This window comes from Schistocerca nitens, chromosome 7, assembly GCF_023898315.1.
Source record: "Schistocerca nitens isolate TAMUIC-IGC-003100 chromosome 7, iqSchNite1.1, whole genome shotgun sequence".
Classification (NCBI taxonomy): Eukaryota; Metazoa; Arthropoda; class Insecta; order Orthoptera; family Acrididae; genus Schistocerca; species Schistocerca nitens.
The window spans coordinates 133,624,192-133,912,549 of record NC_064620.1 but is presented as its reverse complement, the minus strand read 5'-3'; positions in this window follow the sequence as shown (position 1 = coordinate 133,912,549).

Sequence of the window (288,358 nt, the reverse complement as noted above, 5' to 3'; positions counted from 1 at the left end):
CGAGTAACGGCAAGTGTTTAATGCGTTGCCACGGGAACGTATTTCATAGGTCTTGTTGGTGAGTAGCAATGACTGTTAGCGTTGAAGTTTCTCCCGTAAATTTTTTGACGTACAGAAATTTAATTCCTTGGTTGTGTAATGCTGAAAGTTGTTTGTAATTTTGTTGGAAATTAGGGTTACTTCCAGACGAGGAGAAGGGAGATTGTGTAGATTTCGGTGGAGTGAAGTATGTCATACTTCGCAAGAAAGATTCTGACGTTGCCATTCCTTTACAGTTTCAGTGTTCCAAGTGTGGGAACAGAACAACTCGCCGGCCGCGGTGGTCTCGCGGTTCTAGGCGCGCAGTCCGGAACCGTGGGACTGCTACGGTCGCAGGTTCGAATCCTGCCTCGGGCATGGATGTGTGTGATGTCATTAGGTTAGTTAGGTTTAAGTAGTTCTAAGTTCTAGGGGACTGATAACCACAGCAGTTGAGTCCCATAGTGCTCAGAGCCATTTGAGCCAGAACAACTCGAGAAAAAATATATAGTTTCACTGTTCAAAGTTATAAGCCGAGAAGAACATTATTTTGGTTTCTTGCTGGATTGAAGGCTATACGCAGCAAGCAACTGTCTCTGAAGCTCAGTTGTCAACTAACACAGTACGTGACTACTCCGGCTTCTGCAGAGAAGTGTGTTTTGTGACTGTTGCCAATGAATGTTCCCAACGCTGGAGGAAAGAAGGTTTCAGAAGTAGACAAGTCCCATATAGTCCCGGAAAAAAAGACAGAGGACGAACATTAAAAAATGAAGTGGAACATATTTGGGTATTTGGCGGTATTGAACGGGAGTCCCGCAAGTACTTCGCAGTAAGAGTTTGTTCAAGAGCCAAGCAAACTTTAGTGAACCCCATAAAGCACTCCATTCTGCCAAGTACGAAAGTCATTACAGACAGGCTCAAATCGTACAACATCTTAAAGACCAAAGGATTTTATCACGTGTTCGTGAATCATTCTGTGGGATTTGTGTCTACGGAAGAACCGTCTGTCTACAGCCAGAACGTAGAGCGGCTGTGGAAAATCATTCAATCTTCGATTAAGAGAGAGAAGTGTCTAGCAGACAAGAGAGCAATTTTAGCTCTTTCAATTCCTCTATTCGCACAATTTAAGGGTGTGCGTAAAAGTTGACGCAGATAATACTCTGCTGATATTTCCTAGTGACATGGGAAGAGTGTATCCGGGTTACGGTAAAAAAAGATTGCTTCCGGAGGCTGACAAGAAAAATGGAATAATCCATGACGATAACATCGCTGACGAGTGAAGTACATGAAGTACCTTTTTCTTCTGTAACTACTTGTATGTTAATAAACGTTCTTCTTGCCCGCATCTCGTGGTCGTGCGGTAGCGTTCTCGCTTCCCACGCCCGGGTTCCCGGGTTCGATTCCCGGCGGGGTCAGGGATTTTCTCTGCCTCGTGATGGCTGGGTGTTGTGTGCTGTCCTTAGGTTAGTTAGGTTTAAGTAGTTCTAAGTTCTAGGGGACTGATGACCATAGCTGTTAAGTCCCATAGTGCTCAGAGCCATTTGAACCATTTTTGAACGTTCTTCTTTTGTCGTTGTAAACACTGTTTACATTTCGCACGCCTACATCCACGTGATTGATTTAGAATCGCACGTTCGATATATATAGTTCGAGGCCCGCACATTCGATTGGCAATCATTCTTGGAAATTTCCTAGTAGGTAATTCACTTTTACTGGCCGATTGCCAGTTTACAGTCCCTCCAATTTTGCGTCAGTGTCCCGATCGTGAATTCATATTTCCGACTGCAACAATGCCGCGCATAACAAAAGTTTAAAAGTCTCTACGACGACAGTTAATGTTTTAACGCCCGCGGCATCTCACTAAGTTGTACACAAGGTGACAAATTCAAAATACATTAGTTCGTGCAATTAAGTTACGTCTGAATCAGTTAGGTTCTGATCACAGCACTCACTGCTGTTTATAGTACTCAATGATGGTCATAGTATTCACAGTCTGACATTTTGCTTCATAACGTCAACGTCGAAATTTAGTTTATACCGTAACCGAAAAATAATAACGCAGCAGTAACATAAACTCTCATACTCAAATCAGTGCACACTTACTGACAGTCCTTGTTTGACTGTAGCTATTGATATTGCTCCCGCATCACACTTCATGCAGTGGTACTACATATTACGTTTAGTTTTACACAGCGCATTTCCCGAAAGCAGTACAAAGAAGACAGACATACGTGTGAACGGCAATAACGATGACCAGCCAGAGCGACTTCGTGGACACACTGACTGTTTACTGCGCGCTGTGCTTTTGTCACGTCCGGTTGTTCTGTGTATATTCACGTCAATCAAACCGTTATTACTCTATATATGGGTATTGTAGTGCATATTCTACACCCATCCGTATCTGAGTTCCTCTACATTCGCTGAAATTTTGCATGCTCAATTTATAGGAGATTCGTGCAGTAATATCAATAAAATAAAATAGAAACAGTTACTTTTCATACTACAGAACAAAAGAAAAAATATTCAAAACTCTGAAAGATATACGTTCAGAGTAAATGAATCAGAAGAAGGAAGAAGAAGAAGAAGAAGAAGAAGAAATTTACTCCTCGTAATTAGCAGTATATTCATAGACCACCCTTTTGCCCGCATCTCGTGGTCGTGCGGTAGCGTTCTCGCTTCCCACGCCCGGGTTCCCGGGTTCGATTCCCGGCGGGGTCAGGGATTTTCTCTGCCTCGTGATGGCTGGGTGTTGTGTGATGTCCTTAGGTTAAATAGGCTTAAGTAGTTCTAAGTTCTAGGGGACTGGTGACCATAGATGTTAAGTCCCATAGTGCTCAGAGCCATTTGAACCAACCACCCTTTTCTGAGCAAAACATGTTCTTAATGAATGCACAAAATTGTCCCAAAATATACAAGATAGTGAAAATAAACGAAGTAAGCAAGTTGTCCTGTTCAGGGTCAGAGGCTGAACATAATTCATTTCGTGAAGGTATATTAGCATTCAACTCTTGAACGTGATACTCCTAAGAAAGCGTTCCACCTATCCTCAGTGTTAATATTTTAAGTAGGGGGACATCACTAACTGTTCGACTAGTTTCAGACAGTAAAAGTTCGCTTTTACTTTTATGAGAGTTCCGTATCAGAGACTGTATCATTTGGGTATTGCTAATGTTACACAAAATATTTTCTCTGAAAGCAACTTGCTGTTGTTCTGACTGTCCTATTTGCTACATTACTTATACTATGTTCAACGTCTTTCACAACAACAGCTGTGTCATCCACAACAAAAATTCTCATGTTCAGTGGTAGATCATTGACTTTTCTCAAGAAGGTAATGGATCCAGAACAAAACGCAGTGGCACCCCTTACTTTACATCGACCTAGTAGGCCCAGACATCTTTCTTGTATCTCCACACTAGAAGAGAACATTCTGCTTCCTACTTCCCGGTTATGAAATGAACGTCGTGAAGGTTTTCCGCTAATCCGACAATGTTCCATTTTATACAAAAGTACGGAGTTTTTCATACAAGCAGCTGTTTTTGTTACATCAAATAAAATACCTGCTGTACGACAATTACATTTTAGTGCCTCATACACAAAAGACAAACTTGGATTTCTGTAGATATTCCCTTCATGTATCCAGAGTGAGAATTTGACTGCGAATTGTGTGTGTGTTGAGGTGTGCCTCTACTCTCCTGTACATCGTTTTCTCAAAAACATTTGAAAACACTGGTACCAAAAAAATTACCGATAGTTGCCTCTTTTATTTCTTATACCCTTTTTATACAGTATTTTCACTAAAGAGCATTAAAGTCTGTCATAAAATGTTTCCCGCGCCAAGGACGAGAGAGAGCCCTAAACCTCTGTCCCCTCCTCACTCCTCTTAGACAGGGCCGCTGACAGAATGAGGGTAACTTCATATGCCGGAAGTCTTCGGCCGACAACGCTGATTAAAAATCAAAATTTAAGTGGTGGCGATTTACGACCTGGGACTGAAGACGTTTTGATTAGCGATCAAAGACGCCACCTCTATACCATTACAACGTTTTAGAATTAATGAACATTTATTCAGTTTCATACATATTTAGATTAGTAACAGTGACTAAACATGGTCGCTTAATGTGTCAGTTAATATCGTAGTCTTGATTGTTGGAAGGTTATCAGTCACAGATGCTAGGTAAAACTCGCAATCGTACTACGAATATTGTTTCCAGAAATTTCTGTGACGTTATATGTTCGTAGTGTTGTACAGGCATGTTTCGCATTCAGAAATTCGTGCTCTAATATGTTCTTCGTGTCACACTATAATTGCTCACACAGAATAAAGATTACATAGCAGTCATAATCAGAAGCATCCATCGTACTTTCGAAATATACGCAAAAACATTGCATGGGGGCTTAATAAAAATATTGAATGCAAATAATTTTAATTTCTGCTTTAGTAGCTGTCTGTCCGATTACGAAGTCTCGTAACGGTTGGCCCTGACTATTATTACTACGCAATCTGACTGCTTAGAACAATAACAAAGAATGAAATGGAAATTTTCATTAACACAGTTAATTAATTAAGCCCCCAGCAACTATAAAACCAACGCAACAACAAGCACAAGAGTAACTGTTCTGTGTGTGGGAGTGTGACTCAACGTACGCATCTGGCACGGTTCTTCTTCAACAACACAACAATTTTTAAATAACATTATACTGAATTAATTAAAGAAAATACAAATACCATAATTACTCAAGAGAACCACAATTACACTCTAATCCAAGAACACAAGCCAGATGCTTTGTTGACTGAACCTGTAATGACACATTATTTAAAACATGGAAATAATGAAAAATAAATCAAGTTTCGTTACCTTCATATATTGACCAAAATCACTCTCATAATTACAATATATCTCCACACCGCCTCGCTATTACCACACCTGAACAAGAACCTTTCAGTATCACATCTCAGCAAGCACTCCCTACTAGCACATCTGAACACCAACTGACTACTACGAGTCCTGGACAAGCACTGACTACTACGACATCTCAATAATCACTCCCGTGGAGGCGGCGGAACAATGCTCTCTAGCGATCTCTGTCGCTGTGGCTCAGTGTAGCCACCTTTCATATGCCCTTCCTCCACGGCTAGAATTTGATGGTATTTTTGCCAGCATTGGTGGTGAAAATACCACCAAATTCGTCAAAAAATACAGACAAAAATAAAAGATAATATTAATACGTAAATATCATATAACTAGATAAAATTTTGGCTTTGCACTGACCTTTCAATAACCTAATATATAAAATACAGTAAGCAATACAAATTCTTTCATACATGTGACTTTACATAATAGTTTACACAAGTATTATGTGGTTAAACAGTTCAATCAATAGCGTCAGCAATGACGAATATGTGCAAGTAAGAGTCTCATAATTTTTCACTAACAGTAATACACAAAAAATCAGTTTATACAAATATTCACATAAACGCTTTCCATAGCCCAAGAATAAGCAGTTGACAGTTCCAGCAGTAGCACCCAGCAATGGTCAACAGGTGCAAATACCAATAAGTAACATTTTTTCAATAGAAGCAGTCCATCAGTGGCACCCGCAATGTTGATCAGGTGCACACAGCAACAGGTGACTTCATTTCAGTAGAAGCAATCCATCAGTGGCACCCAGCAATGTTGAGCAGGTGCAGACACCAACAAGTAACACCATTTCAGTAGAAGCAGTCCATTATTGGCACCAGCAATGTTGATCAGGTGCACACAGCAACAGGTGACTCCATTTCAGTAGAAGCAATCCATCAGTGGCACCCAGCAATGTTGAGTAGGTGCAGACACCAACAAGTAACACCATTTCAGTAGAAGCAGTCCATTAGTGGCACCAGCAATGTTGATCAGGTGCACACAGCAACAGGTGACTCCATTTCAGTAGAAGCAATCCATCAGTGGCACCCAGCAATGTTGAGCAGGTGCAGACATCAACAAGTAATACCATTTCAGTAGAAGCAGTCCATTAGTGGCACCAGCAATGTTGAGCAGGTGCACACAGCAACAGGTGACTTCATTTCAGTAGAAGCAATCCATCAGTGGCACCCAGCAATGTTGAGCAGGTGCAGACATCAACAAGTAATACCATTTCAGTAGAAGCAGTCCATGACTACTACGAGTCCTGGACAAGCACTGACTACTACGACATCTCAATAATCACTCCCGTGGAGGCGGCGGAACAATGCTCTCTAGCGATCTCTGTCGCTGTGGCTCAGTGTAGCCACTTTTCAACATTATAGAATTAGAAGGCTACAAAAGCATAGGCAGACGAAAGTTGTCCAGCAGAAGTACAAACGTAAAGGTTTCACTTGTGATATATAGTCCACACTGCAGTTACAATAAGTGAGATGAACACGAAGGTTTCACCTGTCCAGATACACTGAAAGATCGTACAGTTGGAACTAAAACACTTATAGAGTTTCAGCTTCGTAACTTCTAGTCTATTCTTACTAAATGTCTTGCGGCTCCAGGAGAGGTTTCCGGTGGGTTCCCCGGTACTTTGCCACACAACTCACAATGTACCACAGATAACTAACATACGATAATACACGCACTTCTGAGTTACGGTCCGGTTTTACCATCAGTTTATACAAATAGAATGAAGTAATAATACATAAAAAAACCAACGCTATAAAATACCAGTAAGGTTTCGACCTTATCTTAGTAGAGACACGACTATGTACGGGGTGCTTCACCACGGTATGACGATTTCAAATTTCAATAAGACACAAACTAATCGCGAAAAAAAGTCGAACATTTTACACAAGGCTCGACATTTATTCACGTTTACTTATGAAATACTATGTCGGACAAACGATAGCCAATTTTTGAATACACCTTCCATAAGTTCTGGAGGAATTCCGGAAATTTAATCATGAATTCGATCTTTTATCTGTTGCAAGCTTTTAGGTCGGTCGGAGTACACTCTCGCAAGGTTTTTTCGAGTGAGTGAGGGGGCCATCCGACAAAAGCGCGTTTGGATATTAGGCCGTTACCAGACGCTTCACGGAGAACTTTCAAGGTCTGGCTGAATACGAGTATATGGTATGTCGCGCCGTATTTCTAGAACGTTTTCGCAGCGTACAACGAGGGCTTGCCCGAACAAACACGTTGGATGTTCTCGGGTGATCGAACGGTTTTTTCGAAAGCCGATTGACTTTCCATCCAATCCACTGGCAGTTGCATGGAAGTTTATTGCCCCAGTAATATTGTTCCACGAGCAGGGATTGGATATGTCGAAATACCTACGCATGGCACGTTGCACACGTACGACAGATTCGAGGTAGCGAAAATAACATTCCACCGCAAACACACAAAGTTGGTTCGACTAGTGTGCCATGATTACTGTATATGAATGAAATTTGACATTAGCACTACCAACAGACGGCATCACCCTCGCTATATCTATTTTTTGCGCGCTCTATTCAAATCTGAATTCGCCAATACAATATGAATCAACCTGTAGCTTAACCTTCTTGATTTAAAGGATGAAAAATGTAAACCACTGGAGCACTAGCTATACTAGCAATCTTATACTAGCTAACCTAGCAAAGAAACCACTAACTCACAAATATATATAAAGAAAGATGTTTTCTGAGTGTTAGTCTACCAAATAGCAAAATGTAAATGAACAGCCTTCTGAGACCGAGCTGTAGCGATCGACAGTACTAAACACTGGGAACAGTATCTAATTATAAGCGAGCAGCACGTGAGCTGAAGATCTGCGCTGGACTACAGGCGCATTTGCACTTCAAGTAGTTTCTGTCTCACACAAGACGCAAACTATATTAAAACTGATAACCGCGAAACTCTTGGAAACAACTTCAAACAGAATCTGGGTGAATAAGACGCACAAAATGTATCACTATGTACCAAACATACCAGGAGCGTCCTAAACAGCACGTAGTATCTGCTGGCAAATATCTCTCGCCGAGTGAATCTTGTAAAGGCTGCCGTAAAAATCGCACATGTAGCACGTTACGTCACGTTGTTCGTCTTCGGTAACCTCTTCCACGTAAATTGACCTGTCGATCTATCGATTCTGTAAACGCCATTATTCATCTGTCTGCGTTCTATGTCCGCTGTTTTAACTTTTTATCTTCTAATCTTTAGACAGCTACCGTCTGCGATCTTACGTCTACATATAGACTCCAGAAGTCCTCTTTTGGTGTGTGGCGAACGGACCTTTTCGTACCAGTATGACTGACCTCATTTCCTGTTCTAAAGACGTATTTTATGCGGGAAGACAGTTACCGCTGAGCCTTCATATGATCTCGAATTTGCCTGATTTTTCCGCTATCCTCATTTCGCGAGAGGCACCTGTAATATTGCTCGACTCTTCTTGGAACATGCGGATTCGGAAATTTGACAGTAATCATCTGTGACGCACAATGTCACTCTTTTAACATCCAGCCTTCGATTTTTATGAGAATCTCCGCAAGTCTGTGGCGCACGCTAAGGCCGTGATGGTAAGTGGCGCTTTTCTTCATCTTCCCTGTCTCCGGTATTAATACCGACGAGCGACACTCAAGACGCAGTCGAATATACAGCGTGCAACAAACATTGGGCGAAATTTTCATGAAAGGTTCCTCACAGATAGAGGAATAATGTGTTATATTTTCATGCGTCCTTAAATGCTTTATTTCCATGTCAGAGCTCAGTATATATACAACTCCTCAACACATTAGTTTTGGGAACACACAGAATGAAATATTTTCCTAAAGGAAACGTTCAAAATGTCGTCAATTACCAAGGATACGTGCATCAACTTGCCATCATATTCACTCGACGATGGGCTGATGTGTCCCTGGCGAATTGCCTGCTGTTTCACAGCATTCCACCACAATACGCACCGAAGACCGTATAAATCTTGTACCGGGCTTCGCGCATAAGAGCTCTAAAACGCCCGTACAAACAAAAATCTATTAGGTTCAGGTGCGGAGAGCTTGGATGCCAAGGAATATGACCACCTCTACCTATTCATCCATCTCGGAATCATTGGGAAGCCTACGAATATTAACACTAAAATGAGGAGGAGCTCCACTGTGCACGAAGCCCATGTTTTGTAGCACTCATGACGCCACATGTTCTAGCAGATCAGGTAGATTATCTTCTAGGAATGTGTGGTAAGTCTCTTCGTTGGGCCCAGGTAGAGGAAAATCAGGACCTAACAAACGGTCACCAACAATGTCGGACCAAACGTTAACATAAAATCTTTGTTGATGACGTGACTGGACAATTTCGTGTGGGTTCTTGCTAACCCACAAGTGCTGGTTGTGAAAATGTGGAATCTGATCACGTTGGAACGAAGCCTCATGCGTGAACAGCACAGCTGTACAAAAGTGGAGATGGAGATATTGTTGAATGAACCGTTAGCAGAAGTGCTTCCGTTCAGGAAGATCAGCTGCTGACAGTGTCTGCACACACTGTACATGACACTAATACAGCAGGTTCTCATGTAGCACACTACAGTCAGTCATGTATTCAACACTACTTGTTCCAGATAATTGTATCTCGCTGGCACAAGGGCTGTCGCCAACTGCACGAAAACGTTTCTCCTCCGGGTGAAGTATACTCATCGTTCTAGACCTCCCCGGTTGCAGGTAGTTGTCTTAAAAGTCCCATGCGCCCTAAGACGAAGATCGGATCCTTCAAAAGTCCTTGCCGGCCAGAGTGGCCGTGCGGTTCTAGGCTTTACAGTCTGGAACCGAGCGACTGCTACGGTCGCAGGTTCGAATCCTGCCTCGGGCATGGATGTGTGTGATGCCCTTAGGTTAGTTAGGTTTAATTAGTTCTAAGTTCTAGGCGACTGATGACCTCAGAAGTTGAGTCGCATAGTGCTCAGAGCCATTTGAACCATTTGAGCCAACCTTCAAAAGTCCTCCTATCGGGGTAACGTGTTAATGGAAATCTGTTGTGAGGGAAACGTTGAGCACCACGGCCATTACCGTACAGCAAATAGGCATCTTCCAAATCCGAATTTGAGTACGATTCGTCGCACTGTACGTGAAAGCAAGTCCATGATGAGCATTAAGCAGTTGATGCTACGTACACGCACAATCCGTGATGAACACTCATCTGTTGATGCTGTATTGTCGACGGTGAACTCTACAGAGTCCTTTGCGCACCAACGTCATTCTAACCATTCAACAATGTGAACGTGTTGGCAGGATAATTTTTGTGCAAAATAGCGCTTTCCCGCACATTGCACAGCCAGTGAAGCAGCTGTTACAGAGGCATGTTGGAAATGATAGAATTATCAGTGGAAGTTTCCCTGCAGTCCCTGCAGCCCGGCTTCCTAGATCATTTGACCTTAATCCTTCCCCATTCTTGACACATTCCGAGCTTTTTTGGAAACTGGAAATTTGTAGTAAGTTCCTATGGGATCAAACTTCTGAAGTCATCGGTCCCTAGACTTACATACTACTTAACCTAACTTAAGCTGATTTATGCTAAGGACAATACACACACCCGTGCCCGAGGGAGGACTCAAACCCCCGACGGGGGAAGCCGTCCGAACCGTGGCAAGGGGCCAAGACCGCACGGCTACCCCGCGCGGCACACTCCGAGCTTGTTATCCGTCTATAATGAAATCGATGTTGACGGGACGTCAAACCGAATCTTCCTTCCTTCCTTCCTTCCTTGCTTCATGAATGACACGCTACGCCACATCCTATAAAGCAGGTCCAGTTTCCCTGTTGACAACGCCGTTGTCAAGCTGAACTGGTTACCCGAAATCAACAATCATGTAATCTGCTGGTACCATGATACTGGACACTACCCGTTGTTGGGTTTTCGAGAAGGTGGACAGATCAACACAACATTCTAACAATGACAACATGCAAGACACAACTGTACAACACACACACACACAAAACAAAATGGCTTACACTCTCACTCCGAATTTGAGTACGCTTCATCGCACTGTACCGGAAATCGAGTCCATGATGAGAACTAAGCAGTTGATGCTACGTACATGTACAATCCGTGATGAACACTCAACAGTTGATGCTACGTGCTTGATGCTGGTAAAGCAATGAGGTAAGTCGCATGTTAACACAAACAATGAAGTGACTCACACCTCAACATAATCTTCGTTCCACTGGAAGGACAAACACTGGCGGCGAGCATAAGGAATCACAACTTAGTGAACATTCTAACCCAGCGTAACCAAGAGGGGATTTTGAACAATTAATCTATGAAAAAGTTTCATATAATGCTGGTACGTTTTGTTTCTATGACTTTCCCATGATTAATGTAATAATTACGAGCAGTCGGAAGTGAGCTCTACCACCGCAATAAAGAGTTTCTGGACCTATGTCTAAATAACACATTTTATTCCCCCCCTTCTGCGGAATGTTTACTGAAAATCTGGCCATATATTTTCGTTACACCCTGTAGCTCTTGCAAGCTAATTCTTCCATTTCTGAACTACATTTACTGAAACTTCTTTTAATGCAACTGAGTCTAGCATTTTCTTTCTCCACAGCGAGTTTTATTGGGAATTCCAGTTTAGTTCGCTTCATTCCGCTACTCCCAGTTGTTTCACATTTCTTAGTGATTTATTGTCAGAACCGTAATCGAACAGTAAAGCGTCTTTCCGTCTGTTTATTCTAAAAAAGTTCAATTTCTTTGTGTCTGAGGATGACTGCCAGTCTTGGCAGCAAGCATCGATCTTCTGCTGGTCATCCTGAAATTTATTACGGCTTTTTGTCGTTGTAAGAGGCCTTTCCTGGTTCCACAGTAGGGGACAGTGCCTTATATTGGATGGCGAATGTGCTACAGAACCAAAGGAATCATCACACGCTCTTCAAGCCAGCGTAATAGAACTTCTAGAACGATTCATCCAATAACGCCAACAGCTCAAACTCATTATTCACTGACGATACTTTCGCCCGCAGGGGACAATCGTCACTGGACTTTGGTGAGGAAATGCAGTGGAACTTTGACAAACTTTACACTTGGCGTAAGGAATGTTAGCAAGAATGTAGCAAAGAGAAGAAACTTGGTAATGTTCGAGTACACTATTAGTGGAGAATATCTGCAATATTTAGGTGTAATATAAGGTTATGCTGTGAAATGGAACAGTAATATATAGTCGGTAGCAGAGTGTAAAGATACCGCGATTGATAACCTTACCAGAGGACTACCTAGGAGCAGGTGCTATCTGGTAAGCCTTAGTTTCTAAAACTTTCTGCAGTCTCCCGCATTTTCCGGTAGACAGAGCACTGGAGTGTTGCGACGAAAATGCGAGTAAGCAGTTAGCGTGCGTGGAGATAGTGGGACAGACCCTGTGGTGTGATCTAATGAAAGAGTTGCGAGCCAGATATACGCGAAGTTAAACTATAAGGTGTTTAGTAGCGCACTCCGGAAAATACTTAGTTTTGATAGGAATGTTCAGTAGCCTGTGGCCTTTTTGGGATGCATGAACTCTAAAAATTGTCAGTATTATCAAAGGAATGAGCGTGATACTATTAGGCATGTTTTCCATTGTTTGAGTAGGAATAAATGATGGTAAAGTACATCTTATACTCCAAAAGAACCTGACCATATCTTATGCTTAATTTCCCCGTAAATAATTGCAGTTACTCCAAGTGCACTTAAGTTACAGCTTAGTTTCCTGTGTATTCGTGGCTGAAGGAAGAAATTTTTGGAACTCTGTGGTAAGGACTATGGGACCAAACTGCTGAGGTCATCGGTCCCTAGGCTTACACACTAATTAAATTAACTTAAACTAACTTACGCTAGAAACAACACACACACCCGTGCCCGAGGGAGGACTCGAACCTCCGACGGGAGGAGCCGCACGATCTGTGACAGGACGCCTCAAATCGCACGACTACCCCGCGCGGCGCTGAAGGAAGACTCTCATCCTATAGCCCGATAGCCAATCATTAGGATCACGAACAGATTTCTTAAAATTACATTTGGGAGTGCTGAAAAATGGCAATCATGACACGACGTAATTTTCGAATTTAAAAATCGCTGAAAGGAAATTTACTGGATTACGCTAGGCAACTATATGATCGTACCACGCGCGTGAATAGCATAGGTGCACGAGAAGTGTTGTAGAGTGTGAGACGGTGAAGACGGTTATCAAGTAGAGAAGAAGACTGTTATAGTGGTACAAGACATCACATCACAACATATCAATGGAAGCGAACTCCCTTCTTATGCAGAAATATGCGTCAGGGTCACAAAAAGCTTTACTGGCGTAGTTGATTGCAAGTGGCGTTGCTGGTTGTAGCATTGTTGAGTAGAAGTGTAGTTTGTGGGTATGTTGTGGATAATCTAATGTGCTACGTCAGAAATTGAGGATCAATGTAACGTGGCTAAAGTAGTAAACTTTGTGGACAAACATGCAGAAATAGCTAACTACCATAATGTTAAGTAATACAAACTGAGAACACATATGAAAAAGATAAATGCAGATTCAGCTGTCACAGAAACATCAGAAACTACTACAACAGAACCCTATTTCTTGAACGAGACAGGGGAGTGGAAGACAGCAATACACCAACATTTGGTCCACAGCAAGAATATTCGCAAAATAAAGGAAACGTGACAGAACAAGGACATAGACAGTCAATACTAGAGGAGAAGGTGGTTTGGATGTACGGACGCTGCTGGAAAAACTAATTGGTAAAATAGACGCAACTGCAGCTGAAGTGGAGATAAAGGTACGTGAAACCACTAGGAACCTTGATAAAAGAGTAAAGGAAAACGCGGCCTCAATAAATAAAAGCTCAGCAAACAGAATTTATCAATAAGTGGAATGAGCAGATCGAAAAATACGAGCAAACGAGTCACTTGCACGAGCTAAGAATTACGCAGGATAAGCATTTGTGGCGCGTAGCGCCGAAATTTATAGCCACCTAAGAGCATTGCTAACTGATATACGAGGCGAGGAAAAAACCGCAGCAGACAAGGTAACCGAATTAGGTAAAAGACCTGAGGTGGGGTCAACAACAAGAGCAAATACGATTGCTGGAAGCGTAGCCACTAACAACAATAAGTTGTGTATCTGTGAAGAGGAAATTCTACAGAAAGGGACAGCGAAATATGGAAGTCACGATTGTAATAGAAGTAACAACGGCCCGAACTACCAAAGTTACGAATACATTAGTGAATGACCAACGCACCAGTAGTGCAGCAACAGTAGACACAACTAATCTACATAGCGTCCAAGAAATATTTCTACAAACTTCCAGGGGCCCCAAAGGATATCTTGAGGAACGAATTGGTGGTGGGAACCCTTATCCACAAACCCCATCCCACGATGCTACAGAACGTCGAATTTAAAGGCCCCAGCGCCTGCCACTAGGCAGCCCCTCAGCAGCAAACGTGACTTTGTACACTGAGAGACCATACGCGGAACGTCTCGCAGGGTTGTTTGTTATTCTGTGATCCCGATTGCTTCTCACGATAGCGAGTGGAAAACATTGAGCTAACTGCTGCATAGACAGGCCTTATCTCCTATGGAAACGACGATCTGTTGCCTCGGTTTTGGACATAGGTTTCCCTCCACAGTTTATTTTTCTCCTGGAGCCCTCTGAAACCTCCAGTGTTTATACCGGAGAAATGCAGATGTCTGAGACTGTCATTCACAGAGGCAACAGAGCATCACATTCATGGGAGACAAGAATTTTCTAAGCAGCAGCTAGCTTCATCATCCCCACTGGCGATAGTGTCAATAATAAGTGATTATTAAATAACAGACAACATTGCGAGACGTTCGCCTATGGTCTGTCAGCGTACAAAGTCACGTTCTCTGCCGATGGGGTGGCCTAATAGCAGACTCTCTGTAGTGTCGTTGGACATTGCTTCCAGACGTAGGTCACCATGCCCGATTGGTTCCTCAAGACACCCTCTACAGTCCCTCGAAATTTGTCGCAACATTTGTGGGACACCCTATATTTTTGTGATTGAAACAGCGTAGGGGCGAAATCATAATGCAACCAGAAATATTCTCAGGCATTCAAAGCGGTAGAAGCAGCAATAGTTTTAGATATATATGTGAGTCTTTTTCGTTTTTCGAGATTGTATTGCAATCTTTGTCTTTGAAAGGAACGTAAATCAGTATTCGTGTTTTTTGTTGTTATGACTTTTTTTCAATGCTTCATTACAACGAACTCCAACAGGAACAAAAACTATAAGTTGATTACACATTAATACTGTATATTATCTTCAGTTTCCACCCCTCCCTGTATCAGCCATTTTCAATGCACAGAATGGTTGTAATCGAACTTTTGATACCTGAGAGGGCCCCCATAAGAAACAAGTGATCGTATGACACTGGAACTCCGTGGAAGCAGGAACAGAAATAACGAATAAACCATTCTTACAGACACATTTTAATTTCCTAATGAGAGGGTAACATTCGTTAAATCCGTACCATGTTTTCGTTCCAGGTCACAAATTCTGATGAGGCGGCGCTTCACTCTACGTCAGTTATCACAACAATGACATCTGGGAAATATCCACCCGATCTTATTAGATTTAAGTATTACGTAACTAAAGCAATGGTTATACGTACGATGTGAATTTATATTAATTACGAATGTGTGTATTTGTCTGTTTCTTACGTTTCGTGAAGGGCACACCAGCTGAATGGTAGCCGAAAGAATCTTCAGCCTTGCACGAAATAAAATATGGCGTTTCAGTCTTCGATCGCTTTACTTTATTTTCAATTACCGGTTTCGGGCTAGCTGCCCATCTCCAGATCTGTTAGACAAAGTTAAAAATGTAATTAATAAAAGAGATACAGTTTGTGATAGAAACATCTTAGTTTACAAAAAGAAATTTTGGAACGTGTTAAATGGCAACATACCATATATTGTAGTTACAGAGTAACTTGTCCGTACAGAACACTCGGTTCGCGGTCATAAGTAAAGTAAATTTCAATCTGTTAAAACCTTATATCGCAGTTTTTGAGAGTAAGCTGATTGGTAACAGTAAAAAGTGCCCTCTACCTATAACAATTGTGCATCTGTTATTATTTCACCGTATTATTAATGGCGAATATTCTTTTTAATAAAACAATTTTTTAAGGCAGTAACATATGAACAATCTTTTTTTTTTTAGTGGACCATGAAACGAAAAATTTACACTAATTTAAAATTTCTTTTTAAAGAAACATAAAATATAAATAAAATCTAGATAATGTTTCGAAAATGTGCGTTTCCTCCTCTTTGTTTTCATTGGTGGTGGAGTGGATTTCCCTACGTCAGAACGTATACACCGCCACGCCGTGTCCTCTTCCGCCGCGCCCAATTCACCTCGCCGCCAGTACGCTGAGGGCCGTTCCGCTGCAGCTGGTTCTTACTGGAGCGTGATGTTGCTTTCAAGAGTAAGCCTAAAACAGGTCTTTAAAAATCTCGTAATAATTCCTGTGCATAAAATCACTTTCTTCATTAAGTAGTAGGCCTGGGGTTTTTCTTTGATGAGCGTATATTTCAATCTCTTCGAGCACGTTGAGATAGAGACTTTTTGGAGCTTAATGTAGCACCTCCATTTGTTCATTTATATTACTCACTTCATGTCAATTCTCTTTTACATGTGTTCCAAATGCTGTTCGATTGCTATGACTGCAATGTTCCCTGTATCGAATTTCAAAATTCCGCCCTGTTTGTCCTATATAATAACTGTCACATTCAGCACATTTAATCTTATATACTCCGGAATTATTGTATTTCATTTGTTTTGTCGTTGCTGGTTTATGTCTTAGTCTATGTGCCATTTTCCCTTCATTCTGAAATGCCACTGCGATGTTTTTTTGGAAAGCATTTAGCAATTCTTTCCGACACACGCCCTTTGCATGTCAGGGTGACAAACTTATTCTTAACTTTAATTTTCCTTCAATCGCTACTGATACCCGCGGATTTGTTTCTGATCTTGTTAAACATACGTGTAACATCTTGTGTCCTGTATCCATAAGCTGCTGCTACTTGCTTAATAATACCTAGTTCTTTCTGCAACTCATCTTCCTTTAATGGCAATCTGAGGGCTCTGTTGCACATTGCATGAAAGTACGCTCTTTTATGGTGTGCCGGGTGGTGCGACGTCGCTACTATGATGTTGTCGGAGCAAGTGTCTTTTCTATAGACGCCGAAAACGTGCCTGCCTCCCTCCTTTCCGACGGTCAAATCTAAATAGTTAATCGCCCCATTGTTTTCTATTTCTAGTGTGAATTGATTTTTTGGATGCTGTTCGTTTAAAACTTTAGTCATTTCCTCTACGTCTTCTTTTCTCCCTTTGAATAATAAAATAGTGTCGTCAACATACCGTCTGTAATAAATTAACTTCTCCTTAATTTCTGGAAAAGAGCTAAAAACTTGGTTCTCAATGTCATTCATAAAAATTTCAGCTAAAATGCCTGATAGACTGTTTCCCATAGCTAAACCTTCATCTTGAATAAAAACTTTATCGTTAAAGATAGAACTATTAAAACTCAATGTGAACTCTAGAATATCCACGAGTTCGACGATTTCACCCACGCTCATTGACCTATTTTTATCAGGTTTTTCCTTATAATTTGCAAAGTTTCTGGTATTGGTATATTAGTGTAGAGGTTCACGACGTCCAATGAGGCTAGGACTGCATCCTCTGGGATTGCAACGTCCTTCACTTCGTTCGCGAAACACACACTATTTTTTACGTTGTAAACATGCTCGTATTTATACGCAGATTTTAACTTACGGTACAAAGCCCTATTCAAGAGCTCATTGACGGCTTTCTTCACATTACAAATAACACGCATTGGTTTGTTCTCTTTGTGCAATTTTATTTGCGCTCTTGCTTCTGGTGTTCTTGGATTCATCTTTAATAATCTAGCTTTTTCATTTGGAGTGAATAAAAATTGTATTGCTTCTATCCTTGCCTTTAAATCTTCGTTTCATGGTCCACTCAAAAAAGATTATTCATATGTTATTGCCTTAAAAAATGTTTTATTAAAAAGAATATTCGCCATTAATAATACGGTGAAATAATAACAGATGCACAATTGTTATAGGTAGAGGGCACTTTTTACTGTTACCAATCAGCTTACTCTCAAAAACTGCGATATAAGGTTTTAACAGATTGAAATTTACTTTACTTATGACCGCGAACCGAGTGTTCTGTACGGACAAGTTACTCTGTAACTACAATATATGGTATGTTGGCATTTAATACGTTCCAAAATTTCTTTTTGTAAACTAAGATGTTTCTATCACAAACTGTATCTCTTTTATTAATTACATTTTTAACTTTGTCTAACAGATCTGAAGATGGGCAGCTAGCCCGAAACCGGTAATTGAAAATAAAGGATAGCGATCGAAGACTGAAACGCCATATTTTATTAATGAACGATCGCGGAATTCCCATTCAGACAATTATGTCTAGTTTTGATAAACTTGCACGAAATGTTGACGTCCCCAGATGTAGCCACCATAGAATCGACGGAATCGCGGAAGATGGATACGCCGGAAGGTTTCCTTAGATGCTACGTTAATAAAAAAATATAAAACTGTATCAGAGTATCACATGAAATGACATATGTTCAGTTCTGAGATAGCCACGCTTGCTGGCACATTTTTATTAAATTACGTGGCAGAAATGTGTACCTTATATACTGTAGGGAAACAGTGACATCGGAAACAAAGTTAAAAGGATTGGTGTGCTTAACATTTTGAAAGATATTGAAATAAGTTTTTTTGCCAAGTATGTGTTTAAAAAACCGTCCTCAGAAGAGATTTTTACTAAATGAAAATTTAAATTCTATTACGAAGCCAAAAGAAAGAAATTAGTTAACCTCTGACGTAGAGATATTAAGCAAAATTAAAATTAACTGGTAATATCGAAATATTTTGAATGCGTATGCACCTGAAGGAGTATAAGATCAGTAAAGAGTGGTTAAGTTGTTTATTCATGAAGTGACCAAAGAAACAAAAAGACCGAAATAATAATTTAATATGTTTGTCTATTAATAACAGACAATAACAGACTCGTCCGAGGTAATTGCACTCGCCGAGCTTGGTGTTAATATTAATCCTTGGTTGGCATAGTAACAGAAATTACGAGATTTTTGAATCAAGTTAAGTAATTACATTTTGAAGAAGATTTCTTAAAGCACAGATACCACTTAACAGTATTGACAATTCGACTGCTGGAGCAGTAAAGAGGATATAAACTGCAGATTGCCAATGGCAACAAAAGCGTTTCTGAAGAAAAGAAATTTCTTAACATCCATGAAATAGTGAAGGCAATAGAGGGTCATACTGCGAAAAAGACAAGGCTAATAGAAATCCAAAGATTTCAAAGAAGATATTGAATTTAACTGATGAAAGAAAAAATGCAAACGCCCTGGTTCCAATATGGACTTAAGTATTAGGAGTACAGCCAGGTATGGGAATGAAACATGGACTATAAACAGTTTAGAAAAAATGGTTCAAATGGCTCTGAGCACAATGGGACTCAACATCTTAGGTCATAAGTCCCCTAGAACTTAGAACTACTTAAACCTAACCAACCTAAGGACATCACACACACCCATGCCCGAGGCAGGATCCGAACCTGCGACCGTAGCAGTCCCGCGGTTCCGGACTGCAGCGCCAGAACCGCTAGACCACCGCGGCCGGCATATAAACAGTGTAGACAAGAAGATAATTTAATTTTTGAATTGCGGTGTTACAGAAAAATGGTAAACATTATTTTGGTAGATCGCGAAACTAATGAAGTAGTACTGAATCTAAATGGGGGAATTAGAAATTTGTGGCATGACATGACTAAACCAAGGGATCGGTTGGTAGGGCACATTCTGAAACACCAAGGCATCAATTACCACTTTCGTAATGCAAATAAGTGTGTGTGTGTGGGGGGGGGGGGGGTGGGGGGGCGTTAATATCGTAGAGGGAGACCGAGAGATGAAATGGTTGGTTCAAATGGCTCTGAGCACTATGGGACTTAACATCTGAGGTCATCAGTCCCCTAGAACTTAGAACCACTTAAACCTAACTAACTTAAAGCCATCACACACATCCATGCCCGAGGCAGGATTCGATCCTGCGACCGTTGCGGTCGCGCGGTTCCAGACTGAAGCGCCTAGAACCGCTCGGTCACAACGGCCGGCTACCGAGAGATGAATACAGGAAACATATTCAGAAGTATTTAGGTTGCTCTAGTTATTCAGAGATGAAGAGGCTTGCACACGATAGAGTAGCATGGAGAGCAGCATCAAACCAGTCTTATGACTGAAGACCACAACAACATCCCAAATGTGTGACCCGACAACTGTATTTTGTGCTGAAGGTAAGAGACCACTATTCACAAAATTTAAATTTCTAGAGATAAATGTTTTTCTGACAAAGAGCAGAAATGTAGAAAAGGCAGGCACAACTGTGTTAGAACTCATGTAACCCAGAAACGTGGCACAAAAATACGGTTTAGCTATGTTCTGCGAACTGCATCAATTAAACCCTTTTAGCGTCCAACGTTATTATACAAATGTACATGAAACAACTTTTAGTTGCTGTTTTACGCTGCTTAAAATGCGCGCACGAAATATAAAAGAGCATTATCGCGGTTAGGCCATTACAGACCCGTTCATAACATCGTTCATAGGTATTTAGGCAAATGCGTACAGAGAAATGTTTCACGGAACAACCGAAAATCTCGTTTAGTTTAATCTGTAATATGTCGTGCACAGTGGAAAATGAAACTGAGCTATTGCCGCCGATAAAAATCTGATTTTATTCACGTGTAGCTATTTTACAAGCACTGTTTCAGTGCAGGACTAAAAGCAGCAAACTACTTTCCAGATTCTCTATTTAATGTGAATAGAATAGCCACACACTCAGACGCACTCTAAATAAAAATGAAGATCAAATGCTAAGAGTATCTGTCAATATATGCTGTTCATAAAATTTGTTGTAGTGTAACGGTGTATGACTGTTATATGAATATTTTGATTCGATGGGCTAGATTGGCCGGCCGCGGTGACCGAGCGGTTCTAGGCGCTTCCGTCCGGAACCGCGTGACTGCTACGGTCGCAGGTTCGAATTCTGCCTCGGGCATGGATGTGTGTGATGTCCTTAGGTTAGTTAGGCTTAAGTAGTTCTAAGTTCTAGAGGCCTGATGACCTCAGATGTTAAGTCCCATAGTGCTCAGAGCCATTTGATAGGTCAGATTGAAAATACACCGTGTTACATCGGAAGTCCTCTTTAAACTGACGTCCAAGAATATTTTCTAGTAAGAAATTAAGAAAAACTCTTTCCCAACTTGTGTGGATTCCCTTATTTTGAAAATACGCTTAGCGCAACAAAATCGAGGGATACCTTCTAACATCATGTCGCAAATCCTTTGACGCTGCGTAGTCGAACAACCAGACTTGGCATGGACTCAAGAAATCGTTGGAAGTCCGCTTCAGAAACATTGAGCCATTCCTCTATACCCATCTATTGCTTCGAAAGTGGTGCCGGTGCAGAATTTGTGCACGAACTGACATGTCGACTACGTCCCATAAAATTTCGATGGGATTCATCTCGGGACGACCTGGATGGCCAAACCATTCGGTAGACTTGTTCAGATCGTTCTTGAAACCAATCGCGAACAACTGTGACCCGGTGGCGTGGCGCATTGCCATCCATAAAAATTCCATCGTTCTTTGCGAACATGATGTTCATGAATGATTGAAAATAGTTTCCGCTAGCCGAATATGCAGAGGACTCAGTCCATTCCACGTAAACACAGCTCGCACCATTCTGGAGCCAACACCAGCCTGCACAGTGCCTTGCTAACAACTTGTGTCCATGGCTTCTTGGGGTCTGCGCCACCCGATCAGGGCACGGTTTTCCAGTCATCTAGGGTCGAACTGACACCGCCACGAGCGCAGGACAGACGCTGCAGGACATGTCATGCTGTTAGCAAAGACACACTCGTCGGTCGTCTGCCGCCACAGCCCGTTAACTCCAAAAAAATGTTCATATGTGTGTGAAATCTCATGGGACTTAACTGCATAGGTCATTAGTCCCTAAGCTTACACACTAATTAACCTAAATTATCCTAAGTACAAACACACACATCCATGCCCGAGGGAGGACTCGAACCTCTGCCGGGATCAGCCGCACCGTCCATGACTGCAGCGTCTGAGACCGCTCGGCTAATGCCGCGCAGCGTCAACTCCAGATTTCCCCACACTGTCGTAAGACATTCCACTTTTTTAAGTAAGTACCGTTTTGAAATTGAAAAAAAGACGAGCTAAGATATCTCAATAATTTTATTTTTGCATGAAAGCCTGTACACTAATCTACTTTTCTACATAATTTCCGTCAATATTGAGGCACTTTTCATAACGTTGTACCAGTTTTTGAATACTCTCCTCATAGAAGTATGCCTCCTGACTTGTTAACCACTGCATCACCACTGTTTTGACGACGTCATCGTCTTGAAGACGATGACCGCCCATGTGTATCTTCAAGTGCAGGAACAGATGGTAGTCACTGGGCGCAAGTTCAGGGCTGTACGGAGGATGATCTAGAGTTTCCCATCTAAAAGATGTGATGAGATCTTTGGTCTGATTCGCCATATGCGGACGGGTATTGTCTTGCAGCAAAACGATGCCCTTGCTCAACTTGCCATGTCTTTTGTTCTGAATTGAACGGCGCAGATTGTGCAATGTCTTACAGTAAGCTGCTGCATTGATCGTCTCATTACGAGGCACAAATTCCACAAGCAATGCACGTTTTTCTGTCCCAAGAAACTGTGCACATGATTTTCTGGGCAGAAATTGTTTGCCTTCACTTTTCTGGGTGAATCTGAATGCCGCCATTCCATGGACTGTTGCTTTCATTCTGGTGTGACGTAAGCCACCAACGTTTCATCGCCTGTAACTATGTGGCTTAAGAAATCATCACTGTCATTGTGGTACCGCTCAAGGAAAGTGAATGCACTGTCTAAACGTTTCGTTTTGTGCACATCCGTCAACATTTTCGATACCCAACGTCCGCACAATTTTCGGTAATTCAAGTGCTCGGTCACAGTGCCATACGAAACACTACGAGAAATATTAGGAAAGTCATCTCGCAAGGACGAAATCGTAAAGCGTTTGTTTTCTCTCATCTTATTGTCCACTTCCTGCACCAAACTTTCATTAACGACGGAAGGGCGCCCACTCTGTTGTTCATCACGCACATTTGTTCGGCCATCTTTAAACGCTCTCACCCACTTTCTTGCCATTCCATCGCTCATAATGTACTATCCGTAAACTACACAGATCTCACGATGAATATCGATCGCTTTTAGGCCTTTAGCACTAAGAAATCTTATAACAGCCTGTACCTCACAGTCGGTGGGACTCATGATTATCGGAGGCATCTTAAACACTCAGTACACAACGTAAACAAGGAAGAATCAGACTGTAATGGCGTCTGTGCGTAGACAAAAGATGTAGGTACCCAGTGCGCATGCGCAGAACGCCGACCGCAGCGCTGCGGCCGTGCTGTGGCAAAACGGTACGTACTTAAAAAACACGCCTCGTTCATTTCAGCGGTTATTTCACGTAGTGTTGCCCGTCTGTTATCAGTGACAACTATACACAAACGCCGCTGCTCTCGGTAGATAAATGAAAGCAGTAAGGCACAGTGTTGTCCGTCGTGAGAAGTAACGCCTGAAATGTGGTATTCTCGGCAGACTCATCACATCGTGGATCCTGGGATACTGAATTCCTAATGGCTTCCAAAAGGGAATTCCCATGCATCTAGTTCTAACTAACTTTCCACGTCAGAGTCTGCTGATTCCCATCGCGTGGCCATAACAACGTCGAAAACTTTTTCACATGACTCCTCTGAGTATAAATGACAGTTCCACCAATGGACTGCCCTTTTATAACATGTTTACCCGACAGTACCGCCACATGTATATGTCCATATCAGTATCGCGTGACTTTTGTATCCTCAGTGTAGATTTGCGGTTAATAACTAGAGATCTATATTCTCATATCCGAGACAGTCTGTTCACCGTAAAATCAAAGGGCAGACCTGGAGGAAATACAAGTCTACTACGTAACTTACCACTAAGCACATGCAGATAAGTCTGATGATGGCTACCCGAGTTGGTGGGGATGACGTATACTGTTATTATCATCATATCTAGTGGAGAGAGATTCATCATTGTAAATTTATACCGATAATACGTTGATGGACTAACAATTGACTAAAGCTGGCTGAATTCTAGACATGAACCGTCTGAGCATAGTGGAGATACAGTTGATGAACTTCACATACAATAACGGGCAGACATTTTCAAGTGTAACCGATCTGATAGCTACTGATGGTCGTTTCACTTATCGAACAAGCAGTTTTTTTTATCTTTGTCCATATTTTCCCTTCCAGGAGGTGTTGATGGCCAGATTGAACGTCAAACTACACAATTAAATCCCAGATCAAGTCTCAGTGTTTAATGTAGTGAAAATAAATGGTAACGATGATGATTACGACGGTCGGTCAACAGGTTGCGGTGAAGTTTCAGAGGCTTAGGTCATGTCTCATGTTTCAGCGTCTGTCTCATTTTTTTCCACACTCATCCGTAAAAACATAAACCTCTACGCTGAACAGACAATCGTCGCACGCATACACCCTAGGAAAATAGTTATTTCGTCGAATGTGCGAAGGAAGGAATTGGAGTATTACATGCCAATAAGGAGTTCCCCTTTTCAGCCCAGCAAGTCTGAAGGTGATGCTGAGTTTAACTGCTCACGTTTTCCTTAAAAATCAAATACTTAGTATATTCAATCGATTCATCGCATATAATCGCAAGGTATGATCTATATGACCTTCCACTTATATTTAAATGTTAGCATCTCAAATAAAGTTAAACGAATGCAGCGCCATCTATACGTTTTTTTTTTTCGAAACCAAGGAAGGCAATGGTTCAATTCGTTGGTCGTTTGTCTATGGGTGAAAACAAACTACAACGGCTTCTACCAGTTTCTAACTGCATGCTGTTATTAAATTTTTGTCTACAGCTATTCCATCAGGATTCTGCATCTTATTTATGAGCCTGCAATGTTAGCTGAGGTGAAGGATAGAGAACCATGTCGATACTTATAACTGGCCTTACAAACGCGCACCAAAGTCTGTGACGCCTGTGACATACAAATCAGTATACGCCAAAACTTCAACTGAGTGCATTTTATATTATGATGAGAGGACTGAAGAAAATTTTAGCTTATGAGTAGACGAGACTGGTAAATCTTTTAAAGTTCGTTGTAATGTGGTTCTCTAATACTTTGAAGTCCACCAATCAGCCATCCAAAGATATCGGCTATATTATTTTAATTCCTTCCGACGAATTTCATTTTTCTATCGTAAGTCGTGGAATGGATAAAACGAATGATTTTCATATTGTGTGCCTGTCTCTGTGCGCGCGCGTGTGTGTACATGTGTATGTGTGTGTGCGTGTGTGTGTGTGTGTATGTATATGTGTGTGTGTGTGGGGGGGGGGCGTGCCTCACTTTAGGGTATTTCTATATTTTCTTTGTTGTTCAAGCTTTATTATTTTGCCTCTTTAATCCACATTTGCCTCCCAACATTTTAGTAAGGACGCAACAGACTTCCCTGTCATGTGCCCAAGGAAATACATTATCATCACCATTATCACCACTCTTGAAAGAAATTTTTCTTGATAAGTGTGATTTCACAACTGAACATAATGAAGTACAGGAATTTATCCCTTGTGGCAGCTTGCACTATTCGCTTATGAATGGGGAGAAAATGGTTTCTTGGCAGTACTCGCACAAGAAAGTTCCGCTACATTGCAGATGCAATGCGAAAAGAGCGCTGTTTGTTTTCCCATTCTCCAGAAATGGTTGAATGAAATTCTTTTTGCGATGCACAACATTAAATCACACAGACAGTGTACATCTATGATAATCCCTCCGGGATCTGTCCACTGAGTAAAAGTATATTACTGATGGGATGCCTGCTCGGAATTTATTCGTAACATTGTTGCCTTACTTTTCCTTTTCTATAAGGAAACCCAAAGATGAAGCTGGTGGATATTGTGTTTGTGAAAGTTTCCGTTACAGTAAAGTTACTACGTCCTGAACTACCGATGTTTTTGTATTTCCTCCAGTTGCTGCTTGCTTATGAGCACGAGATTTCAGTTGGTCACAAGCCAGCTGCCATTAGGTGAGCCGCTAAAGACTCACTTGCACTTCACATATCACAATATTTACTAGCACTTTAGGAGTCACGATTGTAATAATAAGACATCCCACACTACCCGCATAGTGTTGCAACAAAACTATTTGGTCACGAACTCGAGAATACAAAATGTCTGACAGCTAAGTAAAATTTGAAAACAAACTGAAAAACTTTCTGTTTGACAACTCTTGTTGAGCAAAAGAATTGCTAATCCGGCAATGTGTTTAAATAAAAAAATAGCTTTGTAAATGCTTAGCATGCAGACACATTCAAAAAGTAAGCTGTAATATGTATGTAAAATAACACGTTCCACATCATTACGAGTTATGGTGGAAATGTTCCATGGAATATGAAGCTAAATAACTAATAACGTTTCTGAAGAATTAAAGCTAGTATGAACAGTAACTGTTGACTTCAAATATTCCGTTTCCTTAAATTTAGTACAATTAGTTAACCGTTACTGTGATTGTGTATTCCTTTGCGACATATTTGAGATATGAAATGAGATTATGGTTCTTCTGCCGTTCGTGGAAAATGGTTTCAGTGTTACCAAACTGTGTGGACTAAAACCGCTACTTTTTGGGTGAATAAGGATGAATACGGACAACACCTTTTGCTGGTGTCTTTTTTGCTATTCTCTTGCAGATGGTAATGAATCATGAAGGTGACTGTACTGAATACGATATGTGCAGGGTTATTACCGCATTCCACCAAGGGAGGAGCATACCGCCGGCCGCTGTGACCGAGCGTTTCTAGGCTCTTCATTTCGGAACCGCGCTTCTGCTACGGTAGCAGATTCGAATCCTGCCTCGGGAATGGATGTGTGTAATGTCCTTAGGTTAGTTAGGTGTAAGTAGTTCTAAGTCTATGGGACTGATGACCTGAGATGTTAAGTGCCATAGTCCTTAGAGCCATTTGAGGAGCATACCTCATGCTACAGAATTATTTGGCCTTCTTTGTTCATGTCCTTATCGCCGTCTAAAAAGTGGTAATGCCGACCACATGAAGAAGAACAGTGGACAAACTAGGTTTACCGTGGAACATGGAAAGCTGTGTGGGACTGATCCCGACTAGGGATCTTGGCTACCTGCTTGCAATCAGGTGCTGGCTTGGGATCTGAATTTCCCGTTGGCAGTGTCGAGCAAGCGGAAAGGGCAGCGTTCCCTGCATTGCCCGAGGCCAAAGGGCTCGCGCCGCGGACACGGAGACCTGGAGCAGAGTTGGACGAAACGGCGACCTCACAAAGCCGGCGTACGCGTGACTGCAGCACCGGTATGACCTGGTTGTCAGCGTCCACGTTTCCACGAATGTGGCGGAACTGGAGCACGAAAGTTGCAGCACTGTTCACATCTATTTTATAAACAATAATCTCGTAAAACAAATTACTTAGGAGAAAATCTAAATGAAAGAACTCAATTACCAAATCTCTATGATGTGTACCCTATTTTCTTGCAGGTACTACACAAATCTAATCTTTGCATAGATAATAAACCACAAATGAACTCCCTGCCGCCGTTGGATAAGCAGCTGCAGCAGCAAGTCGTATACTCCTAGCTCACTCATTTGTTACATAGTTTAATTCTTAATTTCTTTGCGTTTTTTTGGTACTTGCATTGTTTAATTCATAAATTTCGGGCGTATTATAGTATTTGAGAGTTGTAGCATCGCGTTTTAGTACCTGAATAGTGTAAAATCGCGTAGTCTCCTTCCCCCGCCGAGCAGTGTGTCAGCAGTGCGCAAGTAGCAGCATTACTGAATTTACTAGGCAATCTTGTATTTTAATAACCGTTTAAATTTTGTGTCGAATTGTTTGCGCTCTCTGTAGATTAGTTCAGACGTTCTTTGCACAACAGTTTTTAGCATGGATAGGCACTGCAACTGCTGTGTTCGGATGCAGGCTGAGTTGGCATCCCTTCGCTCCCAGCTTCAGGCAGTGTTGGCTTCGGTCACACAGCTTGAGGCTGTTGCCAATGGGCATCACTGTGGGGGTCCGGATGGGGGTTTGTCGGGGACGGCCAGCTCGTCCCACGCATCCCCCGATCGGACTACGACTGTGGCTGCCCGGGATACTGCCCGCATTTAGGCTGATCCCTCACCTGTGGTAGAGTGGGAGGTCGTCTCAAGGTGTGGCAGGGGGCGAAAGACATTCCGGAGGGCTGAACGGAAGGCCTCTCCAGTTTGTCTGACGAACCGGTTTCAGGCTCTGTCTCTGGCTGATACTGATCTTCGGCCTGACATGGCTGCTTGTCCCGTTCCAGAGGTTGCCCCTCAGTCTGCAAGATCCGGGCGGTCGCAGAGGGTGGGCTTACTGGTAGTTGGGAGCTCCAACGTCAAGCGCGTAATGGGGCCCCTTAGGGAAATGGCAGCAAGAGAGGGGAAGAAAACCAATGTGCACTCCGTGTGCATACCGGGGAGAGTCATTCCAGATGTGGAAAGGGTCCTTCCGGATGCCATGAAGGGTACAGGGTGCACCCATCTGCAGGTGGTCGCTCATGTCGGCACCAATGATGTGTGTCGCTATGGATCGGAGGAAATCCTCTCTGGCTTCCGGCGGCTATCTGATTTGGTGAAGACTGCCAGTCTCCCTAGCGGGATGAAAGCAGAGCTCACCATCTACAGCATCGTCGACAGGACTGACTGCGGACCTTTGGTACAGAGCCGAGTGGAGGGTCTGAATCAGAGGCTGAGACGGTTCTGCGGCCGTGTGGGCTGCAGATTCCTCGACTTACGCCATAGGGTGGTGGGGTTTCGGGTTCCGCTGGATAGGTCAGGAGTCCACTACACGCAACAAGCGGCTACACGGGTAGCAGGGGTTGTGTGGCGTGGGCTGGGCGGATTTTTAGGTTAGATGGCCTTGGGCAAGTACAGAAAGGGCAACAGCCTCAACGGGTGCGGGGCAACGTCAGGACATGCGGGGACCAAGCAGCAATCGGTATTGTAATTGCCAACTGTCGAAGCTGCGTTGGTAAAGTACCGGAACTTCAAGCGCTGATAGAAAGCACCGAAGCTGAAATCGTTATAGGTACAGAAAGCTGTCTGAAGCCAGAGATAAATTCTGCCGAAATTTTTACAAAGGTACAGACGGTGTTTAGAAAGGATAGATTGCATGTAACCGGTGGTGGAGTGTTCGTCGCTGTTAGTAGTAGTTTATCCTGTAGTGAAGTAGAAGTGGATAGTTCCTGTGAATTATTATGGGTGGAGGTTACACTCAACAACCGAGCTAGGTTAATAATTGGCTCCTTTTACCGACCTCCCGACTCAGCAGCATTAGTGGCGGAACAACTGAGAGAAAATTTGGAATACATTTCACATAAATGTTCTCAGCATGTTATAGTCTTTGGTGGAGATTTCAATTTACCAGATATAGACTGGGACACTCAGATGTTTAGGACGGGTGGTAGGGACAGAGCATCAAGTGACATTATACTGAGTGCACTATCCGAAAATTACCTCGAGCAATTAAACAGAGAACCGACTCGTGGAGATAACATCTTGGACCTACTGATAACAGACTCGAACTTTTCGACTCTGTATGTGCAGAACAGGGAATCAGTAATCATAAGGCCGTTGCAGCATCCCTGAATATGGAAGTTAATAGGAATATAAAAAAAGGGAGGAAGGTTTATCTGTTTAGCAAGAGTAATAGAAGGCAGATTTCAGACTACCTAACAGATCAAAACGAAAATTTCTGTTCCGACACTGACAATGTTGAGTGTTTATGGAAAAAGTTCAAGGTAATCGTAAAATGCGTTTTAGACAGGTACGTGCCGAGTAAAACTGTGAGGGACGGGAAAAACCCACCGTGGTACAACAACAAAGTTAGGAAACCACTGCGAAAGCAAAGAGAGCTTCACTCCAAGTTTAAACGCAGCCAAAACCTCTCAGACAAACAGAAGCTAAACGATGTCAAAGTTAGCGTAAGGAGGGCTATGCGTGAAGCGTTCAGTGAATTCGAAAGCAAAATTCTATGTACCGACTTGGCAGAAAATCCTAGGAAGTTCTGGTCTTACGTTAAATCAGTAAGTGGCTCGAAACAGCATATCCAGACACTCTGGGATGATGATGGCACTGAAACAGAGGATGACACGCGTAAAGCTGAAATACTAAACACCTTTTTCCAAAGCTGTTTCACAGAGGAAGGCAGCACTGCAGTTCCTTCTCTAAATCCTTGCACAAACGAAAAAATGGCTGACATCGAAATAAGTGTCCAAGGAATAGAAAAGCAATTGGAATCACTCAACAGAGGAAAGTCCACTGGACCTGACGGGATACCAATTCGATTCTATACAGAGTACGCGAAAGAACTTGCCCCCCTTCTAACAGCCGTGTACCGCAAGTCTCTAGAGGAACGGAGGGTTCCAAATGATTGTAAAAGAGCACAGGTAGTCCCAGTCTTCAAGAAGGGTCGTCGAGCAGATGCGCAAAACTATAGACCTATATCTCTGACGTCGATCTGTTGTAGAATTTTAGAACATGTTTTTTGCTCGAGTATCATGTCGTTTTTGGAAACCCAGAATCTACTCTGTAGGAATCAACATGGATCCCGGAAACAGCGATCTTGTGAGACCCAACTCGTTTTATTTATTCATGAGATCCAGAAAATATTAGATACAGGCTCCCAGGTAGATGCTATTTTTCTTGACTTCCGGAAGGCGTTCGATACAGTTCCGCACTGTCGCCTAATAAACAAAGTAAGAGCCTACGGAAAATCAGACCAGCTGTGTGGCTGGATTGAAGAGTTTTTAGCAAACAGAACACAGCATGTTGTTATCAATGGAGAGACGTCTACAAACGTTAAAGTAACCTCTGGCGTGCCACAGGGGAGTGTTATGGGACCATTGCTTTTCACAATATATATATAAATGACCTAGTAGATAGTGTCGGAAGTTCCATGCGGCTTTTCGCGGATGATGCTGTAGTATACAGAGAAGTTGCAGCGTTAGAAAATTGTAGCGAAATGCAGGAAGATCAGCAGTGGATAGGCACTTGGTGCAGGGAGTGGCAACTGTCCCTTAACATAAACAAATGTAATGTATTGCGAATACATGGAAAGAAGGATCCTTTATTGTATGGTTATATGATAGCGGAACACACACTGGTAGCAGTTACTTCTGTAAAATATCTGGGAGTATGCGTGCGGAACGATTTGAAGTGGAATGATCATATAAAATTAATTGTTGGTAAGGCGGGTACCAGGTTGAGATTCATTGAGGAGAGTGCTTAGAAAATGTAGTCCATCAACAAAGGAGGTGGCTTACAAAACACTCGTTCGACCTATACTTGAGTATTGCTCATCAGTGTGGGATCCATACCAGATCGGGTTGACGGAGGAAATAGAGAAGATCCAAGGAAGAGCGGCGCGTTTCGTCACAGGGTTATTTGGTAACCGTGATAGCGTTACGGAGATGTTTAATAAACTCAAGTGGCAGACTCTGCAAGAGAGGCGCTCTGCATCGCGGTGTAGCTTGCTCGCCAGGTTTCGAGAGGGTGCGTTTCTGAATGAGGTATCGAATATATTGCTTCCCCCTACTTATACCTCCCGAGGAGATCACGAATGTAAAATTAGAGAGATTAGAGCGCGCACGGAGGCTTTCAGACAGTCGTTCTTCCCGCGAACCATACGCGACTGGAACAGAAAAGGGAGGTAATGACAGTGGCACGTAAAGTGCCCTCCGCCACACACCGTTGGGTGGCTTGTGGAGTATAAATGTAGATGTAGATGTACATATGCTCGAAAGTATTTCGTTAACATTAAACAGACGAAAAAAAAATGAGGTCCTGACCCATGGGGTTCTTCGCTTAATACTTGGTTGCACAGCCCTTTACATGTGTTACTGCAGCATACCTGAATGCCATAGAATCCACTAGTTTGACCAATAGCACCTGAGGAATTATCTTCCATTGCTCACAGAATTCTTTGCAGGAAGCCTCGTTGTTGGTGCAGATATCTTGACGAACGCGCCTACCCAGCTCGCCCAAAAGATGTTCTATGGGAGTTTAAATCTGGACTTTGGCTTGATCAGTCTAATACGTTTAGTGTGTGCTGCTTGAGAACTGTCTTCACATGGCCAGAAGTGTGCTTCGTATCGTTGTATTGCTGGAATTGCCAATTACGAGGCGTATTTCGTCTTCCGTGAGGTATGTTATGGTCTGTTGGTGTTTTACTATTGTTCACAGTCTCCATTAGCCCACGAATTTCGACGAGAGGACAGCCCCACAGTATGGTGCCTTCTCCTCCTCCTCCGTCCTTCAATACGGGTACTTAGTACCTTCTGTCATTCCTCATGTTTTCCGGCTGTCGAACGTACTGTATCCCGTCTGAAGTCAAGATTAGTATTGCTTTGATCACTCCCTAGAATTTTTTACCGGTCTTAAGTAATCCACGACGCGTACTGCTTGGAAAACGGTAGCCTTGTCTTCCTATTTTCTTCATTTACCGTATGTTTTCGAGAACGTCGCCTGCAATTCAGATCTAGAACAAATAAGTGACGTTCAACTGTCGAAACATGGACAACATGGACCCTTACCCCGTATTCTACCTGGAGGTCACACATATTGACAGAGCTCATTTTTTTCGGATCATCATAGATTGCCTTCGACTTATCTTGTCTTCTTTTTGGATGGTTTATTTGTGCAGACGACTTCATGCGTTGTTCTATATCGTCTGATGTAATATCTTTGCGCACATCGTCTTCAGTCCAAGTACCTTCATCATTACCCATCTGCGAGAGAATACCAAAAACTACTTCAGCAAAATACGTTCCTTGTATTCAGTCTTAATTTAGTCTTCTAACTCACACAATAAGTAGCGCTTTAGTCAACAGAAGTTGGCAATTCTGAAACCATTTTCTATTAGCAGGGAAAGCCGGCCGAAGTGGCCGCGCGGTTCTGGCGCTGCAGTTTGGAACCGCGAGACCGCTACGGTCGCAGGTTCGAATCCTGCCTCGGGCATGGATGTGTGTGATGTCCTTAGGTTAGTTAGGTTTAACTAGTTCTAAGTTCTAGGGGACTAATGACCTCAGCAGTTGAGTCCCATAGTGCTCAGAGCCATTTGAACCATCTTATTAGCAGGGAAAGTACCAAAATCTCATTTCAGATCTCTGAATTAAAGTCTGTGCAAACGAATACAGAATCACAGTAACTGTCAATAATTGTACTAAATTTAAAGAAACAAAATATTGGAAATTCACAACACGACACTGGGCTGCCACTCTGTTAGGCAGTTTTCTGATATACAAATACAAACGATAATCAGGAGATGGCTGCACCTTCTTATATGCAGTTCATTTCTACTGTAGAACCGATAATCTATTATTGTCCATATTCTGCCGCTGTCCCGATTATCATAACAGTATACGAAGAAAGTACAAAACAATTCATCGTACATATGCTCAAGCAGTATCAGCGGAATCAGACAGAGGAAGCGCTGCAGCATCATAAAAGTGTGAAGAGTATATGAACTGGAAAAGAAAATGTAGGACAGACCAGAGTGATTAGAATCAGCAAATCAGAAAGATTCGTCAGAATATTATTGGAAAGACAGATCTTGCACTAAGTAAAATCCCGTAGGTGCAGCGGAAGTTGGTGAAAAATATCCACAGGTATGAGAAAAGTTTTGAACAGGTGAAAGGTTGTATGGCATCAAAAAGAATTCCGACAGACCTCTGAAAGGGTTTCGGTAAATGTTTTCAAAGGAGTGAAGGAAGCTAGCCACTGTACATGATTGTTGACAGTGGTATTTACGAGAATATATGCCCGCAAGAAGACTGATTTCCGGAAAACCACGTGGCACTACCGAGAGGGAAGACCATAGCGTTCGATGTATGGGTCTGGCACATCGTAGAAATCTGAGGAGTATTTGGCACCGCAGTGACACAACGAACTGTTCCAAATCGGTTACTTCAAGGAAACCCAGACACCCTGTAACGTGCATTGCATGCCCCAAATCCCCAGCATTTGCCTGTTACGCCAGGTGTTTTATGTTTTTAAATATTTTAGCGATGACTAACATTTCATAATGTGCTATTTTTATCCACTTAATATCTGGTACGTTAAGTCCGCGTAAAATGAACATGTTTTACAACAAAAGGTTTTAAGATATGTAAATGTACAGGTCCATTTCCAGTTTTTATAATACCAATCTAGAAATTTTATATCAAATGTTACGTCTTAACTTATGAGACATATTCCGTGTATATGCACTTTCTTACAGACCTGAAGATGATAGCATAGTCTGTTGAACCGGTTGTCTTAAATATAAAAATAATATATTATGCGATCTCGGCTGGTGAATGGTTTTTAACAATTTTACTGGTCGCCCTTCAGTTCGCTCAAAAGGAGAAAATTGAATTTGCGGCTTCAGTGGTGTCAAGCGATACCTTATTGGAGAGAAAGCTTAAAGTCTGTTGTGTTTTCTAATGAAAGCTGGTTTTGCCTCAGTGCTGGTGATGACCGTATGTTGGTTAGAAGGAGGCCAGCTGAGAGCCTTCAGCCAACCTGCCTGCGTGCTAGACATACTGGACCTGCACCTGGAGTTATCGTCTGGAGTGCATTTTGAACGACGGCAGGAGCTCTCCTGTCGCTATCCCACGCATCCTGACGGTAGAATAGTACGTCAGTTTGGTGATACGACGTGTCGTCCTGCCATTCATGAGCAGCTTTCCAGGGGGTATTTTCCAACAGGATAACATTCCCCCGCATACCGCTGTTGTAGCCATGGGCTACTAGATCACCAGATTGTCTCCAATCGATCTCATATGGGACAGTATCCAACGACAACGCGAGCTTCATCACATAGGGCACGAACCTTCCCTGTACTGACCGAGAATGTGCAGCAAGTATGGAACTTGAACCCACAAACTGACATCCGGCAACTGTACAACAGAATGCATGCATGACTGCATGCTTGCTTTCAACATTCTGGCGGTTACAACGATTATTGATGTCCTAGCATTTCACATATTCAGTGGCTTATCTCGCACTTACATAACTTATGGTCACTTAAATACGTTACCTAGACACATTATTTGTTGGTTTTGCGATTTTATTTCCGTCAGTGTATAATAAGCAAGCGTGTTACCTCTTGGTAAGTTTCGCTCCTTTTAATAAGATATGTATTTACAGACAGCACTTTGACTGCCCTTAAACCATTTACAGTTTGGCTCAGGAAGTGTTTCCGTCCTCTCATCTTATTGCGAGTGTTATTTTTTTCGTTCTGTGAGTTTTTATATTTTCTGCCTAGGGAGAGAGAGGGAGAGAGAGAGACAGAGACAGAGAGAGAGAGACAGAGAGAGAGTAAGAGAGGGAGAAAGAAAGAGAGGGAGGGAGAAACAGAGAGAGAGAGAGAGACAGAGAGAGAGTAAGAGAGGGAGAAAGAAAGAGAGGGAGGGAGAAAGAAAGAGAGGGAGGGAGAAAGAAAGAGAGGGAGAAAGAAAGAGAGGGAGGGAGAAAGAAAGAGAGGGAGGGAGGAAGAAAGAGAGGGAGGGAGGAAGAAAGAGAGGGAGAAAGAAAGAGAGGGAGAAAGAAAGAGAGGGAGAAAGAAAGAGAGGGAGAAAGAAAGAGAGGGAGGAAGAAAAAGAGAGAGAGAGAGCGAGAGAGAGAGAGAGAGAGAGGGAGGGGGAGAGAGAGAGAGAGAGAGAGAGAGGGAGAGGGAGATAGATGTATTTCCTGTAAAGTATTTTCTTTTCTTCTGTAAAGTATATCTTTTATTTTTTGAATTGGGTTAATTATCTCTCTCTCTCTCTCTCTCTCTCTCTCTCTCTCTCAGCGCGCGCGCGCGCGTGTGTGAGTGTGAAGGGAGCTAAGATGTCCTGGCTACTGTGTGTTGGCTACTGCGTTACTGCAGTACAGTGGTGGATGACCTCTTGTGGGGATATTGCCTAATTTGTGATATTATTTTGTGGTGGCTATAGTGGTTGTTCTTCCACAACAATATGTTTATTAGTTTGAAAAGTTTCTCGTTGCTGAAGTTTGGTTGGTCGTTTGTTATGTGTTTCTTCTCTGTTATTGCTTTTTGAGTTTGACCAGTCCAGTGATACTCCCCGGCAGAAGAGTAAATGTGTTCAGTGCAGTGAAAGTGCTGTGTAGAAAAACTCAGCACATACACGTAGAATACGAAGAAGAAAGAAACAAACATAAAAATCTGGAATAAAAAATAAATAAATAAACGTAACGAAAAGAATATGAACAGTTTATAGTAATAAGTAAAGTATGCGAAGTGTTAATGATCATAACAAACAAAATTGCAATAGAAGAAACCAAATTGTTACAGTGACCACCCCACTGAAAACGCTTGAAAATAAAGTCAAACCTATCTGGTCTTAATAATACTTTTATTACAGATGCTAAAGACGGTAATTAACCTATACAAGTTGTTTATGTGCAGTTGTGGAAGAAAGAGGCTGAAAATAAAGAAGACGAAATGTACATTTTATTCGTGTTTACATTGTGTTCAAAATGGTTCAAATGGCTCTGAGCACTATGGGACTCAACTGCTGAGGTCATTAGTCCCCTAGAACTTAGAACTAGTGAAACCTAACTAACCTAAGGACATCACAAACATCCATGCCCGAGGCAGGATTCGAACCTGCGACCGTAGCGGTCTTGCGGTTCCAGACTGCAGCGCCGTTAACCGCACGGCCACTTCGGCCGGCCTTACATTGTGTATAATTGCTTTAATTCCTTGAGGCCGGTGGCACTGACAGAAGTACTGCCGACGTTTATCATTACTTTGGTTCTGACTTTTCTCTGCCACTTGAACATTAGCTGGTTTTTTATGTTTTGATTCATTTGGACTCTCACAGTGGTGGCCATTTGGTGGTTGCTCTTCAGTGTACCTTTATTTTTGTGTCTGAAGGCTAAAAATTTGGTCTTCTGTGTGTATTTCAAATTTATATTTCTCTGTGCTTGTCGAAATACTATTTAAAAGCTTCAATACTTTTGTTTTGCCTCAGGTAGCCTCTTCATGTTTGTGGGCTTTGAAATTGTAAGGAATATAAAATCTTGAAAGATAGTTCCATGGAGAGCCTTGTTTCCTAAAGGTTTCTAAGCAAGAGCTGCTTTCTAAGTTTTGGTAAATAATTTGGAATGTATTTGGCCACCTGGGGTGGAATCTTAAATTCTTATGTTCTTTCCTTTGGTGATTTAATGTGGTTGGTGTCACAGTTAGTTGTCACATGTTACTTTTTATGTAGTTTGGCTTATCTTGGTTGCCAAGTAAGTGGCGCTACCAACTGTAGTTTTTTTTTAAAAATGTGTTTAAACGTGTTGGTCGTCATGAAGGAGCCTAGTTAATTACTATATTTCTTTATTCTACCGCCTTTTAGGGCGGCTGATAGTTGCAATTGGTTTTCATATTTTATTGCTTCTACTCTTGTTACTGTGAGTGTTTACCATAGCCAAAAATTTTAGAAGGTATAAATTGCTTTTCTGTAGACTGTTCGCCTGGGGCATTATGAGAGCTAAGACTTGCTGTTGTATTTAATGTTTCATCAAATTGTTAAATACACTAACTGAAACTGTATCAATTTATGTAATCCACCACCTTACCACTAACCAACTTAGCTACCTAATGATTCAAAAATATCTTTTGGCATCACACAGATTTGTAACACAGATACACTAAATGTATATTTACACCTGTGTACCTTAAGACCAGTTGCCGTGCGGCTGTAGCTTGCTGATCAAGGAAGTAGAGGCGCCCCATGTGAACAAAGCTGTAAATGGATTCACTTGCAGGCACATTTTGAGGAAGAGTCATGCATCACACACGCGTGGCTCTAATTGCGTGTGGTGCTATGCGCGCTTACGAGGTGCAAGCCGGTCACGTGTAAACGCACCGTTAGGTTTCCACTGGCGGTCCGTCCCATAAGGGGAAATCGAAGAACAATGAAGAAGAAAAGGACTAACTTGGCTATAACTAGCAGGTGCACGGAATAAATAAATAGCTTTGCCATTAGCGACCACGACTTTCAAACCCGAAACATTATCGAGCACGGATGTAAAACAAAGTATACCATGTACTGTATTTTTGTGTTGACGTTATCGTGACTCGCAGTTCGTCCAGAATATGATGCCTCGGTCGTGCTTCCAGAAGCTGGATGCAAGAGCATTCTCCTGTCGCTTCCTTAGGACACCACATACATACCGCGCCACTCATTTACATGCTCCAGTGTTAATGTATTTTTGCGGTTTATCCTTAATTTATAGGCAGCTGTAATGCGTAATCACCAACTAAATAAATAAATAAATAAATATATATATATATATATATATATATATATATATATATATATATATATATTCACTAGCACAAATAAGCTGTAAGCCGTAGACCATGAACATTTTAAACGAAAAAATATCTCTGTAGTTTCGTAGTTTCTATACATGGTGAATCAGAACTAGCGCGACAAACTTTCAGTGGTCATTCAGGGATATCTTCTCAGTAGTTTGGTATCAGGGATCCTCGGTCCCTGGCGGTTCGTTACAGAGTTATTGGATTTCGTGTGGTTTCTTTCTCCAGTCAATATTGTTTCTGTACTGCACTGCGACTAGCGCAATCGTCAACGGCATGTGCTGTGCGTTTTCTTTCCGTTCACCCATGGTGCCACCTACTGACAAGAGTAGTAGCCATTCTACACTTCACCTTCAAATTTGCGTTAAGTACTACCCGGTTCTCTCTTGGGATTGTTTACCCGGCAGCGTTAGTTGTGTGCACTAACAGTCATACACAGCTGCGTGGAGAGTTTTGCTGATGAAGTGTTGGCCGATATGCATCACACTACAGTGCTTCGTGTGAGAGACGTTGTGTTACGGTTTAATGTGCAGTGTACTTTTTGGTTATTGCATATTACAGGCTTCTTCACTGTTGAGAAGACAGTCTCACAGAAACAGGGACGATAGCGGAAACAAAACAAATAAATCATAATTACATTATTACTCCCTAAAGAGCCACTGGAGACCGTTGATACCTTGTACAAAAATACTCAGGTTTCCCTGAACAACCTCTGAAAGATGGTTGGTAAAATTCTGTTTCACTCTATATATTGTTGTTGTTGTTGTGGTCTTCAGTCCTGAGACTGGTTTGATGCAGCTCTCCATGCTACTCTATCCTGTGCAAGCTTCTTCATCTCCAAGTACCTACTGCAACCTATATCCAACTGAATCTGCTTAGTGTATTCATCTCTTGGTCTCCCTCGACGATTTTTACCCTCCAGGCTGCCCTCCAATACTACATTGGTGATCCATTTATGCCTCAACACATATCCTGCCAACCGATCCCTTCTTCTAGTCAAGTTGTGCCACAAACTTCTCTTCTCCCCAATCCTATTCAATACTTCCTCATTAGTTATGTGATGTACCCATCTAATCTTCAGCATTCTTCTGTAGCACCACTTTTCAAAAGCTTCTATTCTCTTCTTGTCCAAACTATTTATCGTCCATGTTTCACTTCCATACATGGCTACACTCCATACAAATACTTTCAGAAATAACTTCCTGACACTTAAATCTATACTCGATGTGAACAAATTTCTCTTCTTCAGAAGCGCTTTCCTTGCCATTGCCAGTCGACATTTTATATCTTCTCTACTTCGACCATCAGTTATTTTGCTCTTCAAATAGCAAAACTCCTTTACTACTTTAAGTGTCTCATCTCCTAATCTAATTCCTTCAGCATCACCCGACTTAATTCGACTACATTCCATTATCAAAGTTTTGCTTTTGTTGATGTTCATCTTATACCCTCCTTTCAAGACACTATCCATTCCGTTCAACTGCTCTTCCAAGTCATTTGCTGTCCCTGACAGAATTACAATGTCATCGGCGAACCTCAAAGTTTTTATTTCTTCTCCATGGATTTTAATACCTACTCCGAACTTTTCTTTTGTTTCCTTTATTCCTTGTTCAATATACAGATTGAATAACATCGGGGATAAGCTACAACCCTGTCTCACTCACTTCCCAACCACTGCTTCCCTTTCATACCCCTCGATTCTTATGACTGACATCTGGTTTATTTACAAATTCTAAATAGCCTTTAGCTCCTTGTATTTTACCCTATTTTACCTCTATTATTATTATTATTATTATTATTATTATTATTATGTGCGGCTGGACACTGTTGGAGCACGCAAAGCTTGATTCTTTTCCCTTCTCTTCCACACTGCTCTCATTTTTTTCTCCATGGGCTCTATTCCTTTCCTCTGTCTATTTTGGTTGTTCTTTCTTCAGAGCATTGTTCTCTGAGTTATCTTCCCATCTGTCAACTTTATGCTTGAATACCTTTCTGTCCAAAATATCTGAATATTTTATCTCAGCTTCTGATAGATCCATTTTGATGTATTTTATTCAGGATATTGTTTTCAATTCTCCTATGTACACTACCGGCCATTAAAAATGCTACACCACGAAGATAACGTGCTACAGACGCGAAATTTAACCGACAGGAAGAAGAAGCTGTGATATGCAAATGATTACTTTTTCAGAGCATTCACACAAGGTTGGCGCCGGTGGCGACAACTACAACGTGCTGACACGAGGAAAGTTTCCAACCGATTTCTCATACACAAACAGCAGATGACCGGCGTTGCCTGGTGAAATGTTGTTGTGATGCCTCGTGTAAGGAGGAGAAATGCGTACCATCACGTTTCCGACTTTGATAAAGGTCGGATTGTACCCTATCGCGATTGCGGTTTATCGTATCGCGACACTGCTGCTCGCGTTGGTCGAGATCCAATGACTGTTAGCAGAATATGGAATCGGTGGGTTCAGGGGGGTAATACGGAACGCCGCGCTGGATCCCAACAAATCACTAACAAACGAGATGACAAGCATCTTATCCGCATGGCTGTAACGGATCGTGCAGCCACGTCTCTATCCCTGAGACAATAGATGGGGACATTTGTAAGACAACAACCATCTGCACGAACAGTTCGACGACGTTTGCAGTAGCATGGACTATCAGCTCGGGGACCATGGCTGCGGTTACCCTTGACGCTGCATCACTGACAGGAGCGCCTGCAATGGTGTACTCAATGACGAACCTGGGTGCACGAATGGGAAAACGTCATCTTTTTGGATGAATCAATGTTCAGTTTATTGCATCATGATGGTCGCATCCGTGTTTGGCGACATCGCGGTGAATGCACATCGGAAGCGTGTATTCGCATCGCCATACTGGCGTATCACCCGGCGTGATGGTATGGGGTGCCACTGCTTACACGTCTCGGTCACTTCTTGTTCGCACTGACGGCGCTTTGAACAGTGGGCGTTACATTTCAGATGTGTTAGGACCCGCGGCTCTACCCTTCATTCGATCCCCGCGAAACTCTACATTTCAGCAGGATAATGCAGGACCGCATGTTGCAGGTCCTTTACGGGCCTTTCTGGATACAGAAAATGTTCAACTGCTGTCCTGGCCAGCACATTCTCCAGATCTCTCACCAATTGAAAACGTCTGGTCAATGGTGGCCGAGCAACTGGCTTGTCACAACACGCCAGTCGCTACTTTTGATGAACTGTGGTATCGTGTTGAAGCTGCATGGGCAGCTGTTCCTGTACATGCCATCCAAGCTCAATGCCCAGGGGTGTCAAGGCCGTTATTACGGGCAAAGGTGGTTGTTCTTTGTGCTGATTTCTCAGGATCTATGTAGCCAAATTGCGTGAAAACGTAATCACATGGCTCTTCTAGTGTAATATATTTGTCCAATGAATACTCGTTTATCATCTGCATTTCTTCTTGGTGTAGCAGTTGTAATGGCCGGAAGCGTATTATGTCTGAAGAAGAAAACGTGGACCAAGGATGCTGGAGGAGGCTGACTGGTGAGGCCAAAGACCGACTGCGCTTTGTGTGACCAACGTTGTAAGTAAGTGTTGCATTTAAGAATTTTTTGCGTAAGTCTTGTTGTCGGTAGCCCAGAGATGTGCCCATAAAATTTTTAATGCCTTTTTTCCAATCTCTGCTGCCAGGCTGGACAATTTCTCAGTTGTTTGACGAGATTGTAGCCTATAACCCTATTCTGTTCCCTTTAGCCCTAGTATCTTTCTGATGATTTTACGCTCTTCCTTTAATAAGTTGTCTAGGTCACCTATGTGGACTGCCAGGATTCCACTGACATACAGGACTTCAGGTTTTAATACTGTATTATAGTGCCTAATTTTAGTGTTTCTGGACAATCATTTGTTACTGCACACCTTGTAGGTTCTTCCATCGGCTCTCATTAGTTTTTGGAAGCGAATGTTCTGTGCCCTTTTGTCTCGCCCCGTCGGTTAAAGGAATTCACCAAACAATTTAAAAAATGGGAGTCTATTGATATGACAGCATTTTGTAGTCAAGTTTTGCGTGTCAGTGTTTGGCGCGGTGAACTCAGACCTTAGGAAAGATATTTGGAGACCACCTTCCCCTGCACATTCTTTAAGGGTTTTAACTCGTTCCATTGCTGTTATCTCATCATCCGCCAGGAAGGCTAAATCATCAGCAAAAGCTAAACATGAACTTCTTATGTCATACTTGACTCGCCCCTTCTGTATAGGTTTCCAGCAGTTTTTATTCTTCAGCTCCTTTTCCCATTCGCGGATGACCTTGACCAGCACAAGGTTAATTACGAGAGGAGACAGACCATCACCTTGTCGGACGTCAGTTTTGATCAGGAAGGGCTCGGATATTTCACTCATAAATTTCACCTTGCAGATAGTATCGGTCAATGTTTCCTTGATGACGTTGAGGGTTTTTGGATCTAACCCTTGTTCTTCAACTATATCAACAAATAACGGTCGGTCAACTGAGTGGTATGCCTTTATAAAGTTATTGGTCTGTTTCTGACTGCTCTGTATTTTAGCATGGTCTTTAGAATGAAAATTTATTCTGTGCAGAATCTACTGGGGCGAAAGCCACCTTGGTATTCACCAGTTTGGTTTTCCAGTTGCTCTTGTGCTCTTTGAAGAAGACAGGCTGACAGAACTTTGTATGCGACCTCAAGTAGAGATATGCCTCGATAATTATTTACATCAGATTTCTCTCTTTTTTGTGTAACGGATGAATAAGCGTACATTTCCATTCCTGGGGTAATTTTGCTGTCTCCAAAATGTCTGCAATGATTTGGGTTAACTCTCTGAGACAATTTGATCCTAGAATTTTCAGTAGCTCTGCAATAATCCCATCTTCACCCGCTGTTCAATTATTTTCTAATTTAATAATGTGTTTTTGAATTTCTTCTTGTGTTAGTGGGGATGATTCAGGATTCGTGTAAGTAGATCTTTCTTTAGGGAATCTCGAAGGTGGTTCCGGACAGTTAAAGAGTGTAGAAAAATAAAGTGCCAGTTCCTTACAGTTTTCCTGGTTTGTGAGTGCAAATTTTCTGTCGGATTTCTTGAAACAAATTTTGTGGGCTGTATCAGCGAATTTTTTCTAAAGAAGTTCTGTAAAAATATCATGTATTGTAGTTGCAGAAGTTTTCTTCGATTAAGTCCAGTTGGTTTTTCAGGTATTTTCTTGAGGTATGCTAATGATTTTCGCCACTTGTTTCCTAGTTTCATAAAAGTATTGAAGATTTTCCGGTGTTTTCTTTCTGTTGTGGTTAAGAACAGCCTTTTTTCGCTTTTCCTTAGCTTTATCACACTATGTATCCCACCATGGATGTTTTGTGTTTTTCGTCAGGGGGACGAAATTTTACCCTTTTGGATTATTTTTCTGTGAAATTTTTCCCAAGTATCTGCCTTGACTTTTTCGAGTTCTTCTCCAAGCTTAGTTTCTTCGATTCTTCTGGTGTCAAATTTCTGCTGATGCACTTTCTTGTGGTGGACTCTCTTTGGGATAAATTTCATTTTCATCCGTGCTAGATAGTGGTCTGAATCTATGTTTTCACCCCTACGGACTTATATGTCATGAACTTCCTTCTGTAAAGGATACAAGATGACAATATGATCAATTTGATATTGGTGATTCAAGGTCTTTTGTTTTTGGGGATTCTTCTTCAATGATGTTGACGTGATTTTAAGGTTAATTCGTTGGAATAGTTCGATAAGCCTTTTTCCGTTTCGGTTTTCAAATTTATGGGCAGGATACCTTCCTACAGTTTTCGAGTATTGTTTTCCTTTGTCCGTCTGAGTATTGAAATCACCCAATAAGATTTTGATGCCCTGCTTTGGAATTTTAGCCATTACTTTCTCAAGATCGGTCCAGAATTTCTCCACAGTCAATGGATCTTTCTGTTAGCAATGTTCGTGGGAGGATGAACATTAATGAAGGTATATTTTTTGTTAGCACACTCATGCGCATTGCCATCAGGCGGCTGCTTTTGGGACACACATCTCTTATGTTGTTTGTTATATTTTTATGTATGACAAAAGCCATTCACAGAAGCGGAGCACCTTTAGCAATACGTTTTTTTTCTGTTTTACACTTAGAAATGCAGTAATTTCCATAATCTGTAGTGGCTTTACTGTGAATCGTGTTTCTTGAAGGGCTAAAATCTGACTTCTGCATTAGATAGTGTAATTTTTTCTGATGAATGAGAGCGTTGATACTGAATGTGCCTATATAAGTGACAGTTTGGATGGAAGTTTACCAGAGAACTCCGACTTTATCTGTGTTCGAGACTGCCCAGGTCCCTAAGACTCCGAAAACTCGGTTGCCGCCTGTTGGCGAATGGAAGACAACAAAATGGGGTAATATTGTTATTACATTCATGGATCAAGATGGATTACAATTGTTTGTCCAATATTGGCCCTGGGTTATTAGAATCAGGGATTGTTAGTTTCTGGAGCAATTACTGCAGTCGCCCCTAACATGGGAAACGGACACTGACCAGAAAGCAACCCATTATGGGTTAGTTAACGTTAGCTTTTATATTAACCCTAAAAGCAGGGCCACCTCATGCGCCAACTCCGCCGTACGGATGAATACCGTTGAGATCATCGTCGTTACACAAAATTATTAAGGCTTTCGTAGCAACTTGTTCACAAACTGCCTATTGGCTTCTGTCACGGGTTCTTCGTCCGACGCTCGTCTGATGATTTTACTGACGTTTCCCCAGCACGAGTGGCTGGCATTGTCAAAGCATCACCCTCCATTGCCGGTGGTGAACTGGAGCCGAGCACGTGGCCACAAACTATATTTATCTGGGTCGCCAATGTCCAAGGGCTTCTCCGCGGTCATTTCCGGTGCCCGGTGCGATTCTCCTCTTGCTACCTGCTACGGTCTTTCGCTGCAGTATGGGAAGCCAGGATCCGTTTACCTTAAGGCTTTCTTCTTTCTTGTTGAAGATATTCCCGTGATTTTGTTTTTCTACAGTTTTTCTGAACAAGCGGGTGTGATAGTGCTTCTCTACAGCCAGAACTTCCCTGTCGGCGAATTTTGTTACGTGGTTGGTCTCACTCAGCCCGTGCTCTGCCACGGCCGATTTCTCCACCTGCCCCAACTTGCAATGTCACTTATGTTCTCTCATCCAGGTGTTGATTGATCGTCCAGTCATTCCGACATAAACTTTTCTGCATGTGCAAGGTATGCGGTATATTCCCCACATTGAAAGTGGATCCCGTTTCTCCTCTGGTGATTTTAGACACTCTTTGATCTTGCTTGTCGGATTGAAAATCATCTTTACGCCGTGTTTGCGCAATATACGGCCGGTTCTGTCTGCCACTCTGGGAATGTATGGCAGAAAGGTCGTACCCGACATTTCTTTTTGTGACTTCATATTTCATAGAATGTTTGGCTCTGTTACACTTCTAACATAATTTGAGGAGTACCCATTGCCCCTCAGAACACTTTCCAGTTATTGCATTTCGCATCTGAGGTGCTGCGGCTCACATATTCGTCCTGCTCGCGTTACGAGCGTATTAATTATGCCTTTATTTTGGCTCGGGTGGTCGTTTGATAGTTTGTGCAGGTATGGATCCGTGTGTGTCGGTTTTCGGTACACGCTATGTCCAAGTTTTCGCCATCCCTTTAGACTAGCACATCTAGAAATGGTAGTTCTATGTCCTTCTCTACTTAAGTGGTAAATATTATGTTGGAATGGAGGCTGTTGAAATGTCTTAGGAAGTCACCGAGCTGTTCTTCACCATTGCTGCACACAATGAATGTGCCATCTACGTATCTGTACCACACGTTATGTTTACAAGTCGCCACGACCAGTGCCTGTGTTTCGAAACGTTCCATGAAGATGTTGGCCACCACTGGTCTAAGAGGACTACCCATGCGACGCCGTCCAGTTGTTCATAGAAATTGCCACTTCATGTGACATAGCTCGTTGTGAGATATGCATGGAAGAGCTTTGTGATGTCTTGCGGGAAAATGGAACCGATGTGCTCCAGAGCGTCACAGAGTGGCACTTCGGTAAACAAAGAAACAATTTCAGAGCTGAAAAGGATGTCGTTTTGTGCATGTTATTTAAACTGACAAGCAAGATCAAAGAGTGTCTGAGATCGCCAAAGGAGGAAAGGGACCCACTTTCAATGTCGGGAATATACCGCGTACCACGCTCATGCGGAAAAGTTCATGTCAGAATAGCTGGACGATCAATCAACACCAGGATCAAAGAACATAAGTGACATAGCAGGTTGGAGCAGGTGGAGAAATCGGCCGTGGCAGAGCACGTGCTGAGTGAGCCCGACCACAATAATAAAATTCGCCGACACGGAAGTCCTGGCTGTAGAAAAGCACTATCACACCCACTTCTTCAGAGAAGTTTTAGAAATACAAAAACACGGGAATAGGTTGAACAAGAAAGAAGAAGGCCTTCAGGTAAAGGGATGCTGGCTTCCCGTACTGCAGCAAACAACAGGCGCAGGTAACAAGAGGAAACCCGCACCAGAAATAACCGCGGAGAAGCCCCCGGATGTTGGCGGGCCAGGTACATATAGTCTGCGGCCGCAAGCTCTGCTCCAGTTCACCACCGGCAATGGAGGGTGAAGCTTTGACAATGCCATCCTTTCTTGCTGGGGAAACATCAGTAAAATCATCAGACGCGCGTCGGTCGAAGAACCCGAGACAGAAGTCAATATTCAGTTCGTCTTCACCGTTACTCTAGAAAGGGGCCCTCACAAGGTAGGAGTCGGCCCAAGCAAATTCTGCTTATCATTTGTTTCGTGTAACGCCCAAGGTTTACAGAAAGCGTCTGTTTGTTTCCTGTTACGAACAAAATTATTTTTAACATTGAACTTTGACGTGCCCATTCGATAAAGCGATCACATATTAGTGCGAAAATCGATTTATCGATATGTATTGTGACATCCTGCCCACTCGTGTAATGTAGGGTACCAAAGATGCTGCTTCCTTGGATAGCTAAACAACAATTCGAGCAAATCACATTCATGGTTTTTATTACAATAGTATTACTTAAGTTGGCGTCTTTACAAAGATTTGTCTCAAGAATTTGGCGACATGCAAGTAATCAATGTTCTTCAATGTACACAATTTCCATGCAAGTAAATGATACTGTCCACAAGTGACGCCTCGTCTCTCAGTGCGGCTCTTCCAGTGCGGCACTTCTATGGCGGCCGAGGATAGGCGGCGCGTCGTTTTATTCTGTTCGTGTAGAGTGAACTGCATTCGTGGTGCCGTCCTAGTCAGCGTGTTATTGGATGGCGTCGTCCCACAGCCCTCTCTACTGTATCGTTCTTGATCTTCGTGCCGGCGCTCGTAGTTACGCCCGAGTATGTATTAACAGGAACATTACAAGAAGAATAACCGGTACTCCAGCAGCCCTGGGATAGCTATGTTGCATAGACGTAGCAGCCAGTGCGAACTAGGACGGAGCGGTTCTGCCGCTGCTGAAGTACTGTTTACTTCTCATGTTTTAACGTCCTTATTAATACATAACGATAAGAAAAGTATCGCTCAGATTTGGGGTCACTATCGAATGAGCACGTAAAAATTTCGATTTAAAAACCATTTTGTTTGTAACGTGAAAAACATCGACGCTTTCCGTTCACAGTGGGTATCGCATGAAACATGTGATGAATAGTATTTGTTTGGGACGACTTCAGCTTCCTCTTCTGTGCTAACCTCTTCATGTCAGAGTAGCACTCGCAACCTATGCCTTCAATTATATGCTCATTTTATTCCACTATCTGTGTTCCTCTACAGTTTTTGCCCGCTACAGTTCCCTCTAGTACCATGGAAGTCATTCTCTCATGTCTTAACAGATGTCCTATCATCCTGTCCCTTCTCCTCATCGGTGTTTTCCACATATCCCTTCTCTCTCAGATTCTGCGTAGAAAATCCTCATTCCTTACCTTATCAATTCACCTAATTTTCAACATTCGTCTGCAGCACCACGTGTCCAATGCTTTGATTCTCTTCTGTTCCGGTTTTCCCACAGTCCATGTTTCACTGCCACACAATGCCGTACTCCTGACGTCCTTTCTCAGAAATTTCTTCCCCAAATTAAGGCCGATATTTGATATTAGTAGACTACGCTTGGCCAGAAATGCGTGTTTTACCATAGCTGGTCTGCTTTTGATTTCCTCCTTGCTCCGTCCATAATTGGTTATTTTACTGCCTGGGTAACAGAATTCCTTAACTTCATCTACTTCGTGAGCATCAATGCTGATGTTAAGTTTCTCGATGTTCTCATTTCTACTACTTGTCATTACCTTCGTCTTTCTTCGATTTACTCACAGGACATACTGTGTACTCATTAGGCTGTTCATTCCGTTCAGCAGATCATTTAATTCTTCTTCACTTTTACTCAGGACAGCAAAGTCATCAGCGAATCGTACCATTGATATCCTTTCACCTTGAATTCTAATTCCACTCCTGAACCTTCCTTTTATTTCCATCATTGCTTCCTCGATATACAGATTGAACAGTAGGGGCGAAAAGCTACATCCTTGTCTTACACCCTTTCTAATAAGAGCACTTACTTCTTGGTCGTCCACTCTTATTATTCTCTCTTGGCTGTATATTGTATATGACCCGTCTCTGTCTATAGCTTACCCATACATTTTTCTGAATTTTGAACATCTTGCACCATTTTACATTGTCGAACGCTCTTTCGAGGTCGACAAATCGTATGAACGTGTCTTCATTTTTCTTTAGTCTTGCTTCCATTATTAGCCGCAACGTCAGAATTGCCTCTCTCGTGCCTTTAGTTTTCCTAAAGCCGAACTGATCGTCTTCTAGCGCATCCTCAATTTTCTTTTCCATTCGTCTGTACATTATTCTTGTAAGCAAATTGGATGCATGAGCTGTTAAAGTGACTGTGCGATAATTCTCGCACTTGTCAGTTCTTTCCGTCTTCGGAATTGTGTGGATGAAGCTTTTCCGAGAGTCAGATGGTATGTCGTCAGACTCATACATTCTACACTCCAATGTGAATAGTCGTTTTGCTGCCACTTCCCCCAATGATTTTTGAAATTCTGATGGAATGTTATCTATCCATTCTGAGTTATTTGACTTTAAGTCCTTCAAAGCTCTTTTAAATTATAATTGTAAAACTTGATCCCCTATCTTTTCTAAATGGACTCCTGTTTCTTCTTCTATCACATCAGATAAATCTTCCCCCTCATAGAGGTTTTCAGTGTATTTATTACACCTATCCGCTCTCTCCTCTGCATTTAACAGTGGAATTCCCGTTGCACTGTTAATGTTACCACCCTTTATTTAATTTCAGCGAAGGTTTTTTTGACTTTCCTATATACTGAGTCTGTCCTTCTGACAATCATTTCTTTTCCGATGTCTTCACCTTTTTCCTGCAGCAGTTTCATCTTAGCTTCCCTGCTCTTCCTATTTATTTCATTCATCAGTGATGTGTATTTCTGTATTCCTGAGTTTCCCAGAACATTTTTGCACTACCTCCTTTCATCGATCAATTGAAGTATTTCTCCTGTTACCCTTGGTTTCTTCGCAGTGACCTTCTTTGTACCTATGTTTTTCTTTCCAACTTCTGTTATTGCCCATTTTAGGGATGTCCATCCTCTTCAACTGTACTGCCTACTAAGATATTCCTTATTGCTGTATCTATAGCCTTAGAGAACTTCAAGCGTATCTTGTTATTCCTTAGTTCTTCCGTATCCCACTTCTTTGCTTATTGTTCCTTCAGCCTACTCTTCATCACAACTATGTTGTGATCTGAGTCTATATCTGCTCCTGGGTACGCCTTACAATCCAGTATCTGATTTCGTAATGTCTGAATGACCATAATGCAAATTTACTGAAAACTTCATCTATCTCCCAGCCTTTTCCAACTGTACCATCTCCTCTTATGATTCTTCAACAGAATATTCGCTATTACTAGCTGAAATCTATTACAGAAGTCAGTTAACCTTTCTCCTCTGACAATTATAGCATGTTTTTTGGGGTGTTTTGATTGATAATGAAAGGCGCTACACCAAAACCACGGCTGCAAACTCAGTGGGTGTGATTAATAGGACTGAGTAGCAGTTGAGGATAACCAATCTGTTATGCTCCTATAATGTTCCGTCTTGAACGCTCTTTACTTTCATGTATAATGAAACGGAATTCACCTGAAGTAGTCATTAGAATTTGTTAGTTAATAACACAAACAAACAAATGAGAAGTAGTTTTAAACAAGTCATTCAATACTATACATATAAGGAATGGAACATACCTGATTTAAATGTTATTGATCCACATTTTAAGTGAATAGTTGTCAAGTATTATAACAAAAAAATGGTTCAAATGGCTCTGAGCACTATGGGACTCAACTGCTGAGGTCATAAGTCCCCTAGAACTTAGAACTACTTAAACCTAACTAACCTAAGGACAACACACACATCCATGCCCGAGGCAGGATTCGAACCTGCGACCGTAGCGGTCGCGCGGTTCCAGACTGTAGCGCCAGAGCCGCTCGGCCACCAGCGGCCGGCAATTATAACACACGGAAGCGGACAAAGATCAAGACGTTGCACTAAATTAACTAGCGCTATTACCACCGGGAACTCTCATACTGATTCTATATTCTTTATCCACATTTTATTATGAATACACTTTAAAAGTTGAACACTTCAACAAGTGATTTACTTCAAATTTAGTGTCATACTGGTAAAGAATTTTTATGTTCTTTGAGCAAAAAATAGGTGTGTTATTTAGATATATGAGTATTAGTAGTTCTCCTGGGATCCTGAAAGACATTGATGAAGACAGTAAAAATCAGTTTTACACATCATACAACACCATACATGTCAGAAATGCAGTGTTTCTCGGTTTTCGTAAAGCATTTTACTCATAAGTACACAAACACTTATTAACGTAACTACAGTTACTTGCGGTGTTAGACGAAATTTGTGACTTGAGGTGTCTTGCTAGGGAGGACGCAGCATGTTATCTTGGATAGAGAGACATCGGCATAATTAATTTTAGGCTTATTCCAGAGAGTGCGTTTTGACATTCCCGCTCGTGTTGTAATTTAGTGACCTAACAGAAAATATTAATTGTAGCTCCCAACTTTTCACAGATGATACAGTTATCTATAAAGTTGTACTATCCGACAAAAGCTGCTCAATCAGTCGGATCTTTATAAGATTTCAAAGTGATGCAGAGAGGGACAATGTGATTTACATTGTTTAAGAACGTAAAATTCTGCACATCAGGACAATGAACACAAAAATGTAGCATCTTATGACTAAAAATTCAGTGAGTCACAGTTAGAAGCAGAAATAAGCGAGGTGAAACAATTTGTAGCGATGTGAAATGGAATGTTCACCTAGGTGTCAAAGGTGAAGCAGATGCCGGAGCTCGAATCGTTGACACGATGCTGGGAATATGCAATCAATCTACAAAGGTTATTGCTTACGAAACATTCGTGCTACTTGTCCTAGGATACTGGGTGTCGATTTTAACGGGAAGGTAGGCCTTGTGCCCCAGTGGGGTCGGAGGAAGTTTCATTTCGAGTTTGCCAGGGAAAAGCCTTACAAGTTCTGTACACATTGTGTACATCGCCGGATTAACGGTTCCAGGCACGTAACGAACACACTGGAAACCATTTGCGTTTATGATCTGGAGCATTTGTTGCGGGAGCAGGAACAGCAGATTTTCGAGTTGTGTACCGAGTTCAGTGATGTGGTAACCTATTGGTTAGGTGAGATGAAAGGAGTATAAGGTCGAATTAACGGACAACGTTCCCGTAAGGTGCCCACTTTATAGGTTATCCCCACGTCGTATGAAAGCATTAAGGGAAACTATTCGGGAAATGTTGCAGGGCCGAGTGATTAGACCATCTAAATCTCCGTACTCTTCATCTACAGTATATTTGTGGTACCGAAAGCGCAGGGGAGAGCGTCCGGTGGTGGATTATAGGGCGCTTAATAAAATAACTCTGATACTGTCTATACCTCTCCCGGATTTGAATTCGTGTTTTTCCTGGTTCAACAAGGCAGAGGTTTTCACTGCTTTTGAGTTGAACCAGGCATATTAACAAGTGCCTCCAGCGGAAGAATCTAAACCGGTGACATCCTTTGCGACAGACTTTATGAGTAGAATAGAGTTCCGTTTGGGTTACCGACAGGTGCAGCTGTGTTGTCCGGTATCCTCGACAGAGTTTTCTGTGATCTTAAGTTTGAGTGTGTGTATCACTACCTGGATGATCTGGCGATTTTTAGTGAGAGTTTTGAAGAACATACTCTGCACGCTCGCGAAGTACTCCAAAGTTTGCGAAAAGCCGGATGTACTGTCAAACCATTTAAAGTTAAGTTCGCGCAGAATGAGGTATCCTTTCTGGGGCATATTGTCTCCTAGAACTGAGTGCGAACTGACCAAAGTCGTACAGAGGTCATTTATTCGTTCGCACCCTCTAAAAATGTGAATACGAATCATTAATTTCTTTCGAAAATTCATTCCTATTTTGCCCAGTTAGCTGCCCCCTTAAAAGAGCTTCGGAAGAGGAGTAGAAAATTTGAGTGGGGACCTTCGCAGCAGACATCGTTCGCGGTTTTAAAGAAAGCGTTGGCCACCATACATGTGTGAGAGATGGTTAATTTCAGTAAGGAGTTTACAGTTCAGACTGATGCCTCCATGTCGGGAGTTGCTGCAGTTCTGTTGCAAGAAGAGGAGTGGGAAAGACGCCCAATCGCTTACGCTTCGCGTTGTCTTTCTCCGTTAGAAGCAACGTATTCTGTGCACGAACTTAGGGCCTTAGCAGTCCACGCTCGTAAAATTTAAATTATATCTGGAACACCAACCATTTCTTTTGGAAACGAACAATCAAGCGCTTAGTTGGGTGCTTCCAAGACGAAGGCGAACAGGCAGAATAGCGAGGTGGGCGATACGAGTTTCGGCGTTCAAGTTCAGGGTTAAGCATATTAAGCACTCGGAGAATGCTGTGGCGCACAGCTTAAGCCAAATATTCGAGCCGGAGTTCGAGGAGCAGAAGGACGAAGAGGGAGGTTCCGGAGAGGCCAGCGGTCGGGGTAACTGCAACTGTGTGGTTCTGGGTGATGGGGTTCTGTCGCGAGAGTTCAATGAGCACAGCTGTACCACTTTGAGCGGGTTGCCACTGCTGCTCAAAGATGTTGCTCTGCATCAGCAAGAAGACCCCGTTCTGCAGAAGCTTAAAAAGAGAATACAGTGTGTGGAGGTTGTTAGGCTCTATTGCCTAAAGGAGAACGTTTTGTGTTGTGTGACGTGTGAGAAGGGTGACCCCAAGGTAGTGCTGTCTCAGACTTTGACCACTATGATCTTCAAATACTATCATGAAACACAAGTAGGTGGAAACTTGGGGAATTTTAAGACTTGCATGAAAATTAAGCAGCATTATACTTGGAAAGGCATGTAGCAGCAGATTAAGCAAATGGTATCAGTGTGTAAAATGTGTGGGTATAGCAAGCCTGTGGGGAACGCCAAGCAGGGGTTCTTAGCTTCGGAAGAGGAGAAGGAGCCCATGCAGAGGTTGTACATTGATGATGTAGGACCTCTACCACGTGAAAATATTAGAAACCGTTATGTCTTTCTTTGCGTGGATGCATTCATGTGTTTTTGCTAGCTGATGCCGACCTGCATTGTAATTTCGCAAGCTTCCATACGATGCTTGCAGAGTGTGTTTGGGATGTTTGGACCCTGTCGTGTGTTGGTTGCTGACAATGCAACGATTTTTAAGTCCTCTGCATTCCGTAACTTTTGTTTCGAACCGGGAGTAGCCATTTCTACCAACACACCTTATTATACAAACCCGTCAATGGCAGAAAAAGGGGTGAACCGGAATCTGAGGGCAGCGCTGATCGCATTCCACCATGTAAGAGGTCCATGATTTAGGAATTTGTTGTTAGCGCACTCGAGCAGATATAATTTCGATGGATTGCTCACGCGCTGCCTGCGATATGTTAGCTATAAGAGAATCTCAGACCAAAGAGCAGTGTTGACTGCAGTAGGAACTGTGTAGCAGTAGCAGTAAGTTGTTGCTAGCGAGCAGTCTGGTGTATCGTGTTCGCTGGGCCGGTCGTGTGCAGCGATGCGGGAGTCTCAGCGCTCTAGTATAAGGTGAAAGCAGCCTCGCGCATATGTAGTATTGTTATATCAAGTCCCATGTAAATGTTCAAAACAATCTCTTAGTAATAATCTTTCTCATAAAAGTAACTTTTGACAATCATTCATTTCAATTTAAAAAATTTACTAATTTCTCCAATCCATAATCATCCCGATTATTGCAAAGAAAAATCAGTTCTTTCTTTTTTATACATGACAAATCCATCGGCCAGCATTGCACTCGGCTGTGCCAGAACAATTTCTTATAGGAGCAGATATATATATATATATATATATATATACGTTATCCGGCGACTAGACTGAAGTAAGAATTTTCAATTTATTCAGTATGATCTTTCAGGGCCATGACGCAGCGCTACTGACGTCCAAAATTTACCAGGTTAAATTGACAGTCAATTAATGAAAGGTTATAAGTGAGCGACAATTTAATTGAGAGGTTAGTCACATTGTATTATTACCAGGTTACGGAAATTATTTTGTTGCGACGTTACACTGAATGTGAACGACATAATTATATTTTTTACTGTTGAGAGGTTTAGGAATTTTTCTGTTTTGAGGTTGCACCAAATGTGAATAATTATTCATGTTCTTTTTTTTTTTATTGTGGGGAGGTTACACTTGTCGACAGCCGGCCAGGGTCGTATTTCTTCGTGAATTTCTGAGTAGTAGTCAGTTATATATCTGCTCTTATTTACTTAAATGTAGTTTGCATATGGCGCAACGCATTACTAATTTGTCACTCATTCTTTTACAGATACTCGGCAAGTTATTGCTCTTTGTTGTAATTTTATTTGTTCCATTTTTGCTTTGTCTTTGTTTCTTTTTTGCTTAACTTTGATTTGTGAAAATGCCGCGAAAAACAGCTAACAGTACATCGCGATGTGCAATGAGTGAAAAAGCTGACTCGAATAATTTGACCGATCATACTAGCGACAGTCAGTGTAATAGTGATGATCCTCTAATTACAGATAATCAGTGCGTGCCGATCACTAGTAATGATTTTGATCCTAATGATGTACAAACAAATTCAATTATGTCCACAGTAAATGTAACAATTGATGACGCGGCACGTTCCGTTACAATGAACGCTGTCCAGTTTGACACGCCTGATTTGCAAAATTTACGTAGCGAACAGATAATTGTTTCTAACGAAGGTGACCAATATACACAAAACACGTCAGATTTATTTGATTCCGATGTAGTGGCCAACAGTGCACATCCGATTAGCGAACCTTTTCGTGAATCAGACAATGACCAAATGGTTTTTCCAAACGTGTCACATGCAGATACACCATCACACACCATAGAAAATAGAGTCGCTACTTTTGGTATGGATCAAGTTATGGCAGTATTGCTACAACTTAATGAAAAACTAGACAACAATTCCAAACAGTCGAAGAAAGAACAAGACGTCAATTTCAAACGACTTAATGAATCGAACAAACAACTTAATGAATAACTAGACAACAATTCCAAACAGTTGAATGAAAAACAAGACAACAATTTCAAACAGCTTAGTGAACAGATTACAGCCGTTGCCGTGCAATGTCATGATACTAGAGAACAATTACGTGAGGAAATTAAGGCTTGTGCTAGGAACAGTAGTGAAGAAATTATATCTGTTGCACAAGAATTAAGCAATACGCAAGCAGCCACAACAAAATTACTTCGAGATGAAATTAGTGCAGTCGCTAAGCAATGTTCTGAAAACGCAACACAGTTACGCGACGAGCTTAAATTAATTTCAGCAGAACTTTCACGCACACTGGATGCGAAAGTAGACACGAAATTTGACCAACAGAACAGCCAAATTGACGAACGTTTTAATCACCACCTACAAAACAGTGAAACTCGTTACCGTAAATTTATACAGGAACAGAATAAAATAAAGAAACAAGTCATGGAAACAATTACTGCACAGAGACAGGAAGATAAGCGTAAAATGTTTATGAAGGCAAAAACATACGTAGACAACAATATTGCTACAGTATCAGACGAAATCAAACAGTTGAACAACGAATTGCATGATGAAGTCTCCGATCTTAAAACAAAAACAGACACACACACATTAGACTTTCAGACAATGACCAACAGACTTGAACAAGTGGAATTAATACAGGATCCCGATGCCATTAAAGCAGACGTTAAGAAATTGAACAAAACCACCCGTAAAATCCAAAAACAAATCAATGTTTGTGACACTAGAAATGACGATCAGGTAATAGCACTGACTGAAAAAATTTGATGAATTGGCCAGTCGTATTGACGTTATCGAAAATAACAATGATACCAAATCAGACGATACGTCACCAATTTCGTTCAATCAAACACCCGAATTCCAAAACTTACAGCAGACAATCAGTGAGATAGGTTCGTCCAATAATACATTACGTAGAATATTGTCATCTTTACAGCAAGAAGTGACAGAGATGAAAAATGTTTCAGCCTCTAACACGGCACAGCATACGCCACATTCCGAACATTTGTCACATTCACACATCCAGTGTAATTTAGGTAATTTACAGAGTGCACGTGACTTAGATTCCGAACAGTCACAGACAAACGGATTATCATACAATCCTGAACCTGCTCAGACCTACAGAGACGATAATTTTGATTACAAGCACTTTCTATCCGTGAGAAAATTTAAGGTATTTAAAAATGACAGAGCACAGGTACACGCTTTGGACTGGATACGACAATTTGCTTTTGAATTTTCACCGGCATTGCCTGTAATGCAGAAACTAAAATTTATTTGCAGCGCGTAAGTGACCTCAGGGGATTCATTACGCTTCGATGAATATGTGCCGTAGCGTGCACAGGCCCCGAGCCGTAGTAGTGCTATTTCATCTTTAGTTTTCTGCACTGCTGTCTTCTCTTCTACTGTTCTTTATATCTATCAAAACAACTCTTCAACTATCGATCTATCTAGGATTAAGAACGTGTAAAGCAAACCCGATATGACAAGTTTTACCGAAAGTGACAATTTTCATTAGACACTCCAGAACTACCAGCGTAATTTTAATGAAAGACAGAAGTGTAATCATCAGTATGTACAAAATTTTCAGCTATCGCAGACGCATTTTGGCAACATTAGAGGGTTTTCCCCGCAACAGCAACAAAAACAGCCGGTTAGCATACCTAACCAACTATGTGGTTTTCCAGGTCAACCAAGCTTTAATGTTTCGCCGCCTACACGTATAGCGTCGGCTCCACCAAATAGTAACGCACAGAAACAAGGAAATCACTACGTACAGAAAACACATCATTTCAACTCCTATCGCAACGCGCCGTATAGAAATGACTATCATGACAGACGTAAAAGTAATGAGCACAATTTTCAGCGTACGTTTAATAACAGTCGGTCTTACCAGCAGCAAAATCATCCGCAACAACAGATTATCATGAATGAACCAGACAGTAGGTATCATCCCGAACCTAATGCGTCAGGACGAAATAACAGAACAGTACAAACAGTCGAAATGCCACAGCATCCTCCCGCAAATAACAGCACGTCAGAAAGAATTTGACTAGATTCAGTACAGGTTGCATCTTCCAGCAACGCAAGCAATACTTTTGACACAGAGAATCTTGTTCACGAAAATTTTATTACTTTGGACGACATCCGAGACACTCTTTTGCAGGAAAAACCAGTTATTCAAAAAACCACTTCCCACCCTGTCATTGGAGTAAATATTGGATCATCCAAATTTTCAGCAGTAATCGATTCTGGATCACCTATGTCAGCTATAAATGAAGGAACCTTCAACGAATGTAACAAAGAGAATATTTATCTTACGTTACCATTAGGCAAAACTAAAGTAAAAGGAGCAGTATCTAGTAAAGGAGTAGATGTAAAGTTACAGACACAATTATCATTTTGTACTGCAGGTCATACGTTCCACTCAAATTTTTGGTTTGTTCCCTTATTGACAACAGACGTTATTTTACGTACGAATTTTCTGGTACAACACGACGCAATTATTGACTTTCAAAATTCCTATGTAGTGTTAAAGGATGAAAATGTGCAACTGGCATTAGAATTTCAGCACTCTTTATTTGCAGAAGAACAAACAATTAATCAGACAGAGGTCATTTGTGCATCACGTAACGTAAGCTGTCATCCACATTGTTCACCGATACGTATGTTCACAACTACAATACACCAGACGAAGCTGACTATGACGTTATGCGAATGATTTCCGATAAAGTAAAACAAAGCAGTGCAAATACAGACGACGAACGTACTCAACTACGCAATATTCTTTTACAGCAAGCTCCAATTTTTGACAACGTCCCTGGTACTAGGTCCGGTTTTATGTATGAGTTTCAAGTTAAACAGCACGACACGTTTAAAGCCAAACATTATCCCATTCCACATATTCACAGAGAACAAGTTACGAAAGAATTGCAAGCTATGCTTGACCAAGGAATTATTGAACCGGCAGTTAGTCCGTACATAAACCCACTCCATATTGTTAAGAAAAAGGATGACTCACTTCGCCTCGTACTTGATTCGCGTCATGTGAACGACATTATTATTAATGAAACAGATCGCCCACAGACACTAGAAGAACTTCTACAGAAATTTCATGGTACTGCTATTTATTCCACATTAGATTTGAAATCGGGATTTTGGCAAATTTAGCTCCATCCGAACTGCAGAAAGTACACAGCATTTCTCTGTTATGGTGACTGTTATCAATTTTGTAAATTACCGTTCGGCTTAACAATTTCTTCAGCTGCATTTATTCGCGGTTTGAGTACTATACTTCCGACAGAACTAAAAGACAGAACTACAATGTATGTAGACGACATTCTTATCGCAGAAGCTAACTGGTCTGAACATAATCTTATTCTGGAACAACTGTTGCAAACTTTTCGTGCACAAGGACTTACAGTTAATCTTAGCAAATCGCACTTTGGCAAAACTTCCACAAAATTTCTTGGACATGTAATTTCAGCAGAAGGCATTGCGCCTGACCCGGAAAAACTTCAAGCTTTACGTGACATTACTGTTCCTACGACGAAGAAACAATTACGCAGATTCATTACTCTGCTTTAGACACCCCTAGATTATGCCATCTGACGGGTAAAAACGCTATTTGGTCCTGGGATAACCAAGCACAGTCTGAATCTGTCAATCTAAAACAAGCTTTGTTGAACGCACCTCTTATCACACCCAGATCTTACTAGAAATTTTTCCATTGCCACCGACAGTTCTAACACCGCTTTAGGCGTACATATTTTTCAGGAAATTGAAGAAGACGGTAATACAGTAACTAAAAACATCGCCTTTGCAAGTCGCATTCTGTCACCTGCTGAACGCAATTATTCTGTCACAGAACTTGAAACATTATGTGTTGTATGGGCATTTACCAGATTTAGGCATTTTCTTTATGGAAGACATACTACCGTTTACACAGACCATAGAGCTATCCAGTTTTTACTTTCAGTTAAATTTACACACGACAGATTAAGCGGATGGAAACTTTATTTACAGGAATTTAAATTTACAATTGTTCACATTCCCGGTACACAAAATGTTGTAGCAGACGCACTATCCCGTTCTCTCAGCAACAATCAGCAAGACATCGCAACCAACTTCTGCCAAGCAAATTCTAGCGTCATGTATATTCAACAAGTTGCATTCGAAAATTTTATTTCGGCATCATTACGAGACATAGCACAAGAGTAGAGCAAAGACAACGTGTGGAAAGAAATTAAACGCCTTTGGGAAGATAAGAATAATGTTACCATTAGAAACCATTATACTGTACGCAATAATATTCTGTTTCGCCGCTCACACCCTGACAGCAACAACTGGTTATTATGTATTCCTGACGAGCTTGTTAACAAATTAATTTGGTATACTCATTTAAGTTACTCACATTACGGAGCCAGAAAATGTTTTCTTATACTGAGACAGAACTGTTATTTTGCGAACATGGAGAAACGTATTCGACGAGTTTTAGCGTCACGTAAAATCTGCCAGAAAGCTAAGTCAGACACGACTTCACATATTCCTCCGTTACATCCTATTGTACCCGTTAAATTGAGACACATGGCCGCTGTAGACATTTTTGGACCGATTCCCAGAACTAATAGAGGTTTTTGCTACATCTTTGTCGCTGTTGAAATCACTTCGAAATTTGTTACCTTTACTCCGTTAGGCAAAGCTACTGCTAAATCGATTTCGAATGCATTTGTAAAACATTTTTTATTTCATGTAGGGCATGTATTGAAAGTAATTTCCGACAATGGACAACAGTTTCGATCTGCTATATGGACACGTATGTTACGAGCAAGAAACATTTCTCCGATCTATATATCCAGGTACCACGCTTCTGCGAATCCTTGTGAACGACTAATGAAAGAAATTGGTAAACTATGTAGAATATACTGCCATAAGAAACATATTGATTGGGACACACACACATACTCTCATTTCAGGATGTAATTAACTCCATACCAAATGAATTTACTATGCTATCTCCGACTGTTATATTGAAAAATGTTGAACCACCTAACAAAATTAAAGAACTAGTATCTTTTCCTACATCTCGTCGACTACGCCACCATGAAATAATTGACATTGCGCTGAACAACATCAAACGCGCCGCAGAGCGCCGTAGGAGACAGCAAAAACAGGTTTGTACACGCCGTGACTTTCACATTGGACAGAAGATATTAGTACGTACACACTATTTATCCAGCAGAGGAAAGAGTAGATGCAGTAAATTTGAGCTTCTATACGCAGGTCCATATCGAATTCGCAGCATTCCTCACCCCAATGTAGTACACGTCGAAACTTTGAGAACCAGTAAAAGCAAGGGCAATCACCATATTTCCAATATTAAACCCTTTATTGAATGAACATACTTTATGATTTGTCGCACTGTAATGCCATTTGCAGATATTTATATGAACACTTACTGATGATTATCATATTTTTTCCTGGCAATTGCCCGGCTAGGTAAGGTTAGCAGGTCGCTTCTCTTGTCGTTACACATCAGACTGTGCACATTTTTCCAGATAAACTTACATATTTTATGACCACTTATGCAATTCTATCTATGTGACTACTTACTGATGATTATATTCTTCCTTGGCAAGTGACCGGCAAGGTAAGGATGGCAGGTCACTTTCCTTGTCGTTATATATCAGACGGTGCACATTTTCCATTTTTTATGTATGATTGTTTTCCTTTCGAAAGTTGAATTTTTGTCTGTATGCACTATGAAATGTTTAAGATGTAACAAACACTAGATGACTGACATTTTTCCTTATATCTCAATATCTTGACTATTCTACATTTTTGGCTACTGCATTATGAGACTGTGTGTACATTTTTGCACCTGAACACTCTCTATGTTTTGACATAATACGTTTCTTGTCATGCTATGCTGTATGCTTAGTTGTATCACTAGAAACAAGTTTTTATCTAATGGGTATATTACTTAAATGCAAGATATTAATCCTTATTCATCATTTTCAGAAAGCAATAACGTGTACAAGAAATAAATTAAACCACAGTGGTTTACTCTAAAATGGAAGTTTTACCATCGGAATGAACGAAAGAAAATGCAATATCTTGTCATGAAGAGTAAATGGATCAGAATTAACAAGCATTAACCAGAATATACTATACACATCGTATGATAGCAGTCTTGACTAATTTTTTTTCTTTCAGAATATGAGGTGATTGAGCAAGCTGTCAGACAGAACTACACATGTTAATTTTAGTGATGAAATATGCTAGAAATAAGAAACTCTATACTATGAATAGTTGTACAAAGTAAATGGTAATATGAATAATGAATAATGAAGTGTCTATTTTTTTGCAGATGAGAATAAATGATGATGAATAGTTATATGAAGAATATGCTAATATGAATAATGAAGTTTTTCTTTGCAGATGATGATAATGATGACGTTTATATATTTACTGTTAGTTAAGAAATGCTGTGTAGTTATTTAAGTATTTGTTGCAGTTCCTTTTGACAGAATGTCTTACGTCGCATAGTATAATGACTGAATGTTTTGGGAAAGACAGCTAGAGTACATACATATTGAGTACACCCTTCATTACCTGTTAATTCGAAGTTCACTACTTTTCAGCATAATATGCATTTCTTCTTTCAGCTCAATAATCCATTTTGTATTTTTTCCAGGAGATGCTCTTCATGATATTAATATGCTATAAACACTTAGTTATGGAACCTGTTCTAATACTTACATTTTTCTTTTTTACCCATTTGTGTGCATCTTCATTAATGTGATCACAAATACTGTACTTGTTTCATAACCTTGCTACAGATGACTCATGATGAATGACGTTATTAATCCTTATTTCCAGCAATAAGTTAAAAGCAAATATTTTCATGCTCCAGCAATTAATTATCGATCCCAACGCAATGCATTGCTAGCAAAAAAAAAAAAAAAGTTTATTACCAGTCCCAGTTATTACCAGTATACAACTAAATAATGCTACCAGTGGGAGATATATTTCTAGTCCTAAATATAATGCAAATTTTTCTGATGTATTGGTTCCATTATGTCCAAGTATTAGTCGACTACCGACCTTGAGTAATAGTTAAAATGCCACTTACATGATATCATATATAAACACCAGTAGCTTGATGCTACACTCAATAACTCCTGTTTTGAATGATGACTTGCGAATAAAACTGAATAATGTTTTGTAAAGCTATATGAATACTTTGTAAATGGCGAATGAGTGCCAATGATTACTGCAATCAGATGAGTTATGAATAGTGTTTTGTAATATTCAATACTTGCTACATGTTTAGTAACTGGCCAATGAATGCCAATGATTAGTATAATTAGATGAATTATGTATAAATGCTATGCCAATAATTAACTCATTTTGAATGATGACTTCTGAATAATGCATAAAACAATGCTTTGTAACTGGCCAATGAGTGCCAATAATTACTATGTTGAGATGACTTATGAATAATGTTCTGTAATACTCCATACATACTACTTAAATTCTGTGTAAATAGTCAATGAATGCCAATAATTATTCAAATCTGTTGATAGAATAGTGTAATTCTCAATGATGACTAGCATAAGACTTAATGTCCTTCACCTTCTGACCTAATTACCAGAAATTACTGCAATATCCTTTTGTCCTGTCCATCCTCATGATCATGGAGCACTATATTTGGTTTTTGCACTAATTCTACGTTGATGTGAGAGTATGGATTCTACAAGAATGTGGTGTTGACATATCAAGCTGTCCACCACCTTGAACGATGGAGATGTCGTTATGGTCCTACTGTTTGGTGTACCTAATGTACTACCAAAATGATAACATTGAATATTAATACATTTCAGTATCTTGGCTACACTGAATAATACTTCAGGGAAGAGAAATTCAGATTGTCTCACTTGGTGGTGTGCTTCTGTAGAAAGATATGGACTTTCAGTGCAGCTACGTGCAACCTACTGTGCTACAACCATGATGCAATCCTTCCCATTCCTTTCCTAGTTCTTCTAAAATGGTAAAGACTTATACAGTGCGATTAAATTCTAGTAAAATGATAAAGACATACAGTGCGTGTGCACTTTATTTCACTCCATGATATGTTACGTAAAAATGCTAAAGACTTTTACAGTGCATGTGCACCTTATTTCATTTGTTAATATGTTTTGTACTCATTGCGTATATATTTTGTCATTCCTTGATATGTTCTGTACTCAGTGCATGTGCACTCTATTTCATGTTCTGCACTTATATATATATGTATATACTCTGTGACTGTAGACTTAGTTAATTAATTAGATTATAGAAAAATTTGTTGCTCATGGCAAGTCCAATTGACTCACCATCGCTGCGAAATTTTTGCCCCCCAAGTGGAGGGTTATGTAAGAGGTCCCTGATTAAGGAATTTGTTATTAGCGCACTCGAGCAGATGTAATTTCGATGGATTGCTCACGTGCTGCCAGCGATATGTAAGCAATAAGAGAATCTCAGACCAAAGAGCAGTGTTGACTGCAGTAGGAACTATGTAGCAGTAGTAGTAAGTTGTTGCTAGCGAGCAGTCTGGTGTATTGTGTTCGCTGGGCCGGTCGTGTGCAGCGATGCGGGAGTCTCAGCGTTGTAGTTTAAGGTAAAAGCAGCCTCGCGCATATGTAGTATTGTTATATCAAGTCCCAAGTAAATGTTCAAAACAATCTCTTAATAATAATCTTTCTCATAAAAAGAAACTTTTGACAATCATTCATTTCAATTTAAAGAATTTACTAATTTCTCCAATCCATGATCATCCCGATTATTGCAAAGAAAAATCAGTTCTTTCTTTTTTATACACGACAAATCCATCGGCCAGCATTGCACTCGGCAGTGCCAGAATAATTTCTTATAGGAGCAGATATACAGGGTGTTTCAAAAATGACCGGTATATTTGAAACGGCAATAAAAACTAAACGAGCAGCGATAGAAATACACCGTTTGTTGCAATGTGCTTGGGACAACAGTACATTTTCAGGCAGACTAACTTTCGAAATTACAGTAGTTACAATTTTCAACAACAGATGGCGCTGCGGTCTGGGAAACTCTATAGTACGATATTTTCCACATATCCACCATGCGTAGCAATAATATGGCGTAGTCTCTGAATGAAATTACCCGAAACCTTTGACAACGTGTCTGGCGGAATGGCTTCACATGCAGATGAGATGTACTGCTTCAGCTGTTCAATTGTTTCTGGATTCTGGCGGTACACCTGGTCTTTCAAGTGTCCCCACAGAAAGAAGTCACAGGGGTTCATGTCTGGCGAATAGGGAGTCCAATCCACGCCGCCTCCTGTATGTTTCGGATAGCCCAAAGCAATCACACGATCATCGAAATATTCATTCAGGAAATTAAAGACGTCGGCCGTGCGACGTGGCCGGGCACCATCTTGCATAAATCACGAGGTGCTCGCAGTGTCGTCTAAGGCAGTTTGTACCGCCACAAATTCACGAAGAATGTCCAGATAGCGTGATGCAGTAATCGTTTCGGATCTGAAAAATGGGCCAATGATTCCTTTGGAAGACATGGCGGCCCAGACCAGTACTTTTTGAGGGTGCAGGGATGATGGGACTGCAACATGGGGCTTTTCGGTTCCCCATATGCGCCAGTTCTGTTTATTGACGAAGCCGTCCAGGTAAAAATAAGCTTCGTCAGTAAACCAAATGCTGATCAGATGCATATCGCCGTCATCAATCCTGTGCACTATATCTTTAGCGAATGTCTCCCGTGCAGCAATGGTAGCGGCGCTGAGGGGTTGCCTCATTTGAATTTTGTATGGATAGAGGTGTAAACTCTGGCGCATGAGACGATACGTGGACGTTGGCGTCATTTCGACCGCAGCTGCAACACGGCGAACGGAAACCCGAGGCCGCTGTTGGATCACCTGCTGCACTAGCTGCGCGTTGCCCTCTGTGGTTGCCGTACGCGGTCGCCCTACCTTTCCAGCACGTTCATCCGTCACGTTCCCAGTCCGTTGAAATTTTTCAAACAGATCCTTTATTGTATCGCTTTTCGGTCCTATGGTTACATTAATCCTCCGTTGAAAACTTCGTCTTGTTGCAACAACACTGTGTTCTAGGTGGTGAAATTCCAACGCCAGAAAAATCCTCTGTTCTAAGGAATAAACCATGTTGTCTACAGCACACTTGCACGTTGTGAACAGCACACGCTTACAGCAGAAAGACGACGTACAGAATGGCGCACCCACAGACTGCGTTGTCTTCTATATCTTTCACATCACTTGCAGCGCCATCTGTTGTTGAAATTTGTAACTACTGTAATTTCGAAAGTTTGTCCGCCTGAAAGTGTACTGTTGTCCCAAGCATATTGCAACAAACGGTGTATTTCTATCGCTCCTCGTTCAGTTTTTATTGCCGTTTCAAATATACCGGTCATTTTTGAAACACCCTGTATATGCGTTATCCGGCGACTAGACTGAGGTAAGAATTTTCAATTTAGTCAGTATGATCTTTCAGGGCCATGACGCAGCACTGCTGACGTCCAAAATTTACCAGGTTAAATTGACAGTCAATTATTGAAAGGTTATAAGTGAGCGACAGTTTAATTGAGAGGTTAGTCACATTGTATTATTACCAGGTTACGGAAATTATTTTGTTGGGACGTTACACTGAATGTGAACCCTAGCGAGGTTAATGTTTGCTTTTGAATCTAATGTCTCCCGGCGAATTTCTGATCACTTAGTGATTTGTTGCCAGAAAGAATGGATGGTGCACAAATCAGTGCCAACTGGAAGCGTGCGAGGAAGAATTTGCGGAAGTGTCACGAGCAAATGGAAAGGCGTCATAATGTTGGTAGTTGGCTGATCACACTGAAGCCGGGCGACCAGGTTTGGGTAAAGAACTTTGGTGCAGTAATTCGGGCGGTGAATGAAATTATGGGGAAGCTATTGTCCCCGTTCGTCGAATTTTTCGTGCCAAATATAGCAGGTTAAGCCGTACGCTAATGCGGGTGAAACCAAATAATTTTGTTACGTTTCTCTGCTGGAAACTGTGAATCTTTAATATGTGAATACCTTGGGGTCTTTAGTCTCTTAAAACATATGGGATACGCTATATTATGTCTTGTAGTGCACTGAGTCATCTATGCTTTTCTGCGTAAGGTGATTTAAACATTGATATCATTGATCCTCAATCAAAGATACCCGCAGCGATTCTCTGTAATCCTTGTCTCCCATGTGAGTAATTTTATGTGGGTCATTTGGTGATCATGCACTTCGCCCGCTCAGAGTTCTCTGCGAATATGTGTTACCAACCAGGCCAGTGAGGGTAATGCATGGTCCAAGTTTCAGAGGTGCCAAACTCCGGTGGACTTGGTATTATCAGAGGAGGATGTGTCGATGATATCATCGCCCCATGTCCGACGCCTTTGAATGCCACGTTCAACCTTCCCGAGCCGATATTATAGTGGCGCGACCAGTGCCATTCAGGTGTTTCCCTCTGCCAACTGCCATGAGGAGTGGCCGGAGCCAGCAACGTGGAGAACAGTGGCAACCAGGGAGCGAGACTGAAGAGTGGAGCCCCGGACTGCGTCAGCCTGCTACACGACGTGGTACTGATAGAAGATGCCTTTGGTCGGTTTCGGTGACACCGTGGATAGTACCGATCACTAACCTTTTCGAGTTATAGCGAGCTGTGGTGACTGGAACGGTCGTCGCCCAGGGGTCGGAATACTAGGCGTGTTCTATGTGGCTCAGCTGTGGCATATATTATTTAACTAAGAGAACTCTGTAGGAGGGGGAGTTCGAAAACCTGTCATGCTCTTCATGTGTACTTCACTCAGATAGTTATTTTCATGTTCCGTCCAGAGACAAATTCTGACGTATTTTCTTTTGTAACAGTTTTAAATGAGCAAAGACAGACGAATGAGGAACTGCAGTAATTTTGAGAGGATGAGTGCATGTGTTATATTCACTTCAGGTTGTAAAGTTTTTCTTGGTCAAGATAACACATTAAATTAAATTAAAGTTTCATTGTAAATTTTTTATATTGTTTTAAATGACTTATTTCGTTTTGTTTTTAAAAGTTTGGATGGTTATTACAATAAAATTATGCTTAGAACTGTTGTATCACGCCTACCTCCTCACCCCCAGCCCTTCGACTTAATGCTGTGTAACAAAGCTAACAAGTCATTTCCATTATTAAACATATTAGTAAATAGTTATAACCAATTCATTCTATCACATACAAAAATGTTTCAGTGCAGTTGTACATAAGGTGTGCTTTATCAACGCGGTGTGACACGATTAACGAAAAAATAGTTCGAAACTCCGTAATTTACTCCTGTTGTGTCGCATAAGTTTGAATTTCAACTCAAAAGGTGCCTACAGACTTTGTATTGGTGGAAAAGTGCGGCTGCCTGTCACGTCACTTTCGTGCTTGACAACAGTTCAAACGGCAAGGTGTCAACACATGCAAAAATAAATAAATAAATAAATAAAAAATTAAAAAATTAAAAAAAGGCCAGAGGTCAGAGGTTCATTTTAAATGTGTTAATGATATCACATTGGAACGAAATACTACCACAGTTCAGTTTAACGTCGTCATGGACCTGAAACACAGTGGTAAGATCTCAACCACATTCCAGCCCTTCTTATGACGCCTGTGCAGTGGAGGTATCTTAATAATTCGGTACGGTCCGTTGTATAGATTACACCATTTCTTATTCAGTCTCTTTTTGTTGACGATTTAGGGTGGTTTCTTAATAATACTGAAACCTACTCTATAGCTAATTACAACACCTATTCTCTTATAAAACTGGTTTTTGCGTCTTTTAGCCGTATGTTTTAGTCTCAAGTAAACTTTACGTATCATTTCCTGGTGATATCTTTCCTTCTGATGTAAAGTACCAAGCCAGTTGTCATTACCCTGCTTATTGAATAAGATTTCATTTTGCGAATAACCAGTCGGTAGGTGTGGTAGTTCATTGTACATGGTTTCGAAACTATCAGCTCTACCCATCGATGGTGTAGTTTGCCCACATACGTCCTTATACAGGGTGTTTCAAAAATGACCGGTATATTTGAAACGGCAATAAAAACTAAACGAGCAGCGATAGAAATACACCGTTTGTTGCAATATGCTTGGGACAACAGTACATTTTCAGGCGGACAAACTTTCGAAATTACAGTAGTTACAATTTTCAACAACCGATGGCGCTGCAAGTGATGTGAAAGATATAGAAGACAACGCAGTCTGTGGGTGCGCCATTCTGTACGTCGTCTTTCTGCTGTAAGCGTGTGCTGTTCGCAACGTGCAAGTGTACTGTAGACAACATGGTTTATTCCTTAGAACAGAGGATTTTTCTGGCGTTGGAATTCCACCGCCTAGAACACAGTGTTGTTGCAACAAGACGAAGTTTTCAACTGAGGTTTAATGTAACCAAAGGACCGAAAAGCTATACAATAAAGGAACTGTTTGAAAAATTTCAACGGACTGGGAACGTGACGGATGAACGTGCTGGAAAGGTAGGGCGACCGCGTACGGCAACCACAGAGGGCAACGCGCAGCTAGTGCAGCAGGTGATCCAACAGCGGCCTCGGGTTTCCGTTCGCCGTGTTGCAGCTGCGGTCGAAATGACGCCAACGTCCACGTATCGTCTCATGCGCCAGAGTTTACACCTCTATCCATACAAAATTCAAATGAGGCAACCCCTCAGCGCCGCTACCATTGCTGCACGGGAGACATTCGCTAACGATATAGTGCACAGGATTGATGACGGCGATATGCATCTGATCAGCATTTGGTTTACTGACGAAGCTTATTTTTACCTGGACGGCTTCGTCAATAAACAGAACTGGCGCATATGGGGAACCGAAAAGCCCCATGTTGCAGTCCCATCGTCCCTGCATCCTCAAAAAGTACTGGTCTGGGCCGCCATGTCTTCCAAAGAAATCATTGGCCCATTTTTCAGATCCGAAACGATTACTGCATCACGCTATCTGGACATTCTTCGTGAATTTGTGGCGGTACAAACTGCCTTAGACGACACTGCGAGCACCTCGTGGTTTATGCCACGTCGCACGGCCGACGTCTTTAATTTCCTGAATGAATATTTCGATGATCGTGTGATTGCTTTGGGCTATCCGAAACATACAGGAGGCGGCGTGGATTGGCCTCCCTATTCGCCAGACATGAACCCCTGTGACTTCTTTCTGTGGGGACACTTGAAAGACCAGGTGTACCGCCAGAATCCAGAAACAATTGAACAGCTGAAGCAGTACATCTCATCTGCATGTGAAGCCATTCCGCCAGACACGTTGTCAAAGGTTTCGGGTAATTTCATTCAGAGACTACGCCATATTATTGCTACGCATGGTGGATATGTGGAAAATATCGTACTATAGAGTTTCCCAGACCGCAGCGCCATCTGTTGTTGAAAATTGTAACTACTGTAATTTCGAAAGTTAGTCTGCCTGAAAATGTACTGTTGTCCCAAGCATATTGCAACAAACGGTGTATTTCTATCGCTGCTCGTTTAGTTTTTATTGCCGTTCCAAATATACGGGTCATTTTTGAAACACCCTGTAAATCTATTTAGTTCTCGAAATATGCTTTCAATTTGGTTCCCCGACGGGTTGAAGCGGGCTATGAACACATGAGGCACGCCCCATGTCTTCATTGCTTCACGCCACATCTTATTTCTAAAGTTAGAGGCATTATCTGAAATTAACTTCGTCGATTTACCTACGTTACTTAAATAGCCATCCTTGATTTTTCTCAACATCGGTTTTACATTAGTGGATCTTAACGGATACAATTTTACATGTTTGGAAAATAAATCATACATAGCAAACACATATTTGAAATTCCCCTAAGCTGTTGGAAAGGGTCACATGATAGAATGCTCAGTGGTTGCTTAGGAACAATGGGATGTAAGACACCTCGAATACCATAATTAACTGGTTGTGCCTTTTGACATAACTTACACTTTTTTAGTACTTCTTGAGCTCGCCTTAATAGGTTCGGATAAAAACACAGTTGCTGTAGTTTCATAACACATTTCTGAGCTCCGAAATGACCCCAACGGACATGAGTAAACCATAAAATAAGATCAACATACTTACAAAGAATACGGATCTTCCACTTATCCCTTTTATTTTTCTGGTAGAATAATACACCTTTTATTCTATAATGATTCTTAATTTTATTACTTTTGCGAGTACATAAATCACTTATAACTTCCTTCCACTTACAATCTACCTTTTGCATCTGCTCAATATGCAAACACATCTCACTTACCTTTTTCGTACATGGAACTGGTTCCAACATCATGATCTTAATATCTACTATACGCTCTTCTTCCATTTCGTCAGACATAGGTGTTGGCAATCTCGAGAACGCATCTGCTACGACATTGTCGCGACCCTTGACGTGCTTAACTGTCACGTTGTACTCTTGTAACACTAGAGCCCAACGTGTAAGTCATCCATGCAACATTCGACTTGACATAAGAAATGCGACAGCTTTGTGATCACAATATATAACTATTTTCTTACCATATACGAAATACGTGAATTTTTTCAACGCCCATATTATCGCTAACACCTCGAATTCAGTCATACAATACGAACGTTCACAATTAGTGTTCAACAGGCAAGAGTAATTATCTTTATGGTATCACATTTGTTTCGTCATCCATTTGAAATAACATAACCACCAATCCCGTCTCCGCTGCATCAGTCGCGATGAAAAAATCCTTTTCCATGTGCGGATGGTGCAGCAGCAGAGCATTAATTAGAGCACTACATATTTCATCGAAAGCTTTACTACAAGCATTAGTCCAGTGCCATGGTACATTTTTTCGTAACAATTGTAATAGACATTCCTTATTCATTAACTGATGGGATATAAATTTCCTGAAAAAGGACGCTAACCCCAAAAATGATTTTAACTGCTTTGTGTTTATAGGATATGGACAATTTCTAACGGCATCTAACTTATTAGGATTTGGCACTATTCTCTCAGGTGTGACTATGTGACCCAGAAATTTAATTTGATTCCACCGGAATTATGATTTTGCCAAATTAATTGTTACTCCATATTCCAAATTTTTTTCAAATACACGATTTTGTAATTCCAGATGTTCTACCAACGTTTCCGTGGCAATTAACAAATCGTCTACGTAAACTGTAACTCGTTCCAAGAGATCTGGACCAAGCACTATGTCCAGTGCGGTTATGAATACACCACCACTAATATTTAGCCCGAATGGCATTACTTTAAATTGATAACTTGTTCCAAAATGTATGAAAGCGGTGTATTTTGATGATTCCTTTGAGATTTTTGTTTGCGAATAAGAGAGTCTAAGGTCTAGGGAGGTGAGAAGCTTCACTCCATGAAATTTTTGCTCAAGTTCTTCAAGATTTTCCGGTCGACTCCTCACTGGTTTGATAATTTTGTTGATATCCCTCGCATCTAAGACTAAACGTGTATCTCCATTAGGCTTAGTTACGGCTAAGAGAGGGCTGCAGTACTCTGACGTTGAAGTTTCGATGATACCCCAGTCAAACGTCCTCTTTATTTCCTTCGTTACTGCTTCCCTCTTTGACCATGGGACTGAGTATGTCGTCTTACAGAATGTGGTATGTGGGTAAGTTTCGATGTTATACTCTAAGTTTTTTATTATCCCCGGTTCTTTTTTTTTAATACTGGTAGATATAACTTTAATACTTCTCTTAATTCTATCTGCTGCTGTATCGATAAATATTCCGATTCTTTAACTTTATCATCAATGCTAAACATACCAACTTCAACATCAGTTGAAGTAACACGGTCATCATCTATGCAATGCAAAGCATTCACCAGAATACAAATGAAAATTACATGTTGACAGTGTTTCCCTAAAATAAGTTTTTTCTTTCTTAGCATTACCTTTAATGGCTTATCATTAACAGTTAATATACAAACACCTTCCTTAATGTCAAGGATTGCACTATATTCATATAAAAAATTCATCCCCCATATGCACGGTGTAGTCATTTTAGATACTATCAAGAAAGTATATTCTAATTTAACTTCTTGTAGCTCTACTGATACCCTTTGTGCTTTCGCGCTAAAGGCCCCCGATACCGTGCATCCTGACACTGGCAAAGTGAGCAGCTTCTGATGTCTACTAACCAGATTTAACCAATTAATCGTCATTACACTGACCGTTGCACCTGTGTCAATCAGAACATTTACTGGAATGTTATTGATCTTCGCTACCACAATAGCCTCTAAGATATATTCTTCCTTATTAACTACAGCCCTTGGTTCATTCACTAAATCGTCTCTAATGTCGGAGGCTTTGGGATACTTAAGGACATAGATGGACTCGTGATGTTCGCCTCCCTCCTCATAACCAGCCATCCGAGGGGGGCCTAAAGTGACTGGCTCTTGTCTGACCGTCCATCACTTAGGTCTCTCGGTGGTTCGTGTATTTCGACTAGATGTTCCTCGTTCACTTTTTGTGGATATACGTTGTCTACTATTAGGTTTCTCCCATCTGGTAATGGTATAGGTCAATTAGGGTTAAAGGACACGCCAGTAGAATTTGTATTAGTCCAACCTACACTGTTCATTTGGCATGTTCTCCAACTGGACTTTTTAGGCGGCTCCATAGGAGCACAGTTGTTCTGTCGGCCATCGCCACAACATTGGTGGTTAAGCGATTGTCGCCCCCCATACTTCCTATTCCTATTTATTGATACTACATTTACTCTTTGGAAACCACTTTCTGCTGGCATTTGATTATTGTTCGGTACAAAAAAAAAAAAAAGTTGTTCAAATGGCTCTGAGCACTATGGGACTTAACATCTCCGGTCATCAGTCCCCTAGAACTTAGAACTACTTAAACCTAACTAACCTAACGACATCACACACATCCATGCCCGAGGCAGGATTCGAACCTGCGACCGTAGCGGTCGCGCGGTTTCAGACTGAAGCGCCTACAACCGCTCGGCCACCAAGGGCCGGCTTGTTCGGTACAAAGGCACCTTTAGGGCGATTATAGTTCGGATTCCAATTTTGAGTTTCCTTTGGCCTGCGCTTAATTGTGCGCTACCGTTTTTGAAATTCTGATTATTCTGGATAACGCTGGTAGAATTCTTATTATTATTCTGCCTATTTTGATTCCACTGACTTATTTCTATTATTCCGATAATAAACTCTGTCATTGTTGTGCCATTGTCTGGCGCCTCCATTAACATATCAGTTGAGTCAAATACAGACAAAAATCGTTCTACATCACTGTCCATTACGTGAATGACCTTTTCCCTTATATTGAATGTCAACCTGCCCTTCAATATCCTGATCAGTTCACGACTGGAAATGGGTTCAGTCCAATATCTAGCCTTATTAAAATAACGCTCAAAGTATTGCCTTAAAGTTTCTTCCTTAGGGTTGTAAAACTCAGGTTGGTAAACCTCTTTCCGCAAACGTTCTTGACGACTTAAGGACCAATATTTCGCTAAGAAAAGTCTTCCGAACACTGAGCACGTATTACAAGTCTCACTAATTTCCGCGGCCCACAATGCAGCTTCTCCTACGATATTAGACTCGATAAATTGTATCTTATCAAATTCAGTCCAGCTGCTTGGAAATATTGTCTTAAACGAGTTTATAGTTACCTTCGGGTTGATGTCATTTTTCTCACTAGAGAAGGTTGGGAATGCCTACTCTTAAAGATGCTGTGTTCCACCTTTAAGGAAGAAACACAACTCCGTTGTACATACGGATCACGGATCATCATCCAATTCCAAGTGTGAGATTATTTCCCATGGATCAGTAGCATACACGTTGGATTGTATACGCGGACACTTCGTCTCGCATTTGGATTTTAATTGACTACATACATATTCATTTTCAGGCTTCCCGTCATTAATAATGCAGTGCAGGAGTGTTCCAGCAAAACTCATAATTATGAATTACTTCATTATTAATTTTTTTAAATTCACTATTAAGAGTATGTCTTAACTCATTAGTCTTACGTGTTTGCTCAATCACTAACCTGCGTGCGGTCTCCAGCGTAGATCGCTCTTTGTTGACTATGTCTATAGTCTTTAGCTCGATCCACTCGGATAAATCCTCTTCAAACTTTTTACTCTGAAAAATGGTTCAAATGGCTCTGAGCACTATGGGACTCAACTGCTGAGGTCATTAGTCCCCTAGAACTTAGAACTAGTTAAACCTAACTAACCTAAGGACATCACAAACATCCATGCCCGAGGCAGGATTCGAACCTGCGACCGTAGCGGTCTTGCGGTTCCAGACTGCAGCGCCTTTAACCGCACGGCCACTTCGGCCGGCTTTTACTCTGATCGAGAATATGGTTATCGACCTTTATAGCTAAATTATTTTCAATTTCAGTCAGACGATCTGTAATATTGCCATTATTATCTGTTAAGGAATAAATTTTTACTATACCATTTCGCATTGATCCGATAAATTACCGACATTTTCTTGTAATTTATCTATACGATCAATAAGTTTCACTTCTTTTTTTTCCTATTTACTTAGCATAGACTCAGCATCCACTAATTTATTATCTACTTTAACTTTCTGATCGACAAGTCTAGCTTCAACATCCTCTATTTGGTTAGCTACTTTAACCTGCTGTTCGACAAGTCTATTTTCGAAAATCTGTAACTGTTCACTGAATTTGGCTTCCATAACAGATTGCTGTTGCACTGTCTTAGCATCTATGTTAGCTAATTTACTATTTAACACTGCTTGTTGTTCCGAAATTTTATTATTTAATATGGCCTGCTGTTCGGCTACTTCAGAAAATTTACTATTCAATGCTGTTTGCTGTTCCAAAAATCTATTGTTTAAGGATGTTTGTTGTTCTGAAAATTTCTTGTCTAAGGTAGCCTGCTTTTCCTTGATTGCATCATTCATAACACCAAATACATTTAATTTCGACAATATGACACTGAGTATGTCCACAATTCCAGAGCTGGTCTGTGCGACACTCATTCCACATTCGCGATCTATTTCCTCTTTAGCATCAGAATTAGTGTTATCTGCTAATTCTACAACTTTATTTTCTGTTCTAACACCCGATACACTAGGTGTCACTATTTTATCTGGTTCGGTAAACGTTTCACCACCTACATTGATAATGGTTCTAGTTCCTTCTTCTTGTTCTGATAAAACACTAAACTCTTCCCCCTATTCGGGAACTCTCTTGTCCATATCGCTACCTAATCTAATGTTCCTCTTAGGCATGCTGATAACCCGTTTAGTATAGCTCACAGTTATTACACTATTTCACCCACTATTATTATTACTACTACGAAACAAGCACAGTGAAAGTATAATATCCCCACTATGGTAAATAATCTACTCTACTGTACTCAAATGATCACTTATTTTGTGGATTGCTTACGTTTTTCTTTGGTGTTCAAGATTATCGTCGCGTTGGTGTTGTCCCTGGTGAGTGCTCTCCGACGCGCTGCGTCATTCTGCATGTAGCTCACTCGAAGTCGTGAAGCGCTGGCTATGTTGTGGAGGCGTTAGCCACCCACGTGGTCTGCACTCGTAGTTGAGGATAAGCGTCGGACGGTGTGGCGCCCGGCGTCGTTGATTTCCGTTCTGTGGACAAACAATGTATAGCTGTTGTCACGTCGTCTTCTGGATGGTTCGACTAGCGTCGTCTGCTCGATTAGGCGTCAACTGTCGTGGTTAGGAGCTGCGTTGTCTCCCAGATGAGACGGTAGCTGGCGTCGTCGAGCCCCAAGTTGTAGGCGCCAGTATGATGTGACGTCTCCTCTCCGCCGCGTGCTGGTGTTGTCGTCGTCGTGGAGCTGTTACTGCTAAAGCTCCGTCGGTGGAGTCGAGACGCGATGCGCGATGATGGATGTATCCGTCGGTTAACGAGAGATAAGATCTGAAGAAGCTCTTAAGAAGTCGTCCCTCTCGTAATGATTAAAGTTTGATTGAGAGTCCGCACAGTTTCCTTATGATTGCGAACTGCGCAGTGTGATTGTCTCTTATGGTTTGAAGTTAAATTATTATGTGACCGGTTAACACTTTAGTGCAGTAATTGATGAATCTTCCCTCATGCGCTTCGTCCACATCAACATAAGCAAGGAAAAAGTTCAATTGCAGATCGTATTGGTCGTTATTTGTTCGTTGCTAAGTAAAATTGTTCGCTCTATATGACGCGAGATCCACAGATACTCTTCAACAATGTTTTAATTATCTTACGTCGTAATATTATACATGTCCAAACCTTCCTTGTCACAACTAACCGTCCACGAACTTACTTCCAATTTAAATAGCCACTTTTGATGAGAAATTACAAAATATTCATAGAATGATGGAGACGACACATTGAATTTCCACTTTTTATGAACAATTTTGTTGGTCCTTTTCGATAAATACTTTATAAACATCACGCCACACGCACACACGGTTAATTAGCACCGGCAGTTCTGTTAGTTTCAAGTATCGTGACAATTACGACAGCATTAACCCTCGGCGTAATTGTATCTTTGGGGTCTAGTTTAGCAGGGGATACAACGCATCGGCTTTGACCAATGACGTCAGAATTGCCCTGAGAGCATGTATTACAAAGAAGAAAGAGCTGAGAAGAATGTTCAGAAACAAAAGAATGCAAGAGAGAAAAACTGTACTTCACATATATAATGGCCAGTAGTATTTTCACGTTAACGATATCGCGTGTTTGTATCTTACAAGGGAACCTCCCCATCGCACCCCCCTCAGATTTAGTTATAAGTTGGCACAGTGGATAGGCCTTGAAAAACTGAAAACAGATCAACTGAGAAAACAGGAAGACGTTGTGTGGAACTGTGAAAAAATAAGCAAAATATACAAACTGAGTAGTTCACCGGAAGATATGCAACGTCAAGGACACTGGGAACGCAGGAGCGCCGTGGTCTCGTGGTAACGTGAGCAGCTGCGGAACGAAAGGTCCTTGGTTCAAATCTTCCACCGAGTGAAAAGTTTAATTTTTTATTTTCAGTTTATGTCACAAACTCTTATGTTTTCATCACTTTTTTGGGAGTGATTATCACATCCACAAGAAAACCTAAATCGGGCAAGGTAGAAGAATCTTTTTACCCCTTCGCCAAGTGTACAAGTTAGGTGGGTCGACAACATATTCCTGTCATGTGACGCACATGCCGTCACCAGTGTCGTATAGAATATATCAGATGTGTTTTCCTGTGGAGGAATCGGTTGACCTATGACCTTGCGATCAAATGTTTTCGGTTCCCATTGGCGAGGCACGTCCTTTCGTCTGCTAATCGCACTGTTTTGCGATGCGGTCGCAAAACACAGACACTAAACTTATTACAGTGAACAAAGACGTCAATGAACGAACGGACAGATAATAACTATGCAAAAATAAAGAAAATAAAATTTTCAGTCGAGGGAAGACTTGAACCAAGGACTTATCGCTCAGAAGCTGCTCACGCTACCACGGGACCACAACGCTCCTGAGCCCACTTTGTCCATGATGTATATTTTGCTTATTTTTTCACAGTTCCACACAACTTCTTCCTGTTTTCTCAATTGATGTGTGTTCAGTTTATCAAGGCCTATCCACTGTGCCAACTTATAACTAAATCTGAGGGGGGTGCGATGGGGAGGTTCCCTTGTTAGTATTTCTCCGCAAAATACAATGGACAGAAATGAATGAAATATATTACTAGCAAAGAATACATCACGTTACATGTATGTCAGTTGTATCTCGAAACTCTTTCGAACTGTATTGCTGAAGTGCAGTACGGGATACAAGTTCAGCGTACGTCGATTTCTTAGTTTCAACTAGCATTGCTGTCCTGTTGTTCACTTGAACTATGTATCCCCCGCTTCACTAAACCGTAAATGCAACACCCGATACAAATTAAAAGCTCATTCGAAGTGTGTTGCTTACGTACAGTACGGAATACGAGTTTGTCGTAAGTCGATTTCGTCGTTTTCACTAGCATTACTGTTCTGTTCTTCACTTGAACGATGTATCCTCAGCTTCAGTAAACCATAAGTGGAACACGAGATACAAATTGTAGATGTGTTGCTTATTTCATCTCCGCTATTAAAATGGTTCAAATGGCTCTGAGCACTATGGGACTTAACTTCTGAGGTCATCAGTCCCCTAGGACTTAAAACTACTTAAACCTAACTAACCTAGGGACATCACACACATCCATGCCCGAGGCAGGATTCGAGCCTGCGACCACAGCGGTCGCGCGGTTCCAGACTGTAGCGCCTAGAACCGCTCGGCCACTAAGGCCGGCTCTCCGCTATTACTAACAGTCTTTTCTTACGTACATATCAGTACTACTGATGATAGAAGGACCTACGTATGTAATATATGTATACCAGACTTCCGTTGACCTCTATATATGTACACTGGTAACGAAAAGGTGGAAATAGACGTACGTTACATTTGCAACCTGTACCTCAAGTGAACCACACGGAGACAAGAAGACGACAAATATACAATTTGTATTTAGTACTTCACTATAAGGTACAGATTTCTTGTTGCCTTGGACGCTAATAGTATCCCATTCGTTACTTGAGCTATACAGCTATATGCAACATTCGTATCTTGCTCACCAATTGAAATATATAATGTCAGAGTAAAGGCGAAGTGAAGGACGGGATATAAATTTTAGTTGTGTCGTCAGTGTAAAGGCGAAGTGAAGGACGGGATACAAATTTTAGTTGTGTCGGGGGTTTCGCCTGTAATATAGCAAGTACACATTCGAAAATGTCGTACTGATACTAGTGATGGGAAACGAAAGAAGATCGACAGCTGAGAAATTTCTATTACGTACTTCACAACACGAAAATACACATATTGGTGGAATAAAACGGTGAAACACGTCAAAATAGTGAAATACAGTGAAAGAAGCAAATGGAAAATTGAACTTACCACACGGAAAATTCGAGGAATAACCGAAGCTCGCCTAGACAGACAGTAACGAAAATTATATAGCCACAAACAGACAAATCCATTCATATAAACGAAAATAAGACACTAAAAATTGTTCTACAATGACAAACCAATACTCCAAATTACCTCAATATCATTACAAGTAATTATTTCAACGTACACAGAACTGTTTTATTATGTATGCATCGAAGTGAAGATATTACTATCTATGACTAATGTATGACGTCGTTGGTCAAAGCCGACGGGTTGTATCCCCTGCCTCACTAGACCCCTTCTTTGTGTATTCGTGTCAGTGTCTCCTACTCGAGAAAACGTGTATTATAGTCCTTTGAAACTTTGTCCATTCCTTTCTATAAGTTCACTTATATGAATGTTGAGTCCAATATTGTCTACTTCCGTTAATAAAGTCCAACAACTCGGTATACACAGTCAGCACACTATCTCGGGTCACGTCTCTAGTCTGAATATCAGTTCACAAAATCCGTGCGTCTACGTCACGCAACAAAGCCTCTTGAAAGTAAAACAATCTCGTCGCGCTCCGTTCGCTCAACTATGGCAAGAGCTGCTCCCGTATCACTTTATAGCACGACAGCTAGCAAGCGACTTACTTTTTCCGTGAATGAGTATTGTAGACGCATTGAATTTCTTCGTTACTACTCTCATCCACATAAATGTTATCTCTGACCGACATTTCTTTGGACTTAACTTTCATGGCATTAATTTGCAATTATTACTTAGGTCTCTGGCAAATAACTAAAGATGACCTTTCTTTCTTCTTCCTTTCTACCGAAACACACTCTGCAATGCTTAATGTTGGTGTTTATCAAGACTTTCTGGTGTTATATCATCAGCAAAGTTGTCGTACCTGTTAGGATAACTTTTCTCTACTTTACATCATGATGGTCTTTCCTAATTGGGTTTTGGGGTTCATTAGGGTGTTAAACTGCTCAGTCCAGTTCTAGCTGAAATATTCATGAACAATGTTGAAACAGTTTTTGGAAAATAATGCACTCTCTTCCATGATGGATACTGTTTTAGGTACGTTGATAGCGTGTTATGCTTATGGAAAGGAACTGTCAGACAACTTCAAAAATTCCTCAAGCAGCTAAATTCTAAACACAACAGTATAAAATTCACAATGGAGTTTGGGAGTAACTGCATAAATTATTTAGACCCAACCATAGACATCAGTGACCGTATTCAAGATTTATAGGAAACCTGCTACGACAGATGTGGTAGTACCGGCCGGTTCTCAACACCCAGTTACTCAAACATGCTACCTTTTCATTCAATGATATATCGTCTAATATCCATCCCCACGAGTCAAGAAAACTTCCAAAAGGAATTAAATTCAGTCAGACAAATATCATCTAATAATGAATATCTCCATACCTTAGTGTACTCCCATAACGCACAAAAACAGGTGTACTCTCTTCTTTCCCCTGCCATTGACCCACCACCTCAAGAGCCCAATAAATACTGTACGATTACATACTTAGGAAAAGTCTCACTGGATATAGCAAGAAAGCTTGAATCCAGGAACGAAAAAACATCATTTTAAGTGCACAACACGGTTGCACACTTTTTTCCCAATGGTAAAGACAGCACAGCAGTTCTGGAAAAGACTGGAATATATAAAATTACTTGCAATTGTGGAAAATTCTATATAAGTGTAGTTTGGCAGGGAAATATATACCTGCTTGAAGGAACCCCACAAAAGTTGGATACTTTGAAAAGGAGATTACTTTTGAAGACCACCTGCTTAATATAGGCCACAGTCACAAGGAGGACCAGTAAGTATTACATCACATCCATAAAGGAAGGAAGATGAACTATCTTGAAATAATGGTAGTTAATAAACATTTGCCCATCAACCAAAGATTATTACTGAATGACCACATACAGTTCCTTTACTCTCCACTTCTATCTGCAGATACTCCACAGAATCCCATCTAGGCCATGTTGTAAATTATCCAACTTACTCGCATGTACCATTTCCCTTTATTTCAGTTACTATAATTTCACTCGTACTATTAAAAAAATTAATCTGTATAATCACAACTGCTTCATTCACCTACTGAATATCTCTATTATCACTTATCGGTTTGAAATTTAGAACTTATTTTTGTGTTAGCAGAAGAGCCAACACCGTGTTACGAGTGGAGGTCTAATGCACGCGTTTTAGCTCACGCAGGCTGGCGTGAGGAGGGAAGAACTATACTGACGTGTGGTCTGGAACATGACACGGAATGAGAATTCAGAAAGTGGACGTAATTAGTTTGATGCTTAACTTTAATCCAGTAATGATGAACGTCGCTCTTGACGGTACATGAGTCACAATATTATCTATTCAGAATACATTCTTGAAGATATTACTTGTAGTAACTGAATATGGCGCCTTGCTAGGTCGTAGCAAATGACGTAGCTGAAGGCTATGCTAAACTGTCGTCTCTGTAAATGGGAGCGTATGTAGACAGTGAACCATCGCTAGCAAAGTCAGCTGTACAACTGGAGCGAGTGCTAGGGAGTCTCTCTAGACTAGACTTGCCGTGTGGTGGCGCTGGATCTGCAATTACTGATAGTGGCGACACGCGGGTCCGATGTATACTAACGGACCGCGGGCGATTGAAAGGCTACCACATAGTAAGTGTGGTGTATGGCGGTGACACCACACTTATTAATGAGGAGATTATTTTTCTCAGCAACATCTTCGGAATTTATCACCAAAGTTTATTGTTCAAATATTTTCTTCTACCTACAACTGTTCTAATTTGACTATAGGTCATTAGTTAATGTGTCGTATATTTTATGTTAGTTAAATTATATTTCGTCATATCTACGCTGAAGTAATCCCTCTCGTTTTATTCCTAATTCTAGCACTAACACTTTCATTCTGGAAATAGAGATACTATGTAGATGAACCAGGTTAAACCTTTGATCGAACAAAATTTCGCTGCACCACATACCTATCTTTGTACCTTATGATGACGTAACAGCCGAAAACCAGTTCGTTTAACAGATAATAAATATCGTGGAATATTACACCAGCGTTGCGTGTGTTTCATTCACAACAGACAAGTTTTGTTTCTTACTCTCATAGACTCTACAGAGATTTTGGAATATCCCTATTTACCCCAAAAGACCAACTAACAGAAACAATAAAATTATTAACACTGCTGTTTCTATTCACCCCTCTCTGCCGGGTGAATAGAAACACCAAGTTTTTGTTTTACTTAGTTATAAAAGCATAGGCTAGAGCCCAACTGTAATTATAAATTTAAAGTTAGGTACAATACTTGCAATCCTATATAATTTTGATTTTTATATGCTTCTTAATAATCAATTTTCTCATCTGAGGATGAAAACTGTTAGTATTCAGCCCATTTTAAGGTATTAAGTCTGTTTACGTGCGCGTCTGGTGCAAAATTTCTCACGTAACAGTGAAGAACGCATCGAAATGAGGAGTCTCGCTATCGCTGCTCGAGAGCGCCGTTTAGGAGTCTCACGCCAGATGGGCACGTACCTCGCTGCGATTCACACAGAGCTGCAAAGTGCGACTAGCGGCAGCCTTCAGCCGATTGTAGCGCTTGCAGTTTCAATCCACGTCCAATTAGCACCCGGATGGCGAAATAATTAACTCGATTCTGGCCTCGTTAAACATCGCTTCCTGCCGCGGACGGGACGGCTGACGAATGGTCCCTCCCCCCTTTCCCCCCTCCCCCCCTCCCCTCACCACTTAACAGACAGCCACCAGAGCGGCAGACTGCTAGCTCAGCATCTCAACGCCGTCTCGGAATCGTCACACTAATACGCCGCGTTCACACAGGAGGCATACCGTCCTCGTAATTACATACCTCGCTCCCTCTCTCTCTCTCTCTCTCTCTCTCTGTGTGTGTGTGTGTGTGTGTGTGTGTGTCAGTGAGTGACGAAATATTCAAGACCGCTGACTTCAGAGCTGATCCGTGTTAGAGGACAGAAAATTCTCCTTGCGCTGATTGCTGCGTACTATTACCATTTGACCTTTTACATTCTTCAAATTTTCCATCACGATATAAACAATACTTGCGAAAGGGCTTACAGTTTCTACAAAAAATTCATCTTTTTTCATTAATATATCGAATGTTTTACTACCTTCAGAAACAGTACATTACCGATGTCCATCGACACAAGTAGATCCTTTTCTCTTTATGATCCAAGCAAGCACCGATGTCAAGTTGCATAAGTGGGTGTATGATATTCCGGTGCTAAATTTCTGGTGCAAATGAGTTACCGTGCACTAGAAATATGACTCAATAATCTTACCAGTGTGATTGTTTGCAATTTTCTTACTATGTCTTCCGTACCTTTTTCCACCCTCAGCAACATTTACAGCACTTTATACTTCTTCCGCACTTTCAGCTCTTGAAACGCACACGAGTTTCTTCATAAAGAAAGTAGCATTTTTACTTTTTTAAAAATAGTAAAAGAGAGGCATATGTTTCACTCAGTTGGGCCGTGGTGCAGAAGAGTTATTCTCAAAATCAACGTTACCTGATGGAAATCTTATGTTTCTAATAATCAACGATATTTCATTGTCAGACTTTCATGCTTCCTCTACAGTTTTTCTTTGTAGAGTAGTGTATGAACCGCGACGAAATGTCACGTTTGGTTCTCTCCGGTTCCTCCTTGTCTGTAGCACGTTACTTCTGAAATTTCCGCTTCGCGTTCTGCTGTTATCTTACCCTAGCCAGAGGGCACCGTGGCGTTGCTGCAGCCGACTGCCTATCGTGTTTGCGGGGAGCGTCGGTCGGGAGGAACTCTAATTGTTGACGTCTAGGAGCGTACAGGAGGCCACGCCGTTTTGTTGATGTATGGCGTGACTCGCGTCAGGTGTGATGCATCGTTAAGGCCGTGATAGCAGCCGGTGTTACTGTCTTGGTCGCAGATTGCTGAAAGGGGATGAGGCCTGGTTGTCCATTGAAACTCCTATCCTACGGATGTCGTCGGACTTAAAATAAGATGTTTTGACGATTATTTTGCATTATTTGCAAGCAACTGGACATTCCGGCGAAGAGTATTTGTTTCGTCGCTGTGTAAATGACTGAACAAGGAGCACTTTATTTAATGTTCACTTTATGCTCGTGTTCTGCGTGTGCTGTTTGCGAGTGTAAACTTGACTGTCACATTTGTATACTGATTTTGAACGCGTAGTCAAATACTGGATCCAAGCAGTGACTTTCAATTAATTCGCTGGATTCTTCCTTTTCTCGTCACGACGAGTGTTAAATGGCAAAGTAGAATCGTAGATATTAACTTGCTACCTCATTTGCGTGGCTTCAGTAACCTGTTAAGTGATTAAGGTTTGTGGTAAACAAAGGTATTTAAGTATGTTGTTTTAAAATATTATCTGAAGTGTGTCAATGAGTTACGTTGCGCTAGTTAATTCTGGGGTATGAACGGATGTGTCGGCGCGTCTGCCTTGTAATGGAATCCTGCTAGTTTTTATTACCTTCTGACCAAAGTCCTTGCTCGACGCTTCTCTTTAAATACGTCGCTGACCTGGTTAGTATATGCTGTGGCTATTTTAAATTAATCACTGCTCAATAGCCCAACACAGTTTGTCGGCCGTCAGAAGCCGTGTATGTGTTATTTATTCCTTTACTCTAGTCAATACATAAGCATGCTATTCTTAATTTGTTACTCTAGGTAGCCATTAAGTCGCCACTTTCGGGGTGTTTAGATGAGTGCGGCGCCTTTGAGTATGGATTTGTCAATTTACAATTCATTGTTTTCCCACCAGTTTTTAATTGTGCTTATACGAGTATATGGACTTACATATATATGGGTGGAATCTAATTTTTTTTTAATTACTGCTGAGCTATACTTAATGTCATATTGTAAAGAAAGGAACTTCTTGGAGGTTAACTCTCACCGTAAGGTGTTGTGGACTGTTCAGTCTCCTGTTACTTATTCTAATATTCTAGTCAGTGTGTGAACTTGCTAACTATTTTCTCTTTACATGGATTGTGTCTCCCTTGATGTCATGAGTGACTGTTTCATAACCAGTTCTGTAACGCGCCTACGTCCATATTTGTATTTATGGGAGAACTGGAAGTGTGTTCCCCTGTTGAACTTTAACTAAAGTGCAGAAAACTGAATCAGTTGTATATTGCTGTTCTAATGCTACTAACAGTCAACTGAAACACGCGACATTTTCTTGTTCTGCTGTCAACTGTTACAATAAATACAAATTGCAGTGAAGCGATGCGCTATTTTAGTTGTTCCCGTGATTTACTGTCTCCGCAATGGTTAATCTAAACTCATAATATTTAATTGTTTAAATATTGGAGGGAGGTGCGTGTGTCCCAGTGTAAACTGGCCACTTCAGTACCTATTTTCTTGATTGTATCCTACTAACACCATATAAACAAGCCGGGCGGGTTGGCCGAGCGGTTCTAGGTGCTACAGTCTGGAACCGCGCGACCGCTACGGTCGCAGGTTCCAATCCTGCATCGGGCATGGGTGTGTGTGATGTCGTTAGTTAGGTTTAAGTAGTTCTAAGTTGTAGGGGACTGGTGACCTCAGAAGTTAAGTCCCATAGTGCTCAGAGCCATTTGAACCATTTTGAACCATATAAACAGGTATTTTGATTAACACCTCACGCTGTTGAGTTTAGACCAACTTTTTAGCTTCGTCTCAGATGATCATACATCTCTAGAGGGGTTCGTCAGCCTCATTAGTTTGCCTGTTCGGCACTTGTAAACCTAAATGCTCACCTGCTGTCCCCTCGTCAAACTCCTGTTGCCAGACCCATATGAAGTATATTCTAGAAAATTCTTACATGTCTAACGGTTTATTTCCATTGTAAAAGTAACTCTTTGCACATCAGCTCTTGATCCAAAAGAAGGAAGAAAGCTTCGATCACTCTGCAGAAATGTATTGACAGCTGACATGTGATGAATGAACAAACGTAATTTGGTAATCCAAGGTAGTACTGTTACATCGTCGTTACTAACAATCCATATGCAAGGTACAATTGATGAAACGTCAATAAAATTGTAACACAATCAGAAAAAATCAAACAAAACAACAAATTACGTTCATCAGTGTTATTTGTGCGATTAGATTTAGAAAGGTACGAAAGTTTCTGGCAAGGCCGACTACTTAAATGTGTCAGTTCTAACTAACAATGGACAGACAGGCGTGTACAGTCTTCAGACTGATGACCACAACAACAGTAACAACGATAACATCATCCACTATTGTGAAAGTAGCTGTGTGACGTGTGGTGCACCTCTGAGTATTTAATATTTTCATTCTTGTCTGTATCTAACATACCGATATTCGAACTGACATCTAGAGATATCATGGCATTGTTAAGTAGTTGGCTGTATCCAATGTGACGGATCTATTACAGGGACCAGTATTTATAACACCTCAAAAGTTTTCTTTTAACCTTCGTTACTAACAACATGTGAATGTGAAAAACAAACTGGGCACAAATGTGTGCAGATAAAAAGCGCTGAATCCAGAGTATACGATCATTTTCACCGTGCGATGTTCTAGAGTTACCGTTGAGAATAAAATGGTTATTCTTGCCAAGCAAATAGGTCCCTGTTCCCAAATCCACGACTTCAGTGGTTATACTGTATACATCTCTTAGTTGGCGTTTTTCTGTCGGTAAGTTCAAGTCCTCAGCTTCTTCAACATCCGCGATAGTTGTGCTAATTGGCACCCCTGAGTATCATAAGACATTTAATGGAAGGTTTGTTTATTTGTCACTTGAAGGTCAAATCCACTGTTCAGTTAAATTATTGTGAATACACGTCGAAGGCCAACGGCCTTGCCGCAGTCGTAACACCGGTTCCCGTCAGATCATCGAAGTTAAGTGCTGCCTGACTGGGCTATCACTTAAATGGGTGACCATCTGGTCTGCCGAGCGCTGTTGGCAAGCGGGGTGCACTCAGCCCTTGTGAGGCAAACTGAGGAGATCCTTGATTGAGAAGTAGCGGCTCCGATCTCTCAAAATGACATACGGCCGGGAGACCGGTATGCTGACCACATGCCCCTCCATATCCGCATCCAGTGATGATGCCTAAAAGCTGAGGATGACAAGGCGGCCAGTCAGTACCCTTGGTCCTTCATGGCCTATCTAGGGTGGAGTTTAGTTCTCAGAGTTTAGAATAGATGTCAAAAGTCTGCATAACCACCTTTTGCAGCGCAGTCCGCTGTAAGACGTGGAGGAAGAGAATCAATGAGTTTCTGGCAAATACCGACAGGGATGTGGAGCCATGCCAGCTGCACTGCGGTGTTTCCCAGTTGAGGATCCATGGTGCGGACACTCGATGTAAGCGGTTTTAAATCCGGGGAGTTTGGTGGCCAGGAAACTACGGTAACCTCATCTTGATGCTTTTGGAGTCACGCGCGTACCCTGCGAGATGCGTGAAACGTTGCTTAGTCCTGTTGGTAGGTTCCTCTGTACCGAGGTAAAGAGCGTATGGCTCTCAGTGATAGCTGCATACTTGCGTTGAACCAATGTGCCTTGCAGACAGCGCCACGAAAACAATCTCCAGATCACAACACACCCACCTCCTGCCTGGATCCTTCCAAAGATAGTTGCAGGTTGTTTGCATGCAGGCATTAAAAGTCATACTCGCCAGCGGCACCTAAAATGTGATTCATTTGAACAGACCGCTTGTTTGCACATTACGACCGTGGCTACACGGTTTCCGCGTCTCCCCACACCCATGCCCCCGACCCGCTATATACCGTCTACTGGTAGTGAGTGGTTATTGCAGGTTGATGCTGAACACCGATGGTGTGCACATTAATTTGACTGGACCGTATAATAACAACACACGAGTCACATCCACAGCCACAAACACATACACACAAATTCGCTCCTATTCTCATATTAGCTAAAAGTGCGTGCGAACTAGCAACCATGTTGTCACCATAAAATTATTACAAACGAAAATAATTATCCTGACTGATATATATATATATATATATATATATATATATATATATATATATATATACCATGTTGTCACCATAAAATTATTACAAACGAAAATAAGTATCCTGACTGATATATATATGTCAGGATAATTATTTTCGTTTGTAATAATTTTATGGTGACAACATGGTTGCTAGTTCGCACGCACTTTTAGCTAATATGAGAATAGGAGCGAATTTGTGTGTATGTGTTTGTGGCTGTGGATGTGACTCGTGTGTTGTTATTATACGGTCCAGTCAAATTAATGTGCACACCATCGGTGTTCAGCATCAACCTGCAATAACCACTCACTACCAGTAGACGGTATATAGCGGGTCGGGGGCATGGGTGTGGGGAGACGCGGAAACCGTGTAGTCACGGTCGTAATGTGCAAACAAGCGGTCTGTTCAAATGAATCACATTTTAGGTGCCGCTGGCGAGTATGACTTTTAATGCCTGCATGCAAACAACCTGCAACTATCTTTGGAAGGATCCAGGCAGGAGGTGGGTGTGTTGTGATCTGGAGATTGATTTCGTGGCGCTGTCTGCAAGGCACATTGGTTCAACGCAAGTATGCAGCTATCGCTGAGAGCCATACGCTCTTTCCCTCGGTACAGAGGAACCTACCAACAGGACTAAGCAACGTTTCACGCATCTCGCAGGGTACGCGCGTGACTCCAAAAGCATCAAGATGAGGTTACCGTAGTTTCCTATATATATATATATATATATATATATATATATATATATATATATATATATATATATATATAGCACCGTCTGTCACACTGAATAACATTTAAGCTAACGTACCTTCTTTCCAAATGCTCTGAGACTTCAGTGCTGTACAGTCAATCACGCTGTGCAGCGTTAAGGGTACATGTCCTTTGATTCAATGTATGTTTTACTTAATTTTTAATTGTGCTGAAAGCTAACATGAGGAATGAATGTGTCGCCATAAAAATGGGAGTCATTCACAAAGCTCTGGTTCTGTATGTACGGGCATCAAGTTTATAATATCTTTATTGAACCATATTCGTACGATATAAAGGTTGCAAAAGTTTTAAAAAACATTTAACACTAAAAAAGCAAAATAAATCTGAATATACACTGCTTGGCAAGAAAAATTATTACAACGCACCTAAGATCCGGTATGTCCACCTTTGACATGGAAAACAGCGGCAACGCATCGTGCCATGGAAGGAAGAAGACCTTGGTAGGAAGCTGGCACCACTTCTGCACACACAAGTCACCTAATCCCAACAGGTTCGGCGGAGGGTGGCAATGGGCTCTGACCCCACGTTAAATCGCACCCCATATGTTCGATCAGGTTCAGATCTGGTGAGTTGGGGGCCAGAACATCAATTGGAAGTCGTCGCCGTGTTCGTCGAACCACTCCATCACACTCCTAGCCTTGAGATTAGATTAGATTAGATTATATTAGATTTACTTTCATTCCAATTGATCCGTAGTGAGGAGGTCCTCCAGGATGTGGAACATTTCAGAAAAACAACAATACATGACAAATATTTACAACTAAAACAAATAAGCTAATGTACCATTCCACAGGTCCCAAGTGGAATGATCGTAATTTTTTAATGAACACTAAGAGTCATTTTACAAATACTAATGCACTGAATTTAAAATAAAAAAGTTTTTTATTTATTTATAAGGTAATACAACTACTGTAATACTTACTTACAATGAACACATTACTGCACTGAAATGGTGCAGAAGTTAGGTTATACTAACACACACACACACACACACACACACACACACACACACAGACACACAAATTTTCAATGAACACATTACTGCACTGAAATTGTGCAGAAGTTATGTTGTACTTATATGCAAATCAGTTGGTTTTACTAAGAAATTCATCAATGGAGTAGAAGGAGTTGGCCACCAATAAATCCTTTAGGCTTCTCTTAAACTGAATTTCATTGGTTGTTAAGATTTTTGTGGCTGCTGGCAAGTTATTGAAAATGTGTGTTCCTGAATAATGCACACCTTTTTGTACAAGACTAAGTGACTTTAAATCCTTGTGAAAATTATTCTTATTTCTAGTATTGATTCCATGAATTGAGCTGTTGGTTTGAAAAAGTGATATATTTTTAATGACAAATTTCATTAAGGAGTAAACATATTGGGAAGCAGTAGTTAGTATCCCTAGTTCCCAAAACAGGCTTCTGCAGGATGTTCTTGAGTTCACACCACATATAACTCTCACTGCACGTTTTTGTGCCCGGAAAACTTTAGTGCGCACTACCTTACTGAAAAATGCCACTGCCATTGGGAAACGTGATCGACGTGAAGGCGTGTACATGGTCTGGAACAAGTGTACAATACTCCTTGGTAAGCATGATGCCTTGCGCGAGCTCTGCTGGACCCATGCATACCCATGTGAATGTTCCCCGGAGTGTAATAGAGCAGCGGGCAGCTAGTCTCCGTCATGCACTACACATGTCACGTAGCTGTTCCCCTGAAAGACGACAGGTTCGCACTCCCCCACTGGCAAGATGAAGAAGATATCCGGACAAATGGTTCAAATGGCTATGGGACTTAACAGCTGAGGTCATCAGTCCCCTAGAACTTAGAACTACTTAAACCTAACTAATCTAAGGACATCACACACATCCATGCCCGAGACAGGATTCGAACCTGCGACAGTAGCGGTCGCGCGGTTCCAGAATGAAGCGCCTAGAACCGCTCGGCCACCCCGGCTGGCATATCCGGACATCAGACCATGCAAAGCTCTGCCACTGCACTAACATCCAGAGCTGATAGTCATAGTTCCCGGTGTCATGGCGTTAATATTGGCACATGCATCGGTCGTCGGCTGCAGACGGCCATAGTTAGAAGTATTTGGTGCACTTTGTGATCAGACACATTTGCGCTCTGCTCAGCATTAAAGTCTGATGTTAGTTCCACTAGGGCTCGCTGCCTGCCCTGTTCTACGAACCTGCCCAGCCCACGACGTCCGCTATAACGAGGGGCGGGCGCCCGACCTCACGACCTCTGGACATGATTTCACCTTTGTTTTGTCACGTGTTGACGACATTCACAGCAGCACACCTCGAACACCTGACAGGTCGTGCTGTTTCCGAATTGGTCGTGCCGAGCCTCCGGGATATCACTATCTATCCTTGATCAAACTAAGGTAGATCACTCTCCGTATCCATTCTACACACTGACTCTACATGCATCGTGCGTGTGTCTGACTAACAGTCATTCCTCGTCAGGTGTCGCTGATATCGTTTGGACGGGTTTATATATGTGTAGTAAGTCGGTGGTCGTAATATTCTGGCTGATCAGTGTACACTGCCCAACAAAAAATGTGCAACACCCAGTAGACATCATCGGATACCAGTGTAGCTTCGTACATGTACAAATCATCTGCAAGTATTTAAATAAGTTAAGAGCCGCAGTTCTCAGGGACAGATAAAATGACCACCAGAGAGCGTTAATGTTGATAGGCCTGATACATGATATAAGGGTGTTAACACTGTCAGAAGTTTGAGTGATCACTGTGAAGGACTTGGAGATGTCGAGTACTCGTCTGAGACAGCGTCACCAGAAGTTTTAAAAGGGTCTTGTAGTGGCTTTTCATTTGTCCGGATGTTTGAATCGTTCAGTATCCAGATTCGTGGGGCACTCGAACGTGATAGCTGTGTAGTGTTGGACTGCATAGGTACGTGAGGGCAGACGTACTAATTTTCAACATTCCAATCGACCACGGCTGACCACCAAAGGAGGGATCACCATATTGGGCACCAAACACATCGCAACCCCTTCACATTTGGACAATGGATTCCTTGCAACATTATATGACACCCTATACGACCGGTCTGTGACCACAACAACCGGGCTAGGGAATTGCGGCACCATGCGTAGGCTGCCGTCAACATGACAACACTGATAGTTATTTTTGGAGTGGTGCCTTGACCGGAAGCATGGACTGCTAATGGACGGCATTGCATTGTGTTCAGCGATGAATCACGTTTCTGCACTACCTTTGATGATCATCGTCGGCGATTATGGCAATTGCCTAGCGAGAGATCTCATTCTAATAATGTTTTGGAGAGGCACAGGAGTGGTAATTCCGTTGTCACATTGTGGAGAACCATCGGCTATTGATGCAGTTCACATCTGGATGTCGTTGAGGGACCTCGGACGGCACAGCGGAACAAAATTGTTCAAATGGCTCTGAGCACTATGGGTTTAAACATCTGAGGTCATCAGTCCCCTAGAACTTAGAACTACTTAAACCTAACTAAGGACATTACACACAAATACATGCCGGAGGCAGGTTTCGAACCTGCGACTACAGCGGTCGCGCGGTTCCAGACTGAAGTGCCCAGAACCGCTCGGCCACACCGGCCGGCACAGTGGAACAATATGGACATGTTACTTCTTATGCGACAGTATCATTGTGCCATTTTTCCAGAGAGCAATGGTTTTCCCCACATGGGACGTATATCTATGAAACGTCGTGGTGTTGTTAACGTACTCCATTCCTAGCAAGATCCAAAGATCTGCACCCGATATAACGTGTGATACCAGTTCGGACATGACACAGCGTCAGTACCGAGGATGACAAGGAGCAGTGGCAACAGCTGTGAGCCAGCGTGCCTCAGAAGAAAACACAAAGTCTCTGTCACACTGTTCTCAAACGAATCATTGCTTGCATCCAGCCCAGAGAGTGAGCAACGCCACGCTCATAAGTGAATCGGTGCTTGTAAGTTCTTTGTAAAACTGTTTCGATTTTGGAACTACTGAAGTAACATCACAGATCCATTCGACCCGTCAAGTTTAATTAAGTTTCCCCCTTCCCCTCTGGACGCTTTACCTTTTCTATCAGGAAGACTATACACATCTCTCGTGGTCGTGCGGTAGCGTTCTCGCTTCCCACGCCCGGGTTCCCGGGTTCGATTCCCGGCGGGATCAGGGATTTTCTCTGCCTCGTGATGGCTGGGTGTTGTGTGATGTCCTTAGGTTAGTTAGGTTTAAGTTGTTCTAAGTTCTAGGGGACTGATGACCAGAGCAGTTGAGTCCCATAGTGCTCAGAGCCATTTTTTTTTTGACTATACACATCAAAAGATAACATTTCATTTGGAGAATATGATACTAGAATCAGATTTTGTCATCGCGACTAACTTAGATCTAGTACACACGATGTCTTACGTTTTCGTGGGATGAGAGTTTAATAATGCTCTTCGGGGTATGAATGCAGCCATCTTGTTGTTTCCACATTTTGCACAATATTCGATCCTCCATCAGTCGTCAAATTATTGTGCAAAAGATGGCAACTGAAACTCGTTTTTCTGCCCATAAGCACACTATTAATACAACCATGTCTGAAGAGTGAAGAACGTATTGAAGTAATGAATAACAGAATGAATAGAATCAATCATTTTGGAAAGAAATGGTATGCTGAAGTACTGGGGAACGATGAGTTGCGTTAAATATCTCTAACGCTGTATACATTGCGATAGTGTATGCCACACTAAGTAGCTCAGTGGAAGGGAATGGTCATCTATAAAAAGAACGTCACAGACAGGCAAATCAGATACGAAGGAAACAACTTCAAGGAAATACTTATAACACTAATGACAGAGTTTATCGACCGCAATTAAACGAGCAGCAAACTGATGAATGTGCACTGTAGTTTAAATGTGTGATACTTCGAATGGATAGATAGTAATGGACTATTTTAGAGTAAACTCAAACAAAGAAAATCTCACTATTAAAACTATGGTTATTTCAAGATTCCCTTTCGGTAATATTAAGTAATTTAAAGCAAGAAATATAATCACAACCGCATTTTTAAGGGACAACATACGTGTTCTATGAATCTGAGTCCACTACCCATCCACCAATCTGAAACATAGATATTAATAAACTGTAATAGCATATTTCAGTAAAACTTTTACACTACATCAATTTTCAGATCTTCTAACATACCTATTCTGTTAACTTATCTAATATTCCATGCTCTGACCTATAAAATACCAGCTTTTTTAAATACATCATCATCCTCAACGTGTAACGTATCATTTTCTGGCTGCACCCCTATGCTCTTCGTGTGGCTACGATATATACCAGGGCCTAGTTTTGGACCTGGTGATGGAGGCTTTTTCCAGCATGCAAATGATGTGAAGATCTTTGCCTTATCTTCCTAAATCTGTTGCGACTGAGGATAACTAGACTGACTTAAACACCTCATGAGTTTTCAGTGTTTTCCAACACCCTCTACAGAGAAACATCTGAAAGAGACACGAGGACAGTAAAATACTGAGCTGTTATAGAGAGAGGTAAATGATTTTCGGAGAAGTTAACAAACAGAGGAATTACTTAACCTGTATTTCAAATGTACAAAGACTCATCATATATGATGCATCAAGAATTAGAGTCCTGTTCATACAGTAGCAACTAGGATAAGGCTCACTGTACTAAGATTGAATTGTGGTGTTGTAGTGAAGAGACTCCAAGTGCAAGTGGGATGTGTGGCTGCCGCTGGCCACCCTATATCTTGACGGAAGAGGGCGTTTGTGTTCCAGAGCCGCTGGAGGCGTGGCTCTGTGGGCATGCACCACTGGATCCACCTGATCCTGCATCAGGCAGCAACCTGAAATTCCGTTACAAACTTTGCGATGCCAGTTGGTTAGCATCAATAAGCGATACCTCAGTAAATATCTGTGTTGACTTAGAAAGTCTCTGACTGAGCCTTTTCCAAAAAAAAAGTGGTGTGGCTTGGGAGGGGAAGGAATATGGCTTGGGAAGTCAGTGGTGATTAGAGGGGTGGGGCATGATACCGTGCAATTGCCTTGGCCCTGGCTGTAGGCAACCCATTGATCAAAGGTTGCTTACGGTGCAAGGAGTACTTTGCTCTTCTACTATAATTCTTTCACTTTCTTCATAACTGTGTCGTTCACAGTTGATACAGTGTCACAAAGGATATAATTTCTATTTCGTGGGATGACCAGAAACTTGCTCTAAATGTATCAATATGTAAGCTAGTGCAGATGAGTAGGAAAAAAAACAGTCCTCGAATGTTAGAATGTAGTGTTGGTGGCAGCTTAACACAGTCACATCGATCTACGTGCAACGTTTCAGAGCGACTTGAGATGGAAGGAGCACCTGTAGTCGGTAGTAGGGAAGGCGAATGGTCGACTTCAATTTATTGTAAGTACTCTACGAAAGTGTAGCTCGTCTATAAAAGAGACTGCGTATAGAACACTAGTGTGGCCCATTGTTCAGTACTGCTCAGGTGTTTTGGATCCCCGCCAAGTCAGATTAAATGACGGCGTCGAAGTAACTCAGAGGGGTGCTGCCAGGTTTGTTACGGGTAGGTTCGATCAAAAAGGGAGTGCTACGGAAATCCTCCGTGATCTCAAATGGGAATACCTAAAGGGAAGAAGTTCTTCCGCGAGCCACTGTTTAGGAATTCTATATGACAGGTTCCAGGTGGTACCAGTAAACTGGCGGTGCTCCGAGTGCTGCATTAGTGACTGAATGCATAGCAGGACGTTGAAACATCGTAGGTACTTTCATTAATTGGTGCGGTAGTGGAGTGTGGTGAAAAAATAATAGTTCCACTTATGCCATCAAATGAAAATATGGCTGTACAAGCAGCTAGAAATTGAAATTTTTTGACGACAGTACGATGTTTGTCGCTTGGCGACATATGCTGATTTCTAAGTGACTGTTGGTGTAAAGGTTTAAGGCGGCTGAAATTTCCCATGCTAAACGCAATGGCTTTTAGAAGTAACACCGGGAACTGGTGATAAAGTAGCTTTATCAGGACGACAGCAATAAGAGCACTGCATTCCGGGAATACCGCACAAGAAACAGCTGGAAAGGGCTCCATCTCAATTAATGGGCTAAAAACCAAGATCAAAAACTTTGAAGCACCAGATGAATCAAGTGTGCAGCAGGGTGCCCAGTTCCCACGGCAGTTGTTGATCAAGTTGCTGTGGCTATAGCCGACAGAGCAGCACATGCCTCAAATTCTGGTGCCAGTGCTCGAGCTGACACAGGAAATCTCTCCCCTAGTCAGTTGGTTGATATGATTTCACGATGATTTTAAACAGGGATCACTATATGATGTGCAAGAAATGGAACTTCAAGATTGGCTACAGTTCGGTGACTTTGACCTTCATTTTTTGGTACGCACAAAAATGGATGAAATGTAGCCAGGGAATATTCTTTGGACAGATGAAGCACATTTTTACTGCAGGGTGACGCGAATGCACAGAACTGTCGCTTAAGTAATTCTACTCCAGCACGTGTTGTGCAGGAACAAAAAAATGGCTCTGAGCACTATGGGACTTAACTTCTAAGGTCATCAGTCCCCTAGAACTTAGAACTACTTAAACCTAACTAACCTAAGGACATCACACACATACATGCCCAAGGCAGGATTCGAACCTGCGACCGTAGCTGTGCAGGAACATCCACTGCTCACAGCGTGTGTAACTGTGTGGAGCGGTTTTATAAGCTCCTTCATTCTCCGTCCATTTTCCTTCAAGGAGACTACGCCTCACAGATCTCTTAAGTGTGTTGTGACATGTGGACGTTATGAGAGCTTCCATGTGCAACACATAGTGCCAGGTTTGCAGGAAAGCAACGATGTCTACAACACTATTTTCGTTTGAGATGTGACGACACCACATGTCACACACTAAATGAAAAACTTGCTTTGAGGAAGTTCGATGGCGACTGCCTCATCTCTAGGCAATTTCAAGATTTGTGACGTTCAGACCTTCGACCTAAGTCCATGTAGCTTCTGGTTGGAACGGTATCTGAAAGACCGTGTCTGTGAGGAATATATCCGAAATTTTTCTGACCTGAATAACAGGATATGCCGACATATCGCTGTGATTACACCAGATATGCTGCGATCAAGTCGCCTATGCCGTGTTATGGGTGCAGTATGTTTCTTAGTCGACAAACCGTACTGAACACATGTTGTAACTCGTAACCATACCATAACAAACTTGCCAGAGCCACGGTTAGCATGTATTTGATTTTCCTGCACCCACATCACATTCTGACTGCTTACAACGATTTATTTTCACACCTGGTGACAAAAAGTGGCACTATAATTTTTACAGCATTCTCCGCGAGAACACCGATTAATGAACATACCTGCGATGTTTCAGCGTTCTGCGAGGTATTCAGTCCGCACTGCAGCTCTCGGAACACCGCAATTTAATTGAACGGGAATACTCAGACACTCCCATTTCCCAAAAAATTAAACTTTTCAGGAGCCAGAAGAAACTTTCCAGGTCTTAACATAATGCTGAAATTCGTGTTTCTTCTCATTCTCTGTCGAGCCAACGACTTTTTTCCCCAGTGGTAACACAGATTCCCGTCATATCACCGAAGTTAGGTGCTGTCAGGCTTGGCTAGTACTTGGATGGTGACCATCTGGTCTGCTGAGCGCTGTTGGCAGTCAGAGTGCACTCAGCTCTTGTGAGGCAAATTGAGGAGCTACTTGATTGAGAAATAATGGCTGCAGTCACAAAAGCTGCCAATGACTGGGAGGGTTGTGTGCTGACCACATGCTCCTCCATATCTGCATCCAGTGATACCTACAGGTTGGGGATGAGCTGGTGGAAAGTCAGTACCTTTGAGTCTTCCAATACGTGTCTGGATCGAGGAGTTCTCATTTTTCATTAAAATGATGTAATTTGCTCCCCCAGTACGAGATGTCCCGTCCTTACCACTTGGCACACACAGAGATATCTGACAGAACTAAAGTGAAGTGAAGCCAGGCCCTGCAAGGCAAGGAGATACCGGATGAAGTCACGATTCGACATCAGAATAACAGCCGTCATACTTACCCTAAGATAGTTCACTAAGGAAGGGGTAGTCCTACTCTAGAACACATGAACTACTGTCAACTGTACCAAATCTTTTTATTACAGAATCACCATACACGTTAGGTTGAAGTGTGTAGTTGGCGACTGAGCCATGCTGCGGCTCGAGTTGGAGCTGTTAGTAGGTTTCTGTTCTCTGTCGGAGGCCAGACCGTATCGTTTAGTTGATATGGTTACAGTTGTTTGTCTTCTTCTCGTGTTGACTGGCGCCACCTGGTTTCGCAAGCATTGCCTGTCAGCAGCAGCGGCGGTTATCGATACGTAGTAACTGTGGCCCTGTCTTCGGGGCGACGTCGTGCTTCTTCCAGGTCGTGTCAGTGTGCAGGTCGGTTGGGGACTCAGGCGGAGCCAGGTCCGCACAGTGTGAGAACACACTGGGACTGCTGGCGGCGCACATAGACTGCCAGATCTTTCCTGTGGTCACAAGGGTGCACGACCTCGTCGTAAACCGGATCCTGCAAGTTTTAAGTTGACTTCATTTGGATTCAAGTAGAGAAACCTCCACCATCTTGAGATCTTGCGAGTTTCTGGGACTTGGTTTTGTGTTGCTACTCATAGTGTTACCGAGGCAAAGAGCAGCGAGTGGAGTGCTTGGGGAAGGCGGATCTGATTAGCTTTCCTAGACTTCTAATTACTATTTATTACGTTCGGTTTGTTACTATTTGTTAAGTTCAACCAGCGGTATTTTTCATGCCTTTTGGCCGCTAACGCACCAGTTACCTGCCCTGGGGGTTAGTGTATGCGGCGGCAGTGTACGTTTCCTCGCCTTGGAGCTGCTGTCCCATGAGGCGTGTAGTTTTGACAGCTTTATTGATTGTAGATTGGTTGGCGATTCTTTTACTCTGATGGTAGTGATTCCTTTCTCGTTCCGGGCTTCTAAGCACAATATTATGCAGGCAGAGTCCAGACCTCCGGTTTCGGCTTTGGCGTACTTTTGCATCTTTGTATTTGGTTTGTTGGCAGTCAGGTAGCCTCAGCAAGATTATCATTAGTCATTCGTTAGACTGTCAGTGGTCTGAGTTACCATATTGTGAAGTGAATGCAACTCTTGGCTGCCTATCTCATCGCTCGCGAAAGTGTTTTGTTGTGGGACCTACTCAGAGGTCGATTCCTGGTGCACCGTCTGTGACTGGCCCTTGTGTTTTATTATTGTATTTGCTGTTTTATTGTATATTTAAAAATTTTTTTTATATAATTGGCATTCTTGGGGTTACAGCAGGTTTAAATGGTTGTGGTACCAATTTTACCATACTTTTGTCTCACCTGTTTGGTGATCAGTTGCTTGCCCTTTTACATTAACCTTTTCTGTTGCATTTGCTGGTTTACTGTATGTTTTTTTAAATTTTTTTATATACACGTAATTGCCATTCTTGGCGTTACAGCAGGTTTAAATGGTTGTACTAAAAAGTTTGCCATCATTTTGTCTCACCCGTTTAGTGACCAGTTGCCTGTCTTTTAAATTAAACTTGCTATTGCATTACTGTTTTACAGTATTTTTGTTAAAATTTTTTATAATTGCTGTTCTTGGCGTTAAAGGCCTTCAGCCGTGACTGTGGTGACTTCCCTTAAAATCGTAACTGGGATCACATTGGCTTGTTTTTAAAACGTTATTTTCTTTGTATGTATTTTATGCTCATTTAGTACATTGTAACGAACTGAAAGCACTATTACTTACACAGTTGTTTATTCCTTCATTAATAACGTGTGATATCTTTATTTATTGCTGAGTCTGGAATGACCGTTTTAAAATTAATGTGTGTAATTGCAAAAGGGAACCAACAGTACCTGATTACGGCCCCGTCGACAATCGTAACCGAATCCTGCCCTGCTTGCTACTAGATTTCAGCGACTTTGGAAAATCCTCTATAATTAGGAAGATTCTGACAATGAACTCACAAACCAAATGAAATTAATTGTGATAAACATGAAGAAATAACAACCTTTCAAAAGCGTTTCTACGTTAGACAAGAACCCCTAGGGAAACTTACAATACAATGATCGCAAAAGGACTTACCGACCAAAATATTACACTAACAACACTTCAGTATGCCCTCTTGTCCATGCTATTTTAGCTGGACAGTAACGTATATTTACCGATACGTTTCTTGGCTTTTAAGCCCTACGAACACCCACGCGATACGTGGCTAGCATGGACACGAAGGAATGAGAAGAAAATACGTATCACAGCTCCAATCTCCAATAGAACTGGAGTGTACACAGAAGCTAGTGACTGCCTTACAAAGCTCCTGAGCAAACGCAATATTTACCGTGCTTTGTCAGCGGCCGCTGTGGTCGGCAGTGTCGTATGATGACGGCGGCTCCTAGACGCTGTGCGGACGTGTAAACCTCAATACTACTCTGGCCTTGACTGTATCAGCAGTCGGAAACCACACTGAGTTTTTGTGAGGCGAAAAATTGTGTTTTTCCTCTAGCTAGATTACTGGCAATGTCCACTCGCTCTGGCTTAGTGACGTGTACACCTCTGCCCTCTTTAATTGTTCCACAAAACGTAACTAACTCGGGTCGAAATCCGTGATCTCTACTCAGGAGATGTTACGAGATTTTCGAACCCTGTGAACGCAAGTGCCCAATAAAAAGCTTTCCCAGGCATCAGGTGTGGTCTTTCTACCTGTGTTCTGTTCAGTCGTCTCTGCCCCAATATTAACTTTATTCTGTTGACTCAACATTTTTCGTAAATGCGAATTCCGTGTATTGGTCCTCTAGGAGCGGCCACGCGGACCTCTGCTATGTTAAGATGTTTCTTTCCATTCCACGCTGGTGTGAGTTAAGGAATCTCGCTTAACGGTTTATTGTTAGCTAATGAGCCTGTCTCCCCATTGCGAATGGCCGACTTTTTTATGACCCCTCTCGAAACACGTTCCATGTTCTACTTCTCTTGACGGCTGGGCTCTTCCTGCGTCTTCTACAGTTCAAAGTGATTGCCATAATACGTGACTATGAACATGCAAAGTAAGGAATGCTTGTTAGTATCGAGTTCATGTCGGCCATGTATGAATGATTACTCTCTGTACTTTGCAAATTAGTATCGCTTTACTTGAAGTAGGGCGTGTGTGGTATCAAATTCCTTGGCTTGAGTAGATTACATTTCTATATTTAAAATAGTATGTTAAGGGGAAAATTACACCGCCACCTTACAATGAATATAGAAGGAAGAATGCCAATGAAATGGAAACAATCGTGATAAGGTTTTTTACCTTAAGTTAAATTTATTAAGTGAACGTGTCAGATTTCTCAGTATTTTGTATTAAATAAATATAAATATTTACTTAACTCTTCGTTTATTGCTAATATAGACGAAAAATAAAACAAATTATGGCTGCTTTCCATTGTCTTTAGAGCTGTACTCCACACATGGTTCATTCTTTGAAAAACGTTGGCCAATTGTCTGCGTCAGTGTGGAAGTTCTGTATGATCTCTTCTTTTGGTAGGAATGGTAGAAATTACCTTACGTCCTGCATTTTCTTGTTATTTATACATACATTTCGATTATTCTCTCTGTTTAAAACAGTGCTGACCACATAAAATTTTGAGAGGGCACATATCTTTTTTGCATGTGGGTGTTTCTCTTCGGTTTAAGCGATACAATGGACGCATGACAACACAGGAAATGCCATAACATATGCATATATTGTGATCGGACTGTACAAGGTGTTTCCGTAACAGCGTACAAAAATTTAACAGCACATAAAGGATGCTCCACTGAACAATTTGAGGTAGAGAATCTGGGGTCGGAGAAGCCAGCTTAAGAAGATAATATTAATAAAATCACATTACTGTGTACATTTTTATTTGCATTAGTTAACTGCAAATACCATGAGTGACACAGTGAACGCATCATTTGTACTCTGTCTTACGAAATGTGCTGAAACTGACAGCCATCAACCCTCATGCAAGCATGACATTGGCGAAGAAGATTCTGCAACACCATGACAAATATGCCAGGTGTTTCTCGAATCACATTAAAGGCAGCTACTAGAGTGACTAGATATCCCCATAAGAAGTTATGAAAGAGATTCAGGTCAAATGAACTCGCAGCTTATGGAACAGCCAGCCATCAGGAAATACGGGAATTAGATGGTGTCGAACAACCACACTGAAGTGAGACTGCACCATCATGTTATATCCGCATCCTCTCACGAACAACCAACGGTACGTTCTGAAACAACTCTGGTGGAAATCTTTTCCCGACCCTCATGTACAGGTGGCCAATCAGGCGGCCAGGTATAAGATATGGCTCGTATTTCTTGTTTTCTTGCAGTAAATAAAGAATGTACATGTAAATAAGCAGCACAGTACGTGTTAATTTGGACGCATATTATCTGTAAATCAGCTGGAGAACCGTAATGCTAGACAAAGTGGTAGACAAGTTCCATATGTCCTCATGTTGGGTTCACAGACCTGAGGCTCCCTACCTCAAATTGTTCAGTGACGCATCCTCTATGCGCTGTTAGTTTTTTTGCACGGTCTTATGGAAACACCTGGCATATTCAAAGTACAAAATCACAACTAACTCAATTTTGTCAGCAATTGGACATGTGGAGTTTCTCAATATTCCCATTCAGTTTAACCACCTGATATGTGCGGTAAACTGCTAAATGATACTGCTGCGTAAGGACGACGAAGGCACGATGATAGAAATCATACATATAAGCACACAGACATCGTTTTTACCTCACTACGTTCGCAAGTGGGACAGGAAAGGTAATGACCACACACTGGTGTAACGTACCCCTCCGCCATGCACCGCATGGTGGCTTGCGGAGTATTTGTGTACATATTGAACTGCTGGGTAAAAAACAATAGCCGAAAAATCAATGGTGTTGACGCGGCTGTGCGGCAACGGTGTACGCTCGCCTATACGTGTAACAGAGACGGCTTTTCGGCCGCGCCGCTCTGACCCGGCGGTGAGCCCCCGGTATTCCTTGCAACGCCTCCGGCCCACTAAATCTTTTATTTCGACATCAAATATTGACTGGGATCTGCGTGGCGCAGGTGGGCGTCCGGCAGGGATTAGCCGGCAGCCGCTTCGGGCGGCGGCAGCAAGTGCGCGCACTTTGGCGCTCCGTTATCGGCCCGTTCCGTTCCGCCGGCCAGCCCCTGGTTTTATTTCCTGCTGCCGTTCCCCGGTGCGCCCAGTGCCGCGCACCTCGCTCCACTGTGCACAGTACAGCCCGGCACAACGCGGCGCATAAGCAGCTCGCCCGCTGGCTGGCTGGCTTCGCGGGGATTTCTGCGCTGCCCCGCGCGGCGGTCAAAAAACCTGGCCGTCCGGCGGCTCTTTCCGCGCTGTTAGGCCCCTCCCCCTCCCACTGCCTCCTCATTCAGTTTGGTATTTTAATAATGCCGCGCTCGAGCGCTTGCGCCCCGCCGTCATTCTTTCGCGTTCCTTTTTTTCTTTTCTTTTTTTCACGTACCACTGCACAGTGTCCGCTGTAATTGCTGCTAAATCTGTTTGTCGATACGGCGACCCGGCATCCGTGACTGTGGGTCATAACGGCTGCGGGTAACCGCCAAATCGTGCTTCTCCAGCTGTTCTGGCCCTGGAGCACAGGCACATATCGTGCAGAGAGGAATACAGTATCGTTTATACAAAAGGCTCGAATTAAAATTATACCGTCTCAGCTCCCTCTCCCTTTCGACCACACTTTTTGATCATCCCCAAGTCCCCATTCACACCTATTGTCCTACAACCAGCACTAACAGAATATCCCAGTATGTCTTGGAAACAGGCAGTTTTCCTTTACCACCGACGGACTAAACCAAATACTGTAAGAGGAAGAACTTCCACTTGTTTAGGGTTGCCTGAAAGTAGTCAGGAGAACACTGAAAATTTTTTTGCCACTGTCGCGCGTCCCAAACTCAGCGTGCATGTTAACGCACCTATCTTCAGAAACCATACTGTAGGAAGCGGCGTAACTGATGCAACTAAACTGAGGCCCATAATAATTAAATTTATGCCATACAGGAAAAAGAGCGGACGTGTTTTCTCAAGAAAGGCCACTCGCCAAGACATGAAAAACTGTCAGGATGGGTCTAACACGCGACACTCTTACCATCTCCTCGTTTCACAAATTGCGACAGAGTCGCGATCAGACTAGTGATCCAGGAACTGTAGAATAAGTCTCTTTTATTTCCGTATACGATCACAAAAGTTTGGTCTACAGACTACCGGTTTTGGCCAGCGATGACAATTTTCAGATCTCTTTTCAAACGTGTCCTAAAGTAATGAAACCATAGTCACATCGTCTGAAAATACACACATAATCTACTTACAAGGGAACCTCCCCATCGCACCCCCCTCAGATTTAGTTATAAATTGACACAGTGGATAGGCCTTGAAAAACTGAACACAGATCAATCGAGAAAACAGGAAGAAGTTGTGTGGAACTATGAAAAAATAAACAAAATATACAAACTGAGTAGTCCAAGTGTAACATATCCAACATCTAGGACTATATACCACGAAGAGCGCCGTGGTCACGTGGTTAGAGGGAGCAACTGCGAAACGAGAGGTCCTTGGTTCGAGTCCTCCCTCGAGCAAAAATTTTACTTACTTTATTTTCGCAAAGTTACGATCTGACCGTTCATTCATTGACGTCTCTGTTCAGTGTAATAAGTTTAGTGTCTGTGTTTTGCGACCGCACCACAAAACCGTGCGATTAGTAGACGAAAGGACGTGCCTCTCCAATAGGAACCGAAAATATTTGATCGCAAATTCATAGGTCAACCGATTCCTCCACAGGAAAACACGCCTGAAATATTCTATACGACACTGGCGACGGCATGTGCGTCACATTACAGGAATATGTTGTCGACCCACCTAACTTGCACACTTGGCGAATGGGTAAAAAGATTCTTCTACCTTGCCCGATTTAGGTTTTCTTGTGGATGTGATAATCACTCCCAAAAAAGTGATGAAAACATTGAGTTTGTCGCATAAACGGCAACAAATGAATGCAACAGTTTCACAGTCGCACAGTTTTCCTGTGCTCTGTCAAAACAAACGTTTTTAACGTTTTCAAGTTTTTCCGTGTGTAGACCGTCAAATCCTGCATGTGTCCAAGCAAATCTGAACATGTCCTGGAATTTTGGAGAGCAAAGTTGATCATGTCCGAGTGCATGAACTTTGATAATTGTCTGAAAATAAAAAATTAAAACTTTTCACTCGAGGGAGGGTTGAACCAGGGACCTTCCGTTCCGTAGTTGCTCACGGTAACCACGGGACCACGGTGCTCCTCAGTGAACAGGGACCTTACTGTGACATATCTTGCACACAGACTACTCAGTTTGTATATTTTGCTTATTTTTTCATAGTTCCATACAACTTCTTCCTGTTTTCTCGATTGATCTGTGTTCAGTTTTTCGTGGCCTATCCCTGTGCCAACTTATAACTAAATCTGAGGGGGGTGCGATGGGGAGGTTCCCTTGTTAGTATCGTCACACAAATCTTGAATTTCCAGTTAGAAATTATCAGTCTGCAGTGGAGCGTACGCTCATATCAATCTTCCTGGCAGACTGAAACTGTCTGCTGGGCCGCGACTTGAAACCGGGAACTTTACCTTTTGCGGGCAAGCTCAAGCTACCCAAACGCGACTCACCGACCCGTCCTGACAGCTTTAGTTCCGCCAGTACCTCATCTCCTACCTTTGAAACTTCAGAAAAGCTCTCCTGCGAAACTTCCAAAACAAGCTCTCCTGGAAGAAAGTATACCGCAGAGACATGAGTTAGTCGAAGCCTGGGCTAAGCAATGTCTCTGTAATATCCTTTCTTGCAGGACTGCTTGTCGTGTAAGTTTCACAGGAGAGCTTCTGTGAAGTTTCCAAGGCAGGAGACGAGGCACTGGTGGAACTAAAGCTGACGGGACGGGTAGTGAGTCGCGTTTGGGTAGCTCGGAATCCGGCTTCTGCATGTTTTCCACGGGACGTGTTTATGCGCTAAGTGTAGCGAGTGCATAGAGCGAATCAAGGCACTCGTACCTCAAATCGCCAATGAAATTTAGTTTTGCTAACGAACGTGCTCTAACGTTGGTGAATCGTGTATTTACTTTCAAAACCTTTTCTTAAGAATTTACTTTATTTACTAGCGATTCGTCAAGAACATTAACACATTTAATCACAGTATGTGAGCGTGAAGTAGTTGCCAGTGGGTAACTGATGAAAAAAAATTAAATTTCTTTCAACAAATGGAAATTTTATTCCTAAAAGACCTTTTTTTCTTTTGAAACAGATTTAAAATTATGATCAGAAAGCACCCTCTAAATATAAAGTTACAATTTATTCAGAGGCAGAAAGAACCAATTTTGGCAGTATGAGCTTTCGGCCTGAGAACCTTGCCGCTCCCTTTTGACACTGCCGTAGTCACGACCGCTCAGAAAAACCTCTGAAAGACTAAACTGCTGCAAATCTAAAACAAATCAGATTACTTTAAACTAAAAATTTTAACAACTCACACAAGCACATATACTATGCACCCCGTAGGAGGGATGGAAATGGCACAAAACACCAAGATTAGAAAAATTAACTTGCACCGAAGGTGCAACTAGATTTTTTTTAAAAAAAGAAAAAAAACTCTTACGGTGGAAAGGTGTCAACTTTATATACTAAAATGACCATTGAAATAAAAACCCATGAAATGCAGTCTTACATAAAATATACAAACATGCTCTGCATTACACATATACCGCCTCTCAAGATGATAGGCAAGATAAAAACTTATTTCAGGAATTAGGCCGTTACACTTCAAGGAATAAATTCGTTAACAGCGAATCCGACAAACATGACAGAGGCAGCTATTAACGTATGGCAGATTGACAGGGAGATTACTGAGCAACCCGACCCGCAGGTTGCTCTAACCCGCCCCTACTCCACAAGGGAAAAACGGACCACCCAATTCATAAATAACCACCTTCCCGCGGGTGGGAAACGGAGAAGAATGATTGGACGACCCCAAAACAAAGCGGCTGGTGACCTCACCAAGAAAACAAGTAGAATTTAACAAATAAATGAAACAACATATCTCCAATCACTTAACTTCTAATAAACTGCGATTTTTGGCGAAGACCTGGCGCAGCAAGCCCAACGCTCTCCCGAACCGTCCGCTGCCAGCCGCTTCAACGGACGCAGGAAGGTGCGCCGATCTCCCGTCTCACGGTGTCACTGTTCGCACCGGCCAGCCCGATGTCGTGGGTTGACTCCTGTTGCTTTCGTGTCGACCGCGAAGCCACTACCCCTCGCAATACTGCGCGGCCCACTGGACTCACGTGTCGACCTCACGAGCGCCGACGCTCAAGGCGGACAAGTCATCTTGTGTGTCAGTGCGCGACCGACCAACCGATCGATCGAACCTCCAATGACAGTTGCCCGAGCAACTCCAGTAGACTGGAGGCCCAACGCACAGACTCAGATGCAGGAGCTCAGCCCCGACTGGGCGACCACTAGATGAGTTCTGTTACTGGCGGAGTGGCAAGACTCTCATCTGCGGGCTTTAAAGTTTGATCCAAACGACAGACATTCTAGCGCTCCGACGACAGACAGACACGAACTGCCGCACAAATGCGAACGAGAGACAGACCAGCCACTGGTGACGCGAGACTGACCCAGACTCACTCCGACTGACCAATCGCCCCTGGCGAGCTCATCGCGCCCCTTAAATGCACTTTAACAGCCAACCTTTCCCCTTTCCCACGAGAGGGAGAGACCAAAGCTGCGATTGCCACAGCGGCGCCACCGCCAGAAACGGAGGGCGACTGCTTCACACAACGTGCTATGGCTCGCTCTCCGAAACAGCAATTTTCTCCAAGGCTCAGTTGGGTTACGAGATAGAGCGTTCTTTAGGGGTTGAGGAAAATATGGAACCTGATGTTGTAGTGGGAAGACACCTACCACAGTCAGTAGCGTGGTCTATGTCTAGCTCATTGATGAGGCGACTGGTGACGAAATACTGCTCCGACACCGACAAGGACTTGGTTCCGAGTCTTTGAGCTCCTGTTCGAGGTGCCAGAATAATTGGTGATCTACGCATTGAGCCCTTACGGAACAGTTCTAAATCAATCTGGCTGAAAACCGGGAGAGTTTCGAAACATATCCTGTCCTCAATGGCGTCAGACAAATACGGATAGAACAACGAAAACGGGTTCCATCGCACCTGCACATCGCTGATTTAGCGCAATTGTCATCAAAGCCGAACAGGCACGAACATGCTCTGGAAAGGAGGGACAAGTACGTTCCAAGTGTACCCAGACATATTTGTTATAGCTGCCACAGGGTGTTCCCCCACGCACTCCTCAACCGACTTTCAATTTAAAGAATGTGGACCCAAGAGATATGCATAAACAAGATATTCCCCGTTGTGAAGATCGTACATATGAATTCTGTGAGGAGTAGAATGTTTAGTACAGAACTAAGCAAGTTGATGGATGAAGTACAGACGGAGTAGCTTGTTTACAAGAACCCTACAAGGGATAAAAGACCCCAAAGCAGCAGTCGTGGTAACAAACGCACGAATTACTGGTAACAAAAATTGCACAACTATGTACTGAACAAATACGTAAACAAAGTATACCATGATCGACGTTATTATTGAATGTATAGAAGGACTCGATAGACAAAAGACGATATTACCAACAAGCAAAGCCAACACAAGGAGAAGAAGTCCGGTTGCAGTAATACCTTGAAGCCAAACGACTTTACAAAGGCGAATTACAGAAAACAAGGCAGGACTGTTGGAACAACTTACAGAACAACATATGGGGAGAGAGCCCTTTGAAATAAAAACTGAGAGACTGGCTACACCAATTGTAATGTCAACATTAAAGCGACAAAACGGTACAAGGACGGAGGCTAGAGATGTTCGTCAGACTACCTGGTAAATAAGCTGCTACCAGACGATGACCCTACACACGACCAATACCACCACATAGACCTACGCGGTCAAATGGACATTAACTACACCGGTGTCCAAAATTAAATAAACAAACCCCTATTTCCCTGTCCTGTGTCTAATTCACGATATAATCACACAAACTGTCTGCCAGATGTCCGTAAGATCGCATTCCGGATGGAAGACGGCATACCGGTAAACGGACAACCATGCCAACGATGACGTTAGGGGGCCTATGGAACGAGGTAGTCTTTGCCGATTAGTCCCACATCCACAATCGCTGCGTACACAGTTACAGACGTTGCAGTACGACACAGAGAAGATGCCTAGCAGACTCTCTGCGGTGGTGGGCCACGGAAAGGAAGGAATCAGGACAGTCTCAATCTGATGTGGCCCCATGTCGTAGTGTGAATCGTTCTGTAGTTTGTCGGCTGTGATGACAGTTTCTAAGGATCTAATCTGTATGCCGAAGACCAAGTTAGGTCCGACCACTTGTGACTTCAGAAAAGAGTACTGTTATTTGGATGTAAAGCCATGACGGTACCGCCTGAGTAACGCACGGCGACCGTCATGTGATCTCGCATCATCCACTAGATGCGTTGTATCGAGACATTGGGAGACTGGTCACAAGACTCGCACCAGTTAGAACCACATGAAGCTGGAAGAGCTGCACCCACACACTCTCACGGTGAAAGAGGCAAACGGTGTGCAAAAAGCTTCGGCCGAGTGGTCTTAATTTTCGTAGACATGCTGTATGTCTACCTCTAACGCGCCTTCACAGAAGGGAACGTATAAAGTAGAGTCATCAACATGTCACATAGACCGTGGAATAGTGAGCCGATGTTGTTTTCTCATATCAGTCCGAATTTAGTCTGGAGGGATGTATTCACATCTGGAGGGAACGTGGAACATAATATCGGAACCCAAACATTATGGAACGAACGGTGTGGGCAAGGATTACGGTTAACACTCGAACTCATTGCATGGGTGAACTGGCAAGCTTTAACCGCTGTCAGATACCGAGACGAGATTTTGGGATCTCATTAGCGGTTGTTGCGAGGCCCTGTAGGCTCAGATTTCGTACTGATGGACGATAATGCTCCACCTCATAGAGCGCTGATGGCTGATGTTTTCTTGAAAACGGAAGATATTGCGCGGATGGCGGGACCTACGAGTTCTCCGGATTTGAATTCCATAGAGGAAGTCTGGAATGCAGTGGGGAGACGGCTTGCCTTACGATAGCATCCACTAACCACTTTTTAAGACTGCGAGCAGCTCTGTAGGAAGAATGGGCGTTATTGCCTATACATAAGATTCATGACATCATTCACAGCATGTCCCGTCGTTGTCAGGACTGTATTGTGCCAGAGGTGGTCACACCCCAAACTGAGCACATTAATCAATTGTCGAAATGTGTGTGCAAATCTGTTAAGTGGGAAAAAATGAAGGACATCTTTGTCTACCGTTATGCACGTTGCAGTTGTTTACGTTTTGTATTCTTTATATTGTTTCTACTTCACTATCATTTATATCATTTATTTGTACCGTTTTGTTTAAAAATAATCGCAACCTTGCAAAATTTCCGTTGGTGTTTCAATTTAGGACACCAGTGTTCTTAAGTGGTTCAATCACTACTTCTTCCGCTCATGAGGAGCTAGCGCTTGTAATAACGAAACTATTAAAACTGCTGCACCATTGTTGTCCCATACCTGACGGACTTACTTAATGACTCTCTACTACAAGGGAGAATACCCGCCTGTTGGAAGACGGCCAATGCAGTGATTATAAAAGAAAATGGGAGGGCAAGGACTCAGTAGACCCAGAACACATAGACTGATGTGTCTACTGAATGTAAGGTAAGGCAGTAAATAGACCTTTACACGTAACTAAAGAGCACGCGGAACATATACATGATGGCAATATTAATTATCTGGCGCTTTTGAAACGTTTGGTGGCTTGCGCTATTCTCAAATGCAAATCCCAAAAGCTTCATGTAACAGCTTCCTCGACTAGTGAACCGAGGGGGCGCAGTGGTTAGCACATGGGACTCACATTCGGTGGGGTCACGGGTTCAAACCCGCGACTGGTCATGCTGATTTGAGTTTACAGTGATTTCCCTAAATCACTTCAGGTAAATTTCGGGATGGTTCCTGTGAAAGAGCACGGCCGACTTCCTTCCCCATGCTTCCCTAATTTGATGGGACCGATGACCTCGCTGTTTGATCCGCACCCCCTTATCAACGAACCTCGACTGCTACCAAGCCAGAGCTGTAGAATGGCGAGCGGGCCGCCGAAAAGTTATTAAGAAAATCGTCAAAGGTTGCTCACAGTGGTCCATATGTGGAACCACATTCTGGAACATTGCTATTGAGCCGCTGATAGATAACGTAGACAGAGATGACAGAGCAAAGGGCACAGTAGCGTACGCTGATCATTTGCTCATAGAGGTATTGGGAAACTCAGGAAAACACTTACAACCAATAACTACTCAGCTCCTCGTAGACATCAATGAATCGTGTAACACCAATAAACTAACAATTACAGCTAATAAAATGGTGTACTTACTACTGAAAGGCGAACTTAGAAATCCCAGCATCGAGCTAAATAATACAACCTTGCAACGCAAAAGTGTGACAAGATACCTTGTTTCACACATTGATGACAAACTGAAATTCACTGAACATGTAAGACTTGCAAACTACAAAGCAATGAAAATAGTGCATAAGCCGGCCGCGGTGGTCTAGCGGTTCTGGCGCTGCAGTCCGGAACCGCGGGACTGCTACGGTCGCAGGTTCGAATCCTGCCTCGGGCATGGGTGTGTGTGATGTCCTTAGGGTAGTTAGGTTTAAGTAGTTCTAAGTTCTAGGGCACTTATGACCTAAGATGTTGAGTCCCATAGTGCTCAGAGCCATTTGAACCAGAGCCAATAGTGCATAAATTGCAAGACTAGATACAACAAAATATCGACTACCCATAAAGACCGTATGTACATATCGTATCGCACTATCTATAGTATGCATTGCAGCGAGCGCTTGGGCGCATCGACTGAGGCTTGCAACGCATAAAATCATTGTGAGACGAGGCCAAAGAGGTGTACTGCTCAGGACGTCAGGGGTCCCTGACATAACATTCTGTAAATGTACAGTTTCGTACTGTAAAAGTACGACCTGTTTTAGTAACTAGGTGGCAGGTCATTTGTACATAGCAGCAGGAAATAGACAAATAAAACCGACTGTACTCCCAATGACTTTTGGGCTATAAAGTAGGACTCGCGACAGAAGCATACCGGAGCGAACGGCCGGTGGCAGATCACGGTGAACGATGCAAGGATGACGTTGCGCCGGACCACCCACAGCTGTCGCAGGGCGCCCTGTTTTCGGTACCGATCCCGGCAGTTATGGGCGTAGAGAATTCGACGGACCACTATTCAGAACTTTCCCACGAACATCAAGAGGCCATACTGACCTTCGATTCGGAGGATCGGCAACGGAAACAGCGATCACCAAAACATCAGATGAAGCGCCGCCTCACGGTGGCGAGCTATGAACAAGACCACGGATGCAGAACTTCCTAGCGCGGATGCTGGGTGCAACGTCAGGACTGCGACGCGCGTTCTCCCTGGCGACACCCCTGACGGAGCGGAGGAGCGCGACCGACTGCACCAGGAAACCGGTGAGGCTGTGGCGCCTGCAGCTCACGGCAGTGATGGGACTCTGGGACACTGGTCACAATACACGGCCCACAACTCGAGGAGCTGCTCCCACACATTGACCTGCTGTCAGTCCGGAAGGGTGCATGGAGTAGAGGCAGACGACATGAGGCGATGGGAGCGGAGCATAGAAACAGCGTAGCCTGTTTACGGTGGTATTAGCGACCGTAAGGTGCCCTGTGTACAATGAAACCCATGCAATAAGCGTATCACATATACTGAAACGCCAAAGAAACACATATTCATGCGCATTCAAATACAGAGGTATGTGAGGTGTTGGCAGAAGAGCCAACACCGTGTTGCTAGAGGAAGACGAAATGCACGCGTGTAATTACACGCAGACTAGTGTGAGGTCTGGAACAGGACAATGTCTTGAGAATTCCAAATAAAGTACGTAGATGATGTAATACTTAACTTTAATCCATAATTGGTGTACATTGCTCTTGACGGTACAGGTTTTATAATAAGCTCAATATAACTGGTAATGGCGCCTTGCTAGGTCGTAGCAAATGACGTAGCTGAAGGCTATGCTAACCATCGTCTCGGCAAATGAGAGCGTGATTGTCAGTGAACCATTCCTATGAACGTCGAGTGCTAGTAAGTCTCTCTAGACCTGCCGTGTGGCGGCGCTCGGTCTGCGATCACTGACAGTGGCGACACGCGGGTCCGACGTATACTAATGGACCGCGGCCGATTTAAAGGCTACCACCTAGCAAGTGTGGTGTCTGGCGGTGACACCACATTCCTCCCCCGCAAATCGGCGTACGGTTGTGTTATAAGGCTTCCGCCCGCCGGGGGGAGGACCCCATGTTGACGTATGCGACGAGGTGGGGAGCCTAACAACAGGCGATGCTGTGCCACCCGCACCCGGCCATTCGGTCCGAGGGGAGCTAGGAAACGCCTGAAAACCTAGTCCAGGGTGCACGCCAACATGCGGTGTATGCGCCCTTAGATAGACAGGAGGGGCTGAAGGGTCGACCTCCATCGCGTTGGGGCAGCCGACGGGCGAAGACGACATCTGGTCCGGAGCAGGCAAGAGTTCCATGGCGGAGGACAGCTGGTCACGGGAAGCGATCGGTGGCGCGTGACCCAGGGAGGCGCTTGGCGGTTGGAGCGAAGCGTCCACTGCGGGCGTCGCCGGCGGGAGAACAGGCGGCGGCGGCGGCGGCGCGTCGCCATGGGGAAAAATGGAAGGCAGCGTCGGTAACATCGGGGGATGAGGCGAGCCAGTAGATGGGTCCCCAGGGCGCTGACCTGACGGCACCGTCGCTGAAAGCAGACGGTGAGCGGCAGAACCCGTGCGACGACAGAGGCGCAGCTGATTGAGATGCCGATGCACCTCACCAGAGGCCCCCAAAACCAGATACATAGCGCGGCCGAGGCAGCGAAGAATGCACCCTTCGAGCCAAAGCCGTGAACCTCGATAGTTGCGATAGTATACAATGTCGCCTGGAGCAAAAACAGGTGGCTGCCGCTGCGCAGGAACCTGATGCGGCGGATGCAGCAAAGACATCAAGGTTCGATGAGGACGACCGTGGAGCAACTCAGCCGGCGAGCGACCATCTCGGGGCTGAGAGCGATACGAAGACAAGAAGAGCAATAACGCGTCCTCCTGAGAATGAGACTCTTTCAACTTCAACATCTGTGACTTGAAAGTCCGGACCAATCGTTCGGCAGCACCGTTTGACTGAGGCGAAAACGGCGCGGATGTCAGATGTTGAATACCATTGGCCTTGCAGAATGACTGAAATTCAGCGGACATGAATTGTGGGCCATTGTCGGAAACAATAGTCTGCGGAAGACCTTCAATGCAAAAGATAGCAGACAACGCTTGGATGGTGGCAGATGACGTCGTGGAAGACATCCGGCCAACAAAAAGAAAATTACTGAATGAATCGACCAGAACCAACCATCTAGCATTCCAGAATGGACCAGCAAAATCGATGTGTAAGCGTTGCCAAGGGGAAGTGGCTTTCGGCCATGCAAAGAATTTCCGCGGTGGTGCAGAATGTTGATCGGCACACTCCATGCAAGAAGAGCACATATTCGTAATCGCAGCATCGATTCCGAACCAAGTACAGTGCTGACGAGCAAGTTGTTTCGTTCGCACTATACCCCAATGTCCTTGGTGCAGAAGCCGTAATACAGAGGACTGTAAGGAACGTGGGACCACGACCCTCGACTGATCATTATCAGAACGCAACAGCAAAACAGCACGTCGAACAAAAAGTCTCTCCTTGTGAGCAAAAAATCGGCGAACCAACGGATCCTCGATCCGTGACTTTGACAAGGGCCATTGAGTAGCAACAAAACGCAAAACGGTAGCAAGGACAGGGTCAGCAGCTGTGGCTGTAGCTACACGACGAAAATCAATCGGAAACGATTCGACCACGTCATCGGTTTCCGAATCAATGAACATGCAAGCAAGTTCGGAGGAATCGAATGCTCTATCCTCAGCAACAGGCAAACGGGACAACGCATCGTCGTTTCCGTGCTTAGCAGTGGACCGATACAAGATATCGTAGCGGTACTGCGAGAGGAAAATAGACCAGCGAATGAATTTCTGCGCTGTACGTGGAGGTACAGGTTTGTTCGGATGAAAAAGCGACGTCAAAGGTTAGTGGTCTGTGATGATGGTAAAGTGACGACCATACAAGAAATCATGAAACTTAGTAACACCAAATACGAGAGCCAAAGCTTCTTTCTCAATCTGTGAATAATTTCTTTGCGCAGACGAGAGCAATTTGGACGCAAAGGCAACAGGGCGATCATGCGATCCAACTTTGTGCGCAAGCACAGCACCGATCCCGAAATCCGATGCAGCTACCATCAACAAAAGGGGTTTCTGGGGATCGAATGGCGTAAGGCAAGTATTTGAAAGCAACGCCGATTTCAACTGGCGAAAGGCGCGTTCGCATTCCGTCGTCCAGACGAACGGAACACCTTTACGGCGTAAGCGATGAAGCGGAGCTGAAATGGAAGAGGCATGGGGAATACATTTATGATAATAGTTGATTTTTCTCAGCACACTCTGTAGCTGCTTCAAATTCTGTGGCGAAGGCAAGTCTTGTATGGCACGGAGGTGTTCTGGACTGGGATGTATGCCTTGGGCATTGATTACATGTCCCAGATAGGGTAAGTCACGAGCAAAAAACACACATGTGTCCTTCCGCAAGCAAAGACCATTTTGTCGCAAGACCTGAAATAATGTTCTGAGACTGGCTAAATGTTCTTCTTCCGTCTTTCCGGAGAACACAATATCGTCCAGATAGTTTGCTGCAGTAGGGACCGATGAACAAACAGTTTGTAAATATTGCTGAAACAATGCAGGGGAGGATGCACACACGAATGGCAGTCTTTTGAACCGATACAAACCAAGATGCGTGTTAACCACTAAGACGCGCTGGGATTCGTCGTCCACTTGTATTTGCAAGTACGCATCTGCGAGGTCCAACTTCGAAAATTATGTACCCGGGCACAGTTTGTCAAAAAGATCTTCCGGGCGGGGTAAAGGATAAGTTGCAATCACTAGTTGTGGATTCACCGTTGCCTTGAAGTCCACACAAAGTCTCAATTTTCCGGAAGGTTTTGGAAAAATTACTAAGGGTGATGCCCAGAGAGAAGCCTGCACACGTTCAATCACACCTTGTGATTCCAAATCGTGTAAAGTTCGTGCGACCACATCACGCAAAGCGTGGGGAACATTGCGCGCTCGGAAAAATTTCGGTTGCGCGTTTACTTTCAGTTCTAAATGTGCTTTATAGTTCTTAGCGCAACCAAGGCCCGGTACAAAAATGTCTGCAAATTCTTCACATAGACGAGAAACACTGGCTGAAGGCACAGTCTGGTTCACTGATAGGACCTGATTGAGTACAGACAAGTTAAACAACTGAAATAAATCTAAACCAAACAAGTTCACTGCAGATGAAGAATGAAGTATGTAAAATGACACAAGTTTTGTTTGTCCCTTGTATGTTGCAAGAAGGCTGCACTGTCCTAACACAGGGATATTCTGACCGGAATAGCTAGTTAACACTTGCGGCACGCATGGGAGGTGTGTCCAGTTGTTTGTACGTGTCTTTATTGATTAATGAAACTGCAGCTCCGGTATCGAGCTGGAATGGTATCACGTGGCCATTGAAGACCAAATCTACGAAAAGTTTATTGTCCTGCTGACGACAAGAGCGACTGTCTCGTGCAACGTGAACTGACACTGGTACAGAATCACTTGCGACTTGACGGGATCTCCTGCGACGGCGACGCACACTTTTTGTGGGACGAACACAGTCACTGTTAGAGAGAGTGGCACTGGGCAGAGTGTAATTAACTACATGAATTTCCACGGGCGAAGGCTCACGAGCCCGAGTAGTCTTGGTTCGATTCCGATTCCGGCGCGAAGCAAAGGGCCTGGAATGGTTGTGAGTGTCCGTTCTGAGCTTTTTCTGGCAAACACTTTGAACATGTCCTATTTTATTACAGATAAAGCAAATAGCTTGGCGTGACGGGCAATTCTGATGCGAATGTCTAGTAGCACACCGCGGACATGATTTTAGCACCGCATTAGCTTGCTGGCGCGGCAAACGTAGCGGAGTGCTTGGCGGCAGCTGCGCGGACGAGCGCGACGGCTGTTTACTGTTCCGTGCAGCGCGCCCAGCGGGCCGGTTAACGTGACACACGGCTGGCGAAGTTGCAAATGATTCCTGAGCAAAGTCAAGTGTGTCTTGCCTATCCAATATGTCTATCACTTGTTGAAGGGAGGGATTGACTATTTTCAAAATCTGTTCCCTTATACGAACATCAGAAACGTTCTGTGCAATTGCATCACGCACCATAGTATCTGAATAAGGGAGTCCACATTCACACTCAAAAACACAATCCCTACCTAGTAAGGCCTTGTAAAGTTGCAACCCACTCCCGATTAGTTTGACCGGCCGTACGTTTGGTACGAAAGAACGTATACCGTTTGGCAACTACATTGACTGATTCTTTGAAATATGCATCTAATGCAGACAAAATTTCGTCGTAGGACAGAGTTGCTACGTCGCGTCGGTGAAATAATTTCACTATCACTCGGTACGTGCGCACCCCGACGGATGCTAACAAAAAAGGCTGCCGCTCGTTACCTTGAATTCTGTAGGCGGCGAGATGGAATCCAAATTGGCGTGACCACTCCGTCCAGCTTTCCAGTGCCGCATCAAAAGGACGAAAAGGTGGTGCAACTGCGTGTTGTGGCTGCGTTAGCGGTGGAGCGGCGGTGGCCGCATCGTTTTGCATTGCACGTTGACCCTGGACGAGCTGTCCAAGGGCATCCAATAACGCCTGCGTCTGCTGATTCTGCAAGCGATAAAATTCGGACAGTACATCTGGATATTGTGGCGAAGCCATGACACATGTAAATTAGAGCAATACGACCGTTAAATCTTCGTCGCCATATGAAGTGTTGGCAGAAGAGCCAACACCGTGTTGCTAGAGGAGGCCGAAATGCACGCGTTTAATTACACGCAGACTGGTGTGAGGTCTGGAACAGGACAATGTCTTGAGAATTGCAAATAATGTACGTAGATGATGTAATACTTAACTTTAATCCATAATTGGTATACATCGCTCTTGACGGTAAAGGTTTTATAATAAGCTCAATATAACTGGTAATGGCGCCTTGCTAGGTCGTAGCAAATGACGTAGCTGAAGGCTATGCTAACTATCGTCTCGGCAAATGAGAGCGTGATTGTCAGTGAACCATTCCTATGAACGTCGGCTGTACAACTGGGGCGAGTGCAAGTAAGTCTCTCTAGACCTGCCGTGTGGCGGCGCTCGGTCTGCGATCACTGACAGTGGCGACACGCGGGTCCGACGTATAATAATGGACCGCGGCCAATTTAAAGGCTACCACCTAGCAAGTGTGGTGTCTGGCGGTGACACCACAGTATGCAAACAGGCAGAATACGGCGCTGCGGTCGGCATCGTCTATATAAGACACCAAGTGTCTGGAGCAGTTGTTAGATCGGTTACTGCAGCTACAATGGCAGGTTATCAAAATTTAAGTGAGGTTGAACGTGGTGTTACAGTCGGCGCACGAGCAAATGGGACACAGCATCTCCGAGGTAGCAATGAAGTCCGGATTTTGCTTTGTGACAAATTCATGATTGTACCGTGAATATCAGGAGTCCGGTAAAAAATTAAAATTCCGACATCGCTGCGGCTGGAAAAAGATCCTGCAAGAATGGGACCTACAACGACTGAAGAGAATCGTACAACGTGGCAGAAGTGCAACATTTCCGCAAATTGCTGCTGATTTCAATTCTGGGCCACCAACAAGTGTCAGCGTGCGAACCATTCAACGAAACATCATCGAAATGGGCTTCAGGAACCGAATGCCCACTCGTGTAACCATGATGACTGCATGACACAAATCTTTATTCCTTGCCTGGCCACCTCAACGCCGACATTGGACTGTTGATGACTGGAAACATGTTGCCTGGTCTGCCGAGTCTCGTTTCAAATGGTATCGAGCGGATGGACGTGTACGTGTATGGAGACAACCTCATGAATCCATAGACCCTGCATGTATGCAGGGGACTGTTCAGGTTCGTGGAGGCTCTTTAATTTTGAGGGCCATATGCAGCTGGAGTGATATGGGCCACTGATGCGTATAGACACGACTCTGACAGGTGACACATACGTAAGGATTCTGTCTGATCACCTGCATTCATTCATATCCATTGTGCATTCCTATGGACTTGGGCTATTCCAGCAGGACGATGCGAAACCCCACACGTCCAGAAGTGATAAGGACTGGCTCTAGGAAGACAGACCCTTCTCGGTTTCAACACTTCCGCTGACCACCAAACTCCTGAGACATGAACATTGTTGAGCCTATCTGGGATTCCTTGAAACGTGCTGTTCAGACGAGATGTCCACCCCTCGTACTTATTTATGGACAGCCCTGCAGGATTCATCGTGTCAGTTACCTCCAGCACGACTTCAGATATTAGTCGAGTCCATGAGACATCATGCTGCGGTACTTCCACGTCCTGACGGTGGCCCTACACGATATTACGTAGGTCTACCAGTTTCTTTGGCTACTCAGTGTAGGATCCTTTAACATTAACAGCTTTGGGACACCTCTGAAGTTCAATGTGCTCAGGGACCCTTTAAGGTTGAATGTTATCCTGGCATGGGACGCCACAATGACAGTTAACCCGTGGTGCTGACTATATAAAATGATTGAAAATGTAGTAAAATTTACTAACAACATTTACTTTTTAAAATAAAAACAGACATTAATTATTGATTAAAAACAGTAAACAACTAACAGTTGGGTTAAGAGAACAATGGACAAGGATCCTAGGTGGCAGAAGTGAGTCAAGTACTCTGGCCCTAAAAATGTGTATAATGCAATCTGAGTTGATCTGACGTTGAGCAGACTTTGATTGATAATCTACAGAAGTCTATACAGATGAACTTGAGAGCAAGTGGCGACTGAGTTCTGTTCGCCCTGACTAGGCTGGAACAGCAGTACGCTACCCTGTTAGCTTCGTGCAGCGATGTAACTTGCAGCTGGCGAGATGTGTGCCGCGGAGACGAGGCGTATGGCGGCACCTGTGAATCGATCGCGGCCACTAAAGAAATCCAAAATCTCACGGTCTAGCGATCAGGCAGACGGATCACAAATTACTCTGCACCAGAGCCCAAAAATCGCGGTAGATTTCAGTGTGTGACACACCCATTCGCAGCTCGTACCAACGACCACTTTGGCTCACATATACGACTCAGCGCACAAGGATACCAAACGTCGAGGCTAGTAAACCAAAAACGAATACGTGTGCCCTCGGCAAACGAGCAGTCCGAGACAACTGAAGTCACACTGTCGAACGACTGAAGTCACACTGTCGGTACAGTAAGAACTTCACCATAGGCTTTCCAGTGTAACTACTTGCAAGTGAAGTCAATCTTAGGACAGGTCCCAAGTACCAACCACACATGCCAGAGCTTGGAACAGATGATGCTTCCACACCGAAGTCGAGAAACCGAGTGCTTCGCACCTCTCCAGATAAAAAAAATTCCGTTTTTCTGCAAGCTGTTCGAACGACACCGCCTTCATCCTATCTTGAGCAAATCACAGGGCTTTAGAGGCGCTAAATATCCCCTCCTACACGTCAGCACAAACTCATAAAAAACAAAAAACAAAAAACGCCAATTACTGGCTTGTTTAAAATTTCGATTTAAGTTTTTGAGGAGGCAGAAGACGTTTTCCTCCAAAGTATCATCGCTTCCTGCAGCAACAAGAGAACATATACAATGTTAAAGATGTTTATCTGAATCGCCTGTGGCCTCCGCCAATGCCATTATAGCGGCATTGTCGTGATGGAGATCTGTCTCAACTAGAAGCTGCTCTGTCTGCCTTGTACGGCTGTGGGCCTGTCCGACAAGATTTACTGAAGGATGGGTTCGCCGCCAATTGCTTTCGACTTTCAACATGCCGTTTCTATGAACTAAGAACCATAAAAATTTCTCACGCTTTTAGCGCCCAACCAGGCTCCATCAACGTCTGCTCAGGCCGTTAACTTTCTAGAGGCTCACTCAAGGTGTGTAAGGTTGTAACAAAATCTTTAATAATTTTTCTTATACGAAAAATAAGTGAGAGAGTAACTTGTCCTCTCACTGCCCTCTACCTGCGTTGATTTTTGCATGGGTAGCATCTCACTTCAATATTGGTCAGTGTGACACCAACCAGAGGAAATAATTGAAAATAGTAGGAAAATCTCATACTTATGGCCCAAATATATGTGTGAAAAAAGGTACCTTTGTCAATCAGGATTGCCCAAGGCTGAAAAATATCCTAGCTTGACCTCACTCATTCACATGAAGCTGCAAGCCTGCAAGAGTACATGATAAGTTTGCTGGTAGTAGCATGAATTATGTTAGCCCAGGGGTCACTGCTACAGCACAGACTTCCGATAAACATTTGATAGGCGGTTAAAAGGCCTTTCAGCAAGGTAATATATCCATTCACATCATGTCCTGGGGTCAGAGATGCCTAGTGTCCCTAATAATTTACAGCGTCCTGGAGTATGAACTGTTCTCTGCTCATTGATTTACCCCTGCTGTATCACTCATTTGGTCACAATCATCAAACACATTGCATGGGGGCTTAATTAAATGAAATGAAAATAATTTTATATTTTTGCTTTAGTAGCTGTCTGTCCGTTTACGAAGTCTCGTAAACGGTTGGCCCTGACTGTTATTACGCAATCTGACTGCTTAGAACAACAACAAGGAATGAAATGGAAATTTTCATTAACACAATTAATTAATTAAGTCCCCAGCAACTATAAAACCAACGCAACAACAAGCACAAGAGTAACTGTTCTGTGTGTGGGAGTGTGACTCAACGTACGCATCTGGCACGGTTCTTCTTCAACAACACAAGAATTTTTAAATAACATTTATACTGAATTAATTAGAGGAAATAAAAATACCATAATTACTCAAGAGAACCACAATTACACTCTAATCCAAGAACACAAGCCAGATGCTTTGTTGACTGAACCTGTAATGACGCATTATTTAAAACATGGAAATAATGAAAAATAAATCAAGTTTCGTTACCTTCATATATTGATGACAAGCACTCAAATTATTACAATATATCTCCACACCGACTCGCTATTACAACATCTCAACAAGAATTTTTCAGTATCACATCTCAGCAAGCACTCTCTACTAGCACATCTGAACACGAACTGACTACTACGAGTCCTGGACAAGCACTGACTTCTAGCACATATCAATAATGACTGCCCGTGGAGGCGGCGGAACAATGCTCTCTAGCGATCTCTGGCGCTGTGGCTCAGTGTAGCCACCTTTCATATGCCCTTCCTCCACGGCTAGAATTTGATGGTATATTTACCAGCATTGGTGGTGAAAATACCACCAAATTCGTCAAAAAAATACAGACAAAAATAAAAGATAATATTAATACGTAAATATCATATAACTAGATAAAATTTTGGCTTTGCACTGACCTTTCAATAACCTATTATATAGAATACAGTAAGCAATACAAATTTTTTCATACATGTGACTTTACATAACAGTTTACACAAGTATTATGTGGTTAAACAGTTCAATCAATAGCGTCAGCAATGACGAATATGTGCAGGTAAGAGTCTCATAACTTTTCACAAACAGTAATACACAAAAAATCAGTTTATACAAATATTCACATAAACGCTTTCCATAGCTCAAGAATAAGCAGTTGACAGTTCCAGCAGTAGCACCCAGCAATGGTCAACAGGTGCAAAACCAACAAGTGACATTTTTTTAGTAGAAACAGTCCATCAGTGGCACCCAGTAATGTTGAATAGGTGCAGACACCAACAAGTAACACCATTTCAGTAGAAGCAGTCCATTAGTGGCACCAGCAATGTTGATCAGGTGCACACAGTAACAGGTGACTTCATTTCAGTAGAAGCGATCCATCAGTGGCACCCAGCAATGTTGAGCAGGTGCAGACACCAACAAGTAACACCATTTCAGTAGAAGCAGTCCATTAGTGGCACCAGCAATGTTGATCAGGTGCACACAGCAACAGGTGACTTCATTTCAGTAGAAGCAATCCATCAGTGGCACCCAGCAATGTTGAGCAGGTGCAGACATCAACAGGTGACATCTTTTCGGTAGAAGCAGTCCATCAGTGGTACCAGCAATGTTGAGCAGATGCACACAGCACAGGTGACATCTTTTCAGTAGAAGCAGTCCATTAGTAGCACCAGCAATGTTGATCAGGTGCACACAGCAACAGGTGACTTCATTTCAGTAGAAGCAATCCATCAGTGGCACCCAGCAATGTTGAGCAGGTGCAGACACCAACAAGTAACACCATTTCAGTAGAAGCAGTCCATTAGTGGCACCAGCAATGTTGATCAGGTGCTGACCGCAGTCTTTATGGACTATCACTATCACGAATCACACTGTTCATCAGCAGAAATTAAACATGTCCTTGTGGCACCAATCATGTAGAGAAGGTACAAGTAACAGTCCATAATTTTTTACAATCACTGATCACACAGTTCATCAGCAGAAATTAAACATGTCCTTGTGGCACCAATCATGTAGAAAAAGTGCAAGTAACAGTCCATACTATTCACCATAACTACTGAGACAGTTCAGTCATGAACAGTAGTTTGAATGCACATACAATTTCTTTAACAAATTATTATCAATGCTCTTACACTAAACATACAAATCATAATAAACACACAAATGATATCAGGTAATTGTCACATTAACTATTACAGTACACAATAACAGTTAACCTATAATATTTATGGGTGTCAGTGCAAGCCACAACAAACAAGTGAAATAATATTTAGGAGATATGTTGGGATCACTTCTCTGGGATTATAAAAGGAAAACACACAAAACACATCCACTCATCTTTCATCCACATTAAGTACTACTGTGTAATTGAATAGTGTTAACTGTGTAAATGCAATTCTGTCAAAATTTTATGTTCATCATGTGTATCAAGTAGTAGTGGCAGCAATGTATAACAGTCAATAATAGTTAGTCAACGTCATAGTCATCATGTCAAGACCAATGTTTGCCAAGCCAGATCAAATTGTACTGTTGCTGAACAACTGTCAGGAAGCCAAGATATGCAAATACTTCCTCTCTTCAAAAAAAAGTGTATACTGCTTAGTGATTTAACAAAGTGTGTGTATAGACAATCTTCCTTCCACTTTAGTGTTCTAGTCTGCCATCTTCATCCTCCTTGTTCCATATAAACCAACAAAAATAATATGCTCCTCATTTACTTTACCTCTTATCCACCAAAACTCCAATAATCATCACTAATCTCAATACTTCACTAATACCTCATTTACCTTACCTCTTGTCCACGAAACTCCAATAATCATCAACTTCACATAATCTCAATACCTCAATAATACGTCGATACATATAAACCTCAGCACCAATATCATTTCACTTCCATAACAACTCTTTCCTCTAGTCAGTCTCCTCGAACAAGTACAGATAAAATCCTAGTGCAAACTTCAGTTCATCATCCCATACAATCCGAAGACACAGTGTCCACACACAACCTCTGTATAATCCATCTGACCCAAATCTTCTACTCATTATAAATTATAAGATACATTTTGGTTCCTTGTCCATCATTAAATAAAAGAAATGCATACATGACCTCTAACAGACTTAGTTCGAATAACTCTCAGTAATTAAGTACGATTACGGAGTGTGAATGATCATAATATTTCACAGTGTGTACACCACTTCAAGAATCATAGCAGAAGCAAACATGTGGAGTATTTTTTTGTGTCAAGTGTCACTTCCTATTTCAATTGCTCACGAAAAATGCAGTGTAATAACTGTCAATGGTCTAACCTAGTGTTGGTATGTCATGTCGTCAGCTTCCTTCCTATTAGCATAAATTTATACAGCTTCCATAAAACCTCAGCTCATGTGACTTCTATGACTTTCTTGCACCAATGTCGTTCGTAGAATTACTGCAGTTCATTTTCTTATCTTAAAATATAAGGCACTAAGCGTAAGCAAAACATGCAATAGCGAGTAAATATACCAGTAGAGAACAGAATGTCAACAAGTGGATGCAGCACATTTCCTACAACGAGGCTCTGCCAAGCGAACAATCTATAATTAATACCACAGTGTAACCTAAACTCTATGTTCGTACACTGTACATCAGCATTGCTATATTCTAAATTGAAGAGTAGTTATGACAACAAAACAGAAATGTGTAAATATGCAATCCATACAAAAAGCAGCAAACATATATCTTACGTGATAAACAAGTCATTAGCATCATATCAGCATAAGCAAATAAATGTTTATATGTAATCTTAATAAGTAAACATGAAGGCGCAAGGAGATAAATCACAAAGTGTAACCTACATACATAACAGCACAACTAATCAGGTGGCAATTATAATTTAAATAAATAAGCACAGCAGGCACATAATAAAAAAGCAGTGCAGCCAAGCGATGCAGCCAAGCGATGCATAATATACATAAGTAATAACACTGTTCATTAATCAATAATTGTCAAAATCAGCAAATGTACACAAGCACGTCGCTTCACAAGTAAATTCATAGAACATGAAATTAGCACAAAGTATGAATCACGTAATCGCGAGCAGCAAATTACATCTAAAATACGTACCTAAGTGGAATTATGTTACCTGAAAAATAAACTCAATTAATAGTTACCCTTTTTTAGTTTATTACTTTTTTTTCTTCAAAATTACATTCTTCCTGAAATTTTCTCCATAGTAAGTCGTCTTAACGTCGGACATGCACAGAATTTACCTGAAGGTCTTAAATATTTTACACAACCGTATCCTGAAAAATACTGAACGTTAATAACATAATTTACCAAATCACTATAGTTTTATACTGAATTTAATCCGAGAAATTAGACTGTGTATTTGTTTACGGCTGTCAGTGCATTCACACTGGGCGCTCGATCAGCTGTAGGCGCGTGACGTAAGAAGTGATTGTTTGCGGTCAACGACTGCCTTGTGCGGCGCGCCGACTTGACTGTTGCTTTGAGTACGCGCCGCCGCCAAAACACAGCGCGGTATCCTTGTACTCTCCGCATGTTTGCATGTAGCTGTTAGTTTCTCTAAAGTATGTCATTCCACAAAAATGTTTCAAAATTATATCATTCCACAAAAGTTTTAACGTTCGATATATGATGTATTCCTTTAGAGCGTCGAGATTTAAGAGTTTCTACTTCAACAGTGTTATCATGAATAATTTTGCGAACTCTATATGGACCGTTATAAAGCAGAAAAAATTTGCGACACAAGCCTTTTCCTTTGTGAGATAAACGATGGGACTTAATTAATACCTTTTGACCAACTGACAAAGTTTTTAAACGACCAGGACGCTTAGCTGATTTCTCTCTTCTAGCAGCTGCAGATGCAATATTTTGCAGAGCCAGGTTCACAACTTCAGAATGCCGCAGTTTTCGTGAAGGCGGAAAAGGAACGATTTCAGAAATGCGATTTGACGGTGCTTTGTTTTTTAATATCAATAGAGGCGGTAAAGAAGTTGAGTCATTAGGAAGTTCATTCATAATGTTTTGAAAAATATGAAGATACTGATCCCAAGTTCAGTGATTCTGATGACAATAAAGACGGCACAATTTATTGATTTCCTTCATCCATCTCTCTGAAGCATTAGATTGAGGGTGAAAAAGTGAAATAAAAATTGGTTTAATCTTACGACGCCGTAGAGTACGAAGCCAAATTTTAGAGCGAAACTGTGATCCATTATCTGATATGACCTTATCAACATGACCAACTTCTTTAAGAAAATGTTTGATGAAAGCATTAGATACTGAACGAGCTGTTGCTTTGCGTAAAGGTGTAAAACACACATATTTTGATGTCAATTCCACTGCTACGAAAATGTACGCAAAACCATTAGTAGAACGAACCACTGGACCGAACAAATCGACTGCAGCCATGTCCTTTAATTTCGCTGGAATGATAGGAAACAACGGTGCTCTGTGAGAAACAGTTGGCGGCTTAGCGTGTTGACATAATTTGCATTTGGCAAGAACAGATCGAATACGTTTTTCCATATTACTGAAGTAGCAATTTTCTCGTAATTTATGAAAGCATTTTCTGGGACCAAAGTGCGCATAACTGAAATGTGTGTACCAAATCAATTTATTGACCAACTCATCAGGAATACAAACTAACCAAACAGAGTTGTCGACCGATTTTCGTTTGAAAAGAATGTCATTGCGAACTAAATAATACTGTCTGATCGCTACGCTTTCCTTTCTCCTCCACTTCTCCTTAATGTCCTTCCAGATTGGATCCTTACTTTGCTCCTTAGCGATGTCCTGGAGCGAAGACGAAATAAAGTTCTCAAACGCAACACCTTGAATGTACATCAAACAATAATGGTTTTCTTTGCAGTCCTCTTCAGCACTTTGTTTCAAACCCATAGGTGCACGTGATAAAGCATCAGCAACAATATTTGAAGATCCCTGTATGTAAACAATACTAAAATCAAATTCCTGTAGGTACAACGCCCATCGTGACAATCTTCCATGAGTTAATTTTGTCGACATAAGAAATTCCAGAGCTCGATGATCAGTGTAAACCTTAGTATGTCTACCAAACAAAAATGTGCGAAATTTTGTGAAAGCCCAAACAACAGCCAAAGCTTCAAGTTCCGTAATCGAATAATTCTTCTCTGATTTAGAGAGAACACGACTTCCAAATGCAATAGTCTTCTGTACTACAACGCCGTCTTCTTCTATCTCTTGAAATAAATGTGCACCTAGGCCTTTGTATGATGAGTCCGTCGCCAAACAAAAATCTTTAGATAGATCCGGATGTGAAAGAAGTGGAGCAGCAACTAAAGCATCACGAAGTTGTTCAAATTCTGATTGAGCTTCCTCATCCCAACACCAATTAGATTTCTTTCCAGATAGTTCACATAAACGAGGTGTGGCCAAATTGTCCAATCTAACAAAGCGTCTAAGAAAATTACAAACACCAAGGAAACTACGAACATCACGTTTTGTGGTAGGAACAGCATAATTACGAATAGCATCTAGTTTCTCTGGATCGGGAAGAATACCTTCTGTAGAAATAATGTGACCGAGAAATTTCACCTGAGAACGACCAAATTCAGATTTTTCCAAGTTCACTGTCATGCCAACTCGTGCAAAAATACGTAATAATGAATCCAAAATTTTGTTATGCTCACTCCAAGAACGTTTAGCAATAAGAATATCGTCAACATATGAAGTAATATTGTCACGAAGATAAACAGGTAAAATTTCATTTAAACTACGAATGAATGCTGCAGAAGATACAGTAAGTCCAAACGGCAATTTCCGAAACTGGTAACAGTTACCAAAGGCTAAAAAGGCAGTATATTTTCTACAATCAGGGTGGAGTTCTATTTGCCAAAAACTTGCGCGCATATCAATCGTGGATAAAACTTTAATTCCATGGAAATGTTGAAGAAGTTCATCTAAATTTTGTGGACGGTCAGTTTCAGGAATAATAATATTATTTATCTGTCTGGAATCCAGAACCAAACGAATTGACCCATCCTTTTTAAGAACAACGTGTAATGGGCTGGTATAAGGGCTGACTGCTGGCTCAATAATGCCCTGATCTAACATGTATTGAAGTTCATTCTTAACCTTGTCTCTGTAAGCCAAAGGAATAGCGTACGTTTTTCCGCGAAATGGTGTGTGTTCTTTTACTTTAAATAAATATTGTAAGCCTTGTATAGTTCCTGTGTGATGACTAAACACTGTAGCATGTGAAGTCAAAATATGGTGCAGCTCTTCTTTTGCAACGTCATCTGGCACTTCAGCTTTTTTAACCTTTTCATTAATTAATTCTTCGCTACTAATTATATCCTCCATCGCGTCTCTGTATCTATTGTCATTGTCATGAATAAACACACTGTCGTCATAATGCTCAACGAAAACATCAGAAGTAAGAAACCTTAAACATTTTGTATCTGATTCAGATCTTGCTAAACACTCGAAAAATTTCAAACATTTCGGCATTCCGGCAACATTCAAATTCACACTTCCTTCTTTAAAGTTCAAAATTGCCTTATGTGCGTTAAGAAACTCCATACCTAAAATAATCTGTGTACTGAGTAATGGAACAATAATAAAATTAGCAGACAATTCGTATCCTTGACAAATGAAATTTAGGTTGGTCTGTTGTTTAACTTCCACACCTTTTCCAGAAATCGCTCCTCGAATTGTAGTTTTAGAAATAGGTAACACAGGACAGGCAATAGTTCTTTCACATATACGAAAAACTGATTCACTAATGACGTTCAATGGGCTCCCAGAATCTAAAACTGCAGTGAACTTATTCTTACCCACACATACTTCAATAACAGGATGTAAAAATGCGTCTACATTAGTTTCCTTTTCGTCTAACAAAATGTCTCTCATGTCTTCCAGTCGTACGTAGTGTAAAGTCGAAGTGTCATTACTTTCTGAACCGTCTATATTGCTGCCAGAAGCCGAAGCTGCTAGTCATTGTCGATTGTTTGCGTCACGTCTTTGATTATTCGCGACATTTCGCGGATCAATTTCTACTATTTCCACTTGTCTCTCTGAATTTCTGTCACGCGGAGGATGCCAATTAGGTCCTTCCTGTCTGTTAGATGCAAATTCTTGGTTGTGTCTGTCATTAAAATTTCTGTTTTCCTGTCTGTCTGCATAACTACTTCTTGTATAATTTCGACTGTCACTTCTGAAATTATTGTTAGACCCACTACCCTGGTTATTTCTGTAGTAAGAGTTTCTATTATTGTATGAATAATTTCTGTCTTGATGATACCGATTACTGTTTCCGTATGATTGATCATTCCGGTAAGAATTACCGCTATTATAATTGTCTGTGTAATCTCTGTTAGAACGTCTGTTATTGTCATAAGGCTGGTATCTATTGTCCTGTCTGTTACGTCTGTCATTCTCAAAGTTACCCATATAACGTCCGTTCCGATCACTATCCCTTTTCTCTGAAAATGTATTGTAATTACTGTTACTGAAAAAGTTACAAGAAGTCCCGTCGTCGTTGTCATACTCAAGTTCTTGTAACAAAGTCTTAAAAGTCTCAATGTCGTCTTTACATCTTCCGGCTAAAGCAATTTGTCTTATGGATTGTGGCAACTTAGTCAAACAAATGCGAATTAATTCAGTCGGGCTATAAGGGTTGGACAGGAACTGATTCTTTCGAATCATGTCTTCAAAGTATTCTGCCGGCGTGCGGAACTCAGACTGTTTAAAATTACGCTGCATAATCAGACTATGTTTGACTCTGTCTTGTGTGTTTTCGGACCAATATGCCGATAGAAATGCATGATAAAAATCATTCAGATTATTACAATCTCTAATGAGTGCGCGCATCCGCGTCGCCGGTTCGTTTTCTAAATATCCACACATAAATTCCAGTTTGTGACTTAGTGGCCAATTTGGTGGGAGTGCGTACATAAATTGATCTAACCATGCACATGGATGTATGTCATTCTTAGAATTGCGAAACATCTTAAATTTCCGAACAGTTAAAAAGTGTTTATAGTCAAAGTTTTCTCCTCGTGGCGACAAAGACCTACCACGTCTGTCCCAGTTTGAATGTCGATTATTGTCAAGTTCGCGCGCCTGGCGCTCTCTTGTTGCGTCCCGTAAATGAAACAAATTATCTTCTTCAAAGCCCTCTGCTATCTGTGATTCTAAATTTCTTCTGCTGTCTTTTCCTACGATTTCGCCTTCAATTTGTTTGACTTGCTTTCGTAATGCCTCAACTTCCCTTTTAACGCGTTCATTAAATTTTCCCTGATTTTCAACATGCTTATTTATGTTCTGGTACTCTTCGGTTTCTGCAAATGGTAATGGAGCTGTATCATCTGAATCTCTATCCCCATTTAAACTAAGACTTGTCAATTTATCTGAAATCTCCTCAACTCTTTCCGTTAGGTCACCTATTTTTTCTTTCTGTTTACTTACGTCTTCCGTAAGTGTTGCGACTCGGGTTTCAGTGTTGATACATTTGGTAGTTAACTGTTCATATTGTTGTGTTAGATTATTTATTCTGTCATTTGGTACGGATTCCTCGATTCTCTCAAATATCTCTTCCTTATCGTGTGCACACTGTAAATTTAACTCTGAAAATTTCTGTACTATCACGCGATCTCTCTCTTCCTGTTCTCTATCCTGTTCCCTTTGTCTAATCTCTACTGCAATTAATCTATTATTGTGAGCATTCAAAATCGGTTGTACTTCTTCTCTGATTTCTTTCTTTAATTCATCTTTCATATTTTTGAAACATGTCCCTATTCGTGAGTCTAATCGTGTTTCCATTGTTCCTATCTCAGTTTTTAATTCAGATCCTAACTGTGATCCCAGTGAGTCAAACCGTGTTTCCATTGTTTCCATCTCTGTTTTAATTGTTCCTATTTGTGATCCCAACTGTGAACCCAGTGAGTCTAACCGTGTTACCACTGTTTTTAATTCAGATCCCAAATTTAATATTACACCCATCAACTGCTCCGTATTAACTTGTTCGAAATTCCTTTCGCCCCTAACATTTCCCGCAAAACCAGTTTCGTTCGTCATAGCTGTAAAGCTATCTGTGTTCAATACTATTCCCGAATTTTCTATCGTTAATCTCGTATTCTGAGAATTTTCTGATTGAGAAAAATTTTGAAATGGTTCCGGACTATTTTCCCGACTTATTACATTGTTTTCAACTCCATTATTCATCATACTGTTGTCCTGTGTTGGCGAGTTCGCCATGTCAACAATTTCGTCATTCTCACTGTCCATCATTTTTGCCTTTTTCATCGACCGCGTAATCATTTACAAAACATACAAAACTCGTCACTATATGAAATTACACACAATGACACTTTATCTCCAACAATACCATTCACACGAAATGTTTCCCTCAAACACGATTAATCGAACAATTGAAATAATTGCACTAAATTGTCAAACCCATAGACAAGACAACAACAAAAATTTTGAAAAATACCATTAGAAGAATGCCAATTACCAAATCTACACATGCAATATAGACTACAATTACTAAACTACAAATTACTACAACAATACTACTGCATACTATTTTTACAATCAGAAGAATTCCAAGGGACGATCCGAAGCAGTGGTCGCCACGTGCATGGGGGCTTAATTAAAATGAAATGCAAATAATTTTAATTTTTTGCTTTAGTAGCTGTCTGTCCGTTTACGAAGTCTCGTAAACGGTTGGCCCTGACTGTTATTACGCAATCTGACTGCTTAGAACAACAACAAGGAATGAAATGGAAATTTTCATTAACACAATTAATTAATTAAGTCCCCAGCAACTATAAAACCAACGCAACAACAAGCACAAGAGTAACTGTTCTGTGTGTGGGAGTGTGACTCAACGTACGCATCTGGCACGGTTCTTCTTCAACAACACAAGAATTTTTAAATAACATTTATACTGAATTAATTAGAGGAAATAAAAATACCATAATTACTCAAGAGAACCACAATTACACTCTAATCCAAGAACACAAGCCAGATGCTTTGTTGACTGAACCTGTAATGACGCATTATTTAAAACATGGAAATAATGAAAAATAAATCAAGTTTCGTTACTTTCATATATTGATGACAAGCACTCAAATTATTACAATATATCTCCACACCGACTCGCTATTACAACATCTCAACAAGAATTTTTCAGTATCACATCTCAGCAAGCACTCTCTACTAGCACATCTGAACACGAACTGACTACTACGAGTCCTGGACAAGCACTGACTTCTAGCACATATCAATAATGACTGCCCGTGGAGGCGGCGGAACAATGCTCTCTAGCGATCTCTGGCGCTGTGGCTCAGTGTAGCCACCTTTCAACATACATTCTCAAATTCTCAATGAATAAGGAAATCACATGTGCAATCTGTTTGTCTGATTATCTAAGTTGTGTAATTTGTATTATTTACTACGATACGAAAACAAATACAGGCACATAATCAGAGCATTAATGAATGTGAAGAACAACAAATACGTCATAATCAAGACAGTTCAGTTGATACATACAAAACACAAAAAGATATTACAGATAGGTATCCTATTGCTCCCTCCACAAGGGTTCCTGCAGAAACAAAATTTGCAATTGAAAATGCCACACAAGTTTAAAACATGGCACTCATGCACTCCCACAAACTGTGACTAGTAGGACTGAAGAACAGCAATTTGCACCAGAGTGGAATGGCCTCTCACTCAGCCTATGACGTCGCAGAAGTGGCGGCAGACGACTCTGCTATTTCCTCTCATCTCAAGGCAGGATTTGGCGACTGGGCAGCACCGGCATCTTTGGGCAGCTTACGGACTGCAGCTGGACCCTTGGCATCATCCTGGTCAGGCAGCAGTTAGCCGTCAGTGACTGGCATGACAGCATTGCGTTTGACGTGCAACCCGCCTCCTGGCGTATAAATCCATTCAGCGTTAGCAGGACGTGGGGCAGCCCTGCTCTTCCCGTTCACCTCTGCATTGGAATGCGCCTCCCGAAACGGGACATCGGATTTGCTCGCCTTTTGTCAACGGGACACATCCCTCTCGGCACCCCACTGGGTCAGTCTGGCCCGGCGTGCGCGTCGACTGTGGTGCCACGTGACTCTGTGGTCCCTCCATTAGCGGCCTAGCGGGTTGTCGGCTGCTATGGGTTGCTGCTAGCATCCCACTGTCTGCGCTGGCTTGAGACGTGCCGCTCACACTGGTAGATGTAGGAATGTCACCCGGCTGCAGCCCAGTTCTGTCACAGTGGGTGGGGTCCCTCCTGGTCTGCCTCCGCTGAGAATCATTATGGCTTCCCGCTCTCTTCGCCCTCGCCGGCTGGCACGGGCCGTGACATCCAGTCTGCCGTTTTGGTGGTTCCAGAGTCTGCACAGTTCTCAAGCGTGGTCAACTGCTATATTCTCTCACAAATGTCATTACATCGATATAATCAATTTACAGAAAAAATACTGATGAATACAAAATTTTTAACTTTACGTAATATATATATTTATTTATTTATTTTGTTAGTAAGGACGCAAATCCAAAAATAAATTTAATGACTGCAGGGCCCTATCAACTTTGTATGGAGGTATATCATGTGGTGTGAGGGTCTTTGTTTGTGCACGTGTTTTTGTTGGGTTTTTGGATAGCTCTACTCCTGTAATGCACACTAATGTTTTACGTTGGCGCTACCTCTGTACCTCCTCCAAACGAGCACACTTCTCCCAATACTAAATACTAACTTATTGTACTACCCTGTGCCTTTGCTAATACTACCGAAGCGAATTTTCACGCATTTTATTCCTTGTATACTCCTCTTTTATTTTTAGATGTCCAGCGGTGTTGTCTGCTGACGCTGAAGTAGTCATGAAGAGCGTCTACACAATCAGGTGCTGATGATTTGCCTGAAAACTTTCAAGTGAGATTTCATATTTGTGTCCACGTAATTGTTCGTAGTACAAGGATGGCTGCTGTCACCACTGCCAGGATCACTGCTGTGGAAATGAAACACGAGCATTATGCATTATTTATATCTATATACAAATATTTTTCAAATTTAACTCTCATCTATGGTACATCATTTCGTTTCTGCTTCCTGTATCCGGGTCTGGGATTCGACACTCTACAATGACTTGCACTTGTCCGTGCTAATTTCCCATACACAATATTTCGCCGACGGCGCTCACATGGCATTGGCAAAATTCCACCACGAGACAGCCTACACTGCACGACAGACGATGGCTCATATCACACTGAGTCTTAGTGTCGATACGCGCCTCAAGTGTTGACTGCTAACACCATAAGAAACATACCCGAAAATCGAGACTCTCATGCTCATAACGCACTGAGTCTTAGCGTCGACACGCGCCCAAAGCGTGGACTGCTAACACCATACGAAACATATACGAAAATCGAGACGCACATGCTCTATGGCACGATTTACAGTTTAGACACCGCGATAAACAAAATGATGTACATCCGTTCATGGTCGATGCACAAGAGACCACGGAAAGTAAACAGAAACAATTTCATCTACCATTGTGATAATTGTGAAGGTGCGTCTACGAGAATGTTATAACAGAGTACGATGCTCAATTGTGGAAATATGACAACAATTGAGGGCTCCAAAGACCTAATAGCAGTATTCAGTTGTTTGGAGTACTCAGTAATGCAACGTCCCTGGTTTGGTATACCACAAAAAGTGTCAACTGGTGATGACATATATGGCCAAGCGGTTATATGTGCTTCAGTCTGGAACCACGCGACCGCTACGGTCGCGGGTTCGAATCCTGCCTCCGGCATCTATGTGTGTGATGTCCTTAGATTAGTTAGGTTTAAGTAGTTCTAATTCCTAGGGGACTGATGACCTCAGATGTTAAGTCCCATAGTGTTTAGAGCCATTTGAACCATTTGTGATGACATATAATTTACAATGGCATTTTAATTCAATCTGACACCTGCCAATAAAGGTTGGCGTGAAAATGTGGCAAATACGAAACTCATTTGACCACGTTGAAAAAGGACTCATGCTTTAAGCTAATTGAAACGTCAAACAGACAAAATAACACTGAAATAGAACAAATGGAAAATTACGCTAAGCAATACAATATCAACATTAAATTACATTGAACAGTTCATCCATAGAGACTATTTATATACTGCATCTTCTCTTTCTGTAGCAGTTCTCTTGTATCTTAGTACTCTAACAGGTTAATATCGTTCGTTCCGATAGTTTCTGAGGCATTGTGAGTCCGCAGCGGCTGTGTGTCAGTTCCTGTTTGAATATTCTCTGCGTGACCCCAACGATGGGTTCGGTGGCTTCAGTTCCACATATTCGCCACGTTGTTCATCCCCATGACCTCTACCATTGTATGTCCTACTATTGCTTTGGTGTTGGTCCCAAGAATCCTGTTGATCCTTGTTAGAGATCTGTTCCTCTCTCCACTTTCCGTTTCGTCGGTAGTTGTCGTTCTTATGATTATAATTTCCTCGTCTTCTTCTAATTTCCCATGATGGCTGGTTATTCACGTTGAAATTTAAATTTTGGTTTCCATTCGATAGATATTTTCCCCCATTTTGTCCATCGCCATTCCTCTATGGCAAATCTCGCCAGTTATGGTCATTATTTCTACTTCTTTCCCACGAGTTGTGAATTTCATTTACGTATTCTAGTTCGCACCACGCAATCTTTAAAGCTTCCATTGAATCACTGCAGCTACTGATGAGCAGTTGCTGGTAACGTAATGGTAAGTGAACGTAGCAGTGCCTGATAATTTCTTTGGGACTGCACGGTTGACAAGAATCGGTTCTTCTTGACCAGGGATTCGAAGAATTTGACAGGATTGCGGAATTCTGACGCTTCTAAGTCCTTTCCTAACACGATCTCCTGTTTTATTCTCTCCTGTGTTTCTTGCGACCCGTATGAGCTGAGGAATGCGTCTCCGCAATTAAACGCGTATGTTCTCCAATTGATCCTTCTAAGAAACCACAGATAACATGGAACTTGTACTTCAGTCGCCAAGACTCCGGTAGCACGTGATTATACTGTGCCATCCAGGTCTTTGGATGTAATGCGTTGTTTGCTACCTTGTACACTTGAAAATTCGGGATGGTTAAGAAAAGTTTGTGGTCGAAAGGTTCGACGTATCCGCCGTACGAATCTTCCCTCTTGTCTGCAGTGCGTGATTCCACGTATCCGTGCCCAAACGAATCTTGTGCACTGTTATGGTTGAATTCGCTCATGTGCAAGGGGTGTGTCCTCATATAGCTGTTCTGAGAGTCACAAAACATTTTCTTCACTTCTGTGATCCTCCTGATGGCATTATACCAGACGAGTTTTTGTTTGCAACTGGGCGGCCCGCTCATGTGCCTGCCGAACGTCCTCAGCCAACTCGTTTAGTTGCGCCGCGACTCGGGCCCGCTGATCTTTAACTACAGAGATGTCGGCCTGTTTGATTTCTGTCTGTTCAATTCGCTTCGTCGTCTCACACATTTTTTCCTGCGTTTCTTGAACTTTTTTTGCATTGCTTTTTGAGATTTGCAAGCATCTTTTTTCTCTTAAACACCTCAGTTCTTGCCAGTTTAACTTGCTATTTCGCCACTGATGTGCCTTGCTAGCTATTTGCGTTACCAATCGTGCTGTTTTGGCATCGCACTTCGCCTGGTGCACGACCTCACGCGATTCTACTGTCGTTTTCTTTCCATTCTCTATTTCTTCTTGGATTCCTGCGATCTCTTTCTTGACAGCATCTATACCGCCTATGACCGTTCTTATGACTAATTTGTGTCTTTCCTTCTCATTCTCCCGTCTCTCTTACTCTGCCTCTTGTCCCTTTCTTTCTGCCTCTTGCATGAATAGCATGAGAGCCTCAAACTGTGACCCACCGCTAACACCTTCCGTGATTCTATCATTCTGTGACGTTTCGTTCGTGATACTGGTCTGCCAGTTTCACTGATGGTGCGTCACGTACGAGCAATGCTTACATTTCGTTCTGCTGCGGTCTCCCGTTCACTTTCAACACCTCACTGAGACATGTCACCATACTCTGCAGTTTCTACGTTCAACATTTCTGCCCGGTCTGCAACTGCATTTACCTGAGAATACCGTGTAATATCTACCTGGTCACCGCTAATAATCGTACGTGGATTCATTGTTAACAAATCACAATAACTTCCGCTGATCTGTAGCAAACGTGCCTTGTTTCTTGTAAGCATGCACTCCAATTCTGACCGAAAAGAATTTCAACACTACACATTCTTATGCCACACAGATCCTACCCTAAATTAAGCTCCAGTGAGCTACTGATTCCGAGTTACTGGCAACTAATTCAAATAACAGCACACTTGACTATGCTATCGAAAAGAAATCTTAATCTATCCTAAGAAATCAGCACAATGCCGTTAGCCGTCAGAAACAAACAATCAAGTGATACAGAAGTCACAACCACAACATGAAAATACACATATACAGTAATTAAATATTGGTACTATGTCTAGGCGCCAGAAACGCGAATCTATTCTACCCAGTGCACCACATTACACATGGGGAACAGAAACTTCACTATGCAACACTATTTTCGATCTGACGGTCACAGAAGGTGCCAAAAATTGAAAATTCTGCGCAAGGGGCGTCAAATTGAATGACTACGCTAGGCAACACGATCTGATGGTCACAGAAGCTGCCACCAATCCGAGATATTGGCTGGGGTACCACAATGAAAGTTATGCTGGCATAGGACGCCACGATGAAAGTTAACCCGTGGTGCTGAATGTATAAAATGATTTGAAATGTAGTAAAATTTACTACCATTTATTTTTTAAAGAAAAACAGACATAAATTATACGTATTGATTGAATACAGTAAACAACTAACAGTTGGGTTAAGAGAACAATGGACGAGGATCCAGGGTGGCAGACGTGAGTCAAGTACTCTGCCGTAAAAATGAGGATTGCGCAATCTGAATTGATCTGACGCTGAGCAGACTTTGATTGATAATCTACAGAAGTCTATGTAGGTAAACCTGAGAGCAAGTGGCGATTGAGTTCTGTTCGACCTGACAAGGCTGGAACAGCAGTACGCTACCCAGTTAGCTTCGTGCAGCGATGTAGCTTGCAGCTGGCGAGGTGTGTGCGGCGGAGGCGAGGCGTAAGGCGGCTCCTGTGAATCGATCGCGGCCACGAAAGAAATGCAAACTCTCACGGTCTAGCGATCAGGCAGACGGATCTAAATTTAATCTCTATCAAAGCCCTGAAATCGCGGTAGATTCCAGTGTGTGACACACCCGTTCGCTGGTCGTACCAAGGACCAATTTGGCTCACTTATACGACAGAGCACACAATGATACCAAACGTCAAGACTGGTTAACCGAAAACGAATAAGTGTGCCCTCGGCAAATGAGCAGTCCGAGACGACTGAAGTCACACTGTCAAACGATTGAAGTCACACCGTCGGTAAAGTAAGAACTTCACCACAGGCTCTCCAGTCTAATTACTTGCAAGAGAAATGAGTCTTAGGACAACCACACACGCCAGAGCTTCGACCAGATGATGATTCCACACCGAAGTCCAGAACCCATGTGCCTCGCACCTCTACAGATAAAATAGGTTCCGATTTTCCGCAAAGTGCACGAACTAAACCGCCTTCATCCTATCTTGAGCCAATTACAGGACTTTAGAGGCGCTAAATCTCCCCTCCTACTCGTCGGCACAAACTCATGTCAAACCAGGGCAAGAATTAAGAAACCTGCGTCTCTGAAAAAAAAAAGTAATGTAATCGCCAGTTACTGACTTGTTTAAGTTTTCGAGGAGGCAGAAGACGTTTTTCTCCAAAGTCGCGCCGCTTCATGCAGCAACAAGTGAACAGATACAATCCTAAATATCTTTATCTAAATCGCCTGTGCCTTTAAGCATGTTAGACCTGGCTATGAGGTGTAATAAAGATTCTATCCCTAAACGTTTCTCAGACGCCGGAGTTTGTTATACAACCGAGGCGGACGATGGAAGTAAGCCACAGGCGTATTTGCAGTATTGGTGAACACGGAAACTTGTGAAATTTTATTACGCTTGCCTCTGCACACAATGCCTGGTTTACGACTCCACTGTGCCCGCCGCCCCCAGCCCAGTCTTCAGCCGGTGCCAATGCAGGTATAGCGGCTCTGTCCTGCTGGAGACCTGTCTTCACTAGGGGCTGCTCTGTCTGCCCCGTACAGCTGTGGGCCTGTCCAGCAAGATTTACTGAAGGATGGGCCACCACCAATTGCTTTCAACTTTCAACATGCTGTATCTATGAACCATAAAAATACCTCACGCTTTTAGTGTCCTACAATGCACATTCAACGTCTGCTCAGGCCGTTAACTTTATAGAGTTTCACTCAAGGTGTGTAAGGTTGTAACAAAATATTTAATATTTTCCATATATGAAAAATGGGTGAGAGAGTGACTTGTCCTCTCTCAAGGTCTAAAGACGAATAATGACGCTGTTAAAGAAAGTTCCGTGCTGCCCGCCATGGATTTTTTACGGCTATGGTTCAAATGGTTCAAATGGCTCTGAGGGCTATGGGACTTGACTTCTGTGGTCATCAGTCCTCTAGAACTTAGAACTACTTAAACCTAACTAACCTAAGGACATCACACACACACACATCCATGCCCGAGGCAGGATTCGAACCTGCGACGGTAGCGGTCGCTCGGTTCCAGACTGTAGCGCCTAGAACCGCTCGGCCACCCCTTACGGCTATGGTATTTACTGTTCCCCGTGTGACGAGAGGGACATTGACACAGCGGTACTACTGAGGGGAGGGGCCGGCCGGAGTGGCCGTGCGGTTCTAGGCGCTTCAGTCTGGAACCGCAGGTTCGAATCCTGCCTCGGGCATGGATGTGCGTGATGTCCTTAGGTTAGCTAGATTTTAGTAGTTCTAAGTTCTAGGGGACTGATGACTTCAGATGTTAAGTCCCATAGTGCTCAGAGCCATTTTTTTTTTTTTTTTAAGGAAGGGATACACGTAGACAACGTGGAAGGAATATTGGCCATCGTCCTGCGGTACGGCTGTTACCATAGACGGCGTCTAGCTGATCGGTGTTTACGCGCCATCAAGCTGTGGTAAGAGAAGGAAACATGGAGAAGGAAACATGCAGAATTTTGTTCCGGGGATGATATGATGCTTGAACAATCGGCAGAGATTTTAATTGTGTGATCTACTGGAAGGACTAGCATCCTTACTATGCTCCTAGCCAACAACTTCGGGAGCGTGTCAACGGGACAGAGATAGTCGATAGATGGGACTCGAAGCCTCCCAACCGAGCTGTATAGATGGTTTTCACAAGTCAATCTGCGAGCTGTTTGGATCGTATCCGTGTTTCAAGGCAGTTAGCTGCGTGACCTACAATGCGCTTGTTCGACCAGTTCTTGAGGACTGTTCATCAATCTGAGATCTCTACCCAGATACTGCTGATACAAGAGATAGAGAAAATTCAACGGCGAGCGTCGCGTTTCGTCACGGGGTCGTTTAACTGGCGCTAGAGCGTTACGGATATGTCCAACAAACTCCATTGGCAGACATTACAAGAGAGGCTTTGTGCATCACGGAGAGATTTATTATTGAAATTTCTGGAGAGCACTTTCCAGGAAGAGTCGGACAATATAATACTTACCCCCCCCCTCCACCCACATTCGTTTCGCGTAATGATCACACGGAGAAAATTCGAGAAGTTATAGCCAATACAGAGGCTTACTGACAATCATGCTTCCCACAAGCTATTCGTTAGTGCAACAGGGTTAGAGGGCTCAGTTAGTGGTACAAAAAGTGCCCTCCGCAACCCACCATTGGCTGGCTACTGAGTGTGATGTAGATGTCGACGGTCAAAGTAGAAATTTGCTGGACAGCATTTGCAGACGATGGGGCATATATTTGTACGGTTACCCTCGCCAGGCAACAGGTTCCTCGCCAGGCAACAGGTTTGGAGACGGAGAAATACACTCCTGGAAATGGAAAAAAGAACACATTGACACCGGTGTGTCAGACCCACCATACTTGCTCCGGACACTGCGAGAGGGCTGTACAAGCAATGATCACACGCACGGCACAGCGGACACACCAGGAACCGCGGTGTTGGCCGTCGAATGGCGCTAGCTGCGCAGCATTTGTGCACCGCCGCCGACAGTGTCAGCCAGTTTGCCGTGGCATACGGAGCTCCATCGTAGTCTTTAACACTGGTAGCATGCCGCGACAGCGTGGACGTGAACCGTATGTGCAGTTGACGGACTTTGAGCGAGGGCATATAGTGGGCATGCGGGAGGCCGGGTGGACGTACCGCCGAATTGCTCAACACGTGGGGCGTGAGGTCTCCACAGTACATCGATGTGGTCGCCAGCAAATTAGGGACACTGTTTCTCCTGGGGTATCGGCGAGGACCATTCACAACCGTCTCCATGAAGCTGGGCTACGGTCCCGCACACCGTTAGGCCGTCTTCCGCTCACGCCCCAACATCGTGCAGCCCGCCTCCAGTGGTGTCGCGACAGGCGTGAATGGAGGGACGAATGGTGACGTGTCGTCTTCAGCGATGAGAGTCGCTTCTGCCTTGGTGCCAATGATGGTCGTATGCGTGTTTGGCGCCGTGCAGCTGAGCGCCACAATCAGGACTGCATACGACCGAGGCAAACAGGGCCAACACCCGGCATCATGGTGTGGGGAGCGATCTCCTACACTGGCCGTACACCACTGGTGATCGTCGAGGGGACACTGAATAGTGCACGGTACATCCAAACCGTCATCGAACCCATCGTTCTACCATTCCTAGACCGGCAAGGGAACTTGCTGTTCCAACAGGACAATGCACGTCCGCATGTATCCCGTGCCACCCAACGTGCTCTAGAAGGTGTAAGTCAACTACCCTGGCCAGCAAGATCTCCGGATCTGTCCCCCATTGAGCATGTTTGGGACTGGATGAAGCGTCGTCTCACGCGGTCTGCACGTCCAGCACGAACGCTGGTCCAACTGAGGCGCCAGGTGGAAATGGCATGGCAAGCCGTTCCACAGGACTACATCCAGCATCTCTACGATCGTCTCCATGGGAGAATAGCAGCCTGCATTGCTGCGAAAGGTGGATATACACTGTACTAGTGCCGACATTGTGCATGCTCTGTTGCCTGTGTCTATGTGCCTGTGGTTCTGTCAGTGTGATCATGTGATGTATCTGACCCCAGGAAGTGTCAATAAAGTTTCCCCTTCCTGGGACAATGAATTCACGGTGTTCTTATTTCAATTTTCAGGAGTGTAATTCGGAGATGAACGTCTCCCACATGCGTAATGCGAATTGCCGACGCACGGTGAAGGACACGTAGTACATCTGCCTCCGCCGAAGAAATACTGTGGTGGAATGTGCGCATGAAGCGACCTTTATGGAGGACGTTAATAGGTTATGTAAAGCACGGATCTCGATGCCAGCGCACGACCTCTTGACTTTTACTGTATGGCCCTCCGGGAAATGTTCGTTCAACAGCCTTCACCTCAACGTCAGGCAGCCTCCCACTGAATCAAGGCGAAAAAGATAGAGATTGCGGCGCTAAGAATGGAGGGGACAGTAGTACTCGCGAAGTCGCAGACCTGCCTGTCCTAAAATCTACCCTCGATGCATTATGTGGTACAGGAAAGACAATGAAGACGCAGGACGTTAATTAATGAGATCGATAACGGTGAAGGCCGTTGTTTTACAACACGACGGTACATATCACCGGCGTTCAATGATTATTTTTGCAGATTCTGTGGGACTGACGAGGAAGGTTATAATGAGCCGGAGACCGTCATGATCGGACCCTCCCGACGAGACACATGGGAACAGTGACGCAGATGTCTTACCTGAAATTATGAGTGAGGAACAGGATGTAGCGATTACACGAGGAACCTCCAACAAGTCCCCCCACCCAGACGGATTCCCACTGTAAGGTACAGTGTTTCCTCCTGTCCTGTGAAGTTGAAAGTGCCAACAGAGAAATGTCTCGTGAAAGGGATTTCGAAAATACGGTTCAGGTTCTCAAAAGATCAAAAAAAAAAAGCTACAACACGAACAATTCTTGAACTCACAAAAAGGCACTTTCGAAAAATTTATTCGACCAGCAACTCCAGACTATGAGAGCAAAGTGTGCTTAAAGGACAATGGCCTCTCATGATGTCATGCTTTAGAGACAAGTCAACATGAAGCATTGGAATGCGGACATACAGCTATCCCACATTCAGGTATACCTAGTAGTAGGAACTGTGAAGTAATCGTAAATTCGGACCCTGGCACTTGTGCTAATGCGATAACATCCTCTACGTTAAATGGAACTGTACAGAAAGAACCTACTAAAATTATAAATTTTGAGTATTCCTTAAATGAGAACAGAAGAAAATTTTCAACTCATTCTTCGTAAGAACTTTACCAAATGGAGAAAAAAGAAATCGTAAATGACTTGTGTGTTAGAAATCTACCGACAATGTTTTTCGATTTTGTTGTACACTTTTCGCATCTCCTTCGAACAAGCTGCCAAGTGATAGACTCTGCGACTGTGTTCATTTAGGAAATCGGCTTCAAGAGCGTAAATAGTCACTTTACCATATAAACTGTTCAAAAAATGGATAGAATGTGAGACACGTTTGAACAAAAAAAATGATATTGATCAATTGACCTTGAACTACTGGAAAAAGAGAATGAACATTGGCGTCTGGTTCTAAAAGGGACTATACTCGCCTTCAGGTATCTAGCTCAAAATAATATGGCCTTAAGGGGAACCAGCGACAAGCTCTATCAAGAAAATAATGGTAATTTTCTCGGTTTTATCGAAATAATAGGAGAATTTGACCCTGTTTTGCAGGAACATTTAAGGCGGGTAAAAAAGAGAATCATGACCATTGTCTTGGGAAAATCATTCAAAATGAACTCATAAATTTCCTTGCCAACAAAGTAAGAAACAGCATTGTTAATTTTGTAAAGGAAAGTAAATTTTTTCTATTACACATGATTGTACTCCTGATTCCAGCCTCAATGAACAAATGACACTGACTATTAGGTTTGTAATCTTATCAGGAGACGCAGTGACTGTAGAAGAACACTTCCTTGACTTTCTGAACGTCACTTCTACAGAAGGAGATAGTTTGACTGAAACCCTTTGGTCGAAACTAGGTCAACGAGGAATCAATATTCACGATTGCAGAGGCCAAAATTACGGCAATGTCGCAAATGTGAGAGATCATCAAAGTGGTGCTTAAGCCAGAATCCTGAAGTGCAATCCAAGAGTATTTTATGTGCCATGTGCCAGCCACAGACTTAATCTTGTGTTATCACAAGCGGGAAAACCTACAGCAACTCATATTTTTCGGTGTAATTTAAAGAGTATACTTGTTTCCAGTCCATTTACTCAGAGATGGGAAATCTTATTGAAAATGTTATTTGAACGTGGTAACAACTTTAACAGTGAAGAAGCTTTCAGATACTCGATGGGAAAGTAGTGTGGAGATTGTCAAAGTTATAAGGAAGTCAGATATGCCCTTCTTGATGTGAGCAACAGCACTGTTGAAACGAAAATAAAGAACGAAGCACGCTCGCTTGCTGTGAAGGAATTAGAAAGCTTCGAGTTTGCTGTAGAGGTTGTCACATAGTGTGACCTTCTCTTTGCCATTGATGTAGCAAGCAAGGCACTTCAAGCAACCAAGTAGCAACCAAATGCCTCAGAATTCTAGTGAAGTTTTTAGAGAATTTCCGTGAAGAAAGTTTTGTTAACGCGCATGTAACAGCCTAATAGATAGCTGAAAGTTTACAAATTGAATCAAAATTTGGAGAAAAGAGAACTGGCAAAAATGCGAAGCAATTTAATTATGAAAGTGACGACAGGGTTTGCAGAGCTCAACCTTCAGAGGAGAAATACAAAATCGATTTTTTCTACCCTGTTGTTGACACAGTGTTAAAAAGTTTGAGAGGAAGATTTGACCATCTGACTAAGTATTCTGAAGTATTCGGATTTTTGCTATCCCCGGGAAATTTAAAATAAATATAGGACGAGGAACTGAAAATGCTATGCAAAAACCTTGAGAAAGAGATAAGTGTAAAAATAAATGATGAATGACATCTTGGGTTGTCGGGTGTTCTGCCGGATATCAGCGTCGTACTAGCACGATATTTCGGTCACGTAGCTCGTAACCTTCATCAGGTGCGACCTGAGACTGCTCCTCGAGTGGACCTGGTCAAGTATTTATGCCTATGGCCTTCCCCCTCCACCAACGGCTGCAGGCGTTTCCTCTGTGGTCCGCGCCCATTCCCTGCGACCTGCTGGAGCGTTGCTGCTCCGTTTTCCGTCCGCTGCGGTTCTAGGTGTTCCGTCTGCGGTCCGCGCCCACCAACCCCGCTCCTGGGGGTTTCATCTACGGTCTGGGGTACCAAGCGTTCCCCCTGCGGTCCGCGCCCGCTCACCACGACCTGTTGGAGCGTTGCCGCTCCGTTTTTCGTCCACTGCGGCTCTGGATGTTCCCTCTGCGGTCCGCGCCCACCAGTCCCACTTCTGGGTGTTCCATCTTCGGTCTCGTACTTTTGGTTACGAAGGTGGGGGTTCGCGGAATATGCATGGTGTCCCACTCAACTATGATACCTCATATATTTCAGAAATGAAACAAAATGTGAAAAAATGCTATTGGCCGGGGATGCACCTACGTCAGGGGCTCATATAGTAGACAGGAATGCAGAATCTCTACAAGTAAACAAAAGCTGTTAAATACAAAGGTACCTTTTCTTAAATGCCATGTATATAGTTTTTTATGCCGAAATGATATCTAGAGTTACAATAAGAGACGACTGATTTTCACTGCTCTGAACCTTATATTTCTGATATCCTTAGACTTAAAATAGTGGTAAGGTGCCACAGTCTCTGCTATAATGTCGTAATGTCGTAATGCGGGTTGTCCGCACTGTCATGAAGCCTGCACCAGGGAAGCCTTGCTCTGAGCATTACGTCAGAAACTGTGGCGCCTTTGCCATCCTTTAAAGTCTACGTATGTATGAGGTGTATAACACTGAAAACAAGTCTGCCGTTACTAATTGTACCTCTAATTCTCATTTCTGTGAAAAAGAATTACATGTACCATTCTGTTAGTAAGAGAACGAAGTTTCACTCTGCAGTGTAGTGTTCATCAATTTGAAAGTTACGGCTTTGAAACGGAGTAAAAGTGAGTGCTGGAACGAGATGCGAGCCTGGAACCAAATCAAATGTTCAAATGTGTGTGAAATCTTATGGGATTCAACTGCTAAGGTCATCAGTCCCTAAGCTTACACACTATTTAACCTAAATCATCCTAAGGACAAACACACACACCCATGCCTGAGGGAGGACTCGAACCTCCGCCGGGACCAGCCACACACTCCCTGACTGCAGCGCCTTAGACCGCGCGGGCCTGGAAACTTTGGCTTTCACAAGTGCTCTGTCGACTGGGCTCCATCCAAGTACTACTCACAAGACTTGTGCAAGAACTGCTCAAAGCTATCACTCATCCCCCACCTCACACCATTACTTCCGCCAGTGACTCACCTCCCAACCTCCGAACTTCACTTTTGTACATCATTCGCGTTAGTATTTTGCAAGCCTTACCTTTGGAATATTTCGAAAAAATAAGTAATGACGTTAGATCTAGGTCCTTTTAGATAAAAGAAAGTTAGGACAGCAACGAAATAGTGGCTGGCTTCATCAAACAAACAGAAAAGAGTGTCTGTACAAATAGTAAGTACGAGTGTCTATGTTTCCACCTGTTGCGACCGGTGATGGCACCTTGCAGCAGGTTAACTGGTCGTGTTGACGTTCTCATGTTAGTCACACAGTGGTGGTGACCTCGACGGCACTCGCCAATGACGCATTGCTAGAGAACGCGGTCGGATGTAAGTGGCTACGGCTCCCAGCCACAGCGTGCTGACTGTTCCACAGGTGAGCTCGCCACAGACAGCCGGTCCCAGCCAACCTCGGGTGATCGGGAACCGGATATTGCCTATCAGCGAGCTTCCTGTTGTAGTTTGCGGTGAGGTATTCAAGCTGAACGGCGCTCTGCCGCCTCGTCCCTGTGGACACGCATCCAAAATCACACGTGCATACATATCTCTGTTCCTAACACAACTGCATCGAATGCACTCTAACAAGGGAACTTCCACATCACACCCCCGTCAGATTTAGTTATAAGTTGGCACAGTGGATAGGCCTTGAAAAACTGAACACAGATCAACCGAGAAAACAGGAAGAAGTTGTGTGGAACTATGAAAAATATAAGCAAAATATACAAACTGAGTAGTCCATGCGCAAGATAGGCAACATCAAGGAACGTGTAAGCTCAGACGCGCCGTGGTCCCGTGGTTAGCTTGAGCAGCTGCGGAACGAGAGGTCCTTAGTTCGAGTCTTCCCTCGAGTAAAAAAGTTTATTTTCTTTATTTTCACAAAGTTATGATCTGTTTGTTCGTTCATTGACGCCTCTGTTCACTGCAATAAGTATAGTGTCTGTGTTTTGCGACCGCACCGCAAAACCGTGCGATTAGTAGATGAAAGGACGTGCCTCTCGAATGGGAACCGAAAACATTTGATCGCAAGGTCATAGGTCAACCGATTCCTCCACAGGAAAACACGTCTGATATATTCTATACGACACTGGTGACGGCATGTGCGTCACATGACAGGAATATGTTGTCGACCCACCTAACTTGTACACTAGGCGAATGGGTAAAAACATTCTTCTACCTTCCACGATTTAGGTTTTCTTGTGGATGTGATAATCACTCCCACAAAAGTGATCGCATCGGACGGACGGACGGACAGATAGTAATTGTCTGAAAATAAAAATTTTTAACTTTTTACACGAGGGAAGACTTGAACCAAACATCTCTCATTCCGCAGCTGCTCACGCTAACCACGGGACCACGGCGCTCCTAAGCTAACGTTGTCCTTGATGTTGCATATCTTGTGCATGGACTACTCAGCTTGTATATTTTGGTTATTTTTTTCATAGTTCCACACAACTTCTTCCTGTTTTCCCGATTGATCTGTGTTCAGTTTTTCAAGTCCTATCCACTGTGCCAACTTATAACTAAATCTGAGGGGGGTGCGATGGGGAGGTTCCCTTGTAAGAGTCTGCCTTCCATCGTCATTACCGGCATCTTCGTTATCACCGTCAACATCACCAGCCACGCGACAGTCAGTGGTTGCCAAAGGGCTCCTCTAGGCTTGTGATGAGATGCGATCTCGAACTCTACATTTCCAAATCATTCTAGAGCATATCCTATTGTCATCTACAGTGATGAACCAAAACATTATGACCGTAACACTTTGCGAGAGTAAACTCCGCCTGATAGCGTTGTGGGCGTGTGATGTGGTGAGGGAAGAATGTAAGGGGAACACGGACGAGTGGCGAATCATTCTAGCGACTGTATCGGACGGAAACTGAGATATCCTGTGACAGAAGCGACATTCACAAAGGACAGATTGCTATGGCCCGGGATCTGGGAGCGAGCATCACCGAAAAGCGAAGATTGTCGGCTGTTCGTATGATACTGTAGTGAAGCACGTGACAAGGTGATGAAATGTGGAGTTCTAAGGCATACCCACTTTATAAAGCATGGCAGGTGGCAATCTCTGGCAGATCTTATTACAAACTGTAACGCTGATACAAGTGCAAGTGCTTCAAAGCGAACAGTTCAGCGTATATGGTTAAATGCGGGGTCTGCTGTAGCCGACTCCTGAGTGTTCCCATGCTGAACCAACGATTTTGTGAATTGCAGCTAGAATGGGCATTGGATCGTCGAGTTAGGGCTGTCGAACACTGGAAACGTGTCTCCCGAGAGGATTAATAGCGGTTCCTGTTATAACTGGTCGAAGGTCGGCTCCGGAAATGCCGTCATCCAAGTGAACAGCTTCTTTGAACGTGCACAGCGCCACGGACGTAGGCCTGTGGGGACACTAATATGCTACTGGGCTTCCACGAGACCTGTGGTAATAATCAGAAGCACCATGCAAGCTGTGGACTAAGTGAACATTATGGAGCACTATTCGCGTCCCTGATTACTTGATATCTTACCCGAAGGCAGTAGCACCTTCTAGCAAGAAAACCGCCGTGTCACAAGGACGCAATAATACTGTAGTGGTTTTTAGGAGCATCGTAACGAGTTTGCGCCGTTATGTCGGCTACGAAATTCGCCTGATCTGAGCCCCAAGGAGCACAGCTGGGACGGTATGAGGCGCCAGTTCCATGCGAACAAATCACATGTGTGGACTGCTGGTGCCACATGTCTGTGAAAATCGGTGAAAGATTTGTCGTATTCACGCAACGCAGAGTCGCAATTGCATTGCTTTCCAAAAGTGATCATCACTATGATTAGCAGCACCTCGTATTGTTTTATCTCATAGGGGTATCGTTTTGTTGTTGTTGTCGTGATATCTCACACGTGTATGGTTTCGTTATTGCTTTGATTTTGGTATCTCGTAACTGTATGTTGTTGTTGTCATTGTCCTTGCGACGTTCATTCCGACTATGGATCACCTCACACTGGGTTACCTGTGCAAGTCCTGTCATCTCTGCTTCACTGCACCCTACCTACACTTCAAGCTGCACACTGAAGCCTAGCCTCCGTAACCTCCTCCAGTTTCTATCCCACCATACTCGCTCCGTCAGCAAACCGTCAATTTCTCGATGCCTCAGAACGTCTCCTATCGACCGATGCCTTCCTTCAGTCAACTTGTGCCATAAATTTCTTTGTTTCCCCATTTATATTTAGTATTTCCTCATTAATTATCTGACCTGTACATATAGTCTTAAGTACTAACCTGAAGCCCAACATTTCAAAAGCTTGTATTCTCTTCTTGTCTGAGACCCTTATCGTCCAGGTTTCACGTCAATATATGGCTACACTCCGAACATCTCCAGACCTTCTTTTAAGTTATTGACTCAGTCTTTTCTCATTTCGCGTAAGGCAGCAACGAACTACTGTCCGTTCGCCTGGGTACGTACATACGTTTTCTGCCCCATCCATTTCATTTTCGTTACTGTTCAGTTGTTTCTTCTTCAGTCTGCTGCCTGAGTCTTTTCTCAGTTTTTCTGTCTGTCCTAATCAGTCCCGTCATGTAACTCTCCATTGCTTTCTGAGCGAACCTCGAATTGTGAGTGGTTTTTGTACGAATCAACGAAAAAAAGCATGCCAGATATAAAAGAACACAAAATCTCAAAGATTGGCTATGTTCTACTGAAACTCGAAACTTAGTTCGGACTTCAATGCGAGTTGCTTTTAATAGCTTCCACAATGAAAAGCTGTCCCGAAATGTGATAGCGAATTCCAAGAAATTCTGGTCGCATGTAATATACACCACCGATGACAGCCCCGCTGAAGCGGAAATTCCTTCACTAAAGAAGATGAAGTAATTGCTCTGGAATACGAATCGAGGAAAACTGCCAACATGACTATCTTGGAAGTAGATAGCTTCCGTGAAGCGAAGCAGTTTACATCACTTAATGAAGTAGAGTCTTCTGGTACAGAAACCATTAGGTTCTTTTCAAAGTAAACTAATGCAGTAGACCCATACTTAGCAATCATTCACAACCGTTCGCTCAACGAAAGATCCGTACCAAAACACTGGAAAGCTGCACAGGTCATACCAATACTCAAGAAAGAAAATGGGAGTAATCCACTCTAACATTCTGCGTGGTGTCTGTTGGTTCTATATCGTGTCTCTCTACCACTTTCGCGCCACGACGCTCTGAGCGTGTTTTTTAGGGAATTGACTAGTTTGAACCTGGGACCTGTTGCTGGTAAGGAGACGCCAGACCACACATGACATGTAGAATTAAGAAGAGTTCAGTGAGACTAGCGATGATATAACCAAATACTTAATGATTTCAGCGTCAGTTCCACTGCACTCCCTGTAAAAGAATCTTAATACTAACTAAATTAAGCGGAAGGGGTTCAAGGCTTTCCTATTTTTAGTTAGCTGGTAAAATAACGTCGAAAAAGCAGTTAAGTTTACCATTGGAAATTTTATTCTACTCACAAAACATTGTTTATAAATTGCACTATTGATAAAAGGAAATGTTTTAATACAGGATGGTAAAAACCGACTGCGTTCAACAAAAATGTGAACGAATATTCCCTGAATGGGTTACCAAGTTCTACAATGGATCGAAGGATGACCTATGCCATATCACATCTATAATCTAGGTTTAAATTAAAATTCACAAAAGAGAAAGCTATCAAAATGGTCTACAGTGACCCTGAATTATCTTTAATTACTTATCTAACTTGTCGCAAATTACAGTGGCTGATGTGGCTTCTCAATAACTATATAACAGAAAAGTCATCGCGTTTCAGATTTTTACTTCAAGTGGCTAATGTGAACACCATGAGCTTTGATTGACGATCGACACTAGTATTACGCAAAAAAGGGATGTAACAGATGAGACTTCTGCAGTTCTGAGTGAAGCCTTATCTGCTCAAAAATGCGGCATCACGTGCGTTCATTACCTTGTCGGTGTTCGTCAGGGGGCGGCGGGCAGCATAGCTCCACTCACCTCGCTGTCTCGGAAGCAACTCTCTCCTGTCCTAACTTCTCCTTACTACAATTTACCGAAGTTGGTTTAAAAAAACTATATGGCTGTGTTTTCATCTAACGAATCAGGGTCTCAATGTTAACCTTAAGCTCCGCCTACAAAAATTCTGTCCATCCAATGAGAAACGTTATACTTTTAGTGGTGGGGCAATGTTTTTAAAGTTTGCAACGTAACAGAGACGCGAAAAAGTCTCACGCTAAATCTTGCAGCTGGTGTGGTCCTTTTAGTGTTATTGTAAGATCTATACTGTTCTTCTGGAGGGCTCTAGTTTTTAACATGGGCTGGAGGGTGGTCCTAACGTAAAACAGACGCGAAAAAGCCTCACGCTAAAACTTGCGGGTGGTGTAGACCTTTTTGTGTTATCGTATGATCTATACTGTTCTTCTGGAGGGCTCTAGCTTTTAACATTTTCTGGGGGGTGGTCCTAACGTAACAGAGACGCGAAAAAGTCTCACGCTATTCCATTTGCTCGCTCGTTACTCGTATTACTTTGGTTAATTTAATGTCACGATTTATTCGGAGCTATGTGACATACTACTGGATTTGCTTATATGTCAGGGTTTTCATGGAAGGTGTTGGATTTGCCTGACACCGTACACCACTGCATTTCAGACCCACATCGCAAAATAATGTTGATTTGCAATAGGATTTTAGAGCATATACTGCGTTCGAACGTTATTAATTACGTCAAAGGTGACCGTATATTGACACAGTTAGCTCGAATTCAGACAATAACGTTGTTTAGAAACACAACTATATATTTATTCGCATGAATAAATGAGTACTGTCAACAGGGGATCTGAAAATGATACCATATTTGTGTATTTCCACAAGGCTTTTGACACCGTTCCTCACAGGAGACATCAAATTGTACGGAGCATCGCTCCAGTAGTGCGACTGGTTACGTAATCGACGAAAACTCTATGAGTAAAACGAAAGTAATGACCGGCATTCCCCAAGGAAGGATTATAGGCTCTCTCCTGTTCCTAATCTTCATAAATGATTTAGGAGATAATGTGAACAGCCTCCTTAGATTGTTTACAGAGGATGCTGTGAATTATCATCTAGTAAAGTCATCAAAATATCCAAACGAACTGCAAAACGACTTAGACACTATATTTGAATGGCGCGAAAAGTGGCAACATTCTCTCAGTATGGAATGTGTAAGGTCATACACATGAGCACAAAAAGAATTCCGTAAAATTTCGATTACAGCATAAACCACACAAATGTAAAGGCTTCCAATTCGATTAAATACATAGATATAACTATTTCAATTACATTTACTGGCTTAAATATGCTGAAGTTATACCTCTCCACAAGAAAGGGGACGAAGAAATGTCGTCAAATTATCGACCGATCTCACTTTTGCCAGCTTTTTCAAAAATCTTTGAAAAGGTTATTTTCAAGCATCTATTTAAGTGCCTTAGTGAAAATAACATACTGTGATAGTCACAATTTGGGTTCCTTAAGGGTTCTGATATTGAGAAAGCTATTTACACTTACAGCGAAAATGTCCTTAATACATTGGACAACAAATTAGAGGCAACTGGCATATTCTGTGACTTGTCAAAGGCGTTTGACTATGTGAATCACAGCATTCTTTTAAGTAAATTAAAATATTATGGCGTCACTGGTAGTGCTGCAAATTGGTTTTAGTCATATCTTACAAATAGAAAACAAAGGGTGTCATTACATCACACTTCAGCAGTAGTCAATCAGACATCATCTGACTGGGAAGAAATTACATGTGGTGTTCCCCAAGGTTCCATACTAGGTCCACTACAGTTTCTTGTGTATATTAATGACCTGTCATCTGTTACATTACCAGATGCCAGGATTGTCTTATTTGTAGATGATACAAACATTGCAGTAAATAATAAATCAAATATAAATTTAGAAAGGGCAGCTAATCAAATTTTTACTGACATTAATAAGTGGTTCACAGCCAATTCACCATCATTAAACTTTGAAAAGATCCACTATATGCAGTTCAGATCTCCTGAGAGATTTCCTTCTGGTGTGTGTATAAACTATGATGACATGGAAATAGAAGAAGTTGAGAGTGTAAAATTCTTGGGATTACAACTTTATAATAAATTCGTTTGGGAGCAACATACTAACGAACTGCTAGAGCGCCTAAACAAGTCTATGTTTGCAATGCGAATGGTGTCAGACATAGGAGATATAAATATAAAAAAATTGTCATATTTTGCCAATTTTCACTCCATTGTGTCATATGGTATCATATGTTGCGGTAACTCCACAAACAGAGAAAAAAATTTCAGAGTACAGAAGCGTATAATTAGAGTAATGAGTAGTGTAAATCCAAGAACATCATGTCGAAAGCTATTCAAAGAATTGGGCATATTAACCACACCTTCTCAGTATATTTATTCCTTAATGAAGTTTGTTGTAAATAATACATCTGTTTTTCCAACTAACTGCTTAGAACACAGTATCAATACTAGGAATAAGAACAATATACATAAAGATTTAAAATCATCTACTCATGCCTAGAAAGGAATACAATATTCAGTAACGCATATTTTCAATAAGTTACCAGCAACCATTAAGAGTTTAGTTTCAGAGAAGGCACAATTTAAACATAATTTAAAAGAATTTTTGGTGGCCAACTCCTTCTATTCCATCCATGAGTTTCTCAAAAAGTGCAATAGACCATTTTAATGAAAATTTATTATACTTTAATTTTGGACAATACTTGGTTGTAACAGCCAAGTAACTACCTACTGTGTGAATGATGGATGTATGGAAAGCAGATGTAAGTCTTAAGTCTGTAAATAGTGGAAGTTTAATTTTAAATCTTGGACATAATGTGACTGTTCTTAACTGAGGATCACTGAAATGAATAACTTACTTTAATTTTTGACAATACTTCGTTGTAACAGCCGAGAAACTAGCAAATGTCTGAATGATGGCTTTAATGAAAGCAGATGTAATTATTAAACCTGTAAATATTAGAAGTTTAAATTTAATTCATGTACATAATTTTACTGTTTATTGACTGAGGATCATTAAAATTAATGAAACTCAAGTTTTTCTAATTACATTTTTGTAATGTGTTTATCTGACATGTTCCACACCCAGGAGGATCCTCTTTTTTATGGGTCTAAGGAATGAGTAATTAATCTAATCTAATCTAATCTTAAACAGGAACAACCACATAGATAGTGTTGTGAGAGAAGCCGACCAAAGACTACGATTTATTGGCAGAACACGTCAAATATTCCTACACTAAGTGTCCTCTGCTAGAGTACTGCTGTGCAGTATGGGATTCTTACCGGACAAGTGTGATGGAGTACAATGAAAAGTTCAAAGAAGGAAAGCTCGTTTAGTATTATCTTGAAATAGGGGAGAAAGTATCAATGATATGGTGAGCGAGTTGGGATGGCAATCATTGAAGCAAAGGTGGTATTCGTTGCGGCTAAATGTTTTCACGAAATTTCGATCACCAATTTTCTCCTCTGAATGTGAAAATATTTTACTGTCGCCAACATACATGAAATGATGATCTTAACGAAATAAGAGAAATCCGAACTTGTACAGAAAGATCTAGAACTTGTACAGAAAGATCTAAGTGTTCATTTTTTCCCACGCGATGTTAGAGAGTCGAATGGTACAGGAATGGTGTAAAACTGGCCAGAAGAACCCTCTGACAAACACTGAAATGTGAATCGCTGAGTAGACATGTATATGTACTTGGAAAGTACATTTCTTTTTAATTATGTGTGTTTGGAATATTCTGATCTGTTGTCTTTATTTGTGATGACCATGCATATAACGTATTTTCTACTTCGAAGTGACACAGCTCCACCGTCAGACTCAAGGATGGAATACAACAAGCAAATCGAATGGCGTAACAAAGAATCTCTATTGTGCTAGCCAACTTTACAACTACGTAAGTAAAGAAGAGATTTTTTGCTGCACTCCGAGGTCGACTGATTGGAATAGCTGTATGGATCCAGGGTTTGTTAATGGGGCAGAGGGAGGAAGGGGTGGGGGGAGGAGAGATTACTGTTTCACTGTTGGTGAGTGTCTATCCCTCACTCTTCCCAACCCACCGAAATATAACTTGCCATTTCATAGTTTTAATGTACCACAGATATTTACGATTTTAATAGTAAAAATAAAACATAGAAAATGTTTTAATGTAACAATTGTTTAGTTACAATATACTTTATCGCGTTTTAACGTCATTATACTAATAATAATAATTATTATTAATATTTTTTTTATTTTAGTGCCTAGTACAACACTTTTGCTTAACTTTAAAAAAATTGCTCATCAGAGAAATAGAGAAGTAGAAAAGCATTCGTTTGATAATTTGCGATGTGAGAAATTAAGTGAAAATTTTGAAGTACACCTCATTCTGTTCTCTTTTTAGAGAAAATTCGACCTCAATAAATGAACTTATACAGCCGACCCCACCACTAATTTTGAGTAACCAGCCACATATACCCTGGCCTCATCTCCAATGAAATGCGATCTCACGGTGATATTGGCCAGCAGAGGCAGTCAGGAGCTCTTCGGCCATCTGCTGAAACTGTTTCTACACTCCTGGAAATGGAAAAAAGAACACATTGACACCGGTGTGTCAGACCCACCATACTTGCTCCGGACACTGCGAGAGGGCTGTACAAGCAATGATCACACGCACAGCACAGCGGACACACCAGGAACCGCGGTGTTGGCCGTCGAATGGCGTTAGCTGCGCAGCATTTGTGCACCGCCGCCGTCAGTGTCAGCCAGTTTGCCGTGGCATACGGAGCTCCATCGCAGGCTTTAACACTGGTAGCATGCCGCGACAGCGTGGACGTGAACCGTATGTGCAGTTGACGGACTTTGAGCGAGGGCGTATAGTGGGCATGCGGGAGGCCGGGTGGACGTACCGCCGAATTGCTCAACACGTGGGGCGTGAGGTCTCCACAGTACATCGATGTTGTCGCCAGTGGTCGGCGGAAGGTGCACGTGCCCGTCGACCTGGGACCGGACCGCAGCGACGCACGGATGCACGCCAAGACCGTAGGATCCTACGCAGTGCCGTAGGGGACCGCACCGCCACTTCCCAGCAAATTACGGACACTGTTGCTCCTGGGGTATCGGCGAGGACCATTCGCAACCGTCTCCATGAAGCTGGGCTACGGTCCCGCACACCGTTAGGCCGTCTTCCGCTCACGCCCCAACATCGTGCAGCCTGCCTCCAGTGGTGTCGCGACATGCGTGAATGGAGGGACGAATGGAGACGTGTCGTCTTCAGCGATGAGAGTCGCTTCTGCCTTGGTGCCAATGATGGTCGTATGCGTGTTTGGCGCCGTGCAGGTGAGCGCTACAATCAGGACTGCATACGACCGAGGCACACAGGGCCAACACCCGGCATCATGGTGTGGGGAGCGATCTCCTACACTGGCCGTACACCACTGGTGATCGTCGAGGGGACACTGAATAGTGCACGGTACATCCAAACCGTCATCGAACCCATCGTTCTACCATTCCTAGACCGGCAAGGGAACTTGCTGTTCCAACAGGACAATGCACGTCCGCATGTATCCCGTGCCACCCAACGTGCTCTAGAAGGTGTAAGTCAACTACCCTGGCCAGCAAGATCTCCGGATCTGTCCCCCATTGAACATGTTTGGGACTGGATGAAGCGTCGTCTCACGCGGTCTGCACGTCCAGCACGAACGCTGGTCCAACTGAGGCGCCAGGTGGAAATGGCATGGCAAGCCGTTCCACAGGACTACATCCAGCATCTCTACGATCGTCTCCATGGGAGAATAGCAGCCTGCATTGCTGCGAAAGGTGGATATACACTGTACTAGTGCCGACATTGTGCATGCTCTGTTGCCTGTGTCTATGTGCCTGTGGTTCTGTCAGTGTGATCATGTGATGTATCTGACCCCAGGAATGTGTCAATAAAGTTTCCCCTTCCTGGGACAATGAATTCACGGTGTTCTTATTTCAATTTCCGGGAGTGTATTTGGCGTCGACTCATCGATGAAGATGAGATGAAATGATATGGAAAACACTGACATTCAGTCCACAATTGGAGATAATCTCGGGACTATCCGGGAATAAAATTCGGGGCCCTGCGATCTAGAGGGAGCTTTGCTGGCCGCTAAACCACGAGTAGACATCTGTAATGACCACACTCATCTTTACATAACGACAACCTTATACTACAATAAGTGTCATTTACAACTTTTCCTCACAGTTCTTATTCTTACGGTTTTGTACCTGTTGGATTGCCCAGATTAAATTTGCTACAAATTAAATTTTATGCGTTCTGTACAAGCCTAATAAAATTTGTGGTCATTAATCTATATTTTGGGATTCATATCTTCCTGCTAACGTAATCTGTGCCTTCTTTCCTCTTTCTTATGATTTAATATCTACTGTCCTTATATCATATCCATATAATACTTGTTCTTTAATTTTTATACCCATTACGTACTATTCATTCTGAAAACTGTAATTTAACATGCTTGTCTCTAATAGTATCAACTATTAGCCTTATCCCACATAATTTTTAACATATTTGTCCTCCTAGGGGAAAATTTACAGTTGTAATTTCAGTCAATTTAATATTAGCAATAAGGACTCAATGTAAAATCTGCATTGAAATGTGTTTCTCGTGTAGTGGCAACTGCTTGCATTACAATTCTGTCCATTGTCAGTCCCTTTCCCAATCAGTTGTACCACACTAAGCCACTAACTATTATAATGTGTTTAATGTATAACTCATGCGATGAGGACTGCATTTGATTGTCTCTGCCAATGTCGTGACCAAAATTTTCTTGTGTTCGTAATAGCTGTTATAAATGATTTGGTTTCTTATACACGAGTGCCCTTTATGGATGGTAATATGATGTCACCGGACACTGGTCTAATAACCTGAATAATGCTCCATAATAAACACACAATAGGAGAACAAATGCAGTTGGTTTGTATTATGTCTCCATGCTCGTCGTCAAGTATGGGATGTCTGGGAATCCTATTATTCGTATTAATGAGTTTTGTTACAAAAAGGAAAGAGACAATACTTACATTTTGCAACTATACAGATGTGACGCAAGCAAAGGTGAATTATAAAATAATCAAGCTTCTTCAGTATTAAACAATTCCAAGTCTGTGGTATGTAATGGAAGCGGAGTAACTAGCGGTCACGCTGCTACCCAAGTGCTTAATGCTGAAGCTGCTATTCAACTGGATCGCACCAGTCGGTCGCGGCGCTTATATCCTGTCCACAAAGGGTACGCTGTTGTCGCGTTGTCGTCCTGGAGAGCGGTCGATCAACGTGCGATTGGCTGACGCCTTCTCACAGCCATCTCTTCTCTACCGTTCCCGACTGGCGTGCCTGAGCTTGACTTTACGCCGTAACAGTTACCTTACCCCATCTGAGAATAAAACTGTTCAACGAAAAAGTTACGGAAGAATACAATAATACGATAGTGATTAGACCTACGATGCAATAAATAACAATAATTGTGTGTTCCTCTTTTCAGTGGTTGCATGTAAGCTCTAAAGCAATATTTTATTTTTGGCGGAATATAATTACAGACAAGTTTCATATTTTTTACTATGCGAATTCCAATTTCAGTAAACTGTGTAGGAAGAATAGGCACAGAGAGATCTTATCCACCTGAAAGTTTGTGAATTAAGGATTAACGTTCCACTGCGGTTGTCAATTGTAAAACCAATTGCTCTGCGGTTTTACCAAGAAGATAGATAGCCGACCAAAATTCCAAGGAGATTCTATCTCTCTTGATTACAGTTCACGTTCGATTGACCTCACAAATGTCCGCAGTTGGTAAACTGCCTGACGGTGACTATGTTACCTATAGTTGATAACAATCATGCTGCCCTTTTTGATTCAATGCTTCCTACTGATAATAAATGATGATGCACAGAATATTTATTAGCTCAGTTAATTAGTTAATTTTAGAATTGAACAACCAACTAGAACGGATAACGCAATGGACTGACAAGCAACCAAACGAGATAGCATTTGCACCACTGCCTGACACAATAAATAACCACATCTGGTTATAATTTAGTTATTGACTCATTAATATTATTTCAGGGGGTAAAACTATTGAGGATTGTATTATTAAATGAGGTCCGGTGATTGAAATTACCAGCGTGAGCACTGACGTTTATTCTCATAAATTATACAATTTATTGTGTCACTTGGCCCAAATTCAGAGGAGAAGAAAGCAGTAATGTGTCATGCGCTGAGGGCGCTCAGTGTGTAAAAATCCCTTGTATCGCATGTTATTATGCAATGGACTGGGAGAAAACTTGTGTTGCTTCCGGGATTAAATTGGTTCTCACATGTAAGTTCCATTCTGGTGCCAGCCATACATTGGCTAATGGATACTGTTTCTAATAATGATCCACACAACGTGGCCACTGGAAGGCTGAATAGCTTTGGCGGGCATAATCATTGCGTAACTTCAGCATGAAATTGATAAAGTTGGGGGTGAAGCAGACAAAAACACACTTGATGATATACATATAAATAATCAGTACATCATTGAAAATCCTTCACACTGTTAAAAGTTTAACCTGCTTGAAATTCTACAAGACCAGTCTGCAGCGACCACGCAGCCAGCTCCTCGTCAGCGCCAGAGATATATACTCACCATGTGGGATCCATCTTGGATAAACAGCAAAATTTCACAAGTAACACACGCAAAAAACTTGTTCTGAAATTGCGCAAGAACTTCCTCTGTTATGCCATCAACACGTGAATGATTGGAAGTCAATGGCGAAAATCATTATTCATTACGTCGCAGCCTTCTTGCATTAGTAGCAACACTTACACGTATCACACGAAGATCCTGTCTTCAACCCCTTAACTAACTTAGGCATCATATAATTCCTTCTCCGTTAAGTAATATTCACACCGGAACATGTATACAATGACCAGAAGAGAAAAACAAAGAAAATTAAATAATTCGACACACACGAATGTTTAGTTAATTTACACTGTTCACTTGGCTATAATCTTAACTTGAAACCAACACACGAATGTGCCTACTCTTTGTTTTCAAAAATGATGGAGAACATGACGTACCTTGAAACGAAATAAGCGAGCGGAACAACCAGTTCTATCTCAATATGAAAAGTGGAAATTTAAGGTCACGATAAATCCTTTCAGTTCTCTATAGACAAACTCAAAACAGGTAGGCTCAAACAATGTATCTTGCATGTTGTTTCACAAATAAGTATTTTATTTACTAGGTAACACGATGAAACTGCATATTTGAAATTACGTAAATCTGTAGGCATTAACACAGGCTTCCGACAAACTCTTACACTGTCTGACCAAAGGTATCAGGACACCTGTTAGTGGACATTAATATAGAGTGTTTCTACCCTTCGGGCCGGCCGCTGTGGGCGAGCGGTTCTAGGTGCTTCAGTCTGGAACCGCACGGTACCGCTACGGTTGCAGGTTCGAATCCTGCCTCGGGCATGGATGTGTGTGATGTCCATAGGTTAGTTAGGTTTAAGTAGTTCTAAGTTCTAGGGGACTGATGACCTCAGATGTTAAGTCCCATAGTGCTCAGAGCCATTTGAACCATCTACCCTTCAGCTTTATTAGGGCTCGAATCCTGCTGGACTCTACTTTAATGAAATGTCTGAATTTCTGTCGTGAAATTGCAACACATTCTCCATCAAGAGCCGAAAGCAGAGAAGCGTGGGGTTTGGAACGAAATCGACGTTCTAACTCGTCCCAAAGGTGTTCCATGGGGTTCAGCTCACGGCTCTGGGCATACCAGTCCATTTTACGAATGTTATTCTGCACAAATCATTGATGTACAGCTGGTGCTTTATGACAGAGTGCGTTGTCAGACTGAAGAAACAATAAACGTATCAGAATTGCTCATCCAGTACACACAGTACACAACGCTGGAAATGGAACCATACGCTTCCGGATTTACCGTTTTCAGAATAGTTAGGGGTTGAAAATTAGAAAATTTTATAGAAACTCATTCATCTTGCTACAAGCAAAGTGTGATCATACCAGAGTCAGAGACAGATCCAGGAAATAAGCGGTATGTAGTAAGTGGGTCACGCATAAGCACTTTACAACACTGCCCCGTACGAGGGAGGATCAGCTCAGCAGAAAATAGCAAGGGACAAAAATAGTATTGATAGGGATGGGGAGTACGACATAGATGGTAACCTGGAAAAGATAGCCACTCAGACTGGCAACACGAATGTGCATTTCGTGGATCTGTTTCAGCGTCACGATCGGCCTCATCTTAATAAAGCCGTCAGGCGTAATAACATGAGACTTGGGGGTGCGCTGATGACAGAAAGCATGGGTCACATTTCAGTGGTGTCAGTGGAGTCTATCAGCAGGACGGGTTTCACTAGACATGGCCTGCACCTCAACAGGTATGGGAAGGGGAGGTTGGCAAAGGTTATAGGTGACAGCATAGGCCGGGTTGGTGGGATCACTCATGAGAAAATTCCTGCAGTAGTGGGTGTTAGAGCTGCACCTTTTTTAGATTGAAGTCAGCTGATAGGTATTCCTGCTTAAGGGAAGTCTCTCTAACAAAGGAACCACTTTTGACAAAGCTTAGGTATCCGAGTAATTAGGGAATTAGTATATTTCATCAAAATATACAAGGTATTAGAGATAAAGTTAGTGAACTGCTTATAGATGTTGACTCTGAAATTATTGGTGTATCTGAACACTTCTTAAATGAGGAGATAATTCAGAGGCTTCCTTTACCAGGATACAGGTTGGCTGACAGCTTTTCGAGGAGCTCTTTGCGGTGTGAGGGAGTAGCCATGTATGTGAAAAACGGCATACCATTTGAGTCAATTGATGTTTCAAAGTACTGCACTGAAAAGGTGTTTGAATGTTGTGCAGGTGTGGTTAAATTTAATGGAGCTAAACATCTAACTGTTGTTATTTATAGATCCCCAGACTCCGATTTCACAACAATTTTGCTAAAGCTAGAGGAGGTTCTTGGTTCACTTTATACGAAATACAAAAAGTTAGTTATATGTGGTGACTTCGATATTAATTGTATAAGTGATTGTGCAAGTAAGAGGATGCTGGCAGACCTCCTTAATTCATATAATCTTATGAAAACCGTATTCTTTCCAACGAGAGTCCAAGGGAACAGTAGAACAACCACAGACAACATTTTTGTTCATTCCTCATTACTAGAAGGGCATTCTGTTAACAAAAAGGTGAATGGTCTTTCAGATAATGATGCACAAATTTTAACTCTAAAAGATTTTTGTACTTCAACACGTGTTAAATATAGCCATCAGCTGTTTTGGAAAGCTGATCCAGTTGCTGTAGAGACCTTTGTAAACCTTATCAAGGAACAAGTGTGGCAAGATGTTTATAGCGCTGATACAGTAGACGATAAATATAATGCTTTTCTCAATACTTTTCTCGTGCTCTTTGAAAGTTGCTTTCCGTTAGAACGTTCAAAACAGGGAACTAGCACAAACAGGAAGCCTGGGTGGCTGACTAGAGGGATAAGAATATCTTGTAGAACAAAGTGGCAATTATATCAAAACGTTAGAAACAGTCAACATCTAAATGCAGCAGCCCATTGCAAACAGTATTGTAAGGTGCTTAAAAATGTTATTAGGAAGGCAAAAAGTATGTGGTATGCAGATAGAATAGCCAAGTCTCAGGATAAAATTAAAACAATATGGTCAGTCGTAAAGAAAGTGGCTGGTCTGCAGAGACGGGTCGAGGATATAGAATCAGTGCGTAGTGGGAATGTCCGTGTTACTGATAAGTCGCACATATGTACAGTATTTAATAATCACTTTCTGAATATAGCAGGTGAACTAAATAGAAACCTAGTCCCAACAGGGAATCATATAGCGCTCTTAGAAAAAAGTGTTCCAAGACTGTTGCCTGAAATGCTCCTCCATGATACTGACAAGAGGGAGATTGAGTTAATAATTAAATCACTAAAGACCAAGAACTCTCATGGATATGACGGGGTATCTAGCAGAATACTGAAGTATTGTTGTACGTATGTTAGCCCAGTACTTAGCCATATCTGTAACTTTTCCTTTATTTGGCCGGTTTCCTGACCGATTGAAGTACTCGGTAGTGAAGCCACTTTATAAAAAGGGAGACACTGATAATGTTGACAATTTTAGACCTATTTCTATGGCATCGGTGTTTGCTAAAGTTATCGAGAAGGTTGTATATACAAGGTTACTGGAGCATTTAACTTCACATAATTTGCTGTCAAATGTTTAATTTGGGTTTAGAAAAGGTAACAACTGAAAATGCTATATTCTCTTTTCTCTGTGAGGTTTTGGACCGATTACATAAAAGGTTTGAATGCTAGGTGTTTTCTTTGATTTAACTAAGGCTTTTGACCGTGTTGACCACAAAATATTACTGCAGAAGTGGGACCGTTATGAAGTAAGGGGAGTAGCTTACAATTGGTTCGCCTCTTACTTTAAGAACAGAAAGCAGAAGGTAATTCTCCGCAATATTGAGAGTGGTAGTGATGTTCAGTCCCAATGGGGCACTGTTAAGTGGGGCGTTCCCCAAGGGTCGGTGCTGGGGCCACTGCTGTTTCTTTTTTATGTAAATGATATGCCTTCTAGTATTACAGGTGATTCAAAAATATTTCTGTTTGCTGATGACACCAGCTTGGTAGTGAAGGATCTTGTGTGTAATATTGAAACAGTATCAAATAATGTAGTTCATGAAATAAGTTTGGGCTTGTGGAAAATAATTTGATACTAAATCACAGTAAGACTCAGTTTTTACTGTTTCTAACTCACAATTCAACAACAACTGATATTTTGAACAGACAGAATGAGCATACTATAAGCGAGACGGAACAGTTCAAGTTCCTAGGCGTTCGGGTTGATAGTAAGCTGTTGTGGAAAGCCCATGTTCAGGATCTTGTTCAGAAACTAAATGCTGCTTTATTTACCATTAGTACAGTATCTGAAATAAGTGACACTGCAACACGAAAAGTAGTCTACTTCGCATATTTTCATACTCGTATGTCGTATGGTATTATTTTTTGGGGTAATTCTTCTGATTCCAAAAGGGTATTTTTGGCTCAAAAAGGGGTTGTTTGAGCTGTATGTGGTGTAAGTTCGAGAACCTCTTGTCGACCCCTATTCCGTAGTTTGGGAATTCTGACATTGCCCTCAGAGTATATAATTTCTTTGATGCCGTTTGTTGTTAGCAATATTAGCCTATTCCCAAGAGTTAGCAGCTTTCACTCAGTTAATACAAGGCAGAAATCCAGTCTGCATGTGGAATGCACTTCCTTGACTCTTGTGCAGAAAGGAGTGCAGTATTTTGCTGCATCCATTTTCAATAAGCTACCACAAGAACTCAAAAATCTTAGCAGTAGCCCAAACTCTTTTAAGTCTAAACTGAAGAGTTCCCTCATGGCTCACTCCTTCCATTCTGTCGAGGAGCTCCTGGAAGAGCTAAAAAATTAAGCAAATTCCAGTGTTACATTGTTGATTTTCTTTATTTAAACTTACGACTTGTCACCTGAATATGTCTTTTTATATTTCATTTTATCTTGTTTCTAATATTGTGTTATAATTTCATGTATTGACTCGTTCCATGACCATGAAGACTTCTCCTTAATTTGGTCCCACGGAACAATAAATAAATAAATAAATAAATAAAATAATCATATTCGTTAGCTTGTAAGAGATGTCGAAAGAAACTGTACCTATTTCATAAAAATCCGTATCAGCGAAGCTACAAAGCAGTTATGATCCTGTTAAGCGCATGTAGCACAGCAGAAAGGACACATGCGGTCATTATGAACCAAGCATCACGTTAGCTCCTTTTAAATACTCGAGCTCCCCAGCTCCCAAGGAGCTCATCATTGGAATTTATGGTATTCACTGTAATAGCACTCGATCCCATGATTAGGATACTGTAGCGAATCTATGTCCTAGATACTCCAGAACAGTCTACGAATCAGCAAAAGATGTACCTGAGATGACGGTCTTTGTCTCATGAACTTCACACTGTTCGCAACCTATAATTCGTGGTGGAAAGGCTGACTTCCGTTAACACCACATCACGGAGTGCTGGCAACACCGAACTTCAGCGAAGAAATTGGCAGCACGGCCCGGTGAGGTCTACGTTCTTGTTGAACACTTAGGCGCCTCTGGGTGCTTAAAGCCACCAGGCCCATAGGAAGGAGATCGACTGACCACGCGACTCCCGACGACACCACATTGTGGATGGATCATCGAGAGTGAAATCGAGCACACTCCAGCATTCGTGCTGGACAATAGCCGCGCCGCCGGCCGCGGTGGCCGTGCGGTTCTAGGCGCTCCAGTCCGGAGCGGTGCTGCTGCTATGGTCGCAGGTTCGAATCCTGCCTCGGGCATGGGTGTGTGTGATGTCCTTAGGTTAGTTAGGTTTAAGTGTAGTTCTAAGTTCTAGGGGACTAATGACCACAGCAGTTGAGTCCCATAGTGCTCAGAGCCATTTGAACCATTTTGAATAGCCGCGCCAGTAGCACGCCGTGGCGCGAGGTACTCACTCTTCGCCTGGGCCTGCAGACGAGAAGCTGACTCGGCAGCCGTCAGCGGGAACCCAACACTCAGCTGAATGAGGCATCGTCTACAAGGCCGGTGTGTAACAATACGACTGTAAACATGGTTAATAAATAATTGAACTTCGACAATGTTTCACTAGCGTCAGAGACGCTACACAGGCTCCCAAATGGGTATCCTGACTTCATGCAGAGGTGTCACCTCTATACCGCGAAATAAACTCCCATACCATAACACCGCATCCTCCGTACTTCTCTGATGCCAATACATACAGTTCTCCAGGCATTTTCTCCAGGCATTCGCCAAACCAAAACCCTTCCATTGGATTGCCACAAGTCACAGCGTGATTCACCACTCCATATTACTGTCCAATAGCGTCGCTGCTCATTTCACCTAAAGCCTCACTTAGAGCTGACTCAGAAATACGTGGATTTTGGGATTCTGCTCAATCACTGCACCCCATTCTTTTTAACTGTCTAAGCACAAACATTGTGTTAACAAACATTGTGTTAACTGGGCTGCTGGTAGTATTTCGTAACTCACAACTGATTTCTCCGCTGATTTTATGCGATTTTTAGACCCAAACTTCCCAATGTTTAACGAAATGGCTCTGAGCACTATGGGACTTAACATCTGTCGTCATCACTCCCCTAGAACTTACAACTACTTAAACTTAACTAACCTAAGGACATCACACACATCCATGCCCGAGGCAGGATTCCAACCTGCGACCGTAGCGGTCACGCGGTTCCAGACTGAAGCGCCTAGAACCGCACGGCCACAACGGCCGGCCCAATGTTTAACGGTACCTTCTGTCATTACATGAGGTCTTTCTCCACTTTTCTACTTCACTGTTACATCACTGAACCGTAAATTTAGCTTTTCAAAACCTTCTCTTAAAGAATTTAGTTTATTAGCGATTCATCAAGAACATTAACACACTATGTGAGCGTGGAAGTAGTTGTCAAGGAGTAACTGATGGAAACGAATTAAATTTCAACCAATAGAAATTTTATTCATAAAAGCTTTTTCAAAAACAGATTCAAAATTTATAAGCAGAAAAGCAGCCCCGAAATATCAAGTTACAATTTAACAAATGTGAATTTTATTCCTAAAAGCCTTTTCAAAAACAGATTTAAAATTACAATCAGAAAGCACCCTCTAAATATCAAGTTACAATTATTCAGAGGCAGAATAACAATTATTATTTTTTTTTTTTTTTGTTACAGTAGGAGCCTTTGGGCTGAGAAGCTTGCGCTCCCTTTCAACATGGCCGTAGTCACGACCGCTCACAACGACCTCTGAAAAAATACACTGGTGCAAAGCTACAGCACACCAGATTACTTTAAACTAAAAATTTTAGCAACTCAAACACATTAACTATGCACCCCGTAAGAGGGATGGGAATGGTACAAACACTCATACCTAGAACTTATTTTCCACGAAAAGTGCATTTTCTTTTTTTAAAAAAAGCTCTTACGGTGGAAGGGTAGCAACTTTATAAAATTGACTATTTAAATAAAACCCATGAAATTCAGACTTACATAAAATGTACAACATGGTCTACATTACACATATACCGCCTCACAAGATGATAGGCAAGATAAAAACATATTTCAGGAATTCGGCCTTTAATTCTATAAATTCGGTAACACCGAATCCGACAAACATGACAGAGGCAGCTATTAACGTATGGCAGACCGACACTAACTGCCAAACAAACGCGAACGAGAGACAGACGAGCAAGCTGGGGACGAGAGACTGACCAAGAAACAAGTCGAATTTAACAAGTAAACGACACAACGTATCTCCAGTAACTTAACTTCTAATCAACTGCGATTTCTGGCAAAGACCTGGCGCAGCACCCCCGAAACGCTCTCCCGAACCGTCCGCTGCCAGCCGCTTCAACGGACGCAGGAAGGCGCGCCGATCTCCCGTCTCACGGTGTCGCAGCTCGCGCCGGGCAGACCGATGTTGTGGGTTGACTCCTGTTGCTCTCGTGTTGGCCGCGAAGCCACTACGCCTCGCTATACGCCGCGGTCACTGGACTCACGTGGCGACCTCACATGCGCCGACGCTCCAGGCGGAGAAGTCATCTTGTGTCCCAGTGCGCGACCGACCAACCGATCGATCCAACCGCCAATGCCCCTTGCCTGAGCCAACTCGAGCAGACTGGTGGCCTAACACATGCTAGCACTCTGGACGACAGGCAGACACTAACCGCCTCACCAATGCGGACGAGAGACAGACCCAGACTAACTTGGCTGACCAACTAACCAGACTCGGCGACTCAGACTAACCAGCTGCCGAGCTCATAGCGCCCCTTAAATACACGTGAACAGGCAACCTTTCCCCTTTTCCATCAGAGTGAGACACCAAAGCTGCGATTGCCACAGCGGCGCCACCGCCAGAAACGGAGGGCGGCTGCTTTACACTATGTGCTGCGGCGCGCTCTTTAAAACAGCAAATTTTACTGCGGCTCAATCACCAACAGTCTTCAGAAGGGCTGAAATGTCAGTGATGGATATGGAACTCAGGTGTTATCCGATGTCCACTTCCGAGGTAACTGAGCTGTCCTGTTGTTGCTTTTTCTCTGGTGACAACACAGTACTCACCGCCTGTTTTTATACTGGCGGGTCCACCTCTTGTTCTGTTGTTATTGAAATCCGCATTACTTTTTTTTTAAATTTGTGGTAAGTTCCTATGGGACCAAACTGCTGGGGTCGTCGGTTGCTAGACTTACACATTACTTAAATTTACACTAAGGACAACACAAACAGCAATGTCCGAGGGAGGACTCTAACCTCAGACGGGGAACAGCCACGCGAACCGTGGCAAGGCGCCTCAGGCCACTCGGCTTCGCATTATATAAGGGTGACCGGATACTTACGATTGAAATGAATGATTACCAAAGTTTCCACGCATTCCTTTCTCGGACATACTACGTTACTGTAGAAATGCGTGGGGGCGAGACAGTTCGTCTTTCCGCACTCACAAGCGACAGCGTGGGAGAGACGGCTCAGCGGCGGGTGGCAGTCTGGCCCTCGGAGGACGGGCGCCAGAGACCGCAACACCGGATGGCTCTAAGACTGGAGCCGTGTCCGCCGGCAACTTCCAACCGCAAAGCCAGTGCTCCTTCTGGCACCCCAGGCGGCAGGATCGAGAGGCGTCTAGTTCTGTTCCGCCAGGTTTCATGTCAGCTCGTCTGGGCTCCTGGAGGCCGGAGGAAGCGTCTGGATGAGCCCTACTCAAATGCGGCACACGCAAAACAATCTCAATTAATGACGCCGGGAAGAGGTATTCTCTGATGTGAACGAGCTAGCAATAAGGGTTTTAACTTTTTTTCTCACAGATTTTAACCGCACACGCAGCGTACAACGTTAACGGATGGTGGAAAAAGCACGCTTGTGCGATGTTCGATTCTCAGACAGTCGGTTCGAATATAGGTGACTACGGAATAAAATGCAACCGTCATTATTGCCGTCAGAAAGCCTCGCGAACTGTTGGCATTAATTTTTAAACGAACACGCCGCCATATGACTGTCTTGTTGTTTATTTAATGACAACGCAGCTTTCAGCCTTTTATGCCATTTTCAAGTGGTTGAATTTATGTCATTAACATATATTGCAGGACATCAGGCTCAAAATTGGCCATAAATTAAAAAAAATAGTGGCTCTCCACGAAATGTCAGATGTAAAATCATCGTCTTGTAAAAAGATCATTTACTAATGTTGAGCCGCGCGGCGTAGTCGCGCGGTCTCAGGAGCCTTGCCACGGTTCATGTGGCTCCCACTGTCGGAGGTTCGAGTCCTCCCTCGGGCATGGCTGTGAGTGTGTGTGTGTGTGTGTAAGTTAGTTTAAGTAGGGTGTAAGCCAAGGGATCGAGGTGCTCAGCAGTTATGTCTCTTAGGAACTTTCCACAAATTTCCGAAATTACTGACAGTGGGAGCAAGTTACTTGTATCACTAAATATGACGTCCTTTCACCATTATTAACGTTATTTTTTTACTAAATATGATGTGCTCCCACCATTATTACATGATCGTTTTACTAGATGATGATTTTACATCTAGCATTTCGTGAGGAGCCAATATTTTTCTTCATTTATGACCAATTTTGAGCTTGATGTCCTGCAATATATGTTAATGGCATAAACTCAGTCACTTAAAAATGGCATAAAAGGCCGAAATCTGGGTCGTAATTAAATAAACAACCAGACAGTCAAATTCATTTAAAAATTATTCATTTAAAAAATTATTTTATGAGTATTGCTGAACAACACCAAAAACTGTTTGTTGTCATGAAGTTACGGACGACTGGACTTGGGTCAATACGCTGGGAAAAATTCTAGTCTTCACAAACAGATATATTTGACCGGTCTTAACGTCAGATGTACAAGTAACTAAGGGAATTCCCTAATGACAGCGATACAAGGCCGCTACAGCTCACCATTGTAAACTCGCCGGACCAAATATCACTCGTCCCTAGAGCAATCATTATATGCATCCTTTAATACCAAGTAATTACGCTTCTGCCGGCCGCGGTGGTCTAGCGGTTCTGGCGCTGCAGTCCGGAACCGCGGGACTGCTACGGTCGCAGGTTCGAATCCTACCTCGGGCATGGGTGTGTGTGATGTCCTTAGGTTAGTTAGGTTTAAGTAGTTCTAAGTTCTAGGGGACTTATGACCTAAGATGTTGAGTCCCATAGTGCTCAGAGCCAATTACGCTCCTGGACTGTGCAACCTTCTGGACTCATTTAGGAAGTGTGTCCAGAAGCTTTGACAGTTCCCTCGCATCCAGGTTAAGCCACTAGCTGAAGATTTGATCTCGCAGCTCCAACAAATTGCAGAGATGCTGATGTCGGCTTTCTACCCGCTGTTCCACCGTGTCCCACAGATTTTCTATGGTGTTGGAGTCAGGTGATTTTGCAGGCCAAGTGCTTTTGATGCAGAAGCCGTGAAACGTGCTTCCACTCCCTGTTAGATTCTTTTCCGACCAAAATTCTGACGTCTTCATTTCGTGGCCACGTGTGTTATATCACTGCTTGCACACACGTTGAACAGTCCGCCGCGAAACACCAACAAATCGAGAAACTTCAGTCACCATAAGCCCATGGGCAAGACGAAACGCTGTAGTCCCTTTTTGCCACTCTGTCAGGTCCTTACATTTATCCGTTTTTAAGGACAATGTCCGCATGAAGTGAAATTACATATGTGCATGTCCTAGAGGCTGTTCGCAGACGATGCTGTTGCCACTATCTGATCAAAAGTACAGAAAAATCTTCGTTAGTGTGAGTTTTGCCCATCTTTCGCCTTTATGGAGGGGGACTCATTCAATGAGGTGTCTGAATGCCTGCAGGGAAATGTCAACCCACTCCTCCTCAAGAGCCGAAACCAGAAGCGGCAGTGTTTTTTGATTTTGGAATGTGAAGCAAAGTTGACGGTCTAACTCAAAGGTATTCGATTGGGTTGAGGTCAGGACTCTGGACACCTCTGCCCATTTCAGAAACGTTATTCTCCACAAACCATTGCCTGACAGATGTCGCTTTATGACACAGTGAATTGTCATGTTGGAACAATCATTGTCTCCGAGTTGTTCCTCTACGCAGTACACAACTGTGTAAGATGTGTTCATCGCTTTCCACTTTAACGTTTTCTTAAGCGCAACGGGGGTAGGACATCCTAACCGCGGGATATGCCCACATGCCGTAGCAACATCTCTTCCTTACTTCACGTTTGACACTACACACGATTTGCAAGTAATGTTATGGCATTCGCCAAACTCATACCCTTTCACCGCACTGTCACAGGGTATAGCGCAATTCATCATTGCGATTAATTCATTTTCGAACATCCACTGTCCAGCTGCCTCACTCTTTACACATCAAGCGTCAGTTTAGCGTGGACTTTAGAAACTTCCTGGCAGATTAAAACTGTGTGCCGGACCGAGATTCGAACTCGGGACTTTGCCTTCCGCGGGAAATTGCTCTACCATCTGAGCTACCCAAGCACGACTCACGCCCCGTCTTCACAGCTTTACTTCTGCCAGTATCTCGTCTCCTACCTTCCAAACATTACAGGAGCTCTCCTGCGAACCTTGCAGAACTAGCACTCCTGAAAGAAAAGCTATTGCGGAGACATGGCTTAGCCACAGCCTTCGAGTCTCGGTCCGGCACACAGTTTTAATCTGCTAGAAAATTTCACATCAGCGCACACTCCGATGCAGAGTGCAGATCTCATTCCTGAAACATCCCCCAGGCTGTAGCTAAGCCAAGTCTTCGCAATAGCCTTACTTTGAGGAGTGCTAGTTCTGCAAGGTTCGCAGGAGAGCTTCTGTAAAGTTTGGAAGGTAGGAGACAAGGCACTGGCAGAAGTAAGGCTGTGAGGACGGAGCGTGAATCGTCCTTGGATAGCTCAGATGGCAGAGAACTTGCCCGCTGAAGACGGAGGTCCCGAGTTCGAGTCTCAGTCCGGCACACAGTTTCAATCTGCCAGAGAGTTTAATATTTTACTTGTACGGGCACGAACTGATAACCTGAAATTAGAATGAAGAAAAGAACATTAGCTATAGTTGGTAGGTTGACGTAGGTATTGTTAAAGGTGGCAATTTACTTCAGCAACGTATCACACAGTAATATGCCACCATAACAACGATTAAAGGACACACTCATACTCATTCGTGAAACTACACTACTAACCACGCATTAAATAACATTCATATTAATACAAATGATCCTGTATGGTTAATAAATCTGTTAATTCACTGCAATGGTTGAAAAAGATGCTGTAAAACAATTTTCTACACTCCTGGAAATTGAAATAAGAACACCGTGAATTCATTGTCCCAGGAAGGGGAAACTTTATTGACACATTCCTGGGGTCAGATACATCACATGATCACAGTGACAGAACCACAGGCACATAGACACAGGCAACAGAGCATGCACAATGTCGGCACTAGTACAGTGTATATCCACCTTACGCAGCAATGCAGGCTGCTATTCTCCCATGGAGACGATCGTAGAGATGCTGGATGTAGTCCTGTGGAACGGCTTGCCATGCCATTTCCACCTGGCGCCTCAGTTGGACCAGCGCTCGTGCTGGACGTGCAGACCGCGTGAGACGACGCTTCATCCAGTCCCAAACATGCTCAATGGGGGACAGATCCGGAGATCTTGCTGGCCAGGGTAGTTGACTTACACCTTCTAGAGCACGTTGGGTGGCACGGGATACATGCGGACGTGCATTGTCCTGTTGGAACAGCAAGTTCCCTTGCCGGTCTAGGAATGGTAGAACGATGGGTTCGATGACGGTTTGGATGTACCGTGCACTATTCAGTGTCCCCTCGACGATCACCAGTGGTGTACGGCCAGTGTAGGAGATCGCTCCCCACACCATGATGCCGGGTGTTGGCCCTGTGTGCCTCGGTCGTATGCAGTCCTGATTGTGGCGCTCACCTGCACGGCGCCAAACACGCATACGACCATCATTGGCACCAAGGCAGAAGCGACTCTCATCGCTGAAGACGACACGTCTCCATTCGTCCCTCCATTCACGCCTGTCGCGACACCACTGGAGGCGGGCTGCACGATGTTGGGGCGTCAGCGGAAGACGGCCTAACGGTGTGCGGGACCGTAGCCCAGCTTCATGGAGACGGTTGCGAATGGTCCTCGCCGATACCCCAGGAGCAACAGTGTCCCTAATTTGCTGGGAAGTGGCGGTGCGGTCCCCTACGGCACTGCGTAGGATCCTACGGTCTTGGCGTGCATCCGTGCGTCGCTGCGGTCCGGTCCCAGGTCGACGGGCACGTGCACCTTCCGCCGACCACTGGCGACAACATCGATGTACTGTGGAGACCTCACGCCCCACGTGTTGAGCAATTCGGCGGTACGTCCACCCGGCCTCCCGCATGCCCACTATACGCCCTCGCTCAAAGTCCGTCAACTGCTCATACGGTTCACGTCCACGCTGTCGCGGCATGCTACCGGTGTTAAAGACTGCGATGGAGCTCCGTATGCCACGGCAAACTGGCTGACACTGACGGCGGCGGTGCACAAATGCTGCGCAGCTAGCGCCATTCGACGGCCAACACCGCGGTTCCTGGTGTGTCCGCTGTGCCGTGCGTGTGATCATTGCTTGTACAGCCCTCTCGCAGTGTCCGGAGCAAGTATGGTGGGTCTGACACACCGGTGTCAATGTGTTCTTTTTTCCATTTCCAGGAGTGTATTTTAGTTCCAAACTTCAACTAACAACCGACTTAACTTTATGATGATGGATTGTAAAACATTCAGTAAAGGAAGAAAGTTCTGTATACCGTATTTAATTGTCTAGCTTCAAAACATGAACCATAAGAGCCAGTGAGAAACTGCACTTCACAAAACAATGTGCAACTTAGCTGGATTGTTCTCGTGGACGTCGTGACTCTGTGGTAGAGAGACAATTTTTCAGTTAGTCAAAATATTCAGATGTGTGTGAATGTCTAAGGGACGAAACTGCTGTTGCCATCTGCCCCTAGACTTACGTACTACTTAACGTAACTTAATCTAACTTATGCTAAGAACAACACACACACACCCATGCCTAAGGGAGGACTGGAACCTCCGGCGGAAGGGGCAGCGCAATCTGTGACATGGCGCCTCTAATCGCGCGGCCACTCAGCATGGCTTCAGTTTGCCCTTCAGTCCTTTAGTCGCAGTGTTATGTTAAATAAATCACAATGGCAAACCTTTTCTTATTACCTCTCAACACACTGCCACTTAAGTAGTATACCACATGCTTTCATTCGATAGTTACTAGTGTACACCGCTACTCGTTTCTTTTAACAATAATAAGCTCTTTGGTCTAGCAACAGCAGTTATCTTTGACATATTCACAAAACTGTTTATAAATATTTTCATAATTCACATTACACATTTAAATTTTTGTTAAAGAATTTCAATTTTTACAGAAGTACTCTTTCAAGTAGCAAGAAACCGAATTATATGTTTACGGATCCCAAAATACAACAACCACTACACAACTAGTTCTCTGCGGCACTAACAGATGGCATTACTTGCTACATTTACTCAACTTTTATGCACACATCTAACTACCTCGGACTGAAATATAAAATAAAACTAACACATAAACGAACGAAAATTATGGTGTGCCTTTATGTTTCGAAAATGTGTGTTTTAAATGTACGTTCATGTCAGTAACTTTCAAGAAATCTGTGAAAGTATAGTCTTATACTGGAAGTTCTGAACTATGTACGTGGTAGTTATCTTTCACACTAGGCTAGTACAGCTGTTTCTGGACTTATTTATTGGTCTCCCAAAGTTATGTGAACTTAGTTATGACAAATGGTAATGTTTCCCGCCTTTGCAACCCTCAACGAAATGAGTAGAAGACCTAAAAGAGCTCTAAAATCTCTTATAAGAGAGGAATATGTTAGCTGAATCCTATTGTCTCAAAAAATCTTCTACCATTTCAAAATTCACTTAAGTATCTAACAGACGTTTATAAAGAATAATATTAAATGTTTGGCAAGAGATTATTCATTACAAAATTACGTATAAAATTAGCGAATGCAGAGCTTATCAAGGAACACAAGATCTGATACATAACAAAGGTCATTTACCCCCCAACAAATGCATTGTCGTGGAAGGATCTCACGTACGTTACCTTTAAGAAGTAATGCGATAGTTCGGTACAATAAGCCTGAGAATGACAAGGACCTACTGGAAACATGAGGCGTTTGAATGTTCCTGTACGTTAAAATGATCATAAGTATTTGTAAGCCATACAGTAATAAATATTTGTTAAACAAGCCGATTTTGGTGTCATTCTTATTCGCATCTTGTATCCCTAAGACGTGTAAATGTAAAACACTTTTAATCCATAAGAACAGAGTCACTGAATCTTGTTTTGATGGCAAAATTACACCTTTACTAGCAATACGTTAAAGCAATAAAGGAATACATAAGAGCGCCTCGTAATATTCACCATTCTGCCTATATCACACACCACAAGCTGTAACTTAATCAGAGGGCTCACTGATCGTCGAAACACTTCTTTTGTCCCAATAAAATCATAAACAGCGCTTATTACAGAAGAATGTGAACAGTTACAGCACTCGCTACTGAAAGTGAGTGAATGACACTTTTAAAGAACTCATCCAGTGAGAAGTATTTTACGAAGTCAAATGCCCTTTACCCGAATTCCTATACATATATCTTTGCTCGGATGCGGCAATGTTCTTTATGCTTTGTTCGTGCTTCGCGACTATTTACATAGTGGAAAACGAATATATATGTGTATTTCATCCTCTGTTCGCTTTAAAATCAGGGAATTGTACGTGTGTCTACAGCACAGCTACCACAAAGGAATTCAGAGAAAAACAAATAACGTAAATGTGAATTCTCATTCAGATTTCTTAGAATTTGGAAATAACCTCTCTGACACCGAGTACTTCCACCACATTGATACAGCTCTCCACTTGGAAAATAAAATGTTATTCTCATCGTTTAAAACGAGAGAAAAAACAGTGCTATTGTGGATGGCAAATCTTTCCTTAACTTCATTTGTGTATAGAGCCAAGTCAAATAACCCTTTGTAGAAAATATGAAAAGACGTAAAAATTAGTGTTGCTTAGTGAAGAATACTTGCGTTGTTGTTACTTAATAGATTTTACACTGTGAAGTGCACAGCAAAACTGAAATAGTGGCAATGTAAATTTAAGTTGATAGAACTAGATTCTAAAATCTTTGACAGACATTTATGAATAGCGAATCTCACATGTCTCAAGACTACCTCTATAATTTAGTTTTCATAACACGAAAATGAAGCTTCACATGTCCTATAGCTTTGTAGTTCAGCATATAACAGTAATAGATGGACGGTTACACTCCATAATGAATTGTTCTGAGGGTTATTGAAACGAATTTTCATCAAATAACAGTGTACGTTGAAAATTGCAAAATGTCTGGTAGTTTGCATTACACGTTAAATTACGTTTTCCATAACAAGGTGGTCAATTCAACTAACAGTTTGAAAGTGTGTGCTTTTACATAACTACCTCTAGTAACGCAAAAACACACAACATTACGATTTTGCTCATGATACCATTATCTTTTACGCTGGCATTAGCGTACCGCCACAATCTGTTCATTAACATCACTTTTCAGTAAGTATTTAATAAATGCGAGGTGACGTATAAAACAACTCTTTTAAGATAGGTTTTAGACCTGACAGTTATTTGCAATATCAACCTGCCCTCTTCCACAGCAATGACTGTCAACATCCATAACCATTGCACCTGCATACTCAAAATTCACTGATTATAGCTGCTAACATTGTCATTACATAGGACTGTGTGTGCTGTTTATCTACTATGTGGCTGTGCAATTGTAGTGGAAACTAGGTAGTATGAAGTGTACCTTTACATTCAATTAAAATGACTTTTAGCATTCACAAGCCACAGTAGTTGCATGAAACTCGTCATTCTGCTTTAGAGCTGTGCCACAGAGAACCGTGAAAAAGAGTGAATTATAGCACTTTAGTGATATCCTTAGGACAACCAGTCGTGACAAAACTGTTCCACCCGATGTGCAAGATTTATTGTAATAATTTCATTTACAAAGGAAGCAGTTGCTGACAGGTGTGAATATTTCCGAACTATGAGTTTAACAAGTTATAGTTCCAAGATACTGACACAAATTATTTACGGCTGAATGGAAAAACTTCTGGAACCGGATCACGGGAAAGATCTGTTTATATTCTGAAGAAATGTACGAAAACTCGAGTCAAGACTGACTGTGCGACTTACCTTAGAACACGGATTAAATTAAGGCAAACCTACGTTTATAGCATTTGTGGACTTACTTAAGGCTTTTGAAAATGTTGAGTACACTGTATGGAATTGTGAAGTTAGCTGGTGTAAAATATAGGGAGTGAAAGTTTATATACAACTTGTACAGGAACCAGACGGCGGTTGCAAGAGTCGGACACGAAAGACAAGCACAGAATTGTAACCTAAGTTATTCAGTGTCTACAGTGAGCAAAAAGGAATGGAAAAGAACCCATGAAAATTTCAGTAAAAGAATTAAAGATCAGGAAGAATAAATAGAATCTTTGAGGTTAGTCGGTAACATTGTAGTTGTGTCAGAGACAGCAAAGGAGTTGGAAGAGTCATCGAATACAATGAGCAGTGTTTTGAAAGGAGGATGCAAGATGAACATTAACAAATACAAAACAAGGGTAAATCAGAAGTTGCTGAGTGACTAGGAAATGAGACATCAAAATTAGTAGATGAGTTTTGCTATTTGTACCGCAAAACATTTGACGATCGTTGCAGCAGGGAGCACATACACTGAAGCGCCAAAGGAACTGGTATGGGTATGTATATTCAAATACAGAGGTACGTAAACAGGCAGAGTACGGCGCTGCGGTCGGCAACTTCTATATAAGACAACAACTGTCTGTCACAGTTGTTAGATCGGTTACTGGTCCTGCAATGGCAGGTTATCTAGATTTAAGTGAGTTTGAACGTGGTGCTATAGTCGGCACATTAGCGATGGGAAACAGCATCTCCGAGGTAGCGATGAGGTGGAGATTTTCCCCGTATAACCATTCCACGAGTGCATCGTGTATATCAGGAATCCGTTAATACATCAAATCTCCGACACCGTTTCGTGCAAGAACGACGACTGAAGAGAATCTTTCAACGAGACAGAAGAGCAACCCTTCCACAAATTGCTGCACATTTCAATTGTGGGCCATCAACTAGTTGGTTCAAATGGCTCTGAGCACTATGGGACTTAACATCTGAGGTCATCAGTCCCCTAGAACTTAGAACTACTTAAACCTAACCAACCTAAAGACAGCACACACATCCATGCCCGAGGCAGGATTCGAACCTGCGACCGTAGCGGTCGCGCGGTTCCAGACTGTAGCGCCTAGAACCACTCGGCCACTCTGGCCGGCCATCAACTAGTGACAGCGTGTGATTCATTCAACGGAACATCACCGATATGGACTTTCGGAGCCGAAGGTCCACTCGTATGCCCTTGATGACTGCACGATACAGAGCTTTACTCCTCGGCTGGGCGCGTCAACACCGACATTGGACAGTTGTTCTGGAAACAGATTGCCTTGTTGAACGAGTCCCGTTTCAAATTGTAGCGAGCGAATGGACGTGAACAGATATGGAGACAACCTCATGAATGCATGGGCCCTGCATCTCAGCAGGGGACTGTTGAAACTCTCTGTAATTGGAGGGGCGTGTGAAGCTGTAGTGATATGGGACCCCTGATATGTCTAGATAAGACTCTGACAGGTGGCATATACTTAAGCATCCTGTGTGATCACTTGTATCCATTCATGTCCATTATGCATTCCGACGGACTTGGGCAATTCCAGCAGGACAATGCGAAGCTCCACACTTCCAGAATTGCTACATAGTGACTCCAGTAGAACTCTTCTGAGATTTAACCATTCCTCTGGGCACCAGTCTCTCCACACATGAACTGGGATGCCTGGCACCGTGCTGTTCTCCAGCCCCTCGCACCCTTACGGATTTGTGGACAGCCCTTTAGGATTTATGGTGTCAGTTCCCTCCAGCACTACTTCAGACACTCGTCGAGTCCATGCCCCGCCATGTTGCGGCACCTCTGCGTGCTCGCGGAGCCCTGCGCGATATTAGGCAGATGTACCAGTTTCTTTGCCTTCTCAGTGTAAAATGTAGACTAGCAAATGAAAAAAAATGTGTTTTTGACGAACGTAAGTTTAAGCGCTAGAAATTCCATTCTGAACGTATTCGCCTTGAGTGCACCCTCGCACGGAAGTGAAACGTGGCCGATAAGAGGTTCAGACTAGAAGAGAATAGAAAATTTCGAAATGTGACACAACAAATTAAGCTGAAAACTAGATGAGCAGATTGCGTAACTGATGAAGTACTGAACAGAAATTGTGAGAAAAGAAATTTGTGTCACAACTTGACTAACTGAAGGGACCAGTTGATATAATACATTCTGAGACATCAAGGACTAGTCAATTTAGTACTGGAAGGAAGTTTTTCGAATAAAAATTGCAGAAGGATATCACGAGACGAATACAGCAAGCAGATTCAAATGGATGTAGGTTGCAGCAGTTATTTAGGAATGAAGAGGCTCGCACGTGACGAAGTAGCGCGGAGATCTGCATCAAACCAGTCCTCGGACTGAAGACCACCACAACAAAAAAAAGCCCGCATCTCGTGGTCGTGCGGTAGCGTTCTCGCTTCCCACGCCCGGGTTCCCGGGTTCGATTCCCGGCGGGGTCAGGGATTTTCTCTGCCTCGTGATGGCTGGGTGTTGTGTGCTGTCCTTAGGTTAGTTAGGTTTAAGTAGTTCTAAGTTCTAGGGGACTTATGACCACAGCAGTTGAGTCCCATAGTGCTCAGAGCCATTTGAACCATTTGAACAACAAAAAAATGGTTCAAATAGCTCTGAGCACTATGGGACGTAACATCTATGGTCATCAGTCCCCTAGAACTTAGAACTACTTAAACCTAACTAACCTAAGGACATCACACAACACCCAGTCATCACGAGGCAGAGAAAATCCCTAACCCCGCCGGGAACCGAACCCGGGAACCTGAGCGTTGGAAGCGAGAACGCTACCGCACGACCACGAGCTGCGGACCACCACAGCAACTGAGATGTTTATTATGTTATACATTTCTGCTGGGTACTATGTTTGCAACAGAACGTTCCCAGGACGTAACTGACAAATCAATATAAGCTGCGGTGTGACTACTGACGGTAACCCTTCCCGTGTAGGATGTGGTTTTCTATGTTGACACAATCTAATTAATCCACTACGTGTGGCGGAAGCAGGTCTTCCAAAGTGTTACCGCCCTGAGCAACATCTAAAGAGCTCTATCTTTAATGTAGCCGGTTCCATGCGCTGAAATATCGGGAGGACTGTTGAAAGAGGAGACTGCTGTTAGTAAGAGGCAAGTAGCTGCTACCATCACCCACGAGAAGACCTCGTTAGCATTTTTCGGATCGTTTGCTCCGTTATATCGAAAAGTCATTATCATGAACTTCACTTTGCGTTAAGAGCTCCGGTATCTGAGATCCTATCAATTCTTGCGAGCAACACCAGTTGTGGAAGCACTTAGGCACGAAAGCACACAGCAGTTCTTTTGTCGGAGAGGAACGGAGAGATCGTTCGATAGTAAGCAAACACCTAAACGTGTATTTCTTTTGCTACGTGATTGATGGTGGTTGCGATGCATTTTCCTTAAGCTCTCCAGCACAAAAGTAGAACTGTCGTGCCAAGAGCTGAATTTTAGTTTCGACGTAAGCTCGCCAGCGAGAAGTGTGTGGTTGCTGTAAGTACAAAGATGTAAGGCGTTCGCTTTGTGTAGAATACAAGTCATGTCGGAACTCGTCTAGATCAAATCGTTGAAGAAAAGCGTCAGTGAACCATATTGTTCTCGATAGGTTTTGAAGAAAAACATATTTTGATCGAGCATTTTCACAGTGAAAGTAGTTTCTTCAGCTTTCACTTCGTGTAGGCTTATGATTTTAGAGTGTGGTATTTTACAAATTTCAAGAGTTTATTGCCTGTAAACGCTCCTAACAGTCCTTTGAAAACATATAATCTACTATGGTGGGCCAATAAAGTGATTTCATCATTCGTATGAAACACTGAGATGCCTGTTTAGTGACTACTGACTTAGCGGTGTCTTCCGTCTTCTAGTTAACCGTGATAGTAAAGAGCAATGTCTTAAAACAGATGACCAACAGCTGAGAAAGAAAAGTCAGAAAAGTCTTCAGCAGTGCAAAGGAAGAAAAACACTCGATCATGCACTACTATTCAATTGTTAACACATCATTACGTGTTCCAGAACCTATGCTTTCCCTCGTGAGGTAATGTAAAATCCAAAAAGCTGACAAATTATACAAATCTTCAGTATTTTACATCATAATCTGTTTATCTTCCTGCAGGAATTCAGTTCACTTACTAGAAATTTCTAAAGACGTCCATGATGTGTTTCGAATAATTAGTAGTGATTCATTAATCGTCCGACGATGGACAGTGGGTTCTGAGGCGCATTATGAGGCATTACCAACATTATGTATTGTCCGTCATGAAATTATATGCTTACCTGGCAATTATCTGGCTCACAGGGCCATCTGTGCCTGCTCTTAGTCGACCTCGACTAGCATACCACACATTAACATTGTGCTCGTCTGCTAAAATGGATCATCAATATAATCTAAAAAAATTTCCCTTGTCTGGGTCGACCAGAGACCGCGTGACAGTTAATATTACTTGACATTTGCTCTTTTCTTTTTTGCCTAATATTTTTTCGTCTCCTCGCCACCATTCACTCTTTTCCTTAGATGTCTTCAAGCATCCAATTACTTCTGTCGTTGAACCCTTCTAAATTTAACTCTTTCCTTCCGAAAATATTTCTCTCTGCCACTTCTTTTGCTTTTAAAAGGTTTTTAAGTTCTCGGATCTAAGTTATTATTAGTTTCTTTATACATTTATTTCGTCATTGTCCCTTAATTTCGAGGCTTTTGTGCTTATTGGACTTCGAATTTTCATCGTGATTCTTCTCTTTAACATTTTTAGGTTGTCTAATTTATAATTCAGCACGAGTCATTGTACATCTACATCTACATGGATACTCTGCAAATCACATTTAAGTACCTAGCAGGGGTTTATCAAACACCTTCACAACTCTCTATTATTCCAATCTCGTGTAGCGAGCGGAAAGAACGAACGCCTATATTTTTCCGTACGAGCTCTGATTTCCATTTTTGTATCATGGTGATCGTTTCTCCCTATGTAGGTCGGCATCAACAAAATATTTTCGTATTCTGAGGACAAAGTAGGTGATAGGAATTTCGTGAGAATAGTACTCTGCAACGAAAAACGCTTTTGTTTTAATGATGACCATCCCAAATCCCGTATAATTTCAGTGAAACTCTCTCACATATTTCGTGACAATACAAAACGTGCTGCCCTTCTCTGAACTTTTTCAGTATACTCTGTCAATCCTATCTGGTAAGGATCCCACACGACACAGCAGTGTTCTGAAAGAGGACGGACAAGCGAAGTGTAGGCAGTCTCCCTAGTAGATCTGTCACAGTTTCTGTTTCCTGCCAATAAAACGCAGTCTTTGGTTTGCCTTTCCCCACAACATTTTCTATGTGTGCCTTCCAATTTAAGTTGTTCATAATTATAATTCGTAGGTATTTAGTTGAAATTACGACCTTTTTATTTGACTTATTTATCGTGTAACCGAAGTTTAATCGATTCCTTTTAGCACTCATGTGGATGACCTCGCACTTCTCGTTATTTATGGTCAATTCCCAATATTCTCACCATACAGATATGTTTTCTAAATCATTTTGCAGTTTGTTCTGATGACTTTACTAGTCGATAGATGACAGCGTCATCTGCGAACAACCTAAGACATCTGCTCAGATTGTCTCCCAAATCGTTTATATAGATACGGGACAGCAAAGGGCCTGTAACACTACCTCGGAGAACGCCAGAAATCACTTCTGTTTCACTCGATGACATTCCGTCAATTCCTACGAACTGTGGCCTCTCTTACAGGAAATAACGAATCTAGTCACATAACTGAGACGAAATTCCATATGCACGCAATTTCATTACAAGCCGCTTGTGCCCTACAGTGTCAAAAGCCTTTCTGAAATCCAGAAATACGGAATCAATTTGAATTCCCTGATCAACAGCACTCGTGTCATGCGAGTAAAGAGCTAGTTTTGTTTCATAAGAACCATGTCTTCTAAATCAGTGCTGACTGTGTTTCAATAGACCGGTTTCTTCCAGGTAATTCATAATGTTCGAACACAATATATGTTCCAAAATCTTGCTGCATATCGACGTTAATGATATGGGCCTGTAATTTAATGGATTACTCCTATTACCTTTCTTGAATATTGGTGTGACCTGTGCAACTTTCCAGAGTTTGGGTACGGATCTTTCGAATAGACATTTAGGTTCCTCTAACGCCTTGTAATTCATTATTTTATAATTCAATATGCTCTTTCCATTTGGTGAGTGCATCTATTTATGGCATATTTTTCTAACACATTTTCTTGAGTTATCGCTCCCAGATATTTTAACTTTTTAACCTTTTCTATTTAAGAAACGTCTCTCCGTGTCTTTCAGAAGAGACTGGTTTGTATTTCTGCATATGTAATCTGATTTATTTATTTTGGAAGTCTGCTCGAACAGGCTGCTTAAAAAATGCGCCCGAGATAGTTTCGCCATTACCTTGAAACATATTCTTGCACCAAAGCGGCGACAATACAGTATTTGTCCCGGGTCCTGCTCTTGGCCACAGCCGCGTAGAACGTCATCTCCGGCCAGCAGAGAGCTCAACGTCTCCAGGTTGGTCTGTGGAAGTCGCTGCCTCAATTGGCTCTTGGGACATCTGTTCTGGAAAACATGGGCGTCCTCTCACAAAGAATAACCGTGGCAGCGACGTACGCTACTCTGCGTTGTGGAAGTTGAACAGTGTTGGTGTGGGTCAGTCGCTGCATAAAACAGCCACGGAATATTCTAATTGTCATAAAGACGCTACAAATGTAATTTAATGACATTTTACATACTTAAGTACTTTATGATGCTTTTCTAACTGTTTTACCGTACGTATGTTAAAGAGCATCATGGTTACACAATAAATCGTATACATTCGAGCGACATGTGCTTCTGTGAGCTGGAGTCAAATTTTATTGCAGTCGCTTTACATCACCAAGCATACCATCAAAAGCTGGGTAAGTTCGGCGTTTTCAATATTCTGAAGATTAATACAATATACCAAAAGCAAAAGTAAAGATACTGAGAAATAGTCTCCGCTGAGGTTTAAGGCACACTTCGGCAACACCTATTGATGTTCCCTGCTGGCCGTTTAACAACCGACCCGGCCTAGCAGTTAAGAGCAAGTGCCGACTTACCGGCCGACACTTCCACAAAAACGCTCATCGCTGAACGTGATTAACAGCCATAAACCAGTTAGTTTCTCGCTATCGCAGATTTACGAGGAAACCATATTGGGAGCTTCTTAGGAAAGAGTCTTGAGTGATGAACATCGATTCATGAAAGGATCGATTCCAGTCGATTCTACTACATTGGCCAGTAGCCACTAACAGTCGTTCACCGCAAGAGACAATGCAACATTCTGTGCAATAGTTACTCCACGCACTTATCTTATAAGAAGTACTACATTAAGTCACCCACATTAAGATATTTCTAAGGGTTAAGAGAGGGTGTAAGACGGGGAGTAGCCGTTTCGTCGATTATGAGATCTTTGGGGACTAAGAACATGATTGCGTTGGAGAAGGGTGCGGAAGGCAGTCAATCATGCCCTTTTCAAATGAAATATGCTTGTACCTGGTATAAATCTTTAGAGGACCATTTAGATAAACCAATCAGAACATAAATATTGATGATCGGATAGCGATTATAACACCATCTTCCCAAACGTACGTCGGACGCCATAGTGATAGCATACCTGCAAGGCCCAGTTGCGTACAACTTTTCTGTTAATTCTTATTTCATATCCCAAGCCCAAAATGAATAGAAAGTACTCTTACAGCAGTATAAACATTACACTCTTCGCTCAATGAGCTTAAAATGCAGGGTGTCCCAGAAGGTAAGGCCAATATTCAGGGTTGTGACCACAACGATTATTTGAACAAAATTTTATACAGACATATAACATTGGTTCAAGAATCATGAAAGAAGGTTGTATACGTGGAAGAATCCTGGAGATACTAGAAGGTATCAGATAGATTATATAATGGTAAGACAGAGATTTAGGAATCAGGCTTTAAATTGTAAGACTTTCCAGGGGCAGATGTAGACTCTGACCACAATCTATTCGTTATGAACTGTAGATTAAAACTGAGGAAATTGCAAAAAGGTGGGAATTTAAGGAGATGGGACCTGGATAAACTGACTAAACTAGAGGTTGTATAGAGTTTCAGGGAGAGCATAAAGGAACAATTCACAGGAATGGGGAAAATGTACAGTGGAGGAAGAATGGGTACCTCTGAGGGATGAAGTAGTGAAGGCAGCAGAGGATCAAGTAGGTAAAAAGACGAGGGCTAGTATAAATCCCTGGGTAACAGAAGAAATATTGAATTTAATTGATGAAAGGAGAAAATATAAAAATGCAGTAAATGAAGCAAGCAAAAAGGAATACAAAAGTCTCAAAAATGAGATCGACAGGAAGTGCAAAATGGCTAAGCGGGGATGGCTAGAGGACAAATGTAAGGATGTAGAGGCTTATCTCACTAGAGGTAAGGTAGATATTGCCTAAAGGAAAATTAAAGAGACGTTTGGAGAAAAGAGAACCACTTGTATGAATATCAAGAGCTCAGATGGAAACCCAGTTCTAAGCAAAGAAGGGAAATCAGAATGGTGGAAGGAGTATATAGAGGAGTCTATACAAGGGCGATGTACTTGAGCACAATATTATGGAAATGGAAGAGGATGTAGATGAAGATGAAATGGGAGATACAATATCGCGTGAAGAGTTTGACAGAGCACTGAAAGATCAGAGTCGAAACAACATTCCGTTAGAACTACTGACGGCCTTGGGATAGCCAGTCCTGTCAAAACTCTACCACCTGGTGAGCACGATGTATGAGACAGGTGAAATACCCTCAGACTTCAAGAAGAATATAATAACTCCAATCCCAAAGAAAGCAGGTGTTGACAGATGTGAAAATTAACGAACTATCAGTTTAATAAGTCACAGCTGCAAAATACTAACACGAATTTTTTACAGACGATTGGAAAAACTGGTAGAAGCCGACCTCGGAGAAGATCAGTTTGGATTCCGTAGAAATGTTGGAACACGTGAGGCAATAGTCACCTTACGACCAATTTTAGAGGAAAGATTAAGGAAAGGCAAACCTACGTTTCTAGCATTTGTAGACTTAGAGAACCTTTCGACAATGTCGGCTGGAATACTCTCTTTTAAATTCTAAAGGTGGCAGGGGTAAAATACAGGGGGCGAAAGGCTATTTACAATTTGTACAGAAACCAGATGTCAGTTATAAGAGTCGAGGGGCATGAAAGGGAGCAATGGTTGGGAAGGGAGTGAGACAGGGTTGTTGCCTCTCCCCGATGTTATTCAATCTGTATACTGAGCAAGCAGTAAAGGAAACAAAAGAAAAATTCGGAGTAGTTATTAAAATCCATGGAGAAGAAATAAAAACTTTGAGGTTTGCCGATGGCGTTGCCATTCTGTCAGAGAGAGCAAAGGACTTGGAAGAGCAGTTGAACGGAGTGGACAGTGTCTTGAAAGGAGGATATAAGAGGAACATCAACAAAAGCAAAACGAGGATGATGGTATGTTGTCGAATTAAGTCGGGTAAGGCTGAGGTAATTAGATTAGGAGATGAGACACTTAAAGTAGTAAAGGAGTTTTGCTATTTGAGGAGCAAAATAACTGATGATGGTCGAAGTAGAGAGGATATAAAATGTCGACTGGCAATGGCAAGGAAAGCATTTCTGAAGAAGAGAAATTTGTTAACATCGAGTACAGATTTAAGTGTCAGGAAATCGTTTCTGACTCGTATTTATATGGAGTGTAATCATGTACGGAAGTGAAACGTGGACGATAAATAGTTTGGACAAGAAGAGAATAGAAGCTTTTGAAATGTGGTGCTACAGAAGAGTGCTGAAGATTAGATGGGTAGATCACATAACTAATGAGGAGGTATTGAATAGAATTGGGGAGACTAGAAATTTGTGGCACAACTTGACAAGAAGAAGGGACCGGTTGGTAGGACATGTTCTGAGGCATCAAGGGATCACAAAGTTAGCATTGGAGGGCAGCGTGGAGGGTAAAAATCGTAGAGGGAGACCAAGAGATGAATACACTAAGCAGTTTCAGAAGGATGTAGTTTGCAGTAAGTACTGGGAGATGAAGAAGCTTGCACAGGATAGAGTAGCATGGAGAGCTGCATCAAACCAGTCTCAGGACTGGAAACCACAACAACAACAACAACAAGACAGGGTGTAAGACGGGGAGTAGCCGTTTCGTCGATGATGAGATCTTTGGGGACTGAGTACATGATTGCGTTGGAGAAGGGTGCGGAAGGCAGTCAACCATGCCCATTTCAAATGAAATATGCTTGTACCTGGTATAAATCTTTAGAGGACTATTTAGATAATCCAGTCAGAACATAAATGTTGATGATCAGATAGGGATTATACCACCATCTTCCCAAACGTACGTTGGACGCCATACTGGTAGCATTCCTGCAAGGCCCAGTTGTGTACAACTTTTCTGTTAATTCTTATTTCATATCCCAAGCCCAAAATGAATAGAAAGTACTCTTTCAGCAGTATAAGCATTACACTCTTCGCTCAATAAGCTTAAAGTACAGGGTGTCCCATAAGGCAAGGCCAATATTCAGGGTTGTGACCGGAACGATTATTTGAACAAAATTTTATACAGACATATAACCTGTTCCGAATGGTTTCCGAGATAGAATACATTTAATGTATATTGATACTCAATTTCTGTGTTACTCAGTTCATTGTCATTGTTTATAACGTACTACAATAGTATAGAAAAAATTAAAACGAACAATTTGATATGGGACACTGGGGGTCATAATGTCAGGAACCTATCTCAAGTTGGCCCAGAAAAACTACCTAAACTGCATATCGTCCGAAATTTTCAATGTTATCTCACTTTTTTAAAGCAAACTACACTGAGGAGTCAGAAGAATGAATGGGATACCTCCTAATGTGGTGTGGGGCCTCAGTCTGCCCGGCGCAGTTCTGTAATTGGACATGGCATGGAGTCAACAAGTCACCTGAAGACTCCTGCAGAAAAACTGAGCCATGCCGCCTCTATAGGTTTCCTGAATTGCGGAAGCGTTGCTGGTGCAGGATTACGTGAATGAACTGATCTCTCGATTATATCCCATAAATGTCCTACTGGGTTCATTTCTTGTGATCTGAGCGACTAAATCATTTGCTTGAATTGTCCAAATTGTTCTTGAAACCAGTCATGAAGAATTGTGGCTCAGTGACATTATTTTATCAGTTTAAAAATTAGACCAAAATAATTATCAGTCTAAAAATAAGACCAAAATTATCAGTGTCTCTCACAGAAGAAAAACGATGTTCTAGCAGACTTCATTTCCCGATGAAAGCTAGAAATCAAGCGAAAATCATCGTTAGTACAGATCAACATATTCTTAACGAACTCTTTTTCGATCTAAAAGCAAATCAAAATATAGATCATTACAGACCACTGATGATGCTTTACCTAAGTGAAGGGAAACACGTGTGGCGAAAAAAAATCATGCATTTTTGTAGTGCGACGGCAAAGAAATAATACCCTCAAGATCTGTAAAGCAACTACGGACACTATGACCACAAAAATGAAGAAGTTCTGTGATTGTTTTCAAATTGAAATGTGCTGTCTATTAGACGATTTATATCACTGTGTAAGTGATCAAAACTTGTTTTTGCGGCTGTGTATACCACATTTCGTTATAAAGACGAGCTTAATATAGGATTACTGTACCTTTTGAATTCCCATAGATCATGTACAACAGACTTCATGATGGAACAAATACAGAGTGAAGCAGGTGTGTACAAAATGGTATTTGGTGAGCACCACATGTTAGACTTACAGCACCTTTTCGAACAACCAAGACTTTCTTCCTTAAAAATGAGTCACCTGAGACCTTTATGCCACATAACTATAAATAGGCAAAATTTGTCAACTTTCTGATTTTTCTCTCCTCAAGATTTACAGTGATTCTAAGTGTCAAGGTGGCTGAGATAAGTTGTGTTTGAAGTTCCAAAATGTGTTTCTTTCCAATTTAACTACACATCAATATGGGCATCTAAAATTTTTGAAGTTTTCACCCTGTTTATTATTTCTCATCATGTATTCCTCTCATCATCGGTGTAGCACCTCCAGACGTGGAGCACTGACAGTGTTGTATCTTCCTGAATTTCAATGACACGGTGCTCAGAAAAGCACTCAGTAATAATTTTAATAACATTATTTACTATTTATTTTGTTACTGTATGAATTTTTGGAATACAATACTAGATTTATCTGCAAGTACGAGTAACTAATTCTGTGTATCATGTATTAGGGAAAGTTTGTTTGGATGTATGAGAAATAAAACTGGGCATAAGACTGATCCCTGTGGAACTACATAAATGATCTCTCCCACGTCAGAAGAATTTTCATGGTTCCATTGGTTCCATTATACCGAAAAATTTTCTGCATTCTTTTGGTTAGGTACATTTTTACCCATTGGTTAACTACACTATCAGTTCCATAAAACCTCTATTTATCTACCAGAATATTGTTATTCACACATTCAAATGCCCATATTATCTGCAATTTCTGCTCCATCAACCACTTTGTTTCCTCACTAATTTCCTGTTCTGGTAAGCTGTCACGCCAATATCGATAACCACACCAAGACCATACACATTCCATTTCCTCTCCCAGAGAAACTTCAGCTGCCTCTCTCTCTCTCTCAGATCATGAGGTTTTGATCGATATTTATCCACCCAATCAACGGTGGCTCGTTACTCCACAGCATTCACGGCTGCCCTATTCCTTTTCGTCTTTGCACCATGGACGACCCACACATCATCGCCTTCAAGACGCCTGTTTCCTATCATCTACCCAAATATTTAGCCTCGATTCCCAAAGTTACAACCTGTTGGATTCTTTTGTGCCATACCCACATCCTTCAAGTCCTTGCTATTATCTGTGTGTGGCAGCATGGTCTGTGAACAGTCGCACAAAGCTTCCGATGTTATGGATTGTTTTCTTGCACTCCATGTAAAATCGTATAGGTGTCGCATCAGGTCTAGTCGAATTTTTTTATTGAGAAGTTTTAGTTGATTTGTTATTCCTTGCCCACTTATCTCGACTCCTGTTACTTTGTTCTACGTGTGACGAATGAAAGAAGGGAATGCATTATAATTCTACTCAGCGAAACAATTTTGGATCGCAGAGATTAGTATTGCAGCCTTCTCTCTGTCATATATATTTTCGGTCCATTACAACCACTGGGCGGCAGGATAGCTGGCTTTGATTCGCTAACTGTCTTATCGTAAGACAAAACTTTCTTACGATAATTTGTAACATTTTTAGAGAGAAATATGCTTTCAAATTCATCAAACACGTCATTCATTGTTTTCCTTAATCCCATTTTTGCTTCGTTCAGTTTTTGTCTGTCTACATTTTGCGTTCATTTACATAAATCTGTGTGTAGTAAAACACTAACTACTTTCGAGTCAAGTGTAGGGTTGGTGGGATGTATTCATATAGGCTGGTAGCAAATCAGGAATTACATACAACTTGCGACAGTTACAGTATACAACCTAAGCCTGTCCTCATGATAAATGAGAACAACATTATTCTCCTCAGTAACAGAAGTAAATAATACCAAATGACTGGTACTTGTAAAAAATATAATCGCACGAAATAGCGGTTAATACTAGATCTTATTGATATTGACTTCGCATACGCTCTCTACAAAAAATGTCGAACGAAGGCCTATGTATCTTGTACCATAACAAAAGATGTAAAGATCTAATTATTTTTCAACGTAACGAAGAAAATATTAGGTGGATTACAGTGTTGGAGAAATGAACTGCCTTAGGAGGCTTCTACGACATATTTTAGAAGACAGATTGAAGAAAGGCAAACCCACACATACAGCATTTGTAGATGTAGAGCTTCGACTATTTTTATTGTAATGCACTCTCAGAAATTCTGACAGATGAAATGCATACAGTGAAATGTTATCTACAACTTACATGAAAAGCAAATTATGGTTATAACAGTCGCAAAGGAGGTAGTAATTGAGAAATGTGGGAGAATGGATTGTACTATACCTGTGATGTCATTTAATGTGCACAAGATCTAGCAGCATCGGAAACAAATGACATATCTGCAAGTTGAGGGAGAAAAAATTAAGAACTTCGCGGTTTGTCGGTTACAATTTGAACGTATCACGACTGCAAAGGAACAATAATCAGTAGACAATCGTTAGAAGATGAACATCAAATAAAGTAAAACAAGGGCTACTGAGTGGATTCGAATTAACTTAGGGGAATGAGAGATGAATTTGATTAGGTAACGAGAGACTAAAAGAGGTTGATGTCGTTTGTTGTCAGGCAACAAAGTAAATGGCGATAGTAGACGTAAAGGTATTATAAAATGCAGACAGGATGTAGGAAGAAAAGCGTTTCCCAAAAGAGAAAGTTGTAAACATCTAAAAGAACAGTAAATGTTAGAAAGTCTTTCAGAAGATATTTGTTTGGCCCACGGATGATAAACAGTTCAGAGAAGAAGTGAATGAAGCTTTTGGGAATGTGGAGAAGAAATCTGAAAATTCTATGTGTTGATCGAGTAAGTAATAAAGAAATACTAAAGCAATTTGAGGATAAAACAGATTTATGGCACAACTTGATTAAATGCACTCTTAGAAATTCTGAAGGTAGCAGGGATGTGACACATTATGAAGAAACAAGAAACTGTCATGCTGAGAAATGAGGGGCATAATAAATGGAAAAGAAGATGACAGCTTCAGTACAGAAAGCAAGTTAAAACGGATCTTGGTATTAATAACTATGCAGGTATGAAGATATTTTCTTAGTCTTTGAGAGCAGCTTCAAATTAATCTTAGGGCTGAAGAACCTAATAAGAACATAATTATACAATTAATATAAACTGACGAGCCAAAAAATTATGACTAAACTGAAAACAATCGGTGGCGTTGCAAGCACGTCACTATGTAAGGAAATTAAGCTATGAGTTGAGAAAAGACGAACAGGGAATCAGATAGAGACGATACGGGCCGCAAGCGGAGAAGTCCACCGATATAAGTGACTTTGACAGAGAATAGAGGGATATGGCCGGCGCCTGGGCACTATCATCTCGGAAACCGCCGAACCTGATAGGCTGTTCGTGTCGTGGGAATTTGTGAAAAGTGGCTGGAGGACAGTGAAACGACGAGCAGGAAATAAGGTGTTGGACGACCGTGAATCATCACAAAACGTGGAATCAAGATGCTTGTCTCCTCTGTAAAGCTGGCTAGGCAGTGATCTGTGGTACATGTGGAGACAGAGTATAATGCTGGTGCAAGCACAAGTGTTTCTAAACACTCCGTGTAATGCACATGGTTGTAACAGGATCTCCACAACAGACATTTCCAACATGCTCCCAAGTTCATCCAAGAGCCGTCGTCAGTTACCATTGCAGTGGGTACAGTATCATCATGGGTCGTGGATCAATGAAAATTTGTTGAATCAACGTAGGAATCAGGTTTATTGTTACACCAGGTCGATAGTTGTGTCGGGATACATCATCATCCATACACAGACGCAGCTCGGTAGGGGCAGCGTTACGCAATGAGAGATGTACAATTTGTGCGGAAAAAAATAATAGTGCAAAGTTGCTCATGCATAACCCAAATTAAGGAATAAATCAAAGGAATCGAACTGAATTATTTTGACAAGGTAAATAATAGATTCTCCAGCTCTAGATTTATGAATCTGAAGATATCATGACGCAGCTGGTAGTGTGCCTTGAATTTCAAATTCGTAGGACGCCTTTCTTCCTGCCCTGGCGAGGCAGCAGCATAGCGACAGGGCTGCACCTGCGCAAGTGTTTGGTCTGAGGCCGCGCCCGGCGGCCGTTGTGCAACAGCTAGCGACGTTCCGGGCTGATCTGAGAGGGCGCCAGACGGAATGATGTCAGTGACCTGCTCCGCTCTCAGCCTCAACACGCCTTCCGAAATCGAGTACCATGATGTCGGGGCAGCAGCCGGGAAGCCTGGGGCATGGCTGGCGCTGATTCAGAGGTGCCACCGAGCAGGGATGGCGGCCGAGACTGCTGAAGCAACCAACGCTTGGAGGTCTGCAGCTGACGATATACAGTGGCTTGTCTGGAGAATATTGGGTTGTTGGCCCGACTCGTCTCAATCGAAGTAGCTGTCCGAAGGTTTCGGAGTGGTCACACTTTTATGTATGGGGTTAATGGACGACGGAGTCAGTGGTTGGAGAGCCTAGAAGGCAAGTGCGCCCAAGAGCCAAGTTTGGTCAGTGCAAGGCATGGCCACTGCACCGATACAAGCTACCATTGGGGAAGTTGGCTTCAGTTCCTGGATGAGAGAAAGGCGATTGTAGGGGAAATGCAGGCAGGCTCCTCGCATTTAGTGACCGACAGCTGACAGCGGTATTTCGGTCGGTTGAGTGATGCAGCGCAGCGTGCAGTGATGAGATTCCATCCCTAACAGGCATCCATAGGTTCAATGGTATCGACGACTGCCGTGTCATCCTCATCCAATAGGCGTCACTGTATACGGATATGGAGGGGCATTTGGTTGCCACATTGCTCTGCCACTCGTTGTCAGTTTTCGTAACCGGGGCGCTATTTCTCAGCAAGTATCTTCTCAATTGGGGCCACGATCTTGCGGGAACTGGTGTTACCACTGCGGCAAGGGAGTTAGCGCATCGAAGAGAACAGGCTGTAAATTGAGTGTAACGAATTATCGATAGCATTCCACACAGGCGGTATTTACGTGCAGAGCAGAGTGTTATGCTTTTTTTTTGCGTTGGCACACTGGTCACTCAGATGGATTCACCAAGCAAAGGCCATTGTGGTCTCTTTAATTTTACACTGTGAACAAGACTGATTTTGTATGTATCATTGTGCGGAAAATTATCTTGTTGCTATTATGCTATGAGTTTGACGTCACAATGTGCAGGAAATTGTAATTGTAAACTTTAAGTAGGTGGTATCCTAGCGGGTCGATAGTAGCGTTCTTTTGGTGACAGACGTGCTCATATATCTAGATTAATTTGGGGTTTTAATGCAAATAATCTGTAATTTAGCCAGGGCGTTGCCTTGTGATTATTAGTTTATTCGAAACAGTAATTTTGAGAGCTATTTCTGTTTGCCATGTATTGTGAGCAACTGCTGTTGTTGACCCAGTTTTACTCATGGGGTGAGGTCTAATTTAAATTTTGTTACACTGCGCTGAAAGAATTTATGTTAGTATGGTTTCATTGCAAGCCTTTACTTCAAGAACTTTAATTGGGAAGTATATTGCGTTAACTTGTATTTCTTATTGTCAGTTGCCAACATGGATATTTTTCGTTTAAGTAGCAAACCCAGCAATTCTTTGCAATGACTAAATAAGTAATCGAACTGTAAATACGTCTTAAACTCATTTTTATTCCACCCACTCTCGCTGACCATCTCCTCTTCCGCCCCCCCCTCTTTCTCCAGCTCCTCCTCCTCCTATCTCTCTTCACCTTCTGCTTTCTACATCCATTCCCTGCCTCTATCTCCTCTTCTTCCCTCTTTCTAACCTTCAGCTATGATTACTATTATTCCCAACGAATCCTTGATCGGGAATTCACTTAAAATGAATGAGTAAATTGTATATTGGATATGACAGACCACCCTTGCTGCTGCATCTGTGATAGTAGCAACTTCAATGACAAATTGTTTAAATGGCTCTGAGCACTATGGAACTTAACATCGGAGGTCATCAGTCCCCTAGAAATTAGAACTAATTAAACCTAATTAACCGAAGGACATCACACACATCCATACCCGTGGCAGGATTCGAACCTGAGACCGTAGCGGTCGTGCGGTTCCAGACTAAAGCGCCTAGAACCGCTCGGCCACAGCGGCCGTCCTTCAGTGACTTTTGATTCATAGTTTTCGTCTGACAACTAGTGGATTTACAAAGCTTGAGACGCTTCAGATCCCGTAGTAGTATCCTAATCATAAACTGATAAGCCATAAATACAACTTTCCTGTTTTCTGTTGAAACCGACTTCGAGGAAGAGAAAAAAAATAAAAATAAAAACAGAGCATAGATGTGTACGGAATTTTGTGTTGAAATTATATTTAAGAAGAAAGAATGTGTGTGGAAGAATCAATCTGTCTAATGTTTAAATCCACTCCTAATGTAGTTAAAACTGACTGCAGGAGAGAAAATGAGACCGCACGCTTTCACAGCACAGCATAGCACGACGCTTTTTTTCCCTCACAGTCCATTTGAACAGAGAACATATGTAAAGTTGTTTAGAAAAAATATACAGCCTACATTCGTCTGAATATTTATTGGAGTATCGTGTAAAAATTTGAAGTAAGTCGGTGAAGAAGTTTTCAATTTTGTTGGTAGCAGCGCTAAACAACGAATTGTCTCTATGCAGAAATACAGATAAATTGTTTGTAAAATAAATTAAGCCCACACCTGCACAGTTCCCAGAACAAACCCCAGTGCACCCAAATCCTACAATACGGCAGTGAACTACATGGAGGGGAAGAGGGTGAATCACTCCAGCGGCGGCGACTAATTTGGTGATAGGCAGGCTGAGAGGTGATCGTCGGGCGGCCACAGAACAGCAAGTGGCAGCGCCGGCTGGCAGAGGCGCGTTGATTAATTCCGCAGAAGCAGCGGCGGCAGCGGAAGCAGCCCGGCTGAGGTGCGCTGCGCGACGGCTCACTCGCCGCGCCGCTGCATTCCCTCCGCATTCCCATCCGCAGCCTCGCTCAACGGAGCAGAGCGGCGCGTTGCCCCTGCGGCGGTCCGCAACCCGCGACGCAACGCCACTGCCGGCGGGTCTGATACAGCCGTTTGCTCTAACAGCAGGTGGCAATAAAGTACGATGCTCATAGCGAAACTAATGCCTCCCATTTATTTTCATTGAAACTAGAACAGACACAGAAGACACAGCTCCATGCTGTCATGTTCCCCTTAGTGATCACCATTCATTATACACTTTTGGCTACAACGACGGCCTGTGTGCCACGCTTGTGGAAGTCTGAACCAGATGAGGATGGCCACTGTGTTACAGCTCTGACGACACCGTCTGAATTTGCAAACTATTGGTCACGTAGTGTACCTTTTATTAGACCGAAAACGATTGACGCTGCTGTATCGAGACTGTATTACGAATGGCTATTTCGTCTGTATTAGAAGACAGCATTATGCTGTCGTCGATACACTGAAGTAATCCATATATTCTACATGACATCGTTCAAAAGTAACCGGGCACACATTAGGGGAAATTGATACAGCGCGTTTAAGAATACGCGGTACGCGGCGATATGTATTGACAAAATTTTCTCGAACTTCCAGTAACTTCAAGGGGTTTAATATCAACTAGCCTTCGGTCAAATACTCTTTGGCCATTGTCTAGTTGGGACTGTTTTTCAGTAGTTGCTACCGTCCTTGTATAGACGCACTGCCTTCTGTAACGCAACTGGTGCTCGCTCCATTGCCACACAGAGTAATGTTTTCCTTGCGCGCCTTCCGTTCCTGCTTCTGCCTTCCGATGGCCTCATCGCAGGCCGTGCTTAGATGCAGGCTGATGTCTTTTTTTAAGGGCGTTGTCACAAAATTTTGTCTTGATTCCTTATTTTATGACGCTACCACAGAAACTATTGCCGCGCGGAATTAGCCGGGTGGTCTAAAGACGCTGGAGTCATGGACTGCGCGGCTGGTCCCGGCGGAGGTTCGAGTCCTCCCTCGGGCATGGGTGTGTGTGTGTTTGTCCTTAGGATAATTTCGGTTAAGTAGTGCGTAAGCTTAGGGACTGATCACCTTAGCAGTTAGTCCCATAAGATTTCACACACATTTGAACAGAAACTATTAGTCCATGTAATAACAGATGTCTCGTCGAATGCAAACGATGTCAGTCTGCTTTTTCTGGGTACTGAATGTTAAAACATCTCTCGTGTTCCACACAGCGCTGTTCAATAGTATTCACAGTCAGTCCCACTTACAACTGTCCACACCTGTACGCTATTTTATTTACTTTGGCGTTCTGAGGCCTACATCATCCTTAACAGGTTTCAAAAGCTGTCAAATTTTTCCTGGGGCTCAGAAGAGCGAATCGATTTCTTTAGCAGCCGGCTAATCTTTCATGTAAGTTAGCCACAGAACGACAAAAATGCGAGCTTCTTTGTGTCCTCCTCAGGGTCCTTCTGCCTACGTGTTTTCGGAAATACGTCTTGCGAAATCTGATGGTTGTTGCAGCCGTTTTTCTTGAATACTTACTGTAAGTGGCTCGGTCCCTTTGTCAGTTGATCAGCATCTGAGGCAACTTTCGTTCGATGCACCAAGGTCCTCAGAACACAACGGGTGGTCATAGCTGCTAGCGTGCAGATATCGGCCCGTGTGGAAAAGTAAAATCTGTAGCTGTGGCACCCCCTTGCCTTACGGTGGACACAAAGTCAACGATCGGCAAGGCACCAACTGTCTCTACCTTGATAGTGAACTTGATAATGTCAGAGATGCCGTTGACATAGTCCAGGAATTCTCCCAACTTTTCACATCCATGCAACCAGACAACGACAATGTCGTCGACATATCAGTAAAAGCAGTCTTTACAGGAACCGTGTCCATGACCGTGTAGTCTAAGTACTCCATAAATAGATTGGCTGTGGCTATGTAAGGACCATACAGCTCGTTATGAATTGCCTCCTGAATTCTCCAGTTTAACTTACAAAGGTATGGTTTAATGTGACATGTCGATATATGCCCTGTAATTTTTCTCACAGGAAGAATACACCGAAAGTAATACACTGCTAAGGCGCATTGCAAGCATTTTTAAGTGTATTTTTGTCACTGTGGGAATCGCTTGCAGCAGCAATTTTACTACCCTTCCCGTCTAGCGCGCAAATCGACGGATAAGAAGAGCAACCGTGATAATACAACGTACCACCACATATCGCAAAGTCCGAAGTGAACACTCGCGAATTTAAAGCATTTAAACCACACCAAAAATGTCTCAAACTATGAACTTTTTGAATAACTTGCAGATCATATCGAAAGGTAAGTTGTTGCAGATTCAATTGTTACACAAGTGAGTAACAGATGAAAGCATTTCCTCGCAGTGTATTGTGTTACATCACAGACGCTTTCTATCAGTCCCAATTCCTGTAGCACAGTTCTCATTATAGTTTTCGAATTACGTATATTTTGGTTACAGTGAAAGAATTCCCTGTTTATTCACTGTAGTCCGCACAAAAGTGGGAAGTGTGTATTCGCTTACAGAAATAAACATTTTCCTTACTTCAGGTACACCTGATAAAAGAAAAATTAATGCATTCAGGCACTTCACAGACGTTAGTAGTTTTATGTAGACAGAACTGAAATGGAGTAAGAAATGGTCGTGGCCATTGTTTTGCGTATTATACTGCGTAACAGGCATAATTGATCAAATTCGTAAAATTTGGAGATGTAAATTTACGATTCAGAAGTGACTACAGTTTAGGAATACTGTTCCGCTGATAAAAATTGTGGTGTCACCGCCAGACACCACACTTGCTACGTGGTAGCCTTTAAATCGGCCGCGGTCCGGTAGTATACGTCGGACCCTCGTGTCGCCACTGTCAGTGATTGCAGACCGAGCGCCGCCACACGGCAGGTCTAGAGAGACGTCCTAGCACTCGCTCCAGTTGTACAGCAGACTTTGCTAGCGATGCTACACTGACAAATACGCTCTCATTTGCCGAGACGATAGTTAGCATAGCCTTCAGCTACGTCATTTGCTACGACCTAGCAAGGCGCCATTACCAGTTTATATTGAGATTGTAATTATGTATCATCAAGAGCGATGTTCTCCAATTATGGATTAAAGTTAAGTATTCCAGAAGCTATGTACTATTTTTGGCTACTATAACTCCTTTAACTGTTCCAGACCTCACGCCAGTCTGCGTGAGCTTAAACGCGTACATTTCGGCCCCCTCTAGCAACACGGTGTTGGCTCTTCTGCCAACACATCAAAAATTACAAACAGAAGAATAAGGGAAATCAGAGCTCGTACGGAAAGATATAGGTGTTTGTTCTTTCCGTGCGCTATACGAGATGGAATGATAGAGAATTGTGAAGGTGGTTCGATGAACCCTCTGCCAGGCACTTAAATGTGATTTTCAGAGTATCTATGTAGATGTAGAAATATTGTCGGCAGTTCTCCCAAAAATGGTGTACATTCTTTTATCGAGTGGCTGAATCAAACTACTAGATCTATGTTAAATTCGAATAATTCGAATTCGATTGTTATATGCACAACCTTTTCGTGGTCCTCCTAAAGAAAGAGATGTTGCTATTCCCAGGCCACGTGTCCCATAAAATTTTCTGCATATAGGAAGAAGACATTTCAAATGTAACACAGAAAATCATTTTCTCTAATTTTTCCAGATATTGCTACTTCGGTTAAAAGATTTTTGACACTCCTTTTTTCTGTTTTTGGTCCTAATTTGCCTTGATGTTCATGAAGACAGATATAAAGGTATGGCATTGTTCTATACTAATTTTTCGTAGCATTCGTCAACTGCACAAGCGACTTTTTCTTGGCTCAAAATGTTGAAGTGCGGTTTACATGCAGTTCTGGCACAATACCTAATTGTCTTCATACACAACATTTTGTGGGTTAACAAGAAGCTTTGTCTCCATATCAGCCGCGACCTTCTCTGTAATATTACCTGTTTATGACATCTTCACTACATGTTTGCTTGAGATAAAATTCGTACTTTTGCCATTTCCTTTCCTCATAATTTCCTGAATTTAGTCAGGTCGAGCAACCTTGAAATCAGTAATGTTCATGTCACTTATAATTCAGATCGCCCCGTCGCATAGGTCTCCCTCGGTAATGGTGCATTAATTCTCACGAGCATTTGTAAATCCTTCGAATAGTTGTTGTTTCATAATTTTGCGAGTTTCATTTTGGTACATATATCCTACTTTGTGTAAATACTTCTTCTATATATACAATTCATGTTCAGATCTTATGAAATAACGCTGTCTTAGCACACTGCTCAAGTTTAAGCTCTTTCTTCCTCCTTTGTTCAAACGAAAAATTTACAGCCTTTTCGTTGTCAGTAAAAGCTTTTGCTGTGTATGTTTTCTGTGGGCTTGGATGCTACTCAGATTTTGTTATGGGCGTTCATTAGCACATAAATCATCATTCGAACCACAGTTCATGGAGCTATCCGAGCTATTTCCTGTTTCTTTCATTGTTTCCACAATTTCTGACGAAACATCGACGTAATTCGAATGCGATACCGCGAAGGCAACTGCTAACTATTTTGGATGTTAAATGATCTGCAAATTCGAGAGAAGAGTAACTGTGAATACTGAGTCAGAGAATCTATCAACGGAAACTGAAATTAGCTTTACAAGTTACGATCGCACTGTGTCATGTTATCTGTTTACTATTGTACCATCAAGCAAGAATATGTGCCCACGATGTAGTGCATGCGCTATCTGTACAGCCACGGCAGGTGTGTACATTTCTCCAGCCGTCTGGCGAGCTACGAATTTGCCAATATTCAACATTTTTTTGACACTTGCACTGTGTCTTATCAGCTGAAATTTTGACAGTGTATTTCTTTCTATGAATTCTTCCTCTATGAAAAAAAAAAAACAGGTTTTCACATGTCAGACTGGACCGTTCCCTTGCTAGTGGTAGGAACCTATTATTTTCTTTTGCCATGGACTGTCACCTTAATGTGATATGGAGGTCTGTAAATACAGCGATCCAGAGCGACATGCTGCTGGAATCTATGGACTTGGTACAATCACCCATGCCAGACTGGTCAGTTTCTGACACTCCAGCCAAATCTACTCAACCCTGGAGAAGTATATCGGCAGCAACCAAATGGACCTATAGATAAGTCTGGTATTACTTCCACTTTTCCAGGCCTCTCCTATCTTTTCTACCAGCCTCACTTGAATAAAATTTTTTTTCGACCCTGCCAGTATTATGTGTCTTTCATTTCCATTTTTCAATTTACAAGGTGTTCTAGGATGCCTCAGATGGCAGACCCCACTACCTAGCTAGCCTACCTAACACGGGAAGTAAATAATTTACTCTTCACTTCTAAGAAGTATTTGAATGATTACATAAATGTGAAAATGCCGTAAAGTAGCACTTGTCATGGCAAAAGTGAACTGCGAAGCTATGTATGTATCAAACTGTACATCTTACTCCAAGGTACAGTCATACTCAAAAGTATCCGAACGACCTGAATTGCATTTTGCCTGTCCTTAAGGCTTGTAAGCTTACATTTATTGCAATAAATGACATACCTGAAGTGTTACCACTCTCATTACGACTATTAACTCAGATAGGTAATGCACGTAGTAAGTTCGTCGTATTCATGATTTCCTCTGCAAAGTGACATACAGTACTTATTATTCAACACAACATGATATTAAAAATTTAAGTTATCCACGAGCAGCTAGTTGAGAATATGTATGAACTTCAAATGACACGACGAACAGTCTCGTTCTGCATATGGATTCAAACCCAGGTCAGGCAGACTAAGGAATGATTTCATCACTGACGCAAACTAACAGTCATTCCTGATTAGGCATACAGAGAGTGATAGCCCTCGATTTTAGACAGTATCAGTTAGCAAATATGAACTTTAAATTACATAACACAAACATTTTTAACGGACGCGAATTCCTCCCTAGCATCTCTTGTCCCTGTTATTTTGCTTTTTCATAAGTAACTTACTTGAAATGCCGTGAGGTAAAGCTTTGTGTTGGACAGGGATTCGTACAAAAAAAAAAAATGGTTCAAATGGCTCTGAGCACTATGGGACTTAACATCTTAGGTCATCAGTCCCCTAGGACTTAGAACTACTTAAACCTAACTAACCTAAGGGCATCACACAACACCCAGCCATCACGAGGAAGAGAAAATCCCTGACCCCGCCGGGAATCGAACCCGGGAACCCGGGCGTGGGAAGCGAGAACGCTACCGCACGACCACGAGATGCGGGCAGGATTCGTACCCAGAACCTAATCGGATTGATATCGAAGCACAAACAACTGTGACATATCGGATTATCTCGGCAGAAGCTAGTTGTTTTAACTGAAATGACGAGAAGAAACATTAATTTTTTCCATCCCAGGACTCCAACCCGGCACCTATCGCTGTTATATTCTAGAGAAAACGAACGTTAAATATGGGTTTGCTGCACCAACAGCGACATGTGAGCCTGCTTGAACTAGAAATAATATGACGAAGAGTTCAGTGCTCACTGGGAATACAGCCCCACACATATCGTTGTTGACTACACACAAAGAGACGTCAGCTACCGAATTTTTCTCCACCAGCAGCTCGGAATAACATCTTGAACTTACAGTGATCTCGCAAATAGTTCTGTGTCCCACTGGGAGTCAAAAACATTAGATATCGTTGGTGTTGACAACGAATGAAAAAACATTAAAAATAAAAATTATTGTCCACCAGCAGATAGGTGTTCTCATGCTAGAGCTTGATAATACATAATTAAATCTTTAGTGCCGGGCCAGGATTCGAACCCATTCACACGTAATATGTGGAGATATTGAGGAATCTGCAGATTTGAACAAACAACAAATTGTAGCCGAGCTGTATTGCCACGAAGGGATCAGATTCCTCAGTAAGGGCGGTCCGAATCACATTCTCAGTTCAGAACCAATTTTATCGACATACAGAAGCTCAGATAAAAGATGGAATAAGTGTCCTGTGACTCTACATAGCGTTTGTTTCGTCACTAGAAACAAATAACTAGTATAAGAAAGGTTACTGGTGACAGCGTTTCTACATGTCGCCACTCCAGACTTTATTGTGCTTCAACCTAACGTCTACTTGGCAGAGAAGGAATATCATCTTTAATGTGAGTTTCAGACCACACAGCCATTGTGTCTTCTTCACTTGGTGTAGTCAGAAGAGAATGGAAACTTTCTCTCCTTACCTAAAATCATTGACAGAAGTGGGAATCGAACCCAGACCATAGGTATAAGAACCTACCATCAGTCCAACAGACCACCAAACACTCTTTTATGTAACTAATTTTTCTATCGTAACGCCGTTCGCCACACAGGATGAGAATTCTGACACACAGGCTCCCTGTAGTAAATTGCAGCATGTTCAGTAAATTCATTTACTTGGTTGACCGAATCACCATGAACTAGCTGCCTCGGCTACCCAGTGCATACATTCGACTCTATTTTGTAAGCATCGAAATAAAATCACTTAACTGCCACCTACACAGAACTGCCAACAGTGTAGGATGTAGAAATTTAAATGGGAAGTGTTCCTTTACACTTGAGCTATTCTATTGCGCTATGTGTTTGTAAAAAACGTCGTGCAGCGCAAAAGAAAAGCTGTAACTGTTGCTCTCAGAAGTCTAGATTTGGCCATTTGCATTATCTCGCAGCCCTGTAGTATGCAGAATTTCTGGAGGAATTGTAGTTCAGCTCTGGAGCTGCTGCAGCTATGTGTCAACTAGTAGCACAGTCGGCTTTTGGCGGCCGTGGTGTGCGGACCTCAGGCATGTGCTGTGCGCTGCGGTCTGCTGCGCTCCGCTCGGTAAGTCAAGCGCCTGTTGTAGTAGTCAGCTGCGTTATTTGAGACTCTTGATGGATTCATATTAGAAGGTGAGATGGATCAGCCTAATAGAAGAGACACATTGAAATTTGTTTTTGACCAGAAAGGGCAGAGACCGAATTCGTTCGAAATTGAGACATGGGTAGAGGAAGTTGTGAAAATTTCGTTTGAGGATATTATAGGTATTTACCTTTCAATTGTGAGTAGAATTGTGTATGTCAAGCTTAAAAACACGGAATTGTGTGACAAAATTGTTGAATCTAGTGGCGGAACATTTAAGTTCAAACATCACGATGGCAATGTTAGTGAAGTTCGTATTACACATGCTGGCTTTGTATTAAGGACTGTCTGTATCTTTGAGCTACCATTTGAAATCACCGCTGAGCAAATCAATTCCGTGATAGCTCCTTATGGGAGAATAAATAGCAATTTTTCAGAAAAGTGGTCTCATGCTCACAAGTTCACCGTCTTGAATGGTATCAGGCAACTGCGAGTTGATTTACACAAGCACATACCCTCGTATACAAATGTTTGTGGTTATCGGGCTATAGTAATATATGATGGGCAGCCAAGAACCTGCGCGTCTTGCGGCGGTACAGGCTATGTCCGCTCGCAGTGTATACAACGCTGAGTGGCCCAGTTACCTGCGGGCGAAGCAGTGAGACACCTAGCCATGTCAACATTGCCTTTAACTTATGTAGCGGCAGCCGCTGGACAACTCCATACGCGTGACGCTCCTGACGCTACTCGGGACGCTACTCAGGATGATGCAGCTCGCGACAGTGAAGTGATAATGGAAGTTAGCTACTCGATGGTGACAACACAGCCAAAGAGTCAAGAAAAAGAACCAAATATCTCTGTTCAAATAGAACAAACTCCTGAACCGGTTATAGTCCTTCAGAATGAGCAGTCTCCACAAATCCACAAGGAAACCAACCCATCACTTGCCAGCGAACAGGACCGAGCGCAAGAAACCCAAGATGTAATGGAAAACGATGAAACCTCCCCAAGAGTCAGTCCTCCAAGGAAACATAAAAAGAGGAGACTAGCTCATAAGGGCGCTGAACAACTGGCACCGCCTTTGCGAGAAAAAGCAAAGCAGATTAGCAACAAACTGCATGAAGAACAACATAGTAATCCGGTTCTGAGTATGCAGGCACTTGACCCCTTGCAAGCCAAATCAAATACACCATGACCCATGTCAACGAACCATTCGTCACACGAGAGGTAGAAGGTGCTAGGAAATTTCGATGCAGACAAGGTTTTCCCTGAGACTAGAACGGCCGAAGTGGCCGTGCGGTTAAAGGCGCTGCAGTCTGGAACCGCAAGACCGCTACGGTCGCAGATTCGAATCCTGCCTCGGGCATGGATGTTTGTGATGTCCTTAAGTTAGTTAGGTTTAACTAGTTCTAAGTTCTAGGGGACTAATGACCTCAGCAGTTGAGTCCCATAGTGCTCAGAGCTATTTGAACCATTTTTTTGAGACTAGAAATGCAGAAAAAGAGACATCGAAAGCTACTCAACACAAAACCTGGGCTGATGAATCGGATGAAATGAATCAAGATGAAGAATTGAATGAAACTGGAGGAACGGAACAGACTCCTGCCCCAAGAGATCAACTGAACACGATGGATACATCATTGCCGGAACATACATGTGAAAAAGGACTTTCCTGCGACAGCACTTCGTATGACGAATATTGACTTCGGTAATGAATAGGACAATATGAACGCAGCACAAGCCTACAAAATCGCTACGTTGAACATTAATAAGATACGTTCCTCCCTGCATATACAACATCTGCAAGACTTTCTATACGCAGCTGACGTTGATATACTATTGTTACAGAAAGTAACAGATATTAAATTAGAAAACATACGTGGATACAACGCCATAATAAACCCCGATATCGGTGCAGAGCTGGGAACCGCAATTCTCACGAAAGAAGGCATCCGTGTCACACAAATAGCAAAACTTGAAAACAGCAGAGGGGTTGCAGTGACTGTTAATAATGCCCGCATCATCAACGTTTATGCACCGTCAGGCAACAATAACAGGCGTGCTAGAGCGGATTTTTTAAAAAGTGAAATCGTTCATCTCTTCGGTACACGTCAAGATTATATCATCCTCGCCGGCGATTTTAACTCTGTACTTAGCCCGAAAGACCAGACACCGAATTTCAACAAGTCCTTAGAACTGGAAAGAATAGTCCACCAAATGCAGTTAACCGATACCTGGGAACATACCCATGGCGCATAGGCCGGTTACACATATTTTACCAGTCACTCAGCAAGCAGGCTAGACAGAATTTACGTCTGGTCCAACCTTAAGAACCATGTACTCCAGTCTGAGGTCTAGCCCACTATGTTTTCTGACATCGCCGCGTACATCACCACAGTAAATTTGGAAAAACAAGAGACTTACCGAGCGAGGGGCATATGGAAACTCAACATTACACATCTACAAGATGAGGAATGTCGCGTAGAATTTACTAATGTGTGGCAAGAATACGAGAAACGATTCCCGCTATACAGTTCTGCCATAGCTTGGTGGTTACAATGTGTGAAGCCTAAAATAAGACAAATGCTGATCGATTACTCACGACAGAAAAGTTTCTGGATTAAAATGACGACTGAATTTTATTTTAGCTGCCTTAGAGACCTGTACACCTTGGACACACGATTAATGGAGAACTTTAGCCGGATTCAGAAAGTTAAAGCAAAACTTTTAGCATTGAAGCGGCGACAGTCAGAAGGTTTTAAAGTCAGAGCGAGAATACACAACACTGTAGAAGGGGAAGAAACAGCTATGTACCATGTAATGCGTGAGAATAAGAGAGGAAACAGAAAAATACTGACAGAAGTTAAGTTACCTGATGGGACCAGGCACACTAAACAGCATGAAATTCGAAATGCTGTTCATACATATATCTCAGATATGATGTCCACCAAACCTACCGTCGACGAGGCGCGGCGTGATCTTGTTAGAAACGTATCAGGACGAATTAGTACAGAGCAAGTAGAAAATCTCACGGCTGAAATAGAAGAGAACGAATTGAAAGACGCAATAGCACAGAGTCCTAAAAATAAGTCTCCAGGACCTGATGGTATCCCCGTGGAATTCTACCAAGTGTTCTGGCCACAAATGGCCATGTATGCACAACGAAATCATGAATGGCACTGTTGCCGCTCCCAAAGAATTTCCTGAAGGGATCATAGTTCTAATTCCTAAAAACTCACTTAGCAAAGCAATTGAAAACCTTCGCCCAATAACATTACTCAACTATGATTACAAAATTATGGCCCGCGTATTAGCAAGAAGAATAAAAATGGTTATTAACTCTGTAACTGGCACGTACCAAACATGTGTAGGCAAAGACAGACACATCTATCAGAATATATGCGAATATAGGGATATAATATCAACCGCAAATGTATGGCGAATAAAATGTGCTTTAGTGTCATTAGACTTTGAGAAGGCGTTTGACAGAGTAGATCGTAAGTATCTCCTTGGTATCATGGAAGTAATGGGATTCCCACCACGATTCGTGTGGGTTATTCAACAAATTCTGAACAACAATGTAGCACGAATAATGATAAACGGACAACTAAGTAGAGAGATTGAATTGACTGGATTCGTACGTCAAGGTTGCCCAATGTCAATGGCCCTTTTCGCAACAGCAATAGAACCTCTCCTGCGACACACACGCATCACCTGCAAGGATTGTGTATAAACAGATTGTACACACATATGAACTTGCTTCTGGCGCCAAACAAAATAAAAGGAAGTCAGGGATCATGAACCTAGGCAGAGGAACATGGATGCAGAATCGGGGACAATTGACGGAAGTATCCACATTGAAATGTTTGGGTATTGAATTTAGGAGCAACATCCAACACATTATTGCCGTCAATTATAAAAAACTACTTGCAAGCATACGAGCATCTGTACAAGGAAACAGTATGAGGCAACTGGACGAGATACAGAAAACCAAACTAGTAAATGTGTATATAACATCCAAACTTAACTATGTTGTCCAAGCTTTCCCGATGCCATTAGAAACAGCCAGAAGAATGTTATCCGCGATAGGAAGCTTTGTATGTCAAGGCAAGATTTTCAAAGTGAAGTTCAATACACTAACACTCCCAACAAGGAAAGGAAGTTGAAACCTTGTTGGTGTCAGTTACAGGTCACGAGCGTTATATGTGTGTCGAATGTGCAAGCAATGGAAACAGATGCCCGACAGCTTAACGGCCCACTTGCTGAATGAAATTGCTCCAGCAAGCATGCAGCCGCCAATTGATGTGAAGCGTATACCAGCTGGTCTTAGTCACCTAAAAACTTTTCTCGTTGAGTACAGTTATATCTCCTCGAGGATCTCAGAACAGCAGTTAAAGAGAGTAAAGGACATCTATACATATTTGATGGAAGCTAAGGAAGGAAATGTTATTGAAAGAAAATACCCCAACAACGACTGGTCTGCAATTTGGAAAAATATCCACGATCGGAACTTACTCTCTAAGGTGAAAGCAACTTGGTGTAATGCAGTCAACAGGAAAATATCAACTAATTCCAAATTGCATGCTTTACATCTCACAAATTCGCCCTTGTGCGCGTCATGCAACCTTCTTGACACTGAAGAACACCGATTCGTGTGTGAAAGAGTAAGAAACATATGGCATATAGTTAAGCAGAAATTAGCGACCGTTAACAGAACATCTCCAACCGTTTTCACCGCCGCAGATTTTCTGACTCCAGACGCAGTGCCATATCCTAATACGAAAAAAAATGCTGTTAACTGGCTAAAAGGGCACACAGTTCACTATATCTTGAAGGCAGAAAATAAAAGCAAAGAAGATTACTGGGTGTATCTAACGACTCAGCACCAATCTCATGCGGACAAAAGACTACAAAAAAAAAAATTACGCATGCTTCCTAAATACAATCATGGAATAAAATTATACAGAGAACAATAACAGATTAAGATTGGTACGGAATTCAGAGATGTCAGCCTTGCATGATTACAGATAACTGGAACCGGAATGTCTTCGATCCTTTCACGAGACGCTACAGAAAAGAAATCAAGTCCGTGGCAAGACGCACCGGACTACATCCACATGAAGAAATTAGACATCAAATTTTTTGTGTTTTATTTTTTTAATCATCTTATGCCATACGCAGAGAAGTTTTAAGTTCTAAAAAACGTTTTTCAAGGGGATGCACGATTTAATGTTTTCCTTATGAAGATGAGGGACTTCACATTTCAGTTTATTTTAATATACTTGCCATTCCATTAGCAAGAGGAAGATTCATTACCTTTAATTAATAGTAAGAAGAAATATTCATTCTCATTTATGTTAGCTAAGGTAATTTAGGCTTCCAGCTTACAGAAAAAAATAAGAAGCCGAAATAAAAAAATAAAAAATAAAAGAAAAAAGAAAAAAAGTGGCAGAGCACTCGCAAAAGTAAGAAAAATGAGGATTTGGCATCAAAATCATAAAAAAGTACATAAAATAAAAAAGTAAAAAAAGTTGGTAGAAGGATGGACTCTTAATAATAATAATAACGAAAAAAGCAAAGAAGCTAGCCGAAGAAGGCAAAACAAGGTGACCGTTTGGAAGGGCTGTGAGGGGAGAAGGGACGCCCTAACGGAAAAAAAGTGTTGTAATGGAAAGTGTCGTGCACCATAGATAAGACTGCGCGAGTTAGAATACCTTTACTACTAAATTTTTTAAAACGCAATTTTGCTGTCTGCTGAAGTTACCAATCTAACGGAACTGTGAACATAATTCCCTTCACTTCTCAACCCAAAATAGTCACATGTGGAAAAAGGCCTAACTTCTGTGACACTTTGTTCTTTCCAGGTTTAATAGACAGCCAGGGAGCTGATGCATCTCGAAGCTTTTGTATTATGTATGGGGAGAGCGCATCGCGCCCACATACTTCAGAAAAGTATTTTTTACATTAGCTGTCGTGTGGTAGTGGCATTTTATTCTTCTTCAAACATTGTTTGTCAGCTTTAACTCAGAACAAATTTTCTACATGCATGCAATCAATAAACTGCATGTGCATCGTCAGACTGTTATAGATAACATCAGAGAATTTGCATATATCGTTGATGATTAATTTCGCTCTCATGTTTACTATTGTTTCAACAACACTAAAGGAAACCTTACGAAACCTGTGCACTGTATTATAAGAAATGAAATAAAACTACCCACGATAACCTTACGACGAAAGTCTGTTTTCATAAAACTGAGTATCTGTACACAAGCATGCCTCTATCGACACGAATTAGAAAAATACTACTCACATAGATTTTGATTGGGTCTGTGTTTAATTGGTATGCTGTGTCATACTCAACAGGTATGCAAATGTGGCATTTCATAAATATAGTTATGTATTTCTAGAAACCAAAAATTTGCTTGTCAGCAGCGGAAAGAGGCGTTACCTGTTGTGCAGCGTTGTAATTTTTCACCATTGCTCTATGAGCCGAAAGTATTTTCTTGCGATTTCCTTATTGATGTTTTATCTGACTGCTTGTAGCTTTTTCAGAGAAGGGGTAAAAACGTTGCAGTCACTGAGACTGGAAGCGCGAACCATAACAGATGCTTTTTCAAAGGTCAGCACGGTAACACAGAGTGCCGAACAGGTATGAGTGTGCGTTCCTCTTACGAGGCCAATAGTGGCTAGAACTCATAAAACGCTATTTAAAGGACGAGAGTAGTTGCGATTTCCACCTGCAACGACTTTCCTGGGCTGCAAACCGTAAGTTTACAATCTTTTGTTACACCTCAAGCGATAATAACTGAGATTATTCAATGGAAATGACAGGTAAAATCAAGTGAACTTTGAGGCTTAATTTCGTGCACACAGGGAAGTAACTCGTCGATCACAGAGTTGCCAAACATACGTTGCCATGTTGCCAAATCTCAGTTACAGTACCAGCAGGAAGAAGACGAACCGATGTGATCCCACAGCAGGCTGGAAAGTGACCATAGCTGGTGTCTCCAAGTCGCAGCTGCTACGGCCTGCAATACATAATGCGACAGATTCGCATTTCTGTAACTAGGTTTAGGGACTGGAGCGTAGTTACTAAAAATACTCAGAATTCACTGCAAACTAAGCATCATAAATCAGTAACTCTCATAGTTGTTTTTATATTTCTTTCGCAAGTGTACTCAAAACTAAGAAACTCATTCACAGGCGTTTTCGTGCCTCGCCGATAGTCGAGCACAACAAATAAATAAAAAATAATAATGTGTGTGTGTGTGTGTGTGACAGAGGGAGAGAGAGATAGAGAGGCGGGGGGACAGAGAGAGAAATAAAAAATAATGAGAGAGAGAGATAGTGTGTGTGTGTGTAAAAAACTGTGATAAAGAAATTGAATCATGGTATGTAAAGAAATCATTTATTTAAAATCACACGTTCCACATCATTACGAAATGTCGTATTCATGATCTATGGAACAAGAATTAATCTAACCTAATCTAATGTAATCTAACCACATCATATTGATGACTATCCATGAAGAGTCATGAATTACCGACATTTTTGCCAATACCAGTAGCCAAATCTAAACTTGAAAATAAAAGACGACAATTTTTGTAATAAACCGAGACGCCTATCAAGACCCTTTCGTCCCTGTTAGCTAACCGCGTAAGATGTTTGATATACCTCCATTCTAAAGTAACAAAGTGTGCATGCATTTAAAGATGAAGTGAAAGATATGAAGTTCTGTGACGGAGATACGAACCCAACACGTTATCGGATTGATAACTAAGAAAATTCAAATGTTACGTATCGGTTTTTCTTACGAGCTGCTAGGTGTTTGAATCTAAAATAACTTCAGCAGACAGCATAATTGCGTTTAAAAAAAATAGTAGTAAACGAATTCGAATTCGCGAAATCTTATCTATAGTGCACGACATTTTCCATTACACTACTAGCTGGCAAATAGCTGCAGCAGCTCCAGAGTTGAACAACAATTCCTCCAGAACTTCGGCATACTACAGGGCTGCGAGATAATGCAAATGGCCAAATCTAGACTTCTGAGAGAAACAGTTACCGCTTTTCTTTTGCGCTGCACGACGTTTTATACAAACAGATGGCGCAATAATATAGCTCAAGTGTAAAGGAACACTTCCTATTTAACTTTCTGCGTCCTACACTGTTTGCAGTTGTGTGTAGGTGGCAGTTATGTGATTTTATTTCGATGCTTACAAAATAGAGTCGAATGTATGCACTGGGTAGCCGAGGCAGCTAGTTCATGGTGATCCGGTCAACCAAGTAAATGAATTTACTGAACATGCTGCAATTTACTACAGGGAGCCTGTGTGTCAGAATTCTCATCCTGTGTGGCGCAACGGCGTTACGATAGAAAAATGAGTTAAATAAATAAGGGTTTGGTGGTCTGTTGGACTGATGGTAGGTCCTTGTACCTATGGTCTGGGTTCGATTCACACTTCTGTCAAAGATTTTAGATAGGGAGAGAAAGATTCCATTCTCTTCTGACAACACCAATTCAAGAAGATACAATGGCTGTGTGGTCTGAAATTCACATTAAAGATGATATTCCTTCTCTGCAAGTAGACGTTAGGTTGCAGCACAATAAAGTCTGGAGTGGCGACATGTAGAACCGCTGTCACCAGTAACCTTTCTTATACTAGTTATTTATTTCTAATGACGAAACAAACGCTATGTAGAGTCACAGGACACTTATTCTATCTTTTATCTGAGATTCTGTATGTCGATAAAATTGGTTCTGAACTGAGAATGCCATTCAGATCACCCTTAACGTGGAATTTGATCCCTTCGTGGCAATACAGCGCGGCTACAATTTGTTGTTTGTTCAGATCTGCAGATTCCTCAACATCTCCACATATTACGTGTGAATGGGTTCGAATCCTGGCCCGGCACTAAAGATTTAATTATGTATTATCAAGCTCTAGCATGAGAACACCTATCTGCTGGTGGACAATAATTTTGATTTTTAATGTTTTTTCATTCGTTGTCAACGCTAACGATATCTAACGTTTTTGACTCCCAGTGGGACACAGAACTATTTGCGAGATCACTGTAAGTTCAAGATGTTATTCCGAGCTGCTGGTGGAGAAAAATTCGGTAGCTGACGTCTCTTTGTGTGTAGTCAACAACGATATGTGTGGGGCTGTATTCCCAGTGAGCACTGAACTCTTCGTCATATTATTTCTAGTTCAAGCAGGCTCACATGTCGTTGCTGGTGCAACAAACCCATATTTAACGTTCGTTTTCTCTAGAATATAACAGCGATAGATGCCGGGTTGGAGTCCTGGGAAGGAAACAATTAATGTTTCTTCTCATCATTTCAGTTAAAACAACTAGCTTCTGCCGAGATAATCCGATATGTCACAGTTGTTTGTGCTTCGATATCAATCCGATTAGGTTCTGGGTTCGAATCCCTGTCCAACACAAAGCTTTACCTCACGGCATTTCAAGTAAGTTACTTGTGAAAAAGCAAAATAACATCTCTCGTAGTTCGCTAACAGGGACAAGAGATGCTGGGGAGGAATTCGCGTCCGTTAAAAATGTTTGTGTTATGTAATTTAAAGTGGATATTTGCTAACTGATACTGTCTAAACTCGAGGTATATCACTCTCTGTATGCCTAATCAGGAATAACTGTTGATTTGCGTCAGTCACGAAATCTTTGCTTAGTTTGCATGACCTAGGTTTGAATCCATATGCAGAACAAGACGATTCGTCGTGTCATTTGAAGTTCATACATATTCTATACTAGGAGCTCGTGGATAACTTAAATTTTTAACATCATTTTGTGTTAAATAATATGTACTGAATGTTACTTTGCAGAGGAAATCATGAATACGACGATTTTACTACGTGCATTACCTATTTGAGGTAATAATGAGTGTGGTAATATTTCAGGTATGTCATTTATTGTAATAAATGTGAGCTTACAAGCCTTAACGACACCCTTATCTGTGATAACGTGTTCCCTGATATTTGCAGTATCGTGGTATTACTTTACATCATGAGTTATTGCGAAACAGAGCAGTGTTTTCTAGTGGTGACATGTTGGAACCATTTTCAATAGTCAAACGACTGTACCAAGGAGCGATTAGAGGACCTGCTAGACAGCCCCGTTATGCCGGCTGCATGCGAATCAGGCGAAATGCAATTCGGGTCGTTCGGATACTTTTGAGCATGACTGTTCATTCATTACAATAAGGAAAATAAGATAAATATGGTTTAAAATGGTAAATGTTTGTGTATATGCAAAATCTGTTACAATTCTTGTTAACTGCAGCCAAAAATTGGATAGCCTATCATAGGGCTACAGTTTAGCTGTTAAGAGATTATTTACTTCTGAGGACAGCTGTGCGTCTCAGACCCATAGTAATACGTATCATCAGGGAGTGTCGAATTCGCTAACAGAAGCGCTGGGAACATCGTACTTCAACATGAAACTGCGGGAAACATGAGACCGAAGCGGTACCTGACTACCTGTCAGAATATTTCGACCTGGTAGCGAAGTAGGACGTATTGAGAAACCTATGTGTGTCACTTCATCGCAGGGGACTGAAGATGTCAGACAGATGCTTCCTAGAATCTAATAGTTTGACTGTAAAGTATCGCACCTTAAAGTTATGTTGTGTAACAGTTAATGTCTGTTAAAACACAGGAAGTGTGTGAGCTAGAATTTGTCATTAGCTGGTTTAAAGTAGGTCTCTAGAAAACGAGTGGTTAGACTAATAAATACTACGTTTAAGTCAAAATTCATCACATTGCTAAAGGTCCAGTGTCAACCAGCAGTGCAATTGGAACGATATCTACTCACGTTGGACATAACGAGGTACAGACGTCAGCTGCTGGTAGAAAGCGACTGAATATTTATTGATTGCATTAGATATAATCTATTTTTCACCCTTTACGCCACTGAGTGGGTATGTACTAAGTACTGTTGACGACAACCGCTTTGACGTTTTCTGGGGTGTACCTACACAGGAGGAACCTTGCAGATCACCCAAAATAATTACACTTTATTACACTGTAGCAGAGAAATGTCATCAGAGTCAGTTCGTATTGGTTGCGTCAGTATCCTGTAACTATGAGGTCAACTGATTGCCTTCGGTGCCGGAATTATCTGATGATGGAACATAACGACAAGCTCCGGCACAAAGATCAAGCACGATACAGCAAAGAGGACTGCCAGACGATATCATCCAATAGCACGCTGACTAAGACGTCACCACGACAGGAGCAGCCTCTACACAAAGAGAATAAAAGCGACGCGCCACCTAGCCTCGGCTGCAATAGAAGAGCCACACTAGGAGAGAGCACAGGAATAGCCGCAGTGATATTAGCAATAGTAGTGACTTGTGAACTTGTGTGATTACCCTGCGTCGAAATTGTGTATGTCAAAGAACTTTGATTCCGAATGTTGGAACTTTAATAGGGGCAACTATTTACTGTATTTACAGCTCGTACAAAATAGATACGTGGTTCAAAGTTTTACTGACTGTCAAAGTAGTCTCCAGCATTTTGTATAACCCGTTGCCAGCGATATGGAAGTCGTGGAATACCCTTAGAAGTACAAGTTGTATTGACAGTTCGAGCGGCGCGGTCAATTGCCCGACGAATTTGTAGCAGTTCTGGAGCGAATGCCGTGAAGTGTTTCCTTCAGTTTAGAAATCGAGTTGAACTCACGGAGGCTTAAGTCAGGAGTGCAGTAGGTGGTATAGCACTTAGCAGCCCCATCAATCAAACAAATCAGTAACAACTTGCAGTGTACGGCCGGCCGCGGTGGTCTCGTGGTTCTAGGCGCTCAGTCCGGAGCGGCGCGACTGCTACGGCCGCAGATTTGAATCCTGCCTCGTGCATGGATGTATGTGGTGTCCTTAGGTTAGTTAGGTTTAAGTAGTTCTAAGTTCTAGGGGACTGATGACCACAGATGTTTAGTCCCATAGTGCTCAGAGCCATTTGAACCATTTTGCAGTGTACGTACTACAGCATTGTCCTGCAAAATGATGGTCAGATCCTGCAGAAAGCGTCACTTCGGTCTCTAAGCTGGTTATAGGTTGCGTTCCAAAAATGTACAGCATAGACAGAAGTGATGACACTTTCTGCAGGACCTGACCATCATTGTGCAGGAAAATGCTGAAGCACGTAAGCGGAACGTGTTACTGATTTGTTTGACTGATGGGGCTGCTAAGTGCTACACCACCTGCTGCACTCCGCTGACTTAAGCCATCGTGAGTTCAGCTCGATTTCTAAACTGAAGAAAACTCTTCGCAGCACTCGTTTCAGAACTACTACAAATTCGTCGGGCAACAGGCCGCACCCCGACCTATCAACACTACTAGCGACGTTAAGAGTATCCTACGACTTCCACATCGCTGGTGACTACTTTGAAAGTCAGTAAAACTTTGATACACGTATCTGTTTTGTACGAGCTGTAAATAAATAGTTGCCACTATTAAAGTTCTAACCCTTGTATTTGCACGTTGCCATGGAATTTTCTGTTATGTTTTGCTGGCGCCTTAACTTCCTCTTGTCTTTTTTATTTATTTATTTATTTATTTTTTGCAGGGGAGTTTTCTTGCTCTAGCAGTCTCTTTGCTAATCAGTGTTTTCAAGTCGACGTTTCAGAAATTTTCTTCGCCTTTGCACTTAGTTTTCTTGCTAGCCTTGTCTGTTTCTTGTATTTGTCTCTTCCAATATGCCCACCCTGCCTACCCCATCCACCGCTCAGGCGCCACAGCCACCAGTGTTAGATAAAACACAGCTAATGCAGATATTTCAGTTCGAGATGGAGCAAATCTCCACCATGCTCAACATTTTGCAGCAGCTACTGGCCAACGCTGTGCGCCCGACGGAACAGCAATACCGCCTTTTCTCCAGCTTCGTGAACAAGACGAGGATTGACTCGAGTGGTTGCAACAATTCGAAGCCCACATACTCACCCACAACGTACCAGGTACTGTGAATCTATTGTCTACAGTATTAAGTGCAGTGTTCCGACTAACTCAGATGTTTCGTAACACCACTCCGAGCGAACTTTCTTTTGAACAGGCGGTAGATTCGCTAACTATGATTACCAACAGGTGAATGTGGTAGCCGCTAGGTATCAGTTCTTTAATTACAAAAACCAGTCAGAACAAACAGAACAAACAGAAAAACGAGTGGGTAACAAATTTGGAGGGTATAACGAGGAGATGCAAATTCAAATGTGCTTGTGGTGCTTTATATTCAGATGTTATGATGCGTGGCGCGACCGTGTACACTGTCCCTAATGTGTAACTCAGAGAACAGATTTTGAAACAGTCCGATCGATCTTATTAACAGGCAGTGCAAATCGGAGATCAGTACGATTCAGGTGCCCTGTCAGCCGATAAATCTGAGCAGCCAGCAGTCTGTCAGGTTGAGTCCCTTGTTTGCGATCGACCCATTCAGCGGCCGAGTAAACAACGCTTCACGCTGCGTATTCGGTTCGCTAAACGGGTGGCTACAAGGCGAACAGAATGAAGTATTGCCCTCGGTGTTATTCATGGCACAAACGCCAAGACTGCCCCTGCCGACAAGCCCAGCGTTACGCTTGTGGCAGGAGAGACCATATGCAATCCGTATGTTTGCAACGGAACAACCATAAGAAGTTGGCCCACTCACAAAATTCTAGTCACAAGGCCCATGTCATTAATGAAGTATATTCAAAGTTTGCAACAGGCATCAGAAAACCTAGTAAGCGTGCAGTTTCTTTAGTGATACGCCAGTCCAACAGACTTTCCGTTAATATACTTCTTTGTGAGTAACGTGCGAAATTTCAGTTGGACACGGGTGCCTCTGTAACATTCCTAAATCGTCAAACATATGAACTGTTAGTCTCCCCACGCCTGTCTAAAACTAGAAAGTAACTGATGGCTTATAATGGACAAGACATTCCCGTTCTCTGAAAGTGTACTTTGCCTGATATTATGTATCACTCGCATACGCGAACGGTGACTTTTACGGTGCTACAATCACACAATTGTGAGAACATATTTGGTCTTGATACATTTGATTTGTTTGGCTTCAACATTCAGGATAATATGTTGTCAGTGTCTGAATTCCATACAAAAGACAGTGTAACTAGCTTGCTAATAGAATTCCCGGAACTCTATTCTGAAGGTTTAGGCAAGGCTAACAATTTTGTGTCACATATTAGACTGAAAGACAATGCTCAGCCAAAATTTTGCCGTGCCAGAACTCTTCCCATTGCATTACGGGACAAAGTCGCTCTTGAACTTCAAGAATTGCAAGATATAGGAGCTATTGCGCCCATACAAGCTAGTCAGTGAGCACGTCCACTGGATTTGCTCCACAAACCTTCAGGTCGCATTCGTCTCTGTGTTGGCTTTAACTCTACAGACAACCCACAAACCGTGATTGATGCTTATCCATGCCACGCCCAGATGATCTACTTTTCAAAAATTGATTTGATCGACGCGTTCCTTCAAATACCGCTCGATGAAGAATCTCAAAATGTGTGAAGTAAATACTCATTTTGGTTTGTTTAAATACTTGCGTTTGCCTCTTGGCAGTGCTTCCGCACCCGCCGTCTTCCAAAGGTATTTGGAACAGCTGACTGCGCAAGTACCAAACTGCTCCAACTATTTGGATGATTTTGTCGTAACAAGTCGTACATCTGAAGAACATATTGCAAATTTGCGTGCTTTGTTTCGTGTGTTATCTGATGCAGGACTAAAATGAAGACTGGAAAACTATATTTTTTTAAAACCTGAGTTGCAGTATCTTGCTCATGTCATAAACAGTCAGGGTGTACATCCTCTTCAGTCGCATACGAGATTTGCCAAATCCTTGTAGTGTCACAGAACTGAAGTCAGTCTTAGGAAAAATGAACTATTATATTCGATTCATACCGAATGCTGCGCGAATAGCATCTCCTTTGCATTGCTTGTTTTGAAACGAAGTCCGCTTTGTTTGGACAGATGACTGAAAAGTAGCTTTTCAAAAACTTGAAGATGCATCAATTTGCTCCTGACAAACCAGTCGTATTGCGAGTTGAGGCTTCCTCTTACGGAATCAGTGCAGTACTTTTGCACAGACTTGGTGATAAATACAGGCCTACAGCTTTCGCATCAAAAGTATTTTCCAAAGCTCAGTGTAACGATTCACAAACTGCGAAAGAGTCTCTGGCTATTGTGTATGGTGTCACCAAATTCCACCGCTATCTGTATAGCAGAAAATTCTACTTAGTAACGTATCACAAGCCTTTGCATTCCTTGTTTCATTCCACGGAACCGGTTCATGTACGAACTGGCCAAAAACTGCAAAGATGGACTTTATTGTTGTCTGAGTACCAGTAGGAGATTGTGCATCGTCCGACGGCTCGACATGGTAATGCGGACGCACTTCCACGTCTTCCGATTGGCCCAGATACCGGCTCTGACGCTTCCGCTGCAGCTTGTTGTCACATCGATGCTCAGGACTCTGAATTGCTTCAGTCTTCTGCTGGACTATAGGAATATTGCACAGGGCACGGAAGCTGATATAGATCTGAACATTTTACCAACATACATTCGCACATCATGGCCTCGTTCTTTGCATAGCATAAAGAACTCTATAGTGCTCCGGTACTTTGCACGTCGGCATAGCCTCGCTGAATAGAATGATGCGATTCTTGTTTTAAATGACAGTGGACAGTCACGTGCATTGGTCCCTAAACCTTTGCAAAAAGTACTGTACAGTTACTTCACCAAAGACACTGGAGATTTGTTCGTACGAAACAGTTACCACGTCGACACTGTACTCGGCAGGGTATGGAAGCCTAAATAGAACAGATGAAGTCACTGTATCATGCATGTGCGGAAAATCAGTACGCTCAGCTACAGAAATTCTCTGCTTGGCTTCAGTCGCAGGCACCATGGCAACGCGTGCACATAGACTCTGCCGGAGCTTTTTGGAACTCTCGTTGGTTGGTTGTGGTTGACTTACATAGCAAGTTTCCTTCTGCTGTGCCAATGAGCTCGACTACGTCACGTAGCACAGTTCAGGTCTTGTCCTCTACTTTTTGCTTTGAAGGTTTACCTGAACTAATAGCGTCAGACAAAGTTCACGTCAAATGAATTTGAAACATTCTGTGAACGTAAGGGCATACAGCATCAGACTAGTGCACCGTTCCTTCCACAGTCAAACGGCGAAGCGGAACGTTTTGTCGGAACCTTCAAGCAGCAGAATGCCAGACTTCGCTCCGCAAACACCAGCGATCAAGCATTGCAACTGTTTCTCGCCTCCTATCGTTCGCACCCACGAGATGGACCATCGCCATCGGAATTGCTTCGCGGCCGGCACCACCGAGCACTGCTCCACCAGCTCCACCCTCCTCAGTATCCGGTGCCAAAGGAATGCCACAAGTATCGCTTACTGCTGCATGATACTGCCTTTTAAAGGGCGTTTAGCGGTAGCAGACGGTGAGCGTGAGGCGAAATCGTCCGTCGACTTGGCGCTTGCATGTACCTTATTTTAGGTCCAGATGGCTATGCCGTGTGCACGTTGATCTCTCAGTGTCTCTTCCCCCCAGATTCACGGATCCCGAGGACAGCGCGGCCACAGCAGCCGCCAGAGGATGTCATCATGACACCGCGGGACGACCCCGTGGAGCCTTAGCCTCCTCCGCCTCGTCTCGTCCTACCCATGGAGCTGGCCCTGCCCACACCGCAGCAGTCGCCACCTTCTTCATCTGGTTCCTGACATCAGGGGGTGGACGCGTACCCTTCTGGTCGTTTGCCGTGGGACGTTTCTGCCAGAGAGAAGGCCAGATGGCGGGGTACGACCACAAGCTGGACGCTCGGTGCAGCTATTGCTTCCGCTCCATCACTGAGCCCAGACTCCTACCTCCCCCGCCGCTGTCGCGCTCCCTACACAACGACGTTCCGCCACTTTGGGGGGGGGGGGGGGAGTAGGAACGTTACGGCTTAACGACAAGTTCCGGCACGAATGTCAGGAACGATACAGCCGAGAGGGTTGTGAGACGGCGTCAGCCAATAGCACGCTGACTAGGACGTCACCACGATAGGAGCGGCTTCTAAACGAAGACAATAAAAGCGACGCGCCGTGTAGCCTTGACCGCACCACAAGAGACGCACTAGAAGAGCAACACTAGAAGAGAGGACTAGAAGAGAGGCAGCGATATTAACGATAGCAGTGACTTATGAACTTGTGTGATTAGCTTGCGTGGAAATTGTATATATCAAAGGCCACTGATTATTATCATGTCGCCAATTGCTTGCGACCCATCATGTAGAAACGAAAGTTGAGTATTGCCAATTCAGTTACTGTAGTAAACTCGATTAATATGATTTGCTTGTGTGTTGTATAGCTATCCGAGAAAACAGCTTCCTAGGCACCCTATAAGAAACGAGTGGGCAGAATACCGCAGATCACTCCAAAACACGGCATGTTTGGATCAATAAAGTCATTTCGTCTTCAGTTAACGGCTTATTATCTTCCGACCTACTGAGGTTTCTACATGTATAAGCCACATAATCTCGAAGACAGCAATTGCAGAGAAGAGCGACAACTATCGCACGATCAGTATAACAGCTCATGCATCGAAGTTGCTGACCAGAAAATCATGCAGAAGAGAGGAAAAAAATAGAGTAACAGATGACGATCTTTCTGGTTCCAGTTCTAGAAAGGTGAAGGCTTTAGGGAGGCAGTTATGACGTTGTGTTTGGTAATGGAAGGGAGACATCAGGATATCAATAAACACTCATAAGATTAGTAGGTTTAGAAAAATCATTCGCGAATGTAAAATGGTATAACTTTTTCGAAATCATTAGGAATGTAGGTATAAACTGTACGGAAAGATGAATAATAGACAATCTGTACAAGATCCAAGAGCAAACAATATGAATGGAAACTCAAGAACGAAGAGCTTTGATTATGAAGTGTCTAAAACAGAGTTGAATTCTCTAGCCCCTACAGCGAAATCTATACAACCGAGAAGCCTTTACGGAAATAAATGGAAAGTTCCCGAGTAGGATTAAACTTGAGGGTGAAACGATTTCAGTGATAAGATTCACTGATGACATTTCTATACTCAGGGAAAGTAAAGAAGAGTTACGGGAATTGCTGACTGGAGTTAACGGTTTAATGAGTACACACTACGGATTGAAAGTAAAGCAAAGAAAGAAGAAAGTGATGAGGTGTAGCAGAACTGAGATTAGCGATAAACATCAAAACAGAGGCCCACGATGTAGACGAAGGAATTTTGCAAACTTAGGATAGAAAGCACCCCTTAAAGACGGAGCAAATTCCTAACCAAAATACGTCTTATAGTACCAGACATCGGTCTTAATTTGGGAAAATAATTTGTGAATATTGTATGGCAGTGAATCATAGATTGCATTGAAACAGGAAAAGAACAGAACTGATTGATTTAAGATTGTGTTATACAGAAGACTATTGAAAATTAGATGGACCGACAGGAAATAAAAAGGCTCTCCTCGGAATCGGCGAAGAGGAAGGGAGAGGATAGTAGGACATGAGTTAAGACATCAAATAATAACTTCAAGGGTACCAGAGGGAACTGTGGAGGAAAAAACCTACAAAAGAGTTCAGGAATTAGAACATATCCTACAAATAACTGAGGATATTGTTTCCAAGTGGTACCCTGAGATTAAGAGGTTGGCAGTGCAGAAGAATAAGTGGTGGCTGTATAAATCTGGTGAGAATCTCATGATGTGCACGCAACTAATTTCGAGCGCATTAAATCGGAGGCAGTAGTCGTATTACAAACTCGTAACACTGCCTGATGACGAGTTCCAGTCGAAACTAGTTGCGTGGAGAAAAACAATAGATTTTCAATAGTGTAGAGTAGAAAAATATGTTTTCAGAAATCTGTGTACGATTGGAATATTTGTTTTTTTTTAATCTTTCTTCTGACTGTTTTGATGCGGTCCTCCACGAATTCCTTTCCTGTGCTAACCTCTTCATCTCAGAGTAGCACTTGCAGCCTACGTCCTCCATTATTTGCTGAAAGTATCCCAATCTCTGTCTTCCTCTACAGTTTTTGCCATCCACAGCTCCCTTTAATACCATGGAAGTCATTCCTTCATGTCTTAACAGATGTCCTTTCATCCTGTCCCTTCTCCTTATCAACGTTTTCCACATATTCCTTTTATCACCGATTCTGCACAGAACCTTCTCATTCCTTACCTTATCAGTCCACCTAACTTTCAACATTCGTCTGTAGGACCATATCTCAAATACTTCGATTCTCTTCTTTTCAGTTTTTCCCACCGCTTAAGTTTCACTACCATGCTGTACTCAAGACGTACGTTCTCAGAACTTTCTTCCTCAAATTAAGGCCGATATTTGATATTAGTAGATTTCTCTTGGCCAGGAATGCACTTTTTGCCATTGCTGGTGTGATTTTGAAGTCCATCTTACTCTGTCCGTCATTGGTTATTTTACTGCCTAGGTAGCAGAATTCCTTCATCTACTTCGTGACCATCAATCCTGGTGGTAAGTTTCTAGCTGTTCTCATTTCTACTACTTCTCATTACCTTCGTCTTTCTTCGATTTACGCTCAATCCATACTGTGTACTAATCAGACTGTTCATTACGTTCAGCAACTCATGTACTTCGTTTTCACTTTCACTCAGGATAGAACGTCATCAGCGAATCGTATCGTTGATATCTTTTCACCCTGAATTTTAATTCCACTCCTGAACCTTTCTTTTATCTCCATGATTGCTTCCTCGATGTACAGATTGAACAGTAGGGGCGAAAGGCTACATCCTTGTCTTACACCCTTTTTAACACGAGCACTTCGTTCTTGGTCGTCTTGTTGGCTCTTGTACATATTATATGTGACCCGTCTCTCCCTATAGCTTAGCCGTCCCTTTTTCGAATTTCGAAAATCTTGCTCCATTTTACATCGTCGAAAGCTTTTTCCAACTCGACAAAACCTATGAACGTGTCTTGATTTTTCTTTAGTTTTGCTTCCATTATCAACTGCAACGTCAGAATTGCCTCTCTCGTGCGTTTACCTTTCATAAAGGTAAACTGGTCGTCATGTAGCGCATCCTCAATTTTCTTTTCGATTCTTCTGTACATTATTCTCGTAAGGAACTTGGATGCTTGAGCAGTTAATACTGTCGTATACAGTAATATAACATCTAGATAGTTTCACAAGATGTCGAAGAGACTATTCCTACCACTCAACCTCGCAGAGATACGAGCATACCGACTAGATTATGCCCCTCATACCGAAACGGTGGCATCAATGAATCAAGTAAAATGCTTGCAAACAGTTTAGTGACACGTCTAAATTTCGTTGAATTCGCCTTTGTCCCTAAAGTAACAGCATTTCAGTCAAAGTTTTATATTCCTTTATTATATATTTTAATTATAGGATTTTAGTTAAATATCATTGTTGTAGCTCTAAAACTTCTGGCGGTAGAATGTTTCTCGTCTTGTAATTTGGCCAGGTAATACGTTTCCTTTTTCAAACATTACTAGCCCTGCAACTATACACTTTCTACACTTTTTTTACATCACCATAATAATAATGATAATAATAATACAACCCGGGAAAAATATTCATACTCATATATTAACCTCTCGAACAAACGTTTTACCCACAGTAATTTCGGTGGCAAAATTTGGCGGCCGCCCGTTGTGACCGAGCGGTTCTAGGCGCTTCAGTCCGGAACTGCGCTGCTGCTACGGTAGCAGGTTCGAATCCTGCCTCCGGCATGGATGTGTGTGATGTCCTTAGGTTAGTGAGGTTTAAGTAGTTCTAAGTGTAGGGTACTGATGACCTCATACGTTAAGTCCCATAGTGCTTAGAGCCATTTGAAACATTTCAAAATTTGGCACCTTCGTTCCGCGATAATTCCCGATTCTCGCCACTTAGGTTTATTCTGACTCCACAGATGTTCTTCCTGTGCCTTGTTCGCTATGTATTCGTAGTCAGAGGAAGTCTAAGTCTTATCAAGTGGGAGTTGCCACGGAACGAGACATCCCAATTTTGCCATCTAATTTACTGGGGAAAAAATTATTTGAAAGGTGACCAAACAAGCTGAACTTTTCCCCGAATTTTATTATTATTTTTATTGTTCCTATGCAGTAGTAGAAAAAAGTAAAAATTTTATAGCTCAGGAGAAGCTGTTTACGAGAAAGAAATAATTTTTCCAGAATGAATTTTCACAATGCAAAAAAGTGTGCGCTGATTTGGAACATCGTGGCAGATTAAAACTGCGCGCCGCAACACAACTCGAACGCAGGACTTTTGTATTTCGCGGGCAAGTGCTCTACAAGCAGTGCTAGTCCCGCGAGTTATGCAGAGAAAATACTGTGAAGTTGGAAATGTACTGGCGGAAGTAAAGCGGCGAGAACGCGTCGTGAGCCGCGCTCGGGTAGCTCACCTGCTCGCGAAGGCGAAGGTCTCGCGATCGAGTCCTAGTGTGGCCCACAGATTAATCTGCCAGGATGCTTCTGGAAGCAAATTAGTCGGGAGAAGAGGGTTCTTCTTAGTCATGGTTACAAAATGGAAATGCAGTCCATCTCAAATCCGGTAACTAAGCAGGAGACAACACTGCAACTGGATTTTTGTAGTCTATTATATTTATGGTATGTGAAGTTCAGAAGTCAAATACTAATGTGTCTCGTCTGTTTGGTGCATCTCCCAAAAGCCGTTGAGAAAATCGATTTTGAAGTATTTCGATAATGCTTAAGATCTGTTACAGAGCAGTAAGTAGAAGGGCGGGGGTGAGGAGGTAGGCGTAACACAACACTTCTAAGCATGATTTTATTGTAATGACCATCCAAACTTCTAAAAACATCAAATAACTGATTTAAAACAATATGTTAAAAAAAACAATTAGAATGAAGCTTTAATGCTTCATCTTGACCGGATGTGAACATAACACATGCACTCTCCTGTCAAAATTACCGCAGTTTCTCATTCGTTTACCCTTGCCCAATGCAAGCTGTTAAAAAAGAAAACGCAACTATCAGAATTTGTCTCTGAACGGGACACGAAAATAACCATCTACATACAGTACATGTGAATAGCATGACAAGTTTCCGAACTCCATCTCCTGCAGAGTTCTCTGAGCTACATAGACACAACCGGTGTTCAGACCCCTGGGCGACAACCGTTACAATCACCACAGCTCACTATAACTCAAAAAGGTTAATGATCGGTACTATCCTCGGTGTCACCGATACCGACCAAAGGCGGTTTCGCAGAAGTCCTCAATATAGACGTTGACTGTGGGTATTGTATCACAGCCACAGTCCCTTTCAGAGATGTCTCTAAACCCGCCCAAAGATGTAAACAACATTGCATGAGCAGCGCCTATTAGACGGAAAGGGTCCGACAGCCGATCAGTTACAGTCATTCCACGAGGAAGGAGGTGTTGTCTGCAGTTCTGCCATGCCTAGACGGTCAATGACGCAGTTCGATAGTGTCCGCATTGTTACTTTGTCCCAGGAAGGGCTCTCAACAAGGAAAGTGTCCAAGCGTCTCCGAGTGAATCAAAGCCATGTTGTTCGGACATGGAGAAGATACAGAGAGACAATAACTGTATGACATGCCTCGCTCATGCCGCCCAAGGGCTACTACTGCAGTGATCGCTACCTATGGATTATGGTTCGGAGGAATCTTGATAGCAACGCCACCATGTTGAATAATGCTTTTCGTGCAGCCACAGGACGTCGTGTTACGACTTAAACTGTGCGCAATAGGCTGCATGATACACAACTTCACTCCAGACGTCCAGATCGAGGTCCATCTTTGCAACCACGACACCATGCAGAGCGGTAAAAAAGGGGCCAACAACATGCCGAATGGACCGCTCAGGATTGGCATCACGTTCTGTTCACCGACTAGTGTCGCATATGCCTCAAACCAGAATCGTCGAAGACATGTTTAGAGACAAGCCGGTCAGGCTGAATGACTTCGACACACTGTCCAGAGAGGGCAGGAAAAAAATGGTTTAAATGGGTCTGAGCACTATTGGGCTTAACATCTGAAGTCATCAGTTCCCTAGAACTTAGAACTACTTAAACCTAACTAACCTAAGGACATCACACACATCCATGCCCGAGGCAGGATTGGAACCTGCGACCGTAGCGGTCGCACGGTTCCGGAACTGAAGCGCGTAGAACCGCTCGGCCACACCGGCCGGCGAGTGCAGCAAAGTGGAGGTTCCCTGCTGTTTTGGGGTGGCATTACGTGGGGCCGACATAAGCCGCTGCTGGTCATGGAAGACGCCGTAGTGGCTCTACAATACGTGAATGCCATTCTCCGACCGATAGTGTAACAATATCGATAGCATAGTGGCGAGGAATTCGTCTTCATGGAAGGCAATATTCGCCACCATCGTGCACATCTTGTGAATGGCTTCCTTCAGGATAACAACATCGCTCGACTAGTGGCCAGCATGTTCTACAGACATGAAGACTATCGAACATGACTGGGGTAGAGAGAAAGGGGCTGTTTATGGAGGACGTGACACACCAGTCACTCTGAGGGATCTACAACGAATCGCCGTTGAGGAGCTGGACAATCTGGACCAATAGTGCCTTGATGAACTTGTGGGTAATATGAAACGACGAATACAGGCGTGCATCAATGCAAGAGGACGTGCTACTGGGTATTAGAGGTGCCGGTGTGTACATCATTCTGGAATAAAACCTCTTAATATCTCGGTATATGGTGGTACAACATTCAATGTGTGATACGCCGTCGAGGATAACATACTGGGTTCTATTATTTAAGGAGTCTTCGAGCCACTCACGTATCTGTGAACTTATCCTATATGCTCGTACCATCGTTAATAGCCTGCGATGGGCACTGTGTCATATGCTTTCTGAAAATCTATGCAAATAGGTTGTGATACCAGACTAAAAGCAATACCCAGAGCAGAAAAACAGTATGGTAATCTGGCAACGTTAGAAACACCGAGTTTAATGGAATTTAATTTTAAACGAGATCATTACAACATGAAATCCAGAAATGAGATTATCAAAATAATTTTGCAAACTACGCAAGAGCATGGTATTCCTGCATCTTAGGTATTAAGACCACTACATAGTCTGATGAATACTCCTTTTTACTGTGTAACTAATATTAATAGTTTTGCTCATTATGTGTCTTGTATTTTAAATACACCTTAACATCTCGAATTTGGATACAGTAGTCCAAAGAAAATGCGCTACAACGAAGGAGAAGAAATTTCTTTTTCTCTAATTTTCCTAACAAAGGAACAAGGATCTCAATTTCTATAGATGACAAGCGATTGGATTTGGGCAAAATATCAGATTTCTTTGCATTTATATTCAAGTATATATTCCATTTTTAGAAGAAAGAGAGACATGAAGGATTTCAAAAGAAGGAAAAATTACTTCACGTTTTAAGGATGAAGGAACACACAACCATCAAATCGGACTTTACTGCATTATTACATTTCTTTTCTACTTCCATGAACTGGAAATTTTCCTTCTCATTTAATTGATGATTAAAAAGAAATTTAATTTAGATGAATTACAAAAAATAAAGACGTTGCCCCATAAAAAGAAATATTTACGTTACTTAATTTCTTCTGTTTTCCAGCAACATAAAAGGTGAAAAGCCAGACCGAAAAGGCAACTCAAGGAGAGTAAATGGAATGGCTATAATGGGGAAAGGGGAGGGGGGGAAGCACGTGTAACAAAATAGAAAGAAGATGCAAATTTTTAAACAGAGGTTCATATTCCACTGGCATTTCCCTGAAGTAGAAAACACGTAAGGATGGAAAAAATAAATCAGTAGCGCTCAAGACTGGTAATAACTTACTCGAGTCCAATTTCCGACAATACTTTATCGTTTGTTTTCACTTACTCTGAGTAGCTAGATCAATTAAATACACAATTCATCAGAGATATGCTTACTGACATATATCTTATTGTCATCTTCATGAAAAATTGGTATCATCTTATCTCTAATTACATTTTATTTTCATTTGAAATATAAATTCTTAATAATCAATCTTGATTGTGAATAATGAGTGTTTAAGCAAAGAAAATTACGGATTATGTTTTTCTCGTCTTCGTGTATCTTACACTTCACCAAAACACTCATGAAGCACGCAACTTCTTTTGAAATTTTACCAGAGACGCACCCGTCAGAAAAAAAAGGTTATTGTATTTTGTTACTGGTACCCAGAAAAATTCGAAGCCGATTTTCTCGAGAATTTTTGACAGTAGCATCGAACGGCTTTGGAAGATGGATATTGGTGTTCTGAGTTTCACGTATTGTAAACATAAGAAAGTACAATAAATCAGATTACCGTGTGGTCTACCTGTAACATGTGTAATAACGGCCCGGGTTCCCGGGTTAGCTTCCCGGCGGGGTCAGGGATTTTCTCTGCCTCGTGATGACTGGGTGTTGTGTGATGTCCTTAGGTTAGTTAGGTTTAAGTAGTTCTAAGTTCTAGGGGACTGATGACCATGGATGTTAAGTCCCATAGTGCTCAGAGCCATTTGAACCATTTTTTTGTGTAATAACGTTATGCAAAACAATGACTGTAATGGTCTTACTTTAGGGACAATACGAATTCAGCTTTCTGCAAACCCTGTAAATGGATCCTCTTCTGTCGTAGGCAGCACTGCAGTGAACGACCGCTTCGGCGAGGTGGCCAGAATGCGCGTCCCGCCCGCAGGCGGCAGACGTAACTGTGAAATATCTTGCGGCCGCAGCTGCCGCGGGCCTCGGAAGCGGTCGGCATGGCCGGCCCGCAATCCGGGCCGTTTATCTGCCGGCGATATCGGCGCCTAATAGAACATAACAATGCGACTATCTGCTGCACAGTAATGAATGGTCGGCAGAGGCGGCGCCGACGCCGGCGTCGCGACGCCGCTATCGGCGCCGCCATTGTTGCCGGCAGCGTCGCTGATTGATGGCCGCGCCTGCCGCCGCGCCGACTCTGCAACCCGCGTCGCACAATAGCGGCATGTCTCGTCTCCTCCGCGCTCGCAGTGTTTGTACTGTCGCGGAAAAACAACGTTTAGCCGAGCCGCTGTCAGCTCTGAAACAGCCGGGCTGTGTTTCCTCACAACGTGGTCGGGTGTCTATATTGTCTGACAATTCCATTTAGGCGATTTAAACGACTGACGGAGAGGCCCACATTCACATCAAAGCCTATAATGTGTAAGACAGCTTATTCTATGTGGCAGAGGATATGTAACGGCGCTTCTGATTTTATTACATCGATCTTTTACCTTCTTACTAACGGAGAAACATGACGTACCCCAGGTATTTACTTATACCTGTACGTCCACGCCTGTACCATGAGGTGTCTGTCCTTGTCCTTTTAAGTTCACGACGCACATTAATCCTGAACTGTGCGTCGTACAATGATACAGTGTTGTATGTACATTCAGCGGCATATGTGTATACTGTCTGCAAACTGTGTTGCGAATCGATTTAGGAGCAACGTAATAATAAATTTAAACGTCATGCACAAGGTGGCAGTTTTCCACAAATTTCGCTCTTTATGACTTTATCTCTCTTGAACTAAGAGCTATATCTGGATAAAGTCTGCAAAATTCATTGCGAGTGGAGCTAGTAGAAAAGAAGTGATATGTTAACGTCATGCATGACGCTGCAGTTTTTCACGTATCTCATCTACATCTACATCTACATCCATACTCCGCAAGCCACCTGACGGTGTGTGGCGGAGGGTACCTTGAGTACCTCTATCGGATCTCCCTTCTATTCCAGTCTTGTATTGTTCGTGGATATGAGTCGTAAAATTATATAATTTTGCTGTTACATTCAGTGGTACATGTACATTGCATTTGTGAAATGTGTTCCGAATACAGTCAGCAGTGAAAAACTAATAAATTATAACGACATTCCTCATGCGGTACTTTTACTGCATGAATAGTGGAAAAGTAGTAAGCGACGAACATTTTTCCTTTGATCATTTTTTAGGGGATGTCAGCAAGAAAAAAAAAATCTTAAAGGTCTGAAATTGTATGTAAAGTTTGTTGCATGTCCTCTCTTTCTCAATTACTGACTCTAGTCTGAGGATTCATGCGTAATAGGATGTCAGCAAGGAAAAAAGAATCTTAAAGGTCTGATATTATATGTAAAGTTTGTTGGATGTCGCTAAATCTTCTTTTTCTCAGTTACTGATTCTAGTCTGAGAATTCACGCGTAATGGGCTACGCTTCTTTTTCACCCCCACCTCTTACATCCATAGTGATTGTCACCTGACAGTAAGGTATAAGTGTACCATATTGGCTTGAAATCGATCCAGTGATTTAGGAGGAGGTGCAGAACGTACACACACACACACACACACACACACACACACACACACACACACACATACACACACATACAAACATCCATTTTTGTAATATTCGTGGATTATTATTCGTCTTTTTGCTTCGGCGTTTCCCCCAAGGAGCTACGCGTTTCGAAATCCACAGCCTCTTTCGTTCCACTCATCTGGTGTTAGATTTTTTCTTCCACTGATTCCTATGTGTATATCTCCCATCTTAGCGCTGGCCTTCCTCTCCTTCTTCCAAGTGGCTCCCAGTTTAAGATCATCTTTGGCCGCCTATATTTGGGCGTTCTCTGTATGTGACGGTACCATTCTCCAAAGTATTGGTTAAGCAATATGTTGTCTACATTCGCCTCTATGCCTCCTCATTTCGTATCCTATGTTGCCTCGTTAACAGTAGATGTCTTCTCATATAGGTCATTCCACCTATCCTAATTTTCTCTGAAATTTCCTTGTTTGGGACAAATGGCTCCAATGGCTCTGAGCACTATGCGACTTAACTTCTGAGGTCATCAGTCGCCTAGAACTTAGAACTAATTAAACCTAACTAACCTAAGGACATCACACACATCCATGCCAGAGGCAGGATTCGAACCTGCGACCGTATCGATCGCTCGGCTCCGGACTGTAGCACCTAAAACCGCACGGCCACTCCGGCCGGCTTGGGACAGATCTAAGTTCCATATAGAAATATGTTCTTCACCACACTATGAAATATTCTTATCTTCGTGTCGTGCCGAATACTGTTATTTCAGAGTATTCCATGCAAAGCTATAGTCCCCAATGCTATTCTGGAACTAATATCCTTGTCACATGTACTGGAGTTACCTATTATTGTTCTCAAATACGGTGTGTATCAGAAAGAATGATCCGATGTTTAAAACATCATAAATATTATGTTATTGGAGACATGTGCGTGAACAGGGTACTATTGGAAAGAGCAACCTCTCGAGTCTTACATGTTTCCCGCAAGGCAGCAGCAGTGTGCGCCCATTTCAATTCTAGTAAAAGTGGTATTGCGACAACAGAAAGCGTTTTGTGTTCTACGTTTTGCGCAGTGCAGGTCAGTAATAACTGTTCAGCGTGACTTTCGTGGTATAGTGTGCATCCTTCTACAGCACAGAGCATTAGACGATGGCATGAACAATTCGGAGGAACAGATTGTATGTGCAAAGGCAAATCACCGGACCGTCCCAGAGTGTCTGACACAGACGTCGAATGCATCCACCATAGTTTCACAAGGTGTCCGTAGAAATCCGTTCGCCATGCAGCTCGACAGCGCAACATGCCCCCGATGTCTGTCTGGCGTGTGTTGCGTCGACGTTTACACAAGTTCTTCGTGAAGCTGACAAACAACAACGTGTGTAGTTCTGTAATTTAGTTTTTGGCAAGATGGAGGATGACAGTTTTCTTCCACGCATAGTGCTTAGTGATGAGGCGACACTACACTTAAATGGGAAGATGAACCGTCATAATATGAGAATATGGGGTACGGAAGAACCACGTGAAGTTGAACATTGTGCGTGGGACTCTAAAATTTAATGAATTTTGAGCAGTTTTAGGGAAAAGGTATATGTTCCATTTTCACAGGAAGCCCTTATCACGATATGCTTGAGAACTTTCTTTTTCCGCGGTTGGAGACTGATTTGAATGACTACATTTACCAACAGGATGGGAACTGCTACACTGGCAACTGGAAGTGCGGGAATTTTTAAATCAAAGGATTACTGAACGATGGATCGGTCGCACTGGACCAAATGATTCAGCCTTACGTCACTGGCCCCCAAGGTTATGTGATAATTTCTTATGGGGGCTCATATAAAACTCCGTTTATGTGCCTCCAACGACAATGAATGAACTGAGATATCGCATAACAGCAGCTGTGGAAGCTGTAACCGCCTGACCGCTACGGCCGCAGATTTGAATCCTGCCTCGGGCATGGATGTGTGTGGTGTCCTTAGGTTAGTTAGGTTTAAGTAGTTCTAAGTTCTAGGGGACTGATGACCTGAGATGTTAAGTCCCATAGTGCTCAGAGCCATTTGAAGCTGTAAGAGTGACTCAGAGAGAATCCCAGAGTGCCCCAGTGAGCATCCCAGAGTGCCCCAGTGAGCTAAAACACCAAGAAGAATCGCTTCTCGGCTTTTGGCAAGATCAATGTGTAGCAGTGTATATTAAACAATTAAATAAATAAAGAAATAACCCACCCGCCTCCCCAGGAGTCGGAACTCCTGCAGAAATAGAGAAAGATATGATTATAATCATTAATAATCAATAAAAACGCTGCATGGCTGTGTAAAACATGCAGTTGCCTCGTGTTAATTTAAATGCAACAGCTTCGTAATATAAAGCAACTACAAATCGTCGAAACATGACGTAGCTGCCTGCGGGTACTGATAAGAGCAGCGCCATACATCAGACTTCCTACACATAATGAGAAGCTCGCTGGGCGCAGCAGGAAGTAGCGCACTGATAAATCGCAATGGCGGCGCCGGAAGTCGAGCAATTCTGCGGATCGCGCTTAGTTACAACTATAGCGGGATCCTCCAGCTCTAGCGGCAGCCAGGCGAAGCTCGTTCAAGGTCACCCGCCTTACATAGCTGCAGCGGCTAAGTGAACACAGCCAGGCTGTAGTCATGGTTGTTGCAGTTTGGGAACAATCTGAATCCTGAATTGACATATGCTGTGCATCTCAAGGGGCGTATATTGAACACCTATGAAAAGGAATGTAAAAAGACTTTTTGAGTTTCCTGTTCATAAAATTGCATATGTTTATTAGTTTCAGAAATATAGACGAGCCAAATCGAATGATTATTTTTGATACATCCCGTATTTCAGTTTCTACAGGATTTTATTGCTTCTTCTCCTGTGTCAATTTTCATAGAATCGATGGGGCCGAGCGGTTCTAGACGCTTCAGTCCGGAACTGCGAATCCTTCCCCGGACATGGATTTGTGTGATGTCATTAGGTTAGTTAGGTTTAAGTAGTTCTAAGTCTAGGGGACTGGTGACTCCAGATGTTAAGTCCCACAGTGTTTAGAGCCATTTCATAAAATCCTTTCCAATACACATTCAGTCAGTCTTTTCCAGATTGATTCCCAAAACCCAGCTGTCATACTCCTTCTGCTTTCTCAGCATTTATTCCACATAATTGTCATCTCGAGAGAATATCTCCCGCTGAATCGCAAAAAAAGAAAAGAAAATGGGGAGAATAGTATCGATGCTTACCTCTATTTTCATTTGTGTCAAAGTAGGATTGGCCCACACCATCCTACTTTATCTACACTCCTAATTAATAAGTTAAAGTACACTTAAAATTCTTTTCCTATTATTCTTATTCAAATATTAACGGTAATATTACAATAGCAAGCACATGTTACAAGAAATGTCTGTCTCCTATAAATGAACATCCTTTTCAAAACCTTATTACTCAGATGATGACTTTTAATGTTCTTATTGTATTGTAATAATTAGCTTCACTAGAAATTCAATAGATCAAAAGTTTTTGTAATTATAAAATTTAATGCAGCGAGCTATCCGCAAAAACGTTGTGTGCTAATACGTTCAAGCTCAAGGGAAACCCCGTTCAGTGGAGAGGGTAATATCCCCTTATTCCAGTAATATAATTACAAATGCCCAAACGTAAGTAGTTTACCAAATATCGTCAATTAAAATTTTGAACTAGCCCAAGCTTATGACTAAAGTACTGTAACATCCCACGATTAAGTCACATACTTTTGTTAATCTGAAATTTCTTATTATTTGTGAAAAGCCTTACTAATTAAGAATTGCGTGATTTTCGATTACTAAATTTCGTCATTATATCCAATATCTGTTAAACCAAACTTGACTGTAGATTCAACTGCTAGTTAGTAATGAACATTTAACCTACGGGATTCTCAAATCATAACATAATAAGTAAAACTGCTTAATATTGTTGTGCGAGTCTTCATAAGGCTGACGCTTGCACCATTTCAGCCATTCTGCGTTCAATCTTGGCTTTGACTTCATGTAGGTAAATATGTGTTGACTCTCAGCTTTGCTTTCACAAGTCTTAACTTCGCATCGATTGCGTCATTCGATTACGTTTGTCATTCCTTCGGCATCAAGTTTCTGTTACAGAAAAATATGTGAAATGCCTCGTATTTGTGTTTTTTACATCAGCATTGGGAACCGTTATATTTCAATACAATGTAGCATAAGTAATATCGCGTGAACTCGTCTGCAAGTTGCGCGTAGTATCTGTCGGAATGCGAGTAGATCTCATTCATTATATGTACAGTTTATTGCCACTGTACGTTGTGGGAAGATTATTAATAAAACGTGTACCTGTAATATACGTCGTAGCTGCCTAGTTGGCTGTTAATGAACTGCTACTTCCACTATTAGTGAGGATTTGTAACAGTCGTTTGAGAAAAGACTAGCTGAAAAAGTGATATTTAATTTTCTTTTGCGAGATCCGCACATGTCTGTTTCCCTTGCCTGTTACAAACATTTAAACTGTGTGAGATCTGAGCATCAACCATAGGAAATCAGTGACTTAGATAAAAATAGGGAAAATTTTTCGTGTAAATCTACAAAGCAACTGTCTGACCTATCATTTACTTGGACATAGGACCCTGTCACGTAAGTTTCAAAATGGTTCACAGCTATCGAGTGCAGGTACTTCCACAGGTACATGCCGAAACGTGATACATTCTGGAGCATTTCCTCTACTACCCATTCAGTACCTGTCCCATATAAATGTTAAACGAAATAGGTGACATTTCATAACCTTGGTTTACACCTGTGTCCTATACTTCGACTATCCTTTTTTCCCTCTTTAACCATTAATTTTGTTTCCTTGTATAACTTTCTATCGAGATTAATCCATTATTTTGTCACATTAACTCATCATTTCTTCGAATAATGTTACTGTAGAGGAAGTGCCATACTCTCTATCGGCCCACATAGCCCTTCCAGGACAGAGAGGTGCGCGGGTCCAAAATCGAATCTGTCTGGTGGATTAACGACGAGAAGCGGTAGGCCGTCGGGACAGGACGTGGCTTTTAGGCTGTTTCCCACATCCCACCAGGTGAATACCGGGTTGGTGTCTAAGTTACGACTCAGTAACACAATTCACAAGCATTTAGAAAACTTCCGCTCACTTTCACGTGAAAAACACTGCACGCAGACAGTTGGGGTGGATGCAGTACTGTTTTTCTGGAGGAACGCTGGGGGATGCGTACCCCTAAACTTTTTCGTCGACAAAGCATTTTTTTTACGATGTTGAGAACTTGGAAGGGTGCCAAAGTTTTATTTTACGAACATAAATTATTTATTTCATTTTTTCGTGTTGGTAACTGCAATACGAACGATACCAGTGCAGTTTTTGGTGGGAAAAGGTTAAAATATGTGTTCGGTAATATTTCCTTGTATTGTTTTGTATTTCGGAGTGTTGATTGGACTCACCTGTTTCATTTAAGGTGTACGATACCATTTTCTTTTATTGTTCAGGGGTTGATGGGAATCGCATGATTCATTTGAGATGATGTAAACTGAAGTGTTCGGTACCACATTCTCTTGTGTGTTTGGGTGTTTCTCGCTATCGCCTGCTTCATTTGAGCTGTAAGTCAACTGAACATCCCGATACCATTCTTTTTGTAGTTTGACATGTTGATGACGTCATGGCTAAAAGTAGATGGGTGGTATCCCATGCTTCAGCTATAAGTAATTTTCGCTCCGTTATATCCAATGTCGGAGTTCCCTCAAACTTTTCTTTTAGAGAAAAATCAGTGGGTCGATGTATTCCTTTCCAGGTGGTAATGGGGTGGCGACAGGGATGATCCCTTAATTTAGCCATCCCTAAATCGTTCATAGCCATGTTGGCCCTGCGACGATGCGGGGAAGAGGCACAACGTAAAGAAGAAAAAGGGGCAGAAATTGTCATAAGCTTTCTCCACGTCCACACAGCTCATGTACACACCTTTTATTTCTACATTTTTTACGATAAGTGTCTCATACAAAGAAAGGTATCAAGATATGACTGTTCTTTCCTAAAATCTACATTTTATTAAACTTTCAAGCGATCTTTCCTTCCTAAAAGTGTAGGTCGCAGGCCTGCCGCGGTGGTCTCGCGGTTCTAGGCGCGCAGTCCGGAACCGTGCGACTGCTACGGTCGCAGGTTCGAATCCTGCCTCGGGCATGGCTGTGTGTGATGTCCTTAGGTTAGTTAGGTTTAAGTAGTTCTAAGTTCTAGGGGACTGATGACCACAGCAGTTGAGTCCCATAGTGCTCAGAGCCATTTTGTAGGTCGCATCAGCTATTACTCGAGACCTTTCTAAATGCGTGAAATACTTCCGAAATATAATCTATGGACAAGAATATGTTAGCTATGCGACTCACAGTACTGAAGAACATCCTCAATAAGAGCTGTTACCGACAGGAGAAGTATTCTAACATCTTCAATGTCGAATTTTGAATTGTTAGGCACATCTACAATTACATCGACATATTCACTCTGTAACATCTTCAATATCGAATTTTGAATAGTTAGGTATATCTACAACTAAATTTACATGATTACTCTGTAATTCATAATTAAAAGCCTGGCAAAGGGTTATTCGAATCACTTTTTGTAGGCTACTAATCTACTGTTCCTGTCTCAAACAGCGCGCAAGATAAACGAGCTCTGATTTCTCTTAAGTTATTATGATGATAATTTCTCCCTGTGTAGGTGGCCACCAACTAAATATTTTTCGCTCTGTGAGGATAAGTTTGGTGATAAATTTCACGATAAGGTCCAACAGCAGCTTAAAACACCTGTGTTTAAACGACTCCCACCCCAATTCGTGTATCACGTCCGTCTTACTCTCTCTCTTATTTCGCGATAATACAAAACGAGCTGCCTTTCTTTGAACTTTTTCGACGTCCACCGACATTCCTATCTCATGCAGATCACACACCGCACAGCAATGCTCCAGAAGAGGGCGGACAAACTTTGTGTAAGCAGTCTCTATCGTAGAACTATTGCATTTTCTAAATGTTTTGCCACAACATTGTTTATGTGATCGTTCCAATTTAAGTTATTCGTAACTGCAATCCCTAAGTATTTACAGCATTTAGATTTGTTTGATTAATCGCGTATCTGAAATTTTAGCGGATACTTTTTAGTGTTCATGTTGATGACATCAGGCTTTTCGTAACTTAGAGGCCACTTTTCGCACCATAACGATATCTTGTCTAAATCAATTAGCAATTATTTTATTCGTCATATGACTTCACATGACGGCAAATGACAGCATCATCTGCAAACAATATAAGAGGGCTGCTCAGTTTGTCTCCTAAATCGTTCATGTAGGTTAGGAATAGCATTGGACCTGTAAAACTTAAAACTTCCTTGGGGGAAGGCCAGATATTACTTCTGTTTTACTCGATGACTTTCCGTCAATTACTACGAACTCTGACATTTATGATAAACTACGAATCCAGTCACACATCTGAGAGCAAACCCCATAGGCATTAAATTTAATCAGAAGTTGCTTGTAAGGAACGGTGTCAAAAGCCTTATGGAAATCGAAAAAGATGGAATCAATATGACGTCCCCTGACGATAGCATTCATTACTTCGTGAGAATAAAGAGCTACTAGTGATCCACAGGTGCGATATTTTCTGAATCCGTGATGGTTATTTGTCAATAAATCGTTTTCTTTGAGATGATTCATAATGTTCGAGCACGGTATATGTTCCAAAATCCTACTGCAAATCGACGTTAGTGATATGGGTCTGTAACCCCTGTCTTGGATACTGGAGTGACTCGTGCAAGTTCCCAGTATTGCGATAAGGACTCTCTACAGGCGAGCAGCTGTATATGATTGCTAAGTATGGAGTTACTTTATCAGCATGCTCTGAAACGAAGCTGACTGGTATACGTGGCACAACCTGGACTGGAAGCCTTGCCTTTCTTTGTTATAAGTTTTAAGCTGCTCCGCTACAAAGAGGATCTCTAAGTTACACATGTTAGCAGTTGTTCTCGATTCGAATTCTAGAATAATTACTTTGTCTTCTTTTGTGAAGGAATTTCGGAAACTGGATTTAGTAACTCTGCTTTAGTGGCACTGTCATCAACAACATCACCATTGATAGCGCACAGTGAAAGTATTGATTGCGTCTTGCCGCTGGTGTACTTTACATATGACCAGAATCTCTTTGCGTTTTCTGCCTGACTTACAGACAGGATTTCTTTGTAGAACTTATTAAAAGCATCTCGCAATGACGTTCGAGCTTCAGTAAGACTTCACCAGTATTGGGGATTTTGCGTTCGTTTACATTTGGCATACTTTTTTCGTTGTTCTGCAACAGTGTTCTGGCCTGTTTTGGTGGGTTTGGTTGTTACGGTAATCAGTCTAGCTACAACAATCTTACGGTCACTAATCGCTGTGTCAGTCATGACGCTCCATATCTGGTCAGAATTATTTGTTGCCAAGAGGTCAATTATGTTTTCGCAACCATTTACTCTTCGAGTGGGTTCCTCAACTAATTGTTCAAACTAATTATGAGCGAAGGCATTCAGTACGATTTCGGACGACGTTGTATGCCTACCGCCGACTTTAGACAAGTGTTTTTGCCAACATATCGAGGGTAGATTTGTCACCACCAACTATAATTGTGAGTTGCGTTCCTATTTCAAATGACCCTCAAGTTCTCTATGATGTTTAGCTACAGTGTCATTTGGTTCCATGGGTGGCGGGGGAGGGGGGGGGGGGAGGAAGGGGGTGGTGAAATCGTTGAAGGAGACCAGCTATTAATTTATTTCGGTTGTCAAGTTAAACTTCCATTAATACTAACTCACAGGAACTATCTACTTCAATTTCACTAAAGGTGCACTACTTCTGAGAGAAATAAACAATCCACCGTCAACGGTATTTCATCTGACTTTTCTGAACACGGTTAGGTCCTTTGGAAAATTGTCAGCTGAACTTATTTCCGGTTTTAGCCAGCTTTCCGTGCCTATCACGGTACGGGATTCAACGCTTTTTATTGGCGCTTAGGACTCTGGTTCATTTCCAACACTGCTACAATACCGGTTGTTTCTACGTCTACTTTCCAATGTTTGTCTTGCATCCTTTTATACTGACGCCCTTTCTGTAGTTACGCGAGACCATGAAACCTAAAAAGCCGCCCACCATCCAGTCCTCTCAACACAGTTCCCACTATACGCGTAGCCACCTCCTGTGTGTAAGGTTCTGGTTCTGAGCACTATGGGACTTAACTTCTGAGGTCATCAGTCCCCTAGAACTTAGAACTACTGAAACCTAACTAACCTAAGGACGTCACACACATCCATGCCCGAGGCAGGATTCGAACCTGCGACCTAGCGGTCGCGCGGTTCCAGACTGTAGCGCCTAGAACCGCTCGGCCACCCCGGCCGGCAGTGTAAGGACTCATGACCTATTTAGCGGAACCCGTAATCTCAACGCTGTGGCACAAGTCAAGGGTTCGGCAGTACACACAATAGCAGAATCGTCTGGGTCTCTGAAAGACCCTCAACTCCGCTCCCTACCAAAAGACCACAGGCAGTTCTGTCGGCGATGCTACAGACGGCAAGCTCTGTCTTCATCTCGCAAACACGATTAGCAGTCTTTACTACTTCACCTAGCTACCCAACACTAAAGAGAATCTCTTTCGATTCAAAGTGACACACACCGTTAGTACCAACATGAACCACCCTCATTCTCAGCCATATCCGTAAAGGGCTCCACTATGGGCCTCACACTGGATATCTAAACTAATAGTAATCCTACCCTGTACAGGCCGAGAGGATTCCTTGGAAGAGGTCGAGCAGCTTCATCTGGCTCATGGACTTCGTCAACCACAGATAGCTCTCGAAATCTGTTCATCACACAAACTGGGGAGGCTCTCTGATCGGCGCATCAGAAAGTCTTTCACTGCCAGCCACACTTCGGAACGACTTCCACTCGACCACACGTGAGTGATGAAACTCAGTGCCGGCAGTACCTGGGTTGGCCATAGTAGTGGACCGGGTGGGAGACACACGGGTTGTGCTGGACGTCCCTCGGATCGCCCCCTCTTGCTCCCAGCAGTAATGGCCTTTGGCAATAGATTCAAGATGTGACCAAAGCCAACGCTGCCCGGAGCTGTGAGCGAAGGGTCATTAACTGGGTAATCAGTGTCTAAAGCTTGATAAAACTACTGCACAGCCTATCATAATTTTGGAAGCGTCTAGCTAATAATTCTGTAGGCATAGTCAAAGCACTTTTCACAACAACTCACTTCTTACCTGAGTTATTTTCAGATAGTTCTATGTAAAGAGCCAGTATTCACAAATGGGGTAAGAACCAATAGTCTTACCTTTCGTACTCACTTCAGTAGGAACATTAAATTATATCGATCGTCTGTCGTCAAGGGCCATATGAAAAATCTTTTCATCTTCCCTGAAACGTCACTGGCCGAAGCTGTCGTGACACTTCGTCAGTTTACTTTAGTGAAAATCACAATTATTAAAGCAACCACAGTTTCAACAATGTTGCAGTCAGAATTACTAAGTAGCTGCGTTATGAATATGAACAAATGTTAATATTTAACTGTTTCAACTTGCTGTTCCAACCCGTTAGTATTTAACTGAGCTGGAAAGTAATATCAATGTGAACAATCTTCGCAGTCAAGCAAATGTCTTGATTTTACTGTAAGTTGCTGCTTTAACAGTAACCTTAATGGAAAACAGTATATGAATATGGATTAGAAATTTTTCTAACCATGCGATACGCAATGTGCAGTCTCTGTTTAAATGTTGCAACAACAATGACCATAATACTCAAATATTTGCAGCACTTATAAAGTACTTTCCAAGAATCACGTTACTATAGTAAACGATGAAAGGTTGAGCGAAGTAACCATTCCTTAATAATTTAATCCAACAGTAACATACTGTTATATTGTTCAAAACGGGTCGTCACAATATCAACTATCACTGATCTTTCCCTGTTACAGCAATAAAGAAATGAAAGTGTTTTTGTCGTTCTAATGGCGCACAAATATGTGAGCAGTAATTGGTCAGTACACTGCAGTACCTTCCAGTATCTTTTATCTTTGTATCTCTTACAAGTTAAGCCCAGCTCCATCTGCCCATTAGCTGTAATTTTTTCTTTTTTTTCTTTTTTTTTTAAAGAAAAAGAAAAGAAAAGGAGAAGGAGAAGAACGTCTTGACTTGTTGCTGCATCTGAATACACTCGGACACTTCACCCAAAACTGTTCGTCGCCATCCGCCGCACACAACCACTTGTCATAAGAGTTTGGCTATGATTCTCTTTTTCTAACGTCTGGTTAAGATTTACTACAAATTGTTTCCGAACGCAGCATGGAGGTAAAGATCATTTATTCACAGTTACATATTCGTGATTTTGGGAAATTTAACAAAACCCTTCTATAAAGAGATAAACGTCGGTTCGACAGTTAAGAGATGTTACATACAGATATACAAAACAAGTCACGTAGTTAGTTTACGGAACATCTTTATACAGGTCATAACCTACAGGAAACTACAATTACAAAAATATGAAGGGAAAGACAAATATTGTTTTCTTATATTAAGAGTTTACGAGTTCTTTGAGTGCTTCTGTCATTACCCCTCAGCAGCTCCATCTCTCCCCCCCCCCTCCCCCTATCCAGTTCCAGTCGGGTGGGAAGAGCGACTGTTGGTAAACCACAAAACGTGCTGAAATCCCTGTACTCTTGCCTTGGTAGCATTTTCGTTGACCACATTAAACCACCTCGTAATGTCCAACTTCTTTCTCTAAACTGTCTGCTGCTGAAGTTCTGGTTACATCTCTGTGACACTTCCGAGCTTACAGAATGCACTTGTGACGAAATGTGCTGCTCTTCTTTTTTTTCCTATTTTCTCTGTCTATCATATCTGGTACGGATCCCATATTGATGACAAATATTCAAGTGTTGGTCGAACGAGGATTTTGTATCTACTTTCTTCGGAGAGGAGTACAATTACTAATGATTTTTCCACTTTTAAATTGCTATACACGCATACTTCAAGATGTTTAATAGATGTGACTGTCTCCGGTGACTGTTTATAATACGTGGAAACATACAGCAACGGATCTTCACGCCTGTTTATGTGCAGTAATTTAATTTATGTGTCTTGATGATCAACTGCCGATTCTCTACCGCTTTTCCTGCAATCCACCACAATTTTCTTGCATTGGCACTTCTCTGCATACAACAGCCGAATGGAGCTCCTGACTATCTATTAGGTCATCAATATACAGGGTGTCCCATTTATCTTGACCGCCCTAAATAACTGTTTGTCCAGATGCAAATTGCAAAATGTTTCAAGCAAATGTTCTTCAGCCGTAAGGCGGCATCGACCACCAGGATTTCCTTCGTTGAAGCTCTGTTTTTTACAAAGATATCAACAGCGGCATGACGTTTTTAAATGGCTCCCTGTAGCCTTTATTCGGTAATTCATTTCCTCTCCTAAAAACCTATTCAAAAATGTATCACAGTGTACTACTCACGGAAACACAACGTTATTAATTACATAACACAACACTGAATTTGAGCCCGGGATCAGAAACTTGTCCACTTGCTGGAGTAGCCGGCCGAAGTGGCCGTGCGGTTCTGGGCGCTGCAGTCTGGAACCGCGAGACCGCTACGGTCGCAGGTTCGAATCCTGCCTAGGGCATGGATGTGTGTGATGTCCTTAGGTTAGTTAGGTTTAACTAGTTCTAAGTTCTAGGGGACTAATGACCGCAGAAGTTGAGTCCCATAGTGCTCAGAGCCATTTGAACAATTTGGAACTTGCTGGAGTTGTCAGAAAACAAATGAAAACCAAGTAAAAACATAAAAAAATTGCCTTTGACTCTCCTGTACCATTTCCCAGGAGTAGAACATCCAGAAGTGCTCAAAGTGGTGACCCTGGACACCGATGCACTGGTACACTCGTTGAATGAAAGAATTATTTACTGCTTCCAGTGTTTCCTGCTGAAGAGAATTACAACCAAGCACTATACGTTTCTGCATGTTCTCTGGAGTTGTATGAATATCGCAATAACTACGTCTTTAATGCATCCTCAAAGAAAAAAGTCTAGAGGATTTAAATCAGGAAACTTAGCAGGCCAAGTAGCTGTTCCTCCTTGACCAGTCCATCTGGCAGGATACCTTCGGTTCAGAACACGACGTGCACGCAAGGCATTATGTGCTGGACATCCATCGTGTTGATACCACATAAGCGTTCTGATTCTTAGAGGCAATTCATCCAGAAGAGGAGGAAGAATTCGTCTGAGGAAGTTGGCTCACGTTGTGCCGTTTAAACTACCATTGATTAAATAAGGGCCAATAATTGTAGTACCAAGCATCCCACACTAAACGTTAACTCTCGTCTGACGCTGATGTTCCACCTGTCTAAGCCTTCGTGGGTTGCCGCTGGACCAATAATGTATGTTCCTTGTATTTACCTGTCCTTTGTTTGCGAAGGAACGTTCATCGGTAAATAGAACATTGGAGAAGTTTGGGTTGGCGAGGATTCGCTGCTGTACCCACTGACATAACTATACACGATTATGGAAATCATTTCATTGGAATTCTTGATGTAGGTGTACATAGTAGGGATGGAACCGGTGACGTGTAAGAATGCGATGTATACTGGTTTTAGGAATGCCAATCTCATGTTCAAGCTGTCGTGTGCTCACATGTGGATTCATAGCAACAGAAGAGAGAACAGTAACTTCGGTAGCTTCCTTTGGGTGAGTTCTATGACGATTGAGTTGACGTGTGTTGAAACTTCCCGTTTCCTGAAGCGTCGCAACAAGACGAGAAAACATCCTCCGGGGAGGTGGGTTCTTGTCAGGATATCGCTCTCCGTAGAGTTCCGCTGCCTGCGTAGCAATTCGTCTGCCTTCAACAACAACAATAAAACAGACGTTATGTCGGTGCAGTTTGTAGGAAGCACAGCCTTTACTGCATGCCTACTCTACACAACAGCACAACAGCATTTAAAAGGACTAATCCACTGTACTAAACGTACCCGTACATAAGAAAACAGTATTGCATTTCTACCGTCTCTTCGTTGGTGTACATTATACTCACACAGCTCTTCAACTGACGATGGTTGACGGAATGATGGGTGTGCATACTACTTATGTTTACATTTGTCCACTATCAACGTCAGCACATGGATGTGTTCCCTTACCCCAAGTATCTGAACTAAGCGCTGGAAGCTTCAACGTCAATGTTGTGTTATGTAATTAATAACGTTGTGTTTCAGTGAGTGGTACACTGTGATACATTTTTGAATATGTCTTTAGGAGAGGAAATGAATTACCGAATAAAGACTACAGAGTAACATTTAAAAAAGTCATACCGTTCTTCATATCTTTGTAAAAAACAAAGCTACAAAGAAGGCAATCATACTGATTGATGTCCCCCCGACGGCTAAAGAACATTTGCTTGAAAAATTTTGTAATTTGCATCGGGACAAACAGTTATTTAGGGTGGTCAAGATAAATGGGACACCTTGTATATATCGTGAACAGTAATGCTCCTATAGTGCATTCATGGGATATAACTGGAGTTACTTTGAAGCTTGGAGGATGCTCTCCGTTTGAGTATGATATGCTGTATTCTGTTCGCAAGGAATTCATCACTCCAATCACGAAGGTGGTATGATATTAGCTATGCACGTATTTTGTTCATTAGGCGGCAGTGCAGGACTGTACTGAATGGCTTTCGGAAGTGGGGAAACACGGCATCGACACGGGCACCGATATCTACTGCCCTTTTGGTCTCGTCAAGAAACATCTATACGCTGCAGTCAGCCTTACGGTGTATGTTGGAGTTTATATTCAGTACCAACATCTTTTTCCAACTTAACTGTTCCATTCCCGAATTGTGTGGGGGAAGAATGACTGCCGGGAAGCATCCTCACCGGCTCTACTCTCTCATTTTCCTGTCTTAGTCATCAGGTGGGACATAGGTGGGACGAAGAACACTCTTTGACAATTGGTAATGAACGGAGAGACTGTTGGACAGGAATAATAACAGGCAATGATGGACGCCATGAAACACAGTATACGAGTATAAGTAATAGATGTGGAGTGGTATATTTATAACTAAGAAATGGTGGAGATTTTACAACATGGGAAAGTAGGGTAACAGACATAAATGACGTCACGTTTGACTCAGGTCAGACTCCCAACTTAAAGGTCGATATCGGACTCTCAGTAAGAAATATCCCCTCCTCGGGATTGATGCACGTTTTGTCTCTGTTATTCACGCTGGCCACGAAACTTTTTACGAGTCCTTGGGGCATATTGTTCCATTCCTTCCTCAAGGTAGTTTTCAGTTCTTGCACGGTTCGGGGAGGGTGCGTTCGCTGATACCACATCTCCCAAGAGCATCCCATACATGTTCTACAGTTCGGATTCTGCGAGTACACTGGCTGTTCCATATCTTCACTTTCTTGTGTGTCCAACGTCTCATAAGTCCTGTGTGGGCGGGCATTGTCACCCATAAAAAGAAAGTCGCGACCGAAGGCACACCTAAACGGACGCTGTGCTGTAACGGTACCCTGTTCAAAATTACGCAGCGGTGTTCGGCCATTGTGCATAATGCCTGCTCACACCATAACATCTAGGCCATACGATGGTGTTCATGAGCTTTCTGTGCTGTGTAGCGTCTTCTCCTCCCTCTCTTTCCACTAACTGTGGCCGGAATTACTCGTATTTGCCACAGTGAATCGGAATTCGACCCAACCGACCATGCTCCCTACACTAATAAACTAATTATCCACAGTGAGGTTGTTGAAATGGCTTTCCAAGGCTGTTTTAATCACCGTGAAATAGTGCTGCCAGAGAGATGTGTAGCGGTAAGGGTTGCATGGTCTCCAGCGATCTGCTTAGGGAGTAAGTTATCTCTTCCTTTTCGTCACTAGGGCTACGTATGGATCCTCTTGCGGTGTGGTGGTTCGTCTACGTCCACCGGCTTGCTTTCGGTTACCATCTCCACTTTCAGCTCAGCGGCCTGTTTTAATGGCGAGGCGACACTTCAGGACACAGCCATTACTGTGGCCCCTGTAGTAACACTCTGACTGACTTCAAGCCGTGCAGCTGCTGATCTACGATCGTAAGAGCTCAAATCCTATCTTGCAGACATGTCACCGTCTCACACGGAATGTTGCACTAATCTGTCCCACATATACCTTCGCCAAGCGCCATCTTGCATAAAGTGTCGAATGCGTACAGAGCGTTTGTGTACAGGCTTCGCTGTAGTTAACACGTCGCACCCTTTACATTTCTTTTGCTGTCATTCGTCAAGTGTTCCGTAGCAATTGTCGGTTGTTCCGTAGGAACTGGCAGTTGTTCGTTATCAGGTGTCAGTTGCTCCTTAGCTGCTGTCAAGCAATGTGTTACGTTGCCCATAAGCGTCCGGCAGATAGGGGCGAGCGAAGGAGCAAGAAGATGCTGTTTGGGGTACAAACTTTTTAATTCGTTATAGAATTCTCACACACATTTAGAAATAATTGTCTGCGATTGTAGTAAAAAGCAACTTTGGCATTTAAGGGAGTGATGCGATATTTCAGCATTACAGTGGACGACAAGCGGCGAGAGATGTGCGAGCGTTGTTCGCAGGAAGGTCGGTACCATTGCTTCCCTGGGCAGCACGTTCGCCTGATGCCGCCCACCGAACACGTCCTCCGGCATCCGGCAACTACTGTCGTAGCTTTGTGCACATGCTTGCAAATAGTGTGACGGTGTGTTCACAGCAGCATTTCCTGGCCGACTCTTCGCCATCACGCTTAGAGGCTCTGATTGCAGTACATGCTGGCATCAATACTTATGAGTAGTTCCCACGATCAAAGTGCATCTGCAATTCTCAATTTCTAGGTGACTGAGGATCGTCATATCACAAGCTACACAAGAAATATCATTTTATTATCCTCTTCCCGATGTTGAGATATACATAAACAGTAGCGTAACTTCGGCTTAATTCTCCGTCAGCTATTCATGGGGAATTTTGCTGTTCTCTTGGGCAGATGGAGATTTCGATGATGTCACATAGTCCAAGTGATGAGAGCTTCAACAGATGTGCCAAAACAGCATCTCCTGCCTTTTCTCCGTCCCTTCCTCGTATACTACTTATCAGACAGCACAAAAAGGATGGGCCCTGTATCCTGGCTGGCGGGGCCCATTGCAACTGTCCTAATGGTCCGTTCAGAAAAGGCATGGTTGCTTTCCTGCCTCCTTCCAGTTCAAGCTGTCGCGTATGTACCTTACATAGCCCATGACATAAAGATAATGTAGGAATGGTAGGTTCCTTATTAGGGTACGTATGTCAGAAAATGGGAAATGGATAGTTTGAAATTTGATATGGTGCGAATTCGCGAAATGCGATGTAAGGAAGAACAAGACTTCCAGTCAGATCAGTATCAAATCAAATGGATGTAATACAGGAGCAGGTCTAACAGTAAATAAGAAAATAACGATGTAGATAAGCTACTATGAAGAGCACAATGAACACATTATTGTAGACGTACATAGAGCGAACATCCACCACAAGGGTTAAGCGTATGTGGCAACTAACTCCACAGATGACGAAGATGTTGAAAGACTATATTGTGGGACAAAAGAAACTATTTAAATAGTAAAGAGAGACGGAAATTTAATTGCGATACAGGACTGGAATTCGATAGTAGGGAAAGCACGAAAAGCACAAATAGCAGCCAAACATGGGCAACGGAATGGAAGGGGAATCCGCCTGGTTGAATTTTGGACCGATCACAATTTAATTCGCGCTAAAACTTCATTTAAAAATCTTGGAAAAATGATTTATATTTTGAAGAATCCTACAGACGCCAAAAAGTTTCAGACAAATTACATAATGGTAACACAGAGATTTCTAAATCAGATTATAACATGTAAAATACTTCCAGAATCAGATCCGGATTCTATCATTTATTGGTTACCTACTCCAGATTAAAACTCAGGAAATAGCGATGAGATCTGGATAAGTTGAGAGAACCAGAGGCTGTTGTGATTTTCAAAGAGAGCATGAGGCAACGATTTACTGAAACAAGCGTAAGGAAGATAACAGATAACGACTGTGTAGCTTTGAGAGGTGAACCAGTGAAGGCAGCAACAGAGGTCCTTGGGTGATGCGCGAACGACTAAGTCTAATCGACGAACGGAGTGAAAAAAAAAATTCGTAGAATGTATCAGGCGAAATTGAAAACAGACGCGTAAAAAGTGGAATTTACAGGAAGTGCAAAATAAGAAAGCAGAATAGGTATAGGATAAATGCAATGCTATAGGAGCACAAGCATGAGTATGGGAAACATGGACGCAGTGTAGAGAAAAATTAAAGACAAAAAAATGGCTCTGAGCACTATGGGACTTAACTGCTGAGGTCATCAGTTCCCTAGAACCTAGAACAAGATAAACCTAACTAACGTAAGCACATCACACACATCCATACCCGAGGCAGGATTCGAACCTGCGACCGTAGTGGTAGCGCGGTTCCAGACTGTAGCTCCTAGAACCGCTCGGCCACCCCGGCCGGCAATTAAAGACACATTTGGAGAAAAGGGAAGTAGGTCTGTGAATATGAACAGCCCAAATGAAAAGCCCATATTAGGCAGAAAAAGGAAGGCTGAAAGGAGGAAGGAATGCTTAAAGAGTCCAAATAAGGGAAAAGCTTGAATAGAATGTTATAGAAAGAAAAGAGGAAATGAATGAATATGATGTGGGAGACATGGTTCTGAGAGAAGAATTTGACAGAGCTGTGAAACTGATAAGTTCGCTTGAGTAGGCGACATTCCCTCAAAATTACTAAGATTGTTGGGACGGCCATCCATGAAGAAACTGTTTTACCTTGTGTGCATGCTAAATAAGATGCGCAGAATACCCTCAAACATCAAGAAAAATGTAACGCTTTCTACTCTTAAGAAAGCAGCTAACAGGTGTGAATATTACCGAACGATCAGTTTAACAAGTCTCTTACAATATGCTGACACGTATTATGTACAGATGAATGGGAAAAACGATGCAAGCCGACGTCGGAGGAGCTCAGTTTTGGTTCTGGAGAAATGTAGGAACACGTCTAGCAGTACTGACCCTACGCCTTATCTTACACGAAAGCCTGAAGGAAGGAAATCCTGCCTTTACATCATTTGTAGATTTAAGGACAGATTTTGAAATGTAGACTGAGTATACTTTAAGAAATCCAGAAACGATGTGAGTAAAATACAGTGAACAAAAGGCTGTTGACAACTTAGCATAGAAGCCAAACTGAGGTTCTAAGCGTCGAGGGGCATGAAACAGAGGCAGCAATCGAGAACGGCGTGAGACGGGGCTGCATTCTTCCCCACCTGTCGTTCAGTCTGTGCATTGAGTAAACAGTAAAGAAAAACAAGGAGAAGATACTTGGAAGTTAATTAGTAGATACTTAGTTAGTTATTATAGCTAGTAATTGTAATTCTAATAGTAACAGTCTACAGAACCCCTCTAGGAAACTTCCATCTATTTATGAGAAATCTAGATCCATTATTGTGCTGCCTGACAAGAACAAATTGTTCGTAATTTGTGGAGATTTCGATGATGAGTTCTTACAAGATACTGATAGGAAAAATGAACTGCAATCATTATTTTGGTATTTCAATCTAATTTTAGTAGTTAATTTTCCAACTCACATGCAGCACGGTACAGGAGGCTAATTGAAAACAATTTTATAGAGTGCGATCAGGTTCTACATCTACATGTACATGGGTACTCTGCAAATCACATACATGTGCCTGGCAAGGGTTCATCGAACCACCTTCACAATTCTCTGTTATTCCAATCTCGTATAGCGCGTGGGAAGAAGGAACACCTATATCTTTCCGTACGAGCTCTGATTTCCCTTATTTCATCATGGTGATCGTTTCTCCCTATGAAGGTCGGCGTCAACAAAATATTTTCACATTCAGAAGAGAAAGCCGGTGTTTGGAATTTCGTGAGCAGATTCCTCCACAACGAGAAACGCCTTTGTTTTAACGATGTCCATCACAAGTCGTGTATCATTGCAGTGACACTCTGTCCCCTATTTCGCGATGATACAAAACGTGCTGCCGTCCTTTGAACGTTTTCGATGTACTCCATCAATCCTATCGGGTAAGAATCTCACGTCTCACAGGAGTATTCTGAAAGATGACGAACAAGAGTAGTGTAGGCAGTCTCCTTAGAATATCTGTTACATTTTCTAGGAGTCCTGCCAATAAAACGCAGTCTTTGGTTAGGCTTCCCCACAACATTTTCTACGTGTTCCTTCCAAGTTAATTTGTTCGTAATTGTAATTCCTAGATATTTAGTTGATTTACGACCTTTAGATTTGACTGATTTACCGTTTAGCTGAAGTTTAACGGATTCCTTGGATGACCTCACACTTTTCGTTATTTAGGGCTAAATGCCAGTTTTACTACCATAGAGATTTCTTTTGTAACTCTTTTTGCGATTTTTTTATTTTATCATAACTACTCGATAAATAACAGATTCATCTACAAAAAACCGAAGACGGCTGCTCAGATTGCTTTCTACATCATTTATGTAGATAAGGAACAGCAAAGAGAGTGTAATACTACCTTGGGAACGCCAGAAATTACTTCTATTTTACTCTATGACTTTCCGTCAGTTACTACGAACTGTAACCTCCCGGATAGAAAATCACAGATCCAGTCACATAACTGAGACGATGTTCCATAGGCACGCAATTTCACTTCAAGCCGCTTGTGTGGTACAGTGTTAAAAGCCGCCCGGAAATCCAGAAATACGAAATCAGTTTGAAATCTCTTGTCCCATATGACTCAACACCTCGTGCGAGTGAAGAGCTAGTTGTGTTTCACAAGAACGGTGTTTTCTAAATCCGTATTGAGTGTGTGTCAATATGAAACTTCCTGGCAGATTAAAACTGTATGCCGGACCGAGACTCGAACTTGGGATGTTTGCCTTTCCCGGTCAAGTGCTCTACCATCTGAGCTACCCAAGCACGACTCACGCCTCGTCCTCACAGCTTTACTTCTGCCAGTACCTCGTCTCCTATGTTCCGTCCCGAGTTCGAGTCTCAAACCGGCACACAGTTTCAATCTGCCAGGAAGTTTCATATCAGCGCACACTCCGCTGCAGAGTGAACATCTCATTCTGGAAACATCACCCAGGCTGTGGCTAAGCCGTGTCTCCGCAATATCCTTTCTTTCAGGAGTGCTAGTTCCGCAAGGTTCGCAGGAGAGCTTCTGTAAAGTTTGGAAGGTAGGAAACGAGGTACTGGCAGAAGTAAAGCTGTGAGGACGGGGCGTGAGACTTGCTTGGGTAGCTCAGATGGTGGAGCACTTGCTCGCGAAAGACGATGGTCCCGAGTTCGAGTCTCGATCCGGCACACAATTTTAATCTGCCAGGAAGTTTCATATCAGCGCACACTCCGCTGCAGAGTGAAAATCTCATTCATTGTGTCAATAGATGTAATTCATAATGTTCGAGCACAATATATGTTCCAAAATCCTGCAGCATTTTGAAGTTAATGATATGGACCTCCAATTGAAACAACGTGCACCCAATTTTTACTAAATTATGGGATCGTAATACACAGTTAATGAAAACAAACAATGTAGCAGATATAAGCGAATGTAAAATTGAATACATTGCACAGTAAATTTGTGCCATAATTTGAATGTAGCTTACCTAAAACGCTATCCAGAAATATCATTAAAAAGTAAGTGAACCATGGATAAACGGAGGGAATGAAATGGGTAGTAACACGATGAGGGTAATTTATACAAAGGCCAGAAGAATTTACAACAGTATGTCGTTACTTGTATTCTATAAAAAATATTGTACTACTTTAGGTAAAGTCTTTAAATTATTCAGAAATATGCACATCCTGTTACAAATAAACAATATACATACATCATAACATTTTGCATCATACCTGTTCCCAGAGCTCCCGAATATAGACTTTGACTGTGGATATTGTATCACAAACACAGTCAATTTGACTGTTCAGACCTAAACAACCATGCATGAACAGCGCATATTAGACGGAGGGGGCAATTTATTAAGTGTTTCTCTGACAATGGTCTCTCTCTAAATTTTGAGAAAACAGACTACTGTCGATTATTTACAACAGATAGAATCATGAGACAAAGCAATTAATGACATTTGTCTGATAGTGGGGATTGATTTACATCAGTGGGGGAAGCTCAAATTCTTGTTGGGTATGCTGCTTACTAGGCAGATTCTCTGACCACTACAATGGGTATCACAATTACACGGGCTATCCTAGCACGCGTCTCTTCAATTTTTCAGTTTATCCTCATTATCCACGGCATTTTGCTGATTTCCGTAACAGTTCATGTTTGGTGTGCTTCAGCTCTGAATTGATCACTGGTCAGCCTCGCCTTAATTACTGTGGTATCTGTCCTTTCGGGCATGTCCACAAGAACAGACACTTTCTGTGTTTGCTTTTTCGGGCGTGTTCGAAACAACAGCCACAATTTTGGTCCTGCAGCCATTACGAAGCAAGACACAGAGGAATTAATGACATTTGTCTGGTAGTGGGCACTGAGTAAGGCTGGCCACTGATCCCTTCAATGCAGGTGCACATCACGCTCGAAGTCTTACGGGAATCGACGAAACCAGCGAGTGACGAAGATTATGGGTAGGAACTCTACATTAGTAGTATGAAGTTAAGTTAAGAATTTGGCTCTGACGGGAGGTGTGCTAGGGTGGTCTGTACATTTGTGCTGACCACTGCGTCTATATAGCTTAGTGGTCAGAGCATCTGCCTACTAACAAGGGAACCTCCCCATCGCACCCCCCTCAGATTTAGTTATAAGTTGGCACAGTGGATAGGCCTTGAAAAACTGAACAAGATCAATCGAGAAAACACGAAGAAGTTTTGTGGAACTACGAAAAAATAAGCAAAATATACAAACTGAGTAGTCCATGAGCAAGATAGGCAACACAAGGCTGATGTGAGCTCAGGAGCGTAGGCAACACAAGGCTGATGTGAGCTCAGGAGTGCCGTTGTCCCGTGGTTAGCGTGAGCTGGTGCGGAACGGGTCGTCCTTGGTTCAAGTCTTCCCTCCAGTGAAGTGTTTATATTTTCAGTTTATGTGACAAACTCTCATGTTTTCATCACTTTTTTAGGAGTGATTATCACATCCACAAGAAAACCGAAATCGGGTAAGGTAGAAGAATCTTTTTACCCATTCGCCAAGTGTACAAGTTAGGTGGGTAGACAACATATTCCTGTCATGTGACGCACATGCCGTCACCAGTGTCGTATAGAATATATCAGACGCCTTTTCCTGTGGAGGAATCGGTTGACCTATGACCTTGCGATCAAATGTTTTCGGTTCCCATTAGAGAGGCACGTCCTTTCGACTACTAATCGCACGGTTACCGGTGCGGTCGCAAAACACAGACACTAAACTTATTACAGTGAACAGAGACGTCAATGAACGAACAGACAGATCATAGCTTTGCGAAAATAAAGAAATTAAACATTTCACTGGAGGGAAGACTTGAACCAAAGACCTCTCGTTTCGCAGCTGCTCACGCTAACCACGAGACCACGGCGCTCGTGAGCTCGCGTAAGCTTTGATGTTGCCTATCTTACGCATGGACTACTCAGTCTATATTTTGCTTATTTTTTCATAGTTACACAGCTTCTTCGTGTTTTCTCGATTGATCAGTTTTTCAAGGCCTATCCAGTGTGCCAACTTATATCTAAATCTGAGGGCGGTGCAATGGGGAGGTTCCCTTGTAAGTAGAAAACCCAGGTTCAAATCCTAGTCCAGCAAACATATATTCAACTTCTCCAACTGACGCAAATCAATGCCTAATAGCAGCTAAATGTCATTAACTCCGTTGTGTCTTGATTCATTATTGCTCGAGAGGCAAAGTGGTGTCTGTCCTTTCAGAAATGTCAGAAAGATCCGGCACCACATACATCAAATAGAATCATACTAATAACTGATGTAGCAGTTTAATAGAGGACAGTAAACAGGTTATATTATACCACATGTTAAAGTGTAAATATAGATGAAAATTTGAACTTTAACAAGCGCACTACTGAGCTTCTCAAACAATTAAGTTCAGCTACTTTTGATTTTCGTATAATTATTAATCTAGGAAAAAATGACTCAACCTCCTGACATATTTTGAATTTTTTACTCAGTTATGTCCTATGGAACAATATTATGGGGTACCTCAAGAGTTAGTACTCACCCTAAAAACGCCATCAGTAAAAATACTAAGTGATGTTCACCCAGAGACGTCATGTAGGTATCTCTTCAAGGAGTTAGGCATTTTAATTGCATTATCACAGTATATACACTACTGGCCATTAAAATTGCTACATCACGGAGATGACGTGCTAAAGATGCGAAATTTAAGCGACATTAAGAAGATGCTGTGATATGCAAACGATTAGCTTTCCAGAGCATTCACACAAGGTTGGCGCCGGTGGCGACACCTACAACGTGCTGACATGAAGAAAGTTTCCAACCGATTTCTCATAGACAAACAGCAATAGGCCGGCGTTGCCTGGTGAAACGTTGTTGTGATGCCTCGTATAAGGAGGAGAAATGCGTAGCATCACATTTCCGACTTTGATAAAGGTCGGATTGTAGCCAATCGCGATTGCGGTTTATCGTATCGCGACATTGCTGCTCGCGTTGGTCGAGATCCAATGACTGTTAGCAGAATATGGAATCGGTGGGTTCTGGAGGGTAATACGGAACGCCGTGCTGGATCCCAACGGCCTCGTATCACTAGCAGTCGAGATGATAGGCATCTTATCCACATGGCTGTAACGGATCGTGCAGCCACGTCTCGATCCCTGAGTCAACAGATGGGGACGTTTGCAAGACAACAACGATCTACACGAACAGTTCGACGACGTTTGCAGCAGCATGACTATCAGCTCGGAGACCATGACTGTGGTTACCCTTGACGCTGCATCACAGACAGGAGCGCCTGCGATGGTGTACTCAACGACGAACGTGCGTGCACGAGTGTCAAATCTTCAGTTTTTCGGATGAATCCAGGTTCTGTTCACAGCATCATGATGGTCGCATCCGTATTTGGCGTATCGCGGTGAACGCACATTGGAAGCCTGTATTGGTCATCGACATACTAGCTTATCACCTGGCGTGATGGTATAGGGTGTCATTGGTTACACGTCTCGTTCACCTATTGTTCGCACTAACGGTAATTTGAACAGTGGACGTTACATTTCAGATGTGTTACCACCCGTGGCTCTACCCTTCATCCGATCCTTGCGAAACCCTATAGTTCAGCTGGATAATGCACGACCGCATCCTTTCTCGATACAGTAAACACTTGACTGCTGCCCTAGCCAACACATTCTCCTGATCTCTCACCAATTGAAAACGTCTGGTCAATGGTGGCCGAGCAACTGGCTCGTTACAATACGCCAGTCACTACTCTTGATGAACTGTGGTATCGTGTTGAAGCTGCATGGGCAGCTGTACCTGTACACGCCATCCAAGCTCTGTTTGACTCAATGCCCACGCGTATCAAGGCCGTTATTACGGCCAGAGGTGGTTTTCCTGGGTATTGATTCCTCAGGATCTATGCAACCAAACTGCGTGAAAATGTAATCCGTGTCAGTTGTAGTATAATATATTTGTCCAATGAATACCCGTTTATCATCTGCATTTCTTCTTGGTGTAGCTATTTTAATGGCCAGTAGTACATAATCAGTAATGGAGTTCGTCATGAATAATTCATCACTATTTGAGGAGAACAGTGATGCACATACCGTCAACACTCGAGGAAAAATTAGCCTTAAAACCCATTGCTAAATCTGCCAAATCTCAGAAAGGATTTCAGGATCCAGTAACGAAACTTTTATCAATTGCCAGATAAGGAACATAGCAAGTTTCGAATCAGATCTAAAATCATTTCTGTTCGTTCTCTTCCATGGACGAATTTTTATTTAAAATCTGCTATCCTATAGAGATGAAATATTTTCATGTGTAGTAGTATGAGAAGAATATGTTATATTCTAAACTCATTCGTTGCACCGCGCGGGATTAGCTGCGCGGTCTGGGGCGCTGCAGTCATGGCCTGTGTGGCTGGTCCCGGCGGAGGTTCGAGTCCTCCGTCGGGCATGGGTGTGTGTATTTGTCCTTAGGGTAGTTTAGGTTAAGTAGTGTGGGAGTTTAGGGACTGATGACCTTAGCAGTTAAGTCCCAAAAGATTTCACACACATTTGAACATTTTTTTTGAACAATCGTTGCACGTCATTTCGATAAAAGAACCATTCAAATGGATTTGGAACATGTAACTAGCTAACTAACTAATGGGAGTTAAAGTTCCAGGAGAAGCACTAAACATTTTCTGGTTTGCCGATGAGACTGTCATTGTTCAGAGGCGACAAAAGCCTATGCAAGAGAAGGTGAACGGACTGGATACTATCTTGAATGAGATTATGAGTATGAACAAAACTGAAGCAACGAAGATGAACTGTAGTCGAATTAGAATAGGCGGTGCTAAGGAAATTTGTTCTGGCGGTGAGATGTCTTACGTAGGCAGAAAAATAACAAACGATTGCTTACATAGAGAAGGCATAAAATTCAGAATGATACCAGCAACAACACTGATTCTGAAAAAGAGAAATGCGTTTATGTCGAATACAAACTAAAGTGTTATGATTTCTTTTCTGGGCGTATTTGTCTGGGGTATAGCCTTTTGTGGAAGTTAAAAGTGTGCGACAAACGGTTCAGACCGAAAGAGAATAGGAGTTTGTGAAATGTAATTTTCGAAGAGCATGAGAAAACTTTCGTTTAACGTAAAAGTCGGATAATCGCATTTTCTTGGAACCAAAGACACTGCAAAACTGAGAGTAGTGCCGCCGTTGGAGCTTACGAAAAGTGCTCTGCTAATCGGTGAAGTGCGGCATCGAAATGTTACGAAGGGCATAACACCCGAGCCCAGTGGTTTGTCATAAAGGTCAAACCGGTGCGAAATGAATCTATAAATTGTGAAAGGAAAGTGAGCTAATAGTTATAACAACTCCACTTCGACTGAAAGTTCAGCATCGTCGCTACTTACACCAGCGTCACTAATTCACTTTATGAATGTGAACCACGTATGTAAATTCATGAGCACGTTATAAATATAATGATATTTTTATCTTGTTGCTGGGTGTAACGTACTTATTGTTTTTCATTCTTCCATTTCTCATGCTGAGCTGGTAAAATTATGTTTTTTGTTGGTCTCCTAAATTATATTTTATATATGGAAGTCAGAAAGCCAGCACTATTTATGAAAACAATTAATTAGACTGCAATATTTTAATCCTGCTTCGCTCTAAAATGTTTACTTTGATTGCCATTTGGAATAATATAAACTGGAACGACGCGGAGGCTGTATGAAATTCATATCAATGTCGGTTTCAGTGACCTGGTTTTACACATTTTGCTCATAAGTAAAATTAAACTTCTGGTAGCCGTGTATTAGTCTTTTATGCGTTCCAGGCTTTAATACAACATGAGACTTCAGTACGATAACATCTTATAGCGTTATTGGATAAAATATTTTAAATTAATACGTCGTACTTTTGTAATTTGTGTTTTGAATTTATACATTTGCGTTTCTGGTTTCCCACATGTTACGGTAAAGCACTTTTTTGATGACTTTTCAAATTCTGAGGGGACTTTTTTACATGGTTTCCGGTTTTAAAATGGCTATTTTCAGTCCTTTTGTTAATTAATATCTGATAAAAGCAATTCGACGGCTGACACTCATATAAAAAGTGAAATTAAGACAGCAGCTTGTCTCGTGATTAGAGCACTATATAATATATAGTGTAAATACCGTGCAGACTTGTTCAAAAAGGCGATGGCTCCAGTAGGCCAAAATTCTTCCATAAGCGATTTATTAATTTAGCAACAGTTAACACATTTGCATTTCTTAGCACGACAAAAATGAAATTGTATCGTTCAATCGTTGAAGTATTGTTTACGAAAATCAAATTATCAACCCTCACAGATGCCCAAAAACGTACCGAGTAGTATTCATAGCTGGGAAACATCAGATATTTGTGACTCTATGCTCTTGCTGAAACCATTTGAAAGTTTCAAACCATCTCTTTTTGACTTCAAATAAAATTTCGTAGAAGGATTGGGTGAAGGTATAATGAAATGACATAAACAAGTATAACACTATCTGACTTAAGCATTTTTCCATAGTAACTCAACAGATGCATCTTAGTATCTGGAGGAACTGGATTCTGATAATACATATTTAGGAGGATATGGCTTAAAAATACAGTCCTGGCAATTATCTTGCAGGTTCCGTCGTATTTCACTAACACTTAAAAAGTCATCCTTCAAGACAAGGATCATAAACTATCCTTTTACAAAAAAAATTACCATTTCCTCACGACTTTTCAGTTTCGTTGTTGGAAGGTACTAATTAGGATCTTCATCACCCCACTGACTGCTGGGAGATATATATGTCATTTGGCATTACAGAAATGTAAAAGGTGCTTAAAATTAGGAATAGAGGTAGTTTTCATCTTACTTCTATAGACAATATGAATTTATTTGCGTAAAAATTTGTTATCCCCACAGGTACTATTTTATGTCTTGTCCTCCATTTAGCGCACTTTGGTCAGATGTGTTGTGACATATTTATTATACTATCAATGTCGTGGAGGTAACTTAAGTTAGATGAATTTTATAATATATATTGTACTTAGTGTGGCTTCTTGCTGACTAACCAAATTAATGCAGTTAAGTGTAGCATTTTAAGTCAACAAAAAATAAAATATTACGTTTCCAAGCCTCAGGAATTATTTCCGTAAGAACAAATCATTGGACTGTGGCTAAACTAATGGCAGTTGCCAATTACAAAATTTCTGAATAACCTACTATGAAGTTTGCGAACAAACATAAAATCATTTTCTCATCACTAACAGTGATTTAAAAAGGACGTCGTTAAGACTGTTCTGTTAATAATAATGATCTCGGTCAGTAACTTTCAAATAGTGAATTTGCGGGTAGATGTTTACTGGGACACTTAAGAGCACTTAGAATATGCTATTAGGAAGCGTAGATTCGTTTTCTTTTTTTTTTTTTTTTTAATTTTAAGTGCCGCATCTTGTTGATGGCAGCGACATATGCTTGTTGGTAGTAGCTAGATGAGTTCGATCCAGCCACGTAACTTCAGTGACCCTGACTAGTAGCCATTACCTACACACATGATCAGAACGCTTCAGTAACATTCCAGCAGACGTTGGTCTCATGCCTTTTGCAGAAGTAGAGTACATCGAAATTCCTTTTCTCTTCATGCGCTGGATTTTGTCTTGATCGTGTCATTGCTATTGATTTGACATCTCGGATTCTTCGCAAAACAAACGAAATAGCTGTTAAAAACTTGTACTGATCTTTATAAATATCCTCGTTGCCCACAGTACGAAAGAAATCAGTTTACAAAAAAAATAGTGCTCCTAAACACTTTCAAAATATTGCTTATTTCTTCAATATCTCTCTCAATCCCCTGAAGAGATTCCTGTCTGTTCAGTAGTCTAGTATGGTTCAAATGGCTCTGAGCACTATGGGACTTAACTGCTGAGGTCATCAGTCCCCTAGAACTTAGAACTACTTAAACCTAACTAACCTAAGGACATCACACACATCCATGCCCGAAGTAGGATTCGAACCTGCGACCGTAGCGGTCGCGCGGTTCCAGACTGTAGCGCCTAGAACCGCTCGGCCACTCCGGCCGACAGTAGTCTAGTATCGTTTCTGTTTCCTCAATGGAGCCCAGGGTCGTCCAATGTGCGTTATTGCTGACAAGGAATGTAGAACATTCCCGGCTGCCCTCTTGCAGCTACAGTACCAACGGCGTAGACAGAGGCACCTGGGACGTCGTGTGCACACAGATCCACATACAAATGCACGTCTCACATACATCATATACACATACACAGCTTTTAATGTAGACTGGGACAACAGTCGTTATAGATCCAATGAAAACAGTTCCAACGAAGTCTTGTGTGGACTTTTCCCTCGGTTCTAAGGCAAATGTCTGAACTGTTAATCCCCTCACATTTACTCCGAACAGAGCCCCCTCGCCACTCAATCTGCTCGCCTCGTAATTGGTTTGTAAGAATAGCCACTCTATAAAGTGTCATGTGTCAAACAGACGCTGTACTTCTTGGAGTAGAGATCAGCAGTACACAAGACAAACTTATTTGCTTTCTCTGCTCTTTCTGTGATCCTTGGCTTAGTCATTTTAGTGTAATATAAGGCTCCTTCTCTTTTAATCATACCTGAAGATGACAATTTGCACCGTTATTTATTGTCTGACGAGGATTTATTGACTGATAACAAAGCAAGAAATTTTGTATGATATAAATATCTGTTTTGGTGCATAAAAATAACAAATGTTGGCTGCTTTTTTGTCATGCTTTTATTCTGATTGCTGAGAAGCAAACACGAATAACTGCTAACCTGTGCAGCATACATCGTGGATAAGTCACTCAGTGAATGTCATCATTTGGTGAACAAATGACTTTAATGTAACGCGCTTGCGGTTTACTGGTCATCAAACATTCTGACAGATTGACACTAAACGAACTATTTTAACAGCAGCGACACGCTTTATAAAGAAGAAAAAACATTGGTTACAAACCAAAACATTGGTTATATACCAAATACACCACGTTCTTCAGGTGTACCGAAAGTAAATGCTGAGTACATAACTGTCGCATCTGTACTGGTAGTGCTAGTGATGTCACATCACCATCAAGCAAGAACTACCGATAGGACTTACTAGTTTGCCCAAAGGGCGTCCTTAGCGTCAAATAGCTATTTACAATGGTGGAAATTTCAATAGCAATTTATATATATATATATATATATATATATATATATATATATATATATATATATATATATTCAGCTGTAGACAATTGAAGTTCATGTGTCAGGCATGACATGTATAACAATTACAAAATTAAAGTTTTATTTTTCTTTTTGAGAATAAACAGAAACCAAATATATCAGACACGATATACGAAGAACTGTTGGTACGTCTATAACATGTCAGTCTTATGAGAGTTGTCCAGGCATGTAAGGATATATGCAGATTGGGTTGAAACAGAACCTAATCAGTGATCCTGGGAAGTGTAGGAAAATATAAGCATCAAGTAATTACTTTTCTACAAAAAAACAGGGCCTTCAGCTTAAAATCTTTTACAAACAATTTTTTTTTAACAAAAGTAAACCTCATTGGATATTATCAATTAACTTAAGGAACTAAAACACAGTATTGGCGGTTACATCATGTTTGGTGACTTCGGATTTCTACAACGTAGAAGCTGAGAGACATAACCACAGAAAACAATAAACTACAGCTGTTTACATAGGAATCAGTGCGTCATGAACAATGGTAGACTTTCATAGTAACAACATGATTAAAAAGATATGTTGTAATACATAACGAATTACATATCCTGAATAATATACAAATGGTAAAAAAAAACAATTGGCAACTGCGATTAACATTCATACCAGTGATGCTGGTGGAGAGTGTGATGTTAAAATACCACACATGACATTACAGTGCATTTAGTGTCTGAAAACGTATACTGAGGTCACAGAAGATGTGGGATACCTCATAGTATGTCGTCGGACCTCCTTTTTCCAGGCAAAGTGCAGCAACTCGATGTGGCATGCACTCAACGAGTCGTTGGAAGTACCCTGAGGAAATATCGAGCCGTACTGGTTCTATAGCCATCCATAACTGCGAAAATGTTTCCTGTGCAGGATGTTGTACAAGTAGTGAGTTCTCGATTGCGTCTTATATATGTACCATGGGCGATCTGGATGGCACAACTAGTCGCTCGAATTGTCCAGTATGTTCTTCAAACCAGTCGCGAACAATTGTGGCTGGGTGACATGACATCGTTGTTTGGGAACATGAAGTGCACGAATGGCTGTAAATGGCCTCCATGTAGCCAAATGTTACCATTTCCAGTCAATGATCGTTTCTAATACGACCCAATGCATTCCAGCCCACAACATCATGGAGCCACAACTGTGCCTGTTCAGAACTTGTGTCCAGAGCGTCGTGGGGGTCTGCATCACACTCGAAACCTACCATCAGCTCTTACCAACCGAAATCGGAAATAATCTGACGAGGCCACGGTTTTCCAGTCTTCAATGGTCCAACTGATCTAATCACGACCTCAGGAGAGGCGCTGCAGTCGATGTCGTGCTCGTCTGCTGCCACATCCCATTAACACCAAATTTCGCTGCACTGTATAAACGGATACGTTCGTCGTGTGTCCCACAGTGATTTCCGCTTGTCTGTTAGCACTGACTATTTTATACAAACGATGCTGCTATCGGTGGCTCAGTGAAGGCCATCGCCTACTGGATTGTCCGTGGTGAGAGGTGTTGCCTGAAATTTGTTAATGTCGGCACACTCTTGACACTTTTTTTTTAAATAGTGGTGGAGCCCCTCCACGCCCACACCGGCATGATGGCCAACACAAAAGGTCTACTGCCATCTCTGCATGAGGTTAGTATTCACTAAAGTGAGGTGTCGCAGGATGTGGGTACTGCGATGTTTGCGTACGTCTGGTTAGGATTAACCATTAATACGCGCTCATCTGGAGATAGATTGGTCGAAATCTGACGAAGGGTTGCGGTTTGTATGGCAGAGGAAAAAAAGTGCCAAGGCAAGAGCCAAGGGAAAAAAACCTCTGCGAAAGTTAGGTCGGGCGGCAAGAGCAGTAGCGGTTGTCTTGCTGCCTGCGACAAGTTGTGCAAGGATAGGCTTTGTTAGTAGTGGGTATCATGCATGTCGATACCTTGACGTGCGTTTGTGCTGCTCGGCGGCTGGCGCTGGGTGCTGGTACAGAGTCCTCGTTCAGCGTCCTGCAACCTGCAACAGTTAGGTTTGTTATCGATCTTGTGTCCGATAGGTCATATACCGGAGGCACAGTGTGAGGGAATGTTGGCAGATTGTTTGTGAGTCTGTGGGCGAGCTCGTCGGTGTCCCTGCTGTGGCCTGTTGGTCGCCACTAATAGCAGCTGGTAGTTGCCAGTCAGTGTCGCTGATATGCAGGGGCTTGCCGACGTTTGTCGCTGTTTGCGTATGTTAGTTAACCATAGGTGGCTATGCCCTAGCTAGCAGTGTCTTTGGCCGCTTGTATTTCCATCTGTGGTTGTGATAGTAGTTTCCCAGAGTGAGGATGAAAAGATTGTTCGAGTGTCTCGAGTTCCTGTATAGTTGTGTGGCGTGTTTTTTGAATACTTCCTTGAGGGTATCAAGGCGGTATTCATGGTGAAGATCCACGGTGCGTGTGTAGCGTGGAGCATTGCTAATGATTCGTAGCACCTTGTTCTGTATTATCTGCAGGCGGCGCAATCGTGTGGGAGCTGCATATCCTCAGACGGGAGCTGCGTACGTCATCAGAGGTCTAATCAGTGTCATGTATAAGGACCTCGACACCTTATACATGACACTGATTAGACCTCTGATGTACGCAGCTCCCGTCTGGGGATATGCAGCTCCCACACGATTGCGCCGCCTGCAGATCATACAGAACAAGGTGCTACGAATCATTAGCAATGCTCCACGCTACACACGCACCGTGGATCTTCACCATAGATCTCTGAATATTAAATTCCTTAAGGATTTCAGAAATGTAATGTCCCTTGCGTCGAGTTCCTACTACCGTTCCACGTCCAAAGTTTGTTAATTCCCATCGTACGACCACAATCACGTCGGAAACCTTTCCACATTTGTCACCTGAATGCGAATGACAGTGCCACCAACGTATTCCCCTCTCGCTCTTTGTGTAAGCGATACTGCCGCCATCTGTATATCGCCATGACATGACAGTATGTGGCTTAGGACTAGGACACTTTATAGTATAATAGCATATAAATGGAAATACATTACCAGATACACAGCAAAGCGTAAAATCCACTGAGGGCAAAAGTATCTAATACAATAAAAACTGTGAGGATAAAGATAGGGGCTGTTAAGCATGTAATTGACGTATCTGGTTCATCACTGAATATAGTAAAGAATCTTTAGCAACTGAAATGCAATTTTTCAATTAATACTGTAGATCAGTTACGTGATTATTGCACATGGATCTCTAACTGCTCCAGAAAATTCAGTTTCCGTCCTTTGGGTTCGACGTGGGAAATGTTCAAACTGTTAACAGGAGGCACAGAAAGTCTCCTCTGCAGTAAATGGCAGCCGAAAGAAGTGTAATTTTTTTTATGAATGCTCTCTGAATCCGGTAGCAAAATCCCTACCCGTCTGTCCCTCGTAACAGGACCCATACAGGTCACTGCTGTAAAAATTTTTTTATTTCTTGACAATGCATCCTTTTTCCAACGTATCTGACGATGGGTAAACCGGATACTCGTTACACTAATGCCATCAGTTCACCCATTCCTTTTGCGTAGTACTATTTAACTTAGGCGTTAAGGTCGCACGCTTCCTACACGACTTCCTGGCGAAACTACAGTGAGTAATTGTGTTACATTTAGGAAGAATATTTGTATCTCATTTAGCTCGGTAAGTTGAAACAGTGAAGACTTTCAAATGGAAAGCGCGAGATCCGCATTGTTCGCTGCCACGTGTTGCTGCGACCCCATTCTCGCGAGGGATGAGCATCCCATAAACTCACATCCAGACATGACAGCGCAGATAATGGAGACGCCACAATTTCGCAAGCCAGGTAACAGACGTGCCCAGCGAGGAGAAAAGTACTCACCGGGACGAGAGAATGCGTGTAGCAGAGCTGCTGCTTCTGCTCGGTGAGATTTGTAAAGGAAGCTGGAACGTCGATCGTAAACTAAGTACAAATTACCACCGCTGTAACGTGACAGGTACTACGAGCACAATCTCGTTGCGAGTCGCGCACTAAGAATAGAAGCGCAGATTCAATATTCTAAAGTCAAGCACGGGCACGCCAGCCGGGAACAAGAGAGCAGAGAGCGCTGTGGAGCAGACGTCAGCCAATAGCACGCTGACCGACCCCTCTCCAGTACAACAACGCGGAAGCAGCGGCCTTTATGCGAAGAGAACATAAGCGTCGCGCCCTACTAGTCGCCTCCCACTTCTACAGCAGCGTCAACACTAGCAACTAGGACACAAGAATCAACAATCGTTACTTTGCTTCTACATTCTATATAGCTTGAACATGGAACTGTTATACTGAAGATATTTCTTATTTTGTCTGTCGCCCTTTGCTTGGGACACATACGTTTAACACATAGTTAAGCATCGTATTTTTTCCTTTTGCAATAAAACTCATTAATACGATTTCTTTGAATATTTTCTAGCAACCCGAGAAAGCAGGTTTGCAAGACAGCCCACATTTTACGACTAAGTAGGATTCAACAAATATCGTTCAGGGAATTTCACCATGTTTACTTTGACTTCCTCAGCACTTCTGCGAGAAAAGAGAAAGGAAAAAATTCAGAGTTTGACCCACCGCCGAAGTCAAGGTCACGAAGTTCAGAGAAGAACTCATGTTATTGTTATTGTGGTCTTCAGTCCAGAGACTGGTTGGATACAGCTCTCCATGCTACCTTATCGTGAGCAAACTTATTCATCTCCGAGTAACTACTGACACCTACATCCTTCTGAATCCGTTCAGTGTATTCATCTCTTGGTCTCCCTGTGTGGTTTTTACCCTCCACGCTTCCCTCCAGTACTACACTACTGGCCATTAAAACTGCTACACCGAGAAAAAATGCAGATGATAAACGGGTATTCATTGGACAAATATATTATACTAGAACTGATATGTGATTACATTTTCACGCAATTTGGGTGCATAGATTCTGAGAAATCAGTACCGAGAACAATCACCTCCGGCCATAATAACGGCCTTGGTACGCCTGGGCATTCAGTCAAACGGAGGTTAGATGGCGTCCACAAGTACAGCTGCCCATACAGCTTCAACACGATACCACAGTTCCTCAAGAGTAGTGACTGGCGTATTGTGACGAGCCAGTTGCTCGGCCACCATTGACCAGACGTTTTCAGTTGGTGAAAGATCTGGGGAATGTGCTGACCAGGGCAGCAGTCGAACATTTTCTGTATCCAGAAAGGCACGTACAGGACCTGCAACATGCGGTCGTGCAATATCCTGCTGAAATGTAGGGTTTCACAGGGATCGAATGAAGGGTAGAGCCACAGGTCGTAACAAAAAAAAATGGCTCTGAGCACTATGGGACTTAACAGCTATGGTCATCAGTCCCCTTGAACTTAGAACTACTTAAACCTAATTAACCTAAGGACAGCACACAACACCCAGTCATCACGAGGCAGAGAAAATCCCTGACCCCGCCGGGAATCGAAGGGTCGTAATACATCTGAAATGTAACGTCCACTGTTCAAAGAGTCGTCAGTGCGAACAAGAGGTGACCGAGACGTGTAACCAATGGCACTCCATACCATCACGCTGGCTTATACGCCAGTATGGCGATGACGATTACACATTTCCAATGTACGTTCACCGCGATGTCGCCAAACACGGATGCGACCATCATGATGCTGTAAACAGCACCTGGATTCATTCGAAAAAATGACGCTTTGCCATTCGTGCATCCAGGTTCGTCGTTGAGTACACCATCGCAGGCGCTCCTGTCTGTGATGCAGCGTCAAGGGTAACCGCAGCCATGGTCTCCGAGCTGATAGTCCATGCTGCTGAAAACGTCGTCGAACTGTTCGTGCAGATGGTTGTTGTCTTGCAAACGTCCCCATGTGTTGACTCAGGGATCGAGACGTGGCTGCACGATCCGGATAAGATGTCATCTCGACTGCTAGTGACACGAAGCCGTTGGGATCCAGCACGACGTTCCGTATTACCCTCCTGAACCCAACGATTCCACATTCTGCTAACAGTCATTGGATCTCGACCAACGCGAGCAGCAATGTCGCGATACGATAAACTGCAATCGCGATAGGCTACAAGTTGGAAACGTGATGGTATGCAATTCTCCTCCTTACACGAGGCATCACAACAACGTTTCACGAGGCAACGCTGGTCAACTGCTGTTTGTGTATGAGAAATCGGTTGGAAACTTTCCTCATGTCAGCACGTTGTAGGTGTCGACAGAGGCGCCAACCTTGTGTGAATGCTCTGAAAAGCTAATCATTTGCATATCACAGCATCTTCTTCATGTCGGTTAAAATTCCCGTCTGTAGTACATTACCTTCGTGACCATTAGTATACATTGGTGATCCCTTGATGCCTCTGAACGTGTGCTGCCAGCCTATCCCTCCTTCTAGCCAAGTTGGGCCAAAAATTCGTCTTCTCCCCAATTCTATTCAGTACTTCCTCATTGGTCACGTGATCTACACATCTCATCTTCAGCATTCTTCTCTAGCATCATATTTCAAATGCTTTTATTCTCTTCTTGTCTTAACTATTTATCGTCAATGTTTCACTTCCATATACGGCTACACTCCATACAAATTCTTTCAGAAAGGACTTCTTGGAACTAAAATCTAAACTCGATGTTAACAAATTTCTCTTCTTCAGAAACGTTTTCCTTGCCATAGCAAGTCTACATTTTCTAGCTTCTCTACTTCGTCCATCATCACTTACTTTGCCCTCCAAATAGCAAAACTCATCTACTCTTCTTGTCTTAACTATTTATCGTCAATGTTTCACTTCCATATACGGCTACACTCCATACAAATTCTTTCAGAAAGGACTTCTTGGAACTAAAATCTAAACTCGATGTTAACAAATTTCTCTTCTTCAGAAACGCTTTCTTTGCCATAGCAAGTCTACATTTTCTAGCTTCTCTACTTCGACCGTCATCAGTTACTTTGCCCTCCAAATAGCAAACTCATCTACTACTTTAAGAGTCCTAATTTCCTCAGCACCACTTGATTTAATTCGACTACATTCCATTATCATCGTTTTACTATTGTTGATGTTCATCTTATATCCTCCTTTCAGGATACAGTCCATTCCGTTCAACTGCTCTTCCAAGTCCTTTGCTGCACTCATATTGGGCAGGAATAATGAAGAAAGTTAGCATTGTCCATCGTTGAGGGCAGAAAGGGGCAAAATTAAGAGAAAAGGGAAAAATTTTACTGCTTATTTATTAGTTTCATAACCGAAATTCGCCTAGAAACATGTTATACAAACTTTTCTTTCGGTGTCTGCACCGATGACGCAACGATCTTCCATGCTGTCATCCACACCTACCCTACGTTAGACTTTTTTATGTTAAACTTGTAGCCGCACAACCAGAAAGAAATGCTGATATATCTAGAATGCTGTGACAGACATTATACCTGCCTGTGTCGTTGCAGAAATTAAAAGATCGGAAACTACTGGGAGGTGCTGTATGTATGTATTGAACAGGGAACATACACTCCTGGAAATTGAAATAAGAACACCGTGAATTCATTGTCCCAGGAAGGGGAAACTTTATTGACACATTCCTGGGGTCAGATACATCACATGATCACACTGACAGAACCACAGGCACATAGACACAGGCAACAGAGCATGCACAATGTCGGCACTAGTTCAGTGTATATCCACCTTTCGCAGCAATGCAGGCTGCTATTCTCCCATGGAGACGATCGTAGAGATGCTGGATGTAGTCCTGTGGAACGGCTTGCCGTGCCATTTCCACCTGGCGCCTCAGTTGGACCAGCGTTCGTGCTGGAAGTGCAGACCGCGTGAGACGACGCTTCATCCAGTCCCAAACATGCTCAATGGGGGACAGATCCGGAGAATTTGCTGGCCAGGCTAGTTGACTTACACCTTCTAGAGCGCGTTGGGTGGCACGGGATACATGCGGACGTGCATTGTCCTGTTGGAACAGCACGTTCCCTTGCCGGTCTAGGAATGGTAGAACGATGGGTTCGATGACGGTTTGGATGTACCGTGCACTATTCAGTGTCCCCTCGACGATCACCAGTGGTGTACGGCCAGTGTAGGAGATCGCTCCCCACACCATGATGCCGGGTGTTGGCCCTGTGTGCCTCGGTCGTATGCAGTCCTGATTGTGGCGCTCACCTGCACGGCGCCAAACACGCATACGACCGTCATTGGCACCAAGGCAGAAGCGACTCTCATCGCTGAAGACGACACGTCTCCATTCGTCCCTCCATTCACGCCTGTCGCGACACCACTGGAGGCGGGCTGCACGATGTTGGGGCGTGAGCGGAAGACGGCCTAACGGTGTGCGGGACCGTAGCCCAGCTTCGTGGAGACGGTTGCGAATGGTCCTCGCCGATACCCCAGGAGCAACAGTGTTCCTAATTTGCTGGGAAGTGGCGGTGCGGTCCCCTACGGCACTGCGTAGGATCCTACGGTCTTGGCGTGCATCCGTGCGTCGCTGCGGTCCGGTCCCAGGTCGACGGGCACGTGCACCTTCCGCCGACCACTGGCGACAACATCGATGTACTGTGGAGACCTCACGCCCCACGTGTTGAGCAATTCGGCGGTACGTCCACCCGGCCTCCCGCATGCCCACTATACGCCCTCGCTCAAAGTCCGTCAACTGCACATACGGTTCACGTCCACGCTGTCGCGGCATGCTACCGCTGTTAAAGACTGCGATGGAGCTCCGTATGCCACGGCAAACTGGCTGACACTGACGGCGGCGGTGCACAAATGCTGCGCAGCTAGCGCCATTCGACGGCCAACACCGCGGTTCCTGGTGTGTCCGCTGTGCCGTGCGTGTGATCATTGCTTGTACAGCCCTCTCGCAGTGTCCGGAGCAAGTATGGTGGGTCTGACACACCGGTGTCAATGTGTTCTTTTTTCCATTTCCAGTAGTGTAGACACGATGAAGAGGCTTCGTTCCATCCGTAGCCCTCAGTGGTACACAACCCACAAACAGGGTACAGCAGTCTACTCACCTCACCGCCGCCCCACGCCGAAACCATGGTTATTGTGCGGTTCGGTCCCCAGTGGACACCCCCCTTCTCCACCGCGGGAACTTCTCATTCAGGACGAGAGTAACCCCAAAGTTTTCGGCGGAATAAGGGGAACCAGAACGCATTCGTCGAGGCAGATGGAAAACCGCCTTCAAAACCATCCACAGGCTGGCCAGCACTCCGGACCTCGACACTAATCCGCCTGGCGGATACGTGCCGGGGACCGGAACGCCTTTCCGCTCGGGAAGCAGTGCATTATACCGTACGGCTAGCCGGGTGGGCATGGGAGGTGCTAAATATGTAGGTAAAAAGAGATGGGAATTGTCACTACGTCACAAATTAGAAGTTGACGTCCACCGTCGTACTTAGCCCTAAACGTTTGGTCCACCGCATTTATACCTATATACCAGAATGAGATTTTCACTCTGCAGCGGAGTGTGTGCTGATATGAAACTTCCTGGCAGATTAAAACTGTGTGCCCGACCGAGACTCGAACTCGGGACCTTTGCGCCCGCATCTCGTGGTCGTGCGGTAGCGTTCTCGCTTCCCACGCCCGGGTTCCCGGGTTCGATTCCCGGCGGGGTCAGGGATTTTCTCTGCCTCGTGATGGCTGGGTTTTGTGTGCTGTCCTTAGGTTAGTTAGGTTTAAGTAGTTCTAAGTTCTAGGGGACTGATGACCATAGATGTTAAGTCCCATAGTGCTCAGAGCCATTTGAACCATTTTTTTTCGGGACCTTTGCCTTTCGCGGGCAAGTGCTCTACCATCTGAGCTACCGAAGCACGACTCACGCCCGGTCCTCACTGCTTTACTTCTGCCAGTACCTCGTCTCCTACCTTCCAAACTTTACAGAAGCTCTCCTGCGAACCATGCAGAACTACTTGCACACGTGACGAAGTCGCGCCGGTGTTTGTAAAGCTCGTCGTTATGCTGAACTCTACAGACGCATTCTTCTGGTAATAGTAACCTCCTCTCCTTCATTTCCAGTTTCCTGTGAAGTCCCTTTCCTGAAAATCACGAGGCACTCGGAGGAATGAGGAGGAAGGATTTTGCTATCGAGTTGCAGTGTCAAGAGTTGACCATTCCTTGAGGGGCCTATGGACGAGTAGATACTTATGCAGGAGTGATACGCCCTTTCAAACTTGGTACACATGGTGTCTACGGACAGGTTCTCACTCTGAAGTGCAGAAATCTGTTCGGTACCTGACTTCAGATACTTTCTTTATGGTGGTGTCTTTCTGTGAAATTATATAGCGTGCTGCACTGATGTTAGACGTAAATTCAGCCTTTTGAATTCTGATCTTCAAGGTGGTCTTGAGTACTGCACAGCAAACACTGTGTTAGCTGCAGGTAACCTCCACTGTGTCGTTCGCTAGTAAAGTGAGTTCATCGACAAATGCTAGGTATGGTAATTTGAGATTATGTTTCTTGTGCCTAATCTTCAGTCCAGCTCCTGGTATTCGCATTGCTGTCGACACTCTGATAACGTTCTCAAGAATACATTTTTATAATTCTCAAATACTTTATTTAATCAGCTTGCTTGTAGTGTGTTTTTATACTTGTTTGTATATAAACACAGTGTATATGACGAGTTCACGGCACAGTAGAGAAATATGCAGCTAAATTTTAAAAAACCAAACATGGACGTGAAAACAGTAACAGATGTGCAACTGAGTGGAAAAACAGTCACCACAGCATAATTATAGTAAGGACACTTCATCTTTATTGATTTCTAGCAATATAAACATGTACATGACTGTATAAACACCTGACGATTCAAATGGCTCTGAGCACTATGGGACTCAACTGCTGAGGTCATTAGTCCCCTAGAACTTAGAACTAGTTAAACCTAACTAACCTAAGGACATCACAAACAGCCATGCCCGAGGCAGGATTCGAACCTGCGACCGTAGCGGTCTTGCGGTTCCAGACTGCAGCGCCTTTAACCGCACAGCCACTTCGGCCGGCTAAACACCTGACGACGGGCACAATGTGACTGGTAGCGGAAATTTTTCAACACCCTATAAATGAACAGTCACGGAGCTTAACAGCTTTCACTATGGATAAAATTCAGATAAAGTATGTTTCATATCAGGCACACAGCCACAAATTTATTAAAGGACAATTCCATTATCCACCTTGACACCTACATTAGGTTGGTGCATAAGTTCGTAGCGTCTTTCGATGAGTTTAATAAACACAACAACAAGCATAAAAGAGGCTATAGTCATCAATAATATATTCTGCTTCACTTCTTACAACAGTCTCCCAACACACGAAATTTAACGATTTCGCGACTGTAGAAATCGCCTGGTTTTAAGGCGAAGAAGTCGTCAAGCCTTTTCGGAGCCCGTTTTCATCCGAAAAGGAAGTTCGTTGAAGGTTTTGGTTGCGGAATGACTTCCCTGTGTAGAGTTTTTGTCAGTCTAGCAGAATACGGTGGGCGTTATCGTCGAGTAGCAACACTTGACACGGTCTTCTCGGTCGTTGTTGGTGTATTGCGTCTGCAAGAAGTCTCAGTTGTTGACAGTGAATATCAGCAGTGATAATTACACCTCAGGGAAGATCATCACACCGTCACTGTTCAACCAGACGCGTAACATCTTTTGTGGCTGCGCGCTAGTCTTTGTATGGGGAGTTGCTGCTGTGTTTGGGCTCAACCACTCCTTCTTTCTTCCTTCTGTTACCATGAAGACAGCATTTATCGTCACCAGTAACGATACAGGGTATTAATGGTCGGCGTTGTTCACGAGCCAGCTGACGACGAGCAAGCAGGGATTCAGATATGGCCGCCCGCTGATTTTTGTAAATTTGGCCGAGCACATCCGGTTCCCATACAACCAATTTTTAAACCTTCCACATTGCATTCAAATGTCGCACAATGGTAGAATGAACACAGTATATCACATTTGCCACTTCTCGAGTACACTGACGTTGATTAATGCGTTTAGACGATCTTCATCACACCCCGAATGTGGAGAGTCGATAATGTCAAAACGAGGAAAACAATTTTCTTGGCTTGCTCTGTCAGTTGGCATTATCACTATACACAGTGAAAATGTTTCCGGCTGCCTCCGCTGGTATCACCCCTCTACTGAACTCAAGTAGAAAAATATGTCATAAATGTTCCGATTTCCCCATTTGGCACTGCATTTTCTAGCGTCCACAGTTCCACTCACTAAAATGAGAAAATGACAACATGTAAACTCAAATAGTAACAGTGAATGACAAATAAAAAAATGACAATCGATAAATAACTCCTTAGCAACCAGAATACCAACATTTAACACAAAAACGCAAGAATTTTATGCACCAAGGTAATGTAATCACTGTTACTGACGTCACTATCAGTTTATTTATGCCATTAGTCTTTTTCAAATTACTACTGCTGTTTTCTCAATTTCACGCTATCACTGTGTGTGGGTGTACATAAATGAGTATCAGTCACTTTAAAACTAACAGTTGTCGTCGTAGACAAGAACATGATCAACCTTCCATACACGTAAACGATGTAAAATAATATTACTGCCAAACTGCCGTCTCTATGCAAAAATAAAACACAAAAATTCGTTCATACATACGCCTCTTCAGCCCGCCCGACTAGCCGTGTGGTCTAACGCACTGCTTCCCGTGCGGGAAAGGGTGGCGGTCCCTGCCGGAGAGCCTGTGGATGGTTCTTAAGGCAGTTTTCCTTCTGCCATGACGAATGCGGGCTGGTTGCCCTTATTCTGCCTCGGTTACACTATGTCGACGATTACTGCACGAACACTGTCTCCACGTACGCGTACACCATATTACTCTACCACGCAAACATTGGAGTTACACTCGTCTGGAATGAGACGTTCCTTGGGGGGGGGGGGGGGGGGAGGGGGGGGGGTGGTCCACTGGGTGACGAACCGCACAATAATCCTGGGTTCGTGTGGGGCGGCGGTGGGGTTCAGTGGTTCAATGGCTCTGAGTACTATGGGACTTAACATCTATGGTCATCAGTCCCCTAGAACTTAGAACTACTTAAACCTAACTAACCTAAGGATATCACACACATCCATGCCCGAGGCAGGAGTCGAACCTGCGACCGTAGCGGTCACGCGGTTCCAGACTGAAGCGCCTAGAACCGCACGGCCACACCGGCCGCCCGGCGGTGGGGTGAGTGGGCTGCTGTAGCCTGTTGTGGGGTTATGCACCACCAAGGGCCTCTCCATTGTTTCTAGGTCCCCAGTTCAATACATACAGCTGTTTCGAGTGAAGGGGACTGGGCGAGGAAGATTAAAGGTCCTGATTCGCTTCCATTACATCTTTCTCCATTTAGAGACACTCATTATTACGGTTTTACTGTTAAAAATTGCTTTATCAATTTACTGGAGTAGATATCATAAAACACAGTTGGTTAGTAGATCTTTCTAGCTCGGTTGATGCTCGCAGTCCCAGGGCTAGCGAATACTGAAGGACGTCCAGCGTCAATGGGAAGCGTCAGCGAACATTTGGTACCTACTTTTAGTTATTTTCTTCATCTTTTGTTTCGTTTTCTGTTAAGTGTTTCATTTTGTCCTAGTATGTGTCTGGGCGTTTACGTAGCTGTTGTCTGTGTATCAGTTGCCTTAATACAGGTTGTGGTGATTTACCATGGTTCAGGCTATTTCACTTAAGGATATGCGAACGTTACATAATTTTCTTCGAGTACTGCAGTTATGGACTTCTTGTCTCCTTTTGCACCTATTTTGGCTTTTTGTTCTATCCATCCTACCCATGACTGGTTTTATTTTTGAATTTCTGTTAACTATTTCGTTTGGGCTCCATGGGTTCATTTTCATTCGTGTTCTTAGTGTTTTTTCTGTTTCCGTTAGGTTTTATGTGGAGGTTTTGCTAACCATCCACACTCGAGCGCCATGTTCTAAGATCAGGAGGACAACGGCTTTGTAGGCGGCGCACGAGCGATGGGGCATGGCATCTCCAAGGCAGCGATGAGATGGCGATTTTCCTATACGATCATGTCACTAATGTACCGTGAATATTAGGAAACCGGTACAACAAAAAATTTCTAACATCGCTGCTGCCGGAAAGAGATCCTGCAAGAACGAGACCAACGACGACTGAATAGAATCGTTCAACATGACAGAAGTGCAACCCTTCCGCAAATTTCTGCAGATTTGACTGCTCGGCCATCAACAAACGTTAGCGTGCGAACCATTCAACAAAACATCATCGATATGGGCTTTCGGATCCGAAGAGACACTCGTGTGCGCTTCATGACTGGACGACACAAAGCTTTAAGCCGCCAATACTGACAATGAACTGTTGATGACTTTAACCATGTTGCCTGGTCGAACGAGTCTCGATTCAAATAGTATCAAGTGGATGGACGCGTACGGGTATGGAGAGAAATTTATGAATTCGTGGACCATGCATTCCTGCGGTGGACTGTTCAAGCTGGTGGAGGCTCTGTAATGGTGTGGGGAGTGTGCAGTTGGAGTGATATGGGACCACTGATACGTCTAGATACGGCTCTGACAGGTGACACGTACGTAAAAATCCTGCCTGATCACCTGCATCCATTCATGTCCATTGTGCATTCCGACGGACTGAGGTAATTCCAGCTGGACAATGTGACACCCCCACACGTCCGGAATTGATACAGAGTGGCTCCAGTAACACTCTCCTGAGTTTAAACATCTCCGCTGGTTACCAAACTACCCAGACATGAACATTATTGGGCATATATGAGAGGCCTTGCAACCTGATGTTCAGAAGGGACCTTCACCTCCTCTTACTCTTACGGATTTATGGACAGCCCGGCAAGATTCTCGGTGTCAGTTCCCTCCAGCACTGTTTCAGACATCATTCGACTCCATGCCACGTCGTGTTCCGGGACTTCTGCGGGTTTGAGAGGGGGGGGGGGGTTATAGAAATGCGAGTACGTGTACTTCCATAGAATCGAATTCAATATACTGATAGTAACACTCCAAAAGAGTCGAGTACAATATAAAATATTTTTGTCTGCATGCCAGTCTTCAGCAGTAGCTGTTTAAATCAGTTATTATTTGTTTTCGCTCTTGAGCTTACTACAGTTTAAAGATAATTACAGCAGACGCGTTTCGATTTTATTCATAAAGCGTCTTTCGTGGTTATTCTGCATTGTACGTTTTTGGTTGTTTTGGGTGTAAAACAGCGTTTTGTGTATACAATTAGTGTGCCAATTACTTACGGTGTTTCTTTACATATTCTCCAAACCACTACTTCTTCCCTGATTGTTATCAGCAGCTGACGTCGAAAGACTTCGATTCCAAGTTGGCAGTGTTTTTCAAAAAAATGTTCAAATGTGTGTGAAATCGTATGGGGCTTAACTGCTAAGGTCATCAGTCCCTAAGCTTACACACTACTTAACCTAAATTATCCTAAGGACAAACACACACACCCATGCCCGAGGAAGGACTCGAACCTCCGCCGGGACCAGCCGCACAGTCCATGACTGCAGCGCCCCTGACCGTTCGGCTAATCCCGCGCGGCGGTGTTTTTCATTCTGCTGTATTTCTTGCAATGCATTATTTACGCTTCATTTTTGTAAACTGAACTGAAGTTGTGTGTGTTTCTCGCTCTGCACAGTATCAGTGTTTATGTCTGTTCGTTTGTTTTTGTTCACGTTGTGTGTGTTGTTGGGTGAGATCATTTATAAATGGAAGCGAAACACAACTGTTGTCATTAACTACAGTTAAATTTCACCAAGCTGAAGACGGAAAACCAATAATCACACAGAACAGGGTCGTATATAATTTTGAACGTAACACAGTTAATGAAAGATGACGAACGTGACATATGTAGGAAAACAAATAACTGAGACAGAAATTGTTTAAATGAGATGTTGCTAAGTGATTAGTGTGTTGAAATTCGTTGAAAACAAATTAAATTTAAGAAAATAAAAAATGACAGAACTGGAACTGAGAACACTCTGGTTGCAGAGCCATTTTAACTGAGGAAAGGTGTGCTATTTTCGCCATATTTTATTGCGATAGGGGTGGGGGGGAGGGTAGTGGGGATCTGGTGTCATAGTGCTTGGGGAATGGGTGGTGATGTAAGTTGGTCAACCTCAAGATGCGTAGACTGGACGAAAAAGTGTCCCAACCGTCTTATTTACCCTTTACCACCCTTTTCCACATGTTCCTCGCTGACGCTGCAGGTCTGATGTTTCCTCTCTCACTGCAGCAGTAGACGATAAGATTGCCACGTACCTTTAAGCTGGAGCTATCGTATCCAAGAGCGTTCGGTGAAGAGAGAGGAAGGCGCGGAGGTGGAAACCACTGTGCAGAGAGGAGCGATCAACCCGCTGCAGTGCAGGCAGGTACAGCTACCGGCTGCCTTCATTGCAGTAATTAACCAAGTTGGCAGCGCCGCGGCCTGCTGCTCGCTTCAAGCTCTCACCTTACCGTTTCTGGAGCTGCCGTTCACCCTCCTAGCCGCCTCGCAGCCAGCTGTGCTTCCTTCAGTTCACAAGTTCCACCTGTTCGACAAATTATTAAATAACTTCTCTTACGCCACGGCTAACGCATGGTTTACTGTTAAAGATTCCAATATCTCAGCAGAATGAAAAAATAAATTAGAAGCCGGCCTCGGGGAAGAACAGCTCGGTTTCAGGAAGAATGTAGGAGCATGGAAGGGCGCACGACATTTCGGTTTTTTTTAGGATATACGTCTACATCATTTGCAAATTTAGAGAAAGCTGTTGACAAAGGTGACTAGAAGACACTCCTTAAACTTTTGGATGCAAGGACTATAAAATACCGCGAGTGAAAGACTTTATACAATTTTTACAGTAACCACAGTGATATTTCAAGAGTGGAAGAACATGAAAGAGAAGCGGTAGGCGAGAAAGAGGTAAGATATGGTTTTAGCCTGTTCCAAAGTTATTAAAACTACACATTGGGGTATCTGTGAAGGAATCCGAGAAGAAAGTGGAAAGAAGGTTAAAGTTCAGGAAGAAGAAATTAAAACATTGAGGTCACCGATTTCATCGCAATTTTAAAAGGCACTACAAAGGAATATGAGACGGAGGAAATGGATAAGGTGTTGAAAAGAGCTAACATGATGAACGTTAACAATAGTAAATCAAAGGTAATGGAAATATTGGATGAAATCAGCAGATGCTGAATGAATAAGGAAATGAGACACTTAATGTAATAGATGCCTGTTGCTACCAGGGCAGCAAACTAACCGATGAAGGGTGAAAGAGAGAGGATATAAAATGGAAACTGATGATACAAAGCACTTAATGAAGCAGAGCAACTTTATAAAGGTCAAATACAAATGTAAGCGTCCGAAAGATTTTACTGGAGGAACTTGTCTCAAGTTCGCCATGTATGGATGACGAACTATACAGCAAAGTAGAGAAGATTTTGAAATTTAATGCTACAGAAGAATACAGACAATTGCTTGGATGGATCGATTAAATGCTGAGGAGCCTTTTTTTTATTTTTATTTTCTAGTCATCAGCACTCTGGCTGGTTTGATGTGGTCCACCACATATTCCTCCCTGTGCCATGTTCTTCATCTCAGAGTAGCACTTGCTGCAAACTACGTCCGTAATTATTTGCTGGATGTATTCCAGTCACTCTTCCTCTACGGTTTGTGCCCTCTACAGCAGCCTCTAGCGACCACGGAAGTTATTCCCTCATATCTTAACAGATATCCTGCCATCCTGCCGCCTTCTTCTTGCAGGCCTTCCATATATTCCTATCCACGTCGATTCTGCGGGGAACCTCATCATTCCTTAGGTTTCCATTACTCCTTATTTTCAGCGTTCTTTTGTAACACCACATGTCAAATGCTTAGATTGTCTCCTGTTCCGGTTCTCCCACACCTCAAGTTTCACTTCCAAACTATGCTGTACTCCAAAAGTACATTCTCAGATATTTATTATTCATATTAAGACTTATGTCAGATAGAAATATACTTCTCTTGTCCAGAAATGCCATTTTTGCCAATGCTAGTAAGCGTTTTACTTCCTCCTTGCCGGCCCGAGTGGCCGTGCGGTTTTAGGCTTTACAGTCTGGAGCCGAGCGACCGCTACGGTTGCATGTTCGAATCCTGCCTCGGGCATGGATGTGTGTGATGTCCTTAGGTTAGTTTAATTAGTTCTAAGTTCTAGGCGATTGATGGCCTGAGAAGTTAAGTCGCATAGTGCTCAGAGCCATTTGAACCATTTTTTGAACTTCCTCCTTGCCCATCCGTCAATGATTTCTTTGCTGCCCAGGTAGCAGAATTCCTTAACTACATCTACTCTGCGATCACCAATTCCGGTGTAAAGTTTCTCACTGTTCTCGTTTCTGCTGCACCTCAACACTTCCTTCTTTGTTTGATTTATTGTCGATCCGTATTCTGTTCTCATTACACTGTTCATTCAGTGCAGCAGATCCTCAAATCCTTTTTCACTTTCACTGAGGACAGCACTGCCATCTGCGAATCTTATCATTGATATCCTTTCACCTTGAATTTAATCACACTTTTGAACATTTCTTTTACACTATGTAGATTGAACGGTAGGTTCATAAGAATACATACTTGTTTTACACCCTTTTTGACGCGAGCAGTTCGCTCTTGGACTTCCGGTCTTATTGTTCCCTCGTCCATCTTGAACATATTGTATATTTCCCATATTTCCTTACACCTTACCCCTATTTTTCTTAGAATATCCAACTTCTTGCACCATTTTACATTAGCGAACATTTTTTCGAGGCGGACAAATCCTATGAAAGTGTACTGATTTTCCTTTAGTCTTGCTTCCATTATCAACCGTAACGCCAGAACTGCCACTCCGGCGCCTTTATCTTTCGTAAGTCCAAACTGATCGTCATCTAACAAACTCTCACTTTTCTTTTCCTCTCTTCGGTGTGTTATTCTTGCCAGTAAGTTGGATGGATGAACGGTCAAGCTGACTGTGCGTTGGCTCTTGTATTTGTCATCTGGTGCAGTCTTCTGAATTGTGTGGATGATTTTTTCGAATGTCTGAATTTATGTCGCGAGTTTCAAGCATTCTACACACTGACGTGAATAGTCGTTTTGTCGCCACTTCCTCCAATGATTTTAGAAGTAAAGCAATAAGGAGGTACTAAATCGAAATGGAGAAATTAGATTTATGACGTAGACTGATTAAAATAATGAATACATTCCTAGGTCGCATACTGGGACATCTGGGAATGGTAATTAGGGCAGTGGAGGGAAGTGCAGAGATTGACAATTTGTATAGAGATATCAAAGCATGACCACATTAAGCAGGTTCAAATGGCTGTCGGTTGCAGTAGTCATGCACAGGAGAGGTCAACGTGTAGGGCCCCATCAGAAGCAGCCTGAGAACAACTATGTTCCTTTGGGAACCAACAAATATATTATTTCCTCCCAGGTAAGTCCCGTGAAAAGATGAAGAAAGTAAAGTCAGAAAGATTCGACATAACACCAACAGTATTTCTTCCTCTAAGCCATTTGCGACTGAAAGGGAGGAAAGTTGTAGCATTCGCCTTCGTCGACACATTACTGTTTCTGAACATAGTCTCTTCATAAGTTGTCCCTTAAGAGACGTTGTACGCTACATGGCGGACAGTATCGGATAGACTGCGAGAGTAGATCCTAACTGTCTGCACTCTGTTTTCGCGGAAAGGAAGATACGTTTGCTTTTCCCAGATCTTCTAAGGCAGGCTCGTTGTTCCACTGGAATTTAACATCCATTGGTTGTAAGTTCCAAACCAATGTAAATTGAAACGTGATCACAATTGTGGCGAATGAGATTGCTTCTATTGCTCCGAAATGATTTGTCACACGTTTTCCTAAAACGAATGCGAGCTAGTAGTGCCTGTATTATTAAGAAGCGTGATGCGATGTTCCTTCGGAAATGCATCCCGTATGGCCAGGTTGTCTTCCTACAAAATAATTTAATAAATAATTAATGCATGCATGTCCGAAGAAACATAGCATCTTATGCCTTAATAACACAGGTACCGCTATTTCGTATTTATTCGTCAGTACCAGGCCCTCGACTCTCAATAAATATTTCTTGGACGGGAATATACGTGAGGTGCGAGTGCAGTTTGTGGCATAAGTAAATTTGGATTTGGCCGTAATTCCCGCACGGATGGCCGAGGCTGTTAAGGCGACTGCTCCATAAAGCGAGGATTCCAGGTTCCAGTCCCGGTACGGTAGAAACTTTCATTACCGTCATTTCAGTATACAGCCGATGGTGGTTCACATTCGAAATTGCCAATAAATTTCCTGTGATTTTTGAAAAGGGTTGCCACTTTATTATTCACATTATCTTTTTAGTCAAATAAGGAAATGACACATTTGGTTGCAGTTGTAGCAAATATTTTGCTGCATAAAAGTAGGGAAAATTAGTAACATTTATTTTTATAAAAACAGGACTGAGCAATGCTCCTACCATGGTTAATATAACAGAAAGTACTGAAAGTGACTTTGCAAAACATCACAAGTTGTTCGAGGGATTTTTCAAATATTCTGCATTTTCTTGAATGGAAAATTGTAGCATACTCACACTAAGACAGAGCACATATTTACATCAGAGACGAGCGAGGGTGCCTGATGAATCCTTCTTCAAAATTCTTCAGATGCCTGGAGAAAAGTTTCGGTTCGTTGATGACCGGTCACCTCCAACTTCTCGCAAAGTTAACGTTATTCTGATGCTCATTTTCGGAATGGCACTTTTATTTTGGTAAAATGAAATAGCAAACCCGAAGATTAGTTTGAATAAAACATTCCGTACCGCAGGCTTATATTCCCATTGAAAAATTTTGTGTGTAATTAATATTTAAATGATATCGGTATTATCGCCGACGGATATATTCCCTCACCAGCTTCATGTTCCGCACATTCCAGTTCTACGTACACCGTGCACTGACAGGGACAGTATGTATCTGATGGATCTTCCTACTGATTCAACAGTGAACTTAAATCTGATTCAAATAAAATCAGCACCTACGACATAGTTATATTTTTCCTATGGGGCTGGAAGACTCATTTCAAACGGAGAAAGTGAAGAAATCCAAAAGAGATAATCAAAAGAATACCAACATTTTTCAGAAGGATCATACAAACTAAGAGATAATTAAAAACAAAGACTATAAAAAATGTCGTGTCCCACTGACGTGTCCTGAGAGGGAGTGGAAGGACTGCGTTGGTGCGCGTCAGAGAACTTACTTGACATGAGGTCTCGGTGGTGTGGGCCGCCAACTCCTCACTGCTCCGTTGTAGAGAAGGCTGCAAGGTGAGCTAGAGTACGGAACTCGGATAGGATCTTAGGGAAGCTTTCATGTAAGAACACTCGATTATACTGGACGTACCCCTGGCACTTGTGATTTAAATAAGATTCTATATACAGTCTCCAATGATTGTCTATCTGGCTATGCAGTTGCCTTCCCTAACTTCCCAAACCTAAGTCCTAATACAGCAGAGGCGAGCGCACCAGACTAAGTGTCAGCTGTGTCGATTCAGCCTAAGTCCCTACTTGTTGCTGTGCTCAATACTCTCCTGCAACTCTTGTTGCATCCCGACGCCGACTAACGTGGACCGGCGTCCTAGGTACCTCACTCCATCACTGTCCTTCGATCTAGCGGCTATCCGCTTTTATAGGGGGTAGTGCACCCGGCACCACTTGTTCTAGAAGGTTCTAGCACCCCCGAACTTTGAGCCCTGAGTAGGCTAGTCACGCGGCAGCATGTGATGCCTACGTGATGAACTAGCCATTCTCCACTGTTTGCTGTGTCAAAGGGTTGCCACTAACTGTGCTTGAGCCTCGTGATACTGCATACTCCGCTCTTGTTAGTCGAGTACACATTACACATTACACATGAGATAGTCTGGTCACGTCCGCCTCGCTTGATCTGTAGCAACAATTTTTCAGCCTACAGCCTACATGATTTGAATTCTATCTTCTACTATTCGCGACACCTCCCCTTAGCCAGGGGAAAATTTTGTAAGCTCGGTCCCTCGAGATTACGAAATTTTCGTTTTCTACTCGCGGTGCCAGTAAAACTTACCAGTCTTTATTGCCATCAAGACTTGACATTATAAACATGAAAAATACATGGCACAAAAAATAAAAAAAACACAAGAAGTTATAAAATATAGTTGAGTGCCGTCCATAATGTGCATAGAACAAACAAAATTTATGTCACATATGCAAAAAATGCTGCAAAATTTACCAAGAGCATACAGAATAGTTACATACATAAGTACACATTTTGATTTTTATACACATACAAAAGATCTGATTTGTCAACAATTTAGGGTACATCAGGAGGATAAGATTATCAATAAACATAAAGTTGTGTTATCTCCTGTCTGTCTTGGAGGTTAACAGCTCCATTGCTCTGACACGGGGCTCTGTGAGTTGTGGCGTTTGACTCTGTTCTCTCCATTGTACCCTATCGGAGCGAGGAGTGCGACGTATACATCTTAATTCATACTCTCCACCTTCTGTTGCCGCTTCACATTGCTCAGTTTGTCGGGCAGGGGTGTACCGAACACTTCGTTCCCAGCGGCTATGCGCTACCACTGTAATTGTCACACACACTTTAGCACAACAATGTCCTCCGATTTCACACAATCTTTTGCCACACATACGGCAACACTTACAATAGATGCATAAAGAACATGACATAATTAAGACAACTAACACTGTTAATCTGCCAGGAAGTTTCATATCAGCGCACACTCCACTTCAGAGTGAAAATCTCATTCTGACAACTAACACTACTGAACCTGTATATCCCCATACGGAATATACGCTCTTAGACCATCCGCTAAAGGTGGTTCGCTGCTGATATTCTGTTTCACTCTGCAGTTCATCCACTTTGTGACTGGCTACCTTGAGGTCATCTAAGTGTCTAACAATATGTTCTAAGGGTAAATCTATAGGTATACGTGTGACCTCTTGCTTTGTTTCGTCTATGATACAACAATCTACATTTAAGTTTAACATAGGTAGTATATCATTCTTACTTACATTAGTACTAATTATATGGTCAGCTTGTAACATGACCTGCGCACCGTATCCTTTACACTGACTCATAAAGGTTAACTTTCCGTTACCCCTTACAATAAGGTCATTTGGGGGTAGCCCGTTACATAATATTGTCAGTCCTTCATCCTTGGGAGCGACATACAGCCACTCATTGTCCTGTATCTGTGTCCAGATACTTTCGTTCAGTATGACATACTTTTGATTGCAATCTTTCGGAATTTCCCTTATAGACTGTAGCATTCGAGCTTCACATCGCTCGTGATCATAGGTCGGCATCAGAACGAACCGTTGTTTACAAATTTGATTTCTCGCCGTAACCGTTTTACACTGCAATTGGTCACGAGACAGTAGTGCGTACTGTCGTTTCGCATCGTCAATAAGTAGAAAGTTTCGTTCAGGCTCGATATACGCAAATAACTCCTTAGCTGTATCATATTCTGCGGGTAATGGCCATATTCTATATAAAGTGTATACACTACTATCTACTAAAGGTATTCTAATAATTTCCGGGTATTCAGCCGGATCCCGTCGACATTCTGCCACGATATTTCGGCCCAGAGACGTCCGGCCATCATCAGGTGAGTACACAACTACTGAAGAGCCCAGGTGCAGTCGCGGTATTTATGCCGATTCTCGCGCATGTGAAATGTACTGGCATCCTACAGCGCATGCGTCAGGTGTTGACATGCGCAGCATAGCCGAGTTGTACGTGCTGCCCTCGGTGG